Source organism: Lemur catta, chromosome 7 (genome assembly GCF_020740605.2).
Source record: "Lemur catta isolate mLemCat1 chromosome 7, mLemCat1.pri, whole genome shotgun sequence".
Taxonomy (NCBI): domain Eukaryota; kingdom Metazoa; phylum Chordata; class Mammalia; order Primates; family Lemuridae; genus Lemur; species Lemur catta.
The window spans coordinates 19,299,147-19,557,992 of NC_059134.1; the positions used below are offsets into that span (position 1 = coordinate 19,299,147).

Sequence of the window (258,846 nt, forward strand, 5' to 3'; positions counted from 1 at the left end):
ATACTCAATAAATATAAATGTCTAAATATACACTCAATCAATGTTTCTTCTCTTCTTCCTTTTTTCTGTTCCTCCCCCACCCCACCCAAATGCACTTCGTGTTTAATGAGTCATCTAAGTCTTCATTATAGAATTTTCAAGTCCAAGAGAATCTTTCAGCTTGATGATATCCCAAACTTTGACAAGGACTATCCCCAAATCATTCCTACCTGAAGATAAACAAAGTCAACTTAGGGGATAAACACTTAGGCTACAGAGATTGGATTTGAATCCCAGCTCCAAAATGCATCAGGTATGTGAACTTGGACACTTGAGTTCTTGGAGTCTTCATTTCTTTTCCTTTAAATGGGTGTAAAATATCTGCTACCGTGTGGGGTTCTTGCAATGATTAAATGGGACGTAGGATGTGCTTACTGCATGATAACAACGATAATAATACTAGCTAATATTTAATATGTATTGCCCATTTAACATACACCAGGCATTAAGAAGTGCCTTATGTATATTAACTCATTAACAGTAAATGATGGAGGAAGTCATTGCTTTCATTATCATTATTATTATCATATTTTAAAGACCCATGAAGGACGGAGACGAAGAGTTCATTCTTCTCAAAAGATCTATTCATTTGTTGCTGAAGTCAGTGAGATGCATCTAGGTCGGTGTGAGTGGGGAAGGAGGGCTCAGAGAGGAACATACGGAAGGAGCAGTCGGCAGCAGGAGCCCACTGCTACCCCCGAGCACCGAGGCTGTTCCTTCCAGGGTCAGTGCTGGGCACCGCAGCTCCTTTCTGGGGTCGGAAACAGCAGGCTGCCCCTCACCACCACGGTGGGACTGGTGATTAGAACAGGGCAGGGTGCCAGGGAAAGGGCATAGAACTTTCTGGGCAGTGTTGCGCAGTTTCCACAGTTTGTGAGTATATATCTCTCCAGAAGTGTATGTAGGTAGGAGGGAAGAGAGGGTATGTGATTTTAATTTGCAAAAAAAGCCAGAGCAGGTCAAACTGACCTAGCCCAATAAGAAGCTTGATATGAACCGAACAATGAAGTTGACAGTGTTATCAAAGTGCTCCAAAAACATTTTCATTTAGCCTGTGGACAATTTTTTTTTAAATTGTCAAGAACTTAGAATTACTGTTTTCAAAAACACTAAAGACAGTGGAGCAAGGGAAAATGTCAGCGACTACGACTGTATTGCAATTCATCGTAAAAGAGAAACCCTGCTACATAGTAAAGGTGCCTCCAGATGGTTCCTAACACAAAGGGATCTGAGGTGTAGCAGGTTTCTATACTAAAAGATGGCAATGGACCATTTAAAAAGAAAAGAGCAATTCCGGTTGCCAATTCAGGTTGCCAAACCTGAAATGACCTTCCCAAATTGATACACTCTATTGAAACTTCCAATTTGCTTTAATAACACATCTATTTCTAAATTGTTAAATATGCATGTAGGGGCTTTCTGAAAGCATTTTTTTGAATGGGCTCCTGCCATACCCTGGGAGGCAATAGGAGAAATAGGATCTTGTTTTCTAGGAAAGACTCTCCCGCTCCCAAGTTCTTGTTGCTCTGTTCCTCCTTCATTCATTCAGCTCACAGAGCTTCCCAACCTCAATCTCTCCCAGCAGTAGTTTGCTTTTGATGCAGCAATTTCTCTCTCCCTCTTCGCTTGGTTATCATCTTCTTATCTCTAAATCACCCCTTGAGAGAGGCCATTACTGACCACACCGTCTAAAACAGGTCTCCCTACCGCTGTTCTGCTTGTGGTGTGCAGTTTGTGTCATGGTCCACGTCAGTTTATTTGGTTTGCTTGTTTCTTGGCAATGGGTTCTCCTTACCAGACTCTAAGCTCCACGAAGGCAGAGCCCACGCTTGTCTCATGTCTCATGACAGTCTCAGCGTTTGGCACAGTGGCTGTTACCTAGTAGTGGCTTAATAAGTACTGGTGAAACAAGAGGAGTGAAAGTTTGATATTTACTTTTAATTTATGCCACACTTGTGGAAAATGCAAATGCCTAGAGCACTCATCCTTTCTTGGCTGTGTTTACATCTATGTAGGAGATTCATGCAACTTACTTAACTAAAGATCGGTGGCATTTGGCCTTGGGTTATTCAAGATCCAGAACAAGATTGTCAGAATGTATTAACTCAAGTAAATAGAGTTTGATTTAAGGCCCATCTCCATGTGGGTAGTTAGGGACAGGGTTCTTCTTACTGTTTAAAAGAGAAATAAAAATGCCTTTCACCTTGGACCCTTAATATCAACAAACCCATGTCTTATACAGCATGGGGTTAAAAAAAATCATGGCCTGCTTCCCTATAAAACTGTAAAAGGTAAAGATCAAATCTCAGACACTTTCCAACAGCTGGATTGAAAACCCACTGTCTGCCAGGCACTACGATAGTGCTACAATAATACTTGGTATTGTGTGTTCATTTTATTAATGATGAAGATGAGGTTCATAGAAGTTAAATATCTTTCCCAAATTTTCAAACTTAGCAAGTGGCAACAGGCAGGATCAAAGCCAGGTCTGTCTAATAAATGCCCAAACTCAGGTACTTAACCCTTCTCACAATAAACAGCCCCATGGCGAATAGCATCGTCTGAGGCTATACTGTTCAGAGCCAGGATGCACATGTAGAAAAGAAGTAAAGAAAAGATAGGGCTCCCCAGGAATCTTTATCTTTCCTCGGAATACATCATCAAACACACACAGAGCATCCCTAATGTGCACTGTGCAAGGACAAGCCTGACATTTCTGAATAATTAAATACATGAAGGTCAAGAAGAATGAGGTACCTAGGTTTTCACAAGAGAATGAGGGAGGGAGGAAGGACGTGCACGAATGTGGCTTCCCCAGTGGTCCCTCCTGGTCCCTCCAACAATATCTAGTATCAGCTGTACAGCCTTGGGGTCTTGGTCTGAAATAGGGCCAGGAAGGGTGAGGGGGTTGGCCAAGGTGACACAGGCCGTAGGACAGCCAATATTGGCCTATGAGATTCAAGGCACCCACAATTCCTGAGGAACCAGGTGGTGACCTCTGGGAAAACAGTAGATCTGCATTTCTTCCCTGCTATTGTGAACAACTTGCTCCAATGTGACAAAGGGACAGGGAGCTGATGTCACTAGTTTCTGGCACATCCCCTGGGATGGAACTCATGTGAGTATGGCTTCCAGGACTGCTGCACCAAATCTGAAGTCCTGTCCTTTATTTAGAATTACCACAGAAAAAAAGAAAAAAAAGAAAAACAAGACAAAGGGATACAAGGAAACTTGGAGGTGATGGATACGTCCATTACCTTGATTGTGGGGATGGTTTCACAGGTGTGTGCCTATGTCCAAACTCACCACACTGGACATACTAACTATGTGCCATTTTTCGTATATCAGTGATACCCTAACAAAGCAGTTTAAAATAAACAAACAAAATTAAATCCTATTAAAAAAAAAGAATGGGGTGCAGTACCTTCTGTACCTTATACACTTGTGAATTTCAAGTTAACATCCAACTTTGCTGTAGAGGACAATTAATGATAGGGAAATTTGGCAGGGAGGGTCCCCAAGGAGCTCTGAGCTGAAGGAGTGCTATCATGATTACTTGTGGGATTCTTCTGTAGAATCCTGGGTGGCGCATTCCGATTTTTCAGCCTATGTACCTGTGTTGGAAAGAAAGAAAATTGTAGGTTGAGTTATAACAAAGAGAACATCGGTTCCTGCTGTGGAGGAGCCCTCCTAAGGCTTTACAGGCCCTTTTCTAGCGGACAAGTGCTTCCTCCTGTCAAAAACAATACCATAAAAAAGATAGCCTCAGCAAGAGGATTCACTCTTTATAGTTCGGAACATCGGATTCTGCATGATGATGTTAAGATAAGGAAACAAACCCTTTCCTGTGCCCTCCCCCATCCCCCTGGGATGGTACGAATATGAGTATGATTTATGTATTCTAACTAATTTCGTCAAACGTCATTGACTCTATTTGTGTATGTTCTTACTGGACCATGCTGTGATATTTAGTATGCACTTAAAGTGGATATCAGAGAAAGCATTTGCTTATTGCCAGCACTTAATATGAGTATCTAATTAAGTTCAGGTTATTGTGTTAATTATCATCCAGATCTATAAAGTTGATTAAGCTATCTGATTCTAATACAATCCTACTGCTATTAGTGGTTATGTATTCATTCAACTGCTCAGATAAAAATCATTAAATCTGGATATGTGAGGTGAATTGTTTCAATTCACCTAACCATTACACTTGGTCATAAATGTTTATTAGAGCAAAATGTACAGTTTTTGTTTGAATTCATATCTTCCATGCACCCACTGTCAATTGTTACAGGTTGTAGGCACAATTTTCACAACGAATGTCTTACTTTCATACCCTCTTTTGGCCATGAATTACCTTTGGCTACATTTGTTTTTTGGGTTTTTTTTTGTTGTTGTTTTTTGGGTTTTTCTGAGACAGGGTCTCCCTCTGTCCCCCAGGCTGGAGTGCAGTGGCATCATCACAGCTCACTGCAGCCTCAAACTCCTGGGCCCAAGTGAGCCTCTTGCCTCAGCCTCCCGAGTAGGTGGGACTACAGGCGCGAGCCCATGCCCGGCTAATTTTTCTATTTTTTCTGTAGATACCAGGTCTTGCTCTTGCTCAGGCTGGTCTCAAACTCCTGGCCACAAGCGATCCCCCCACCTCAGCTTCCAAAGTGCAAGGATGACACGTGTGAGCCACCGCACCTGACCTAAATTTGTTTTTTAAAATACAACATTTTAAGAATTATCTATCCTTTTCTCAAATTCATGAATATTTTTTAAAAACTTCCTCTTTAACAAGGATTTTAGACTTTCACAATGAGTATGTATGTAGGAAAAGGTGCCCCCAGTACCTTTTATGCTCACGGAAAAAATAAGAGTCACCAGACAGGAACGCTCTCAAACCATTGCCACTGAACCCACAAATGTTCGGGGGTCCGCGCCCATTCTTTCCTCCTTGCCTCCCCTGACAGCAGGAGCCCATTCCTCCTCCCAGTCACAGCTAACGCTCGGCTTGTGCTGGGAATCTCAGCCTCCCTCGCCCTCCGAGAACCTCCATCTGGACGTCCTCCAGCCTCTCGCACTCATTTGTCACAGCCTTCAGTACTTTTAATAAATATCCTCTGAATTTCCCATTTTTATAAAACACCCCCCTCCTTGGCCCAGTCCCCTGTCATCCAGTACCAGTTCTCTCTGCTCACACTTGGAGCTGTGCTTCTGCAAGAGCCGTCTCCACTACCCCCCTCCCGCCCCGCCCCCAGCCAGCCATTGCATTCACCCTGCAGTCTGTCCTCTGCGTCACCACTCACTCTTGTGAAGCTGGTTTTATCAGGCTCACTCATGGCCTCCCGGTCTTAAGTGCATTAGATGCTCCTCAGGCCTTAGTTTGCTCGGCTTCTTGGCGACATTTGTCACCACTAACAGTTTCCTCTTTTTGGAAGCAGTCTCTTACCTCGGTTCCTGCAAAGCAACATTCTCCTACTTAGCCTTGTTTCTCTGACTTGCATCTGTTTCTTTATTGATTCCTCTTCTGCTGCTCAACTCTTACATATTCCTTAGGATTCTGTCCTTGGCCCCTTTCTCGCTGGACACACACTCTCTGGGCCACATCCCTCGTGGCTTTTGTTCACATCTATACGCTGCTGACTCCCAAATTATATCCCCCTGCCAGCCACCCATTCACGCAGCAGTCAGCATGGTATTTCTCATACACAAATCTCATTCGATCACCTCACTGAATGCCCTATTCAGTGTCTCCCATTGTTCTCAGGATAAAACCAAACCTCTTTGCAGGACCAACAAAACCCCAAAGGCAAGGATTGGCCTTGCCTTGCTCTCCAGCCTCCACCTCTCTCCACTCCTCTTCCAGAATTCAACATGCCAGCTATGCCAAACCTCCTTCAGTGTCTTGAATGGTCCATGTTGCTTTCAGTCTTAACCTTCCTCCAACCAGTTCTTCCTACTCGGAACCCTTTTCTACTGGCCCTCCAGCTTGTCACCTCCAGACCTCTGGCTAAGTATTGCATCTCTTTGGGAGACCTTTCCCCAGGCTACGGTAGGTCCTTCTGACTTGTGATCTTGTAGCATTACTGTATGTTTCCTATCAAAATTTTCACTATACTTTATTGATATTCCTGTTTAACTGTTGACTGCTTTATCCTGTCTTCTAGCTGAATGCCTGATATACACTAGGTAATCAAAATTATTTGTTGAAGGAACAAATTTACCTGAATGATAATGATGTCATCTGAACATTCGTGTTTGAGAATTTTCACGCCCCTATGGGAAGGTGGTCCTTGAGTATTCTCCCCTGTGCTAATTAACTGCTGCTTCCCAACCAACATGCTCATTCATAACAATTAGGCCCTTTTATAAGATCGTGGGGGAAAAGGCTGTAACACCCAAAGACAGCTGTGTTGCTCTCTTGCTGTAAGATACTGGATGTGGATTTAATTGAAAAGGGGTTCAACATCTGATTCAAACGCCTGGCTATTTTTTTTTCAGGCCTGCTGAGTAGTTTGCACATATACTCTGGAACCTGCTTTAAGTAGGTATTATGATTAACAGATGATCATGAAAACATTTTCCTTTAAACATATAAGAATGTTTATTATAACCCTAATTGTGGCATCATTAGCTCTCAGAGCTAGGTTTTTTTCAAAGGAGAGTTAAAAAAAACACAAAACTGTGATTTCTAATGGAAAAACAATTAGATTGCAGACTAACTTCAGAGGAAAATTTTCAGGAGCATACTAGTTTCACATAATTGAGAAAAATTTTTTCATATACTGCCTTCTGGGTAAGACACAAGTGATGATGAGTCTTCCTGGGGCCTAGTGAGAAGTTGCATCATTCCAAATCTTGCCCTACTGATTTTTAATCCTGCTGTTTTATAAAGATATTTCCCCGGTATTTTTTGCCCTCTGTGTCAGGACCTAAAATATTGGGAAATCTTAACCTACGACAAACAGAATGTTATATGAGACTCTAAATATAACATTTATTAAACTATCAGAATGTAAGAGAACTACTCTGATACCCTGCAGCACCAAAAGTGATATTTTGTCCCACAGGAAAGGGATGTGTGTACATGCACATATTGGATTATATCTGGAGTTTGTTGTTTTGTGGTTTTGCTGTTGTCGAGCCTAAAATAAATGGCCAGGAATGAAACAGCAGAGCTTCAAACGCAGTGAAAAGGAACAGAGCAGGGAGGATGCATCACCAGCAGACTGGTTTAGGAGCAAGATTTTCTAAAGACAAGGGAGGGAGTACATGACCTTTCGGGATCCCTCAGCCTGAAGATATTATGATTCCATGCACGTCCTCTGTCTAGACATAAAATGTGGATGCTTTTGCTTTTATTGCTACAACATGGGACAAAGTATAACTGCTCCACCTACAGTCCGAGCCTAGAAAGTGCTCAGTCTCAGCCAGGAAACAACAACAGAACAAAACAAACAAAACAGAGGAGGAAAAAACCCACCAGAAAGAACACAATTTCAGAGTCCATAACAGCAAATAATCCTCCAAGAATCTACATTTACTTTTCATCTAGGCTTTCAAAGTGACTGTATTTTAATATCCGTGTCTTGCATAGTTATCAGTACTAATTCATTTATATATTTAAGGTCTAATATAGAAGACCTTTCTGTGAGAAAAGGAGGAGACAGAAAATTCGGGTTTTCCTTGGACAAGTGAGGAGGAAAGACCTGGAGAGGTAAGTTAGCTGTCCATGGTTGCAGTGACCAACCAAAACCAGGTATTGGAGTTGATTCATAATTTTATTCCACTGTGGTCTGAGAAGATAAATGGTATAATTTCTATCTCTTTAAATTTGTTGAGACATGTTTTGTTTCCTAGGATGTGATCAAGCTTAGAGAATGTTCCATGAGCTGATGGGAAGAACACATAGTCGGTAGTTTGTGGGTAAAATGTTCTGTAAATGTCTGTTAGGGCCCATTTGTTCTAGAGTTCCATTTAAGTTCACTGTTTCTTTGCTTATTTTCTGCTTGGAGGATCTGTCCCATTCTGTCAGTGGGGTGTTGAAGTCCCCGGCTATTATGATGCTGCTGTTTATCAGTTTGTTTAGATCCAGTAGGGTTTGCCTTATGAATCTGGGCACACCTGTGTTAGGTGCATAAATATTTAGGATTGTTCTGTCTTGTTGAGTTGTTCCCTTCACCATTATATAGTGACCATCTTTGTCTTTCTTTTTATTTCTCACAGTTCTGAAGGCAGGAAGTCCAAGACCAAGGCACTGGCAGGTTTGGTGTCTGGTGATGGCACCTTGAATGCTGTGTCCTCTGGAAGGGACAAGCACTGTGTCTTCACATGGCAGAAGAAATGGAAAAGGAGAGAGGCAGCTCTCTGAAGCCTCTCTTATTAGGGCATTGATCCCACTCACAAGGGTCACACCCTCACGATATAGTCACCTCCTAACGGTCCCACCTCTTAATACTATCACGGTGGTGATTAAAGTTCAACATATGAATTTGGGGGGATACATTCAGCCCATAGCAGCAGTTGGTTCTTTAAAAAGATCAATAAAATTGATATTCTCTCAGACTGATTAAGAAAAAAGACAGAGAAAACACAAATCATCCAGATCAGGAATGAAATAGGAAATAACACTACAGATCCTATAGGCATTACAAGTGAGATAGGGGAATGTTACAAACAACTTCATGGCAACAAATTTTATGACTTGAATGAAATGAACACATTTCTTACAAAACAGTGTAAATAATGTATCAAAACTGACAAACGAAGACTGAAAATATGAAACGTCTTTTGTCTACTAAGAAATTGAACTCGTCATCAAAAGCCTTCCCACAAAGAAAATTCCAGCTTGTTCTGGAGTTGGCAATGATTTCTTAGGTGGGAAATAAAATGCAGTAACTATGAAAGATAAAAATGGATAAATTGGCCTTAATCAAAATTAAACAGTTTTCCTTATCAAAAGGTATCATGAAGGAAACAAGAGGGCAAGCCAGATTAGATGAAATTGGTAATACATACATCTGACCAAGGATGTGTCACTATATAAAGAATTCTTATAAGTCAATAACACACAGAAAAACCAATTTTTAAAATGACCAAAAGACTGGAACACATACTTCACACAAAAAAAGGTAGAAAAACAGTAAAAAAAAAAAAAAAAAAAAAGCAGGAGAAACGTTGCTTAATATCATTAGTTATAGAAAAATGTAAATTAAGCCACAGTGGGACACTACTTCACACCCACAAGAATGGCTAAAAATAAAGACTGATAATACTAAGTGTTAGTGAGGATAAGGAGTAAAGGGAACTCTCATCGTTGGTAGTGGGAATGTAAAATGGTATGATCACTTTGGAAAATAGTTTTTTTATAAAATTAACTTTTACAAAATTAAACATATATCTACCCTATAACCCAGCAATTCTAATAGCTATTTACCAAAGATAAATAAAAACATATATTCACACAAAGACAAATGAATCAATGCTACAAATGTTTGTAGCAACTTTATTCATAATAACCCCATACTGGAAATAAACCAAATATCCACAAACAGATGCATGGGTAAACAAACTGTGTATGTTACAATGGAATACTATTCAGTATAAAAAGGAACAAACTACAGATATATGCAATAGCATGAATCTCAAAACATGTTAAGCTAAAGAAACTAAACATGAGTACGTACTATCTGATTCAATTTATATGAAATTCTAAAACAGGCAAAATTACCCTCCAGTGACAGAAAGTGAGTGGTTACCTTGGGCTGAGGAGACATTGACTGCAAAGGGAGAGGAAACTTGTTCTGGTAAGAAAATGTTCTGTATCTTGATTGAGGGTGGTGGTTACATTGGTGTACATGTTTGTCAAAGCTCATTGAATTGCACAGTTAAAATGCGTACATTTATTGCATGTAAATTATACTTCCATTAAGCTGATCAAAAAGAAAAAAAAGTCCTGATGAAAGTCACCACCACAATGTTTGTCTTAATATTTGTGCCCTAATTTTCTAGGTTTCTATTTGTTTCTGTGTTTGGTAGCGCATAGTTTAAAACAGTGGGCCAAGTTTTCCTCTAAATAAATGGCTTAGTGAGTAAAATTCTAATCTTAAAATAGAGGAAGACATAACAAAATGATGCAAGAACTGAATAAAAACCTATGGTATGAAAACTTGTAAAGTGAGTGACTAACTTTTGATATGCTATTTTGTGTTTAAGTATGTTTGAATCATGAGTTGCCAAGGTGTTTTAAAAAACCTGTCAAGTACACAAGTCTGCCTTTTTGGTGAATGACTCAAAATATTAAATCTCTTATCAAATGTTTAAGAAAATGTCATTAATAAAATATGTAAATGGTGTTAAATATTTAGGAGAATTTGATGTGTGAAACATGTTGCTAATCAAAATTAGAATGTAATTTTTTTACAACTTTTATTGTACTTATAAGATCTTCAAGTTGAGGTTAGAGCCTTAAGAAAAATTATATTTCAAATGTAATTTAATAGAGCAAACATTGATTAAAACAAGTATTTGTAAGTATTTCTCTTTCCATACCCAAACCTGCTTTGATAAAGCTCATTGACACATAGTTCATATACTTGCTTCTTACCTTTCATAAGAAATTTATTCTAATTTTCAAGGAAGCTAGGTTTCTTCTATTTTATCTCCAAATTGTGTAAACTGGCCTTATGGTTTATAGCAACATAAAAACACCATAGCAATGTGTTTTTTAAGTGAAATTATATAACAACAGATAATATATGTATTTTACAACTCTTTAAAGATAATTTATAGTAAATGATAATGCATTGATTTTAGTTTTTCTTATTTGATTTTCCTCTGTATTCTCTATTTCACTTCAATGCCTTTCACCTTCTAATATTAAGGTGAGTGTATGGCTTTTGCCCCCTGCAATTGAGTTCTATGGAGGAGCCTGAGGTGTGAGGTATAATGACAATAACCACTGAACCTAGAAAGAAAAAGCATTAAGCACAATTTATATGAATGATGGTCTGAATTGACATCTGAGTGCTTCTAACTAACTTCATTTTATTAGACAGGCAGTATTTTCATCTATTTACAGATGGAGAAACCAAGGTTATGAAACCTGCAAGTGGCATAACCAGGACTCAGACTGGTTTAACTCCAAAGCTCGTAGCAACTACAATTCCTCTGAGATGAAATTATACATTATCCTCCTACGTTTGTACTTTTTTGGTATAATCAACCAGTATCTTTGAGGATTTTCTTTTTGTATCCAGAGTACTGTCGTAAGTGCTGGGTATACCAATTCATCTGACCCTCTAATCTGTTCTTGTATTACTGATTCATCTGGTGTACTAGTGGGTTTTTGCTTCCAGACTTTGAGTGAGAAAAAAAGGGTAGGAGTCTACCTTTGATGGGGGGACCATCTTTGATTCCTCTTTACTTCCCCGTGAGTCCCCCAAGGCACTCAACAAATGTCAGCTAATGAATGCATGAGAAACAAATTGTTGACTAAAAAGAAAAAGCATCAGAACAGATTAAAAATTTGTGCCTAGCGCAGTATTTAGCACCTATTAGGGGTTCATTAAATATGTCTTGAAGAGAATGACATTTCCACTATTTCATTAATACATTCAGCAAAATATTTATTGAACCTCAACCACGTCTTGGGCATTTTCTAAAGATACATGGTTTAATACAATGATGATTCCGACATGGTCTCTACTTACCAAGAATCTTATTTGGAAGAAATAAGGTGTACATAACAATAATAGATGATAGAAAGCTGTAAGTGCTGAAATAAGATTGCCAGTCAAGTGTCTTAAGTTTGAAGTCAGAAAGACTAGGAAAGGAAGTTCTTTTCCCCTTGTCTTAGTCTGTTCATGCTGCTTTGACAATGCATCTTAGACTGGGTAATTTATAAATAACAGAAATTTATTTTCCCACAGTTCTGGGAACTGGAGGCAGGGAAGTCCAAGATTAAGGCACCAGTGGGAGTGGAGTCTGGTGAGGGCCCAGTCTTTGCTTCTAAGATGGCGCCTTGTTGCTGTGTCCTCATGCGGTAGAAGGGACGGAAGGGCAAAAGGGACAAACGACTCCTTTACACCTCTTTTATAAGGTCATTAATACCATTCATGAGGGATCTGGAGCTCATGACTTAATCACCTCCTAGAGGCCCCACCTCTTAATACTATCACATTGGCAATTAAATTTCAACATATGAATTTTGGGGAACACCATCAGACCCATTGCACCCAAGTTAGTTAGTTTCTTTGCGTATTTTTTTTTATGCTGTCTGTGGCAAGCTCATGATTTCAAACTTTCCCTCTACCTGGGTTAATCCCAGATCTCTTTGTTCTGAGTTGTCTCCCTAGTTTCCATCTTCCTCCCAGATATCATCTTTATATAAACCTACCTGCACTGTAAACTCCATGTGTCAAAAACTGAACTCATAATTCTCTTCCACATCTGACCTTAACTTAAAGAAGAGAAGAAAAAGAAACATGATGCAGGAGGATGAGAAGTAGGAAATTCACAGCATTCAGTATTACGGAGACAGACAGTTGAAGATTCTAAGTGTCTCCAAGTGTTTAAAATATGTTCTTGCATCATCTTCCCAATTTCTACCATAAAAGTAGAAAATGTAACCTTTTATCTTCCCTTTGTCCCTTAACTATAAAAGGTTTCAAACTCACCTGTCAAAGGGAATTTAGAATCTCACTTCCATGAATCTTCTCTGAATTCCTCTAATAGAGAATAGGAGAATGTGGTAGTAGTTTATAAAATAATGTCAGGATTACCTAACATAATACTGCTTCAGATGACCAGAATTTGAGAAGGGTGAGAGGGCAGAGACTAGTTTAATTATTCCTAACACCTTTGAGGAAGCCTCTCCCCCAACTAAAATATGTCCTTTCTTTATTAGCTACACAGGAATAAGAGTCTACAGGAAACTTTAATACTCACATTGGAGTTATGACATTAAAGACACTAAGACAGCCAGTTTGTTGATAACCTGAAATAACTTCTAAGCTTATTCACCATTTCAACATCTTTATCTCCTTTAATCTCCTCCAGAAGAAGGGAATAAACTACATGGCTATGGCCAATTGGCTAGCTGTTCAAGAAACTGGTGTTCCCTTCCTCCCAGGCACACAGCTGAACACATTTCCCAGAATCCCTCAGTTAGGCGGGCCAGATGACCGAGTTTTGTCTGAAGGAATGTGGGCAAGAGGGATACACACCATTTCCAGGCTGATCTATAAAAATTTTCCAGGTGCCATCTTTTCCTTCTTTCCCTATGTGCTCCTTCAACAAAGAGGGCTCTGTGGACTAAAAGAAAGGCAGAGCCCCAAGATGAGAGGAGCCTGGGTCGCAGAATGACAACATGGAAAGTTGCCTACTGACCAGAAATATCCACATCTGACTGTACATGACAGAGAAACAAACTTTGAATAGTTACTTAACCTCCCTGGGTCCTAGTTTTCTCATGCCAAAGTTTGTCTAGTTTCCGGGCAAAAAGGAAAAGCTCAATAAGTATCAGCTGTTATTGTTATAAGGAAACAAAGTTTACTTCTCCTTGATTTTCTTCTTTTTCTTAAGCAAAGTAGAGCACTGGGGGCTGGTGGGATTAGTGGAAGGCACTCAACTGCATTTACCCCTTACAAAATACTAATTGGTACACTTAAGTAAGACACCATTGTAACAATAACTCAAAGAGAAAATACATTTTCTTCTGGATCTTAGGCATTAAATTTTATGACTGGTCTCTTGCTAAAACACTCATATCTAATAAAGATGTGAAATATAAAAAGACTGCAATACTCCCCCCCCCACATACCCCTTTTCTCTCCTTGACATTGAGCATCTGAGGATGTTCTAAAATGGTCCCCAACCTTTTTGGCACCAGGGACTGTTTTCATGGAAGACAATTTTTCCACAGACCGGGATGGTTCTGGGATGATTCAAGCATATTACATTTACTGTGAACTTTATTTCTATTATTATTACATTGTAATATATAATTAAATAATTATACAACTCTCTGTAGGTTGGGGACCCCTGCTCTAAAACACTTAAAAATCCACATCATTTCTGTGGTTGCCAACTGGCAAAAAATCTGTAAAAAGAACACTTTGTGCTAGTACAGTAGTTAACTGATACAGTTTAATAATAGTAATAATCAACTTTTATTGATTTTTACATAAATAGCTTAAAGAATGCCTTTACAAACATGTTTTTCCAATATATTTGTGTTATGACACACATTTCTTCATGAAAGTATTTGTTAAATCTTTTTGCAGAAGTGGGGAAAAGTGAAAAGAGAAGAGGGAAAACAAGATTTCAAAACAAATCTTCAGTGATGGGTCTAAATATTCGACAATTATTTCCTTTTATAAAAAATCACAGGCTTGTGACTTTGAAACATCAAAAGTGCAGTGCATCCATTAAAAAATTAGTAGTGCCAAATATATTACTTGGGCATCACATTTCTATTTCTAAATAGATTCAGATTCACATATTTTTATACTTATTAAATAATGGTTTTAAACAATAACTATCAAAACTTTTAGTTACATAATCCCAGATCTGGATTAAACCATGGTAGTATCAATATTTTTAAAATTCCAATTTATTTATTCATCAATAAAATGTAGTGTTTAACAATGTCCCCAGAGAATGAGCCTCCTATGTGTAGGAAGATGATAGTCTTATTACATCTGCTATCATTAGGTCATTTACATGGATCATTTATCCAAATTTTTTTCACACTGATGTTTCCATTTGAATATAGTAATATCAGTAGTCATTGTCATACCAATACTGAAGAATTAACCATTGCTGAAACAAGGACCAATCTTTATATTAGCATTTCTTGGTTATGGTGCTTAGTCTTGGTATTATTAAGCACAATGAATTTTCCTTAATGAATACGGATGGATTAAGACAAAAGGATATAGCCTAGTCCTCTTAATCACTTATTCTCTATTTTATTTAAAATTGTTGTTGAGGCTATACAAACTACAGATCTGCTGGCTAGAAAGACACAAGTTGTCCCGTGGATCAACATCTGGCCTTTTAAGCATGAGATTAAAATCCTGGTGTTCACCTTATCTTCTCTTGATTACCATTATGATCATTCCTCAGCAGAACTCACAATGCTGATTTTCAAATGATACCAATGCTATGTATCTTGGCTGTACACAGAGTAGTTTTCCTTATTAAAAATATTTAAGAATAATTGGGCAATAATCTACTCAGTCTTTGTAAGCTCTCCATTGAATAATTTTTCATTTTTACAACCATTTTCTTCATGGCTGTTGCACTTTTCTTCTGTCATCTTCTTCACATAACTAAGTGGTCCCTTCCCCTCAAAGGAGGAGGGATTTTTGAATGAGCCTCCAATTCTATCCCACAGTGTGAAATACTGTCCATAGTTGTAGTCAAAGAACACGTGGTGGTCTGTATGATGAGCTGAGCCATTAATAAATGGCTTTAAGATTTCGGGGACACGAAAATCACCATCATGAATGGAAATCGTCCAGATATTAACCAAGATGTACAAACCTAAATAAACCACCTTATGTAATGGAAAAATGAAAGGATATATATGGTAAGGTAGACTCTGAAGGAAGCCATCCAAAGGGTGAAAAGCATGACTTGCAAATGGAGTAGGAATCTTCCAAATATGATGAGGTTTATGTACGTGCTACAGAAAAAAAGGACACAGTTAGCACCACAAACATTATCCAGTGTAACATTCAACTTAGCTTTCCATACTCATGTTGTGGGAATGACCTAACTAGAAAATCCTTTTGAAATTAGCAAAATCACTTTATAAAATGCCTTTCCTCTTTATCGCAAAACAGTAAAATTCTAAGACAGCTCCTGCAGACCCGTAAACAAAAATGTACCTCAAAACAAAATGTGCCTCATAATAGCTGTCATGACTATGGCTACTTAGGCATTTAATATAGATAGAGGAAATTCTTGGAAACAGAACAGAATTCATAATCATACATTGCTGAAATGTGTAATTTTTTTTTCTTTCTTCTACAAATGACTCTACCTTATATACAAGTCTATGATGAAGGCCTCTGTGAATCCAGTAGATCAACATGTCAGTGAAAAAGAGGAATGATATTACACTAACAATGAGTTGAAACCAGCCTAGAAGAGACAACAGGAAACAGAATAATCAAACGTTGGCTCCTAGGATTAGAGTTTACTTTTTACATGTCCATGATCTCCCCCGACTCCCTGGAATCTGGTCACTTACTCATTTCCTTCTCATATGTACTGGAAATGTCCCACCTAAAGTGTTTCTTAATTAAACTATAAAGATATTTATAAAACACAAGAGGATACTACTAAGGCATCTTTACTATTTAACTCTCTGAGAATAGTCATTTCCTTCATATTACTCTTCCTAAAACATATCTTTACATATTATCTCCCTGCTTAAAACTTTATTTTCCACTGAATACCTTAAACCTAGCATTGATTCCAACCCATTCTGATCTTTCCAGCCTCATTCCTGTACTTCTGCTCTAACCAGGCTGGTTTTCTCAATGTCCTCCCCATGTGTTAGGTCTTACCTCTGTACCTTTCCTCATACTTTTCCAAGAATCTAGAATGCCCTCCCTCTCCAAATTTTTACTCATACCCTATTTATTTTTCAAGGCCCACCTAATTCATCACGCTAATATACAATTTTTTGTTCCCTCATGGGTGCTGGTGCCAGCAAACCTGTGTTCAAGTCTCAAATCCCCCACCTATTTGTTACTGAAACTCTCTATATACCTCATTTACTCACCTATCAAAGGAGCACAGTAACAGTACCTACCTCATAGAATTGCTGTAGGAAAAAATGGATTGATACATGGAAAGAGTTTAGAACCATCACTAGCACATACTAACACTGAATAAATACTATTACTCTTACTTTCTATATACTACATATACTAAAAAATGTATCTTAAAATAATTTCAGAATTTCACAAGAGTTTTGTCACTGCAGGACTGTTTATCATGGAAAAAAGAGTAACAATCTGAAGGTCTAACATTTAGGAATCCTTCACATAAATTATGGCTATCCACACAATAAAATGCTATGACTAATATATCATATAATGTCAATATTTATTGAATGAAAATATGGGCATATGTATTGGTAACAGAAAAAAAAAAAAATCAGGGTCCAAACCAGTATGCACAGTAGGACTTCATTTGTGTAAATAATGAAGTCTACCGGCACAGAAAAGTGTAAAGATATATACCAAAAAATTATCAGTTTCTAAGCAGCAAGAGAATGGATTTTTAAAAATCTGTATTTTCTGATTTTCAACAATTATCTGTACAACTCAAGTTATTTTTTTTAGAAGTCTGAATTCAGTAGCAATAATAGAAAACAAATGCAGGGATCTATCGCCGATCATTCCAGTCTTCTCCCAGGCACAATCTCATCTATAACAGACTTTAAAATTGACAGACAAAACTAAAGAAATGCATATAAGTGGCAAGACATGAATGCAGGAAATAAAACATTAAAAACAAATGAATAATTTGTAATTATTTTAAAAGAAGAAAAAAAGAGGCAGATTTGGTTCTATAAAGAGACCAACCCGTGCTCATATTCACGTTAGTTACTTACCACTTGGAAACTCTCCTATGTCGTCATACAATTTGCTGTAACCTCTCAGCTCTAGCAGGAACAACGCAACAGTAGGAACACTCATCCATGGCAATGCCTGGACGGTAAACTTAATCTCTCTAGAGACTTGATTCTGAAAATGAAATTTCAAATACTTATAAATCACAAAATCTATGTGACACAAAACTAGGATAAAATTATTCTGGATTGAATTTTTAAAATTCCTTTTATATGAAGAGGCTTACCTCCAAACTGTTTCTATTAAAATTTTAATATGTGGGAATGGGTATGTAAGAAAGCCATTCCTTTTGTACTAAGCAAATGCAATAAATATTTTAGATCCTGAAATCTTTCTCCTCCCCACAAAATCTATATTCTAAACTTCTATTATGGAATAATCATTTCTTTCATAATTAACTTCTATCCCCATCCTATTTTTTTGTTGTTGGTCAATCCTTGGAGTAACAAATACAAATAACTGAAATGGAAAAATGATTTCTAAACAACTCTAAAACTAGTGAGATTGAATCCTCTATCTAGACAAAAAAAAATTTCAATTTGTGAAAGTCATATATTAAAAGAAATACATAAATGTGTGCATTTATTTATTCTTCAATCTCAGCATAGAGGTTTTCCTCTATGTATCGAGCAAGATAAGATCCCAGACTTAATAGCTTTTTTAAAAAAGCTAGATTTGTTTCAATTAAGGAAAGGAGAGAAGAGATCAGCCCTCACAAAAATATCTAACTCATTTGTGACTGGTATCAAAAGTTTAATTGTTAAAGTTATAGATAATCAGTTTAATCTGAAAATCTCACAAGTTTATCATATTATTTTTACTGTAACAGTAGTTAGAAAATAGGTAAGAAAATCTCTTACCTTTAAAAATTGTGGATGTTTCATTAATGCATGATCATAGACAAAATAATAGCTCAGTGTTGCACAGAAGAAATAAAGGATATAAGCACCAATATTTGTCACAATCAGGAGACTAATAGTTTGTCGGAAGATATCATCCTCTGGCCACGTGGCTGGATATATGTATGGTGTAAAAAAATAATAATCTGCAACATTGAGTACAAGATCCATCTTAGCCCCTAAAAGATAAACACATGTAATAATTACTTACCATGTCTAAGCAAAAATTTTTCAGAAACTATACCTAAAGTTCCCAATTTAAGAACAATCATATGTGGTACAAGTCTTCTGCTACCAGAATCCTCTGAATGCCATCTTTAAAGCTGGAGGGGACTTAAATATCATGTCTAGTCCAATCTCTTCATATCATATACGGGGACAGGAAGTTTTTCTCTAAGGTCATCAAGCTATTATGCCCAAGTGCAATTCCATTTTAGTGTTCTTTCCTACTGCATCCTATGGCAATATGACAAGTAGTAAAGATGGGAATACAGGGTTTACTCTGTCAGCTACAAGTTTCAGCTGCATTGCTCTTCTTCAAGGATTCATATTTCAGAGATTTTTGTTTCAGCGCTGAGATCTAAGGTAAATTCTCTAAAAGGTACCTATGCTGCAAACACAACCATGGAAACCAGGGACTACTTGTTCTGGTGACACACTCATTGACAAAACAAAGGGAGAAGTGTTTTTCTTTTTTGAAAAAGAAGGCAGGGTCTGGCTCTGTTGCCTGGGCTAGAGTAAAGTGGCATCACCATAGCTCACTGCAACCCCAAACTCCTGGACTTAAGCAATCCTCCTGCCTCAGCCTCCCAAGTAGCTGGAACTATAGGTGTGCGCCACCACACCTGGCTGATTTTTCTATTTTTTGTAGAGATGGGGTCTCTTTCTTGCTCAGGCTGGTCTCAAGCTCCTGACCTCAAGCGATCTTACTGCCTGGGGCTCCCAAAGTGCTAGAATTACAGGTGTGAGCCAACGTGCCCGGCCAAGAAGTATTCTTGGTGTTAAGAACCAGAACATGTCTATTTCTCTCCCGCTAATCAATATTCTAGGTCAGGAGTTGGCAAACTGTAGTCCACGGGCCAAACCCTGAGCCTGTTTTTGTAAATAAGCTTTACTGGAACACAGATGTACCCAGATGTTTACATATTGTCCATGGCTGGCTTTTCTACTACAAAGGCAGGGTTGAGTGGTTGCAACAGAGCCATTATGGCCAACAAAGCCAAAGATATTTACTATTTGGCCCTGTACAAAAAAAGTTTGCCAAGTCCTGTTCCAGATGCTTAAACTTTAAAAAAGTTTAGTCAATTCAAAAAATATTTAAGTCTATTCCATATTCATGGTTCTATTACAATACAGTCTAGTGAAATTATGGTCAGATTTTGTGATCTGATCATGACATCTATCATTTATGTTCTCCTCACTCATTCTTCATTGCATTGCTTGCAAAAGAAAATGTGCTCAGCATCTAAAACATCTCTCATTTATAAGGGAGATTTTTAAACACCAGCAACAAAAAAACCAGTCTGCAAACTGCCTACTCATAATGGATTTCAGGTATTCAAATGGCCTTTATCTCCTACATTTTGGGCTATGTAAGTAAACATCAATTTACAAAATAAAATAGCCTATAGGAAAGGAAAATTCTGAAAATATTTATTTACTTATTTGTAGCCTATTTCTCCCACTAGATTCCCCATGAGTTTTCCCCTCTAAATCCCCATAGGGATTTAGAAAGTCACTTAAAAATTTATCATATCGTGAGCAATTGAGAAATTGAAAATTTCTCAAAATGAGAAATCCATATGAAAAGATATACAATGAGAAGTGTCGTTTCCACCCATGTCTCTGCAAATTGCAATCGTCATCTCACTTCAGCTCTCTGGGTGACCATATGTTAGTTTCCTGTGACTCCAACAAAATCTACTGAATCCTTACCGTGTTTTTTAATGTAAGATCAAACACCTACAATTTTTTCTTTCCCTCTTTCCTTACAAAAAGTGGCACACTGTATACACTGTGAAGTTCCTTTCTTCTTGTACATAATATGTATCTTGGAGATCTTTCCATCTCTATATAAAGAATATCCTCCTTTTTTGTTTTTAATTAAACAGCTTTATTAAGATACAATTCACATACCATAATATTCACTGTTTTAAAGTATACAATTCACTAGTTTTTTTAGCATATTCTCAGAGCTATGCAATCATTACCACTATTTAGTTTCAGAAATTTTTCATCACCCCAAAAAGAAACCCATCCCCTATACTGTTGAGCTTCTTCAATGTACAGTTTCAAGTTTTTCATCAAATTTGGACAGCTTGGGGCCACTATTTGTTAAAATAATCTTTTATACATTTTTCTCTTCTCCTTCTGGGACTCTCATTGTGCTTATGGTGGTATGCTTTATGGTGGCCCCAAGTCTCTGAGGCCGTGTTCATTTTTCATTCTTTTTTCTTTCTATTCCTGACTATACAATCTCAACTGACCTATCTTCAAGTTCTTTGATTCTGTGTTCTGTCAGCTCAAATCTGCTATTAAGCTAAACAGCTAATTTTAAATTTCAGTTACTATAGTTTTCAACTTCTGAATTTCCATTTGGCCCTTTAAAAAATAATTTCTATCACTTTACTGATAGTCTCCACTTGGTGGGAAATTGTTCTTATACTTTCTTTCAGTTATTTATACATGCTGTTCTTTCTTTAGTTCTTTTAATATATTTATAGTAGATGACTTAGGATCTTTGCCCAATAAATCCAACATGGACTTTCTCAGGGACAGTTCCGACTGATTGCCTTTTTTGTGTGTATGGGCCATACTTTGTGTTTTATAATTTTTTTTGTGTGTGTGTGGAAAATGGAACACTTTAAATAATATGATGTGCAACTCTGGAAATCAGATTTTGTGTATACCCTCCCCTGCCCCAGGGCTTCACTTTGCAGTTGTTCTTGCTGTGCATTTAAGTGACTTTCCTGTACTAAGTGTACAACCCCTGTATCCTTTGTTATGTGCAGCTACTCAAGTCTCTTACTAATGACTGGATAGATTTTCTTAAATGTCTTGAACCAATACGTCTCCTATCCTTTGTGGAGGTGCTGTGTGTTGGGCCAAGCTTACAACACTTCTGTGGGCAGTCTACAACTCTAACTAGCCTTCACTTCCTTCCTGCACAAACTCTCAAGGTCAGCCAAACAGAAGAGATTAGGGCTTTCTCCCATATTTCTCAGATATGCGCAACAGCCCTGCTTATGGGGATCATTCTACAATCTCAGGAAAATGTCAGAACTTTTCAAAGCCTCCTAGGGACATCTCAGTCTTCAGTATTTACTTTTAATTATTTTTAGTAGGGCTCTTGTTAGTGCCAACTGGTAACAGTGCCTCCAGGAGCTGTGATATTGAACAGTGATTCTTCTTGATACACACCCTGGGGACAGGACTATTCACATTGAGCAAGCTCCACGGTCAAATAAACAAAAGCCTCGAGAATTGTTGGAAAGGTCAAACGGTCTCATGTATGGTGGTAGTTCCCATACTGTCTTCCTTTAGTAGGATACTACACAGACAAACCATGTACAAGCTCCTACAACAACTCCGTGTTCTGTGCTGTTTCCAATGACAGATGTTGCCATTCTTGCACGTCTTTATCCAGTAGGCTGTCTTAAACTATTTTTGTTATTTTCACATGCTCTTAAGCCCTAAGTAACAAAACAACAACAGTACCAGCAAACAACAGGCAGGAATACCTGGTAGGTGCACCAAGACACCATGGGTGCCTCAGTCAGCTTGAGTCAGGATTTGTCATCAAATGAGTTTGAGTGCTGAACTTAAAACAAAAACAAAACCACCTTTTGGTTTTCAAGGCCTTCCAGACTTCCAAATTGTGGCTAAGGGACTATGAACCTGTCTTCCTTTGTGTAACTTCACTGTTGTTTATTTAACACATACATAAATATTTGGATAGGTTCCAATCTTCTGCTATTACAAATAATGCTACAATGACTAACCCTGCATTGAGTAACTTTCTATAAGCAGAAGAGCTAAGTCAAAGAGTTAACTTTGGTAGATCTAACTTTAGTAGGTGTTGCTAAAATGCTCTCCATAAGGGTTATACTACTTTGAAAGTCCTCAAACAACATAGGATAGTACCTGTTTCTCTACAATCTTACCAGTACAGTGATACCATCAAGCTTTTGCATATGCATCAATCTAATAGGAAAGCAGGGATATCTTGGTGTATATTCAATTTACATTTACTTTTTTGTGAATGAAGTTGAGCATCATTTCATATGTTTAGGATAATTTATATTTTTTCTGTGTTTATTTGTTTTTATCCTTTGCCCATTTTCTCACTGGGTTTTTAGTTTCTTCATAAAAGTCAAATTCCAGGAGCTCCCTACTTATTAGGAAGATTAGCCCTTTGCTTATGATATGAATTATGAACATTTTCTCACTGTTGGGGAAAGAAAAATTTAATTAACACTGAAAGTCAGAGAGTAACATATATCCCTCATCATATATGCCATTGTTAATTCACTCAAATAATAATTTATTAAGTGTTAAGCACTACACTAGGTAATGAGCATACAAAATTTAAAAAGACACAGTCTAAATCAGTTTTAAAGCTAAGGCAACTACAGAAACAAATAATTACATTGATATGACAAGTGCTGTAATAAAAATGTGTGTGCAAATTCTATGGAATCAGAAAAGACAACACAACTACCTCAGCTTACAATAAAAGGCTTCCTAATGAATATGACATTAGATTTGGGCTTTGAAGGACATCACCAGAAAGAAAAGATTAGGGATAATACAAAAGGTATTAGTTGACCATTTTTTTTATGACTGAGTAGTACTACATGGTATACATATACCACATTTTATTAATCTACTCATGTATTGGTGAACTAATACCTCTTGTATGTATTAACCTGGATGGAACTGGAGACCATTCTTCTAAGTGAAGTACCATAAGAATGGAAAAACAAACACACACACTCACCATTAAATTGGAACTAATTGATCAACACCTATGTACACATATGGAAATAACATTCATCAGAAATCAATCAGGTAGGAGGGGAAGGAGAGGAGGGGTAAAGTCACACCAAATGGGTAGGTACAGTACACACTATCTGAGTGATGGGCACACTTACAACTCTGACTCAAATGATACAAAAGCAATTCACGTAATCAAAACATTTGTACCCCTGTACTATTCTGAAATAAGAAAAGAAGAAAAGAAAAGGTTAGGGATAGTATTTTAATAGAAGTAGCAACTGCAACGCATGGGTCATGGTACATTCATGGCTTACTAGGTGTGGTTGGTGAGTGCCAAACAGTGTGGTAAGGATGAGGCAGAGGGAAAAACATGTTAAGGGATGAACTAGGTGTTAGACTAGGAAGGGATCTGCTGCCCTGCTAAGGAATTTGGTCTTTCTCTCACACACAGTGGGGAGACACTGAAGATTTTTGAGCAGGAAAAAGATATAATTAGACCCATATTTCATAAAAACCATCCCATTAGAAAGATGGAATAATGATGAGAAGCAGGGAGAATAGTCTGGTTGCTCCTGTGGTAGACTAACCCAGAGAAAATGACAGCCTGATCTCAGGCAGCAGCAGTGAGAATAGCCACATTCATCAGAGATTTATCAAGTAAAAAAATCCACAGGACTTGGATAACCCACAGATACCAGAATGTGAAAAAGTAGAAAATCTACGATGACTATGAGATTTTGGCTTATCTGAGTGGATGGTAGTGTCATTATAACTGAAATAAAGAATATTGGCAGACCTAGTAGATGCGGGTGGGGTAGGATTGGGAGTGGGTAAGTCATGATGGTTTCAATTTGGATCTTAAAATCTAACTACCTGTGGTTCATCTGGGCTCCTAGATATAAGAAGTAGGCCACATGTAGGCTTGTATACAGGTAGTAGTTGAAGTCATAAAGATGAAGATTGTCAAAGGAGGCAGTGTAGCAGGGGAAGTGCGCTAAGTAACTAATACTAGGGAACCTAAACATTTAATAATTGAAAAGGAGATTGTACACCACTGAAGGTTGCTAAGAGTTGACAGACTAATCTACATGTTACCTATAGTGCCACATAGCCCTAATTCAACACAGTACCCAAATACAGCCAAAAAGAACTTAAACATTAGCAAGGAATCTTCTTCATTCAATCTTAAATATCAGGTATAAGTAAAAACCTTCATCAGTCCCTAACTTAAAAAAACTCTTTAATGTTGCTTTTACCTGAAGACCATGCTAATTGTGTTAATTTGTATATTCCCTGCACATTATTGCTGTAACAGTGAAACAGTGCCTGGAATGGAGTAGGAGTAGTACCTCAGTCAATCTAGAGGCAGTGTAAACACTAAAATTAAACCTGCTCTAAATGTAGAATTTTTAGTTTCCATTAATTCTATCTGTTGAATGTAGTAATTAGGTATTCATTAATATATTTCTGTAATTTCTGACACTAACATAAAATCTTCTTAAATCAATAACAATAAGATCTCAACACTGCAATTAAATTACCAGGAAAGTTTATATTCAGATCCACATCTGTAAAATGGAGATAACTAAGTAGTCTTTTGACACTATCTGACACACAAGAGGTCCTCAATAAATAAGAGCTATTATTATTACCATTATGGGAGCCAAAAATGAGTCAAAATTAATGTAAGGCAAAAAAGGTCCCATTTGACTTTGCTTTGAAAAATAATTGATAGTAGCTAATATTAATATTTACTATATACTAGGTACTATAAATATTTTTCATATATTAACTCATTTAGCCCTTTCAAGAAACCTCAGGAGTTAGGGTACTAGTATTATTCTTACTTTACAGAGGAAGCTGGGTGCAGAAAATTCAAGTAACTTGCCCAGAGTCATGCAGTAAATAAATGCTGGAGCTAGGATTCAAACACACACACAGGCTGGTTGCAAAGTCCATGGACTTTCACCAACTTCTACTGTCTCTTCACCACTACCTCAACTCATCAATAACTTAATTTTTAAAAATTCTAAAAGCTCATGTAATTTTGCATATAATTTTAAGGGGTTATAACCTCTCAATTAAGGGGCTCCACAGACACTAAGTACTACTGTTTGAAACAGAAGCTGATATTTTATCTTTGCAGAAATAAAGAAAACTTTTATTAAAATACAGTTATCAATAGAACAATATTGGGCTTAGAACGACTGAGTCTATTATTACCTTTTTGCTTAACTTAAAAAGTATAGAAAATAGCTAACATTTATTGAGAACCAGGTATTATTTTAAGCACTTCTTGCATAACCTAACTCTCACAACTGTATCAAGTCGCTACTTCTATAATCCCCACTTTACTGATAGGGAAATTGAGGTCAGGGTATTTAAATAATTTTTCAGTAACAAGTAATAGCTGTGATGTACATTCCAGAGCCCGTTTTCTTTGCTACTACATAATGTTATCTCTCAAGATGTTTTATGTGCAGATGGGGGAATTCTGAGTATCACTCCATCCTAATTACATTACATAATGAATGGAAAAGCACTCTACAAATGATCAAGGGTCATGTATTTATTATCCATTAGGTATTTATCATTAAAACTTAAAAATGATAGTGACATAAACACAAGTAACCTCACAGAAGGTTTCAGCTAAAAATACCAGGCTACCACAAACTTTCCAGTTTGGAAACTTTATCTATTGAGGTAATGTTTTCTTCACCCATACCACCTCCAAATCTACTCTGCTATAACACAGGGATGGCAGTATACATGAGTTTTCCTTTTACAGTGCTAAAGTAATAGATTATTTTCCATTCTCTGCTACTCTGCTCAAACCCTAAATTGTCCCTCCATCCTAATTAGAGTAACTGAGGCTTGCACTGCAATGGTCAAGAGTTCAGATACCGACTAACTCCTTTGCCCCTTAAACAAAACAAACCAAACCAAACCAAGAACGAAGGAGAAAGTAAAGCATTAGTGTGTAGCAGCCAGACTGCCCTTGGATAACAGATCCGCAAGAGCCAACATCAAACGCTGCATTTTCCTCAAGCCCTTCCATGTCTGTGTCTCCATGACACATCGATCCAGAAATCCCTTCTCTTGCCAATGGAAGACCCCTCAGCCGGAGGTCTCAGTTCGACCTCAACCCTCTGCCAGCCCAGGCCAGCGTGCGTCCCCCACGCTCCGCACTCGCCCTGGCACAGCCCTCGCACCTGTTCTAGGGATGCCCGGCTACCTGCCAATGTCCCCTACAGCGTTCGCGACACCTGCCTAGTGCCTGGCGTCCGGGAGGCCCGCGATAACGCCTTGCGGTGCGCGGAAACGAAAGCTCCGGGCGCGCCCTCGGCCTTCCCTACCTGGGCCGCACCTTGCTAATTCCTCTCCATCCCCTTTTCTTCCGCTCCTCCCCTGGCCCGCTCAGGGGTCATCCGCCTCCTTCCCCCACCCACCGCGGTGCCCACCTGGTGCGCTCCGCAGTCGCCCCAGACGCAGCGGCCGGCCGGGCTGCCAGGCCGGGTTAGCCGTCGGCAGGCGGGCGGGGCCGGGAGGGGCGGAACCACGGGCCGCGCGGAGGGCGCCCGCAGCCGCCAGCCAATCAGGAGCCGGCGGCATAAGCTGATATGACGGCGGATCGCGCGACCCGCCGGTGCGCCGCTCTCCGCGGTCACGTGGGCGCCGCGCGCTCGGCCACGCCCCCTCCGCCTCCCGGACCGAAGGTGGGGGGCGGGAGCGCGATGAGGGTCCAGAGGCGGCGGAGAGGGGGTTTCAGGTTTTGTGTGTGTGTGTGTGTGTGTGTGTGTGTGTGTGTGTGTGTGTGTGTGTGTGTGTGTTTCTTCACTGGCACTGGTGTCTGTAGCTCAGCGTTGTACGAAGCAGGTTTACGGTATTTATGCAAACAGTCCTAAAATGGTGCTCTCCCGGGAGAAATAGCTGACATTTCCTCTGCAAATGTCGAGGCATTCTCCGATTCGGCTGAGGGATGTCCCCGCGTCCCCGGGACAGTTGCTGACACTTTTCCACCCACAGGCTGCAGCTTCTGTAGCATTGACTGGTTGGAATCTCGATGAACCGGTTTATTTAGATTATTAAATGGTCATAAAATGAAGATAAAAGTGGACAGAGACCTTTTCATAGTGATAGTTGTTAAAAAAAAAAAGTTATCACAAATTTAGTTTAAAGCTCTAATTGGTTTTTATTTGCGATTCATGAATCAGGGCAGCATCCTATTCCATGAAATGGAATAAGAGCTCCCGTGACCTGAGCAGAGGCAGCTGGCTTTATAGGCAGAGAAGGGCTGAAGAAAGCAGAAATAGTTGTTTCAACGTTACTTTCCTTATAGGGTTGAAATACATAGGACTGACTGTCGGGCCAGCTCAGGTCAACTGGGCCGCTTTGTTTAGTTGCTGTGAATCTCCTGTTTTTTGGAAAACCGGCTCATTTCAAAGTATAGCTTCCTTAGGTGGCATTTAGCACTAATGACCCATGCTGTTATAATTTGGTTTAGTCTGCTGGGGCTTACCAAACACAGTAGCCTAGTTCAAAAACAATGGCTTGCCATAAAGTTCATTTAACAAGGTAAAGCAAATCTATGGCAGAGCAAACAGGAATATCTGTAGGTTCCTAGAGATTTGCTTTGGTGTGCGGGTGTGTAGTTTTTATTTTTTATGGTAGTTAGCTTTTGCAAACATGAACTATGATGATCACACTTGTAAATCAACCTTCCTGGGAGCATTCAGTGTAGTGGTTCTCAAAGTGGTGTCTTCCAGCCAGCAGTGTCAGCATCATCTGGGAATTTACCGGAAATGAAAATTCTCTGGATCCACCTTAGACATTCCAGATCAGAAATACTGGGAGGCCCCAGTATCAGTGTTTTAACAAGCCCTGGGTGAGAGCCACTGCTCTAGTAAACTGGACCAGTAAGAAGAAAATCTGACTAGTTATTCACTTTTGCTCCTTCCAAAGTGATAAATAGAAAATACCAGAAAGTGAGAGATGACTAAGTTTGGGAAAGATAATTTCTATTTCCTTGTAGACCTATCTATCAGAAGTGCTACAATATAGGGAGAGAAATTATTAGATTCCAATCATTAGAGCAGTCTATATGAGTATTGTTTTAAATATCTGTTGCTTGTGTCCTACTTTTTAAATCACATTTTTTCTCTTTTGTTTCCATTGTTATTTCATCCCATAATTTTTGAGACTAAGATTTTTACATTCATTTCTAGGAAACATAAAAACGTGGCTTAAAAGGTATTTACCTCGTATAAGGGTTCCACATTTGTGGCTGCTGTAGCATAAAGCTTGCCTGTGTGGTTTGTTTAGTCCACAACTATTTTTTTCTCCTGTGTCAATGGAAAAGGACCCAAATTATAAATTAATTTAAAGAGGTTGATTCTGAGCCGAATGTGTGTGACCATGGTCTGGAGAGCCACACCCAAGAAACCTTGAGCAAGTGGTCCCGCTGTGGTTGGGTTACAGTTTGGTTTTATACATGTTAGGGAGACAAGAGTTGTGTGTAAAATCATAAATCAGTACATGGAAGGCATACATTGGTTAGGCCAGAAAAAGCAGGAGATCTGGGGGGTTGAGTGGGACGGGCATTGCAGGTTATAGGTGGGTTTAAAGATTGTTTGATTTATAACTGGTTAAAGAAATGAAGCTTTGTCTTAAGGCTTGGAATATTTTAAGTTATGATAAAGATGTCTGTTAATCAGAATCAAGCCACCAGACATTTACTAAAACTCAAGTGATCTGTTAAGTAAATGGATGACCTGCAGGTGTGGTTTAAGCTTTGTCTTGCATGGCTTTAGGCCTGTTAATGATTTAGTATCTTATTGTTATAAAGAATAACTCCAAAAGGGAGGGGTATAAATAGGCAGGGCTGACCTCCCTTCTCCTCATGGCCAGTAACTCAGCTTTAAGGTTTTTCTAGGGTCCCCTTGGCCAAGAGGGGGTCCATTCAGTTGGCTGGGAGGCTTAAGATTTCATTTTAGTTCACACAGGTTAAATTTTATGGGAGGCCATTGTTTTAGACTGATCTCCTTTCCTGGACTCCACCAGACCAGACCAAACCAAAATGGAGTCACTCATGCGAAGTGCCACATAATTACACTGAAACTTTAAAGAAATAGGTTCCAATGTTTCCTGGAAACGGGAGATTCACAGCAACCAATCCAAAAGAGCTCAGTCAATCTGAGTCATCAAAATAAGGAAGTCTCTTCTGCTCTAACCATTGCAAAAACAGTAACTGGAGTAACCTGATGTTAAGCAATTTGCTTTTTTCTATTCTGTTTTTTGTTATTATTGTTACGACCTTACAAAAACAAAACATTTTGTCATGGCTGGCAGAGCAGGAATTCTGTTCTACAGAATGAAATGCTGCCTGATTCTACAAATGCAAATAAAAGCCAATTAGGTCTTTAAATTTGTGATTTTGTCTTTTCATATCCTCTTTACCTTGAATTAATTTCACATTAAAAAAAATAGCAGAGTTCTCTTGAAACGCTTGGAAATATGACAACATTGAGCCTAGTTTTCTGCATGGGAGTAGGTGCCAGCAGCCAAGTTGGCTTCCCCTTTTAAATAACTCATGTGCCTTTTTAGTTTTGTAGAACCACCACAGCTCTTTATGGTCTTCCCACGCTAGCTAAGTTATGCTATTTCACTGGTTACTGCAGGTGTTTGAGTGTGTGCTTTCTGACCTAGCATCTTGGTATTTGGAGAGAAAAGCCACTTTACCTATTAAGTAAATAATAGACATAAATAATAAATTATAGAAATGAAGGATTTTTTAAGGGGAAAATATATCACGATCCAATCTGCCTTTACCAAGGCATTTCTGGTAGTTAAACTTCAAGTGTACATAGGATAGTGCAGGGGTGGGGAATCTTTTCATGTTGGACAGCCACATTAATTTAGCTGTAATGAAATAAGGGAGCATTAAAGAAAGTTCAATTAGATGTACTGAAAAATCTACATTATTTTGTAAAAATATAACTACTATGTACTTAATAATTTCAAAAAATGAAAACTATTTGTTGAAGTCTAATCACCAATGTGATGATATTAGGAGGTAGGGCCTTTCATAGGTGATAGATTATGAGGGCAGAATCATTATGAATGGGATTAGTGCCCCTCTAAAAGAGGCCCCAGAGCTGCCTTGCCCCTTCTACCATGTGAGACACAACAAAAAGACAGCCATCCATGAACAAGAAGCAAGCCCTCACCAGATGTCAAATCTGCCAGCACCTTGATCTTGGACTTCCCAGCCTCCAGAACTGTGAGAAACAAATCTGTGTTGTTTATGAGCTATTTCATCTATGGTATTTTTAGCAGCCTGAAAGGACTAAGAGTGCCAGGAATATGAATTTTTTCTATCTAGCTGGTGGGTATATTGGCCTTGTGTGAGTGTGGGGCCCTATTCCCCCTCATTCTTTTGGATGGTCTCCACCCTGCCCCCCAGCCTTAGGGTTTATCAATACTAAAGGAGGACCCTCTACAGATCTCTGGGATTCTCTCTCTTTGCAGCTCTCTCCTCTGCAGTACTCTGCCAATGAACTTTAGCTGCCTTGGTTTCTCCATATTCTCAGCTCTGCCTCCTCAATTCAGAGAGTCTATTGAGCTCCACCTTAGTTCTCTTTCCCTGCAGTGTAGCCTAGAAACTCTATCAGACCAATAAACTGTAGATTTGGGGGCTCATTTGTTTCTCCTTTCTTAGATATTGCTGTCCTTCATTGCCTGATATCCAATATCTTGAAAGCTATTTTTTAAATGTATTTTGGTTGTTTCTGATGTTGTTGTTTTGGGCAGAAGTGTAAATCTCATCCCTGTTATTCCATCTTGTCCAACTGCAGAAGTCAGAATTCATACTCTAAGCACTTTCCTATACTGTCTTCTACAGTATGTAAAAAAATACATACATATTTCAAAAATATATGGCCATCTTTATTGCCATCTGTGGGGGGAGATCCCATGTTATGGGGTTGCAGGCAGAAATGGAAGGAGAAGTTTTCATAAAGACCTCTGTGAATTACAGAAGTAGAAGCACTGATGCTTCAGGGCCATGTGATGACAAAATGAGACATATGGTGAGAAGTGAGGCAGTCTCCTCATTTCTTCATGGAACACAGTCTGACTGCAGTGCATTGAGGACTGACAGGCATGCTGGGCCATTTAAAAAAATTTTAGTCTATTTTTATTAAAGACGTATATCATTTAACAATACAAATAATACATAATAGCTCATAAAGGAAATAAAAGCAGTGCCTACCTCCTAAACCTGCTCTGCCGAGGCAACTATTTTTTACAATTCTAGCTATATTTTTACCATTTACTTCTACTAAAACAAACAAAAAATAATCATGTTTGCTGTGCTGTTTGGGTATTTCTATGCTTTTTCATTTTGGAGCCCTGGGATTGGGAGTCTGGGCCAGGAACAATGCTCTTACAGAAAGCTGGTGATGTGACTCCCTCAGCAACAGCAGAGCACAGGATTGTTCACGTGTACATGTGGGGCACACCCAAAAACCTCTAAAATAACTGAGGGAGGCTTTGGGTGGGACTGATGGGTAAAGAAGCAATTCATCTGTGACACTTGAGCTATTAGTGCTGATGTGTTGTCATTCATAACCATGGGCAGGTGGGGCCTGGGGAAATTTGGGTTATAAATGCAAAATATGTGCCAAAACAGGACAGGAACACAGAGAGGATATTGACTTACTCTCTTTAAGGGAGTCAAACAAATTTCACAGCTCAAGCTAAGACTTGAAGGAAAAAAGGGAGTTCACAGGGTCAGGTGATAAGAATAGAAGGTGATCGGAATTGCCTTTGTAATGAATGACAAAAATGAAAGAGGAGAGGATGTTCTACAATGTGAGAAGAGTACTATAAAGCTAAGGATCGTTTTATAAATGAGGCACAAGAATGAATGATTTGTATTTGTTGGGATTCTCTGAGACCTGGGATGAATTTCTCCACAGGGAAATTTAGTTAGCTTCAGCTAGCCCTCTGGGGATACGTCTAATCCAAGGTCACCGTAATTTAAATTCTTGTTTTGAGGTTTCTAATACCACAAGATGGTAAGAATTTGGCCTCTAACACGTATAAGGGCTGGTTTTCAGTTTAAATTCTTGTCAGTGATTTCCTCCCTTTGCTTAACACCAATATTTGAGCTTAGTTAGTTAGTTTCATAGTCCCCTGGGGCCAGAGGCATTCTTTATGTATTCTGGATATATAGTTTATCAATTTTATATATTGCTGATATGTTCTCCCCAACTGTAGTTTGAATTTCCTTTGTCTTAATGGCATCTTTTAATCATATCTTTTGTTAGATTTATTTCTAGTTGTTTGATTTTTAATGTTTATTTTAAATAAGATTCTTAATTTTAATGTAGTCAAATTTTCAATATTTTCTTTTCTTTCTTTTTTTTTTTTTTTTGAGACAGAGTCTCACTCTGTTGCCCAGGCTAGAGTGCCGTGGCATCAGCTTAGCTCACAGCAACTTCAAACTCCTGGGCTCAAGTGATCCTTCTACCTCAGCTAATTTTTTTTCTATATATTTTTAGTTGTCCAGCTAATTGATTTCTATTTTGTTAGTAGAGATGGGGTCTCACTCTTGCTCAGGCTGGTCTCAAACTCCTGAGCTCAAAGAATCTGCCCACCTCGGCCTCCCAAAGAGCTAGGATTACAGGCGTGAGCCACCAAGCCTGGCCTCAATCTTTTCTTTTATATTTGGTTCTCTTGGAATCCTACTTAAGAAATCTTTGCATACCCTAAAGTCACAAAGACATTCTATTATCTTATAAAAAACTTTGTCTTATTTTTGCATTTATGTCTACAGTCCACCTGGAGTTGATTTTTATGTACAGTGTGAGGTAAGGATCAAGATCCATTTTTCCTCCTTGCCTGTCCAATCAACCCCACACCATTTACTGAACAACTGTTATTCATTGCTTTGCGGTGACATCTTTGTCAACAATCCAAGTGTCCATATATATATGAGGTCTGTTTCTGGAATCTATTTCATTGCTTTTTCTAGCCAGTCTTGTACCAATACCACATTGTCTTCATTCCAGAAGCTTTATAACAAGACTAGATGTGCAACAGAATCGGCCCTTCAACTTTGCTCTTCTCTTTAAAGATCCTCTTGGCTTTTCTGGCTCTTTCCATTTCCGTCTAAATTTTGTAATCAGATTGTCAGTTTCCACAAGAAAATCCTTCAAGCATTTTGACTGTGATTGTCTTGAGTTTATAGATTGATAAGGAGTATCTGGAAAGACGCTGACTAATGACCTATAGAATAGGGCATTTTGATCACCTAATTATTGAAGCTGCCTCAACAATGAATGATGTGTCAATTCACACATTCACTCTGAGTTTACCCTTAGACCTCTTTGTTACCAGCTCTCCAATCTTATTCCTTCCAAATCCCTGACAATATGGCCGAAGCATTAGCCCTTGCCCGTGAATCTAAATAGATATGTATATATCTTGCATCCCTCTTTCTGGGCAAATGAACAGCTAAATACACTGCTTATGCTAGTTCCTTTTGTCATTGTCATTCATCGTCACCCTGAGTATAGCTATAATGCGATAGCCATCCACTTCTGGCTGATGGCAGATTGTTATGCAGAATAATCTGCTAACTAGTCCCCAGTGTTTTCTTCCTCAGTCAACTGGAGATAGGGCTGAGATGAAGGACAGGTGACAGCTCATCAGGAGTAGTTGCCACTTCCAGCTGCTCAAGCTAAACATTGAAAACAGAATCTCTGGTATGTATACCCTTATCAATAAATTCCTACCCTGTCTAGTGCTCTTATAATTCATTCCCAGATTTCTCTCCGTATAAATTGGCAAAATATTGCAATCCTTTTGGTATATAAGTTATCTCTTCCTAGGTTTATCATTGTATACATCCCCCTAGAGAAGGGGTTGGCAAACAATGGCTCGTGAGCTAACTACCTGTTTTCATAAATGAAATTTTATCAGAAATCAACCATGCCCACTTGTTTACATATTGCTTATATCTGCTTTTGCACTGTAACAATACTTTTGAGTGGTTATGACAGAGACTATATGGCTTGGAACCCTAAAACATTTACGAAGTGTTTCTGTAAGAAAAAATTTGCCACCCCCCTGCTCTGGTTATAGGTTGAGATGCTATGAGAGCTGGTGAGAGTGCATTGGGTGAGCACTTCTACCGAGAACCCTATCGCACTTTCAAGCACAGGAGGCTAACCTCAGATGGGAGGGATTGGCTCCTTCTGCCGGAAGGGAGGAATTCAGATGTTCAGCTTTCTCAGTTTCATTGGAATTCACATAAATGTCATCATCTCAATATCCAGGATCCTACTCTTTTTCTGTGAATGTCCTAATTTTTACATAAGAGACTTGACAAGGCTATAAACACAGTTTATGCTGTAATTCTGTAACCCTCAGTATCACATTTTAAATCTGTTTTTTTTTTTCAGATATATCAACCCCTGAGACTATAGGAGATAAGAGATTTTTTTTCGAGGGACTCCAAAGGGAACCAGTAGTTCTCTGGTTCTCTAAATGTACTTTGAACCAAGATTTTAAAGCCCTGAGCTTATTATTTTTCTTCTGTGAGATCCCCAGGACAATCTGAAGCAGATAACCCCCCCCTCACAGTCATCGCAGTCCTCATTTCCTCCATGAAGTGCTATTGCTTCATTGTGGGTAATAATATTCAAGCCATTATTTTGCACTGCATGCTGTGGATTACTAGTGTTCTGTTTTCTACTAGTGATGAGGTGATCACTGATTACATATGTAACCAGGCAATACAACCAATCATAGATTTCTTCAGGATCTGTTTCTAGAACCAATACTGATACCATAATAAATTCTTTATCAGTTAGAGTTCAGACAGGAAATCAGAAAGTACGGTAGGTATTTAATCAGAAGAGATTTAATATATGCATTTAGATGCTCTTAAAACTACTGGAAAACCTGGAGGGAGTGAAGGTCACGGAGAACTGCTGTGAGCTTCCAGAAAAGTGAAGAATGTAGGAATCACAGTAAGCCTCCATAGATATGAGCTACCTACAGTACCAAAGCAGTCCCAGAAGCTTGCCTGGAAGCTGCTATAGACTTTCTATCCACCTTCTGTCCAAGAGTCTACCTGCCACTGCTAGTGAGTAATGACTTCCGCATCTCTTCTATCCCTCAAATACCACACAAATGTCTTTCATTAGCAGATTCTAAACTAACCCCCATCCCTGACAAGGGCTTCTTGGAAATATAATGTATAGGACAGCGATAATTCCTCTATAAATAAAGCACATTTGATTGGGATGCTATTAGGGAATATTAGAGGCAACGCTGAATGACATACAGAAAAGAAAGCTCCCAAATCATGCCCATAGGCCTCTCAGCTGAGAGCATGAAAGGATGAAGGACATGGTATTCAGCTGACAACAGTCCAACACACTGAATAAATAAATATTTCCCCAAGTAGTCTGTGGCATGCTGGTGCTATGATGTGATTTGTCAATAAAGGATTCTACAGCCAAATATTATACATTTGAGAAAAGCTGAACACTCGAGCCCATTCTTTGAGAATTATAGTACATATAGTTATATTAAAGGGTCTGAGAAAACCTGCCATAAAAGAAACTGTGATTTTTCTTCACACCACATTTCCCCGACGCTGTTAACTACTCCTGTTCCCCAACCCCTGGCTGCCCCAGTGTCTGAAGAGCATCCTAAAGAACACACTTAAGGAAATGCCAACAATGAACTGTTTCGTTCGTTTTGTGGGATTGTGTTAGATCACAATTGACTAGGAGTGTTATAAAGACTGAAATAAGAAATTGCAAATGCAGAAATCCCAAGCCAACATATTTGAGATAGTTGGCCTGAAGCAATATTGAAAGCGTCTAGGGGAAGGAAGTTATTTATATTGCAGCAAAATTGTGCATGTGAAGGAATATGGGGGGAGGATGGTTTCTATCCTGAACCTAAACTGTATCCAGGGCTAGCTGTGTAATGTGTTCCAGTCTGTCTGCAAGCAAAAGCTGAGGGAGCTTTTCGTTACATTGACTGAGGCATGGGAAACATAGTGGCACACCACACTGGCATCCTGCAGGCAAAGCATGTAGTATAAAACTGAGTTTATCTGAAGTGTTCCTCATGAAACTACTTCTGATTATACACAGTGTGACTCTTCTGATCTAGGGATAGGTGCTAGTTCAACTTGTCATTCGCCACTCGCTACCAAAAAGTTTTAATCAATACAAAATTACTGCCCAAAATGGAGTGTTGAAAATGACCTTAAAATATAGAACTAACTTTATGTGAAAGAAGCCACACAGGCGGGGCGCTGTGGCTCACGCCTGTAATCCTAGCTCTCTAGGAGGCCGAGGTGGGAGGATCTCTTGAGCTCAGGAGTTCGAGACCAGTCTGAGCAAGAGTGAGACCCATCTCTACCAAAGACAAAAAAAAAAAAAAAAAAAAAAACCCAGCTGGGCATTGTGGGGAGCGCCTGTAGTCCCAGCTACCCAGGAGGCTGAGGCAGAAGGGCTGCTCACACCCCAGGAGTTGCAGCTTGCGGTGAGCGACAATGACATCACTGCACTCTACCCAGGTCAGTCAAGTGACACTCTATCTCAACAACAGCAACAACAAAGTGAAGCCCCACACATCATGTCACATAGTGTATGACTTCATTTATATAAAATATTCAGACTAAGCAAATCCCTAGAGGCACAAAGCAGATTAGTGACTGCCAGGGGTTGGGGAAGGGGGACAAGGGGAATGACTGCTTAATGGGTGGTACATAGTTGCCTTTTGGAGTGATAAAAATATTTTGGAACTAGATAAAGGTGGTGTTTCACAACATTGTGAATATATTAAATATCACTGAATTATACACTTTAAAATGATTAATTTTATGTTATATGAATTTTTTTTTTTAGAGACAGGGTCTTTCTTTGTTGCCCAGGCTGGAGTGCAGTGGCACAATCATAGCTCGCTTTAACCTTGAATGGCCAGGTTCAAACGATCCTCTCATCTCAGTCTCCCAAAGTGCTGGGATTACAGGCATGAGCCACTACCTCAATTTAAAAAAAAAGAAAAATAGGCCGGGAATGGTGGCTCACACCTTTAATTTCAGCACTTTGGGAGGCTGAGGCAGGAGGATCATTTGAGGCTAGGGTTCAAGACCAGCCTGGGCAACAGCAAGACCCCATCTCTACAAAAAATAAAAAAAAATTAGCTGGGCATGGTGGTGCGTGCCTGTAGTCCTAGCTACTCGGGAAGGTGAGCCAGGAGGATCACTTGAGCATGGGAGTTGGAGGGTGCAGTGAGTTGTGATCGTGCCATTGCACTCCAGTTTGGGCAACAGAGTGAGACCCTGTCTCACAAAAACAAAAAAGAAAAATATAATACTGACTAAGTCATGGTAGGATGGGAGAGATGAAAATAAGAACCTCCTTCCTGGGTGGGAGAGATGACAGAGCTTGTTATGCTCTCAGAAAAAAAGTTGATTAAAATATTGTCTTTTTTTTTTTTTTGTCCTAATCAGGGCATCTACCAATCTGGAGCACTTGGTGATGTGATAATGAAAGGTCATGGTATTGGAATGCTGGCTTCTTCTTGCAGACTACAGTAAAAAGCTGAAAGAAAAAGAGAGAAAAAGAGAGAAGAGAGGGAGAGAGGCCTAGCCCTCAAGCAAAGGCATGAATGCGTGAATACCAGGGGGTGGGGATCTTTGGGAGGCATGTTAGAAGCCACCTGCCACACCATGAAAGGACAGAGCTCTTCCCCACCTTCCTACCCCTCCTAACTTTGAAGATGTGTATGTGTGCATGTGTGTCCCATGCCAAAAGTATTAATAACAATGCTTCTATAAAGTGCACTCAGTGGGGAATTTGGAGAAACATTAGCAACATAGTAGTGACCCATTCATACCCACAGGTGATGGTTTTGAGTTGAGATCTGAGGGTTTAAGGACTGAGCACAACCCATTAGCAGTTGTTTCTCCCCCAGAATAAAATCAGTGTGCCACTGAGTATGGATTTAAAGAATTTATAGTGTGAGAAGACACACCAAGTCTGGTAAATACGATTGCCTAATGCCTAAGGCAATATCCAAATTCAAGTTCCAATGTTTATAGGAAGTAGACTGCTGAACTAGCACAACCTTTTGTAGGACGTTCCTTTCCTGGGTGCCTCTCGGGCATAGACTGGAAGGACACTGTCAAGGAAATTCTTCCCAATGGGAAGAAACTGGAGTGGCACTATTAGATGACCAGATGATTCCACTGTCATAAAGTTGAGTCAATAAATTGATGATCACAAGCTTCTCTTGTCTAATTATTTAAATTAGTATCCATGTCCTGAAGAAGATGTTACATGCTCTGTACTGGTGCCCTGTATGTTTGCTATTTACCTATTTTCCTTCGACCATTGATATATGTGCTTGGTATATTTGGGGATTTGTCACGTATTTCTTAGGCTGAAGAACTGTAAGAGGCTATGTGGTAACAGATCAAGAGAAAAATTGATGTCTCCCAGAGAATTGGGATTCATGGATTATTAGGGGAGTTTGAGGAATTTTATATCTGTTTATGTGCACATTGCACAGACAACAAGGAGATTGTAACGAATACTTCGGGGCTTTCTGCAAAGCACCCCAACTCTATTTTATGCAGTGTGACACTGGCCTAATCACAGTAAAGCCAGGTCTGAAACACCGGACTTTATCACAAGGAGGTATGTCCTTTTTTGGCTGAAGATATGCTCTGTTTTTATCTTTTCCTGATTCTCACATAAATTAGTCCTGGATGTTTTTTAAAGGTTCATTGAGCTAGGTTTTTATATAGCTACAGCCTCAAAAAGCCAACTAGAAAGCAATGTTGTTTAGATTAGGCTGGCCTTTGTAAGTCATTGAAATTTCTGTCCCAAAAAGAAGGTCAGTGCTCTTTGAACCTCACGTGCCCACTTCCATACAATCCACTATCGGCCAAATAAGGCCCTTGGTTACCTTATTCTGCAATTTTACACACTGTAGAATACTTAACACTGTATCATAGAATAAGTAATAAATGTCTGTTGTGTGAGTGATTGAAGAATAATCTAGTTATATGAAATGACAGATTCATTCTGTCTCACTACATCCCTGTACTATATTCATCCTGCTCCTGTACAAGTCTCAGCTCTTATATCAAAGGTCTCACTTGTGGGCATTGATGAGAGACTTTCTTCTTTAATATCTCTATTGTGTGGCTCACAGAAGGATTGGAGAGAGAAAGAAAGGGAAAGAAAAAATATTTGAAAAAATTAGTGCTTAAAACTGCCCCAATTTGATTAAAAATGTTAATCTACATATCCAAGAGGCTTAATGAACTCCACATGGGGTTAATGCAAAGAGATTCACAGCAGGACACATCATAACCAAAGTGTCAAGTGCCAAAGACAGAGAATCTTGAAAATAGCAAAAGAGAAAAAACTCATCATTTATGAAGGACCATCAATAAGATTAACAACTGATTTCTCATCAGAAAACACAGTAGCCTGAAAACAGTAGGAGGACATGGTCAAAGTGCTTAAAGCAAAAAGAACATCAACCAAGAATTCTATCTCCAGCAAAACCATGTTTCCAAAATGAGGAAGAAATTAAGACATTCCCAGATCAACAAAAACTGAGAAAAGTTCTTGCTAGCAGACACACCCTACAAGTCATTCTAAAGGGAGTCCTTCAGGAAGAAATGAAAAGACACTAGAAAGCAATTCAAATCCACATGAAGAAACAGAATATCAGTAAAGGTAACCACATAGGTAAATATACAAGACAGTATAAATTTATTTTTTGTTGTAACTCCTTTTTCCTCCTGCATAATTTAAAAGACAATTGCAAAAAGCCAAAAGTTACAAATCTGTCAGTGAGCAGTTGCTGTATAAAGATGTCATTTATATTATAAGAAGAGCACAAAGGGAGGAGTAAGGAAGAGAGCTATATTGGAGCAAAGTTTTTTATACTATTGAAATTAATTTGGCATTAATCTGAACTTGATGTTTATAAATTAAGATGCTAATTATGATTCCCAGTGCCATCCAAAAAAAGTAAAAATGAAATAAATGATAAAATGGCATACTATGAAATATCTATTTAATACAAAATAATATAGTAATGGAAAAATGAAGGAACAAAAAGGCATAAGACATATAGAAAATAAATAGCAAAATGACAGGCGTAAATCCTGTCTTATTAGTAATTACATTAAATGTAAATGGATTAAACACTCTATTCAAAGACAGAAATTAAAAGAATGTATTTTTTCAAACATGGCACAACTATATGCTGTCTAAAAAAAGAACAAAGAAGGACAATTTATAATGAAAAAAGTCAGTCCCTTGAAAGACATAACAACTGTAAACATATATGCATCTAACAGAGCTCCAGCACACATGAAACAAAAACTGGCAATTGAAGAGAGAAACAGACAATTCAACAATAATAGTTGGAGATTTCACTATCTTACTTTCAATAATAGTTAGAACAACTAAGCAGAAGATAAACAAGGAAATAGAAGACAACACTATAAACAAACAGACCTAACAGATATATCATTCCACAAAATATGGCAGAATATACATTATTCTCAAATGCATATGAGTGTTTTCCAGCCTAGACCATAGGATAGGCCATACAACAATCCTAAATAAATTTTAAAAGATTTAAATCATATAAAGTGTGTTCTACTACAATGGAATGAAATTAGACATCAACAACAGAAGGAAATTTGGGAAACTTACAAATATGTGAAAATTAACACACTCCTAAATAACAAGCAAGTTAAGGAAGAAATCAAAAAATAAATTATAAAATACCTTGAGATACGTGGGGGGAAAACCCCACAGCATACCAAAACTTAATGGGATCAAGCTAAAGCAGTACTTTGAGAAAAATTATAGCTATAAATGTCTATATTATAAAAGAAGAAAGATCTTGTATCAATAACTTTGTCTTCCACCTTAAACTAAAAAAAGATGAGCAAACTCATCCAAAGACAAGCAAAAGGGAAGAAATAACCAAGATTAGAGCAGAAATATGTGAAATAGAGAATGGAAAAATAATAGAGAAAATCACTGAAACCAAAAGTTGGGTCTTTGAAAAGTTCAACAAATTGAGAAAACTTTAGCTAGAAAAATTAAGGAAAAAAAGATAGACAACTCAAACTACTGAAATCAGGAATGAAAGAGGGGACATTACCACCAACCTTACTGAAATAGAGTGGATTACAAAGAAATATTCTCAATAATTGTACAAACTTGATAACCTAGATGAAATGGACAAATTCCTGGAAATATAAAAACTATTAAAACTGAATCTTCAAGAAATAGAAAATCTGAATAGAGCTATAACAAATAAAGAGACTGAACTAGTAATTTTAAAACTTCTAAAAAAAAAAAAGAAAAAAAGACCAGGACAGATGACTTCACTGCTGAATTTTTTCAAATTTTAAAGAATTAACACCAATTATTCACAAACTCTTCCAGAAAAGTAGAAGAGAAGAGAACACTTCACAACTCATTTTTTTTAGGCTGATGTTATCCTGTTGCCAAAACAGACAAAGACATCACAAGAAAATAAAACTACAGAGCAATATCCCTTATGAATATGAAAGCAAAAATCCTCAACAAAATAGCAGTAAATTAAATTCAACAACATATAAAAAGATCATGACCAGGTGGGGTTTATTCCAAGAATACAAGATTGGTATAAATCTGATAATAAATGAAATGTGCCTTTTTTATATGAAAAAAAGAACAAAAACCACATAATCATCTCAATAGAAAAAGAGAAAGCATTAAAAAAAAAACAAAACCCTTTTCGTGATAAAAATAATCAACACATGAGGAATAAAAGGACACTGCCTCAACCCGATAAAAGGCATCTATGAAAAACCCACAGCTTACTTCACACTTCATTTTGAAAGACTGAATGTTTTTACTTTAAGATCAGAAACAAGATAAGGATATTTGCTCTAGCCACTTGTACTCAATATTAGACTGGCGGTTCTAGCCAGGATAATTAAGCAAGAAGAAATAAAAGGCGTCTAAATTGAAAAGAAAGAACTAAAGCTGTCTTTAGATTCAGATAATATTGTCTGGTAAATAGAAAAGCCTAAGGAATCTACAAAAATACTATTAGAACTAATAAACAAGTATAGCAAAGCTACAGGATACAAGACCAATATTCAAAACCCAATTGCATTTCTATATACTAGCAAACCAAAAAAATAGAATTCAGAAAACAATTTCATTTATAATGGCATCAAAACAATAAAATACTTAGGAATAAATTTAACAGAAAAAGTGCAAGATTTGCACACTTAAAACTATAAAACATCATTGAGAAAAATTCAAGAAGACTTAAATAAATGGAAAAATCTCTGTTCTTGGATTGGAAGACTTAATATGGCAGTATACAACAAATTGATCTATAGATTCAATGCAATATTGATATATTCTAGCTGAATGTTTTGCAGAAATTGACAAGCTGAAGCTAAAATTTACATGGAAAAGCAAGGGACCCCAGAGTAGCCAAAACAAACTTTAAAAAAATGAAGTTGAAGACCTTGCTCTTTCAAATTTCAGCATTTACTATAAAGCTACAATAATCAAGACCGCGTGGTCTTGTTAGACATAAAGACAGATATTTGGATCAATAGAATAGAATTGAGTGTCCAAAAATAAACTTACACATTTATGGTCAATTGATTTTCAGTAAGTGTGCCAAGGCAATTAATTCAATTAGGAAAAAATAGTCTTTTAAACAAGTGGTGCTAGAACAACTTGATATCCTCATGCAAATAAATGAAGTTAGACTCCTTTCTCATAGCAGATATAAAAATTAACTTGAAATGGATAATAGACCTAAATGTAAGAGCTAAAACTGTACAAATTTTAGAAGAAAACATAGGCATAAATCTTTGTTATTTTGGATTAGGCAATAGTGTCTTGGATGTGACACCAAAAGCACAAGCATCATAAGGAAAAAAAATAGATAAATTTGGCTCCATCAATATTCAGGGAGCACCATCAAGAAGGTGAAAAGATAACCCATAGAATGGGAGGAAATATGTGAAAATTATATATCTGATAAGGGTTTTATATCAAGAATATACAAAGAGTCTTACAACTCAATAAAAAAGGAAAAATAATCCATTTTTTAAAATAGGCAAATGATTTGAATCAACATTTCTTTAAAGAAGATATGCATAAGACAAAAGCACACAAAAAGATGCTTCACCTGAGTCATCAGAGAAATGCTAAACAAAAGCACAATAAGATACTGCATCATACCCACTAGGTGGGCTATAATGAAAAAGACATAGCAGCAAGTATTGACAAGGATGTGGAAAAATTGGAACTCTCATACACTGCTGATGGGGATGTAAAATAGTATATCTGCTTTGGAACATAGTGGCAGTTTCTTAAAATGGTAAACACAGAATTACTACGTTACCCTGTAATTTTACTCCTAGGATGTGTCTAAGAGAATTAAAAATACAGCTCCACACACAAACTTGTACATCAATGTTCACAACAACATTATTTATAATATCCAAAAAGTAGAAGCAACTCAAATGTCCATCTACTGATGACTGGATAAACAAACTGAGGGATATCCATCCATATAGTGGAATATTATTTGAGTAATAAAGGAATAAAGTATGCATCCATTCTACAATATAGATGAATTCTGAAAACATTATGAAGCTAGGCATAAAAGGCCACATATCATAGGATTCCGTTTATATGAAATGCCCAGAATAGGAAAACCTATAGAAACAAAGTAGACAGTGTTTGCGAAGGGATGGAGGGAAGGGAGGTTAGAGAAGTTTTGCCAATGTGTATGGGGTCTCTTTTGGGGGTGATAAAGTGTTCTGAAATTAGGTAGTGGTAATGGTTGCATAACTCTGTGAATAAACTGAAAACTACTGAAGTGTGTACTTTAAAAAGGTTAATTTTATGATAAGTGCATTATACCTCAACATAAAATTTGTGAAAAATTTGAACCATATGGTACATGTGATACATGTAATAACAAAAATATATCCAAAGTACAGAGGTGTTACGTGGGGTGAATGATAATCCTATAGGGAGGAAGATCTCAGATAAAATGCAACAAGGAGGTTACACCTGAACAAGTTTTTGAATAATAAATTATCAGACACAAGAGCATTTCAGATATGGATGGATCTATGTCAGTAGTTATTGCAGATATATTAATATGTTTGACAAGATTGAGTAATTTATTATTCTTCCTTTTCCATTTTATATCTAGAGTCAAGAATGACTCCAACATTTAGGTTTGGTTGCTTGGATTAATAGTGAGGTCCTCACTCTACAAAGGGACAATAGCAGGAAGAGCAGGTTTGTCAGGGAGGATAATGAGCTTAACTCTGGGCATCTTCTTAAAGGCATCCAGGTCAAAAAATCTACTAAGCGATTGGATTTATAGGTCTAAGGCTGAAAGAAGATGGTATCAGGACCAGACATGCAAATTTATGGACCATAAACATATATGGAGTGGTAGAGACTGTGACAAAGTAGAAATTGCAAATCCTATTTAAGGCATTAAATTAAAAACAAACACTATTTAAGGCATTAAATTAAAAACAAACAAAATGTCCTTTTTTCTGGGTACTGCATTTGGCCCATAGCCAACTGTTTATGAGTTCTGATAAAATTGATAGCTAAAAACAAAAAAGTAGATGGAATGTTTCAGGAGAGCACCTAGAGGAAAAAGAAAAGATATTTTTTAATAGAAATTTAGGAGGTTTGGAAATCTAAGGGTTGAGCTGAGGAAAAGGATCCAGTGAAGGAGACTTGGAAGGAGAAATCAGAGGTAGGAAGGCCAGGACAGTGTGGTTTTACTTAAAGCAAGGCTGGACAGTGTTTAAACAATGAAGCCGTGATCAACAATGCCAAGTGCGATGAAGTAAATTAATATAAGGCCTGGGCCGGGCGCGGTGGCTCACGCCTGTAATCCTAGCTCTGGGAGGCCGAGGCGGGTGGATCGCTCGAGGTCAGGAGTTCGAGACCAGCCTGAGCAAGAGTGAGACCCCGTCTCTACCAAAAATAGAAAGAAATTATCTGGCCAACTAAAAATATATATACAAAAAAATTAGCCGGGCATGGTGGCTCATGCCTGTAGTCCCAGCTACTCGGGAGGCTGAGGCAGTAGGATCGCTTAAGCCCAGGAGTTTGAGGTTGCTGTGAGCTAGGCTGACGCCACGGCACTCACTCTAGCCCGGGCAACAAAGTGAGACTCTGTCTCAAAAAAAAAAAAAAAAAAAAAAATATAAGGCCTGAAAAGTGAGTTATCAATGGCTAAAGAGGAAGGTGAGTACAACGGCAGAAGTGAGATGAGAGTGTGTTGAGGAATGCCTGAAAGGCAAGAAGAGTTAATTGGTTAGTGTAGATAGTTCATTAGAGGAGAGAAACAGAGAGAGAGATTAGGAGGGAGAGAGAAGGAAGGAAGGAGTGATAAAGGGAATGTGTTTATGTATGCTGGTGCATGCAAGAAAGGAATTTAGGTTAAAAAAATGTGAATGGTAATTAGATCTCTGTATTGTCACAATGTTGTGCAGCCATCACCCACACCTATCCATTTACAGAACCATTTTGTCATCCGGGATGGAAACTCCGTGCTCGTTAAACAGTAACTACCCATTCTCCCATGCTTCCAGACTCTGATAACCTCCGTTTTACTTCCGTCTCTATGAATTTGCTATTTTAGGTGCCTCATATAGGTGGAATCATTCAATTTTTGTCCTTTTGTGTTTGGATTATTTCACTTAGCATGATGTTTTTAAGATTCGTCTATGTTATGTAGCATGTATCAGAATTTCATTCCTTTTTAAGGCTGAATAATATTCCATTGTGTGTTTGTGTGTTTATCTGTTCATCTGGTATGAACAGGTACAATTGCTGCCTTGTATTCAATGAAAGCCCCATAGTGCCTCAGAAAGATTTCTCCCTTCTCTCTGCACTGTTCCTACCCTTCATTGAGCCAATGTCTTAACTTGGGAAAGTTCTGAGCACTTTATATTATTAGATCTTTCTAAGCTCTTCCGCTTCCAGTCTTCAGTGTAGTATCTATGTTCCCTTGGTGAAGGCCTGTGGACAGTAGCTGGCAGGTACACACCGACTCTTTCTGTGGTTAGAACTTCTTGGGATTCTAATTCATCATGCTAATTCATCTATTATGATATATTCCTTCCTCTTTCAGCTGTTCTGCTAGGATAAAAATAGATACAGGTCTCTTCTTTGAAAAGAAGGGCTCTTTGCTTTCTAGATTTTTAGTTCTAGATTTTATACAGTTTAATTAGGTTTCTGTCCTCAGGTCTCCGGTGGGTTTTAAAAACTATGATTTTGGAGCTTATCTGGTTTATTGTTGTCAAGGTAGGAGCAACAGTTTCTTGTGACTCAGAATTGGAAGGCCCAGAACTTGGGTTTTGATGGCCTCTAACAGATAGGAGAAAAAATCTGGACCCCAAGAAGGGTGGGAAGTAGAATCCAAGATTCCAGCCTAAGCCAGAACTCTAGAAAGGGTTGATGTAGAAACTAACCACTCAAAGGCAGACTTATCTGTTTGGGCTTGGCTCCAGGATAAATAGGGGCGAAAAAAAGAAAGAAAGAATTTCCTTGGGTAATCTTAAACGACACGCCCACATTCATGTTGGTTTGATGACAACATTCATGCTACCTACATGATCTGAATACCAACACACCAATATTTCATTTTAAAGTAGCCTCAGGCTGGTATTGCCTTTATATGCCTAGCAGAGGCTAAGCAAATCTTCCCTGTAGAATTCATTTAAACCATTGATTTCAGCTCTTTGTGTACCTAGAACAGCCATGACTCATGGTCTTAAAGTACGTAGTACTCCAAAGCATTGGGTGCTGCAGAAAATGACTCTGTGTGACTGTGTGTTTGCCATTAGTACATCCACTGGCCCCAGCAAGGTGCTTCCCCTCATCACTTCTCTAAGAAACAGGCTTGAGTGTGTTCTTACAGAAGAGGAGGTAAAGCTGAGCTGCACAGAGTGGGTTTGTTAAGATTGGTGGCAGGTTCCACGCTGCTATAAGCTACCCTACTGGTTTTGTGTGTGTCATCAGCATGACAAGACCAGTGAGAATTTCCATCTGATTTGTGACCCCAGGGTCACCTTCCTTTTCATTAAATTATGCCTGAGGAGGCCAAAAATAAGTTCTGAGAAATACGAAAGATCTTTGTGGGCACCACCCAGATCGAGATCTTCCAGATTGATCTGGTGCTCGGCCAAGTCAATCAGCCATTTCATCAAGTTCTGGTAACGGGTGCGTGTTGACTGAAAGTGCTAACCTGGGACAGATTGGTGTGATCACCAGCACAGAGAGAGGCAAACTGACACTTTTAATGTGGCTCATATGAAAGATGTCAACGGCAATAGCTTTGCCAGCAGGCTTCTCAACATATTCATCATCAGAGAAGATGACTGACCATGGATTTCCCTGTCCCAGAGAAAGGGTACTTGCTTCACCATTGCTGACGACAGTGACAAAGACTCTTAGCCAAACAGAGCAGTAGGTGAAATGATCTCTAGATAAGAGAAGTAGAGAACTCCTTGTGGCTAATTAAAGAGATAATAGCAAGGAGACTAACAACAAAAGCAAAACATTGTTTCTAGAGAATTTCCACCACAGAAAGATATATTCACAATTTTTTGTTTTATTTTATTTTGTTTTTTGAGACAGGGTGTCCCTCTGGCACCCAGGAGTGCAGTGGTACAAACACAGCTCACTAAAGCCTCAAACTCCTGGGCTCAAGCAATCCTCCTACCTCAGCCTCCCAAGCAGCTAGGAGTACAGGCACATGCCACTGCACCTAGCTAATTCTTTTTGTTTTTCATAGAGATGAGTCTCGCTATGTTGTCCAGGCTGATCTCAAACTCTGGGGCTGAAGTGATCCTCCCAGCTCAGCCTCCGAAAGTGCTGGGATTACAGGCATGAGCCACCATGCCCAGTCAATTTTTCTATTTTTTGTAGAGACGGGGTTTCCCTCTTGCTCGGGCTGGTCTCAAACTCTCACCCTCAAGTGACCCTCCTGTCTCTGCTTTCCAAAGCGCTAGGATTATAGGCGTGAGCCACCACGCCTGGCCCATTTTTATTAACACTATTTAAGTATGTAAGTACCTTTTATTCATTATTTTGTGTAAGTAATTTTATTTGTTATTTTTAAAAAACTACAAATCTTGTTTTAGGGCAAATGTTCTAAATCTTTGTCAGAAGAGACCTCACTGAATGTAACACTGTTCTCTTTCTTGGAAGACAAAATATCAAATAGGTCCATCTAGTGGTGAAGCAGAGAATCTCAACTGCAGAAATAAGCCCAACAAAGGAATGCACTAGGATCAAAGGCTTTTATTCAAAAATAGCCCATTCATAAACCATATATACAAATAGAACAAATCTTCATTAATCAAGTGAAGACCTCTTTGTTTTGGGGAGCATGGTAAAGTTCTTCAGTTTCTCTGTAACTTGCTGAAAGATTAAAAGTCAACTGCAGGCAAATTGTGAGGCCCCAGCCTTCCTTATCCCCATGGCGTTAACCTCTTGTTGGCAGTTTTATTTTTCCCTCGCTTCAGATGCTGGGGCACTTTCCTTCAGAACTCTTCTTCATTGCGTCTTCCATGCCTGAGCAATGGACAGCTCCTTCCTACCCCAGCCCTCCTCTAAGCTCAAGTTCTGTCTTCCCCTCTAGTTCAAGGTCATGAGATATATTCATGCAGCTTCGCAAGGTTCAGGCCACTCTGTATGTATGAACACAGTGTATTGTTAGATGAAAATGAGCAAGGTGTTGACCTGGATGTAGCGTGTGTTCCCATTTGTATTTTTATAAAGGATGTATCTGTTTTTTCCATAGATAGACACATATATAGACTACTTGGGGAAGGACACGGACACAGAAGAAAGTTGATAATCTTGAGCCTTTAGGAAGGAGGATTCAGGGGAAACTGAGTGAGAAAGAGACTTAAAAAAAACTATTTATTGATGCTGGTTAAATTTTGTTGCAATGTGCATGTATTACTTCTTCACATAAATTTTAAAGAGAGAAAAGGATGCATGTATTCTATATATGTAGATGGAATCACATTGATTGATAAATTTTCTACAGATAACTTTGATGCCCCCTAATGGATTTTATGTTTGAGTGTTTATGCACCATAGCTGTGCTGGTCTTCCCTGGATTGAAAGAATCTCTCTATACATGTCTTTGGACATATGTGTTGCCATTAGTATTTAGCCACTATGTTTAATTTAAAATGATTTATCTGACAACTGACTTTTTTTCCCAATTAGGTTATAAATACTTCTTATTATATTTGAATCTTGATACTTTATAAATTTGCCTGAAATCTAACAGCAATCCTAGATGGCACAAAACCTTTGCGGAGATCTACTTTAGACACTGACTGGAAGAAACACTATAATTTCTTTTATTTTAGTGAACTTCAAAATAAATGTGCAGTTAAGTGTCACTTCAGCAAAAACATGAGTGTTTTTGAGCAAATCTTTTGTAGTGGATAGCTGATTCCTCCTTCCTACTGTGTCATAGCAGGGAGCTTTGAGGAACAGACATCAGCTCACTTGATGGGCCTTGGTTAGCGATGTTACAAACTTATTATACTCTAGAATTTTCTCTACATATGAGATCGAATATAGTAATCCTTCATAATACTTCTGTAAAGGTTAATACTCAAGGACCCAGCCCTGCCGTTGTTTGCTACAGGATGCAAACTGGCCTCAAAAGACTGAAGATAGACATTCTGTCTGATGGCTTGGGGAGAGGCGATTTCTCTTTGCTGGATGTGAATAAGGAAGCAAGCAGGCCTTACTGTAACTGGCAGTTGTCCTACGACCAAGAGGGGAACAGGTCTGAAATGATATAGGCCAAGTGGTTACAGAGCAAAGTGATAGAAAGAACCTAGGTTCTTGATGACCTGAGCGAGCCTCTGAACCAGGCAACCCTAGAGCCTGTCCTATCTCTGGACTCTGTGTAAATACTAGCTGGTCAATTTTCTATTAAGCCAAATGGGGTTGGTTCAGAGGCTCACTTGGATCATCTATTACTTTCAGGTGAAAAGCATCCTAACTGATACATATTGCAATAGAACAGTAAGAAAAACTTTCAGGACATAAATTCCACAATATCTAAACTAGATCTTGAGTACTCTTCTGTGGAATTTCATGGATATTTTAATTATAAAGTTATAAACATATTACAGAGCCTAGAATATACACGAAAGGGATCGGATTTTATAATCTCTCATATTAAGGATGGTAGAATATAATATGCATAGCATAAAACATTAGTCTAGGTTAAGGGATTAGATTAACTGTTAAGCAAACTAAGCACATGCCTAGCGCACCAAGGTAAGAGGTGCACCACAGAGCCATCATGCCACGCTTGAGTCTAGTGGTATTTCTTGTGATTGTCTTTATCTGCCTTATTTAATTTCAGTCTGTGTTGTTAAAAAGGCTTTTTCTCTGGCATGGTGAGTGACTAAAGTTTGAAGGTGGCGTCAGATATTACATTCGTTTTTTTCTTGTGGCATGAGAGTTTAGCTTCCTTTGACGTAAACATAGCTGGTGTTGGATGGCTAGCGTTTTAACTCATCCACTGATTTGTGCGTCTGCCCCTTGAGCTCTTTATTTATCATTGTGTCGTGTTTGAGTCATCAGTTGGCCTTACCAGGCCCTGCAGATAAATTTCAGACAGTTTAGAGGACTGTATTTCAGCAGGCAAAACAAAATATTTTTGACAAAACCGTGGGTATTCTTCATCTCTCATTAGGACCTAGCAGATGAAAATTATGAGAATGTTACCAACTTTGTCATACTTTAGAATTTTCTCTACTTGTGAGATGGAATATAGTAATCCTCCAGAATACTTCTGTAAAGGTTAATATTCAGTATTCAACTGAAGTTGGTGTTTGAATGCTAGAAAAAAGTTTGTTTATGCTGATAAAATAAGACCTATACATGTGAATTACCATTATAATACAATTGCAGACTTTTTCAAATTTTAATAAAGCCAGTCTTCTGTCAGGTTTTAGAAGTTCAGTATATCCTGATGCTTAATCTAGAAACTAACCCTGTGATTCAGAAGCTTATATAAATTGGTTGTTTTTCAATCTATGTATCTATCATCTATTTATCTACTCTATTGATTGTAGATTTTAAACTCCTGATTCAATTTATTTTATGGTTTTAGATACATTGAGTTTCTTATTTTTCCTTGAGTCAGTTTTAGTAAATAACACTTGTATTTTCAGAAAATTGCCTATTTTGTCTTCAGTTTTCAAATTTGATGGAAGAAAGTTGTTCAAAATATCTTTTATTTTTAAAATACCTGCTGGATTTCTTATGTCCCCCTTTTTATTCCAAAATTTAAAAAATTTTCCCTATCTTTATAAGTCTGTCAGGAATTTTATTTTGTCTTATTTTACTATTCTTTCTGAACAACCAGCTTATACCTCTGTTTTCTTTATATTTTATCAACATTTTGTTTTGTTAACTGTTGCAATTTTTAAAAAATTCTTCTACAGTTTTGTTTTACCTTTTATTCTTTTTCAAACTACTTAAGTTTGACATCTAGCAGGTATCAATGACCGTCACTATTATCATGCCATTTTTCCTTTGCTGTGACAAGTATTTAGACTATATATTTCCTGTTGAGTACAATTTGAAATACATTCCACAAATTTGACAAGTATTTTCAACATCACGCCGCTTACAGTAGATTCTGATTTCCCTTATGATAATTTCTTGGACCGGTGAATTATTTGAAGAGTGGAGGCAGCTGTACCGTAACAGTTAAGAGCACAGGCTTTCCATTACTGTAGCAATTGACAGATTGAAAAAAATGTAACTTAGTAATTTCTTACCATATCCTAAATCTGTCTTTTTTACAAAATAAAATTAAAAATGAGAAGAGACTCAAATAATTGTGTACAGAGTGTCTGAATTGATTTAAACCAAGGGTCATTTTGGTAGAAACTTCTTTGTGGTACTTGGCTGGAATAAGTGGATATCAGTTGGGGAATTTTACTCTGTGACCCTAATGTAAGGTTAAAAAGAAAGCACACTTTTAATAATACACCTGGTGTATGAAGAGGGAAGAGCAAAAATCCAAAATGGTTTGGTGGGTACTGAAAATCCTGTTACAGAAAGTTTTTTAAAAAATTAAAATAACAACAAAAAAAGAAAGAGCACAGGCTTTCACCCCAGCTCGCCTGAGCTCATTCCTGTCTTTGATGTGTATTAGCAGTGTGACTTTATGCAAATTACTTCAACTCTGTTCCTCGCTTTCCTCATTTTTAAAATGAGGATTGTAATTGTACCCATCTCATAAGGCTGTTGTGAAGATTAAGCAATTAATAAACGTAAAGTGCTTAGAATAATGCCTAGAACATAAGAAGCACTCAGTAAAGGTTAATTACTATTGTCGTGCTTTTAAATTTGCAAACGTAAGAAATTCTGTATCACTTTTAGCTTTTTAAAAACTACTGACTTTTTGTAGCTTTGACTTGGGTCAAAGGTGCAAGGGCAATGTATGTGACAAAAGCATTTGCACCCCCGTGATATTCTGGAAAAGAAAAAAACTATTGACTTTTAATATAATTGTATTGTGGTCAGAGAATGTGCTTTGTATGATATAGATTCTTTACAATTTGGGGGTAGTTGCTTTTGGCCTGGTACACGGTCAAATGGCACAATGTTCCACATGCACTTAAAAGAATGTGCACAGATTTTCATTTATTAAACAAGCTAAAGTTTGTAAATTGTGTTGTTCAAATCTTCTCTTTCTAATCTTTTATTGGTTTAATTTTCCAACTACTGAGAGAGGTACTAATAACTTAAAATCTCAAATATGATAATAGATTTGCAATTTTTCCTTATATTCTGTCCACTTTTGCTTTCTATATTTTGAGGTTATGCTGTCAAGTGCATCCAAGTTCAGAATATTTGTATCTTTTTGGTGAAATGAAAAGTTTATTATAACTTAGTAGTAACTTTATGCTTCTCCTTTAAAGCTATCCTGTTGGAATTCACTGTAGCTTTATCAGCTTTCTTTTGGTTAGCACTTACCTAGTATATTTTTTCCCTAATTTTTATTTTAATGTCTGCCTGTCCTTATGTTTTAGGTTATGTCTTATAAATAATGTAAAGTTGGACTTTAAAAACAATAGATGCTGGTGTGGATGCAGAGAGAAAGGAACACTTATACACTGTTGGTGGGACTGCAAATTAGTACAACCTCTATGGAAAACAGTGGAGACCCCTCAGAGAGCTAAAAGTCAACCTACCATTTGATCCAGCAATCCTACTACTGGGTATTTACCCAAAAAAAAAGAAGTCATTTTTTCAAAAAGACACCTGCACTAGAATGTTTATTGCAGCACAACTCACAATTGCAAAGATGTGGAATCAACCCAAATACCCATTAATTCTTGAGTGGATTAACAAAATGTGGTATATGTATACCATGGAATACTACTCAGCCACGAAGAAGGATGACTTAGTGCCTTTTGCAACAATCTGGATGGAACTGAAGGGCATTATCCTAAGTATCTACAGAATGGAAAAACAAATACTACATGTACTCACTATTAAACTGGAACTAATTGATGAGCCCACATGTGCATAGAGGGAAGTAAAACTCAATGGAAAGCAAGCAGGAGGGAAAGGGGAGGACGGGATGGGTGAAAACCTACCTAATGGGTACAATGAACACTATCTGGGTGTCAGGCATACTTATAACCATGACTCAGATGTTATAAAAGCAATCCATGTAACCAAAAGATTTGTACTCCTGTAATACTTTGAAATAAATTAAAAAAAAACACTCAATCTGACAAACTGTCTTTTAACCAGTAAGTTTCATTCATTTATATGTATTGTGATTAAAGGTTTTTTGACTGATTTCTACAAAATGTTTGTGCTATTTATTCTTTTTCTATACTTCATTGTTTTTCTTTTTCTTCTTTTGGAATTATTGTGATTTTTACCCCCTGTTTTTCCTCTTATTAGTTTGAAAGTTATATATTCTACTTCCACTATTTTAGTGGTTTCACTCACATTTTTAACATCCATACTCAATATAATGTTTAAAGCTAATCAAGATCTCTGCTTTCCCCAATAATACCAGGAGACTAGAATACTTTAACTTAGATCACACCCACCTACTATCTTACTTGTCATGGTAGTCCAGAAAGTTCATCCTTTGTTTCCATATGAGGCATTGTAGTTCTTATTCTAAGCAGGAAATTTTTTTTGTATTCATCCACATGAATATAAAATGGTCAACTATTTTCTTCATTGACCATTATTTCTTGTATCTGAGACCTTTAATATGGGAAAAGGTCTTTTTCCTAAAATACAATTTTGGGCAGTTCCTTTTGTAAAGATCTGTTGCTGGTAAATTCTTTGTTTTTGTTTGTCTAAAATTGTCTTATTATTAAATTTCACTATTGAAATTTTTTTCTAGGCATAATATTTTAAGTTAGCATTTCCTTTTTGCTCAGCATTTTGTTTTCCACTGTTTTCTGGCTTCTATCTTTCCTGTTAAGAGTTGGTTGTCAGTCAATTGCCATTCCTTTGTGGCTAATCTGTCTTTGCTCTCTGCCTGCTTTTAAGATAACCTCGTCATCTTTAAGCAGTTATGCAGTTTCATTACTACTTTATAAGTGTGAATTTCTTTTTACTCATGATTTCTTTTCCTGTTTCTGAGGATGTGTGCCTTCCATCAATTTTGCAAAATTCTTAATCATTATATCTTTGATTTCTTATTCTTCCTTGTTGTTATCCTGCCCTGCATGTCTCAACTATGAATTATGTTTTTAAAAAGTATCACCTTGTGGTTTCCTAGGTCATGGAGTTAATGTAAAATTCAAACCTCAGAGCCACTTTGGATAGACTCGTGATTACAAATTCTCAAAGGTTCCTTTTCTTCCACTCATAGCCCAGGCCAAGACAGGAAAGTTCCCTTATGGTTTTCCTTTGCTCCTATGCAAGGTTTTCTAGTTGATCCTTCTTCACCATGGATATTGCTCTCCAGGGATCCTAGCTTGCTGTGGCAGGTTCATCTTCTGTGTTCTAGGAGCCATTAAAATAACCACTTGTAGGTTGCCAAATACATAAAGGCAGTGAAAGTTTTATTGTTGCTTTCTGTTCTGATTTCCAGCTCCTTTTTATTTTTGAGTGATGAGATTTCTTTTATCTTCTTGTAAGGTCATTCATACTTTCATAAATCTGACTGTCATATTTTATATAGTATTTCCAGATGTTTGTATTGAAGGAAGGTTCAGATTATTTAGTTCACCATGTTACTGGTTATATAAGTCCCAAGGTTCCTTTCATTCTATCCCACAGTTGTTGGCATTTCCTAATATGTCTTCAAGGTCTCCATGAGGAACAATGACCTTTGCCATATCTTCCTCACTGCTTTCCCAATTTTCTTTTTAATTCCTCTAGCCCTATTTACCTTTTCAAAGATGAAAAGTCTTTGTTCACTTCTTTCTCTCTGCTATTTCAGGACAACACTTTAAATTCCCCAGTCCCTTAGCTCTAGCTGGGAAATAGAATAAGGAGGAGGGAAAGATGTAAATATGTAAATATCTATATACATGCAGTATGTGTGTGTGTATATTCATTTCCATACTTAGCATTTCCAAAATTGTACATACTACCCCATGCCCTCTTCCTGTATTTTACAAAAGCCTATTTTGAAATGAGCCTTCCTGGCTCTAGCAATAGCCTTGTCCTCTCCATATGGGACTGACATTTACAAAAACTGCAGCTGCCTCTGCAATTTAAAATCCCCAAGATATCCACCTCTACCCCAGGAAAGAGTTATCTGCCTAAGACTAGAACTCTGTTTGCTCAGTTTGAGGTCTCAGGCAACCCTTTTCTGGCTTCAAAATGAATCCATTTTTTTCACAATCTAATGTCATTTGTGATTGCAACAGAAGCCTGTGGAGCTCTGCCTGTGGATTCCAGCTACCACTAGACTATCAGGTCAGCTGCCACTCTCCTGCCTGTCAGTGAACTCACTGCAGCATGGCCATGGATCTGAATATCCACTCCCACCCAGGCCACCATGCACAGTTTGCAGGTTGTGCACTGAACAACTTTAGGGAACACCATTTATATTATATTCATCATAGATTTATATTTATTTAAATATTCTAGCAAGGGGTATTCAAGTGTCTTCGAGTCATGGGGAATTTTCTAATCCACACAAAGCTATCACATGGGCTAGAAGCAGTTTTGCACACAACACTGTATTCCCATATGCTAATTTCTGGACATATTAATGCTTGGTACCAGGGAGGCATCAATATGGTAAGCATTTGGGACTAGGAAGCTGCAGGAAACAAATACTCCTTCATTAATAATAGTAGACAAGTATGTAGCATAAATTAGAATATACAGGTCTGTTGGAGAATTCAGCACAAACCAGGAGGCCTTTGTGAGACCTGTTCCTCTTTGTCAATTCCTTAGAACAGACCATTCAGTTTTAGGCAGAGAAATTGGATCACCCCATGTATGCACAGATACACATCTCCCTTTAATAGCACACCCCTTTCTTTGATAAAACATGTACCAACGAATCTCCTGAACTATCAAAAAGGAGATTAAACACTAGTTGACTAGTCTAGGCCCAGCGTGGTGAAGGATTATAGAAGTGTGTCTTCCCCCAGGAGCAAAGTAGAAATGAGATTGTATACTCATTTCTCTGTTACTGTTTTTATTACATTGCTTTAAGAGTTATAATGCAATAAAGAAAGAAAATGTCATAAGACATTATTTCTTGAAAGAAATACAAAAAGTATTATTATTTGTAGATAATGAAATTCAGAAAAATCCCAGAAGGGTGTGTGTGTGTGTGTGTGTGTGTGTGTGTGTGTGTGTATACAAGATAATAATATTTTTATTTAAAGAAAAAATATATAAATAGCATTAAAAAAGATGTGAACTCTTTCTAGGTATTGGCCTAGGCAAAAAATTTATGAAGAAGACCCCAATGGCAATCACAGCAACAATAAAAATAAATAAATGGGACTTGATTGAATTAAGCTTCTGCACAGCCAAGGAAATAATCGGCAGTGCCAATAGACAACCTACAGACTGGGAGAAAATATTCACAAGCCATACATCCAATAAAGGGCTTATAACCAGAATCTACAAAGAACTCAAGCAAATCAGCAAGATAAAATCAAACGACCCCATTAAGAAGTGGGCAAAAGACATGAACAGAAACTTTTTGAAAGAAGATAGACAAATGGCCAATAAACATATGAAAAATGTTTTTGAATGAAATGTTAGAATGAATGTTTTTGAATGAAAAAAGTCACTATCAGGGAAATGCAAATTAAAACTACAATGACTTATCGAATTGCCCCAGTCAAAATGGCTTTTATTAAAAAGTCCAAAAATAATAGATGCTGGTGTGGGTGCAGAGAGAAAGGAACACTTATACACTGTTGGTGGGACTGCAAATTAGTACAACCTCTACAGAAAACAGTATGGAGATTCCTCAAAGAACTAAAAGTAGACCTACCATTTGATCCAGCATTCCCACTACTGGATGGGAAAAGGAAAGGAAGTCATTTTTTCAAAAAGACACCTGCACTAGAATGTTCATTGCGGCACAATTCACAATCGCAAAGATGTGAAATAAACCCAAATACCCATTAATTCTTGAGTGGATTAACAAAATGTAGTATATGTACACCATGGAATACTACTCAGCCACAAAGAAGGATGACTTAGTGCCTTTTGCAACCATCTGGATGGAACTGGAGACCATTATCCTAAGTGAAGTAGCTAAAGAATGGAAAGACAAACACCACATGTATTACTATCAAATTGGAACTAACCGATGAGCACACCTGTGCATAGAGGGAAGTACAACTCAATAGTAATCAATCGGGCGGGGGGGAGGGGAGAGGAGGAGCTGGGGAAAAACCTACCTAACAGGTACAATGAACACTATCTGGGTGAGGGGTACACTTACAACCCTGACGCAAGCATTACAAAAGCATTCCTTATAACCAAAAACATTTGTACCACTGTAATACTTTGAAATAATAACAATAAAAAAAGATGTGAATAGATTCAAACTGAGATGTTAAAAATCAGTAGATTCTGGTTTAAAGTTTCCTTCCTTCCTCCCTTCCTCCCTTTTCCCTTCCTTCCTTCCTGTAGTCTCTTTATTTATTTTTAAAACTATACTTAAAAAATGTATTATCTGTGATTAAAATTTTTTAATAAAAGGCATTATTATTAAATAAAAATAATCTGAGAAATTAGTTTAAAATTGGTAGTGACAATAAAGACTCTAATAAAGTAAAAATATACATTATGAATTAGGTAAGGATTTACATTTACAATGATCTTATTTCATAAGATAATTATGAAATTGTACTGGGATACAGAAAGGTATATTTCAGAGATCCATTCTATACTGGTAGAGAAATTAAACAGTTTTTCTAAGTAAATGTATAGATTGTATTAATCAACATTGATCAAAATTCCTAACATAATTGTTTTATAGAACTCAATAAAATAATTCTGGAATTAATTTTGAATAAATTGGTAGGCAATGATGATAGTAAATAATCTGAAAACAAAAAGTAGAACAGAATAAGGAAAAGGAACTATTCCGTACATACGTTAGAATGCATTTTAAATGTGATTCTGACATAAAAACAGAAATTTCAAATAGTATGATGGAGTGTAAAATCCATAAGTATATGAAATTACACATAAAATTTTATAATGAGATGAGTATCATTAGTGAGATGTGTGTATATGTGTGCACATGTATACATACATGCATATAATATATATACTTTGTAATCTCATCAATAATGTATAGCAGTTCAGCCACATGAAAGGAAAATCAATAGACATTTTAAAATCTAATATTGTTAGTCATAATAACACAAATCCAAACATTAATAAGATCCCATTTACATTTATTAAGAAAAGAAAAAAACAAGTATAATATTTAATTCAGATATGTCTTCAAGAGAACTGGTAAACTCTTCACATTTTTAGGACTTAGTAATGTATTTTGGATCCCTAGTTGACAACATGCATTAAAATCTGTGGAAATATTTATATCCTAGTGAAGCATGTCATAAGGATTTATCTTAAAATAATTCTAAAGATATGACTATATTCATGATAATGTTTAGTGCAGCATTAATTATAAAATGGAAACTTTGAACAAACTTAAGACATTCAACTATAGAGGCAATGGATAGGGAAAGCACCATTTTAAAATGGATTAAAGATTCTGTGCTTCTTAAAAATTAAAAATGTAGAGTTTGATATGTGTGTCACTATTGATTGTGTTCTGGATATGAAGCACATACTTTATATATATGATCTTTAATTCTCACAATCACTCTACAAACTATGTATTTTTCATTCTCAGTTTAAAGTTTTAAGGTCTGGTGCTGTAAAGAGACTAGATTGTTTACTCAGGGCTAGCAGATGGTGGAGCTGGCCCTCGATCTCATGCCAATGACATTGTCCATGCCACCTAAGGCCCAGTCAAAGGGAAAAGGCCCTGTTTAGAATTCCTGCTGAAGGAACAGCCTTTGGCGGGTGCATTCTGTCCCGTGTGACTTCTGCACCCTTATCCAAATTGCCCTTCCTGCTACCACCAGGGCTGGGGTCTGGCCCAAGGGCAGCCAATCCAAGGTCAGGCTAGTAGCTCATGATATGGTCTATCATGGAAAGCTCTGCTTGGATAGAGAAGAGGGGAATTATCTAAATTATCTAACTTTTTCTCATATTAATTTGGTTTTAGAAATACAGAACAAATCAGGCAGTTGTTGAGATTTGGAGGTGGGAGAATGTGAGACGAGTATAGAATCATTTAATAACGCTCCCAAGAACAACTAAGTGAGACAGAACTAAACTGCTAGATCACCAGTAGCTGAAAGACCAAGCAGGGGAAGGGATGGGTGGGAGGATGGAGATGGGTTCAAATCAGGCAGCAAAAAATAGTAAAATATGAAGTAAAGGGAAATAGTTGTCAACCACACTCAATTCTGCAAACAGTGCCTATTATATAAAATCAAGCTCGTTACGTGAACTAGTCCCTTCGAGATCTAGTCGCTTCTCCAGGTTCATCTCCTGCATGTCCCTACTTCAGCTCTTGGGTCCAGCTACACAAACAATGCAGTGCGAGTACACTGTGCCGGGTATCAACGTATTGCCTCTCAGCTCCGGATTCCCCCATTGCCTGAACTGGTAAGCCCACCGTGCTGTCCCTCCCTAGGGTGCATTTTCATTTACCGAGCTTATTGCCTTGCACGTTCCCAGACTTGGCTCAAGAGAAACTTCCTTTAAGAAGCTTTCTGTGATCTCCATCAGATCAAATCCACCTGAGCACAACTCCACTGAGACTCTCTTGACTGTAACATTAATAGCTTTATAAGAAGAGAGTTTAGGGCTCTAAGAAACACTCAGATATGGAATGAACAGGAAAGAGACGAGAGGACCAAGCAGCAGCTGCAGCGAGCACTGACTCAGGAGCCAACGTAGTACCAACCCCTAAAGATGCTAGACGCATGTACTCTCTTGAGAGAGGGAGGCAGACACTGGGTTACAATCATTCACACATCCTTATTGAATAATTCTTCCTAAGTTTAAGTAGTTATATTTTAAGATATCGTTTAAGATATATAGAGATGTATTATTGAAAGTCTGAAATGAACTGACTTTTTATCCATTTGTAACTTGGATGAAATTAATCTGGTTCTAAGTTAATGAGAATGGCACACTATCCTAGCAATTTGTGTGATAAATGGTTCTTGAGGCAACCATCTGTACTATGCAAATAAATTTGCCTCTGCAACTGCAAGGCAGCGCTCCCCCCAAGCCCTACAGAGAATCCACATGCAAATGTGCCCGGCTCACTGCCTCTGCTGTATCCATTTGGCTCCCCAGTTTCTGAGCTAATTTATATATGAAATTTCAAAAGCTGGCACAAGATGGTAGCATGAGGTGAAAAAACATTAAGAGTAATTTGTATTTCTGTAACTAGAATGCTTGTATTCAATGATCAGATCATTTCAAAATGCATTCTCATTCATTTCTACCAGAATATCAAAACCTGGGAAGTATAAACAAATTATTTAAAAAGTATGATGTTGTAAGAAATATTCCCAGCAGTCTACACTAGCTTAAACCAGTCATGGGTGTCGTGATTTCTATGTCCCTAGGGACATTCAAAAATTGTTTGTTTGATCCAGAAACTTGGTTTTTCACCAGCTGATTGTTTGAAATCACATCAATTTTTATTTCTTCATCTACTATACCTATGAATCTACTATTCCAATGAACCTGAAACTAGAAGTAAAATCATAAGACACAAATGTTGTGACACAAATGTTGTAGCACAAGAAACTTACAGCTTAATTATTCTTTTTTTACTTTTTTATACATACTTTTTGTTTTCTTCTTTTCTTTTCTTTTTTATTCTTAGCTTAATTATTCTTCCGAGTAACTTTGCACCTCTTCTAAAAATGACACATTTTCTAGCATGCTTTAAAAAATGTCTTATTACAGATTTAATGTGGGTTAATTGCAAAAAATGTGAAAATATAGAAAAGTAAAAGGAAGAAAACGAAGCCATCTGCAATCTTAACACTCAAGAATAGCTACTGTTAATAATTTGATATACTTTTCTTTCAGTCTTTTTAAATGCTATTAATATATAAACTTTATATAGTTCATACAGATTTTGTTTTTCAAATGATACATAATTTGAATTTTCTGAAATGACTAAAAATTCTTCATAAACTTCATTTTGATGACTGCATACTTATTTATTATATACAACCATTAAATATTTAATTTACACACATCTGATTTTGACAATTCTCCCATTGCCCATAGGTTTAAATGCAAACATGGCATGGCCTATAAGACTATTCTTGAACTTTCCCCTGCACTATTTCTTGTCTTTTTCCTCCTTCACGTTCTATATCCAGTCATTTCCATGCATCATGTTCTCTCTTACCTACTGGATCCTGCACATGCTGGTCATTCTAAGACACTTTACGCTTTTCCCCTCTCCATCCCTTCCATTTCTCCACTTCTGCTCCCACTGTTTTGTTCTAATTAACACCTACTCATCTTTGATGGAGGAAAAGTGTGTACATAGGAAAAAGGAAAGGAGATCTAGGGCTAGAGGTGTAAGTAAATGGGGATGGGTGACCAGGTGAGTAGGTGACCACCACATGGAATGGGAGCCATTGTAAACTCTGATGGTTTGCTTGTCCTATTTCTAACCACCAGCTCCCAACCACTAATCCCCCCTCAATACAGTGTTGAAGGTGGAGAGAAGGAAGGAAAACAAAATTGATTTTATCTATGTTTTCAACGTGTCCATTTTCCCTCCTTATATATTTTATTGATTTTCCACCTTGAAACACCTACTCATATTTTGCTGGATTAGTGAAGTTTTGAGAGAACTCTCTGCTGATGGGATTAGAGGTGTTTGGAAGGATTTTCTTGATGATTTCATGATGTAAGAAGCCACTTGCAACACTGTGAATGAAATTGCTACTGAAGGAATAAAAACAACTTTGCTGAGTCTTGTTAACTCTATGTGTGTCCAAAGATCTAACTGTTTTCACCTGGTGTTACACCAAGACCCCATTTACTTGCACGGGGAAGACTATCATCCCTGGCTCCCTGACTTCTATTAGCATATCACTCAAATAAAAAACATTATTAATAATAAAGATGATAACAATTTACCATTTGTTGAATAGCCACTATGTGCCAAACACTGTATTAGCTATAATACTAATACTTAACTTTGATTCCATCTTATTATGTTCGGGCACCTAGGTTTTGATTGTGTAATCTAATTTACTCTTCACAGCAGCCTGATGAAGGTTAAGGCTAAGATAAAGAGATTATGGCTCAAAATTTCTCGGCTAAGATCTCACAGTTATTAAAAACTGGATACAGATGGGATTCAAAAGTCTGGTTGAGTCTGAGATTTATGCATTAACACTATGCTATATTTGCCTTTACTGTGTCCTTTACTATTGACACGTACAAAGATGAATGGTCCTCGTGAAGGTTATCGCCCAGCAGCAGGAAGTAGATCTGTAAACAAAACAGGTAAAAAAAAAAACCCACATGGTGGGTGCTAAGACGAGGGCTCTGATTAGGGCAGAAGATAGTAAGTGCTGAACTCAAGAGACATTTCAAGGAAAACATATTCTGTACGTGAGCAGACTGGCTCTCCGCCTAGCTGCAATGATGGCCTCTTAGCTGGTGAGCTCCTGTCTCCAGGCCTTTCTCCTGTGCCACTCTGAATATCACTGCTGGAGTTCATCTTCCTAAAACATCTGTGCCTAAAAATGAGCCCTTGCTGCATTTTGCCTGTGTCCTGGCGTCCAAACATCTGTGGTTACCTTTTCATTCCCACTCTTCTTCATGAAATTATTCTGACTCCCACTGTGGTAAACATGCATGGGAATTTCTGTCCCAAACGTCTTCCTACTTGTAGGAACTGCCCTCCTTCCTGAGTCCATAGCCTTCTTTCCCACGTTGGCTTCCTCCACATGGCAGGGGACAGGCCAACAGCAGTTCCTGTGTTTGACATCGATGCCAAAAGAGGCCCGACTCTCCTTCAGTTCCCATGCTAAAAACCCTTGGGTTGGGGCTTTGATGGGCTTGATTTAGGTTGGGTGCATACTCCCGAAAACGTGAGTCACAGCCAGCAACGGGCAGCAGGAAGGTGGGAGGTTGGAGCATGTTCTCCTATTACCATGATAGGTAATAGGTTCTCCTATTACCTTTTACCATGATAAAAAAAAAAGAATAAAATAAAATGTTTTAAGAAATGGCAATGGGGGCGGAATCTGTGTGCTCCAGTTCCCATGGGGCAAGCGCTGCCGTGGCCTTGCCCTTGACCGTACACAGGTGCCCTGAGACCAGCTGGCCTTCTGAGGGCTTTCGAGGGATGTGCAGTTGTGATGACCCGACTGGGGAGGACATTGAGCACTGGGTTTATGGAGGTTGATTTTATTGTATATCAATCAGTAGGTTATTGGAGATTTTGAACAGTAGAGTAATATTATTTAGAAAAAGAATTCTATGTTCAGGGCAGTTTGGAAGGGGAGAGACTCCAGGAAGACTTAAACAAGGACATTGCAATGGAAAAAGAAAGGAGAAATGGGAACTAAATTTTTAAGGAAGAATTGACAGAATTTGGCTATGGAAATGGGGACCACTGGAGGGTGGCGATAAAGAGAGGGCCAGAGAGGAAGAAGAATAGTTTCATTGTGGACAAACTGAATCTGGGGTGACAAAGGGTGTTGAGGGGGATGGTAATTCAAGTGTTCAGTTGGAGGTACAGGTCTGTGGCCCTGGTGAGAGATGCAGACCTGCAGACAATGACATGGAAGTGACAGATGACACTGTGGGAAAGGGGGAGGTTGCCACTGAGGCTGGTAAAGGGAGCCAGAGACTGAGCTCTAAACAGAATCACCCCTTAAAGGGGATGGTAAAGGAAGAAAAGCCAGTAGGGGCAGCGAGAAAGAAGCAGGAGACATATGTCCACAGTGCCGGGGGATCCAAATGTGTGTGGGATAATAACAAATACTAACCAGAGTGTGCCCTGCACCCCTACCCCACAGCCACTCCTTCTGTCCTGTGGTCGCCCCTCCAGGCTATAATCAGTGCTTTCCTACTTTACTGCCTTGGGAAAGGGATAATAAGGCAAAACCGAGAGACAAATACTTGGATTTTGAGTTTCAAAATACCTGGTCCAACTCTTAAAACCCAACAATAGGAAAACAAACAAAGCAATTTAAAAACGGGCAAAAGATCTGAACAGACCCCTCATCAAAGAAGACACTGTATGACAAATAAACATAAAAAGAGACTCAATAACATTTGTCATTAAGGAATTGCAAATTAAAACAACAATGAGATACCACTATACACCTATTAGAATGGCTGAAATCCAAAACAAAAACAAAACCTGACAATACCAAATGCTGACAAGGTTGCAGAGCAACAGGAACCTCATCCATTGTTGGCGGGAATGCAAAGTGATACAGCCACTTTGGGAGACAGTTTAGCAATTTCTTACAGAGTTAAACAGTTTTTCTGTGGGTAAATTATAACTTTAAAATTGGAAAACAAATATACAACTTGGAATGGATTTGAGGAAAATTGTGCTATAGCAGATTTCCTTTAAGTGGCTAAACAAAGTGTAAAAAGCAAGTAACAAAAGTAACAATAAAAGAAAATGTTTCTAGTTCAGGAACAGCAGAAGTACACACATGCATAAATACCTGGGAAAATACACCCATTTTGCAATAGTGCAACCTAGTCCCTGCGGTTACAACTTTATACTTTAACAACAGCACAGTGGCAAGTCCTAAAGAAAACTACTTTTAAGAAAAGGCATAACTTCCAGGCACAGTGGCTTGTGTCTGTAATTTCAGTTACTTGGGAGACTAAGGTGGGAGGATAGCTTGAGGCCAGGAAGTTTGAGACTAACCTGGGCAATATAGCAAGACCCCATCTCAAAAAATAGGGGGCTGGGTGCAGTGGCTCACACCTGTAATCCCAGCAGTTTGGGAGGCCAAGGCAGGAGGATTGCTTGAGGTCAGGAGTTCAAAACCAGCCTGGGCAACACAGTGAAACCCAATATGTACAAAAAATTTAAAAATTAAAAAATTAGCCAGTCATGGTATTGTGTACCTGTAGTCCCAGCTACCTGGGAGGCTGAGTTGGGAGGATTACTTGAGCCTAGGAATTCAAAGCTACAATGAGCTATGATCATTCCACTGTACTCCAGCCTGGGCAATAGGTGAGACCCTGTCTCAAAAAAAGAAAAGAAAAAGGCATAACTGAGATGTTCCCCCTTGTTTGACCAATTTCATCTAGTTTAGATGTACAGAGGACTTAGGTATGTTCGGAGTAAGCCACATGCAGCAGGTTACTTGACCAATTTCCTCAAAAAAGGATTCCGAATTATAGCAATAAAATAAGGGAAGAAAGGATGGAAGCATGGAGAAATAAAGTACTAATTCATATACATACATATTTTGACAGTTGGGGAAAACCTTTACTGATAAGCTACAAACAAAGAAAAGACAAGAAAACAATTTCATACATGTTTTCTGTACACATTTTATGAAATATCTTTACTTTGCTATCATCATTTGTACAAACTCTTTAAGGTTCATTTGACCAACTAATATTACTGAAGTGATAAGAAAACACGTCCACACAAAAACCTGCATGCAGAATGTTTATAGTGACTTTATTCATAATTGCCCCAAACTGGAAGCAACCAAGCTGTTCTTCAGTAGGTGAACGGATAAACAAACCACAGTACATCTTTGCAACGGGATATTATTCAGCAATAAAAAGAAATCACAAAAAGACATGAATGAATCTTAAATGCATGTTGCTAAATGAAAGAAGCCATATAAAAAGGATACGTCCTGTATGATACCAATCATATGATATTCTGGAGAAGGCAAAACTATAGACACAGTAAGGTCGGTGCTTGCCAGGGCTCAGGGGTAGAGGAGCAAAACTATTCTGTGGATATATGGCACTAGGCACTTGTCAAAACCCATAAAACTTTACAGCACAGGGAATGAACCTTAATGTATGAAAAATTTTAAAAAGCTTTTAGGAGGTCAGGAGATCCCAGGATGGAATTTAGAATATGACAAAACAATCTAACTATATTACAAATGTGCACATTACTGAAAGGAGTGGGGTAAAAGTTGATGACCTAAGTGGCTTTGGAAATGAGTGGAGAATGTAAGAATAAAGGCAAAAGAAACTGTATATAAACATGGTGCTATAGTTAAATAAAGTTTTTTCCATGGAGGTGATGGTTAATATGCTGATACCATTCTACATGTATACCAGAGTCAAACCATGAAGTGAATGGGTCGTAGATGGTGGGAGTCAGGTTCTTGCTATTGGAGTGGGAGGTTACAGATAAACTGGAGGATGCTAGAATGATCCATGTGGAAATGGATTAGAGTTGAAGGCATCAGTATGAACTCATGTTTAGCTTAATATAAATACAGACTGTGTATTCGTTTTCTATTGCTGTTGTAACAATTACTATAAACTTAGTGGCTTAAAATAACACATCTTTATTTTCTTACATTTCTGGAGGTCAGAAGTCCAAAATTAGTCTCTCTAGGGTAAAGTCAAGGTATTGCAAGACTAGGTATTTCTGGAGCTTCCAGGCAAGAATCCATTTCTTTGTCTTTTCTAGCTTCTAGAGGCCACCTGCATTCTTTGGCTCACGGCACCTTGCTCCGTGTTCAAAGTTTGCAGTATAGTGTCTTCAAATCTCACTCTGCCCATCTGACCTCTGCTGCTTTGTTCACATCTCCTCTGACTGTGACCCTTCTGCTTCTTTCTTATAAGGACCCTTGTGATTGCATAGGGCCCACCTGAGTAATTCAGGATCATGCCCTTAGTCTAATGAGAGTTGTTTTCATAAGAGCAAGGTCTAGGGAGATTTGAGACTCAGACACACAAGGACATGTGAAGATGGAGGCAGAGAGTGGAGTCATGCAGCGCCCCGCCAAGGAAGCCTGGAGCCACCAGCAGATGGAAGAGGCAGGGGAGGGTTCTCCTCTAAAGCCTTGGGAGGGAGCACATTTCTGATGACACCTGGATTCCAGACTCACGGCCTCCGCACCTGTGATTTGGTTTTTATTTATTTGAACATATTTTCAATGGCTTATTTAAGGTCTTTGTCTAGTATGTCCAGCTAACACCTGGGCTCCATCAGGGACATTTTCTACGACTGCTTTTTTACCCGTGTATAGGCCATACTTGTTTCTTTGCGTAGCACATGATTTTTTTGTTGTTGGAAACTGGATATTTTAAATAATTTAATGTAGCAATTCTGGAAAGCAGATTCTCCCCACTCCTCAGTGTTTGTTGTTGTTGCTATTTATTTGTTTACTAACTTTTCCAAACTAATTCTGTAAGGTCTATATTCTCTTTCAGGGGTGGCTACTGACATTTCTGCTTAGTCTCCCAGTCTTTGCAAAAAGGCTCTATGTGTGTGCCTATGAGTGTTGGGGGGATGCCTCCAACACTCAGCCAGGTAGTTGGCAACTCTGCTTTAGCCTTCACTTCCTGCTTGCACAGATCTAGAGGTGAGAGCTTAGGGCCTTCTCAGGTCTTCCTGAGTACATGCGGAGCCCTGGGCTTGCACACAATCCTATGCCTTCTAGATTCCCAGGAATATGTCAGAGCATTTTAAAAACCCATAGAGACACTTCATACCTCACCTTGTTCTTCTATCCCAAGCTTTTTGGTTCTTTTGTTGTGCTTTGAAGGAACATCAGCCCCTTTCTGCTACTCCAGTGGCTACCAGACTGCTGGTTTTAACCATGACTGTGAGGCTCTGGTTTTCATAACTACCTTATAGCTAAAGACAGGGGAGGAGAATAGGGCAATTATGGTGCCATAAAGCATATTGTCCTTACAAAGATTCAACTGTTTTTCTTGAAAAAATGCTCCCTGATTGCTTCAAGCCTTCAATTAATTCCCAGATTTCTGAAAAAGTTGACTCTGACAATTTTGCCAGGGTGCTCATCGGCTTTATGCAGGAGAGAATTTTTGGAGGTCCTTATTCTGTCATTTTCACTGATGTCATCCTTATATTCTTTTTTAAGCTTAGATTTCTAAAGTGAAAATTCATTTTCAGTTTAAAATGTATATGTGGTCAAGTGTGTTTTAAGTACGGAGAAAGATATTTAAATGATTGTTTCCATTGTATAAAAAGGATATTGATGTAGATCTTACAATAGCCAAATATTTTATTGAATAATGGGATATTGAAGGAAAGGCAAGGAGGAAATGATGAGTTTGATGTACATCGTGATTGTGTAAGTGATCTGTGTGGCAAAGAGCAGTGTGTAAATATCAGCTTGGAGACAGGCTTATGTATTAAGTGAAATACAAATAAACATCTGTGTTCCTCAAGAATCATTAATAAAAAATTAGAAATGCTATTATGAATGAAAGTGGCTTGGATGGCTATGTTAAAGATGATTGAGGAACATTTTGCTGTAGAAAATTCAGCTCCTTCAAGTACTTGAAGCCTACCTCTTTTTTATTTTTGCATTATCTTTTCCAACAAACAACCTTACCATTCACACAACAAAACGTCTTGTATGTTGTTATCTCTCTTTAAGATTCCTAGCTTTCAGACATTTTAGAATCTTAAAAAGTTGTATTGGGTCACCCTGTCCTCTGGCTGGTTATTAATTCAAATCAGCACAACTGCAATGTATAGCTTCTAAAGTCACGCTTTAGAAGCTGTGACATGCTTGATAAATGATTCTCTTGGGTGTGAAACACCGTCAAGGGCCCATGCATATTCTGACAGACGTCTCCCAAATATGGAGGTCACACACTGTGATCATTTGTAATCATCAGAACAGTTAACCACCCATCCGTAATGGGGACTCTTCGTGATCTACTGCAGAGATGAACTTGGGCTGTGTGTGAGGACAATTCTTAACATTCTGGCTATAATGTCACTCCCCTGTCTCCCAGAATGCTAGTCAGTGAAGGTGATATTACAGGGATTTCTTAGAATCCATTCTAATGTGTGTGCATATATAAAATCTTTTGAAAAAATATATAGCATGTTGGAAACTTTGGTACTTTAACTGGAAAGCAACTTAACGTATTCCCTTAGGTGCGTAGTATATGGAGCCAGACTGAGTAGGAGAGAATCTGGCTCCACTCAGTACTAGTTATGTGCTCCTCCAGCAAGTCACTGAACCTCTGTGCTTCAATTCTCTCATCTACCAAATGGAAGTAATGGTGCCTATGGCATAAGGAATTTGCAAAGACACTTGAGACAATGTGTATAGAAAACCAATTCTGCTTCTCACAATGGGTACTGTTTTGTTCAGAATAGATCACTCTGACTCACAGTTGATTGCTTGAAAGGTGTTAGAGTTACTTTAAAAACCTTTTAATGGTTGAGCAAGATTTTCCACATGTTCCAGACATGTGTCAGTGGTTTTGAAACTTTTGTTGACTTCATAGCTTGAATCCTTTATTCACATTTAACCCCAAAGTAGAAAACAGAAACAAATGGAAGCTGCTCTATTTGCAGTGGAGAGTGGAAAGGCTGCAGCCCCGTCTATCCGGTCGGCAGCAGCAGCTGCAGAGAGAGTGTGAAATCCTAGGGACCCAAGGAACATGGTTTGAAAGTCTGTAGTCTATTTTGTCATCCCTTTTCAATGACAACATTTTCTTTCCTGGCAACCTGTGCACATGTAAAATTAAGTCTAATGTCCAACCTGGCCTTTATATATCTTCAGCAATCCACATACAGCCTAGTATATGTCTCTTTGCATTATGCAAGGTTGTAAGGTCAGCTAGAGATTTCATCAATATATGTGTTTAGGATGTTATCCATCTTTGAAAGCAATACCGCTGTTTGGATGGTAAAATTATACAGGGTAGTGGTTCTTAGACTTTAACATACATTAGAAACACCTGAAAGGCTTGTTAAACCACAGATTGCTGGGCTCTGCCGCCAGAGTTTCTGATCTAGTAGGTCTGGGGTGGGGTCTGAGAATATTCACTTCTAACTAGTTCCCAGGCAATGCTAATGTTGCTGATCTGGAGACGACTTTGAAAACCACAGTTACAGGAGACGAGAGTAAGTGGAATGGTTAGTCCATAGCATCAGGGATTTATTTTAGATAATTAGTTATCTATACTTAATTAATACATACTGTAATAATTATATACTATAATTAATTATATACTATAATTAATTATATACTATAATTAATTATATATGCTGCTATATTAATCAGCAGTCTTGTGAAATTTTGAGATTTCATTTAATTTAACACGTATTTATTGAGTTCCTACCATGGGCCAAGCAAGCACTATACTGAGTACTGAGAGTAAAAGAGATGAACTAATATCTGCTGGGGAAGATTATATTTTAGTGGAAGCCAGACAAGTCAACAATAATTACCACAGACTGTGATAAGTACTCTAATAGAAATAAGTACAAGAAGCTAGGACACACCTACGTGGGCACCTACACCACCTCTGGAGCTCAGGGAAGCCTTCCTTGGTAAGATGACATCTACTCTTTTTTAAAACTTTTATTTATTTATTTTAATTGACAAATAAAAATGGTATATATTTATCATGTACAACATGATGTTTTGAAATATATTATGGAGAAGCTAATTGGAGCTAATTAACATATGCATTATCTCACATACTTTTTTGTGATGAGAAGAACACTTAAAATCTGCTCTCTTAGCTATTTTCAAGAATACAATACATTGTTATTAACTCTAGTCACCAGGCTGTACAATAGATCTCTTGAACTTATTGCACCTTTCTAACTTAACTTTTGTATCCTTTGATCAACATCTCCCCAACACCTGTACCCTCCAATATATACTCTTAAAAGAATACACACTATGTAATATGCCATATAAGGAACATACTCTCACCTGGAACAAAACCTAGGAAATGTTTGCTAGGTTTTAGGTTGTCTTTGCTTGTGGTTAACTTTTATTTATCAAAATAATCTTGTCATTGAGTCTAAAATTAAGTTCTGTCTTTTTAAATTTACTATTCCAAGAACTAAGACAAGTTTCTGGTAAGTCATGGAAGAATGCCCCTTTGTACAAGCAGATGTGGAAAGGGGAATTCTTGTTTTCTATGCTTGAGCAGCAAGAACAGTAACAAGAGAAGTTCCTGCAAATGGTTTTCATTTCTGTTCCCTTTAAAGCGTAATTAGTATGACTGGTCTATCGTGTAGGTTACAGTATTTGGTGGTAAACAACTTATTGATATGTTTCTTCTGGACCACTTGGTAAGAGTGATTAAAATGCATGAGACTGTGTTTAATGGAATGAATCACTCAAGCATCATTTTAGATGGTGGGCACTGAATTAGAAAAGTGAGAGCATGTGTCACTTAAATATACATAAGTATCTGTGTATGGTATTGGTCATAGAAGAGGATTTTTGCATACCTCATAAACATAACCAGTGATTTAAATTATTTTACATAGCATCCACTTTGATGAATGAGATACTGAGAAATGAAGGGCATTTCTTGCCCAGTACTTCCTGGCCCTTGTTTGTCATAGTGTCCCTGGCTTCCTCTCAAACTTTCTCAATTTTTAATTTAGATGGAAAAAAAAATGGAGGTCAGAAAACTTGGGAACTGTGGTGGAGAAGGGAATTATAATGATTGGTGTGTATACAGAATATATGTTATAGGACTTATTCTCATCTCAACTGTTTGAAACAGTGATGGCTGTCTTTACGTGTGGCAGCAGAGCCTAGCTGAGCTCCAGGTATCAACCACACAGTATCTGTCACTAGCTCTGTGAAGGGAAAGCGCTTTTACAGAGCAAAACTGACACGTGTAGTCTTTGATCTATACCAATCTATGTAAATGTTTTTTTCAATCTTTTTAATACCAGGGCCTCCTATGATAGACATAAAAATCTCTTGCCCCTCCCAGAGATTGCAATATACACTCCTTTTGAGAATCATGTTAGGATTGAGCTAACTCAGTTCTTAGAAGGAAATTTACAGCCTTAAATGCTTATGTTAGGAAAAACAAAGAATTACTTTAATTAATTAGCTAAGCCTACATTTTGAGAAGTTAGAAAAAATAACTAAATTAACTCAAGGAAAATTAATTAATTAATTAATTAACTCAAGGAGCATTAATTAATGAAATAGAAAGCATAGTAAAATTAGCAAAGATTAACAAAGTTAAAATTTAATTTTCTGATAGGCAATAAAACTGGCAAGCCTTTGCCAAGACTGATTATGATAAAAATGGAGAAGGCCAAAGTAGATCAATATTAGGAATTTAAAAAAGGACATTACTATAGAGGGTTGCAGATGTTAAAAATATAATAGATATAAAAAAAACTTTATGCCAGTAATATTTAAAATTTTTCTAAATGGAAATATTCCTGGAAAAATACAACACCAAAACTGACTCAAGAGAAACAGACAACTGGAAGTGTCTTACAGCTATTAAAGAAATGGAATCAGTGGTTAAATATTGTTCCATAAAGAAAAATCTAAGGCCACATGGGTTTTACAAAACATAAAAATCAAAAATAATTCCAATCTCCAAAAACAATTGCAGAGAATTAAATAAAATAGGAAATATTATGGAACTCATTTTATGAAGGTAGCATCATTTTTGCATGAAATTCCAACGAGGGCTATATAAGAAAGAAAAAGTATAGGCCAATATAAACTAATTATTAGCAATCCAACAATGTTCAAAAGGCTAACGTTGCATAAGCAAGTTGTATTTATCCCAGGAAAGCAAGCTTAGCATAATATGAGACATCAATTAACCAATATACAGCATTAATAAGTTAAAGGAGAAAAATCATATGATCAATTTGATAGATGCTGAAAAAGCATTTGAAAACATTCAGCATCCAGTCATAATGAAATGCAAAAAAATTGCAAGCAAAATTCAGACTTACTGGAGAAACACTGAAAGTTTTCATTTGTGATCAGGAAACAGACAAAAGCACCTTCCATCACTCCTATTAAACAGTTTCCTAGATATTCTGCCTAACATAGTAAGACAAGAAAAATAAGTAAAAGGTATAAGAATTGGGATGGAAAAAAAACAAAATTATTATTTTCAGATTATAGCATTGTGTATGTAGAAAACCCAAAGATTTGAAACATAAATCATTAGAATTAGAGAGTTTATCAAGAATACTAGAGAGAAATTTAATATACAAAAGCAATCATATCTGAACAATAGCAACAGTTAGAAAATGTATTAAGAAACAAATATTATTTACACTAGCAACAAAAATAAAATACCCCAGAATTTTTAAGAGATTTATGAAACTTCAGGATGCAAAAACTGCAAATATTTGGAAAGATATTAAAAATTTAAATAAAGAGAGAATACTGTATTCCCAGGTAAGAAATGTTAATGTTGTAAAGATGTCAGTTCTCAAATGGATCTTTGGATTCAATGCAATGCTAATAAAAATCTTAACAGGTTTTTTTGTAGTTGTTTTGATTTGAGGAATTTGAAGAGCTGATGATTGATTCTCAAATTTATATGTAAGAGCGAATGCCTAAGGATAACCAAGACACTCTTTACATAAGAACAAAATAGAAGGATGTGCCCTTCTAGGTATCACGATTTATTACAAAGCTATAATAAAGACTGTGCTTTTAGGGTAGGGATAAATAAATAGACCAATAAATAAAATAGAGAGCTGAGAAAAAATCCATTTATACAAAGCAGGCATTGAAAAACAATGGAGAAAGGGTAGACTATTACATAGATAGTGCTTAGGCTATTTCTTACCAAATGGAAAGATAAATTAAATTGTATCCCAATCTCACACAAAAAGTAACCCTAGTAGGTTAAATATTTAAATGTAAAATTTGAAATTTAAAAAATTTCAGGAGAATAGATTCATGAACTTGGGGTAAAAAGGATTTCTTAAAACCTAGACAGCGCTAACCATTGGTTGATAAATCAACTGTATTAAAATTAAGAACTGTGTCCTTTAAAAGAAAATAGAAAGAAGATAAAAATAGGCCACAAATCGGTGAAATATATTTTCAGTACATGTAAATATAAAGATTAAAGCCCAGAATATAAAAGCATTCTATAAATCAATAAGAAAATGACAAACAACTTATTAGAAAAATGAGCAAAAGGCAAACAGATGGCACAGAAGAGGGAAAAATGGCTCATAAATTCATGTAATGATACTTAGCCTCAATAATAATTAAGAAAATTTAAATTAAAAAATATGAGATACTGTTTCAGATCCCACAGATTGGCAAAACTTGGAGAAAAAAACCTACAAAACCAAGATCAGGCAAAGAGGCAGAGCAATGGCAACTTTCATACATTGTTGTCAAGACAATACATTGATACAATCATTTTGAAAAACTGTCAGTATTACTTAGTAAAGTTGAACATTCCCTATGACCCAGCAAATCCACTCTTTATTGTATGCTTGAGAAATTCTTAGATCTGTGCACCAGAAGATAGGAACCAAATGTGCATAGCAGCTCTGCCTGTAAAAAAAAATGGGTGCAATTAAAATGGCCATCTACACTATTAATAGAATGATAAACAAATTGTGGGTTATTCCTATAAGGGACTACTATATAGAAGTAAAAAGGAATGAACTAGAATTATACCCATTAGCGTGGATGAATCTGAGTGATGCTGAGTGAAAAAAGCAAGTCAGTAAATACACACAGTATAATCTCTTTTATATAATACAATTTGAACAAAGGAAAAAGAAGTAACATATTGTTTGGGGGGGTGTATATGTATATATATATATATATGTATGTTAAAATTACAAGGAAAACCAAATGAATGAAATAAGATGATGATTGCCTTAAGGAGGGTATGTGCTTACATTTGATTGGGGAGGGCCACACAAGGAGGCTTGAAGGTGCTAGGAATATCCTATTGCATAACCTGTGTGTTTTATACATAAGTGTTCAGTTTATTATAATTCTTTAAACTATTTATCTTTATATACTCTTTTACATATATGAAATATTGTACAACAAAAATTTAACTAATTTACAATTCTACAAAGTAAATGCTTGGACATTTTCTTTGTTTAGTCACAAACATGCTTCTCACAGCTTTTTAACAAATTAGAAATTACATTCATAAGCAAAAATAACACGAACACTAGAAAACCTTATTAGTTTGCTAGTGTGTACCTAATGATTCCCAGGTAAATATCTAAAATTTTCAAAAGTAATGAAGTTTATTCTATCATTGTACTCCTACTAAGACATTATTACATCATAATTATTTGAAACCTAATCCTTTCAAAATGTATGTATCTTTATAACACACATCACATATTAGTAAACTAGTACTGATATCTAATTTGTACGTAAACACAAATACTAAATTGGGAAGGTATGCTCAAAAAATTTCTTACTGGGCAATCAAAACATTCGGAGACCATTGATCAAGACACTTTCAGGCAGCAGTTCTTCAACTGAAGGTGCCTAAGATTCACCCGCACTCACGTTAAAAATGCTGTCTCCTAGACATAACTCCCAGATTCTGATTCAGTTAGTCTGGAGAGGGTCCTGGAATATGCATTTTAATATATACTCCAGGCAATTCTGCTGCAGGTAGTTTACGGCCACAATTTTGCTCTAAGTTCACACCACAATTAAGCCACATCTTTAGAAAGCCATGTCCCCAGACTGTGCAGAACTTCTTAAAGGCAGGAAACCATTCAACATTGGCATGATGCCATTGACCTGCATGGAGGGCCTCTGTTAGAAAGAAATGGTCCTTTTAAACTCGTGGCAGCAACTAGAATGATGACGGAATTGATGATATATGTAGGAGAGCAGATCACAGAGCCAGGTACACAGACAGTGCTCAATACATGTGCCTTCTTATTGTTATAATGCTCGGTCCTCCTTAAGAGAACACTTAGGAGCTAGTTCTTTCTGTTCTTAGTATAGGGAATAATTATACTATTCTTTGCAATACAGCAATTTGACCGTCTGGTTCTTAGTTCAATTTATTATCATACTTGGTGTAAATGGCTGTCATAGCCAACAAAATGTACCTCCCACAGATACGTAGATCCCAACAGAAGTGACTCATTGGTTGGGCTTGTCACATAATTATATTTGATACCTATTTTTTCCACATCATTTAGCAGTTATCCTAAGCAGTTTGTTTTTATCCTATAGTCACTCAGTTGGGCGACTTTTGGATTGTTTTCCAGGGAACTTAGAATCAAATGAGTAGCTTATCCTGAACAGTTAGGTAGAATTTCGTGGCATGCAAAAACATAACTCATTTGTGTACGATTTTATATTCTTACTGTTTTCTCTCAACTATTTCTAAATAATATCTTTTTTGTTGTTATTTCTATATTCTTGTTCTCTGAAAGAGTTGTTGGAATATAGGAGACGGAGGGAAGAAAGGGTGTGTGAGTAGGAACATGGACTCGAGGAGAAAAAAAGAGTAGAAAGAAGAGACCCAAGTGTCTTGTTCGGCTCAAGCTCACACACACCCTAGTGCCACAATCGGAGTTAGGGTTCAAGTGTGCAATTCAGGTTTCATGCACATTTTTGTTTGTCTTTCATGATATTTATCCACTCATTCTATATTCCCTGGGTAAATACTAACAAATTAGTAAGATCTTTTACGGAGAATTACCTGTTACTTTTGTTTATAAAATGGTCTCCATGGCCTCATAAAAGGGTTGAGGTGCATCTATTTAGTTAATTGGGGAAATTTTCCAAATGTTCAATCTAGAGAATGATAGGGGAGCAGTCTTACCTTGATTTTGCTTGGATTTTATTTTGTGAACTTGGAAAATTTATTTAATCTTCAAATTATCTCTGCCTAAATTTTCATAGGCTAAAGTCATTGTTATCAGTCCACCTAGGCTTTGTAGGACTTTGTGAGAATCACTATTTTGATAAAGGTTTTCTGTTTTTGTCATGAGTTGAGAACAAATTTTCAGCTTATATGTCTACCTGCTGATAATATTTAGCAAAAAAGATCCAAGTACAGCAATAATGGGTCTGAAATGAGTTTACATAATTTTTAATAAATGAAAGCTGCTCATTTCCTTTTCATTAATCCTTCACTGTTTTTTTAGCAGCTTTTAATTTCTTTTGCCTTTTTGGAAAGCCTGCATGCTTGATGATTTTCCTTTTTAAATAGCACTTTAGCATTCAGAAAACTAGCAAGCTTTTTGGAGACTATTCCCATAAGGGATGTCTGTAGGAAAGCTTTTGCAGTAAGTGGCTTAGTGTTTTAAGATGCTAATAACTTTGCTGATTTGGTCTTTCCTCAGGTTGTTGTTAAAATTAATTGAAGAAACAACAACAACAAATACTCGTACAGTTTACATGAAAGCCAAATATTATTAAGGAATAGCGGACAAGGAAAGCAGGTTTAGAAGTAATTAATGGTACACCCTCTCACTGACGCTGAGAAGAAATTTATTCTCATGACTTTTTAATGATTTGTAATATCAGTAAGGAAAGAGTAATAATAAAAAGTAGTTTAATTGGCATTCTTATAGACACAACTCTCTATGGCCAATCTTCTGCACATCTACAATACAGCAATAATTAATGATGTTGAGATACCGAAAGATAATGAAAGACCTACTGTACACTTATTATACACAGAGCCCCTTGTTAAGTGACTTAGATTTGTCATTTCACTTAACACTCTGAACAACCATAAGGGATAAGTATTATTTACAGTTTAATCTATTTTATAGATTGTATAGGTTCTCAGAAAGGTTAAATAACTTGCCTAAGATCATCTTGTGCCCAAAATGATGAGCCACCCTACCCTGCTTGAAACACTCCCTTTTCTTGCTATGAGCCACAGCTTCTGCCTGAGTTTTCCTTGACTTTTTCTGATGATGCCTCTGTTTCCTTTGCTAACTTCTCCCTCTCTCCTAGTCTCTCATTTTGATCTCATAGATTCTCAGCCATTTTGAGATTGAGGGCCTTTCTATTCTTTCTCTCTAAATTCTGTCCTAAGTTTAAAATACCATCTAAATGTATATGATTTCTATATATGGTTTATCACCCCCAGACTAATCTGACGAGCTACTGTCATGGAGCTTACTGCCTACTTGACACCTCTACTTGGATCTCTTACAGACATTTCATGCACGACATGTACAAAACTCAATACTTGATTTTTTCCCTGAAACTATTTCTCACCAAATTTTTCCCATTTCAGTAAATGACATCATCATCCATCCAGTTGTATAAGTCATAAGCATCTTTGATTCTTATCTTTCCCCTCTCTTCAAATCCAAGACATGATGACTTAGTCCCGTAACCTCTACCTCCAAAGTATGGCTCAAAGCCGTCCGTTTCTTCCCATGTCCCTGGGCTTTTGCCAATACTCCAGCCCTGGACTAACACATTCGTTCCTCCTTCTGTCCCTCTTTCTCTTTCCAAATCCATTCTCCATATAGTGTTCAGAGCTATTTTTTAAATGCAAATCAAATGATGCCACTCTCTTGCTTACAATCATTTTGTGGCATACTATTGCCTCTAAAATAAAGTTCAGACTCCTTCTCATGGCTGACAAGGTCCCTGTCTGCCTCTCCAGCCCAACTCTTGCAGCCTGGAGCATTCTACCCACACTGGCAGCTTCTTATCCCCGCAAACATGCCACTCTCAAGACTCTGGGCCTTGTCCTTGTTCTGGCCTCTGTCTGAAATGCCTGCTCTGGTGCCACAGCCTTTATCTTTGCTGGGTGTCTCGGAAGGCCTTCGGAAGGCCATTTTTATCTACGTGAGTTCTCCATCCACATTTTCCCCCATAGCCTCCTGTTTGTTTTCTTCATTAGACTTTTCTCCATTGGTAATTACATCTTTATTGGTTTGTTTACCAATTTATTATTGCTCTGCCCCACTAAACTATAAATTCTATGAAGGCAGGAACTATATCTGGTTTATCACTGTAGACGTAACACCAGCTACTAGGTAGACAGTCAATAAATATTTAATGAATGAATGAATAAAGTACATCTGGCTGGTAAGTGGTAAAACTAGCCCAGATATGACTCTAGAATCTGTGCTCTGAACTATTATGGTATGCATCAAATTAATTCATGTTTGGTGGAATTTTAGTGTGAAGTGAATTTTATAAAAATCTAAAATTCTTTTAAAATTTGGTAATCCCTATGATAACCCTCCCTTGGAGATAGTGTACTTGATTGCTCTTGTCCAAATTGGTGGTGTTGCTGGACAATATACAGTATACCATATTTGGCAATTTGTTTACTAAGATGCCCAAACCAAGATTCCTTGCAATGATTCCTTCAACTCTAGAAAAAAATTCTGTGAAATCAAATGAAATGACTTTAGGCAAGTTACTTTGCCTCTTTGAATCACTGTTTCTTCATCTATAAAATCAGGAAATAACTATAGAATCACTGCAGTGGACTTAAGGAAATAAGCCCTTACCACAGGGCTTAGTAGATGGTAAGTGAATAATAACTGTAGTTCTTTTTTTTTTAAAAAAAAATCTTAATTCTTTAATTGACTGGAAGACTCATCTTTAGGATCAACTAACTAGGTTTCCTTTTCTTGTTAACTGTTTCTAAATGCTCACATAGTCCAGATGCCATGGATTGGCATGTAAAGTCATCAAAGACTAATGAAACAGAGGGAAATGGGCAGGAGAGCTGCCTCTGAGGGGCACCTTGGAACCCACAGGCAGGCTCTAAATCTGGACGAATAGGCTCAAAATCTCCATTAGTTTACACTTTACAGCAATTGCAAAGGATAGCTACAGTCCCACGCTGAAGTTGGTGCCATTCTTGGAATTTGTATTTGGCTCACGAATTTACATTTCCCACTAAGGTATAACTTCTTTCTCAAGAGGAATATAGCAGCAACATGTTCTTTTCTAAATTACTTTTAAAGATAAGTTTGATTCAGTTAATCAATTCTGCCTAAACAACAACAACAAAAAGGTAAAAACACTGATTTTTAGTCATGAGAATTACTTTCTTTCTTTGCCTCATAGGACTTAGTTATCTAGTATTTGCCAAATGCTCTATTTCATGTGGTTTAATGAAAGTCTTGGGTCCCATTTTTCTTTGAGATCAGTTTGAGAGGACCATATTTCTTTCATGAAAAAGTCAGAATTTCTTTTCTGTCTCTCAGGTTTTGATTATTATTGTGACAAAAGTAGACAGGCTGGCAGAGGAAGCCACAGAAGTTCTTTGAAAATCTGAAAGCCTAATAGATGGAGATGAATGGGTTTCGAATAATAAATTCCTAGTGCAGTTCTAACTTGGGGGAAATAAAATAGAACTTTTGCTAAATATTTACATGTTTTGGAGAATAAAATCTTAGAGCGATATACAATAAATTTTAAGATTCATCAGAATGATGTTCTTTCCTTGCAACTCACCCCAAAGCCCTAAGTTTACACACACACACACACACACACACACACACACACACACACACACACAGCTATGGAAATAAGATGGAACCTTAGCTGCCCTTAATAGCTGGGACTTTGGCTAAACGGAATGTCCAAGGAAATAGTTTTACAACATCCTAGTGGAAAATTATTGGTGTTTTTATGTATCCTATGGATTTGATTGAATATTTATTTACCCATTTTTCAAGATTATCACTTTAGTTTTTTTCATTATGAAATCATGTGTTTATGCATCAAAGCACTTTGTTTCCTCCTTTAACATTAGTTTAGTGTCTACAAGGAATTATTTTGTTAAATTCAAACTTTCTTCCTCAGGGCAATCCTGTCTTTATTCATATTTCGTTTCTTGGTTCTTGGTTCCAGTAGATTTTTACTCACGGAATTAAATCTGAGAGAGTTCTTTTTCTCCTTCTTATAGTATTTCCAAATATCTCAGAATTAAGATCATTTTCTTTATCTTTTCATAAAATCTGCTTAAGAGTCTTAGTACAAGTAAACTTTCCTTTTTCTTGACATTGTTGGAAGGGGAAGATACCTTTGAGGGCATCTGATCACCCACCGCCCCAGCCCTCTGCCTTCCCCCCCCATCCTCAGCTGCACTTCGTTACATACTTGAATGAAATGTTCTTGTTCTGCTTTTGCAAAACTAAAACGTTCTGCTGCTCTGTTTCCCCCCATCCATGTGCATTTACATTCTTCTGCTGAGATGGAAAGACTCAGCATAGGGTTGGAATAAATAATGTAGGAACCGATGAAAATGCTTGCTCTTTCAGTTTACACAAACAAAACAACAGGAGCAGAATTTGGTGACTCAAGTTCACCTTTTGGAGGTGGCATTTAAAGAACCCGTTTCTAAGAGTAGACCCAAAGATGAAGAGTTTTGTTGTTGTTGCTGTTTCTATATTAGATCACCCCAGAATGGTACTTTTTGGTTGAAGATTTAGAAACACAACCATACCTCTTACACCCTCTTATTGTGAAATGTATCAGATCACCATATTAAAGTTCTATCGTTTCATCCTCCCAACAAGGCACAAAAACCCTAACGCAGAGGAAACAGAATTAGTTCATGCTGATGCCACAGTGAAGCCTCTTGTTTGTAGGAGTAAGGGGTGCTTCCTTGGAAGTCTACCAGGAAAGTTGACTTTTGCTGAATTTGTGTTCCCAGAGTATAATGCCTGGAATTACTAGAAAGTCCTCGTGGGTTGTGACTGTCTGAAACTATTTTTCATAATAAAAAATATTTAGAGTAGCATGATGGGGACATGTGTCCCTATAATGGAGGCAGCCTGGGCTTTGGGGGCAATTTGCCTCCATACCATATATTTAAATCGGCTTCAATCATTGGGTAAATTGTTCACTGTGGTCCCAGAGGATGTTTAAGATAAAGGTGGTGAGATTTCTCACCCTGTCAGCTTAGTTCTTGAGTTCTGCTCAACTTAACTAATGAAAGTAATTGTCTGTGAAAAGGACCAGGTTAAAAAAAAATACAGTTAGAACATGCTAACACAGGGGAGACAAGAATAAAATCTCTAGGGGCTTAGCATCTTTAGACTCACCTCGTTTCTGCTAATCTTAATATTCAGAATACTTTTTGTCTCTTGGAGGTTGAAAAGTAAGCATTTAGGATCCGGGGTTTCCTCTTGAGGGCAAAAAATTGTGTTATGTGCTATCCACAGCTCTTTTTTCTCATCTTATGCCTTGAATATTCTGGTACGACACCCAGATGCTTTTCACATTATATATTAAATCATTTTCCCCTTGTCGAATTAGTTTGCCAAATTGCTTTCTGATCATGACTCTTCTGGAGAGCAGACTCCTTCCCCTGATGGATGCAGATTTTCCTTAGCAGTGTTTTGCAGTCAGCAATGCAGACTCACGGAAAGTGCAAACGAATACACACTTATGATTCCTTGATTGCAATGGCCCGTGTCCTTCCGTAAACCAGATTTAAGGACTAGGGTGACCTGTTGAATTAAGTATGTTTGTGGCAGATAAGAGGAAAATACTAGAAACCGTGCCTCTTCAGCCTTGCATTATTATATAATTGACTTATTAGCAAATTTCTATGTGAATATAATCTTTAAATTTAAAAAATTCTGCTAATTCTGGGTAGCTCCAAAGCAAAGATTTTCAAGCCTTAATGTAATGAAATGTCATCTTTTTAAGTAAAATAATATATTTTTGCCCAACTAAAACAGGGAAATGTCAGTGAATTTTTGTACCCTAAAGAATTTCATGCGGAAATTCAAGAGTTAAGGGGAGAAAATCAAGAATTCTGTTTCAAAGTTTTTTTGTTCTTAAAAGGCTCAAAAGGCCACTATCATCCTAATATGTCTCATTAGAAGTTGAAAATGACTAAATAAACCTACACACACAAGCACGCATAGATGAGTGGGTTTCTGTTTGTCTTTAATTAGTACTTTTTGCCATATATAACTTCAACTTAACACTTTTCCTCTAATTTCTCTGTCAAAATGCAGAATGATTTAGGATTGAACAATATTAAATACAGTGGTAAAGCATTAATTATGAAGGATGCATTAGCATAAGGTATTGTTATTTCATCTAATGGTAGACTATCTTAATTTTTAAAATATTTCACAGTTTATGCTAGTGAATAAAACAATAGCTAACTTAGAAGCTATGTGCAAACAGTAACACACAATGAAATGTGCAGTGAAAATTCTTCCTCCATTTGTTTCCTTAGCAAATAGAATTTGATTGCTGAGTTCTTCATGGAACGATGAGTCTTTTGTATTTTATTTCTAGCTATAGACACAGAGATCTGTCCCTCTGCCATGGAGATGTTGTCTTATATGAGAGTCGTATTTCAGCAAACATAATTAAACCATCACAAACAGAGCCTTCCATTAGTCAGCCCAGAGTTATTGCTGTTGTGCCGTAGACGCATATGAAAGTATTTCACATTCTGCTGGGGGAGAAAAAAAGACCGCTAAATATTTCATGGGCTTTTCTTGATAGAATTGTTTATTTCTCAACATTTTAAAGAGATACTTAATTTTTCTTGATGGCTATTTTTGTCAACACGTTATTGAAGTAGATATTAAGGGCAAAATTTGCATGGGGTGCCAAGAGCTGGTGTTTCCTGGAGTGATGCTTGCCGTGTGCATAAAAATAAATCTCATACTGTTCTCCAGAAAACGCCCCTGGCGTTTGACGTGTTTTCTAATGCTATATTCTGGTAATCTTTGCATCTAAGGTTTCGAGGTGGCGATGGGTTGGGGGGTGGGAATCATAATTTGATTGGTGTGGTTCAATACGTACATGGGTTTCCTGCAAAAATAAAAAGCAGACACTAGAGGGTGCTGTTTGATTTTCTTTTTCACTGGGTTGTGCTGCAGATGTCAGTGCACGGGGCACTAAAAAATACCATCGTGTTCTCCTAGACAGGACCAATTGCGATGAAATACAAGCTATAGAAATCCCCTGAGTTTTGGGAGAGAGGCTTGGAGTTTCAGGCTGGGCTACATGCTTAATTAATTCAGAATTAGTAAAGAAGTAATTCTTTATTACCCTGGCCCTACGTGATTGTCGTCTTTTGATAATTACTTAATTCCTTTGGTTGAAAGAAATTTTATTAGATTTCAAGCTCTCGCTAAATGTCAAATGGTTCTAAAAATAGCTATAATATTAGACAATGTTAAACAATTAGCGCTCTCAATTTTGCCACTAGGACTTTGAGTAGAGCACATACCTACTACTGGTTAAGAAACTGATTATAGAAATCCCAAATGTCATAAATGCCAGACCGCAAGATGATGTTTCTTTTGATATCAGACAAATACCAAGTCAACAAGATTCCCAAATAACTTCCCTTTTAACCTTTGCTAAGCATGTGCTTTTCCCCCTCCCCTCCTAGAGACAAATCTTTCTGAGCAGCAAGGACAGGCAATGTTCTGGAGTTATCTTAATATATGCCATCATAAGGCTTACATTTGTCCAGTGTCATTTGTAACATAAGAATATTTGGAAAAAATCTTCATGTTCTCATTTTATAGAGGAACATTAAGGTATTGAGGCAGTGAATGATTTGGGTTTGAAGCAGAGAATGAGTGGAAGTCAGGGTGCCTTCCAGAAGTAAACTAGTTTTTAGCTCTGCAGAAGCATTTGTCTTTAATCTAGATAGAACTGAGTGACACAAAGACAATGTGAGAGCCATCCCCACTGATTTCCAGTTCTTCTCCCCTCAAGGCACAGGGGAAGTTTGCACTTCCTCCTTTCTGAAAGCTAGTTACAGCCACGTGACTTGGGTTGGGCAATGAAATGGGAACAGAAGAGATTATGTGTCACTTCTGGGCAGAAGCGTGGAAGGTCTGGGGCGAGATTCTCCGTGCTCTCTTCCCTAGCTGAGTGAACCTTGAAGCCACATGTTGAGCTGGCAGCATCAAAAGATAATAAAGCCTCTGTCAACCTCCATTCCAGCATGACAGTGAGGAGCAGAGTCGACTTGTAAGAACAAGAAAGAAACTTTGGTTGCTTAAGCCACGGAGATTCTGGGGTTTTCTGTGATGGCATCACCACCTGGCTTATCCTGATGAAAGACAAGGGCAGGATACCAACCAAGTGAGAAAACCAAAGGCCAAGAATAAAAGTGTGACAAGAAGGGATTTAATTAAAAAGCTAAAAAAAAAAAAAACCTGGTAGTTTTGAACTGAGTAATTCCTAATGACTTTGATATGTGAATCAATGAAGAGGAGTTATCGCATAAGTGACATATCCTTTCCTCCCGGTATGTTTCTAGTTAAAATTCATCTGAGAAACTCAAGCAAAACAACAAATGCGACATTATTGTGTCCAACTCAATCTGTTTGATTTTGAAAACTAAACCTCCAGTGGTGTCAATGGAAATGGTACATGAGCTCATCAGAACCTTCGGATCTTGGAGTGTGGAGTTGAGGTTTTCACGTAAACAAAACACACACACATGACTTCAGCTTCTATCTTGGTGAGCACAAAGTATTGTGTCTCAACTAAAATAGCTGGCTTGATTCCATGATGCAGCTCAGTCCTCAATATTTTCCCAAAAGATCTCAAGATGTCCAGGCAGAAGCAGACACACATTTTCCCCTGCCAATACTAGCTGTCCTCTTAGCTGCATAGGGTGTGTGGCTGCTGGGAAAAGCTAGAATTTGTTGACTCTCTGGGGACTGGAAGGACAGAGCAGCTCAGGGCAGACTCAGCTACACCCCACTTCTTCAGACCAGTGACAGCACGATGCCGGCACCTTCGACATGTGGGACAATAGCCATTGCACCCACACCCACGTTCAAGGACGCTAAGTGTTTTTGCTCAGCTTTTCAGAGTTCCCAGAAAAATACAAAAATGCTATCAGCTTATCAGCTTAAATCCGAAACAACTTCAAAATAAACTTGAAGTGGGTTTTATTTTGTTTTTGACCTTAAAAAGAGAGGCACTCCAGGGATATATTTAGCAGGCCCTCCATTTTGTAGTTAATTACAGTAAATGTGTGTTTGTATACCACTTACAAAAGAGGACGCTGTGTGTTCTCTTGTGCACAGCACCTTAATGCTCTGCTAACACTCTGCACACACACAGGGACGGCAATAGAACAGCGCATTAACGCTCTGGCCAGCGGTGCCCACCTGGCCCAACTGCTGCTGCCGCTGCTACTTCTTTGTTTTCAATCATAGCATGCTATTTAGTGCACAAAGCTTGACATCCTTAAGAATGATTCCAGCCACCAAGCAATGAGAATACTTGAACACAAGTTTATTTAAGGATAAAACACATTAAAAATGATTTGGTTGATTTGTAAATAGAGAAGGATGGGGTTTGAGGGGGCAGGATGGGGGATGGGGTCGTCCAGGTTAACAATATCCCCGGTGGCCAAAGTTGCCATGGCAAGGTTGGAGGACGTACTGGGTGGGGAAGGGGCTTATCATAAACAGAAGGGGGCCACACACGCACATCTTGGGTCCGACACTTGCAAACATCAGATAGGTTCCTTAGAGGGAGTCACACCTTCCAGTCATCACTTCCAAATTGTTCCAACAGGCCCTCGCTCTGCAAAAGCTGTGATCCAGAAATAGCATGAGCTTGACAGAGTTCTCTGGTCGGATTTCCGGTCAGACTTCTCTGACCAGGATTTTTTCCTTTACTGGCTTTTTTGTGTGGACCAAAGGTTCTAGTGACAGCTGTTTGGGAAATTTGGGCAAGATATACGCATTCCACAACTGGCTTTTAGAAGCCCCGTTGCATACTGCGAAAGAGGAGCTTGGAATGTCACTCATTTCTGGACCTGTGACCGTTGGAGGCAGGTGGCGTCACTTTGAGATGCTGGACACTTTCAAATAGGCTTTGACTTAAGGGCACACACTTTTTATCCTACAGGGAGTTGAAGTAAGTAAAGTACAGTACTTTATATAGCAACCTTGAGTTAATTATGAGGTTGTGCCTGATTTATAGATAAAATGCCATAATGAAATCTGGGTTATGATGAGAAGAAGCATCCAAACTTGAAGTTCAATGGAAGAATTAGAGGCTGTGAACAGAGAGGAACATAGTAAGTCCCATGGGGGCTAAAATACCTGTTTACTAGGGATCAGATGTCTTTGCAGTACTTGACTAAATAAAGCAAATTTCCCTGCCAAGAACCCACTTTATCCAAATGGCCCTGACTGAGGCAGCAAAGTGGCAGAATCAATCCAATCTTTAGGAGAGTCTTGCTGACCTCACAGGGCATCAGGGACACCAGGTGCTAAAGTTTTCTTGTATGCTGAAGCAAACATCTCAACCGAGCGCTAGCCCAAGTAGACGTGGCAGGCAGATTTAGGGCCAATATATTCCCCTTGCATGGTTGGATAATTTATTCTTTTTTAATTATCTTCATCTTTTAGATGAAACAGTGGGGACCAAAACATTACAAAAAAAAAGAGAAAGGCACTAGAATTCCATGGGCCTTTCCCCCATCTTTCCCCTCTTCATTTCTGGAATTTTCATAGGAAAGTTGCTGACTGAGTGGGCTTTGAACCTGAATTTCTCCCAGAGTGCAGACCCTGCCGTGCGCCCTAGCTGCCCGCCCCGAAGTGGAGGGGCGTCTACCTCTGCAGCTCTTGCCGTCCGCCTGCAGGGTCCCCGTCACGCAGCTGCACAGAGGCCCGTCCACCCGGCTCGTGCAAATCTGCTCACACCCTCCGTTGTCCTCACACCAGTCCAGCCCTGCAAAAGAGCAGTTGGGCACATGAACTACACAGTCCAACCCTTCAACTGGTATCGCAGGGCACGGCTTTAACGAGGGAAGAGGACAAAGAACAGCCCAATGCCGTTGAGTTTTTAAAGTCAATGAAAAGATCTCTTCAAGGAAGCAGGCGGTCCTCTCCAACTGGCGTCCCCACCAATGTCCTCATCCACCGGGCTCATGTCATAGGTGAAGCACATCTGAGCCTTCCAATCCCATTGTTTTAATAATTTATAGCATGTTTTAGGAAACATACATACGTTTTCTCCTAATAGGTCCCACTGAAATGATCTGCTCTTTAGGTTCTTTTGTGTAACCTGTGGCAGTCCTGGAATTCTGTGGGCAAGTCTGCAAGACAGAACACCAGAGGGAAAATTTCACACAATTAAGCTGACAACTTATTCTCCACCACACTTCCACCTTCACAAGAGGCGGTGGCTCTGGCCTCAAGCACTACTGCTGCTTAGATTAATTAGAACCAATGCATTCTTGATCACTGAGTCCACTGGGACCCTAGTCTTTATGTCGAGCAGAATTAAATATACTCTCCACACTGGAGTTACATTCAAAGAGGCTCCCTGTCCGGGAATGAGGATTGCCGTATCTCATCAGACACTAATGGATGCAGCAGTGTCGGTATGTAGCTCTGACCATAACTCACATCTTGATTCTGCAAACATGGGGTAAGCTTAAAGCTGGAAAGTTAAAGGTTAGGGGCCACCTACCAGGACAGTCAAATCTTAAGGACATAGCCATAAGTGGTGGGGATGGAAGCCTGGTATGAATGGATGATTGGTTTGTCACCTCACCCCAGTGGCCCCTCCAGAGCCTCAGGCCCTGGAGTAGATGCGATGGCTGTAGCACACCTGGTTGAGCTGTCCTGACCCCAGGAGTTCAGTTCTGTAGTGGAGCGGAGCTTGGCCCAGTGGCCGCCAGACTCAGGTTGCCTGGCTCACTGTCTCCCTGAGACTCCAGTGCAGTGGTTCTCAACCGGGCCAGCTGGCCATGTTCGGAGACACTTTTGGGTGCCGCGGCTGGGGAGAATGTGCTACCAGCATCTAGTGTGTGCAGGCCAGGGATGCTGCCGTGCCCAGAACAGCCTCACAACAAAGAATGATTTGATTCAAGATGTCAATAATGTCAAGGTTTGAGAAACCCTAGTCTAGTGTTAAGCCAATGACCAGTGGGCCTTTCAGAGCGAGAGGACTAAGCAGACCTCCTTCCATGTGTCCTCCCTCTTATTGTTCCACCAAAGATGACCATCCACTCCTCAGCGTCCGCGGACGATTCCAGTTCGGCTGCCTGGCATTGGTGATCCCTGTGCTGGGACACTGGGACAGTGAGAAGGAAGTCTGAGCACTGCATTTTTACACTCGCACTTACGATTTTACAGGAGTACTTTTCTGAGTCACAGAGTGACACTGCGCAGTGAAGGTGAACTTCATCGTAATCCCCAATGAATTTAAAGACGGTCACGTGAAAGCGACAGGTTAGGGAGACCCCGTTCTCCTCGATGCCGATGGTGTTGTCCTTGATGTTCTGACACCTACTCAGAAAAAAATAATGGAATCCTGGCGTCACATTTTTCCCTCATAAGCTTTAATCCTCATCTTCATTTCAAAATTTCACATTTCACATAAAGCCATCGTAAACGGTAAAAATGTTTTTACATTTGAAAGTGACCTCTGGACTGCATGGGCTTGCCATTTATTATTATCACTCCCTCGTATTTTCATAGCTTGTTTTGAAACGTCGGATCCCACCTCGAATTAGTATCCGAACTGCAACTAAACCAAAGTGCCTGTTGGGACCACACTCGATCTCCCCACGCTTGTGTCTCATTCCGCCCCCTCATAATGCTGTGTTTTACTGATATCAATTTAATAAACACAAGATTAGCTCTTACTTCTCTGTATTTTCTTCAGTTAATTATCTATGTTGGCAGGGGCCCCTGACTCAAACTCTCCTGGGAAATCTTCCCACACGTTAAAATAGGTAGGAGCTGGAAGGGAAGGAAGAGCCGTCAAGGATGAGCCGCAGACTGTTTTGATGTAGCTGACCGCCTCTTTTCTCAACTCCCTTCCTTCTTGTGGTATTGAGCCAACAGACAGCCACAGCCAAGACGTCCCTCGGGCACAGATATCTTGCTTCAGCTACTTAGAGTTCCCCAAACGAATCACAGTCTTTTATGCTCCAGTGTCTTTTCATGCAATGTGTCTCCCACCTGGAAGGTCTTTCTGCTCTTCTTCCTGTGCCTACCTCCTGCTCTTCCTACACCACCAGTATCCCCTAATCATGCCCAGGCGAGGCGGGGACAGGTAGCCTTTCCTGGATTTGCCAACAGCACCCTGTTGAGCTCCTGGAATATAGGAATCAAGTCGTATTTCCTCACTGTGTGAGGCATGTAGTAGGTGTTTGAAAATTTTTGTTAGGCAAATGAATGAATGAATGAGTGAATTGTGCTGCCATGGCCAAAGATGCCCCGGAGGAGCCAATAAGCTATTTAAATGATAAAGATAAAAAGGGTGACTCTTTTTCTTATGTTTCCTTTCCCTAGCCCACAGTATTAAGTAGCTTTGCGATAAGAAAAATTAAAAATTGAAGTTATCCTTCAGCATTCCAACACCTATTAAGTTTTGTAATTAGTCTTCTAGGCAAAATTCAAGTTGTTTTTCAAGGCAATAGTCTCTTCGATGCTTTGAAACAAAAACTTACATGCCATACTTTTCGTTGTCACTGCTATTTGTTTGGATAATCTAACTTGTTTTCAAGGATTCTAAAGCGGTAGCAGCTCTCCAATCCACACACACACCTTCCCTCCTAACCAGGGAGAAGACTTGAGGGTGAGGTCTCGGTGGGCAGGATGACTGCCCGGGGGCCTCCCTTAGAGTGAGCTAAGCCAAGCACTAGAATCTTCAGTCCATTAACAAAGGAACACTTGTCTTCCCTCTGTCTAGGCACATGTAGAGAACAGAAGTGGCCTATGTGCCCCCCAGACCTCTGAGCCACCAGTAGAAGTTGGTGCTGTCTCTGCCCTCCGCACAGCTAGGGAGGAATAAGTGACCCCCAAAATACTCTAGTGGACCCATTTTGCTGCTCATTCATTAAGCACTGTTCATTGGGGGAAAAAAAATAATCACATCCCTCCAAGAAAAGTCAGGAGGACTGATGGATTCAAATTCTCCCACATGATGAAATCACTTCCCGCCCCACAACAGTTTAATTTGAAGGCCTTTATGCAGACAGACCCTGGGGTAAGCTGAGATTTATTAACATGCTCACTGGCTCTTTCTCCCTCTCTGGGTCAAATCTATTAAATACTATTTTTAAAATGCTAAATGCTGCCGTGTCCTTCAAAGGAGAAGCAGGCCCTGTAATCGGGGTGTGCATTTGCAGAGTGGCTCAGATCTGAGCCCTTTTATGTTGGGAAAGGAAGATGATAAAGGGAGGAAAGAAACATAAAAGGAGAACTGTGACGTTGACCCATGAGGCTAGGCCTGCAAGACACTGAGTGGTCACCAAGACCCTCCCTCTGCCTCTAAGGAGCAGAAACACCAATTCAGAAAGACAAATGCCTTAGTGAGGTCTTCGCTGAATATGCCACAATATACATCAGCAACCCATGCCACGCACCACGCCTGGTCAGTTAGGGAGTCAGGGTGTCCTGATACCTAAAAGGATTCCTTCTCTGCTCCTTGAAAGTTGGGTGGCCTAGGGTGGGCTCTGTGCCTAACCTCTCTAAGCCGGTTTCACCTGCAAAATAGCGGTTGTCTGTTGTTTACCTTCCCAGAAGCACACTCCTCTTCTCCAAGGGGACCCCGGCTCCTTCCGTCTCCCTCCCCTGGGAGGAAGCCTGCACAGAACGTCCAAGCTCCGGGATCACGCCAGATCTCCACACAATTCAGTGGCTGCAGCAGCACCTGGGCTCGCAAAGGTGGGCAAGCTTCCAAACAAATCAGTAGCCTGCTGATTACCCTCAGTGTGTCAGGAGGGGAAACAGAATCCCCCCTCACCCCTTCACTAGGCTCCAAGCCTCTCTGGGTTTGAACCTCACCAACCTCTTCTCTTTTTCTGTTTCCTGCTCTCTCCACAATCTCCCTGTGTGAGGTCCCTGGCAGGCTCTGGCACCTCCTCCTCTGAGCTACACCTGTGCTGTGCCTGTTCCCCACCCTCCTTTACCTGATACTCTTCCTTCCCTCCACGACACTCCAGCAAGCAATGTCTCTAGTCGGCCACCTTGCCTCCCAATTATGGTTTGGTTTTGCAACCACTAAATGCCTTGTTTTTTGTATAAGCTAGCTTGAATGGGTCCTTACCACGTATAACAAGACGAATTATGATTAATACAGTCACCTACTTTAAGAACTTTTGTAGGCTTCAGGACGACTGACTAGAGGCACCCAGCATGTGTCTCCTCCACAGAGAAGGACCAAAACAGAGGGCAGATAATCACAAGTCGAATAGAGCCTCTAAGACAAAACACTGGAATTCAGCAGGGAAGTGACAGGAAACCTCTGAGGGGAGAAGGAGAAGGAAGTGAAGCAGCTGGCCCAGCTGGGATCAGCTTGGAGCCACCAGAAACTCTCCAGTATGCAGAAAAGGTAAGCAGGGGATCCCCAGCAAGCCATGTTTCCACGATGAATTCCAGCAATCCTAGCCACGGGAGAGCCCCCTATACCCTTGCAGGCCCTTAGGTGAGTGTACGGAGCTGCCTGGATCCACATAATGGCATTGCTGCATAGAGAGAGTTTACACTGGATCCCACACACACCCTGTGATGCAAGCAGCTGCAGCATGGTGCCATTTTGACAGCCCAGTCCCCCCAGACTACACATTGTCCTGGGGCCCAGCAGCCCTGGCATCTCCCATCCCCGGAGCTTTGCTGACATCCCCTGACATCCAACCAGAGGGCTGCAGTGTAAAGACACCAGCTGGACCCAGAAAGGTGGCCAGGTCTCCAGCACTCTAGCCCACGCAGTGTCCCATGCCCTGGGGAATGGGAAATGCAGTGCACTGGGGAGGCTGCCCCTGGGAAAAAGGGAGCCGAAGTACATGTTCTCCAGGGCCTGAGAACAACCTGCCTGAGGCCACTACCACTGACAGCAACCCGATCCTGCCAGCAGCAGGACCACCACACACTTGTATGTCCCTTCAGGGGGCCTAGGGACCAGCACACCCAGGTGCCATCCTTGGGCCTGAGGACAGGTCCACCCTGCCTGCTGCTGCCAGCACCCACACACGTCATCTTGGGGCCTGGGAATTGACTCACTCCACCTGTCACCACCAGCACCCACACACGCCTTCCAGGGGCCTGAGAACTGGCCCATCCAGGCTGCTACCACTGCTGCCACTGGTATCAAAGTGTGGCTTCTGGTGCCATCTGGGGGCCTAGGGATCAATCCACCCACCCGCCACCACTGGTGCCTGTGTATACCACTGGGGGGCCGGACAACAGGCCTGCCCTACCTTGTATAGCCTGTGCCCCTGTGCACCATTTGGGCTCCTGAGGACAGGCCTGCCCAACCTGCTACTGCCAGTGCCCATTCATGTCATCCAGGGGCCTGGGGATTGCTCTGCCATGCCTGCCACTGCTAGTGACCATGCACATCTTCTAGGAGCCCGAAAACAGGCCTGCTCAACCTGCCACCACCACTGGCACCCACCCATACCCACCACCTAGAGACCTGGGAACTGGCCCATCCAGCCTGCCACCACCACTGCTGGCACCTGCATGTGCTGTTTGGGGGCCCAAGAGCTGGCCTGCTGCTGCTAATGCCATCACTAATGCTATACAGCCTTCTCAGGGATATGAGGGCCCACCCACCCACCTGGCCTATCAGTGCCACTGCCAGCACCTGAGCAAGCCAGCTGGAGGCCCAAGGATCAGCCCATCCAGACCTGCTACCAATAGTACCTGCATATACTACCAGGGACCCAAGGACCAGCATGCAAGGCCTGCCACTGCAAGCACTGGTGTCCAAGGACCAGCCCACCTGGCATCCCCATCCCCAGCAAAGCTTCACCACAGTGTCAACTAACAGTTGTAGCCTAAGCCACTGAGGAACTCACAGAATCCATGATGCTGATTACAACTGAAAAAATAATATGGAGACTGCAGTACTGTGCCCACCTAGAATCAAAGCCAAAGCACCCTACACAACCAACATTATAGATATATCTATAGGAAAAAGTCTTCCCCTATGAAAGCCAGTCCATAAAATTAGAAGCAGTGACTATTACATTAGATGCCCAGATATCAATGTAAATACGCAAGAAACATGAAAAGGCAAGGAAACGTGACACCTCCAAAGGAACACAATAATTCTCCAGCAACAAATTTCAACAAAAAATAAATCTATAAAATGACTGAAAAAAATCAAAATAATGATATTAAAGAAGATCAGTAAGATTCAATAGAACACAGATAAATAATACAAATAAATAAGAAAAACAATTCATGATCTGAATGAGAAATTCAACAAAGAGCCACATATCTTTTTTTTAAAAAAAGAAACAAACAGAAATGCTAGAACTGAATAATTCAATGAATGAAAGGAAAATATAATTGAAAGCTTCAAAAATAGCAGAAGAAGGAACTTCTGAAGTTGAATTCAGTTCTTTTGAAATAACCCATTCTGAAAAGAAAAAGAAAGAATAAAAATGAAAAGAGAAAGCCTATGTAAAATATAGAATAACATAAAGCAACCAAATATTTGAATTTGGGAATTTCCAGAAGGAGAAGAGATAGCAAAAGGTATAACAAACCAATTTAATGAAATAATAACTGAAAACATTCCAAGTCTTGCAAGAAATATAGACGTCCAGATACAGGAAGCTCAAAGATCCCCAAAAGATTCAACCCAAAGGTCTTCTCCAAGGCACATTATAGTCAAGCTGTCAAAAGTCTAAGACAAAGAGAAAATTCTAAAAATGGCAAGAGAAAAAAGTCAAGTCACATATAAAGGAATCCCCCTCAGATTTGCAACATATTTCTCAGCAAAAACCTTACAGGCCAAAGGCCAGAAGAGAATGGGATGATAGATTCAAAGTGATGAAAGAACAAAACCTGCTAACCAATAATACTATACTCAGCACAGCTATTCTTCAAAAATGAAGGAGAAATAAAGTCTTTCCTAGACAAGCAAAAAACTGAGGGAATTCATCATCATTAGGACAACCCTAAAAGAAATGCTCACATCTAGAAGCAAAAGGATATCTACCATCATGAAAATACATGAAAGTATAAAACTCAATGGTAGAACAGATACACAAATGAGAAAGAAAAAGGAGTCAAATGTTACTGCTTCAGGAAACCACTAAACAGCAATGATATGCAATAGGAAAGAAAGAAATGAACCAAGGATATATAAAATAATCAGAAAACAATTAACAAAATGTTGACAATAAGTCATCACCTATCAATAATAACCTTGAATGTAAACAGATGAAATTCTCCACTTAAAAGATATAGACTGGCTAAATGAATTTAAAAAACATGACCTAACTATAGGCTGCCTACAAGAAACTCACTTGACCAGTACAGACACATAGAGACTGAAAGTGAAAGTATGGAAAAAGATATTCCACACAAACAAAAACCAAAAGCAAGGAGGAATAGCTACATTTATATCAGATAAAATAGACTTTAAGTCAAAAACCATAAAAAGAGACAAAGAAGGTCATTATATAATGACAAAGAGATCAATTCAGCAAGAGGATATAACAATTCTAAATATATATGCACCCAACACTGGAGCATCCAGATATATAAAGTAAATATTATTGGATCTAAAAGGAGAGATAGACACCAATACAATAATAGTTGGAGATTTCAGCACCCCAGTCTCAGCACTAGAGAAGACCATCTAGACAGAAAATCAAAAAAGAAACACTGGGCTAAATTGCACTTTAGACCAAATGGACCTAATAAACATTTACAGCACATTTTATCCAACAGCTGCAGAATACCCATTCTTCTCATCAGCATATAGAACATTCTCTAAGACAGATCACATGTTAGGCCATGTGGCCAAATTTGTTTAAAAACAAATTTTTAAAAATCATAATCATATCAAGTATTTTCTTAGAGCACAGTGGAAGAAAACTAGAAACCAATAATAAGAGGAACTTTGGAAAGTGTACAAATAGATGTAAATTAAACAACATGCTCCTGAACTATCACTGGGTCAAAGAAGGAATTAAGGAGGAAATAAAAACATTTCCTAAAACAAATGAAAATGGAAACAACCAAAATGGAAATGGAAAAATACCAAAACCTATGGGATACAGAAAAAGCAGTGCTAAAATGGATGTTTATAGCAATAAACACCTACATCAAAAAAGTAGAAAGATTTCAAATAACCTAATGATGCACCTCAAGGAACTAGAAAAGGAAAGCAAAAACAAAACAAACCCAAATTTAGTGGAAGGAAAGAAATAATAAAGATCAAAGAAGAACTAAATAAAATAGGGACTAAAACCAAAAACAAAAGATCAACAAAATGAACAATTGGTTTTTTTGAATGATAAAAAAATTGATAAAGTGCTAGCTAGACTAACCAAGAAAGAGAAAAAAGGCCCATATAAATAAAATCAGAAACTCCTAAAAAGGAGACATTACAGTGGACACTACAGAAATACAAAGGATTGTTAGAGATTATTATGAACAACTATACGCTAACAAACTAGAAAATCTAAAAAAAAAAAATGGATAAATTCCTGGACACATACAATCTACTAAGATTGGACCAGGAAAAATAGAAAACCTGAACAGACCAATAATGAATAACAAGATAGAATCAGTAACAAAAAGTTTCCCAACAAAGAAAACTCCAGGACTAGATGGCTTTACTACTGAATTCTACCAAACTTATAAAGAAGAATTAACACCAATTCTTCTCAAATTACTGCAAAAAATGGAAGAGGAGGGAATTCTTCCTAACTCATTCTAGGAGGCCAGCATTACCCTAATACCAAAACCAGACAAAGACACAACAATAAAAAAGCAAAACTACAGGCCAATACCCCTGATGAACACAGATGCAAAAATCTTCAACAAAATACTAGCAAACTGAGTCCAACAACACATTAAAATGATAATACACCATGAATAAGTGGAATTTATACCAGGGGTGCAGGCATAGTTCAACACATTTAAATCAATAAATGGGATACAACACATCAATAAAATGAAGGACAAAACTCATATGATCATCTCAATAAGTGTAGAAAAAGCATTTGATCAAATTCAACATCTCTTCATGATAAACATTCTCAAGAAATTAGGCACAGAAGGAACAAACCTCAACATAATAAAGGCCATATGTGATAGACCCACAGCTAACATCATACTGAATGGGGGAGAGCTGAAAGCCTTTCCTCTAAGAATTGGATCAAGACAGAGATGCCCACTTTTACCACTCTTTGGCAGCATACTACTGGAAGTCCTAGCCAGAGAAATCAGGCAAGAAAAAGAAATAAAAAGCATCCAAATTGGAGAACAGGAAGTCAAATTATCCCTCTTCACAGATGACATGATCTTATAAGAAGAAAAACCTAAAGTCTCCACCAAAACCTCTTAGAACTGATAAGTGAATTCAGTAAAGTTGCAGGATACAAAATCAGCATTCAAAAATCAGTAGCATTTCTAAACACCAATAATGATTCACTGGAAAAGAAATCAAGAAACCAATCCCATTTACAATAGCTAGCAAAAAAACAGGAATAAATTCAAGAAATGATGTGAAAGTCCTCTACAGGGAAAACTATAAAACACTGATGAAAGAAATTGAAAAGGACACAAACCAATGGAAAGACATCCCATGCTCATGAATCAGAAAAATTAATATTGTTAAAATGACCATACTACACAATGCAATCTACACATTCAATGCAATCCCTATCAAAATACCAACAATATTCTTCACAGAAATAGAAAAATAAATCCTAAAATTCATATGGAACCACAAGAGATCGTGAATAGCCAAAGCAATACCAAGCAAAAAGGACAAAGCTGGAGGTACCACACTACCTGACTTCAAAATATACTACAAAGCTATACTAACCCAAACAGCAATGGTATTGATGTAAACACAGACACACATACCAATGGAACTGGATAGAAATCAAAGAAATAAATTCATGTTTTTACAGCTAAATAATTTTCAACAAAGGCACTAAGAACATAAGAACATATATTGGGGAAAGGACACCCTATTCAATAAATGGTACTGAAAAAACTAGGTGTCTATGTGCAGAAGACTGGAAGTAGAACCCTATCTCTCACCATGTACTAAAATCATCTCAAAATAGCTTAGATATTTAAATGTAAGACCCCAAAATTAAAAACTTCTGAAATAAAATGTAGGGGAAATGCTTCAGGACATTAGCCTAGCAAATATTTTGTGGCTAAGACTTCAAAAGCACAGGCAACAAAAACAAAAGTAAACAAATGGGACTATATTCAACTAAAAAGCTTCTGCACAGCAAAGGAAACCATCAAAAGAGTGAAGAGACAACCTGTAGAATGCAAAAATATATTTGCAAACTATTCAAATGACAAGAGACTAATATCTGGAATATACAAGAAACTCAACCCAACAGCAAAAAAAAAAAAAACAAAAAACAAAAAACCCACAAATAATCCCATTAAAACGTGGATAAAGGAGCTGAGAAGATATTTCTCAAAAGAAGACATACAAATGGCCAATGGGTATATGAAAAAATGCTCAACATCACTAATCATCAGGAAAATGCAAATCAAAACCATAATGAGATATCATCTTACCCCAGTTAGAATGGCTATTATGAAAAAATTAAACAATAACAAATGCTGGCAAGGATGTAGGGAAAAGGGAACTCTTATACACTGTTGGTGGGAATGTAAATCAGTACAGCCATTTTGGAAAGCAGTATGGAGTTTTCTCAAAAAACTAAAACTATAACTACAATATGATCCAGCAATCCCACAACTGGGTGTTCATCCAAAGAAAAGGAAATCAATATATCAAAGAGATACATATAGTCCCACGTTTGTAGAAGCACTATTCACAATAGCCAAGATATGGAATCCACATGTCAGTGGATGAATGATAAAGGAAATGTGGTATGTATACACAATGGAATGCTATTCAGCCCTAAAAAAGAATAAAATGCTGTCATGTGCAGCAACATAGATGGAACTAGAGATTATTATGTTAAATGAAATAAGCCACTCATACGTGGGAGCTAAAAAAGGGATCTCACGGGAGTAGACAGTAGAATGATGGTCACCAGAGGCTCGGAAGGGTGTGTGGGGAGGGGATGAAGAGAGGTTGGTTAATGGGTACAAACATACAGTTAGATAGAAAAAATAAGTTCTAGTGTTCAATAGCACAGTAGGGTGACTGACTATATTTAACAACAATTTACTGTATATTTCAAAATAGCTGTAAGAGATTTGAAATGTTTCCAACACAATGAAATGATTAACATTCAAGGTGATGGATACTCTAAATACCATAATTTTATCATTACACATTTTATGCATGTATCAAAATATCACATGTACCCCATAAATATGTATAAATAAAATTATGTATCAATAAAAATTATCAATAAACATTTTTAAAAAGTAATTCAAATAAAGAAAGAAATTATTGTGTTAGGGTGATGGGAATGTTCTAAAATTATGATGATGTTTGTAATTGTCTGAAAATTTACTAAAAATCATTAAATTTTATACTTAAAGCAAGTACATTTTATTGTATGTAAATTATATATAATAAAGCTGTTAAAATGAATTATTATAAAATATAATATGTGTAAACAGCATGACATAACCAGTAAATGTTTTTAAAAAGTAAAGATAATTATTCTTATTGCAGTTAGTCTATAGTCTTTTCTTCCCATTCATTCATTCTTTCATTCAATAAATTTTGTTATGTACCCATCTATGTTTGAGGAAATATACTAGGTGATGGGCACATAATGTTGAGTGAAAAGAAACTTGTTGAGTTTATAGGCTATTAATTTCTTTTTTATTTTGGTAGCTATCCTATTTGTTAACCTTTATTTATTCTCATTACATACTTTCGTTTGTAGAATTCCACGTTCCTCTCAAATTGAAGTTCAAAGTAGGCAAGACAGAATTCCCCTCTCTGATCACATTGAGAATAAAGCATCTTGTAGTTAATGCCACATGAACTTGGGGAGTCCACTACTAAACTGCTGTGTGATTTTAAACAAGTTTCTCGATCTTGTCTGTAAAACAAGGCTTATGATATCTATATCATAGGTTATTATAAAAATTAGATGGATTAATAGATGCAAAACACTGGCCTTGTAGGTAGTCAACAAATATTGGTTCCCATTCCCTTCCCTAAAAAATGATGTGGACAATATTATACTAAAGGTTCTGAGATTGTTTTCTATTAAGAGGCTACTCACCCTCCTTCAATGATGAAATACCGGAGCTTATCGTTGCTGTCGCGGGAGGGGGTGGCATAGCATTTGTTGAGCGTTAGGATCAACTGTGTGGAGTCAGCTCCAACCACAAAGACCCCTACATACAGCACATCTCGGGTCGTCAACACTACTTCCCCCTGGCGGTAAGGATGTTTGTAGGAGGCATTTTTGTAGAGCGCCATCTTGGTGGTGAAGCTGCCTTCTTGGGTTGGAACTGTCAGGTTAATGACACTAAAAGGGAAACATCATGAGGCAGGGAACCCTAAACAATTATATTTATTCAGTTATCTACCATTTTTCAAGCTGAAAATGCAGAGGGAAGGCAAAGCATGCAGTGGTGAGGTCTAAGGCTGTGCTATCCGCTATGGTACCCAGTAGCCACATGGGAAATGAAATGAAATGAAATGAAATGAAATGAAATGAAAAATTCAATTCCCCAGCCCCTGAGCCACATTTCAAGTGCTCAGTGGCCACATGTAGCTACTGTATTGGATAGTACAGATGGAACATTTCTATTATCATAGAAAGTTCTATTGAACAATGCTGGCCTAAAGTGTTCAAGAAATGTGAATTATGTTTTTCCTAGGGCAGCAAAGGCAAATGCTAGCAATTTTGATTATGCAAACCTTAACTGTCAAGGAAAAGAAAAGACAATGTGCACAGCCCGGGAGATCCTCTACCTTAGCATAGGCTTCACAACGGAATCCAAGGAGATCTTGATATCCAGCTCATAAGCGCATGAAAACTCCACATTGATCGTGCGGTCCCTGGTGATGATGTTGCCAGTGTTGTTGGCACTTTCGATCCAGATTGTGTTTTTATACATGATATGAGTGGCATTGGACTGCAAGCAAGGGGAGGTCAGAAATCATTAAGTCTGGGAGTGAGTACGTGGCTTGCATTTCAAATCCATATCCCTGAAAATAGAGAAATGGCTTCATTCCATAACTAATGCAGAGGCCAGTATAAATCAGTATGGTGCTAGCCTCAGCATTTACTAGGGGGAAGAAAAGTATTACAATAGATGTCAAGAGCACTCTTCAGGGTGATAACCTTGAATGTCCACAGAGGGTGATTTCATCGATCACTGAATTCTAACTACAACCAGCCCCCAGTTATCTGTGGGAACCCAAGCTAGGAAGAGCATGAAATACTGCCATGGCAAGGTAATAGAAATCTTCTTTTTTAATGCTCCGTTTAAACTCCCTCCACCAAATCTTTTACCAGACGTGGACCAAAATGAAGACGTGTAAGTTTCACCTCTTTACTCCTTTCACCTTCTGATAAAAGTGTTAATGAATAGAGCTGTGAATAAAAGACACAAAGCAGGAAGGAGAAAGGAGAGAAGTATGATGCTTTGCCAACCTACACGCTGGATAATCTGACACTAGAAGGTGGGACCTCACTATCTTATACATATAGTATTTTATATTTAAATTTTATATTTTAACACCCAACTGTTAAATGATATTTGGGACTCCCTTACCCTGCAAAATAGCTGAGCTCAGCTGCGTTTACAATGGAAACAAGAGAAATGTAACAACAATTCTGTCCACATGCTGGACAAAGGACTTCAGCCGGCATCACAAACCAAGGAAAGAAACACGTCACTGATCGAGCTCTCTCCATTCAGTCACCGCTTAGCACCAAAGGACGATCACCCTTGCTGTCCTTCATGTTGCACATGCCTTTAGCTGTTCCCCAAGGAGCTCATTTTTAAGTAGATCACCCTAAAGTTGGCTTTAAGGACAATAAATGTGCAAACACGGGGGGCTGTCACTACTTCTGCCAGGTGCCCTTTGCTGTCCCATTTTCTCACCTGCACAATGTTTCCACAATTCCCTTTGGTGTTGTTGATCTGAAAGGAGATAAAATCTTCCCCCTCGATGCCGGTGCACTGTCTGTCATTGATCCTCACGCCCTCCCTCTCAAAGCCGAGCTGGAAGAGTTTGCACTTAGATATGGACACTTCCATCTGGGCCGCCTTGCAGGTCACCTCTGCATCAATAATGTCATATGAGTCTGTGGGAACAGTTATTACAAAAGGCAAATCAGTGGGAGTCTTACTGCACGGGTGGGGGTGAGGCATCCCATCACCATTCTCCTTTAGAAGACACAAACGATCTCCATTCAAAGGCTGTAGCATTTCTAATTACACTTTGATCAGACCAAATGAGTTTATGAATTCATTCGAAGCACAGGCAGAGGCTTTTTAAAAAGATAGCAATGCTAATAAAGTGTCTTTTGTCTTTTCTTTATAAACCCAGGTCTTCCCCCTATGACACTGGTGGCAGCTTCTTTTCCATAAGCTCCATACAGAATCTGGCACACTGGGGCCTGGCCACAGAGCACGCCCTCAGGGACAGCAGTGCTGGCCAGGCCACACTCAGAGCCCTGGCTGAATCCAGCTCAGAAGAACTCCTAGAGATCCCCAGGTGAGCACTAGGAACTTGCTTTCTGACACAGCGATGCAGCAATTGACATTTTCCCTGTGCATGTAAACACCAGCTAATAAGCACTACAGAAACAGAGGAAAACATTTTTATCCACTTAGGTGAAGCCTTTGTCCCCTCCCACGGAGCCTTTCAGTCAATTAGGCCTTTATTCTCCAATGATGTTAAATTTAGCACATGCCTCTGAGTTACTTGGTTCCAGAACAGGAGCGGAGCTGGAAGGCAAAGCAGCTCTGCTTCAAGCTGCTACGGATGAGGCCATTTCTACCCGAAGGGAGCTACAGTTAGGAACAAGACCTAGAGTCCTAGTTATTTATGGCTTGCTTCAAACTTTTCAGTTGTCTCTTAAGGACCAAAAAGCACTGGGCTAGATAAAGCTGGCTTTAAAGGAGCCTTGAGGCACCTGGCACCCTGGTCCTATTTCTTTCATACTGGCGTCAAACCACTTTAATTCCTCGTGCGTCCAGAAGATCAATATGGACCTCTTTGATGTTGAACGTGGCCTCAGACGGAACTGGCCAATTCCATTCATGCACACAGTTATGTGTTATAATTTACAGAAGAAAAGGATGTAGCTATGAGGAAATGAACGTTCACCTACTTTGAAGAGGTTGGAGTGCTTCCTTGTTCTGCTTAAATGCTCCCGAAGGCTTCGCTACTTGGATTTCTAACCTACAGCGTGTGATGCATCAGGGGTCTCGCCTGGAGCTTTGCTATGCACTGCCAGGCCGCTCCTACGGGCCTTGCTGGGTGGGGAGGTGGCACTTGTCACTCACTGTTTCCGTAGGGGGGCGGCTCGATGCAGCCGCACAGCTCCCGGCCGTTGCCCAGCTCGCAGGTCCTGTTGGGACAGTCCGCCCCGACACAGGGATCTTCAACCACTCCTGCTAAAAAGGAAAACACACAGAAACACGCACAACTTGATTTTCACACCTACGCAAGGTAGCATGTGGTTCCACCCTGGACTTGCCACTTTTACCAAATCAGAAATGGCCCCATGGCAGCTGCAAGTTGACAGGCCAGGCAACCTTCCAGAAAATAATGGCGATAGCTAGTAACTGGGTGCTTGCTATGGGCCTGGCAATGTGCTTCATGCTTTAGCTGGATTATCTCCTTTGACCCTCACCAATACCCTTCAAGCCAAGTCTTATAATCCCCATTTCACAGGTGAAACTTGCCCAAGGTTGCAAGTGAAGGTGAAGACTGAATACACAGAAGCTCGTAACTGCGAAGGTGCACCACGATTACTGTGCCTACTGCACTATATTCCAACTACTTGCGTTTGTCTCTTGACCTTTACATAAAGAGTAGGGTCGGTCCAAATCATTTATCTCTATGTTCCCAGCATCCAGCCACCTCATAGCTGGTGCACAATAAACATTTGTCATTAATGAATATTTTAGGGCCAGTAAGATACCAGAGAAGTCCCCATACCAGAGCTTCTTAGTCCTTTTTGATTCATGGTCGACTTTCCCCCATAAACTTCTACTTGATTTTATAAAAATAGACAAACCAAAAACCTCCACACAACTTGCCAGCATGACTTAGATTCATTGTACTGTTTTGCCAAAAGGGCAAAACTATAAGTAAAATAGAAATGTATGTGCAGTATCATCATCATGTTATTACCAACAATATTTCTATAACAGATGAGACTACCTGTAACTCTGTAAAATATTCAATGCCTTAGTTTGAGAACCACTAGCTGGGAGCATCTTCTTTTAGATACTCATTTCGTTATTTAAAGAATCTCTCTTCCTATCAAGATAGAACAATCCTCCTGTTCATCATGGTGTATGATGGTTAGTGCTAAAGCAACAACTGTTCAATCCCAGCAGGAGCCAAGTTGGCTTCAAGAGATTTTTAAAAAAAGAGTTTAAAAAGGATCCAAAATTTCAGTTAGATAGAAGGAATAAATTCAAGATATCTATTGTATATCACAGAGCCTATAGTTAGTAACAATATACTGTATACTTGCAAATTACTGAGAGTATATTTTAAGTGTTCTCACCATACACGCAGAGAGAGAGAAAGTTTAAAAACAAAACAAAATCCTCAAGCTGTCTCATAGCTCCACATAGCTCCACTGATTTGGCCGCCATGCCCCTCTGGTCAGTAACTACTTGCACTAGGTGGAAGCACATGGATGGCTTAGCATCAACCTGTCTTAATTTCTGGAAAGACGACTGAAGGAAATCCTTCAGCATCATCTAAATACATTCACTTTTTTTTTTTTTTTTTTTTGAGATGGAGTCTCGCTTTGTTGCCTGGGCTAGAGTGAGTGTCGTGGCGTCAGCCTAGCTCACAGCAACCTCAAACTCCTGGGCTTAAACGATCCTACTGCCTCAGCCTCCCATAAATACGTTCACTCATAAAAAGCTTCCTTTTATAGATACCCTTTCACTTGCCCAGTGTGCTCAGAACCTAACACAGTGCTAAGCACACAGTAGCCACTCAGTGAATGTTATGGTTGACCAACAAGGTTTGAAAATGACCAAAGACAGTAACAGAAAGACAGTGCTGAAGTTATGGTCCACAGGAAGGAAAAAACTCATTTACAAATGTGGTGGTCCATCTGCCAAAAGGCAAACAAGGCATACCCTTAAACAGAGGGAAGCTTTGAGGTTTAAACAAAAAATGAAATTTTTTAAAAAAAATTCCAGATTGTTTTGAAAGTTCAGAACAGCTAATTTTAAAGTTATTTAAAATATTGCTTATTGACATAACAGAGTAAAATGTTGAAATTATCATATAAAACATTTCTGTTAATTTCCAACAGAGGTTAGTAATTTGCTTGGTAACAGTTTCTGAAATCACTGATACATATTTTAATTAACTACATTGTTTTAAGGTTCTGAATTAAGTTCATTCCTATACTTGATCAGGTGTAGTCTGCAAGTTTACCAATGTGTATGTACAGTCTAGAAATGAGCCTGTTTTCATAGCAGTACCTGTATACACACTGTGTTGTTTTGTGTCAGGGTATAAAACTTGTTCTTTGGTCACATTAATGGGAATGACCATTTATGTATATGAACACACATGTATGTATATGACCCATTTTTTTTTTTTTTTTTTTTTTGGAGACAGAGTCTCACTCTGTTGGCCTGAGTAGAGTGCTGTGGTGTCAGCCTAGCTCACAGCAACCTCAAACTCCTGGGTTCAAGCAATTCTCCTGCCTCAGCCTCCCGAGTAGCTGGGACTGAAGGCATGAGCCACGACACATGGCTGGTTTTTTCTATTTTTAGTTGTCCAGCTAATTTCTCTCTATTTTTAGTAGAGACAGGGTCCCGCTCTTGCTCAGGCTGGTTTCCAACTCCTGAGCTCAAGGAATCCTCCCACCTCAGCCTCCCAGAGTGCTAGGATGACAGGCATGAGCCATCACGAGCAGCCTGACCCATTTGTATGTTTATATATATTATACTTGCTCCATCTATTTGATTAACATAGTAAGAAAATGAATAATGGAAATAAACATCAAAATAATTTTCTTACTATAGAAAAAAATAAAAGAATCTACAAATCTTTATTTTATCAGCTAATTGAATATATGTCAATCCCCTTATAAATCCAACGGCAGCTTCCTTTCAACCCAGGTAGATATAGCCAGTGCAATCCCAGCTCAACTTGCTCCTGGCCACATGCCTTCTCTTTCTGATACGGGCTCTGACTCACGTTAAAGGAGCCAAGGTAGAGCTGAGTTTGGAAAGTAAAATCAATCAGGAATCCCATACCACGTCCCTCCACCTCCTAAGTCCCTCCAGCCTAGGGAACCTCATCTTCCCATTGGTTTTCCAAACTCCATAAGTGGACAAGCACTACCAGTGGGTCAGGCTCCACTGAAGTATCCACTGTTGCACCTCAAACTCTCTCCAATCCCAGAGAGATCTACGTGCAAAGAGGGAGAGGACCAGTCATCCCTAGACAAAGCAATGCTACCAGCAAAGCTGTTCTTTTCACTTATAAAGGAATCCACAGAAATAAAATAATTCTCTTACAGCAATTCTCCTTCTCAATCCACTCGGTGCTAAGGATCCCAAAGGAGCGGCAGGCCTCCCCGTAGGCGGCCAGGGAACCGCACAACTGGAACTTCTGGTGGTTGTAGCAGCCATCCAGGTAGCAGGACTCGTAGAAAGGGAGGGGATCGAGAAGCCCATAGCAGGGCTGGAAGAAGCCCTTCATGTCGGTGAGCTTCAGGCAGTAGCCGTCGCCCTGCATCTTCTGGATGTGCACATTGTCACACGTGGCTGTGTACTGCGAGAACTGCAGCTCGTTGCAGCTGGGGGCGAGAGGTCTGGTCAGACGAAGTGAAGCAAAAACAGCCATCCGAGATCTCCAGGGGAAGGTAAATCACAACTGTACCTGTTTTACTACCCTTGAAGTTAATGCAGTGTGCGGATTCCAGCACTGATTAGCTATGTGACCTTTGGAAAGTCAGAAACTACTGGTCTCTCTACCTATCCCTCTAAGGAAGTGAAACGTGAGGCAGTGATTCTTGTTGCTTCCATCACTGAAATACAATGAGGGTAAAATAAATAATGGATTGGTAGCCAACGTGCCACATAAAAGGCAGATGTCGATAGAATAACAACACTTTGATATGATTGATATAATTGGTCTTATAACCATTAACAGCTATTGATATAATAACCAATAGCAATAATAATAGTAACGATAGTTGGGTGGAATTAAAGATTTCAAAGGAAGTCTACAAGGCTTCTAAACCAGTTCCAGTTTACCCATCAGGGACCAAAAGCAAAACATTTACAAGAAAATTGGTGTCTGGCTGATGTTAGTTTATAAAAGCAGGAAGGAAGGAAGGAAGGAAGGGAGGGAAGGAGGCAGAAAAGGAGGGAAGGAGGAAAAGTTCAAACGGAATCATGATTCCTCAGGAAGAACTGAGCCTTGCTTATCTTTGGAAACACCAGAATGGCTTAAATGTCCAAAGTCGTCTTTTTTCTCCCTGTGGGTCAAGGCGTGGCATTCTAGAGAGAGCATCGAATTAGGAATCCTGGAATCTAGTCCTGGCTTTGCCACTTACAAGATCTCCTCCTGTAAATCATACACTAGTTTAGCTTGTATTTCACCTGGGAAGGGAAGAGATTAGATAAGATATTGCCCAAGTTTCTTCCCAGCTTTGGGTCCTACAATTCACAGGATAGTCGAATATATGATACATTATTCAGTATCATATTCCAGAAATTCTAAATTCCAGAAGTTGAGGAATGTCATTTCTACAACTGGGTATTTAGCTATTTAAGCACAAGGGAATCGAGCCATTGTACAAGCAAAGAAACACCAGGTAAGAGAAGCATATCTATAGATCCAGAACGGTGTCAACACCATTCAGTAGCCCAGAGGGGCCCTAAATTAAAAACCTTTGGAAAACTTTAGATCACTTCGCTGGCCAGGGGAGGTGGGCCTGATAATAACCTTCCTGACTTCTATATAATTTTAAAAAGGCTTTCCTAATTCCCACCAACTTCTACATACACAAACACAACCAAGCCTTCTGGTAAGAGTCAAGGACACACAATTAGACCCAGCACTAGGGAGCAAAGAACAGCCCTTCTTCTTCTGAGTCAACTTTTAATTCCATTCCCAGCAGGGGTGTGTAGGTCTCAGGGGGGCAGCTGGTCAAGGCTGCAGAGTTCTAATCCTAGGCACGCTCTTCTGTTTAGCCAAGGGCTAGCTGACGTGGAAATTTATAGTCATATTGTCTAAGCCTGATTCCTTCCTCTGCAGTTCAAGAAATTACTGGGGCCTCTGATCATCAAAGCTCCAAAGACCTTTGGCTCAGCCCTGTAGGAGAGGAAGGACAGTGCTAATGAAAGCACTGTCCTCGTTTGTACCTCCCATGGATGTGGGGGGATTTGGGCCACCGAGTCTGGTGGCTGGAACTATGTGGACACTCTCACCTCTTCTGCATGCCATTGGTTTTCCAGCTTTGGGCCAGCACCACGCTGCTCACTACCGGCTTCCCCCGCAAAGTCACATAGTCATCTGTCAGGTCCCCATTGAAGTTCCCACAGAGGCCACACACTTTGTTCTGCAGCCTCTCACTGATGCTGATTTTAATGACGTTGAAACCATTGTAGTATATCTGGATGTCAGGGCTGGTGTCGATCACCAGAAACCCCTCGCTGCTGTAGATTTTGGTTGCCAAACCAGTTATAAATGGAACATTCACCTGAGTGCCATTCACCTGTTGGAGGGGGGAAAAAAGGGAAATGATTACCCCTTAGAGCAAGAGTTGGCACACTTTTTCAGTAAAGGGCCAGAGAAAATATTTTAGGTACTGCCAGCCTTATGATCTCTGATGCAACTATTATACTCTGCCCTAGTGGCATGACAGCAGCCACAGACAATACATAGCTATTAATAAATGATCATGGCTATCTTCCAACAAACTTTTATTTACAAAAACAGGCAGCAAGCAGATTTGGTCGCAGGCCATAGTTTGCCAACCCCCACCCTAGAGTTTAAGGGCACTCACTCATCTTACTGTCCACAGTTTCCCCAAAGGAAGCACACTATGTGGCAGAAGTCGGGGAGAGAGAGCAAGAGAAAAGAAAACATTAGAGAAGTATAACCCACAGTGGAGAAGTATAACCCACAGTGAACAGCTGAATTTTTGTATAAAACTTTCCCCAGCATAAGCCAATTACTGAAAATGAAATCCCAATCCTGCACCAAGGAGAGTCTAACACAGTTAAAATGAATCTGGGGATCATTGCCATGTTTATCGTTTTCTTGTTCATAATGTTCAAACTGGAGGTCCCCCCAGAGATCCTACAGGCACAGTATTTTCTGCATTTGTCATTTTCCTGCTTTATAACATTTTCTTTTCTTAGCCCTAGGGAATGAATATGACATGCTTTTCCTGTACTTACAAAATAACATTTTCACCCCCAGGTCATTAGTAACTTTTATTTCTTGTAAAAAAAAAAGAAAGAAAGAAAGAAAGAAAAGCATATACCTTGTTTAAAAAATGAGTCCTTAGGATTTTGGCTAGCTTGGGGTATTTTGCTCAGCAATAATGTCAGTTTTACTCTTTCAAATGGACATTTTTATCTTCTAGCTCCTGTGTTTTGGACTAATGCTTTTGTGTCTATATAGGCCAATTTGCAAAAGGAATGAGAGTGTCAAAAAACTGTAGTAGCTTTTATTGAAGTTAAAAACCAGGATTAAAATCCAGATTCTTCCTTTTAAGCTCCAATAACACCCCTGGTCTTTTGCCTAACACTGGATACTAAGCTATTTGATGTCTCTTCATATAAAGATACACTCAATGTCTGATTATCTGAGCAGGTGGAACAACACTCAATTCCATAAAACGTTGCTGTGGCTCTCCCAGCCCCCCCCCCATCTGTGCTCACAGCATTGGGCCCTGGCCCCATCCTTCAGGTCTACCTGCTGTAGCAGCCTGGTTTAGCTGAGAGGCTGGGGTCACTGCCAGTAGTTCATTAGAGCAGATGATCTTCTTAAATGGAAGGGGTGGGAGGACTCCAAGTCAGAGAGCCATATTAGTCATGGGAGTGTGGGGGGATTTGCATTTAGTTACATATAGGTCTAAGATTAACAAGACACCAGGCAATGAGCCTGTGGAAGAGCCAACCTAAGAGAAATTCACCATATTCAGCCTCCCATTTTCTTTCACTTGGTATGTCATCACTGGGTCCTCTGAAAATGCTGATGCTCCATCAGATTTTTATGTAGATAGTTGTTTTTTATAGGCAAATGCTTGCCCTCTCTTAGCTTACAGAAAGGATGGCAGAGATGAAGGGTGGGTCTTGCTACAGGCTGACAGAGCCAAGAACAATTTGAAAGGCTCTTAAAAACAAAGGAGATGCTTTTTGGAAATTAACTCAGAGTAAAACTGACTCATGTACCATTTCATCACCTATAGCTCTGTTGGCACCCATGCGAGCCATGACTATGCCCTGGCCCCTGCGAGTTTCCTGCAAGGCCTCTGGAACCCTCAGCGAAGGAAACGGGGCCATTCTTACACTTGTAGAATCGTTACGCTTTGATTCTTTAGAACCTGGTCAGCTGTGTTTGGCATACAGGAAGCAACAGCCTATTATCCCACCACCTGGTTATCTGGGAAAGGCACAATCAACACTCCACTGGCCAAACGCTCGTTTCCGGGGCCCGTTTCTTAAGAGTCCAAGCCAGGCTGGTCACCTTGACTGTGTTCCGGTCGTTGATGAGAATCTGCTCCTCGTTAATGTAGAAATAGACGGGCGAAATGATGGTGAGGTTGGGGGACGACCACTTGTCGAAGTTGATGATGAGCTGGAAGGAGATGTCGGGCAGTTTCTGGCAGATGGTGGACAGCACGAAGGCGCAGTTGGCCGGGAAGCGGAGGAAGGCGCCGTCGAAGGTGCGGAAGACGCCGCCGCCCGCCGCCAGGCAGTAGGAGGTCCTGGTGCTGAAGCAGCCGCGCACCCCGTTGCGCAGGGCGCACTCCTCGTCCGACTTGCACTGGCGTGGGTCGCACTGGATCAGGTTGCGCCGGAAGCAGCGGCAGCGCCGCGTGCAGTCGCTGTTCCAGAACAGCTGCTTGGGCTGGAAGAGAAGCACAGTTTGCATTAAGCTCAGGCCGTGGTCAGGCCGTGCGGCCCAAAGCCCAGTCCCCCTGGAACCTGCACCAGGCTGGGCTGGCCTACCTTTAAGGGGGTAGAATTTGCAACAGCGAGCAGTAGGGAGGCTGCCTCAATTCAAATGCTACGTCAGGTCCATGCCATTCAGAGGCTAAACAATAGGCAATTTAAACCTTACTGGTGACAATCAAGAACTCTGCAATCTTTATGGCTTAATTGTAGAACTAATCACAGCCAACCTGAATCTGCAGCTGTTAGAGGAACTAGGTGAACAGGAAAAATATTTGGTAGACATTTTTTTTTTTACCAAGGAATCACACTTCTAACAAGTACAAGCTCTGCTTCAAAGATGAAATTTAAATTCAGTCAAGAAGGATAAATTGGTTCTTCAAATCTTCGATTGTCAAAAGAAAATGATAACTAACTCTTAGGATCAACCATTTCAACATTTCACAATCCTCACCCTTCCAAACTTTTTCCTTGTATCTAGTCTACTTCTAATTTACTTCTGTTGGAAATAGCTTCATTTCTTTGCGTCCTGAATGTGAGAGAGCCAGAGAACAGCTAGGGGACCAGGGAAGAAAAGTTTTGGAATCAGACTGCCTCCGTTTCAATCCCAGCCTTATCTCCCCACATGCGCCATCTTGAGCAATGTTACTAACCTCCCAGAATGTCAGTTTGCTCATCTCTAAATTGGAGATAATACTGTCTTGCAGGGCAGTTGTGAAGATTAATATAAAGCACATTTCCGGGCATAGAGCAGGGACTCAATCAATAGTAGCTGCTGTTATTATTACAGGAGTGGAACCACTCATCCTCTTTCAGATAGTGAAGGAATTTTATACAATACCTACAACATAGCATCTTCTCAGTTGGAGGCAGCTATTATTCTCTATTCTTCCCCAAACAGGCAACAATCTGTAGGCACAACTCTACTTGGTAGAGTTTGTAGTTTTGATCTTGCACTTGCTCTAGACTGAGAATTCAGGAAACTGTTAGAAATTGGTAGAGATCGTCCACGTGGGATGTGGTCCTGACAGGTAGATTATGTCATAGAGATGTGGGCACTCAGTGCATTATCAACTGGCCAAAACAGTGCTATTCAGAAAAGATGTTTTAATGGCACAAAAAGGCATATGTTTCTGTCTGGTTAGTTTTCTGCTTTAACTATAGACGTATCAAAACTCTGGATGTCACCTATGGGTATGACTCAGATCCAAGGGTAAGTAGAAGGCAAGGTCTTCCAGGAAAAGTTTCCTCAATCTAGTGCACTTTAAGATGCTATTGCTGATTCTTTTATCCTTAAAGTGAACCAGTTCCTGGAACCAAGTCTTCTCTCCCTTCAGACCTGTAACATATTCTGGGTGCCAGCAGCTTCACAAATTGACTTCATTTCTGTTATCAGATTTATAGAATAACTGAGTGGATGGTCTGGCCTCTCTCTGATAAGAAGTCAGACTGTACGTTGGTGGAAAGAGAAAAATAACCTGATGTATGTGGATCTGATCAACGGTAAATAACTCATCCACAGGAGAACTTCATCATGAAATTAACATCACAGTAGAGTGGCTGGCCTGATGCCACTTTCTTTACCTTAATTAGACATGACGACAGCTGGGTGATTACCCTACCTGCTGATGGCTAGATGTGTTCTCTTTTTATTTCCAAAGAAATTCTTTGTATAAACAAGCCCCCAATCTTGTTTGAATGGTGGCAAGTAGATGTGGATTATTTGTTCTGTGAGTTTGCTACTTCCCAGATATAAGCTGTTGTCAAAACCCACTGACTTTCTGATGAAAAACTGATAATAATGTTTATCCTGTAGTACTAATAGCTGCCAAGAGCTATACCGTGCCTTTCCTGAGAGTTCCAAGGGCTTTTATATGCATCATTTCATTAACACGCCTGGATTTTTTATTTACAAAATGTTTCTCATGAGAATAACAAAACAACAATAACAATAGCAGCTACCAATTACTGAACAACTAGGTGCCAGGTATTAGGCTAGGCACTTGGCATAGCTTATGTATACAACAACCCCATTGAGCTGGTATCATTAGCCACATTTCACTCATAGGGAAATGGAAGCTCAGGGAAATGACACAGGTTGCTCAGTGTCATGCCTCCAGGGGTGGCCCAGCAAGGATCAAACCCAGGTCTCATTCATTAAGCCACACTGACACTCAGGATCCCTGCTGAGGGGTGCAGTACACAGTTGATAGATGGATACATTTTGGTAAATCTCCGGGCTGGTGAGCAGAGTTTAGAAGACTGCTTTCTGAGTTTTGAGCCTGGTTATATCTTTTCCCAGGTTACGAGAAAACTGAATTTATTATTATTTCCTCCTGCATGTTTTGCCTTTTCTGTTCAAATAATCAATATTTCTAAGACCTCATTTCAACATTACTTCTCCCAACAAGTCTTCTTTTATTAATTCTACTATTTTACTCCACTTCTTCCCTGTCTTTCTAATATAGCATGGAAATAAATTTTCCACTGAAAATGAAATCGAGGTTAACTTCCACATTCCTTTTAGTCATATTTATTCCCAAAGTAAAGACAACTTAGTTGTTCTTGAACAAGTCAATGCATCTTTGCAAAAAGGAGGTATTATTTATTTTTTGTCTAGTTGATTTCCAATTCAGACATTTTAATTAGATTTCTTTTACATGCTACTATTTCTTTTTCACTTAAAATTGATTAGTTCTGCAGGGTATTACTTTTCACTTGTTGATGTTATTTTGTAATTGTTTTTTTTGTTCCGTAAAGTACTTTTTTTCCTCTCTTCTGCACAGATTTTTAAGTTCCTTAAGGCAGGGAACTTGCTTTCTCATCCCTCACAATATCACCAGCATAGTGATTTACAAAAGCAGATACGTAATTATTTGCAGTTGTTAACTAACTCCCCAACACGAGGTTTTGATGTCATTTAAACAGAGAACGGGCTTGAGGCAGAACCATGAACTAAGTACCTTTTCTAGGCAAGAGCTTTTCTAGCTTAGTAATTATGGAACATAAAGAAAGATTGCAAAGTCCAAAAAGCAAAGTGATTTAATGAGCTAGTATGTTTTACCAAGAAACATCTATGAAGGGCACCTTCATCGGCTCTGTGTTTAAGCCCCCTTGGAGAGAGAAACAGAGGGTGGGATGTGGGGGCGCAGCAGTAAGCAGTCCCGACTGAACTCTGGGGAACGATGTCAGGGTGACAAATGGCATACGCAAAGAGGGTGCCCTTAGCTACTCTCATGGAGCTTCACTGGCCAGAAGAGGGAAGGCCACTTAGCCCAGCCTCAAGCTCTATATTTTCCAGTTAAAAACGCCCTTAGCTAAGACAGCTACAAATGTCAGATTCACAGCCACCATATTTCCAAACTAGAGCCGCATCTGAAGCTTTCAAACTAAGATTTACAGGAGAGGAAAGCAGAAGGAGGCACGGGCATGGCCGAGAGAAACACAAAATGGGAGTGGGAGGGAGGCGGGGCCTGAGACCTTGCTCACGCAGGGGCAGGAGGGCAGAGGGGAGGCCCAGACGCTCTCCCAGACCTGACACTCAGCGTGCAAGAGCCCGCGCGCACCTCCCTGCCGAGGTGCCCCACACTCTTGCAGCGGAGTGGGAAGGTTGGTCAATTCCGACCCACCGCTTAGAGGTGGAGGGAAATCTCACCGGCAAGGAGGACACGGCCGGCTCGCCCCCCATACCTCGTAGTATTTGCCGTCGGAGTAGCAGCCGCAGCTGTGGGGCAGAATGCAGCTCCTGCCGTCGAGGACGTAGCCGGCGTCGCACTGGCAGCCCTCCACGCAGTAGTGGTTGCAGTCGCTCTTCAGGCGGATGGCGGCGCAGCGCGGCTGGCAGACGCTCACGCAGCTCTCGTAATGGCTGTTGGGGGGACAGGTGACGGCTGGAACAGAAGAGAGCAGTAAAGACTTGCGCAACCACAAGGCGCCGCGAATGGTCTTCTCTGGGTGGCCATTGCTCGCCTACCCAGGGAAGCGGGAGGTGTGAGGCCTGCCACGTCCCCCTACCTGCCACGTCCCCCCACCTGCCACCTCCCCCCACCTGCCACCTTCCCCGTACCGCCCTCTGCTCGCGGAGCCTCCATCTGCCTCGTCACTGTGCGCCACGGAGCCAAGGTGCAGGGGGTGGGGGCCGGCGCCCCTCCCCTGATCTTTGTCCGGTCCTCAGCCCAGTGTTTGAGATCCTCTATTTCCTGCTACCTTAGGGCCACCGCCCAACACGAATCTCCACTTCACTTATGCACGTCACCCGATGACCTCCCCGGGCGCCCACTCTCCCTCCTGCCTTTAGGGCCCCCTCAGGTTGATCCCCCTTATTCATGCCTTGCTTCATGCCCTCAGCCCGTCCAAATCCCTCGTTCTTCTAGTCCTGGTCTTATCCACATGGCTTCCCCCTCCAACACCGTGCCAACTCATCTTGACCTCAGAACTTCTACAGAACCTTTTGTCAAACCAGCGGTCTACCCATGGTAGACCCCCGAGCCCCACGACCTCTGAGAAGACAAAGGTGCACTGAGCACGTGTGCAAACTGGCTCACATCAGTTACGTTCTGCCATTTTCCAAATGCATCTAGCTGCTTCCATGGAAGGTGGTTAGGGTCCTGGTGAGGGGCATGGGCTCTGGAGCCAGATGTAAGAGACCTTGAGTGAGTTTCTTAGGCTCTCTGGGCCTCAGCTTCCCTATCTATAAAATACAGATACCAACAGCACACACCTCATGGCTGGCTGCAAGGGATTAAATGAGTCTGTGTGCTTAGAACAGTGCTTGGCACATAAGTAGTCAGTAAGAATTAGCCAATCATTAAAGGCAGGGTTGCTTAAATAGTTTTATAGAAGACGTTATCTTAATGTACACTAAAAACATAACTAGTATTATGTAACTTCTACTCTATACCACATACAGTATGTATTTGGGGGTTTATTTTTACAATTATCTAGTGGTAACATGTACTTTTGGATTGCACAGTGCTATGAATTTTAACACATGTATAGATTCACATAATTGCTACCATAATATACTGCACATTTTTAAAAACATTTTTAGTTTAAAAGATAATACCTACATGTGGTGGAAAATGCAAACCATGCAAGTAAAAGTGCAAGGTAAAGGCAAGCTCTGATAGCAAATTATAGTCAATTCTTCCAGAAATTTTCTATGCATGTACAAGCACCCATTTGTGTGTATGTGTGCATGTGTGCACGTGCACAAGCACATGTATATCCTAGGTCCACTTTTTTATATAAATAAAATAAATAGCATAACATACATACTTTTTGCTCATTGCTTTTTCGTGACAATATTTCTTCCATTTAGCTGCAAATTATTGTTTTTACACTGCTGCATGGTGTGTGCATTTTATGTATTTATGCTGATGCTGCAGTGAATATCCCTGTACATACATCTTTGCCCTTGTGAGTAAGAGAATCTGTAGAATAAATTCCTGGGTCAAAGGATACAGATTCCACTGAACTGCCCTTGAAAGAGTCTGTGCCAATTTATCCTCCTATCAGGGCTATACGAGGTTTGTTTTCCTTCATCCTCATTAGTTGTTTATTACCAAACTTTCTGATTCTTAGGAATATGAAAGGTAAAAATGCTGTATGTGCTATCTCTTTATTTGGCTTGCATTTCTTTGTGAGGTTGATCATCTTTTTAATTTGTTTATAATCCATTCATATGTCTTTTTCTGTGAGCTGCCTTTTCATGTTCTTTGCACATTTTGTGTTGTTGAAATTTTTTGTTATTAAATTGTAAAATCTCTTTTTAAATTAAAATAGACTGTTGTATGTCATATGTCATAGAAAATATCATTTGTCTTTTGACTACTTTTTAAAATTTTTGTACATTTTCTATTTTTGATTACATCTTTGCCATGCAAAGATATCAAATTTTAATGTGATCAAATTTATGAAGTTTTCCCTTATAGCTTTGGATGCTTTGTGGAGAAAGATCCTCTCTACTGCAAGATTACAAAAAAAAAAAAAAAATCTTTGTTTTCTTCTGGTACTTTTATAATTTAATTTTTTATGTTTAACTTTTGTTCTGTCTGGATTTTAAAGTGAGAAATGAAGGAGGGATTTAGCCTTTTTCCAGCTACTTTTCCTTTGTCCCTTTACTATTTACTGAATAATAAATACATTTTCCCCCAGTGATTTGAAATGCCAGCTTTACCATATACTATTTTCTCTTTAGGGTTTGGGTTTGTTTCTGGAATTTCTCATCTTTCCACTGGTTGGTTCTTTCTGTTCATGTGCCGGTATGAACTTGTTTTATTTTTAACTCATTGAACTTGCTCAAGTGCCAGTATTCACAGGTACTGAAGGTCTATAATACCTTGTAGTATCTGGGAAGATGTACCACCAATTTAGAGATGTTCGTTGTTCTTTCAAGTATTTCAGATGGGTCCTATTTTTCCAACTACACTGTAAACACCATATTTTATGTTTCTGATTCTTCCATGGCACACAAAACAGTGCTGAGAACATGGCAGATGGTTAAGAAACATTTGGTTCTTGAAAACAAACTTTCAAATTCCCAATACTGATTCACTGCTTCTCTCTCCCCCACACATTAAGTGCTGAAAGCTGTGGAGCAATGACCTGGACTCTGCACCTGGATTTGTACTGTGGTCAAAAACATGTGCCTTGCCACGGCCGGCAGACCAACTTAGCCTTTGTGCCCTGGGTGGGCAGCAGGATGAATGGGTCCCCCTGAAAAGCAATCTAGCATAATAGGAATGGACAACGGCTTTGGAATCAGGCTGACCTGGGTTTGAAGCCTGGCTCTGCCACTGACTAGTGGTGTCAGTTTGGGCAGGTTACTTAGTTACTTACCCTCTCTAAACTTCTGATTTCTCACCTATAAAATGGGGACAATAATATCTATCTCATCAACTAGCTATTAAGATAAAATGAGATAGAATTTGTAAATATCTTCATACAGTGCCCACTCCTTCAATAAGACCTTCTGCTGTTAATGGTAGTAGTTGTAGGAGGAGGAGGAATTATTTTAAAAAATTACTCAACAAGAATTTATTGGATGTGCAGAGAAGTATGTAAGAAAACCCCTAATCATCAGACTTTAGACCCAGGACTCTGAAGTATTAAGAGTAAAAGCTGCGTCTGCTAAAAGGGAAACAAGGGTGGTGATACCCAACTCTGACTGACCACTGACCATACGGCAGGCGCTGGGTGTCCGGGTCAGAGGGGCAGCCCTGCACAGCAGGGACAGCACTGTCTCTAGAGCCACTTCCTAACGTACCCAAGCCACTTTCCTTGGGAAAGTTACTTAATTTCCTCCTCTAGAAAATGAGACTATGAATAGTACCTATTTTGCGGGGTAGGTACTCACTTAGCATCTCACTTAGCACAGGGCCTGGCAAACAGTGAGAACTGAGGAACTGTCATCCATCTATTTATTATGCTCTTCTCTTACTGCCTAGCACTCTAATTTAAGTCCCCCGTTAAGGGGCTGAAAGAATGATAGACTCAGCTAATGAATTTTAAGGAGGGGTTAGTAATTAAGACAATTTACCTTCCCTTCTCCCTCGAAGCCTATTTGTTCAACTTGGCTGAAGAGGTTTCCAGGGTGTTTACCAATTAGGTAATTGAGTAATAAATTATCCCATTGATAGGAACAGTCAAGTCATTGAAAAACACCAGTGTTCTACCTTGTTACCAACAAAGCACAAGCTATCTGGGTGGTGGGCATGTTCATAACTTTGACTCAAGCAGTACAAAAGCAATCCATGTAACCAAGACATTTGTACCCCCGTAATATTCTGAAATTTAAAAAAAGTAAAATAAAATAAAATGTTGTACATACACATCAAAAAAACAAAAAAAGCACAAGTTTAATGTGCAATTCTGGTTTAACCCCTTTTCTCCTAAAAGTGCCATCTCTCATACTTCAATGTGTAAATGTTGACTTGGATTAATTTTTAGTAGAATGGGAGGCGGTGGAGGCAGGGGAGGAGGGAAAGAATCAGTCCTGACCTCCCTTCCCAGAGGTTGGAGTCACATCAAAACAATTAACAAACAACCCTATTCTCGGGCTGAATGGCTGAGTTAGGACTCAGTGTCCCCCAGCTTTTCTCTGCTTCTGAAGCTCAAAATGGAAAACCAAGCTGCCTCCAACTGCACTCCACTCCTATCCCCCATCCCCACCCACATGCCGTCTTTAAAGTGTGTTTTTTCTCTTAGTTTAGGGTTTCTTTTTGCCATCCATTACCACCATCTCCTCCAGTGCTCTAACTTCTGGATCTTTGCCCTGTCCTGAAATGCCAAAGTAGAGCAAGGTCTGACACTCCTGATGACAGGATGATTCTAAGCTACTTGCTGGCCCTGATGTACCCGCTGGAGATTTGCCGGTGGGCAGCCCAGGCTGAAGACGAGGCAGGACAGACTCGGCTCCGAGTGCCGTGGGCAGAGCTCCAACTACCAGTTAGCCAGTGTGGGGAGGAGGTGGCCAACGTTTGCAGGGAAGAGGAGGATGAGAAAAGTCATCCTCACATCCTTTATCCCTAGCCAGGCTCTGCGGGGGTGGCTGGCTTTCGTCCTCAGAGGTAAGGGTAGGGGGCTGGCTAACTCAATTCCTTTTCCTTCCCATGAGTGACAAAAGTTGAGACCCATCAATTGAGGTGACAGTTCCTGGCATCAGTCCCTTTAAAATGGTTCCTCTTTCTGCATGCCCCTGTGCCCTGCAGCTAGAAGCAATGGTTTCTGGCCTGCACTACGCCTGCCCCTGGCCCAGCCACCCCGAGAGCAGTACAGCCAGCATGGCATGGCTGCAGGTAACGAGGGAACTGACACTCTCTCATAGGTCTCAAGAGGAAACACTGAGTCTCTCCTTCCAAAACTGTTTCCCCATCCTGCACCATGTCTGGGGCTCTGGGTCCAGAGCCTGGTTTTCTGATTTAGAGGAAGGCAAGCTCTCTGGTCCTGTAAGCTGACCCCAATGAATCCAGAGTAGTTCTGGGGTTTTATCTAGATTTGAGATTTTTTTATAGGCATATTTATTTTACTGAAGTCACCAGAGGCCAATCTGTCTGGATAGTCACCCTTACTGGCACCTTCTTCCCCTGTTGCCCCCCAGGACTCAGCCTGGATGACTGAGTGGCTAGCATCTGTTCCCCGCTTAGCTTCCTTCCCTGCTTCCTCCACAATCTATGTGAATGCAATTACATGGACTGTAAACCACAAGACTGTTTCTGTTTTTTCACCCAAATCTTCCTTTTCCAGGATGAAAATGGGAGTTGATTCTCTCGGGATCTTGCTGCATCACTTATTTAGAGTTTTATGTATTCAGGATCAATTTGTAGCCTTTTTGTACAATCAGACCTTCTAAAAGAAATTTGCTATAGTTAATGAGATTGAGTTGGGAAAATAGACCAAGATGGGTTAGCCAATGACCAACAGTGGTTTTTCCCTCCAACTTTTTCCTATTCTGAGGTGCCAAATTATTCCAGTACATAATCCACCAGTAAGCGGACTATGGGAGCATGGGCTTTGGCATGGAAGGTTGAATCCTGACCTTGCCACAGAAATTATATGAGTTTAGGCAAGTTACTTAACTCCTCTGAGTCTCAGTTTCTCCCTGATCAATTAGGTTATTGAGAAGAATAAATGAAATCATGCTGATAAAGTGTTTAGCACCAGGCTTGGCTCAGAGCAAGCCATTCATATTGCAATACCACTTAGCATGCATGCAGTGTGCCGGGCTTTCAATTACCTAATTTGATCTTCCTGACATCTCTAGCATAAATGGCCCAGGCAGCATTACCACTGCTCTATGGAGAGGGAAGCTGAGAACCAGGGAGGAAAATGCATTGCTCCAAGGTCACACAAATCCTTAAGGACAGAGTCAAGGCTGGGATCCACGGGCTCTAATTCCTTCTCTAATGTACTCTTAATATTCTGCTGTTTCATAGGCACAAAGCCTGAAACATGACATATATGACACACTTCGTATGTAGATCATCAACACAATTATGGGCCCATGAGGTTCTAGAACTAACTAAATAACTCTTCTCCTATTAGTTTCTTGTTAGCATTTTATTGTGCACTTGCTGAGTCAATGCCATGTATGATACCCTGTGCTTTACACACATGATCTTATTTCATCCTCAGGGTAACCCATGAAATAAGTGTGTATTAACCTCATTTTACAGATAGGGCAATTGGAGGTTACATATCCTGTTTCAGGTAACAAACTCATTCCAGAGTGCTTATCCTTAAATTGCTCTACTCAATGTGCGCTGACTTCTATGGAGTTGGAAGACTGGCCTCCGCAGCCAATGGGGAATGAGGAGAAGCCGCAGGAAAGATAACAGGGAGGACTCACAGCAGGACGTGTAATTCCTCCAGCCGGTCACCATGATCCCCTGCGTCTGGCAGGTGCTGGCGTAGTTCTGCAGCCAGCTGCAGGCGGTCTGCACCGCACCCCCGTCGATGCAGGAGTCAAACAGGCAGTTCTTGTAGAAGAAGGTGGGGTTGACTTTGCTGTGACACTTGGAGAAGCCGGCGTTCTGGTTGGGGATCAGGCTGCACAGCTGCTGCACCTTGGAGAAACCTTCAACCTTGGCACAGGACGGACAGCGGTCCCCACAGCCCACCTGACAGAAGGTGTCCCTTTTCACCCAGCTCTGCCCAAACTCGCTGATGCTGGATGCGAGCAGTCCCATGGGCATCTCCAGGTCATCGTCGGGGTTGCTGTTGTAGCGGCCGCACAGGCCGTAGGTGCTGTTCTGCATGCTGCGGGGGACTGTGATGGACAGGAAGGTCTTCCAGTCGTACACGACCTTCAGGCCAAAGTCGGTTTCCACCACCACGTGGAAGCCAAAGGAAAAGATATTTATCTTCCCTTGTCCCAGCTTCAGGGGCAGATAGAGCCGTTCATTGTTGACCTGTAAGAGGAGAGATGCAGTGGAGAAACACAGTTGGCCCAGAGATTTCCAGCTCTTCGAATGATTAGTCTCTAGAAAGACAAGTCCCAGAGGGGAGTTTGAGCAAGCTGAATGCAGTCTTTGCATGTAGTGTTGTTTATGTCAGTCAACGATCATTATTAGGATTCGAACAGACTTAAATGACTATCCTTGGTACACTAATATACCTATTTATTTCAGTGCCTTCTGTTTACATAGAATTACTTCCCCCAGGAGTTCAAATTGTTTTCTCCAAGGTAATGAGAGGGTAATAGGAATTCAATTAAAGTTTAGACTAAAATACCAAAACCTAGAACTCCTGTGTTTCTATTTCTAGCTCTATCATGGATTTATTTCAGGTCCCAACGTATTACTTTCTTCCAGATATTTTTTTTCTCGAAGGATGACTCTCCTTTGCTGTTCCGTCTGCCAGGATGCCATTCTCCACCCGTCAACATCCCTCTTGCCCTCCAGACCCCACTCCGGTGTCACCTCTTCCGTAAGACAAGCTATTCCGGGCCTGTGGTCAGAATTCATCACTCCCTCATCTGTTGCAAATGGAGCATGCTGTTTCTACTTCTCTTGTCTTCTCCTCCACCTCTGGCCAAGATCCAGCCTGTGTGCACCGTACATACCTCACACGCTGCCTTACGTTACGGCTGGGCGTGTGTGCTTCTGTATCAACTACAGGATGACGAGCAACTTAAGGGCAGGACCCTCATCTCACTGATCCCTACGTCCACCCTCCCCTCCACACCCCCCCGCCACCCGGCACACTGTCTCCCACAGAGGGGGTGCTTCACACGTGTTTCCGCCCATATGTTTTCTAATTCAGACAGCAGGGAAATCCCTTAACATGAAACTCCAGAACTGCTCTGCCCTTGACCTATTTTGATTCAGATGAGCCAGACCCCATGGCCTATGGCCGAGTTGGTGTATGACGGCGCATAGAGACGGCCAGGTCACTCGCTGCAGCAGGGCTAACGGGAGAGCTGGTCTTCCCCGTGTCTTAAGGTTGTCTTAATGTCTGAAGGCTGCTCTTGGACCAGAAACCCCTTCACCAACCTCCTAATCTCTCTCCCCACTGGAGGAGGGAGCTGACACCCCTTCCCACCCTGCTGTTCCTGCCTTGCTTCAGACTCTCGTCACCTTTCACCTTGACAACTGTGTAGTCTCCTAACTTGTCTCCCTAGTGGCAGGACTGCCCCCTCTTCCATTCACTCACTACTGCCACGCCAATATTTTTTAATGCAATTGAAAGCAGTTAATCTGATATTAAAACCCTCTCCAGGGCTTAAGTGTCTGACGCGCTTAGCACATCACCCTGGGCTCTGCAGCAGCGGGCCCTACCTCTCAGATGCAGCCCACGTGCGCCCTCCACACCAGCAATACCCAGCAGTTTGCAGTCCCCTCAATGGACCAGGCTGGGTCACTCCACCCTGCCTTTCCTGTGCTGCAAATGTGATGGATTCTTTCTGTGTCCCACCCGGTGCTCCCTTCCCCAGTCACTGTGACTGTGGGCCAATGAGAACTCACAGCTGGCCTTGGCCCAGGGGGAGCCACTGTGCCCAGAAGGTTATGCCCCTCCTCTCCAACCCCTGACTCCAAGGGTAGCCCTTGGCCGATGACTGACCAGCACTGAGGACCAACTGTGGTCATGCACTAGAACTCCCCATAGCTCAGGCTACAGCTGGTCTCCAGCTTAGACCACTTCCCTGCTGAGCTCTCTACCCCGGGGCTTCCCTCACTCTCCCAAGAGTCCCCACCTCAGATCATGCCTCTAGGGAACCTGACCTAAGACAGCAAGGACACCCTTGCCCACATCCCTTTTTCCAGGGGCCGATGGTTGCCCTTCAAAACTCTCTCCTCTTCTACGAATATTCTTCTAGGCAGAATTCATTCATTCACCCAGGAGACATACCGTGTGCAGACACTGTGTTAAATGCTGGGATAAAGCATGTCGGGCCTTTCCCTAGGAGCTGACAGGCATGCACATAAAACAGATAAGAGTATTAATATCATGTGATAAAAGCAACAATTAGAGGTAAATATGGGCACAGGCACCAGACTCAGCCTGGGGGCAGAATCAGGGATGCCTGCAGAAGACGATGCATCCCTGGTCCCCAAGGATGAGTAGGGACTGGCCCGTCAAGGAGGAATGAAAGTGAAGAAAAGGGAATTCCAAATAAAGGGCCTGGCCCCAGCAGAAGCCCAGAGGAGGAAAAAATCCTGATAAATATGAAGAATTGAAGCAATTTAGTGCTGCTGGAGCACAGAGCGTGGCCTTGGGCATGGCAGGAGATGAACATGCAGAGGTGGGCAGGGCTCGGATCACGGAGGGCCTTGTGTGCGATCCACGCGTGGCAAAGAGGCCCATGAAACAAAGTCTGAAAAATACCCATTCATTCTGCAAAGAAACAAAAAAAAAATCCAGGGCTTTAATAAGAGAATTTAAGTAGAATGATGAGGCCAGACTTTAGACTGAGGAAGCAAACTGCAAGGAAAGTAGCAAACAGGAGACACAGAAGCAGAGATGACGCTCCTAAAGGAGTTTGGCTGGGAAGGGAAGGAGAGGTCGGGTAGAAGCCAGTGGGAGGTTTGTTTCAGGTGAGCACGTCTACAGGTGGAAGAGGAGGACCTCGCAGACAGGGAAAGGTTGGAGACAGAGGAGAGGACGTGACAGGCAGGCGAGATCCCCATGAAGGCAAAAGCGAGACGGCACAGGTGGCGAGTGGCCGCAGGGAGGAGAGGTGCCTCTTTCTCTGTGTCTGGAAGAAAGGAAGTAAAAAGGATGCAGTGACAGTCATTTAAGTGGCAGGGTGCATGGAGGGTGGGAGGAGGCCTGCGATCAGGCCTTGAAGACTCCGACTTGTCCTGAAAGCTCACAGCTGATAAGCTCAAAGCTGTGCGCTCAGAGGCTGAGCTGCGCCAGCTGGCTTTTCTTCCAAAGTTTCTCTGCATTCTATATTCTTGGCTACCTGGTGTCACGCCTTGGGAAGCAATATAATTGGATGAAGCTATTACAAAAGGCTTGCAAATTCTGTCATTGCCAAGGAGAACCCTGAGAAAGGAACACTCTTGGCTCAAACAGGCTCGGCTTCTCTCGCCTCAAAAGCCCCACGACTGCTGCCTCCACCCATCACCACTGCCCTGAGTCTCTCTGTGAGTGAGAAACGGAGGAAGGAGGGGGCTCAGGGACAGGAGGTCCGGGGGAAAGGAAGAGGCTGGAACAGCTGCAGAGCTGGGTGGATGGGGTAGGATGGGAAGAAGGCGTGGGGAGGGGTGTGGGGAAGTGTATTTCAAATATTCAAGTATTGGAAATAAGACCACATATTAGAGTTTTAGGAGAGAGTTTTCCTTTAAACAACTGGCGTTGAATTATTTCTCCAGCCATTTCGAGGTCCCCTGTGCCCTACACGTTGCCACCCTGCTGAGTCTTCACCAATGTTTGCTTTTCCTGCATTTCCGACCTCCTTCTCACCCTGGCAAATGTGCTCCTTCAGGACTCAGCTCTAAGTCATCTCTTCCAGGAAGCCCTCCCTGAAGCCCCCCAGGCCAGCTTAGGCGATCCCTCCCCTGTGCTCTCACGGCCCTCCCCGAGCAACATTTTCGCAGCCCTTCACGTTACATTGACATTAACTACTAACATATCTGCCTCCCCCCAAAGACTCTGGGTTCTCTTAGGACTGCAGCTGTATTCCGTTTATTTTTCTACTCCCCAGGGCTTGGCCAGAATAGGCATCAATGGAACTAAGCCAGAGTGATGATGCCCAACACCTCACTCTTCACCCCTGGCCCCTGGCCTGGCAATAAGGATAAAGACACGGGCCATGAAGGCCCCAAAAACTTCCCCGTTGGCCTGGGCCGTGTCAGACCTGGCTGCCCTGAAGCCTGGGGTGGTGGCGGGAGAGAGGCGGCCCCTGCAGAGCTCCAGCTGTGGACAGCTGAGACTGGGCTAGCGCAGCGCCCCTGGGAGAGGCTCAGCTTCTGTGGCTCAGCCCCACTCCCCTGCCTGGGCTGTAGTCAGCAAGCTTATTTCTACTACATAGCTCCCTTGGCTTCACAGATTTCCCCACGCCCTGCAGTGCAGCTGAATGCAGGGAAAGGTCAGGGTCATAGTGGGACCATGCGTCCCAAGGAATCACTTCCACGTCACCCTCCATTTCTGAGAGCACCCGTGGTGACCTGCGCTCTGGGCTGTTCTGGCCGGCACTTCACTTCACACTGTCCCTCTCACAGCCATTATTCTTTGGGCTCAGGGAGAGGGATGGTGACTAATAACGTCATAGGAAAAACAAATGCAAATCATGGAAGAAGCAGACCCTGTCATGCATATTAATAATTCAGAGTAACTGCTAAATCTACCCCCAGGCCCCAAAGAAAAGAACCCTCCATGCATCCTGAACTTGGTCTTCTTGTCAAGGGTCTGAAAGCTGCTATACACTCTGCTGCCAGCTTGCGCACTTAGGACATCTCGGTGACTTAGAAGGAAGGGGTCTGGCAAGGAGTCCACCCACCCTTTAATCCATTCCTCCTTGATGCTCATTATTCCCCAGTTACCCCCTGTTGCAGGTTAAATTGTGTCCCCTAAAAAGATATGTTGAGGTCTTAACGCCCGGAGTCTGTGATGACCTCACCCGTTAATACGGTCTTTGAAGATGTAATGAAGTTAAGAGGAGGTTACACTGGATTAGGTATTGCTGAACTCCAGTGACTGGTGTCCTTAAAGGGGGAGGGAGACTTGGGCACAGAGGCACAGAGACACAGAGACACAGAGGGAAGGAGGCCAGGTAGAGACAGAGGCAGGGACTGGAGCCATGCTGCCACGAGCTGAGGAACACCAAGGACTGCCTACAACTACCAGAAGCGAGGAGAGAGGCATGGGGACAGCCTCTTCCCTTGAAGCTCAGAGGGAGCCTGACCCTGCCATCACGTTAAGGTTGGACTTCTAGCCTTCTGAAGTGTGAGAGAATAATTTCTGTGGTTTTAAGCCACCCAGTCTGTGGTATTTTGTTACAGCAGCCTTAAGAAACTGATACCTGCCTTCCCCATCCATCTCTCTAAGCTAGGAAGGAATCAGCTGTGTGGTTCTGGTGACTTTGGACTTTAGCAGAGCAGGCATCTCATGGGATTAGGGCAGGGCACACGCCCGGAAGGTGAGCTGGCCCAGGGCTTAACCCCAGGGAAAGGGAAGGAATACCTACAGAGAGCAGGGAATCCATTACTCTGAAGCAGAGAGAAGGGACACCATGAGAAAAGAATTAGTGTTCATGAGGATCCAACGGTCTATCTGTGAAAATACCTGGGAAGAGGTCGGAAAACAACACGTGCAGCCTCAGATATCTATATACCTGAATGCAGAGAGCGTGTAACACAAGGCAGAAAATACAATACGTAATAAACTGGATGGGGCAGGACCCAGGCACAGATTAGGTTTTAAAAGAAAAGAAAAACCCTGAAACGTAGGAAGGTGGAAGAGTGTTAAATGTCAAAAAGATAAGTAACTACATGAAAACTTATAAATCTAAGGGTGGAAAGATCTCAGATAAGGAGACAAGGAGAAAAGGACAACTATGATGCAAGCCATGTATGTGGACAAAATGATGGATATGCTTGTTTTAACACACCATGAAAATAGAGTGGAGGGAAGTTATGGTAATGGGCAGCTTCAACTAGCCAGGCATCTGCTGGAAATCTTATGTGGCTAAAAGCAAAGCACCTGGTACATTCCTAACTTGCCTAAGTGGCAATTTAATCTCTCAGGCTGCCAACGCAGTAACCGGCACTGTGAGGAAAGTCACAGGCACCTTGGAAGAAAGGGGTCATTCTGTCATCTCATCCATTCACTGGAATGTACAGGGCGCTGTGCATTCACTCAGCAGAAAGATGAATTAGGTATGATCCCTGCCCTTAAGAAGCCCATGATTGGAATCAAGGGAGTTAGACATGAAGATCAGGAAAAAATACAGTATGATTAATGCAATAATAGACACCGGAATAAGCTGTTATGAGAAGTGTAGAGGAAAACAACTGGGATTTAGGGTCGTAATAGCTGAGCAAGGGAAGAAGAATGGGCACAGTGGGGTTGCTGCCTTAGATGCTAAGAAGGCAGATTCCCCAATAAACATGAAAGGGAAGATAATTCAACAAGCTTGGGAGCCTCTGTTTGTGAGAGAAGGAAGTTGAGAAAATCCCAAGGAAGGCAAGAAATCAGTACGGGTGCCCAGGGAACTCTAGCTCAGTTTAGTTAGTTTAGTTCGTTTTAGCCCAGAAATGTAAAGAGAGGGCATACAAGATGAAAAGGAGTCCCCTTAGAGATAGAAAAATTATGACACAGACCTATGAGGATAATATCAAGAAGCCAGACACCCTAACTCAGCTCTCTAAACTGCAGAGGCTGTTGGCTCGCCTTGTTAAAGTGACGCTCAGAGCAAGACACTGGAGGAGGACTGTGCCGGGGCCTGGTGTCTATAGGACAGGTGAGGAATGTACACAACTCCTCACCCCTACTGCTCCTGTCTGCAAGGGCAAGTGCTCTTTGGGTGAAGAGTGTGGGGGGATAGGAAGAGGGAGCTGAAGCCCAGCTGAGTACAGGGATCGCAGGCGAGCCCCGTTGCTCCAAATGCACGCGAGGCTCATGAACTCCTAGACCCCATGGGCGCCAGCAGGGAGACTGGGAGACATGGGGAGGCCAGAACAGGCAAATACCATTCAGATCTCAAGAAAGGGAGGGGTGCATTGGGACAGCAGCACCACTCAGGGGGCCTGGCCTGTGCGAGGCACAGGTTCTTCAGTAAGATGGAGCGGCCACGCGAGCCAGTTAAGTGACTGCGGTTGCTGGGCTGGGAGTCTAATCTAGTCTGTGCTCTCTCCAACATACTCTGCTACAATATGAAAGCTGCCACTTCTAGAGCCGGCTCTGCCTACTAATTTGGTGCCTGTGACTTAGGCGAATCATTTTTCTCTCTGGGCCTCAGTTGCCTTATCTGTAAGCTAAAGTGACAGAAAATCTCCAGGGCCTCTCTCTGCTGTAACATACCGGATCTGGACCCGTCTGATCCAGCTGCAGCCTGACTTGCGGACCCCTGTCCTGACGTCCCCAGGCCGGCCCGTGACTACTCACCAGCACAGTGTGCTTGTAGGCCCGGTGAATCACAATGCTGTAGCCAAACATGGTCACGTCCACCTGCTTCACCCACAGGGCCAAGGATGGGTCCCGGTCCTCGTTCTTGGCTGTGATGATGAACTTGGGGAAAGAGTCTGAGCTCGGCCTGCTTCCTGTGGTGCACAGGATGAGCGGGCAGCTGGTCTGGAAGTCAAAGGGGTAGCCGTCAAAGGTGAGGTAGTGGCCGTAGCCCGAGACGATGCAGGAGGCGTCGGTGCGGGCCTGGCAGTAGTACAGGCCACCCTCCTCCATGCAGAACTCGTCATCCTTGCAGGGAATGGTCTCACAGTGCACGCTGTTGTCTGTGCCGTTGCAGTAGCAGAAGATCTGGCAGTCCAGGTCCACCCAGAAGGTCTCATTGGTGGCAAGTTGGTGCCCCTCGAAGTTGCAGCCACACTCGCTCCGGGTGACACACTGGCTGCCCAGCAGGGCATAGCCCTCATCACACTGACATCCCTCAGAGCAGGTATCCACACATATGGGGCCCAGGGCCAGGGTCTCGCAGGTCTCCGTACAGCTCATGCACTCCTCGAAATGGCTGTTCTCCGGGCACTCCAGAGCTGAGGGTGGTCAACAAAAGACAGGCTTGAGAAAAGGACAGAAGTCAGAGACGGAAGTGTGTGTGCACGTATGTGTGTGCATGTATGTGTGTGTGCATGTGTGTGTGTGTACTCTTTGTACAGCACAGTGAACTCGAATGCTGTGGCTTAAGCCTCAGTGAACCCCTCACTCACATGCTCTGCTAGTGCACTAAGCTTTCCTTATAGAAGGTTCTGAGTCTATGGAGCCCGTATTGAGCACCTACTGCATGCCAGGCACTGTCGTAGGCACTTTGTGTACCTCATCTCAACAACCTGGAAAGTAAGGGAAGTCTTATCATTCTTATCTTACAGGTGAGGAAACTGAAGTTCAACGATTTAACTTAATATAACTAGTAAGTACCAGTGAGGGATTCAAATCTAGTCCTCCTGACTTGAACATGCTGGAGAGGGAGTGTGGTGTGCCAGGGAAAAACAAGTGCTCTGGGGCTATAGAGACCCGGGGATGCTGCTAACTTAACTCTGGCTTGCTGTGTAATGTCTCTGAGCTTCAGTTTCCTCCTTTATTAACTAAGAACCATAGTCACCTAGCAGGCGTGTTCTGAGGATTAATAACCCATGACATCGAGTCCATGGTAGAGTCTCAGCAAATAGTATGCCCTTTCCCTCCTTACACTTCTGTCTATGACACAGATGGGCTTGGCGAGGTATCTGCACTCCACAGACTGGCTCCCGTCCTCCCCTTTGTCTTTCCTTTCTCTACTCCTGGTGCCCTCTAGCTGTCTCCACCTCCTCCCCACCCTCTGCACATGCTCGCTCCGCACCCCCTCACCCTTTCCCTGGTCTGGCCGGCCCTCTATAAAGCCAAATCCTACCCACCCTTCAAGGGTCATTTCCAATTGCACGTCCTCCCAGAATCCTTCCTGGGTAGATTAAGTTTCTGAGTCAAAGAGCACAGCATGTGCTGCTCACCGTGGAGTTCTGGGTGAGCTTCCCATTTCTCTCTATTGCTTTGCTTGGTCACAATCTGACAGTGACAGGGACAGAATCCAGGGGCACAGAAGTCAGAGACGAAAGTGTGCATGCTGCATGTGTGCATGTGCGTGTGTGTGCATGCGTGGGTACTCTTTGTATAGCATAGTGTATAAAATCTGTGTCATTTAGAGATCTGAGAAGGTCCCCAGGATCTTCTGGGAAAATAAGATCTTGCCTTTAGAATTTTATTTGGCTTTTATGCATACCATCATTTCTTAATGGTGTTTTACAACCCAAGGACATGAAGGACACTACAGAGAAATAAATTGCATGGCAATAATAGCTCTGTCCACAAGTACCAACTCAACAGTTCTGTGCTGTGTACTGGAAGCCAATCTTTTTCCCCCAGGCTAAAGGACCATCTCCACTCCCGTTGACTACAGTGCCATGCGGCTTTGGAGTTGAAGGCTAGTTCAGCACTGATTATATATGTCCGTATAGAGGAATTTTCACATTTGTCTCTAAATTATGAATGTTATAGCAGTGACTGCAGATTTATGGTGATAGCAAATAACATGAGTTATTTAAATGGCTCTCGCTGCATGACTTATTGTATTGTCTGAATTTGTCTCAAAGTCTGGAACATAAAGACGCGGAGTAATAAAACTTCCCCTAGGCCCTGAAATGCCTCTGTGAAATTACTTAATTGGGCGGCCTGGCTCTGCCAACGGGAGGGCTGGTTAAAAATATCTGAACACAGAAGCAGTGGTTGTCTCTCTCTAGGTTCAAAGAAGATCGTGTTCCTGATTTGCAGCTATTGCCCAAGCCAATCCCCACTCTGCAAGACCCCGACCAGAAGAACCCCTTAGTACCTGGAGACTTGATTAATCAAGTATGCACGCTCCAGTCCTTCTCGCCAGACACAGTGTACAAGGCCTACATACGACATCCTAGGGGATGTCTCCAGTGGGAGTCCTGGCCCTCCGCCCAAGGAAGCCATGTTCCACGTGGCTGCTTCTGCCCACATCTCTCTCTAAAAAAGGCACTTATAAGAGCTTCCTTCAGCTCTGTTGGCCCAGAGGAGGGATGGTGAGAAGCTCTTCTCACTCAGTAGCCATCACATGCAGGAGAAGAGGGAACATCACTGTCATACTCTGCTAACTTGGCACACACAATGCCACCAAACTGTGCTCCATGCAGTACAGAAACAATGCAGAGACACGCCCTGCCAGGTAGTAGTCTAAAAGGCTGGCACTGACATGGCCTAGCACAGAACAGATTTGGTGTGGGGGAGACTCGGTGATCCTGTACCATGAATGAAATACAGCCAGAAAGTGTGGCGTGGGTGCAGGAACAGAAGTACTGCTGGGTAAGCCGGAGACAGGACAGAAGAGGATGCTGCAAGGTAGATTAAAAAAACAGGCTTTGGGAAAGTATTATAAGGTCCCATAGATGTCGTGGTCAGTAGAAAATGTGGAGGTGCTCCAGCTATAGGTGACTATGAAAAAAAGGACATGCTCCTGAATTCCAGCTTTGGGGTCACAGCGCCTGCTATTAGTCCCTCTCCAGGGTAGGTAGGGGTCACCAGGGACACAACTGCCCTTCTCCGACATGACAGCCACCAACCCCTCCACTTGCTCCTCTTCCCAAGCTCAGAAATCAGTGGATTAAAAACACAAGTGCATGTGTGTGTGTGTGTGTGTGTGTGTGTGTGTGTGTGTGTGTGTGTGTGAGTTTTTAGCTCAGTCTGTTGAAAGGGCCTAGAGGCAAAGCAAAAACACCCAAGAGCAGTGGGCACCCCTCACCCAGATCTTGGTTTCTAATAACATCCCCCACCAAAAGGAATCAGGGCTTCCTGGAGTAACGGCTGATTCCAGCCTGGGGCTGGGAAGATTAAAAGATGAGTGTGGAGCATCTTGTTATGCCAAAAACTAAGAAAGTGCTTAAAAAAATAACACAGGCATGTCGAAAGGACACAGGAGGCAGCCTGAAGGGGAGCCCACAGGCCAAATCTGGAACAATGTTAACACCAAAAATAATTAACAAGGTAATATGAAGTATAAGCCACTGGAAAAAATAAGGATCCGTGTCTGTATTGATAAGATGATAGACAGACAGAGAGATAGGTGCACAGACAGACAGGCAGATCACTGGACAGACAGAAGGAAAGGAGGAATCTTGCTCACAGAATGACCACCGCTGACTGGAGAAAGTGGAGGGCGTGCCAGAGCCGGAAACTGCCAGTCTGTGAGCACCACACTAAAGATGGATACAAGAAAAAATCAACAACGGCACTAAATCGAGGAGGGGGACTTTGATGAAAAGCAGGATATTTGCATGATCTTACACCATCTCCCTACTGCCTGCTTATTAGCTGCACAGGGAGAAGCACAGCGACTCTACAGTGAGACGTTCAACAACACCCTGCCCAGGGGGTCACCGTGCACACGGCCAACGAGGGAGGCTGGGCACAGCACGTGCTGTGATGCCACCAGAGAACCGTGTGTCACCCGCATAGGTGGCTGAGTGAGGATGTGCAGCTCACAGAGAGGAAACACCGACCCCAAAGGGAGGGCCATTCTATTTTAAAAGGGGGGAGGCTGTGTTCTTCAAAAATGTCAGTGTCAGACAAAGAAAACTAAGAAATTATTCCAGATTAAAGGAAACTAAGGAGATGTGACAATGAAATACAGCATGTGATCCTAGACTAGATCTGTACTGAGGCCAAAGAAATAAAAATTTTAAAAAAGCCATAAAGGATGTCACTGAGTCAATTGACAAAATTGGAATATGGATGTTAAATCATTGCATCAATGTTAAATTTCCTAAGGCCGATAACTGTACTGTGGTTATGTAAGTGAACGCCTTTATTCTTAGGGGATTCACACTAAATATTTAGGGATAAAGGGCAGAATCTCTCAGATGGAAGGTGGAGAGGGAGAAGGGGAGGGAGAGAAGGAGAAAGAGGAATGATAGAGCAAATGGGACAAAATGTTAACAATAGGTCAATCTAGGTAATGGGTAGACAGGTATTCTTTCATGTAATTTTGGAATTATTTCAAAATAAAAAGTTAAAAAAACAAATAAATGTAGACAGGAAGAAATACAATGGAAGACAAACAGGGGTAGGGAATAGAATCTTAATGGTGGCACTGGTTTTCCATATAACTCCTCCCCATGGCCTTCCCAATAACCAAGGGTGTTATATATCAGGTCTTCCCAGTAATTATTCTAATTACGACTGGTACTGCCACTGCCCTGCTGAGAAAGGCCAGATACTCTGCGGACAAAATAGAAAACCAGCGACACAGGACTCTCTTCATACTCATTGTCAGGTTTGCCCCAGGGAGCAGCACTAATCTCTACACCCTGAGAGACACCCCAAACGATCACCTCCTATCGACATGAATGGGCCCTTCTTTGCCAAGGGAGAAGGCATCACAAAGACTTCTGGTCCTTTGACATGGCGCCTGTACCCTCTGCTAGATAAAACCACGAGTCAACACGATGCCTAATTGTTTTCCAATGAAGAGGTATTGTGCAACTAGAAATAAAAGTAAAGGTGAGAAACAGCCTGGACTGGGGTGAAGCGCAATTATGGAGGACACATCTAACTAGGGAAGGTCTACACAGTAATTACATAGCCCTTGTGCTCATCCCACCTGCAGGGGAAGTCCTGAGTAAAAGAGTACAGTGTGGCATCTATTCCCCGTTGTGCCCTTCCCCATAATGCAGCCCCAACTTACGGCAGAAGTCATAGGTCCGCCAGGGCCCCACCTCCACGTCAGCATTCTTGCACGCGCTCGCATACCGGGCCACAGCGTCACAGAGCTCTGACTCGTTGCCCCCACTCTGGCACAGCCGGAAGAGGCAGGTACGGTAGTAGGCGGTGACATTGACCACCCCGTGGCACTCCAGGAAGGAGCTGTTGGAGGGGTCGTTGATGATGCCGCACCTGGAGCGGCTCCGATAAAACTTGAGCAGCTCCGAGTCGTTGTTGCAGGCCTTCAGCAGGTCCCCACACTCCCCGTTGCAGATCTCCTCGAAAGTTGTCCAGCTTTCCAGGAACACTGCCAGGTTGTCCGTGCACTTGCCCGTGGGCAGGCAGAACTCGTCACTGGCGTTTGCGTTGAAGAAGCCGCACAGGCCCCCCGTGCAATTGAAGTACATGGTGGACAGCCGGATGTACAGCAGGCCCACGTCTGAGTACTGGACGCTCACCACGCCCTTGGACTCCACCGTGGTACTGTTTTTGTTTCGATAAATTTCCAGCTTCCCCGAAGGATGGAAAAAAGGCAATTCCACTTCCTGGCCATTCACCTGAAAAATCAAATCACCCTCCTCAGTTGCAGAGACACACAGAGTACCCACCATTTCCAAGGCTGCGGAGCGAAGACATGGCTGTGTCCCGTGACTGGCCCTTTGGGAAGTATCGATGCTGATGGTCTACAGAACCACCCAGACAGACCCCAACTGTTTTCCATGGGCTTCCTTGTTTCTTCTGGGACACCCTGATTCGACCCATTTGCTCTTATATGTGTGTTCTAGACCCTAAGCTAGCCCCAAACAAACAGGATGAAATGTGAGCAAAGATCGTCTTAGATACATGGCTTCCTCCTGCCACCTGCCATCTCCACGTGGTACCTTTGGAAAACGGATCCGCTTCTTCCCCAACTTTCTGGCTCTTTCTTTTCCCTTCTTACTTTTCCTGTGTCCCAGCTCCTTGGGGGCATAGAGGGTAGAGCTAACGATGTAGCTGTCCATCACCTATTTACCTCCTACTAGTCTTTTGATAAATTAATCTCTGCCAAAGTGGCCATGGGAATGAAAACAGCCCTTGCAGTTTGTGGATGTGTGTATTATGATCTCCTTGGACAGTAATGTGTTGACTTTTGTTTTCTACACTAGACCTCACGTGATCTCATGAAATGCACGTTGGGCTGGGAAGACAGGGATTCCCCTGTCCCACGTCCCAGCTCTGCCACAGTTAGCTGTGGGACCCTCACAAAGCCCTATGGGATCTTCATGTGAAAACAGGGAGTTGCAGTAGATGATTCCCAAGATTCCTTCTAGAACTAATGATCTATGTCTGGATACCTATTGATGGATTTTTCAGAGTATGTCAGACAGAGGAGTGGGAGCCACCATGGCAGGCACCCCTATATCACCCCACACGGACTGCCATCTGCAGGCATGAGAGTTTGTATAATATACAAAGGGTTCAGAGCACAGATACTGGAGCCAGCCTGCCTGCACGGCTGTGTGTCCCTGAGAAAGTTACTTAACCTCTCTGTGCCTTGGTTTTCTCACCTGTAAAATGAGGATCATTTGCTTAAGCTTGATAGTGCTCATGAAGGGCTCAGAATAGTGCTTGGCACGTAGCAAGTGTTCTACAAGTATTTGCTATCATGGCGAGCTAGTCCTGCTCTATCTAACTGGGGAAATTCCAGGTTCACTCCATTTCTCCACCTGATAGAGTCTACTTGAGCGCTGATCGTCAGGAAACGCTCCCATGGCGGAGCCACCTCCTTCTTAGAATCCACTCACGGGTGGAGGCAGAAAGCCCAGCCTGAAGGGAAAGGCAAACGCAAGCTCCTTCCCTCGGCGCGACTGGGCACAAAACCCTCCAAGGGAGCAAGGAGTCTTACCTTGACTTCCGAAGCCTCGACTCCTCCTATCTTGACCTCCTGGTCGGCCACCAGGATCCGAACGCCCCGTAGCCAAGCAGGCCCGGCCTCGGGTTTCCTCTTGTTGATGTCGATTTCCAGGTACTCCGGGCGCTCGGGGCAGGTCTTCAGGAGCGTGTAGGAGAGCTCCTCGGGGAAGGCGTAGGCGGCGCCGTCGAACGTGTGCAGCACCTGGCTCTGGCTGAGCAGGCACACGGTCTCGCGCCTGGGGAAGCAGCCGCGGTAGCCGTCCTCCACGGCGCACACCTCCCCGCCGCGGCACGTCTTGTTGAAGCAGTAGACGTCCCCGCCCTCCTCGCACAGGCACTGCACGGTGCAGTTGGCCGTGGCCCAGAAGAACTCCCCCATGGTGTAGTAGTGGCCGTCGAAGTCGCAGCCGCACTTGTGCAGCGGGACGCACTGGCTGGTGCTGAGGACGAAGCCCTCGTTGCACTCGCAGCCCTCGGTGCAGGGCGTGGCGCAGTTCTGCGCGGCCGTCACGTCCGAGCACGTGTTGGGGCAGCTGCTGGTGCACACCGAGTAGTGGCTGAAGCCCGGGCACTGCACCGTGGACACTGACGCGGGGAGGGAAGAGAGCGCGACAACAAGGTGAATGGAGCCCGGGCGCTAAGCGGCCAGAATCCGGCAAGCACAGGGCCCCCAAGGCAGAGCACTCCTGGACCATTTAGCTCCTACAGCCGGGGCCAAGCGGCCACTCATTCAGGAAGGAGAGACTTGTGGTTGCACCTGTAAAATCCAGCTCAACTACTTTCCTGGTATCTACTGAGCAACGTGATTGGACTGTGAACTTTTATTCGAATTTGATCATCTTGGCTGAAATTAAACTTCAGGTCGCTATCCTTCCTAGACTACTGACTACTCAATATAGGTTTATTATTTGGTGATCTACAACCCTCGAGATGTTTTAAGAGCTTCAACTGATGGACATATAAATTGATCTGATCTTAAAGAACATGGCCCGTTTTTAGAAGGAAATAAATCCAACTTCCAGGAGAAGTGAAAAATGTAACCATTAGAGGAGTAATTTGAAAACATGAGATTTCTAACAGGGAGGTACTTAAAATACCTAAGCGTGACCAAGGAAGGCTGTGAGAATGAATTCTCTGGCATACTAAAAATGAGAACGAACTCTGGCTCTCTGCAAAGAATTGGTATGCCTGTTTCTCCAGAAGACTGGATCAGAATAAGATGTCTTCTGAAGGCCCTTCTTGCCTTAGAAACCTTCAATTCTTATTTTAAGAACATCTGAGTCTACTAAAGGTATGAGTTCTGGTTGACTCCAGTAGGCAGGGGGTCAGGGGCCTAGTAAACTAGCTCTCTGAATTAAATATTATTCATCCCATTAAATTGAGAGAGAGAGAGGAGAGAGAAATGTGGAAGATGAGAAAGGGGTATCACCAGAAAAAAATATATAGCCTTCATAGGTAAAATTTTAGTTAGGAAATCTGGATGTTCTTGGATTGCATAAGGACCAAAGTGAAGCCCTGTTCAATCTCAACTTGAATCACAATATGGATACCCCGGCCATAATAGAGGCTGGGCAGTCACACAGCAAGAAAAATTCACTGTCGCTTAGTAGTTTGGCCAATGCTCCAAGAATTAAATCTGATACATGATGATTTACCTGAATCCAACCTATACTGCTGGGAAGAAATGTCCCTCTGGCTTTGGAACTTAAAGAAACTTTTCAATCTTCTCACCACCATAGCACTCAATGCATGGATTACAGTTTTCTATTTACTCATATGGAGAAAACCAAGGACTGGGAAGGAAACAAAAATCATTTGATTTTAAATTTTACATATTTAGGAAAAGAAAGAGAGATTTAAGTGGGGTAGAGGAAATAATAGAGACAACTAAGGGGTACAAAACTGCTTAAGCCGAAAGTGTAATTCAAAAGAACCTGGATTTCCCCCAAAGTTGGGGCTTTTCCTAACCATTCTTAGCATTTCAGAAAAAGGACTTCTTTACCGGTATCCTATACTATGTAGCCCTTTCTTTGACCAGCAGCAGAGGAGCACACACCCTAAGGGGTCTGAAAGTCGAGAAAAAAGAGCCAGGAGACGATTGCTGCAGGTTCCGTTTGGGAGGTGAACTGTTTCCCCATGACTGGTTCTGATTACCAAGCCAGTGGCTGCATTTACTCAACAGCCACAAAGAGCTACCTCCACCTCTGTTAACCCCCATCCTTGCTCAATTCTGGGGTTGCCGTGCCCTGCTATGGGGACTTCCTCCAGCCAAGCGTTTCCTGCCATGCATTCCATGTTTCCAGACCACTGATGCTCACCAATGGGTGAGCTAAGATATTGCGTGGGGAGCAAAGTAAAGATCCTTTCACAGTTCATTCTTTAGAATTTGTGATATTTCAACCTCCCCCTCACTCGTGGGCCACGAGCTTTAACAAGGACATTTGGAGGAGCCCTGGAAGCCTACCCCTGCCCCCTGCACAGGAGGGGCTTTTCCTAGGGATGGGATGCCAGCTTACCACACCCAGTCTGGATTCGCCAGTCTCCAATGGGAATGCCAAGGGCTTGGCACACAAGGGCGTAGGCCTGGATGGCTTGACAGAGGAGCGTGCCGTTGTCCCTCACACTGCACAGGTCATACACGCAGCTGTGTACAAAGGCTGTGGGGTCCACGACAGTGCTGCACTCCCACAGAGGACCGTCCGTCTTGTTGAGGAAGCCACAGTAGTCAGAGCCAAAGTAGAGGGCTTCAGTGGTGGCATCGCACTGGGTGCAGTTGTCCACGCAGCCGGAGTCACACTTCCAGTCCGCGTGGTAGACACGCCAGCTCTCTCCCAGGTCTAGGACGGACATGGCCGGCCTGCCATCTGGGCGCAGGAAGTCATCCAGTGGGTTTTTGTTGTAGTTCCCACAGAGCCCACAGGTGGAGTTTATGTAGGAGCCTGGGATGGAAATGGAGGCGTAGTGCTGGCCATCAAAAGTCACTAAGAGCCCAAAATCCGTTTCCACGGCAGTAGACATGCCACTCTGGTAGATTTTCACCGCCCCCAAGTCTAAGGTGACGGGCAAAGAAGTCACTAGGTCATTAACCTGCCAACAACAGTAATAGTAAAAGGCAGGTGAGCACGTGCCCGGGCAATGGGTTCCAGCAGAAGTCAGGAAGGGAAGGCAAAGCAACTGTGTTCCAGAGAGGAGACCACCTAGCATGTCCGGGCTCCGGTGGGCTTACCTCTTACTAAGGCAAAGGCCTGGGAGAAAGTTCTAGAGAACAAGTTGGTTGTGCACCAGCCTGAGCACTGTGCATTTGGGCTGTGATAGCTGTGGCATTTCTAGTGCCACGATAGACTCCTCTAGGGGGTTGTCAGCCCCTCCTGGCTGGCTCTGGGCTAGCTTCAAGTCTTTTCTTGAAAGACTAGTCACCTCCCTTTCCCTCTTTATTCCTCTAAATATCCATTCTTTAAGTGTCAGCTTCAGTCACATATTTTCCATGACCTCTTCAAGGCCCTTACACCCTCCAGCCCCTCCTCCCAACTGGAAGGTGTGCTGCGTCCACTGTTGGACACAGTTTAGCTTTGAGGCTGCCCTGTTGTACTCTTGTCTGTGTTTACCCTGTAACGTCCTCATATCAGGACTAAATCATGTAAGCATTCAACAACAACAAATTTGAACACCTGGCAGGTACCAAGCACTATGTCAGGAGCTGAGAAGTAAAAGATTAACAAAAACAATTGCCCCTGCCCCTCAAGGAGATCTCAGTCTACCGAAGAAGGAGGGCACACGTAGATATTTAGGGTATATTGTTTTAAACATGAATCGGTAGATGACACAACGGGAAAACAGAAAACGAACATTTAATCCAGCCTGGGGGACTCACATAACATTTTTATAGGCGGTTAAGTGTGATCTAGGTCTTTAACGATAAACAGAAGTGGCCAAAGGAAGTGTGGGGGTGGGGCAGAGAATTCCAGGACAGGAACATAAAGACAGCAGGGTTAGAAACAGCTATATGGGGTTGGGGAGCCCTCAGCAGGGCTGCAGAGGGAGGGGACTGCAGCCCTGGACGGCAGAGGGAGGGGTGGCTGGGAATGAAGCTGGAGACACAGGCACGGTTCCGTTCATTCTACCAATATCTGCGGAAGCCTTTCTGTGTGCCAAGCACTGTTCTAAGAGTTGGGGATTTAGCAACAAATGAAATGGACAAAAATCTCTGCCTCAGGGAACTTACAGTTTAGCCGGGGAGACCAAAAACAAACAAAATAAATGAGTCAAGTATTTATGGCAGCCAAGTGTTAACATAGTCAATGCTAAAAAAACGTACAAAAGAAAAGAGTTTCTAACTTTAAATAGGATGGTCAGGGAAGACCTCCCTGGAAAGGGGACATCTGAGATGAGGACCCAGCCACGCTGTTATCCGGGGTGAGAGTGGCTCAGGAGGAGGGAACAGAGGGCCCTGATGGAGAACACTGGGTGCTCCTGGGACCGCAGGGTGGTGGGGGAGTGTGGCTGGAGCAGAGAGCGCAGGAGAGGGCAGTGGTAGATGATGCCAGAGAGAACAGAGAGAACAGAAGCCAGAACAGAGCAAGGGCCTGTCAGCCATGGTAAAGACCTTGGCTTTGACTGCAAGAGAGAGGGAGAGCCAAGAGAGTGTTTATAGCAAAGGATCAGCACGAACTGACTTCCGCTTTGAAAGAATTGCTCCGGCTTCTGTATTGTGAACAGATATTGGAGGACTTTTTAAGCCATGTTCAGAACAAAACAAAACAAAACTTGGATTTCTATTCTGTAGGAAGAGCCCCTGAAGGCTTTTAAGCATGGGAATGACATAGTCAGATTTTGCATTTTAGAAATTCCATTTGTCCAGCATGAAAGATTTATTGAAGTCAGTCAAGGTTAGAAGCAGAAAAACCAGACAGGACACTGCTGCAGGAGTCTGGGGGGCGATGAGGATGGGGGCCTAAAGGAGATACAGACACAAAAAGGGAAGGACAATCTTATGGAGCACACTCAGCGGGACCTGGTGGTTTTTGCAGCGGAGAATGAGAAATGGTGGAAGAATCCAGAGTGGGTCCCAGGTATCTAGGTCACATGAGTAAGTGGCTTGATAAGTCTCTAACAGAGAAAGTTAATTTTCTTTTTCACAAGTACCATGCCTGACACCTATAGACACTCACATTTGTGGGCCAGGATGGAATGACTAGTCTCAGAACAGTCCTCGGTGGGCTTGACTGTAAGTGCACATAAGCTATCCCGGACCCATATTGGTTTCTGGCACATGGGAAAAACAGGGGTCTTACCTGCCGGCACTGTTGCTACTTTCTGAGTTGTCTAGGAAATGAGACAGTAGACTGTCCGAGCACTGCTCCCGGGATTTGCCGTGGCAGATGCCATGTGCAACTCTCTTATCTGTAGAGATTAGTGGTTGGCCCTCACCAGAATCACGCTTAATGGTTCGTTCATGGCAGTGCCGGGCTTTTGCCAGCACGTACCTCTACACTCTTCCAGCCTCTACCCATTGCCCAGTTCCAAAGCTGCTATCCCATTCTTAGTTGTTTATTACAGTAGCACCCCACTCCTGTTACCAATATTCTGTTTTAGTCTGTTTGGGGTGCTATAATAAAATGCCATAAACTGGGTGGCTTATAAACAGCAGAAATTTATTTCTCACAGTTCTAGAGGCTGGGAAGTCCAAGATCAAGGTGCTGGCACATTCAGTGTCTAGTGAGGGCCAAATATCTGCTTCGTAAATGGCCACATCTAGCTGTGCTCACACGTGGTAAAGAAGGAAATGAGCTTCCTCTGGCCTGTTTGATAAAGGTACTAATCCTATTCATGAGGGCTCCACCCTCATGACCTAATCACCTTCCCAAGGCCCCACCTCACTTTGGGAGTTAGGATTTCAACATATGAATTCTGGGGGACACAAACATTCAGATCATAAGCAATGGGGGAAAGAGGACAAGAAAAAATAAGCTTGAGAAATAAATCGTCCTGCGAGAGCCAAAAGTAGAAAGAAAAACCGAGGAGTTGATTAATTTTTCCTTATCTCCTAGGTAGAGGATTAGCCAACAAGGGTGAGAAAAGCCATACTAAAGGGAAGGTCAGCTAGCAAGAGTACTGAACAATTATTATCCATCGTTCTGTGCTGGGATGTAGAAAGGGAAATCTTCCCCAAGGTTGGTATAATTATAAATGCCAAATACATCAATTGCTGAGTGCGTTCCTCTGCTCTTACTTAAGGGGCAAAGTCTTGTGTGTCCCAAAGCAGAAGCCATGGGGTAAGCTGGCTCTGTATATCTCAGCAGTCCTCCCTGGTTTCCATGCATCTGTTCCTGTCCCACTCAGGCTGGCCTTACACCTTGGTGACCGTGGGTCCCAGTTGATACCTTTTTTATGGCCTAAGTGTTCCTTGGACCCACTTTCACTCTCAGCCCGAATGACAGTCATTGTGTTTGTGCTCCACAGTGCTCAGAGCAGGAGCTCCTAGAGGACCCTTGTCCTGACACATGATTTCTTGTTTTGGTCCTCAACCCTTGCTTAGCCAGCGGCCGATGAACCTCACCTCTTTGCTTTCCCTTCTTCTCCCTGTGTTCTAGCCATTTCCCTCTTTGGCAGTGTCTCTCCCAGGACGTGGTCAGGGACAAGGGGAGGAGAGAGAAGTAGAACAGCAGAAGCATAGGTCTTAGAACGGAAAGAAACTTCCTTGGGAATGGCAACGAGGAACTAGCATGCGCTGAGTGCCTACTGTGTGCCTGGCTTGGTACCAGAATCGCAGGTGTGGCTATTCCATTTAATTCTTGCGACAACCTTGGAAAGGCCTTATCATCTTCCCCTTTTACAGTGAGGAAATTGAGGATCGGGGCTGGCGTGACTTATGGGTGACAGGGCCTGACTTCCCACTGGCCAGGCTCCAAAGCCAGGTTCTCGCCACTGCTCCCTGCTGCCTCCATCCTGGCACTGAGTAGAGGCAGCTGAGGCCGGGCTACAGCCCAGGCGCCCACCTCCTGGACCCCAATTTTACAGACAAAGAAAAGGAAACTCAGAGAGGCCACTCAGCTGGCAGTGGAGGCAGAGGGATTTGAGCAGCTGACCCCAGAGTCTGAGCTCTTCAGCACCACAGTTGGCCGTGGCTCCCTTTGCACCAGAGCACCCCAAACTACTTGGGTTCATGCTGGGGAGAAACATGAGAACAGGTGAAGTATTAGCTAGAAGGTGATGTTTGTTATACATGGATTTTTAGTTATGCTGGTTTTCTTAGCTTATATTATCACCAATTGTTTATTTTGCTATTTGAAAAGTGTTCAGTAGAGGAAAATCTATACACAGAACATAGTTTCTAACCCCAGCATATGGAAACAGGATTGGAGAAAGGGGTTCTGTGGCCGGAAAGAACAGAGCTCAGTGGCCATGGCTGGCCTGGCACCGCGTGGCTGAAGAAGTCAGCTCCTGCCAGGTGTCTCAGGCTCCTTCCTGCTCCCCAGCCCTCTCCCTGCCTGTCCCCACGTCACCCTGGGCTGGGGCTCTGCTGTCCACCAAGCCACTGTCCCCAGCAAAGCAGGTGTATTCAGAAATGCTTGGAAACCATTTGGCAAAAGGAAAAGGAAGCCATTGTTAGCTTGCAGTGGGAGTCACACAACCTTTTCTTTCTGAAACATTTACATTCACATCCACATCTCCCCGTCGCTGCAGAAAATTGAGGAATGCGTGCCCTACTCTTGGACGATGGAACAGAGCCACACAAAATTAGCAGAGCTTCTGAGCTTGAAAGAAATGACAATGTCCCTTCCCTTCTTAAAGAAAAGTCTGACTATGAGCAGAAAAGAATTTTAATCAAAATAGAAAGTAGGAATGAAGCATGAAGCTTTCTTTTTCAACTCCTGATACCATACACATCATCCCCACAATACAGGCAAGCGGGAGAAAGCTAGTGAAAAATTTTTCTAGCTTGAGATGCCAGCATCTATCTATAAGGATAAGTATAGTGTTCAACAGCACAATATAAATTTAAAAGGGAAAATCTCCAAATTTCTGTACCCGAACTCTTAGCTTTGATTTGATCTACAGAGCTGTCCCTAGAGAGAACTAACCAAATAACAAGCAAATTGGCATTGCAACCACAGTAATAGCTCACTTTCCTCATTATGAGACTGATAAACTGCACAGACTTAGGAAAGGCAGAGCCAGAAAAAGTGGAATTAGTTCCCTGGTCCTGCCTTTCGTTGGACATGCTCCATCAATTAAAACTACAACGCCTTTTTTTTAAAAAAAAAAAAGAAAAGAAAAGAAAGAAATCCCTGCATTGGCATCAGTTCTGGTTGTAATCTCTGTAATGACCTCCATGCATGAGGATTAAGGATTGCACGGGGTTGCAGCAATCAACCCCTCGTGGTCTCGGTTATTACTGCTCGAGTAAATACATGGTTGCAACAAGGCTTTCATTAACATTATGAAAATTGGGGCCTCCACAAATTGAGTAATTGCTAATGGCTTTTTGCTCTCCCTCTTTTGTCGATGTCCCCGCTTGAAATCCAGGTGGACAGAGACAGGACTCATTTGCATATGCTAAACAGGCCAGCAGAGACCCATGTTCTTCTCTGTCATTCTAGGCAAGGGTAGGGGGTTCTGTTAGAGGCGGATCTAGGCAAAGTTTTGTGGACCTTCCCACCCAGGCTTCACTAAGGAAGTCACCAAGCCCACCCCAGGTGCTTGCCCAGGTGGTGCCTCTGGAGACATCAACCAATTTGGAGGCTTCTCTGAAAATGAAGCAGCAGCTCTTGGGCAAAGAGTGCGGGGTGGGGAGGGTGAGGATTATTAATCAAAGGCTGTCCTGAATTAGGCATTTGTACTCTGTGTTTGCACCATGTCCAGGGCATGGCTGTGTGGCTAAAGCTAGCCAGGGTCATGAGAAACTAAACTTACCTCTTTTCAGTCATTTCTGAGCTATGCATGTGTATGTGTGTGTGTGCATCTATAGTGTTTACAAAGGAATTAGGAATATAAATGTACTCTAAGTTAAAAAGCAGATAGGCATGTTGAGGAGAGAGCTTAGGGTAGCTCTTGTATCCATAACATTTAGCCTTGTAAAACATTTTATAAGCTATTTGCAAATAAATAGGGAGAACCATGTGTCTCTTTGGTACTGTCAAGAGACAAACAGCAGAGCCAGTAGAGCTGAGGAAGTCTTCCCCAGGCGGAGGGACCTCCAGCTTCTCCACCTCCCCATGAAGGATGGAGAGGGTCTCACCTTGACTTTTCCATAGCTTCCTTTGGGGATGAGAATCTTGTAGCCATTGACTTCCACTGAGAGCTCCTTCACCCAGGAGACGGCTGAGCCCCCGCGGTGCTCATTCTTGGCCTCCACACTGAAGAAGGGGAGGCTGGAAGTCTGCAAACACTGTCGGGCCAGCAGGTAGGCACAGGATCCTTGGAAGTGGAAGAGGAAGCCATCAAAGGTGTGGTAGTGTGGCTCGCCAAATACCACACACGTGCTGGTCTCCACGGGGCTGCAGTAGAAGAATTTGCCTTTGGGTTCGCACACCTCGTAGGGGCTGCAAGAGGCCTCCTGGCAGTAGATCTCGTTGTTGAAATCCAGACAGCGGCATTTGATGGTGCAGTTCAGGTCATCCCAAAACACCTCCCCTCGCCGAAGGAACTGTCCTGGGGAATAATGACATCAGAGCCAACATTTACTGAGCACTTACCCTCTGTGCCAGGCGTCGGGCTAAACGCTTTACTTCCATTATACCATTTAATCCACGCAAGAACCCCACTAGGTAGGTATTGTCACCCTCATTTCACAATTGAGGAAACTGAGGCTTAAGAAAAGTTGAGTAATTCGTCCAAGATCACTCAGAAACTCAGTGGCGAAGCCAGGATTCCAAGCCGAGTCTGTCTGAATCCAGTCTATGCTCTTGGCATTATTATCTCCACGGCTGGTGAGCAAAGCCACATTCAAGGAAAGACACGTTATCTTAATCCACGGGAAAGGCTAGGACACTCGGGAGTCACGTCCTTCCTTTCAGGAATAGGAGGAAGGGTATTTGGAAAGAAGACCCAATTTACCCGGGTAACTCAGCAACACTGTTTATTCGCTAATTTCTTCATTCATGCTACAGACATTTATTTTTTGGGGGCCCAGTATGTGCCAGAAAAGGTCAACAGCACAAAACAGGAGTCAGACGCACAAGTATAAATCCCAAACTCCCTGGGAAGATTCTAGAAAGGGCTGACCACTTGCTTGGCACTTTCAAAGGCTCGTGAATCCTACAGACACTGCTCAGGCAGCATTTACACCTGCACAGGTTGTCTTCTCTCCCCGTTAGGCCCTGTCCAAGTCCAGTCCTCCTCTGTCTTTATCTAGTGGACAGAACTTCTTGACAAAGTCTAGGTCAGGAGGAGAAGGAGGGGGAGAGGGGGTGGTTTTAAAGGATGTGCTAATTTTTTAAATATTCACTATTAATTATTCAATCTTTAAAACCATTTCCCTAGCAAATAATCTCCCCCACCAAAAAAATTTTGTAACATGCCAGTTGCTAACTTCAACCTTCGATTGAAATGGAAATGTCTCCGGGCTGGGGGCTATGATCTCATCCCTGGTTGGAGGTGGGTGTCAAGAAATCAATTTCCAACACTACTGACTTAACTTCCACATGTCTCAGTTTTCCTAACCTGTAAAATGTGGATAACGGCTGTTTTCTCATCCCTGTCTTGTAGAGAACAGCGATGCTATGAAAAAGCTAGCACACGCTGACAGGGGTAAAAGCATCTGTAAATTGAGAAAGTCTGAAAAGGAAAGTATCAAAGACACAACATTAAGAAATGTAAATAACACCCTATACCAGGAGCAGCTGTAGATTGAAATGGTTGGCTGAGATTTCTCAAGATTTTACAAAACCGAGTATCTAGTAAATAGCACAAGGCTGCAAGGTTAACCCAAGCAGAAGGCACGGCTGCCTCCGTAACAGTCTTTTCTATATCTGCCCAACTGAAATAATTATGCTTTATACCTGTAAGAATAGGGCCCCAAAATGAGATAATAGATTTATTCATTCCCAGTAGGCCGTATGCATCAGCCCTATGCTCTTTGGCACTAGTTCAGGGCTGCATATATTATAACAGCCTCTGCTCAGTACCACATCTCTGCTCTTCCAGGCTTCCAATAAACGAGAGGAAAATGCCTTTGAATAGAGGAGATTTGGACCAAAAGGTAGACTCTTCGAGATAATTTTGTTTGTGAAATGATAATATAATAAAACAGCTCTGGAGGACACTTTCCCTGCTATAACCCAGGCCAAAGCCCAATCTCATTAGATTGATATATGCCCAGAGGCACATAAAAATGCACAGAAGTCTGTATAAGGATATTGAATTTGTCCTGTATATGCAACCCAAACCCATAACTCAGGAGGAAAAGAATGAAGTCAAAGGGAAGACTCTGTACACAGCTGGCATCTGACCAACTCCACAGCTCTGTGAGCCAATGTTTTCCATTATCATGGCATTTTGTTCCCAGGACTCAGGTGAGAGGCTGTCCCTGGGCGCTCACGTTGCATGGCCACAGCCAGTCGGCTGTGTGATGCTTGGACAAAGGGGAAGAGGCGTTTGGGTACCAGTCTGTAACCGATCAGGCCCCGGGTCCGGGCATATAGGGGAGAGAGATGCTGTGGGATTGGCTCAGTGTCTCTCACAGGCTTGAAGCAATGCTGCATTTACACTCTGGGAGGGAGGAGAGCTCATCTCTGAAATCCTGACGAGCTCTGGAACTAGATTCTTTCCTATTCGGTTTAATACCAGCTTAGCTCCAAAGCATTTATTTGCTATTCTGAACATGTGGGACTTTATAAAGTCCACAGAGGCAAGGATGCCTAGGCTGCCTGTCTTAACACATGACCTGTAAGGACTTACAGCAAGTGCAGAGGTCTGATAAGCCTAACCACAGCTCAGGGAGCAGGGCAGAGGGCACGGTGTGGCAGACCATGTGAACACTGCTCCTCTCTCTGTATAGTGAGCAAACAGAAGCTGAGCCAGGAGGGAAGCCTGAGGCCTCCCAGGGCTGCTGAGACATGCAGGCCGAGCTTTCCATCTGAGGAGGGAAGAGACCACCACAACCCTACCCAACGCCTTCTTAGAGACCTGGGAACAGTTTCCCCAGGGCCTTGCTCTGTGCTTCCACAGTGCCCTACACTCAATGTCTATCATAATACATCTCGTGCCACGTCATCACTGTTCCTGTGGCTGTCTCCTGTCCACGGTAATGTTATGGGTGGCTGGAGCACCTTCATCTCCAGCACCTAATAGAGTGGCCGGCACCTCACTGGGGCTCTTAAAATGTTCTTCAGAAAGATGTGATGTCTGGCTGGGTGCGTGGGGGGGTACATGGATAGATGGGTGGATGGGTGGATGGCTTAATGGATGGATGAGCGGGTGGGTGGATGAACAGATATATAGATGCATGATTTTCTGCTTCTAGTTGCTATAGACTCCACTCCTGGAAGCAGAACTGTTAACAAAGATTCTGTTTTCTGAATACTTTTGGACACATAAGAAGCAGGAATCCATAAACTAGGATGTTCCTGGGAGAGTCCAGGGCTATTCTGCACACCCAAAGAGGTTTTGATACTTCAGAGAAGGCTCCAAACTTTGGATGCCAGTGTAAAGGAAACCCATATCCCCAAATTCCTGCATGTCTTGCTGCTGCTGGAAGGATTTTAGGAGTGGTTACCCTAAAGACTGTGCTACTTTTTCTTTCTTTCTTTCTAGTCATACTAGGAAATATTGACTTACCCTTGTAGGGACTTGGCAACACTCCAAGTGTGCCCCCTCCTGTGGATCTACAAAGTGCAGATGGCAGAGCCAGGGTAAGGATGAGAAGAAAAACAAAAAGGTGGTGTGGGGTGGGGGGTGGCAACAACAACAAAAATGTTAAATGGGAGGGCTTCCTTTTGTCCCTCTGGCTGAGAAATCACTCAAGATCCTGCTCGTTTTTGGAGTTGTTCAGAACTGAAACCTGTGCACACCTCAGGCAAGGACTTCCAAAGCCACAGAGTAGCACAGGCAGGGTTCCAGCCCCTGGTGTGATGAATGTGCATGCTAAAATTACCTTGATCTCCATTACCCAGCTGAGAGATGTCAAAAGAGTAAGGCATCAGGAATGAGTCCGCCCCCGTGGCTTAAAAGCTTGCCTGTCAATCTAAACTAAACAAACCCCGCTTTGCTGCAGACAAGAGGAAAAGCTTTACCCCTGGAGGTGCAGCCATTGGCTGGGTCAATTTCCTTCCCGTCCACTTTAAATGCCCAGCGGCCTGGAACATTGACGTTCGTGGTCTCTTGGATATTCACAATCTCAGGGGTTCTTGACCCCGGGAGGCTGAAGTAATTGGTGAGGTTTCCACCGTTAAATCCTGCCTGGAGCACAAAAGGAAGACAACACTTTTGAGAACATATACCAGCCCCATTGCTTCACTGGCCCAACTGCCTTATTTGCAGAATCCAGCACACCTGAAACCAAGGGACCCCTTTTCCTAGTCACAGGGGCAACCATCCCAGGTGAGAAAGGCCTGCCTCGTCCATCCCACGCCCGGGCCCGGGTATCCAAGATGGGCACACCCAGCCTCTTAGTCCACCTGCAAGATCAGATACGCTTCTCTAGTTAAGAGGTATTTGCAGGATCCCCTCCAGGATGCTGAATTACCTAAGCAGAGAGTGCAGCGATGGAAACGTGCGGGAGGGTGAAGTGGAGAGCCGCCTACCTGTGCCATCACTCCACCAAGACCCGTCAGGGGGTCTCCGCCACTCGCTGTGCCGGTGGTCCAGTTGATTTCGTAATAATTGAAGAGCGTGAATGTGTAGGAGCCATCAGACACCAGGACTGCCTGGAAGGTGTTCACCTATGGGATGGCAATGCGTGGTCCCATGACCGGCACTCCCCAAGGGGTCCTCGCACCCCAAGGAGATCCTCCCCTCACCCCGTGCCCTTCCCGCCCCCAGGCAGCCAGGCTCTCAAGCTCTGCCTCCTCTCTGAATTTGTTCTCACCTCCGGTGGGAAGGCATGTGGGATTGTGCGTCTAAAAGAGAAATTGCCTGAGATAAACCTGGAGTCTGACTCAGCACCGGCTTCCATCTCTGATTTGTACCAGAAGGAAAAATCAGAGACCTGGCTAAGCCTGTGATAATACGAGAGCACCTATAGATGGCAGCATGAGAATAAGCTACAGGAGAGAGTGGAGCCAGGGACAGGATGCCATCACCTGTTCCCATGGCAGGGGTGGGGTATGGGGGGCGAGGGAGCAATACTGCCAGTGAGACTACAGCGGTCATGGGGCTTGCGCTCTCCCCTCCTGGAGAACAACGCTAATTAATCTTGCCACAATGTCTCCCCTTTTTAAAATGGAAGTTGGAAAGTGATTTTTAAAAAGCACTTTGTGGGGAGAAATTGCTCCTCTAAGTAAGCATTTGTGCATCTCTTTATATCTGCAAAATTGCCAACACCCAGATGTACCACAGACCAACACTAAGATGCTAAGATGGGTGATTTTTTTTTTCTCCCAATTCCCATCTTATAGCTAAGAAAACTGAGGACTAAGGGAAACGAGTTGCTGGAAATTTCTCAGTGGCCCGGCAACAGAAAATAGGATTCCAGCCAGAGCTCCCAGTCTATCTTTTAGAGCGTTGTCATTACATGGTGTCTTAATTGTAAACTTTTAAGGACAGAGATGTACAAATTCAAACCAACCCTGCAACAGTTTTCAGAAATAAGCTGTAGCAAACCCTGTTCTTTACATTTTCTCTTTTCTAAACCATACCCCTTGTCACATGTTTTCAGGAAATTAGAAAAAAAACAAGAGTTAAAAGGAGAGGCTGCATTGACCTTTTCGTATTGAAACCTAGTGCTTGATACCTTCCTGGTTAACACTCTGTCCGATGCAGAGGAAGACCCAAATCCTTATCCTGTGTAATCAGACTGTGGTAGAGGATCTTGGAAGTCCCAAATCTCCCCATTCTAGACAGTCCCAGAGAAGGAAGCAAGGTGTGAGTAAAGAAAAGCCTTTTTTGTAAAGAACTTTCTCCCCAAGCTCTGTGCTGGCCACAGCTGATGGCGTTTATGATAGCGTTGCTCAGGTATATACCTTCACTCTCTGGCTCTGTTCAACAGAAGAGGAAAGTGGGACACAGAGATTTGTGAGCAGTCAGCTCAAAATTGCTTAAAGGTCACTAGCAGGGTCAAGTTCAAGGGACAGGTGCAAAGTCAAGGTCACACAAGGACTAAAGCTGGACCCTCCTTCAGACCAGGATTCTCCTTCAGAAGTGAATTCCTTCTCTCTAAATGAAGCTGGAAATAGCTTTGGTCCAAGCAGGTCTTGAGAACAATCCATTTCCAAGCCCGGAAGTCACCTCCAAACCAACTCGCCATCCTAATGCCACCCCAGGGCTGACTGCCATCCTCATGCACCCCTTCACTACAGGGCTCTTCAACATTCACTCTAAGACTCTTCTGGCTCTGTTTTTGTAACACCATGTTTTTCGAGTCTTGCTAAACCTTTTTTTGCTGCAGAGGACTTCCAGCAATACCTAGAGGAGGCAGCTGAGGAAAGAAGAGCTCAGAATTCAGAGTCAGGAGACTTTGGTTTGAACCACTGCTCTGCCTCCAGGAGGTGTGAAGTCCTGTGTCTGCCACTTGGGAAAGTCACTTCACCTCTCTGAGCCTGTTCCCTTCCCTTAAAAGTGGAGACAATACTTGTCAGGGAACATTTTTGTGAAGGTTCAATGCTATGCAAAAATAGCCTATTACAGCACCAGACACATATAAACCATCAGTAAATATTAGTTTTCCTTCCTTGAAGCAAACATATCCCCTTGCCTTGTCACTTCCCTTTCTTTGGGCTTCCATGAGACTTTCTGCCTTTAAAAAAGATCTCTCACGCCCAGTGTTTAGTTGGCCCAATGATATGTGTTCCAGTATAGAAGGGGAAACCTGGAAGATGGGATGGAAGAGGTGGGGCCAATTTGAAAAGCAGGGATGGATGGATACTTTTGCAGCTCTGGAAGACTGTAGCATCCTTTTTCTCCAAGGAGCTCAAAGCACTTAGATGTTACCTCATTCATCCTCATAGAAAGAGTTCTCACCTAGTTCAGAAATTTACTCCAAAGTACAAACCAGAAAGTATCTAAATTATCTTGCCATTTTTATTGCCAATGGAAGTTTTTTTTTGAAAAAAAGGTGGTCAGCATTTGATGGGCATTTCTTTATTTTTTTTTTTCCTCCCACTGACTAAAATTTATCGATTGCTGGCATCCTGCATTCGAACGCCGTAAGCTATGAGGCTTAAAGGACATAAAACATCACCCGAGGAGTTGTTAGCGATCTATAACATGACAGAGGGAAATGTATGCTTCTTTAGAGGTTATTTCTAGCCAATGCATCCACTGTTTAAACCTCGTGTCTTTCTCTTCCTCAGAACCTCTTAGCGATAAAGCGCTTCTTGAAGCGCTGGCTAGAAGGTGCTAAAACACAACGTGCTCACTGTGTCACAGCTCTGAACTGCAAGCCCAGCACTTTTTCACCTCTCTCTAACTCCGCAGTTTCTGTTCCACCCCTAAACAATTGACTCATTGCCAAGGAAATTGGAAAACAGATGGAATTGGAAATAATCTTAAGAAAGTGGAGGGCAGATTTCTGCGTGTCTTTGCTTACTGGAAATTATACAGTTGAAGATGCGTCTGCTGCTTCAAAACTCCCCACTGCCAAAGTCACTCAAATAAGCTGCAGGCTTTCGTGAAAACTGCATTCTGTCCCTTTATGTAGAAAGTTGATTATCTCTACGATAATGTCAGCGATAATCTTTCTTATTTGACTTCTATTTGACTGCTCATTTGGGATTTCAGAGCAGATGTTGAAACTTTATTCATGAAACGGTTTAACTGCCCACTCTAATTAACATCAAATATGAATACTTTCAACCCTGGTCACAATAAAAAAAAAGTCATAATGTAATAAAATGAGCCAGATCATTTGTGTCCAAATCTGGGACCCTATTTTTCTCTTCCGACAAGGTTTTATTGGGGCGGGGGGAGGAAAATTAGGGGTGGAGAGAAACATTCGTGCCTCTGGCAAGAGAAAAGGACCTCTGGGGTCCCTGGATCGGTCCCTAATCATGTGGCCTGAATAATCACTCTCCTGCGAAATAGGAATGCTACTGACTGCAAGGAAATTGCTGAGGGGTTCTTTTCAGACATTCATAATGATTTGTGATAAGAGTGACACCTCTCAAATATTACAGCTGACTGGACTGGTTAGCTATGATATTTCCCTCTGTTTCCTGGAAAGCGGGTAGCAAGACTCATTAGTTTAACTCAAGGGAACTGACAATTCCTCAGCTCTAACAATTATACGCCTTCACGGTAGTGAAGATGGACAAGAATTAGATGTCAGGATATGAGGTGGAAAGTGGAAAATTTGAATTATTACAGGTGTGGTGCTGCTGCCTCCATAAAACGTGACTTCCTCCCATGTCACAATGAAAACCCAAGTGGCAGAGAAGGTTGCCATGTCTTTGAAGTACTTCCTGATGTCCTTGGTGGCTCTTTTCAAGATGACAGGGTCCATGGTCTCTCTGTAATAGATTTCGCCTCGAATTCCATTGTGCACATCTGCCCAAAATGGGGCAATGAAGGCCCTCCCATCCGTCAGAGGAAAAGATTCGGGCGTGAACTGGCTCACCAGCACGTTGAAGGAAACAACTCCATTGTTGTTGACCTAAAAAAATAAGAAAAGTTTTGCACAGTGGATCTGAAACCATGACAACTTCAGAGTCGCAAACTGAGACGGACATTTGCCTAATCATATGAATGAAAACAACTTTTAAATTACTGACTTAAAATTCCCCAAACACCAGCTTCCATTGCTCAAACTAAGAGGTTCATTTACTTCCAAACTCATTGGTTTTCTTTCACTTTCAATTTGTAGTCAGCTTCGTTTCTTATTAACAATCAGTGTCATTTTCATGTTCTTTGTTCTATCTCTGTTTACACTTATCAAATGCTCCTGGGTTGTGCATGCGCATGACAATATATGTATGCGTACCTGGGGAGGGGTGTGTGTGTGCTGGGCATGGGGTGTGTGTGTGTGCTGGTGTGCTGAGGGCTGGGTGTGTGTGCTGGGGGTGGGGTGTGTATGTGTGTGTGTCTACCTGGGGCTGGGTGTGTGTGCTGGGGGCCGGTTGTATATGTGTGTGTGTGTGTTTGCACGTGGGTGTGTGCACTGGGCCAGCCAGGGAGCAATGTGAGTAACAAAGACAGATCCAGAGTCACAGATTCAAAATACACAAGAAAAACAAACAAGCATGGAAGCAAAGTTAAATTAAAAAATTGAGAAGCCCCATATTAGGCCTGGATTCCTATTTTATGACAAAGCAGAAGTGTCAGAGAAAGGTAGATGAAATATTCCATCAAACTCCGATCTCAGGATGACCTATATCCTGCTCTGGATGGGATGTATAAAAGGCCTCCATTTCCATGTCACAACCACTTCTGTACTCAGAATAAGGACAAGGTTAAGACTACAGATGCCCATTTCCATTCCAGAGTGTGTAGTTTGATAGCTGCTTTGTACAATCGCTGCATAAAAATTGAGACATTAATACTTTACATCATACATGTAAATAACCATCTTATGGTGATTTCTTCATGATTTGTAAATGGCTTAGTAAACTTATTAAGTTACAGAACCTTCCTGCAAATCACAAACCACTATGTACCCTCTGTTTACACAGGACCTGTAAATAGTTCAGCCTCTACCTGGGTTTGCAGCTCTGTATTGGATAATAAACTGATTTAACCCTGTGCCTTGCATGGCGTCAGCAGCAGAAATGCCTGTGACAGGAATACTTGCAACTCTTGGATACAGAAAACCTGGAGATCACTTTCCTATATATCCTAATTATTTGTTGTGTTCCTGTTAATCAGTAACATTATGGATGTTAACAGTGACCCAGATCCTAGAGGTTAAGTTATCAGTTCCTGGGCCAAGGGTACGTCTGCATGTTTGGATACAAGCGAGTGGGGTTTGGACAGGAAGCTGAGACTGAACTACAAGGACATTTGGAGCCTACTGTCTTTGAGTCATAGGGAACAACTGGGGGGCTTGACAAAGACTGTACTACTCAAAGTGCTGGAATCTCAGGGGACAATTTACCCTCAGACACGTCTGCCTCCAACTAAGCACGCTCCTTTTGCAAGGGCAAGGAAGAATTCTTCCGATTCCATGTCACATACTGCAATGGAGGAGAAAGAGGAACGTAACTAAATGCATTTATTCTAGAGGCCTGGGAGGCTAAGGCTTTGAGAATGGAAGTCCTGCACTCCCTTCTCATCGCCAAAATCAGGTCAACACATCCCAAAATTTACAGCAAGCTGTTACAGACACAGACTGGGAAGGCCCTGCTGTGCATAGAGCATAAAAGCCATGTCGGGATGCCAGAGTGAAGCGTTTGCTAGGGAACAATAGGTGTAATTAAACACAGGGACTAGCAGAGGCAGCTGCCAATAGCTCACATGGGTTTCCATTATATTCCATGGGCAAGGTCAGTGGTCCTCAAACTTTTGTGGGCACTGGAACCACATGGAGGGCTCATTAAAATGCAGATTACTGGGCTCTCCCCCCAGAGCTTCTGTTCAGTAGGGCTGGGGTGGGGCCCGAGAGGTGACATTGCTAACGAGCATCCAGGTGCTGCAGGTGCTGCAGGTTCAGGGGCTGCTGGTTAGGTAAGGGAAGAGGGAACTATTTCCAGTGGGAATCAGCCGTGAGCTATAAATCAAAAATTGGGGACAACAGAGGTCCAAGGTGTGCAAATGGCCATAGGTAGAATGCTTAGAGTTTCATTCTTCCTCCAGGGCAGGACACAGACTAGGACAGGATATGATACAATCTATATATGCCTCACTCAGTTCTTTATGGTCAAAGATAAAGACAGGTTCAGCACCTGAATCTTCCTCTCAATGTGCAAGTCTCACTAGCAGTAAACCCACTGATCCTAAAAAATAACCCAAGAACACAGGTGCCCAGGAGAGCTCTGACTGCAAATGGTACCATTTCTTAGTGCAGGTTTGACAATGGGCCCCTGCGGCATATCCACAGACCCAGTGAGGGTGGCCAATTCTGCAAACAACTTTCATATCATAGCTGATTACCCCTCTCCTATGTTCCGACTCTGCTCCAAATTGGTAGGAAGCCCAAGAACAGCAGATGCCTAAACTTTTCACACCCCCAGAAGGGAAAGAAAAATGATATTGCTAGTATTGTGGTTCATTGTATCTTTTTATCTTGTTGAGTAGCAGAAATAATGTTCATAGCGTTGGGACCTCTGCTTCTCTTCTATGTTTAATCACCCACAAAAACAATTTATTGCCCTGTATACTCTTCTACTATGAGCATTAGCCATTAAATATACCTTTGACTTTCTTAATCATAAAACCCATCAGCTCATGAAACCTCAGAACTTGTCGTTTTGGCTGCCGATAAATCCTCCACTCCTGGAGCCCTGGAAGAAGGTACTTAAAATGCTTTTCTTAATGACAAACGAAAGGGAGAGCCACAGAGCAACAGCTGGGCTGCTTCTCCACTTACGTAGACAGTGCGGTAAGGAACGCCGAAGAAGAAAACTGGGATGGCCAGCTTAATCTCGGATGAGCTTCCATCATCTACTTTAGGGGTTTTGGTGTCATTCTGCCAAAATGGATACATGAGCTCCCTGGGCTGAGCTGTCAAGAGAGATGGTGGTTAGATAGATGGCAGCTCCCTCTTCCATTTGGCAAGCGACTTCCCTCCTACCTGCTAACGCCAGCTTCTTTCAATAAGGCCTGCGAGCTGGACACAGTCCGGCTGCCTTCTCATTTAGCCTAGACCTAGGCCACGCACAGCGCATTAGCTTCTGCCTCGGGGAAAGGGAAATGGGAGTGATACCATTTCTCCTTGGGAGAAGGCACTTCCTAGCCTTCCATGGCTCTTGGAGAGAGCCGTGGTTACAACTGGCTGGAAGGCTGGAAGTTACCCCTGCCTGGAGCTCTCTGGGTACTGAGAGGCAGCCTCTAGGTCTGGAATGATCATGGTTATGAAGCTCCCTTCTAGCTCAAAAATTCCACTATCGTGTGTTTTCCTGAAAGGGGTTCCGGCCCTCCTGCTGCATGATAGTAGAAGATCCCAGAAGGAGATAAACAACAGTTGGACCCGGGACAAAAGGAGGAGGAGAGGGTTTGTAGTAATTGGCTCAAGAATGACCTTGATTGAGGGCCACCCCCAAGAGGCTCCATGCCCAGCTCCTGTTTACAAAAGACAGACATGGGATCCTCCCGGAAGAGGAGGTTGGCCCGTGAGAACTTGGGAGAGGAGGTGCAGGGCTCTGACGTGTCCTGGCCACAGGTGAGAGTCATCCCACAGACACACACAGTGCCCTCTTTGGGGCAGGGTCGCCACCTCTGCTGGCAACCTGGCTTGCTGCGCCGAAGTTTCCCATCCAGACTCTTGTGAGGTGTGGCCCAGGTTGGTGAGAGAAATGGGACAGGTTCCCCAGAGTCTGCATTACCTGGGGATCAGGTCTAATGGCATCTCTGAAATAATCTACGTTTTGGGTGTCACTTGTCTCTGCCTCTGTGCTTTGTTCTCTTGAATGAAAGAAAATAAAACAAGAGAACATCCTCTTTTTTTCCCTCTTTGTTTCTCTTTTAAAAAGTGCTTGTTAGCTGTCAGGGGCGGTGGCAAATCCATCTGGGGTGTCTGGCCACAGTTCCTGAGGCACCTGCTCTCGCTGCCAGACAGACGCTGACGCCCCATTCTCCTGTCGGGCCCTCGCCTCGGGAAGGCCCCCGCGCGGCACAGATGGGCTGATAGCCTGGCAAGCAACTGGCCAAGGGCTGTCCTGCTCCTTTGGGAGCCTTTCAGTGAGCAGACAGCAGCTCATGCGGAAGAGCTCGCAGGCCAGAAAGCAGCCCAGCAGCGCCAGGCTAAGTGCCAGCTCTGCAGTTCTGGAGGGGCAGCAAGAGGAGATCTGCCCGGAGGGACAGCTCATTTCTTTCCAAGGGCTAACATCAGAGGGGAGTGGGGGAAACTAGCCTGGTTCTTAGCATATATGCTTCATTCCCCGAGCCCCAAAAGTTGCTGAGGTGCAGACCGGATTTTAGCCTTTAGGAGGTGCTGTGGCTCGTTTAATCTCAGGAGCACTCAGCCCATGAGCTGTATTTAATGTCACAATCAGTAGGTGAAAAGGGTCTTCTAACATTCCTATTTACATAATAGTCAAAAATTCCAAATTCCTAGGAAATAGGAATTAAAAAAAATATATCTTTATAATCTCTACCACAGCATTATACACAGGTACGTATTAAATTTGAAGGGTGATTAACTTTCCTAAGTTAATGGTAAACAAATCAAATCATGTCATAGATTTATCCTTTATAGGGTACTTTTTAGGACTCATGTCCAAGTATGAGTGAGGGCTCAAATTCGCACTGATTTATAATTATTTTCATGGAAAGATTCATCGGTATCTGGGGCAGCATTGGCCAATCTGCCTAGAGAGTGGAAAAACCCACAACCCCTCGTGGAGGAGACAGAAAACAATGGCCATGAAGACTGACCCCCAACTTCTCTCTCTGCTCCAAAGGTGAGGCAAGTTTGCCAGATTCTTCTCTTCATGAGTGATCCTAATTAGTTTGTGATTATGAATAGGAAAGAATGAGCAGTTAAAATTTTTTGATTTTAAGAAGAATACAAACAATAACAATATCTCATGTTGTAAATAGTCAATATTACTTGTTGAATGAAAATGGGAGTGCTTTCTAAAAAGGAGTAAGTTTAAACTACAATAGGTTCCACCTCAGAAGCCATTATTATTAAAAAGTATATAGCTGTTGGCAGCCTGGCCTAACCCCATAGAATCAGAGTTAGTGAAAGAAAGAATATCCTGCCCATGCTTGTCCTAGGCTGAGAATTTCACAATTAACATGACTGTGTTTCTAGATTTTCTTTCTTTCACCAAATAAAATGTACTTTCCTGGAGTAGGGGTGGGAGATTGAAGTCACTGCGACTCTTTCACCATTATGGGGTTTCACACCCTGGTTTACTTGCTCCAACTGTTTAACTGCACCCAACTCTGGAACAATGTTGGCGCTGTCGATGGGCATATAGATATGATCATTTCAGACTTGTAACCATTTGCCAGCTGAACCAAACAAACCAGCAAAATAAAGACAGGTGCTTCAGAATTTCAGCCATAAAAGTTTAAAATCCATGTAGAGTGTCCTATCTTTCTTGTCTAAAATCCAAAAACAATAATAGAAAGAAATGTATGTGGCCTTTCACGTACCCGGGCCTTTCACATAACCATAACACTACACACAGAAAAAGGAGTCACAAGGAGGGGGGTAATTATCTTATTTCACTTGTAGTTTTAGGTTTTTGGTCATTAAAAGGTCACTGATATACAAGTCACCAACATCAATGCCATTTGACTTCCTAATTTTTGGCCAGAATAAATATATTCTTTAAAGTGCCCACTATGAGTTAAATGTTTTAATGGGAATCAATGATCAATCATGCAGGTACACACACACCTATCCCATCTACTTTTAATGGAAGTATTTTGCATTATTTTAAAGATCTACTCCATTAATACAGGGCAACCTGGTCTATAAAAATTGTGTTCAAAGCTGAATAAGAAAACGTGGGAATGTAAGCAAACATTATTCAAAGTTAATGAGTTTTGCCCTTGACAACAGAATTTAATTTACATTTTTCTTGTTGTATCTGTAGATGCATGTACACCTGCCCTTACAATTATGGTTCCAATAAAAGTTTCTCTTTATAAATTCAAGAGCGTGCTAATCAAGAGCTTTATGGAATTCTGTAGTACTCACCTTGGTGCCGTACAAGTGCGAAGATGAAAGAGACCCAAATTCTAAGTAATGATGAATAATTCATCCTGGAATTTTAAAAAGAAAAAGAAAAAAAAAATCCCCAGCTTGCCACAGTAAATAGAACACCAGGTGTGTTTGGTGGCAAATCCTGAGACACATCACAACCATCACAGAACAAATTCACATAACAGCATCAGTCGTTCTGAGCTGGGAAGCAATTCCCTGAATGCTGGCAGGTCCTCCTAAGTTCAACACTCCATGAACAAATTAGCCAGTCTGGAAGTGTGATGAGATCGTTGAAATTGCCAGGTAATTCTACAGAATCAATGAGACCAGCAATGAGTAAAGGAATCTACTCTGCATCCAAGCGAGCACTGAAAAATAGGACCCGACTCTACCATGGTGGGTGCTGGGTTGTGCCTGCCACACAAACCACATCCTCTGTGAGACCTGGCTTTCTTAATTTTCTCAAAAGTTTTCCATTAGGATGAAAGAAAGTCAGTCAAAACACAGTGTGGTTCTACAGGTAGGAGGATTTAGAGTTTGCCATCTCCTTCTCCATAGAAGGGAGGCAATCCATTGTTTTGAAGTACTGGCCAGATTCATGGGTAGTCTAGGACCCTGTCCCCTGACTTTCCGTGGTGAAATGAATGACAGTTACATTGGTAATACAAAGGGACCACTCCCGTATTCCTCCTTGGAATTACAATAAAAATAGAATCCAGTGCACAAGCAAGTCATTAGTTCCAGCAAGTTAGTTAAAGAAGAAACATTAGGAAAAGGAACTTGTTTTCATGTCAGGTTGCTTTACCCTTCATTAGGAGCGTGTTTGGTCTGTGCCGCTCTGCAAAGCTGCAACGCGAAGACAGATGCTAGCTCAAATTAGACATAAGAATCAAACTGCATGGCTAGACCGTGAAGTTTGCTGCTGACAGTATTCTCACAAATAAAAACCCTCCTCTTATCATTTGAAGTTATCACAATTCTTCAGCCAGACTTTCATGGAAAAGCAATGTGAGAGTTTTATTATAAATCTTTAGTTGTCAAGTATACACATTGACATTTCAAGCACATATTAAATATTAGTCAGTTTTGCTGAAAATGGTACAAAGACTTTGCTAGAGATCACAACGCAGCTTTAGTGGAGGCAGATGCCCTGCAAGTTTAAGACTTGAGCCCTTAAGGGAAGCTGTTCAGAGAGCAGCAAGGAAGATTCGTTTAGATATTTGTATTTATGAAAAATGTCACTAACCTGTTCTGCAGAGACTGGAGGGACTGAGAAATATTAAGTCAAATCTTGGCAAAACAAGAATTCATGTCAATTCTCCTCAACTTGCTGCCAATTATTTCTGATTCCTGAAATGACGTCTGAATCCCGTACTCTTAAAACCAAAAATTAAGTTAGTCCTGTGCTAGAGTCAGGTAAGTGTTGCGTTGCAATCAAGTTTTTTTCTATTGATTAAGGAAAAGTAAATCTAAAGATCAGTTTCAGGATTGCGTAGAGAGGTTCTTTTCCTGAAAAACTAGACCTTTTTTTCCCCCCCTTAAAAAAAAAAAGTAGATTCAGATGGAAATGTCAGGTACTTGGAGCTGAAACTTTGGTCCTTTCTGATCAGAATCACTTTGCACTGAAAAACACAAAAGAAACCTTCCCCCCCTTCTACCTTTGTACCCAAAAGAAGGCAACTGTATAATGTTACAGAATTAGCATCCACCGGCATGGGATTAAAACTCCAAACAAAGCTTTGCTGCTTCCAACATTTAAATGAAGTTGGTTTTCTACTAAAGTCTTTTTTTTGTTTCTCTGGTTTTGAACAGTCGTCACAGATAGGCTCTGCTCTGTTTTTTCACAGGTATGCATGAAGTATTTAAAGAAACTTTTCCAAACTTTTCTAGGTTTCATTCCTTCTCTTTTCTCTCTGATACACCACTGTGCAGGTGAGAGGCCAGGGCACTTCTCAGGCGAAACCGAACCAAGCACCCAGTGAGGGCATGAGCTTGCACAAGGGAAAACCCCAAACTGTGCCCTGGAAACCTCACCTGATGCCCAGTGAGGGTCATCGGGGAGCTGGGGAAATGGGGGGAAGATATACCTCTCCTGATAAAAATTTGCAGTAAGTAAATAATTTAAAAGGCATTGTGAACGAGGGAAAAACGAAACATCTTAGGTTCGATGCTCCCCCAGCATCTGGTAGACGTGGAATGAGAAAAATTGGCTACGGCATAAGCTAAATCTACTGCTCAAAATGTTTAAAATGAAATTTATTATGAAAGAAGTAATATGAATGTAGCAGAAAGAAACTCTTTTGTAAATCAATGAGAATTTAAAAATTACTCCAAATTTTCTCTGACCAGATATTTGAATGCTAACTGTATGAAAGAGATCTAATTCCCGGTTTAAGCAAGCTGCCCTAAATAGACAAGAGTGTTTGGGGAACTATTTTTTTTTAGCTTAAATTACCCAATATTTTTCCAAAAATCTGTGATAATTTAATACGTTTCACACATTGTTTATTCTCTCACTGGTATTATGAATCCTCCACATATATTTACTTACAGATGTTAAATGACTGTTTTCCCCCAAAAGGCACATATTTATATAACAGAAGATCTAGTTTTTTTTTGGGTGTCCATTTTAAAATAAAATTAAACTCAAATCCAAGGCTCACCTAGAGAAGCATTCTGGTTGCCCAGCCTTTATTAGAATTTTAGCCCGGTATCCACCTAAATGTCTTGAAGCAATAGTTGGCTCTATTTTAAAAACTGCTAGTGGCATACTAATTGCTTGCACTTTCTCTTTTCATGCACTCATGGATATTTATATCTCAGCCCTCTTGACCCATTTTAGACGCTTCACCCTTCTTCAGGCAGGACTGATACTGGGATGAATGCCATTGGGACAAGGCGGGTAGCGTAAATGAATCAGCCTTTGAGAATCCGGCTGCGAGCGAGAGATCATTCTTGGGGAGAGACCGGTGTGGCGAATCAGTCGTTGGGCTGGGAAACCAGTTGATGAGTATGTGTTCTGGGTATGTACTCAGTGGCTACCGGTGGACAAGGGACAGAAATCTCTTTCCATGCTGTGTCAGCAGAAGGACTTATTCTGTTGAGAGTGTGAGGTGGGCAAAGATTCCTGACAAGATTTAAACTGGGGGTGGGAGGGGTGTCTTGAAGGGAGTCACCCAAGATATCTGTGCTTTGTAAAGACGCCATAGATTGATGCTGCCTTTTAGGCAAAAGGAAAGATAGCTCAAACCAAACAAAAAATATATAATTCCCTAAAAACAAGTAGAATGGGTCTTCTGTGCTGAATGTTGTTTGTTTTGTTTCCTTAAGTTCCGTACACTTTTTCTGTGAAAGAGATTGTCGGATTTGAGCTAGTTTGAAATGATGCAGTTGTTGGTTGTGGCAGACATGGACATGTGCCACTCACAGCCCCTGCAAGAGAGATGTGAGAAGGCCACTGTGGGTGGCCAACAGTCTCCAGCTCTTAGAGCTTTCAGGCTCAGCCTCAGCCGTGGACACACTACACTCCTCATGGGGTGTCCCCCAGTGAATGCCTGGACAAGGTGGGGGCGCCTGGCCTGGCACTTCGCACCAAAAGCAGGACTCCCCTAAGGGGCTGTTTTTGCTCCAGAGACCCCTGTTGAGTGATAAAGACTCAGTCAGGTGCTCAAGCAAGACAGCTCTAGAATACCAAAATCAGGGTCTAGCTGGGAAAACCATGTATTACATACATATATGCAGCTGTCCCCAACCTTTTTGGCACCAGGAACCGGTTTCATGGAAGACAATTTTTCCACGAAGGAAGTGGGGGAGGCAGAGCTCAGGCAATGATGTGAGCTATGGGGAGCAGCTGTAAATACAGATAAAGCTTTGCTGGCTTGCCAAGTGCTCACCTCCAGTTCCTAGGTTTCATGGGGGATAATTTTTCCATGGACTGGGGGCAGGGGAGGGGCTGAGGGGGAGTTAGAGCTCAGGCAGTGATTCGCAGCCTGGTTCCTAACAGGCCACAGACCACTGCTGGATTTCGGCCTGGGGATTGGTCACCACAGCATATATGTACCTATATATATTATGTATATAATTTTGTATGTATACATGTACAAGAATACATACATATGTGTATATTTTATATTTACATATATTTGAGATATTTGGGTAGATGCTTCCAAAGATATATTTCTCAAAACTTCAGACATGTCCTACTCCACACTATTAAGAGCTAAAATTTCTCCCAGCAAAGGAAGACAATAGAGAGAACCTTCCCCAACAGGGCAACAGGTGCCCCCCTCAAAAACTGTTCCCACCTCCTCTCCTGACTGCTAGGCCTATAATCAGGATTCAGTTGCAGCATAACCCAGCCAGAGACATGCTGGGCTGCTAAGAGAGGATAAGGACTGTGCCCCCAAAGGAGCTGCAAGATCTAGCCAGCACATACTGGAATGGGATGGGAGGAGGGAAGACCCAGGGAACTGGATTCTCAGCGTGCACAGTCAAGGAGACGGCCATAAGATAGAACAAGTGGGAGTTTATTGACTTAGGGGAACTCTCTAGAGATACAGGCTTCAACACTATGTCAAGAACTCCAGGGGATGGTGCAAACTCACTCCTAGAAGCCTGGAAAAAGTAATGGCTCATGCTGAGTAAGGTTGAAATGCCCTAATTACTGTGGCAGATGGCAGAAGGAGGGACTGAAAGGTTCAGAGATGGGAGCATGCTGGATAAACATATTATGTGAGTCCGCTAGACCTACCAGACAATTTTGGTACATGGAAGACCCAGAGGACAGGCACACCATCCATCAAAGCCAGCAGAACATGCTGGTAAGTGAAGCACCAGCATCACTAAGAAGCTCAGTGATGATGCCCCTCTGCCGGCCAGGGCTCATGCCAGGTGAGGTGGTCACAGACCTTGACTCCCTGATAGCAATGGAGATGATGTGCCCCTGAAGAAATAGAGGCCAGGTGACATCATTCTACTGCATGGGGCCAGAATGGGTCATAAGTTCATCATGATCAATACGAAAAGAGGGGCAGCCAAGGGGGCCTGACCCATGTAGGATTATAGATAGAGCATGGCATCCAAGGGCAAAGGAGATGGACAGCCAACGCAGGTATTGCTTACTACATAAAATAAACAAAGAGCAGGAATGGTTGAGAAAGGCTGAGAGAAGTTGTCCCAATAAAAAATCATGATACCTGCTCAGTTTCTGGATGTGAGTCAGTTTTCAGATTTGGAATTTATAAACTGAGAAGGTCACTGGACCTTGCAACATCATGGCAAGTGTTTATGGTAATGATTATCTCAGTTTGTCCCCAGAAAGACCTTTGATTATTTACTCAAGTGATTGTAGACTTGGGGAAGGGGAACGCCTAGAACTTTTTTTTTTTTTTTTTTTGAGACAGAGTCTCACTTTGTTGCCCGGGCTAGAGTGAGTGCCGTGGTGTCAGCCTAGCTCACAGCAACCTCAAACTCCTGGGCTTAAGCGATCCTACTGCCTCAGCCTCCCGAGTAGCTGGGACTACAGGCATGCGCCACCATGCCCGGCTAATTTTTGCTATATACATTTTTAGTAGTCCAGATAATTTATTTCTATTTTTAGTAGAGACGGGGTCTCCCTCAGGCTGGTCTTGAACTCCTGACCTCGAGTGATCCACCCGCCTCAGCCTCCCAGAGGGCTAGGATTACAGGCGTGAGCCACTGTGCCCGGCCTAGAACTTTTGAGAACTATTGGTCAAGGGGTTTGAGTTAACAATGATACCAAAAGACTCTGCTAGAGTGCGAACATAGGGCCCAAAGAATGAAAGCAACCAAAAATGAAAGCTGGAAAGATCCAGCTTACAACAGGTCCACAGGGGTTGCAGATCCACCTGGATGTCATTTTCCCAGTCCCAACATATAATTGGGATTGATGTACTTGACATATTGGCTCTTGGTCTGCAGAGAAAGAACTATTGTCATAAGGAAGGCAAGTGAAACCTCTGGAACTGCTCTCCCCTACTCCAGCCAAGGTAGTAAATACAAAAGAGGATTGCAACCTGGACTGAGGACAGGATGGCAAAGATCATGTCACTCTTAAAGAGGAGGGATGGTGGACTCTATCATATCTGCATTCAACTGTCCAGGATGGATCCCAGAGAATGGCTGTGGACTACTGCAAGTTCAATCAAGTAGCAGGCCCAGTTGCAGCTGCTGTGCTAATGTTGTATCTTTGCTAGAGACAATTAGCATGGCGTCAGGTATATGATATGTGGCCATTCACTTGGAAAATGTACCTCTTTCCTATCTAAATCAGGAACGAGGATCAGAAATAGCTCACATCATATGGAACAGCAGACAATATACATTTTTAGCTTTGCCCCATGGTTATGATAAGTCTCCCACCTTCTTTCATAATACAATGCAAAAAGGTCTGGGCCACCTGGGTCCCACAGGGCGTCACCTTGATTTACTGCATTGATAACAGCAACAGATTGGGCATGATGAGCTAGAGATGACTAGCAGGCTAGATGCCTTGGTAGAACACATGTGCTCCAGAAGGTGGGAGATAAATCCTACAAGAATTCAGGGCTGCTACCTCGGTAAAGTTTTAGGAATCCAGTGATCAGGAACATGCTGCGACCTCCCCTCCCAAGTAAAACACAAATTATTGCACCTTGCAGCCTATCTACAAAGAGATTCTTCCTTCTTTGTTGGCTTCTTTGTCTTTTTGAGGCCCCACACCAGGAATACTGCTCCAGCCTACATTCCATGTGATGCGGAATTAAGCCAGTTTTGAGCTGGGCTGAGAGAATCAAAGAATTCTGTAGCAGCTCCAAGCTACGATGTAAGCAGCTCTGTTCCTTGGGCCATACGTTCAGCAGACCCTTTGATGTTGGAGGTGTCAGTGGTGGAAAAAGATGAAACATAGAGTTTATTACAAATACCAGTGGGAGAACTACAGACCCCCTGGAGTTCTGGAGAAAGGTCATGCCATCTGCAGCAAAGAAGGACACACCTCCTGAAAATCCGCTCCTGGCATGGGACTGGGTCCTGTGATGGAACATTTGACCAAGAGACAGTGGCTATGGGTCCAGAACTTCCCATCATCATCTGGGTCCTGTTGGGCTCACCAAGTTATGACGTCAGGTGGACCCAGCAGCAATCTATCATAAGATGGCAATGATATATCTGGGACTGGTTATGAGCAAGATGCCTGCCTATGTAGTCCAGACTCCATGTCGCCTGCCACAGTTGCACCAGTGCCCTGTCCCCAACTCAGATCACACATATGGCCACATGAGGGGAGGTGCATATGACAAGCTGAAGTAGGAGGCAAAAGCCTAAGCTTGGTGTATGGATGGATTGGATTGGTGTGTATAGGCAAGCCTAAGGCAGATAGACAGTGGCTACGTGTGAGCCTCACACAGGGGTGGCCTTGGAAGACAACAATAAAGGAACATCTTCCCAATATGTAGAGCTTTGGGTGATATATCTTGTCTTTTACTATGTGTCAGAGGAGAAGTGCTCCGAGATTAGAATTTGTACAAACTCATAAGCAGTGGTGAATCACATAGCCAGCTGGACAAGGGAGGGCCTGGCAAGGAAAAGATTGAAAAAGCAGTGACAAAGAGGCCTGGAGTAGAGACGTGCATAGACAGGTGAGAATGGACATGAAGTGTGATCTTTATGGTGGGTGTTAATATATTTATATCATGATAATATATTTATATGTCATATAAATATATTAACACCCACCAGAAAGCATCTAATACAGAAGAGGTACTAAACAACCAAGTAGACAAAATGGCTTTTGCCAGTAGGTGTTAAGCAGCCTTTGTCAGTGCTGGTACAATGGGCACTCGTGTGAAGAGGCCAGCAGCAGAGACAGAGGTTATGCATGGGCCCAATAGCATGAACACCCATTTAGCAAGGCTGTTTCAGCTACCATACACTCTGAATGTTCAACCTGCCAATAACAGAGACCAAAGCTGAGCCCCCATATGTCACTGTTCCTTGGTGAAACCAACTGGCCACTTGGTGGCAAAATGACTACACTGGCCCCCTTTCATCCTGGAAGGATCAGTGGCTCCTTCCTACAGAGACGGAGACATATTCTGGATATGAGTATGCCTTTCTTGCCCAGGGGCCTCAGCCACACCACTAACGGGAGGCTTACAGAATGTCCGATCCACAGGCACAGAATTCCATGTAAAATAGCATCTAACTAGGGAACCCCTTTACAGAAAAAGGGGTGTGAGTGGGCTCATGACTATGGGTCTACTGGTTGAAATACAAATAATATGATGTAGAAGATGCCAGCCCAGTCGAGAATTGAAATGAATTACTTAAGGAGCAGGTGAAGCACCACCTTGAAGACAATACCATGCAAGGTGCTATCCTTCGGATACTGTATACATTGACTCAGAGACCTTTGTATGGTGCAGTGTCCCCAGTAGGAAGACTACGTAAGTGCAGGAACCCAGGTGTGGAAACAGAAGTGGCCTCGCTTGCCATTACCCCCAGTGATCAGTGGGGGGCTCTGTGCTTCCCAATCCCTCATCTCTGGGCTATATGGAGTTTGAAGCCCTGGTCCCCCAAGGGAGGACCACCACTCTCACCAGGGGATACAGCAAGAGTCTGAACTACTGTAAGATTAAACTATAAGCTCTGGCTGTGATGCTACCTGGGCACCTTGGGCTCCCATGTCTAAAGACTAGCAGGCAAGAAGATGAATCATCTTGTTAGGAGAAATTGACCCTGATGAGCAGGAGGAGGTAGAGCTGTTTTTACACAGGGGTTCAAGTGATAATGCGTGGAACTCAGGTGACTCACTTGCGTGCCTCTTGGTACTCCCTTACCCAATTGTGACCATGGTGGACAAGTGTAGCAACCCCAGTCTGAGCAGCATATGGTTACCAGGGACTCAGACTACTAAGGAATTAAGGTTCCCATGAAACTACCAGGTAAGTCTCTGAGATCAATAGAGGCAATCAGTGAGGTAATACAATGGAGGGTGGAAGCAGGAGACACTGGGCACCAGTTATAGCCCTGAAATCAGCTGCAGTGACAGGGGTTGTAGGTCATTCCCCTAATCTCTCCCTTCTAAGTTTCTCTTCAGGAAGAGAGAGCTGGCCCAATCATGGATAGAGAACTGGGTCTACACATTGCATGGAGTGGACTGTGGCAGACATGAGGATGCAACACTTGGATCTACCTTCAAGGAAAGAATGATTTCCAGGTACAAGGAGTATGGTTAGCTGACAGCTTCCAACTGTTGGCTCCTTCAGTATTCAAGCTGTGATTATGTTCTTATTGATTCCCAAATCAATGACTGAGAAAAGCATTGGCAAAATGCCATGGCCATTTTTCCCCAAGGTGAGACTTGCCTAATGGAAAAACTTTGCTCCAGAACACCCTATTGGGCTGGCCGACTTTGTGAGGTCTGTAGCATGGTCTGATGGCTCCTCCTGCCCAATTCTACTTCTTCCCCCATTCTTTCATAGGTATCACTCCCCAACAGACTTTTTGCATCCCCAACTCCGCCATAGCTTCCGCTTCCTGGAGAACTGAACCTGTGACATTGGTGTCTTGGATAAACTAAAAGCCCTTTACAACTGATTGTTTTGCTTCATTGTATGATCTACCATGGAGAGTTCAGGTATTTCTGTAGTGTAGCTGTTGCTACCTCTTATCCATTCATTGAATAATGTCTAACCTCCTAGATTTAGCTCATTGAGGTCATTACATCTAAGGCTGGACTTATATTCTCCCTAAAAATAGTAATCCATAGCAGAATTCTTATCATGGATGAGGTGATGAAGAAAAATGCAGTTGTGTTCCTGCTGACTTGTCTTAAATAGTAAAGATATTAGCAATGAAAATATGCTCAAGAGCCCTACACATGGAAGTTTGCCTGTCTTACTGCATTAGAATCTTCATTACTGGACATCTGGGTTAACTTGCATAAAACGGGATGTTCACACAGTCTATTAGTTTTTCATTCTTGAAAACGGTTTTTAAACCTGATGAAACATTTCTAAAAATTTTCATATTTATTAGTATAATGGTAATAAATACTTAATTGCAAGCCGCACCAGGAGTTTAAATTGTAGAATAAATGCTCTAGAGTTCATCTTTTGAAAGAATTAATATTGTTTGCCTTTAAGTTATATTTCTTTTTGTGCTGGCCTTACTCATTCTGGACTCTGGGTTTGAGCTAATGCTAATAATCATGGCTTACTTATGAGAAATATGGCATTGGCTCTTTGAAAAACAAACTGAATGACACTGAATGTTTATTAACTAGCTAGCAATATTTTCTAGACCTAAGAGCTCAAAAATAAAAGATGTTCATCTCTGAAAATTTAAACAAATAATCTAAGATACTTTCCGAAAGCCACTGAAGTACCTTTAGCCAACGAGTTTGTAATAGCTAATTCCAAGTGGACTGACATAACCAAAAAACTCACAATTGGCCTGAGTCTATCAATAACATCCTTGTTAGCACATTAGTAATAAAGTTGGGGGAAAAAGGGAGGGGGACAGACATATTATATTCCTTATTCACCAAGGAGCACGAAGCAGTTCCTCTAGAAGAGATCTCACTGGTAGGCAAGAACCAGCCGTAACCAAACCTTACTCTAGCCAATAAGCACAGGATTTCAGAGTGATTAATCCATCACTTTTCAAGGGCACTCAGCTGAAATAAATGTTCACACATTGTTAAGGATAAATAATCCATATATACCTTCTGCTGCAGAAGCGAAATCTCACTTACCAATGATTAAAAGTTATAGGGTCTAGAAAATAGATGATACGTATGGCTCAGGAAACTGTAATGTGTTGAATTCGAGTGCTTCCGTTTGCATGACTAATTGGGAAGAAGGCTATCTTGGTTGCACTAACCAGGAATCATATCAAGCTCAAGATCAGCAAAGTTTTTCACTTTGCATGGATGTGACAAATAATAAAACCAGAAAAAAAATGCTTGTTTTATATAATCTCAATGGAGAACAATTTGGTAATATCTACCGAAATTACACTCTCACCTTTTAATCCTGCAGTCTCACTTCTGGGAAGGTATTCTACAGATATATTTCAAACATGTAAAAGAACATACGTTGTTTACTGCAGAAAAATTAAGAAGAGTGGAAAAAAAGAGAGATTGAGAAAAAAATATCAATGAATAGGGTATTGGTTAAATAAATTATGGTACATCTATAAAAGGAACACTACAAAGGATAAGGTGATTTTCTCTGTAGCATCACAGACAGTTCCAAAATACACTTTAAACAAGGTGTGTGATAGTGTATAATATGTTAATTTTGCTCTATGAAAGGGGGAGGAGCAGAATATATATTCTCGTTAGCTATTATTTATGTAAACTCTGGAAGCATACACAAGAAACTAATAAAAACTGGAGAACAGGCATTAGAATGGGACTTTTAAATGTATACCTTCTTTATATTGTTTGATTTATAAATCAAGTGAATGTTATTTACTTAAAAATTAAACTTAAATGGTTTTTTAAGGCATCTTTATGTAAGCAAATTGAAATTTAAACCAAACAAAATTTTAACACAACCAAGACAGTTCATGCTGTCCTAGTTGTATTCCCTAACAGTGGAATAATTATCACACCTGCCCTCAAATGTATCCAGTATTTCAGAAAACATTTTTCTCTCTTTATTCTGTATTCTTTGTCTGCTTCTCCTATCTCATTTCTTATTTAACACTTTAATTGTATTAGAGTGACTAAAAAACATTCAAAGATGAAGAGCCTAAAAGATTTGACAAACTGAAATTGCATTGCAATTTTTTGGTAGATCTTGCAGACCATCATAGATAACTTGTCTCCTCTATTTTTTGAGCAATATTTATATTCTTCATGAGGCTCCCTCTTGAATTTTAAGAAGGAACAATAGCGTGACCACCTTATCCATTCCAGTAACAAAATCTCTGATGAAGGACCCTAGATTATAAACTTATTTTTTCCCTCTTATACCAATTTCAAGTTCACTTGGAACAGTATGCCTCTCTGATAACAAACTATGAGTTGAAACTGAGTGATCTGTCTGGCTTTTGGCTATCTACTGAAACCTAGTTTTAAGTCTCTAGAATAACCTGAGGTTAAAATCCAAATTATTGGTCTCCCTGCATCGTATTGCTGGTTCATTTATTCTTGTCAATAGTATGCATCACGAGTGCCTGATATGGCATTTCAAAAGAGCAAGGAGGGCAACAGATATGTACCAATGGTAATTTCACAGTTCTGGAAATGGCATGAGGGCAAATTCCAATCTGGATTTGAGGTTATAAATACATCAGTGATTCTGTTACAGAGCAAATCAATTCAGTAAATGGATATTGAGGAACATCTCATTTTAGTGTTGTGATGAAAATAAAGACTAACAATAACAGTGTGTGTTGCAGGGCAAGTATAAAGAACCTCAGCAAGCACTATAGCATAGCTGTCAAGTGCATGCATTCTGCAGCCAAATCGCTTGAGTTCGAAATCCACCTTGTTCATTTACCAGCCATGTGACTTTTGGTGTGACTTAACCTACTTGTGCATCATTTTCCTCATTAGTAAGAAAATGGAGATAATAGAATACAGGATTGTTGTAAAGACCAAATGGGAACTTCCTTTCCAAAGAAGAGTTGGAAAACTCTGTTGGAAAGAGAACTGTGACTTCTAAAGTCAATCTTCTTGTTTTATATATATTCTACTAACTAGAAAAAGTCACAGTATTTTTCAGTCCAATAGGTATTGGATGTCTTGATATATGTCTATCTTGTAAGTACTCAGGGCAGCTCACAATAAGTAGTAATTAAATAAAATTTAGCACAGAGGTTAAAATTACAATTCTTTGAAACTTGAATAGGAGGTAGAAATAATCTCAAATTTAAACATATCATGATACCTATGTACTTAGGAAGCATTAAGAGAGGTTAATGGACTCTGGTCTCTTAAACACAGAAATAAAGTACAGTCTTTGGATCTTAATTCTTGGTACAAAGTTAATTTATAACAGCTTACCAAGAAATTACTGATAAGAATGTAGGGTTCAAATGTCCAAAATGCTAATACTTCTAGAAAATTATTTTTCAAACAAAAAAAGTAGCCCTTGAATAAGAACTGATAAACTTTTATTTCACCAAAATAAGATTTTCAATTACTAAAAAAAGTGATGCCAAATATCTCAAAAGAGAGGTTTTATCCTCAAAGGATAAAATAGGAGTATATAGAGCATAGCAGGAATATAAAATTTTGCTAACAGAAAAGCAGTGCACATTTCCTATGAACCTTTGTTTTGCAGTTTTCAACTCTGGCAAAATTCCAATTAAATTTGGAATTTTAAATGGTCAGACTCTTGCTAGTTTAGGCCAATTCCCCAGAGAAATCAACCACAGAAATGATGTACATTTTTAGCTATATAAAAATAAAGATATACCTTGATCCCACACTCAAGAAAAAAAATCAGAACACAAAGACAAAACGGACTTGGATTTTTAATTTTTTTAAAGATATCTCTGTCTATATATATATTAATAAAAAGTGCAAAGAATAGACCTTCATGTTTAAATTATATTCTAAAATAAAATATATATTTCCATTAACTGCAGGAGACAACTGGCAAGTAAAGAGCCTGAGAGAGTCCAGTCCCTCTCCGTCACTACAATGGACATATATTTGAAGGAAGCACCTATGAAAAATAGTAGAGTGTTCACAACACATCTGGTAATACAGATAGCTTCTGGGTGTTCTTGAAAGCAGTTTGTTTGCATTTTCGATCTAACATGAAATGAAGGGAAAAATCAAATTCATAAATGGAAATGACATTACTTAGAACAATCTAGTATTCTGTATTCATGTTTTATATGCCCCAGAGCCTAGCGTTTCCCGGGTGGCAAGACACACTCTTGTGTGCATTAGTGAAAAGCTATCAGCAGTGTGCCTCGCATGGAAAGCAGCTCCTTGTGCAACAAGTGTTCTCCGCTCCTAACACTGCTGGTTTAGCAAGAAAGCTGAAACATCTGGTTAGAATCGAATTTTTGTCTTTCTTAGAAGATAAAGATTTTTTAAAACATAGCATTGTTATACATAGCTCAAGTTATGTTCTGGGCTTAATTTTTCACCAAAAGGTCTTAAAAAACACAAGGGGCGTATACTATCTGCTGCTTTCTTATGTATTTATGGCAATGGTGGCAAAAGGTTGCAGAAACAACAGAAACTTTAAGTAAAAAAAGACATATGACTCTGGACTTTTTTTTCCCTTACAGCAATGTGGGATATTTCAGCAATCCAGATTCAAAAATTGATTTCTACTGTGGCTTCAGCAGCTATGCACCCACATATAGAAAGGATCCCTCGGTTTTGATTTGGCTTTCTTTTTTCCTTTTTCATAATGGGGAAGAACTTCTATTTTAGAAAATATATGTTCTACACACTGTGCCTATAATAGCAACGTATCTGTAATACTGGCCATGACAGCATTTTGCCTCATAAATGTCAATAATATGCTCTTACTGAATCTGAACGAAGTCAGTATTAAAACACAGATAAGCTGCAGACAATTATGCATAACTGGCAGACTCAAAGGTCCACAGTCTCTTCTCTCCTTCTTTTAGGCCTGTTATAAAAATAATTTTGGTTACAACTGTCTACGCAGCACCAATTTTATTTTGAAAGCAGAATCTTTACTCAGCCACCCAAATGAATCTATAAGTACACATGCTCAAATAGCTTTTCTCATTTACTTCTGTTTTATAACTCTAAAAGACCAGCAATTGTATTATCTTCTTAATCAAAAATTATTCAGCAATTATTAAAACCATCAATTACAATGTCCTAAAAATATTGACATCTGCTGAATTAAAGAAGTTCGCTTTACATGCAACTGTATAGTAAAAGGATTATGCCTGCAGTTGATAAACACTGTGTTCTGTAATAACAGAAGAAACAAGTCTCTAATAGTAAAAAAGCATTTCATAAAACTTTGTTATATATAAAATATCTTATTAATTGTGACCATTCCACTTATGATTAAAGCATAACATAAGTGTTTGCTCTGCCTTCTGCTGTGGGACAGTTCCAGGTCATACAACTTCAAAAAATAAAGAGTGCATCTGTTTCCCAGGCTGACAAAAGCCACAGGCTCAATTACACCGCTTCTCTCTCAAACTTGTCTGCACTCATGCGTACATACACAAAGCACCCACAGTTTTAATCTTCATGACATTGTTGCCACACTTTTTTCCTACTTCCAAAAATCTGTCAGGAAAATGTGTTCACAAAATAATTATTCTTGTCTATGCCCAACCTGGATCTCCATTGCTCATTTTTATGATTTTGAAAGATAAAGTCTGCAGCAGAAGGAGCATAGGCCTCATTCATCTTCCTCAAACCCTTTGGTTTCCACCTTTAATGTTATATTGACTGTAGATTTGACTCAGTAGGCCTGGGTCAAAGGCTTTACAGATCCTGAACCTGAAGTGCATTAAAGAGAATAAACATCTGCCGCATGGCATAGGAAAATTTCAAAAGTAGCAATAATAAACACGACACCCCATATGTAAAGAATTCACAAGAGTCATCTAAAAATTTCGTAAAAAAATTAAATTTGTAGGAGGGGTGGAATCATGTAGCGAAGGTCAAAAGGTAAAATGCTATCAGATAATAATTGCATTCTTTGAAAAATACTTCACTTGCACAACTTGTGCTCCAGTTACGCTAAGTATTTCTCAAGTCTCCCATCTGTAAACATGGCGGACCAAGAAAGATACATATTAAAGAAAGGGATGACATCTGATTAACAAACAAAAAGATTTTAGAGCAGGTAAGGAACTAGCTTTTAAAGAAAAGTGCTTTAAATGCGCTTCTGCAAAAAATATGAATTGGAGGCAATTCTGAAGTTTTGACACTTATACTTTACTCATAGCTTAGGCAGTTTCTTCTATAGGAGCAACTAAATTGAAATGTAAAACAAAAATAATGCTCAGTTATGCCATCACAAATTCCCAGGAGTATCTGGGAATCAAAGCTCCTTTTGATTAAAGTTTCCCACTTTTAATGCAAAGTGCAAGAGCAAGGGCTTCAAACGGATGACACAGGCAGGAAAGTCATAAAGCTCCTTCCCCCACATTTCCCATTTCACTCCCTCACACGCACCACAGATAGTTTATTAGCTAATTCTCAGCTCTCCTGGCACACACATCCAGTATTCTGTCGGATTCTTTGTAAAGTCAGGCCTCTATTCCCAATAGTTAAAAGTAATGAAAAAGAAAGATACGAGGAAATACATTCAATAAGAAAAAATAAAAGAACTCTGGACTCTGACATATTTCATGTTACGGAAGTAATGGCTGATATAACGTATGACGGACATTAAAAGTGAGTTAGTAACATACAAAGAGATCAGACTGCTCTGCCTGTGCTTCCAGAATAACAGCGAGTTTTCCCGGAGTTTTAATTCTCCATCTATTCCTCTTTCAAGATTCTAGTAGGTTCTTACTGAGTACCTGAGATCAGAAACATGTTGAAAAATGTTTAAAACACTTTAAATTATTTCAAAAGGGAGAAATGAGAACGAAAAAAAAATCACCCAAGTTGAGAAATAAGAAGTTAATTATAAACAGAATAAAACTATTGGGTAAACATGTGCAGAGGCAGGTCAAAATGCAAAACTGAACCAGTAAAGGAAAGGAGGGAGAGGGGGGTAAAGGAAGAACCGGGAGAGAGAAGTGCTGGCCCTTCCTGTGAAGATTCCTTGTTTCCTGATTTAAATGCTAGAAGACGCCCTTCTGAGGGGCTTCTGTTCATGCTATCTTCACACGTATAATAAATGGTGATGACAACCAAGTGGCAGGCAAACCCCAGTGAACACAGTAAGAAGTCGGTGATTTCTTTGTCATCTTTCCTTAGAGAGGGCACATGGACTGGAGATGTGACCAATTCTGCTGGCTGCGCCTAAGAAATCTATGGTAGAAAATACCAAAAATGGTCCCCTGTCCATTCTAGGGGAAAAAATATACAAAACCCCTCCAAAACCTAAACAGAACAAAACAAAACAAACAAAAACAATCTTCTCCCTCCTAAAGAAAACCACATTGGAAACAAATGCCCTGCAAGAAGTCCTTATTTGTATGTTTTTTACAAGGCTGATAGAGGTTATTTTGTTTTGGATTCCACATAAATTTTATCTCCATCCCTAATGCCAAAGGAATGCAATGCCCGAGAGCTGTGCTTCATTTCCTCTGGGCCAAAGGGTGCTTCATGGTCAAAATAGTAGAGAAGCATGTTGCTTGTTGGTAATTGCACTAGAGTTTTTAATTGTTTCTTTAGTTCTGCAACTGTTTGGTCCAGACGAATGCTCATTTCTTCCACCTGATCGTTAAAGTGGACTTCTACTTTTGCACTGCTCTGGGGTCTTAGGTCCACTTCTGCCAAAGGCTCCAACTTCCCATATTTTGTGATCAGTTCATGATACCTAGAAGGATAAAAAAAAAAAACAGTATCAGCTTAAACTACTAGCACATAAACTGTGGACTTCTTCCAAACTGCAGGTAAACTACACTGTAACTCTCAACATCTTTCTAATATCCTATTCTAATATCACTTCTATCTATCAATCAATCAATCAGATGACTCTTGCGGATTCTGTGACCTAATACAGTTGCCCTGTTGAGGCCACAGTAAAACCATGTCATGGTACTTAGGGGAAGTATTTCTCCTAAAGATGGTCACCATGTCTGCTATTAATCATTAATTATAAGAATAGGCTTAGAAAGAAAAGTGGAACCTAGAAAAGTAGATACTAATAGAAAGAAGCCCAATCTCTTTGTAGAACTTGCTTTCTTGGGCATCATGATCAAGACAGATATCTAAGCACATGTCCCTTTGGAAAAGATGCAAGATGGAAGGAGGCCAGCAGTTTCTGAGGCCCGGAGAATCCATAACTTATAAACAAAAACATGTAGCTTTATGTTAGCAATTAACCTAGCTCTTTCAGTGGTCACCAGCAGCAACTAACAAAAGAACAGAGGGCACAACCTCATTGCCATAACCGTTTAAAGGGAACCAAAAGCACTGTACTATGTGGTTCAGCTGAGCAAGAATCCTAACCCAATCCCTAGAAACCATTATGGAGAAAGAAGGTAAGGAGACAAAATCCTGAGCATTCTAATGTAATATTTCCTAATTTAGACAAAAGTGGACCCAGGGGGTAATGAGTCAGGGTTGAAGAAAACCCTGGTTGAAGGAAAACAATGTTGAAGAAAAACCTTGGGGACCAGAAGCCTCTATATCCCACTGCCAGGATGTCAGGATTTTAGCAAAGGCAAACAAAACAAAGTGGAACAAAAAAGCCCAAATAAATAAAAAACAAAACTCCCAGGACTTGAAATTTTCCAATGCTCCAAACTGAAAATGTGCAATGATTCAAAGTCTAAGGGTATCTTTTCCCCACCCCATCCAGTATATGCCTTCAAATAAGTGAGACTGGGTCATGACAACTTAACAAAATTTCAGACAAGACAGCAGAACCCAGGTGGTCAAATAAGAACTGAACCCAACTCCAGAGATATTTTCCCTTCCGACTACAGAAAAGCAGAACTGTAATACCCTAGCTCTCAAACTTTGCATAGTAGTGACAAAAGCAACAATGGCAAAGGGGTCAAAGAGAGTTTACTCATACTACGTTTCAGCAAAGAGATGGTATGGAGAGCGGTGCCCACTTTTAAGCATAAGCAAGAATATAAGACACAACTAAGCATCTGGCAGACTAGGCACATATCAGAGCAAAAAGAGCAAAGGAAAGGAACACATAAATAAGTAAAAGGCAGAGGCAGAACACAACCTGAAAGAAAACATAAGTAAAGGAAAAGAAAATGCCCCACAAAGACTCAATAATCTAGAAATTAATAAGTACATGAGTATAAAAAAACAAGAGCTCAAAGACAAATTGTAAACCATAGAATGAGATGAAAATAGAGATTGCAGAGCTAATGAAACAAACTGAAGACAAAACAACACTATTACTGACCAGATAAATAAATAAATTAGAAAGGATGCCCCAAGAGTATTATACCTAGCCAAGTGCTGCGGTTTGAATGTGTCCCTCGACACTTATGTGTTTAAAACTTAATCTGCAGTGCAATAGTGTTGAGAGGTAGGATCTTTAAGAGGTGACTAAAGGGAGTGGTTTAGTTATCATGGGAGTGGGTTCCTGATGAAAGAGTTTGGTCCTCTCTTGCTTTCTCGTGCTTTCTTGCCACGGGATGATGCAGCAGGAAGGCCCTAGTCAGATGCTGGCAGCTTGATATTGGACTTCCTAGCATGCAGTGCTGTGAGAAATGGATTTCTTGTCTTTATAAATTACTGAGTCTGTGGTATTGTTATAGCAATACAAAATGGACTAAGACACCAGGTTTTGTTCAGAAATAAATTTAACAAGTAGATATTCTAAAACAAGAAAGAACTTAAAGAACAGAGTACCCATGAGTCCTTTTGGGGGAAAAAAAAATCAAGAAGCAAAAAAACACTGCTCAACAATGAGATTAAAGAACCAGTGGTAAGCCTTGAATCAATTTAAATATAAAACTAAAATTTATAATAATAATTGCATACCCCTAGACTCATTTATACTTGACATTGTATCCAACTGAATTAATCTTAACCACAAACATATTTGTACACAAAATTATGACTTACATTCAGAAATTAGTCTACCTTCTATAAATGGGCAAGTATATCTACAAATTAAATGACCTATAAATTGGGACATTCTGGAGTCCTTCAGTTTTCTCAAAATCAACATATTCAGAAATAATTAACTGCCACTTCCCAACCATGTTCTCGTCCAGTCTTTCACATATCAGTAAATGGTGCAGAAACGACTGGATTATCCTAGCTGGAAAATGGACAGTCATGCTTCTTCTTGCCTCTCCCACCTCTCCTCTCCACTTCTCTCGTTCAATTTCCATGTCCAACCAATTCTCTTCCAATGAATCTCATGAATCTATCTGTATTTCTCTTACCCACTTGCCTTGTAAGTTTTAGCCACTATCATTAATAACCTAGATTGCTACATTTTCCTGTGGATGCATAAACTAGATGAGCTTTCTCAATATCTGTTCCAATCTCCTCCTGGTAGGCCTTCCTATAATTCAGAGACTGGAAAGCTGAAAAATATATTTCCCATACCCTATCAATCACAGTCAGCCTTGGGAAGACAGGTAGTGGGTCGAAGAGACATAGTGTGGGAACTGTGTGGGCAGAGGCCTCCTAATGACCAGAACACCGTTTAAGCAGTGTGTTCCAGAATCAGCAGGCCTGGAAGAAGCTGGCTGATGAGCTCTAGATCACAGCTAAGGTGGTGTGATCAGCACCAGGGACAGCAGCTTGCTGCTCTTCCCTTTACCTGATTCTGACAGCGGTAGCAGTGCCCTTGCTGGGCTAGTGCTGGGTACTATTCTAGAGGCAATTCCAGGGAGGCAGTTTAAGTTTGCTCCTCCAACCCTTCCAAAGATTTTGTAAGCACTTTATTCACGGTATGAAATCCCTTTCTTCTTAAAACAGATAATGGCTTTCCATGACGTCAGAGTGGCCCCAAGATAAGCCTTGTCTACACTGTAGCCAAAATGATTGTTATAAAACACAAATTTGATGACATCACTCCTTTACTTAAAATCACACAATATCCATAAGAATAAAGTCCTAACTCTTCAGCATGATTGTGGCACATGGAATTTTGGCCTCCATATCCAGGTAGGCCTGATCTAATCACATGAGCCCTCGGAAACAGAGAAGGTTCTCCAGTTAGTGGCAGAAGTCAGAGGGAGTCAAAGTACAAGAACTTGACATACCATTGCTGGCTTAAAGATGGAGGGGACCACATGAAAAGTGTAAGAAGGAATAGAACTCAGCCACCATCCTGAGTGAACCTGCAACGTGGTTCCTCTCCAGAGCTTCCAGTAAAGAAAACAGCCCTGCGGACACCTTGATTTTGGTCTTGTGAGATCCTAAGCAGAGAACTCAACTGCGTCACACTGTGCCCAGACTTCTGAACCACAGAAACTGTGACATATTAAGTAGGTATTATTTGAAACCTCTGAGTTTACAGTAATTTATTATAGTAGCAATAGAAAACTAATACAATGAATATAAAAGGCCCATCATGATCTGGTTCTTTCATAACTTCCCAACCTTATTTTGTGCCATCACCACTATCATTTTCTGTACCTTCCTTTTCACTTGTTTAAATCTTAAAATCAATGTTTACGTATTAATTTACTGGTAATGCCAGAAGACTTTTGTATATAGGTTAGATTTTGGATGTGAACTCTAAGAAATATTCACTATTAAATACAAAAGAAGAAAGAGTATTAGAGTTGTGATTCACTGTATACACTGAATACGCTCCCCGAAAAGTTAGATAAATAAAAATCACGATTTCAAGATAATCTGTTTACTCCCAATTTTTTTATTTTCCCACTTATCTTTAAGCAGGAAAAATCAGTAAACATAAGAAATCATGAGTTTACAAAATCATGTAAATTTTAGAAACCAATTTCTTCCTAGTCTTCCAGCTTAGATATTTTATTCATTATTCAAAAGTCCATCCAATCTGACCTATACTACATACTTTGTATTATCTAAGTATTTTCTTAGCATCACTTCCAATGTCTTCCAAAAACTGTAGTATTAAGAGGTATTAATAAACGGTTTCTGGTGACTTAAGTATTCTTTAAAACTGATGATCTCAATTTATATTCTATCCATCTGTATCTTCATTTGGCTATTAACAAGTATTTAATATTTATAAGCCTTACTTGTGAAGTGGGCAAAAAGCTACAAACCTACTTTGGAAGATATTTGAGAAGGATGTATTATAATCATCAAATGCTAAAATTTAATATATACTGTATTTGTGTTCAGAAGTCCTTTGATCCATTCCACCATGACCTTCTAACAGAAAATGACCAATCACAGGCAAAACAAAATTTACTCCAAACAGCATAAAGGCCAGTGTGACCACATGGGCAACCGAGAGTGATAAATGGAAACCAAATGCTGGCTGCAACCTTGTGAAGAACACCCCCCACAGGCAAACTGTGTTGTGCTTTTTTTTCTCCCCTTCCTATTAAATAAAAACACCCACTGAGAGAAAAGCTTCTTTCAACTTTAAGGGCCTTTGAATCATGAGCAGTTAGACATCAGCCGACCGGTAGAGTGGGGTTGAAAGCAATACTAACAAAGAAAGGAATGGAGAATGGAGCCATCTGCAGTGGAGCTAGGCTAGCTCTGCCCCCAGTGCAATTGAGTAAGCCTTCGCACACCAGGGCTCCTGGTGCACCGCACACCTGCCTAATGTGACACAGGATGAGACTTCAGTAGCATGGTGGTCATGTTTAGGAGAGGTATGCCTCTTTCTCCTTACTGCCCATCCTTACTCTTGATTCCCAAGACCTGGGAGCACTTCCTCAATTCAGTCACAGATCTATGACTCCAGAATAAATGAAGATTTGGCACATTACTTGAAAGACTACAGGTTCCTGACATAAATGTTAGTCTGAGGGTAAATTTATCATAAAATCTAAAACCCAAAGATAGATAGAGGCAAAAGGTTAACTCATTTTCAGCTCTGAATGGCCTTATAAGCTATCCTAACTAAATAATACAAACAGTACACATTTTATACAATTTTTAGGAAACTGGAAAACTATGCCTAGAATTAGGGGCTTTTCAGTGGCAGAAAGCTTTCACATTTGGACATAATGTCTTCCAAATCCATAAAAGTAGCAGCCCACAATCTCAAGGAGAATCCTAGAGAAAAATGAAGGAATTTAAATTTTCTGCAGGTGTCTAATACCACAATGGGATCATAAGTATCCCAAAGGTGCTCTATTTATCCCTTACAACTGCCTAGAGATGTGTTCACAGGGTGGCCTGTAAACTCATAATTCTGTTACTCTATCATTCCTCAAATGCAGACCCATATTGAATCAATTGAAGTCTTTCCTTTAAATAAAGCTGTGTTATTCTGAAATAAATCTCTAATATATATAGCTCTCTCTTTAAGAAATACAATAAAATATGAAAAATCCCTGTGATGATTTAGTTGGTTGAACCAAATCATTGAAATTTAACTAGAATAAAAATATTCATTGAATTTACTTTGTTTCCCAAGACATTAAGAGGGATTAAAAAGTATATTCCAAATATCTTCTGATTGCTGTAATCTCTCTCGCTCACTATAGTATGCTTTCTCTCAGTTTTGATATGGCATCATATCATGACACATTAAGGAAACCTCTTAACATTCTACCACTGGGATTTTACACTCTACTGATACAGTTTTCTCAAGGTCACCAATGTTCTATTTATTAAAACATATAAACATGAGATTTTAGAGGTAGAAAGACCTTTGAAATCATTTATTAAAACTTTACAGATACAAAAATTGAGACCCAGTTTGTTAACCCAGAGCCTCATAGCTAGTGAAAGGAAGGAGGAAGATTAGAACTCAGGTCTTGTTCTCAGACTATCCTTTGTTTTTTTGTTTTTATTTCTGTTGTTTTTAGTTCTCATTATCTTAGTGGTTTGCTGCAATAATGAATACTGTTCTAGAAATTTTCTTCTCCTTCCTATGTTTCAAATGACCCCTTTCAATCTCTCTTCATGAGTTCTCATTCCTCTTTTTACCGTCTACTCTCGGGTAGTCCTAAAAACTCACTCCTGGATTCCATTTTCTTTTCTCTTTATAATCTTCCATCACAGAGCTCATTATTTGCATTAGCTTAAGCCACAGATGTTTCCCACATGTCTTCCTCAAACATTTACATTTCACCTACCTCCAGAATTAATTATTCTCACCTTTCACACACAGGAAAGTATCTTGAACTGAACTTAGTATTTTCCATATAATCAGGGCTTAAGTCATGGAACTGTTTGTTTCAACTCAACTATTCTTAAATTCAAGTCTTATCAAAATTACCTATTGAATGGATAAATAGAATGTGACCTACTCATATGACAGAATACCATACAGCAGTTAAAAGAGTAATTTTAGTCCACATTTATCAATATTATTAGAACTTTGGTCAAAATGACTCCGTATGTTCACATTTTAATATACTTTTGCTCTAAACTCACAGTAAAAATGGATAAAATATAAAAAAGTTAAAATCCAAGAAGACATAACCCAGGATCAAAAATTATAGGCATCTCCATGGGCCAAAAAGGGAACAAAAATACAAATCATAGCACTGAAACCACAAGACCACTAGGTTCCAAATCCAGAGCAGGTGGTAGCAGTCAGGAGGTCAAGTCCTACAAGATAAAGGAGATTAAATGTGCTCCATGGGAGGGAGAGGAACTGCAGCCAGGTTCATTGCCTGAAGCAGGGGTAGAGTTGGGGTGATATGAGACTGGGCATAAAATAAGAATGAAAAAAACTGCTGCAGATACGCTGCCCAGGGCTACCTCTCTAGAGCAATGGGTCTAGGTAAAAGAAGTAAAAAGCTCCACCACAGGGCATTGAATCAAATCACCTGCTGCTTAGGACTAGTTCCGCACTATCTCCGTAATTATTGCAGAACAAGTTCTCTGAAATCTATTAACACACTAACTGCCATGAGAATTGTATTTAACTCACTCTAGTTTTGACCCGGAGGCTGCATGAAGCATATATTGTTGATGTTCTTCTTGGTATAATTAATATAGACAATTTAAGTCTAAAAACATGCATTAAATGAATAGAAGTCAATAATTTTTTTCTATTTATGTTTACCTTTACATTACACTTGAAGTTTTTATTCTATTTTCATAGTAAAACACTGTGGCCCCAAGGAAAAGTTTCTGATTTTTTTGTGTGGCAATCAATGCATTAAAAGAGATCCGGGGAAGTGGTTAGAGGCAACTGTAACACCATTAGACAGGGAGAGGCAAGCTCAAGCAGAAGACATAACAATCCTAAATGCATATATATTTAAAAACAGATACATACACAAAAGATAATGAAGCAAAATCTGATAAAAATAGACAAATCCACAATTATAGTTGGAGATGGCAATATGCTTCTCTCAGTAATTGATAAAACAATAAAAAATTGTCAATGATTTAAAAGACATGAATAACACTAACAACTTGATCTGGCACTTATAAATCACCCCAACAATAATAGAATATAGATTTTTTGCAGTATATATGGAATATTGACCAAGGTAGACTATTCTCTAAGCCAAAAACATACCTAAAACATATCACAACAGGTTTAAAGGAACTGAAATAATATAAAGTATGTTCTCTGACCATAATAAAATTAAATAGATATCATTAACAGAAAGATAACTAGAAAATCCCCAAATACCTGGAAAATAAACAACATCCTTGTAAATAACCCCATGAGTCCAAGAGGAAGTCACAGGAGAAATTAGAAAATATTCTGAATTCAATGAAAATGAAAATACAATATATCAAAATTATAGAATGTAGCTAAAACAGTGCTTAAAGGGAAATTAAATGCTTATAAGAGAAAAGATAAATGGTCTCAAATCAATGATCGAAGCTTAAAAAGCTAGAAAAAGATGAGCAAATTAAATCTGAAGCAAGAAGGAAGAAACTAATAAAGGTACAAGCAGATATCAATAAAATTGAATGCAGAAAAAAATAGAGAAAACCCATAAAATATGAAGCTGGTTCTTTGAAAAGCTTAGTAAGTTTGATAAACCTCTAGCCAGACTGATCAAGAAAAGAAGATGCCAATATCAGGACTAAAAGAAGGGATATCACTACAGAGCCTATAGACATTAAAGGCTTACAATACATGAATATTATGACCAACTGTATGCCCACAAATTCAACAACTAAGAGGAAATGGATAAATTCCTTTAAAGACACAAACTACTGAAGCTCACTCAAGAAAAACCAGATAACTTGAATCATGCTATATCTAGTAAATACACCTAATTCATAGCTAAAACCTCCAACAAAGAAAACACCAGGCTCAGATGGCTTTACTGATAAATTTTACAAGATATCTTAACAGGAAATAACAGGATTCTATACAAACTCTTCTAAAAAGAGAAGAGGAAAGATAATTTACGAATTCATTTTATGAGGCCAGCACTACCCTGATAGCAAGACAAGACAAAGACATTATAAGAAAAGAAAATTTCAGACCAATATCCCTCATGAACATAGACACAAAAATCCTTAACAAAATATTAGCAAATCAAATTCACCAATATATAAAAAAAGAGAACACATCATAACCAAGTGGGATTTATCTTGGGAATTCAAGGCTGGTTAAACATTCAAAAATTCAGTTAATATAATTCACTGTATTGACACACTAAGTAAGAAAAATGGTATGAGCTTCTCAAGAGATGCAGAAACAGTATTTGACTAAATTTAGCACCCATTCATGATAAAAACTCTCAGTAAAGTTGGAATAGAAGGAAGTCTCAATCTAATAAAGGCCATGAACAAAAAAACCTACAGTTAACATAACTTTTAGTGTGAAAAGACTGAATGATTTCTTCCTAAACAGGGAACAAAGCAAGAATGTCTGCTCTTACTACTCCTATTCCAACATCATACTGGAGGTCCAAGTCAGTGTAATAAGGTTAAAAAAAAAAAAAAAGACATACACTGTACTGAGTCATGGACAACATGATTGTCTACAAAGAATCTAAAAAATTCTACTAGAGCTACTAAATCAATTTAGCAAGCTTGTAAAATACAGGGTCAATATAGTCAATATAAAAATATCAGTTGTAATGCTATGCCTAGCAATGAACAATTGAAATTAAAATTAAAAAATAGTACTATTCATAACAGGACCCAAATACATGAAATCCTTAAGTAAAAATGTAACAAAATATGTGCAGAATCTATATGTGGAAAAATATAAAAGACCATTTTCTAAAAGAAATAAAAGAAGATTTAAATGAATGGAGATATATACTGGGTTCATAGACAGGAAGTCTCAATATTCTTAAGATGTCAACTCTGCCCAAGTGTTCCACAGATTCAACAGAATACCAATTAAAATCTCAGAAGAATTTTATTCTAGACTTCAATAAGCTTATCCTAATATTTATGTGTAAAGGCAAAGGAATTAGAATAGCCAAAATAATTTTGAAAGAGGTCAAAGTTGGAGGACCTACACTACCTGATTTCAAGAGTTACCATAAGGCTACAGTAATCAAGACAGTGTGATAGTGGCAAAAAGACAGACATACAGATCCATAGAAAAAAAGAGAGAATCCAGAAATAGAGTCCACCTGTATGATTAGCTGATTTTCAGCAAAGGTGTCAAATCAATTCAATAGAAAAAGGATGGTCTTATCAATGAATACTGCTACACTGATACCCGTATACCAAAAACAAAACACTTAATGCATATCCTAGACCATACACAAAAATGAACTAATCATAGGCTTAAATGTAAAATCTGAAACTACAAAATATCTAGAAAACACATCAGAAAAATTTCTGTGACCTCGGATTAAAGATATCTTAGGCCAGGTGAGGTAGCTCACACCTGTAATCCTAACACTTGGGAGACTAAGGTGGGAGGATTGCTAGATGCCAGGAGTTCGAGCCCAGCCTGAGCAAGAGCAAGATCCCATCTCTACAGAAAACAGATTAATTAGCCGGGTGTGGTGGCACGTGACGTGACTGCAGTCCTAGCTACTTGGCAGTCTGAGGCAATAGGATCACTTGAGCCCAGGACTTTGAAGCTACAGTCAGCTATGATGATGCTAATGCCACTGCACTCCAGCCTGGGTGACAGAGCAAGACCCTGTCTCCAAAAAAAAAAAAAAAAAAAAAAAAAATTTTCTTAAATATAATACCAAAAGCATGATCCCTAAAAGAAAAAAAAAACCACATATTTGATAAGAGACATATATCCAGAATATATAAAGAACTCTTAAAATTCAATAATAGGAAAACAACCCAATACAAAAATGGGCTACAAATTTGAACAGACACTTCACCAAAGAGGGTACTTGGATAGCAAATAAGCTCACGAGGAGATGCTTAACATCATCACTCACTAAGGAACTGAAAATTAAAACCAGAATGAGATACCACTATGCACATATTAGAAGGGCTAAAAATAAAGACAAAAATACACATTTAAAAAAAGCCCTAAAAATACCAAGTGTTGATGAGGATGTAGATCAAAAGAAACTCTTACATGTTGCCGGTGGGGAAGCAAAATGTACAGCCACTTTGGAAAATAGCTTGGCAAGTTAAACATACATTTCCCATATGACTCAGAATTTGCATTCCTAGGAATTAACCCAAGAGAAATAAGAATATAGATTCACACAGAAACCTACAGGTAACTGTTTATCACAGCTTTATTGTTAAACTGCCAAAAAATGAAAATAACCCAAATGTACTTCAACTGGTAAGTGGTTAAACAAACTGTGTTACATCTACATAAAGGAATATGACTAAGCAGCACAAAGGATCTCATTAGTGATACACACAAGGTGAACATCAAATGCGTTATACTAAGTGAAAGAAGCCAGACTACTTATATCTCCTTTCAGCAAATGATAGAACTACTAGATAGAACATTAGCAAGCACAGAGAAGATGTGAACAAAACAATCAATCAACAGGATCCAACTCACATATATAGGAGGATCCAACCAACAACAGCAGAACACATATTTTTGCAGGCACCCATAAAACAATCACCAAGACAGACCATAAAATAAACTTTAACAAATTTTTAAAAATTGATATTACACAGAGTATGTTCTCTGACCATAATGGAATCAAAGTAGAAATAATAAGAGATGACAGAAAAATCCCCCAACACTTGAAAATTGAACTTCTAAATAACCCATGAGCCAAACAGGAAGACTCCAATGAAATAATTTTCAAAAAATGTAGAGTTAAATGAAAACAAAAATACAACATATCAAAACACGTGGGATGTGCAAAACTAAGGCAGCGCTGAGAGGGAAATTTATAGCACTACAAACAGTCCCCAACATGTGACGGTTCGACTCAGGATGTTTTCGACTTTACAATGGTGCAAAAGCAATATGCATTTAGTGGAAATCATACTTTGAATATTTCATTTTCCCAGGCTGGTGATATGCAGTATGATCCTGTCTCATGATTCTGGGAGGTGGCAATGAGCCACAGCTCCCAGTCAGCCACACCATCACAAAGGTAAACAATTGATACCCTACAGTGTACCGTGTTGCCAGATGATTCTGCTCAATTGTAGGCTAATGTAGGTGTTCTGAGCATGTTTAAGGTAGGCTAGGCTAAACTATGATGTTTAATATGCATGTTCATAGATTGGAATACTTGATATGTTAAGATGTCTATCCTACCCAAAGCAATCCACAAAGATGTCTATCCTACCCAATGCTATCCCTATCAAAATTCCAATGGCATTTCTTTTTTAAAAATGGAAAAATCATCTTAAAATTCATATGAAATTTCAAAGGAGGGCGAGAATGGGAAGCTGTTGTTTAACAGTTACCGAGTTTCAGTTCTGCAAGATGAAAAGAGTTCTGGAGATTGGCTGCATAACAATGTGAATGTAGTTAACACTACAGAACTGTACACTTAAAAATGGTTAAGACGGCAAATTTTATGTGTATATTCTACCACAATTTAAAAAAATGGTTAAGAGGGTAAATTTTGGTATGTGCATTTTATCACAATTTAAAGTAAAGAAATTTTAAATAGTTAACAAAGGGAATTAACATGTGTTTTACACAGTCTTTCCCAGAAAACAGAAGGAGAGGACACTTCCTAACTCCTTATATGAAGTTAATGTTACCCTGATATCAAAAGCACACAAGATAGTTTTTAAAAAAATGGCACACCAGTATCCCTCATAAATTTAAATACAAAAATATTCAACAAAATATTAGCAAACTAAATCTAATAATGCATAAAAATAATTATACACCATGACTAAATGGGATTTACTGTGGGTGCAAGGCTAGTTCATCATTTGAAAATCAATCAATATAATAAGCTAAAGAGGGAAAATCATACATTAATTGATGTAGAAAAAGCATTTGAAAAAAGTCTGATACCCAATTATAACAAAATTTTCAGCAAGTTAGAGGATAACTACCTTAACTTGATAAAGAACATCTACAAAAAACCAAAAGCTAACAATACATTTAACAGTAAAAGACTGAATGCTTTTCCCTAAAATGGGAAGCAAAACTAGGATGCCCACTCTTCTTCAACTTAGTACTAGAAGTTCTAGTTACTGCAAAAAGGCAAGAAAAAGAAATAAAAGCCGTACAGATTGGAAAGGCAGAAATAAAAATTTCCATAGTTGCAAACGACGTGAAATACAGTCATGTGCCATATAACAACATTCTGGTCAAGGATGAACCTCATATGAAGATGGTTCCAAAAGATTATAATGGAACAGAAAAATTCCTATGACCTAGTGATGTTGCAGCCATTGTAGCACAATTATTTTGTTTTTTAAAATAAATTTAGCGTACCCTCAGTGTACAGTGTTTATAAAGTCTACAGTAGTGTACAATTATGTCCTAGGCCTTCACTTTCACTCATCACTGACTCACCCATAGCAACTTCTAGTCCTGCAAGCTCCATTCATGGTAAGTGCCCTGTACAGATATACCATTTTTTTTTCATCTTTCTTATTGTATCTTTACTGACCTTTTCTATGTTTAGATACGTTTAGACAAATAAATACCACTGTGTTACAACTGCCTATGGTATTCAGTACAGTAAATGTAGTACAGGTTTGTAGACTACAGGTTGTACCATCTAGATCTGTGTAAGCACACTCTATGATGTTCACGTGACAAAATCACCTAATGATTCATTTCTCAGAATGTATCCCTGTCATTAAGAAACACATGACTGTACTTAGGTGTAAACCTAACAAAAGACACATAGGATTTGTATGTTGAAAATTACAAAATGCTAGTGGAAGAAATCAAAGAAGGCCTGGATGGAAAGACATATTATGTTCATGCGTTGCAAGATCCCACGTAGAAAAAAATGTCAAACTTGTCCAAATTGATTTATAGGTTTAATAAAATTACTATCAAAACCCCAACAAGGTTTTTTGCAGACAGAAACAGACAAGCTTAGTCCAAAATTTATATGGAAAGGCAAAGGCCCTGAAATAGCTAGAACAATCTTGAAGAATAAAGTGGGAGGAGTCATTTTATGTGAATTAAAGATTACTATATAGCTATAGTAATCAAGACATTGTGATATTTGTGGTACAATAGACACATAGATAAATGGAACAGAATAGAGAACCCAGAAATACACTCATGCAAATATACTCTCTTGATTTTTGAAAAAGGTGCAAAAGCAATGCACTGGGGAAAAACAGCCTTTTCAACTAACAGTGCTAAAGGAACTAAACAACTACAGGCAAAAAAAAAAAAAGAAAAAAAAGAACCTCGATCTAAACCTCATATCTTACACAAAAATTAACTCAAAATGAATTATGGACTTAAACGTAAAATGAGAAACTATAAAACTTAAAAAAAAGACAAGAAAATCTTCAAGATCTATGGCTAGGCAGAACTCAACACTGAAAGCACAATTCATAAAAGGAAAACTTGATAAACTGGGCTTCATTAAAATTAAAAATTTTTATTCTATGAAATGGTCATTAAAAAGAATAAAAAGACAAGCTAAGTACTAAGGGAAAATATTTGCAAACCAATATCCAACAAAGGACTAGTAGCCTATTATCAAAAACTCTCAAAACTCAGCAGTAAAGAAACAAACAACCCAACCAAAAAACATGCAAAAAAACACGCAGACTAATCTTACTGATGAGGCTTTAAAGATGGCAAAGAAGCAAATGAAAAGCTGTTCAACATCTTTAGCCATCAGGAAAATGAAGTAAAAATCACAATGAGATATCATTACACACCTATCACAATGGCTAAAATGAAAAAATAGTGACAACACCAAATGCTGGCAAGGATGCAGAGAGAACCAGATCACTGACGGATCCCTCACCCATCGCTGGTGGTAATGTAAAATGGTACAACCCTTCTGGAAAGCAGTTTGGTAGTTTCTTATAAAATTATATATGCAGGCCGGGCGCGATGGCTCACGCCTGTAATCCTAGCACTCTGGGAGGCCGAGGCAGGTGGATCGTTTGAGGTCAGGAGTTCGAGACCAGCCTGAGCAAGAGCAAGACCCCGTCTCTAACAAAAATAGAAAGAAATTATCTGGCCAACTAAAATATATACAGAAAAAATTAGCCGGGCATGGTGGCACATGCCTGTAGTCTCAGCTACCGGGGAGGCTGAGGCAGTAGGATCGCTTAAGCCCAGGAGTTTGAGGTTGCTGTGAGGTTGCTGTGAGCCACGGCACTCACTCTAGCCCAGGCAACAAACCAAGACTCTGTCTCAAAAAAAAAAAAAATTATATATGCAATAACCATGTGACCCAGCAATTGTACTCTTGGGCATTTAACCCAGAGGAACAAAAACTAATGTTTACACAAAAACCTGTACATGAATGTTTGTAGAAGATTATCTTATATGTAAAAACCAAAAACTGGAATCAATCCAGATGCTTTTCAGATGCCCTCCAGATGGTTAAACAAACCTTGGTTATATGAACCTACACATGCAATAAAATGTATGGAAGTAAAATACACACATACACAAACGAGTACAAGTCAGAGAAATCTGAATATGATCAGTGGACTATATCAACATCAAGATCCTGGTTGTGATATTGTACAATAGTTCTACAAAATGTAAAAATTGAGGGAAACTAGGTAAAGAGTACATGGGATCTCGCCCTATTATTTTTGACAAGTGCATATGAATCCATAATTATCTCAATAAAAATTTCAATTAAAAATGCTATATACTGCATGATTCCATTTATTGGATATTCTGGAAAAGTCAAAACTATAGGGAAAGAAAACAGATCAGTGGTTGCCAGAGGGTGGGAGTCAGGGAGAAGGGTTAAGGAATATGAGATTTTTTTGGATGATGGAACTATTCTATATTCTGATTACACTGGTGGCTACATTACTATAGTGCTGTCAAAATTAAGAAACATACACTAAAAATGGTAAAATTTACTCTATGACAATTATATTTCAGTAAACCTGACTTTAAACAAAGGACATTACTAAAAGATAATCACTAACAAGACCAATCAAGAAAAAAGGGAAAAGCAGAAATAAACATTAGGAATAAAAAAGGAGATGAATATTAATATAGTATATTTTTTAAATCACAAGGATCTCCCAGTAAGGAATGATTGATGATCTATTGTTAAATGACAAAGGCAAGATGTAGTACAGAGTGTATTGTTTTGTGACAGTTTGGATACAAAAATTACATACTGCATAGCAATGGAAACTATAACAAGAAACTTGTATCAACAGTTGCCTGGGGAACAAACACCTGAGTGGCTGCTAAGGATACAAGCGGGAAGAAGACTTACTTTTGGTATACACTCTTTTTTAAATTTTCAATCAGGCTCCATGTGGAAGTATTACCCATCCAAATGAAAATTAAATATAATAAAATAATTTAAAAACTAAAACACTACCCCCAAATCATATGCTTACCAATGACTATAAAAATTTAAACCAAAATGAAACAGTTAATAGAAAAATATGAAATTATCAACTCAATTCATTTTATGAAGGAAATACAACCTTCATAAAACTAGAAAAGAACAGTAGAAAATTACACACCAATTTTACATATGAAAATAGATGGAAACACCACAAATAATATTATAAAATTAAATTCTACACGCTTAAAAAGAAAATTTATTATTTCACAACCAAGTTGAATACACCAGGAATGCAAAGGTGGTTCAACATCTAAAAATGTATTATTAAAATTTAGATTAACAGAAGAAAACATGCTCATCTCAATACAAAAAGAACATTCTATAAAATTCAAAGCTCATTCATAATAAAAGAAACTCTTAGAAAAATAAAGACTATCTTAACCTGATAAAGAGAACCTATCAAAAACCTACAGCAAAAGTTTACTTCATATCAAAATACTATATATTGAAACTTTAGAAGTATTCCCTTTAAAGTGAAGAACAAGATAAAGATGGCCTCTTTAAAGTTCATTTTTAATATTATACTGGAGATCACATCCAAGAAAAAGAAAGAAGGGGTATAAAAGTTATTTGTAGATATGCCTGTCTACCTATAAATCCAAAAGTAAGTAAAGGTTAACTATTCTACATGTCAGTAAGACTGATGGATACATGATCATCATACAAAATCAATGGCATTCCTATACAGCAACAATAACCCAGTAGAAGCAGTGACAGAGAAAAATGATTATACTTAAAATAGCAACAAAATATTTAAGACGTCCAAAAATAAGTTTAACAAAGATGTGCAAGGAAATTGTGAGAAAATTAGAAGCCATTACTGAAAGAAATAAAAAATGTTCTGAATTAAATGAAAAGACATTCTGTGTTCACAGATAGGAAGATGTAATAGCATGTCAATTCTCCCCAAATAAGTCAATAAAATTTAATATAATCAGAATCCAAATTACAATAGGATTTTTTATAGAATTTATAAGCTGATCCTAAAATTCATATGGAAGAGAAAGGGGCTTATAATAACTAAAATTATCTGAAAAATAACAGTAAGGTGGAGTAATTTACCCTTATTGGGAATTAAGACAATATAAAGTAATTTGGAAATGTAATTTAGCAATGTTGTAATGGCACAAGGATGGACAAATGCACCAATGGAATAGAAGAGGGTCCTGAAACCAAACCGTGCATATAAAAAAAGAGACATATGTCAGAGGTGGCATTACAGATCAGTGGTAAATACCAGTTATCCACACAGGACAGGGGTTGGAGGGAGAACCTCAGATTTCTCTTTGAAACTATACACAATAATCTGTCATGGGATTAGTTTTAAAAAAAAAAGAAGAAAGAAAGAAACTACACACAAAAATAAATTCCAGGTAAATCAAAGTCATAAATGTGAAAACATCTTCAGAAAAAAATTAGAAGATTATCTTAAGTGATGGTTGGAAAGAAAAAGATTCCTTAAAAAAGAGTCAATAAGAATAAACCATAAAGGATTAATAAGCTTGACATTAAAATTTTAAACTTTTCAACAAAATACAAAGTAAAAATACTAGATTGAAAAGCCACAGACTGAGGAAAGAAACTCTAATTGATACTGAAAAAGAATTAAAAATACTATTTTACATTTTAGTGGAAATATAAAATAATATCAAAGATACACATCAAATTTTTTTGCCAGTGGTTACTTCTTGGAGTAAGGAATAGGACTAAGAGCAAAAAAAGGTATTTTTTTTGCCTCTGTAATTTTTCTATAATATTATTTCTTTTTAATTAAAAACTAAACTCAAAGTAGAGTAAAACATTAACTATCATCAGTTCTGAATCGTGTGAACATGAACCTTTATTTATTATTCTCAGTATTTTTTAGTGTTTTTTTAATTCTAAAAAGCATACAAAAACAATAAAGATAAAACTAGCCCTCTGCCTTGGCCAAAACAAAAGTTCAGACAGCAAAGATAATTTCCCCCAAGACTATGATTTGGGGGTACTTCCTTTGCAGGTATATTCAAATACTCGCAGGTAACTCCAATCAAGATTAGGATGGTAGCCTATCTTCTGCAGGGCTGGGAAAGTGGCAAGAAGTCAAAATAAAGTCCAAGGTAATTGGAATGACAAAGGCTGTAAGCCACAGGGAAAGCTAACATTTCAGAGGCTCTCCATGGTGTACCAAGGAGAATGCCTCTTTTGTTTCCCATCAGACTCCCAGCTGAATGTGAGGAGTGCTGTGTCATGGCCCTTGTCAGGGGATGATGGAGCCTGGCAATATGGAGAACCCCAGGAGACTTATGTCCAGTATAGACATGTTCCTTCACAACAGCAGGTCCTCTGTCTGGAAGGAATATGAGGTAACGGACACAGCACACTTGGATTTCTCCAGCATCCAAGACAAAATACGCCTTCATTGAGGTGGTGTCCAAATACAGGCTGCTGCCTTGCTCTCACAATAGCATGGAGATACAATCAGCTCTATTTAGAAAAGCCATTAGTCCTCAGCAGGAAAAAACACACTCTCCATGTTTTAAAAAGCATACTGCTAATGACAATCAAATCAGCATTTGAGGAATTCCTAATACAATCCTTGACATCATAAAGGATTTACCAAGACATAGTTTAGAGATTATTTGGGACAAACAGAATGTGAGGTGCCAAAGTAAAGAAAAGCCAAAGAAAAAGCTTTTAAGAAAACCTATTTCTGGCTTTGCTGTTCTGTCTCTGACAATAGCATTTCCTCCTTCCACCAAATAATTATCCACTGGAGATACATCTCTTATAAGCGTTCTTTATGCAAAGCAAAATTTTAAAGTCTGAAAAAAGAGGCACCCCAAATCAGTGCATTTACTTCCCCCCACTGTCCTCAAAAACAAAAAGAAATCATTGAGTCCCCAAAAGATGCATGATTATGCTGATTTCTAAAAGTTGCATGTTTTTTCTTTTTTTCTCTTTCTCTCTCTTTAAAATTAAACAGAGGAGGACTGTGTATTAGGTACTAAAGAAGCCATTTAAATTCAATCTCTCAGAGGAAATAGAGAGATAAAATAAACATAAAATAAAGGAAAAACTGATGATACAGGCAAGGTGGACAGACATCTGACAAAGGGCAAAGCAAAAATAATAAACATGTACAACTTTAACATGTGCCAGATCCAGAAACATGGAGTTTTCTTTCTCTCTAAATAGTATTTATATAACCCTAGAGAAAGCAGGGCTATCAATATCAGAAAAACAAGGAGAACTTCACAATGTGTATTCTGCGGACCACTTCAAATTCTAGTAAGATTTAGTCTTAATATATGCATCTCTCTGAAAAGACACAAGCAACCATGTCCTCTTTTACTACCGTCTCCGTTATTAATCAGGTCTCTGGATCTCTCTCAGTTTCTCCTTCTAAACACAAATCAAAATCTGCTCAGGTAGCTTTCCCCACTTGAAACCTTTCAATGATTTCTCACTGCCCTGTATAAGAAAAAGACGTAGTTTCCCAGCACAGCATAGCAAAGTCTACATAGCAGCCTACTCTGGCTCCTGCCTTTGCCTCAGCAGAATCTACTTCCCACTTACTACTTGTCACAGGTCATATTAAACTGTTGTAGTTCACAACACATACAGACTTCATATCTCTATGCCTTTACTTCTCATGTACTCACACCTGTCCTTCCCTGACCTTCACCAAATCAACTCAATCATTTTTTAGGAAAGTACCTCTTACAGCAACCTAAGTCCTCCTCCTTCAAGGTCTCAGAGCATAATATGATTATTCAATCATCTTACTTAACAACTGCTATACTATCAGGCCCTGCTCTAGACACTGGGGAGATAGCAAAATATAAAACAGAAGAAGTCCCTACTTCTATAGATGTTACAGTACAGTGGGGGGAGACTGACAATATACAAGAAATGCATAATATGTCATGTGTTAATAAATGACAAGAAAAACAAAAGCAGGTTAAGAGAATTATAGGAGATAAGAGGTGTGATATTTCAGATAGGGTGGGCAGAGAAGGAATCTTTGATAAGGTGTCAGAGAGGGAGAGAGTCAAGCAGATAACCTGGTATATTCCAGACAGGGAAAAAAGTACAAAGGCCTGAGGGGGAGTGTGCTTGGTATGTCTGAGAAACAGCAGGAAGGTTTTTTTATTTTTATAAACGTGAGTTCTTATAAATTGGCTGCTACGTGGAGTGTAGGCTATAGGGAGCAAGGATGGATTAGGGAGACTGGTTAGTAACCTACTATAATAATGTAGGTAAGAGATGATGAATGCTTGGACTAGAAAGAATGGTAAGAAATAGATTCTATACATATTTTCTGAAAGTAGAACTGAAAGAGAAAAAAAAAAACCAAATAGACTAGATGTAGGGTGTGGGAGAAAGAAATCAAGGATGACTGCAATTAGGGGGATAGAAAAATGGAGGAAAATGTGCAGAGGAGCAGATACGGTGGGGGGAGCGGAGTGGAGTAAGGGAGAAGAGGGGGGGATCAAAAGTTTGGTTTTGGACACATTAAGTTTAAATATCCAGATGGAGCTATCAAGTAGGCAATTGGAAATACTAGTCTAGAATTAAGGGGCAGATCATAGCTGGAGGTATAAAATTTGGCCATTATCAGAATACAGAAGCACTGAAAGCCACAGGACTGGCTGAAGGTGTGTAGGGGATGGGTTCAGAACAGAAGAGGTTCAAAAACTAAGCCCTGGAGTAACTATTTTTAGAAGTTGGAAACATGAAGAGGACCCAGGAAAGGAAATACATCTCTAGCTTAGCTCAGATGGCAAGCTTCTTGAGAGTAAACACTACCTTTTTTGTCTCCTTATCTCCAGCTTCTGGCACAGTGTCTCTTGGTTCTTAGTAAGTATTTGGTAAATAAACTGTCCTTTGAAACCCAGCTAGAATCTAGAGTTATTTCCTAGAAGTTCTCCTGGTAAGGCATGACAGTCCAATAATTGAAATATGAGCAGCCCAGTGAGGACATCTTTTCAATCACCTGCAGCACACACTGAACTTATTTTGAACTAGCACACCACTGCTACACAGGCCACTAAGAGACAAGGCACAGATGAAGGCTTTAAAAGAAAGACTCTACTGATTGGAAAAGCAAACACTATAATGTTCAAAGGCCAGGAATCAATAAACAGATTTTCCATCTTCTGTTGTTTCACAAAGTAAATAAACATGAAACATATGGCTGATTGCTCAGTTTTTGGTCTTAGTCCATTACCATAAGCAGCTATAGTAGAGAGGCTAAACTTCCAGCTCCACCTATCAGTAGAAGGCAATAAAAATGAAAATTGAGCACCTGTAAGAAATTATAAGCTCTTAATAAGTATGTCTCCCTTCAGTCCCCTGAACATTTTATTCTTTTCATCATAAAGAATTCAAATGATTCAGATAACTAGGGCTTGCATTTTACCCTGGGATAGGAAAACAGAGTATGTAAATCTCTGGATCATCTTTAAAGTGTTCTATTGCCAAAACAACTAATCACATGGAAACAGATGTGTGTGAATAATCCAACTGACTCACAAAATAACTGTGCTACCATAAAGGACATTCAGCTGATCATAGTGCTGCTTATTCATGCCCTAAAAGACATTTTGGGTAACTTTTCTTACTTACATCTAAGTTGAGTAGAGCTATTTCATGTTTAACTGACACAAGAGAGGAAAATGAGAGGAGGAAGAAAAACTCGGGGAACCAAACTAAGTAGAGGCTGTTGCAGAAGTTAGAATTTAGAGGAAAATCAGGTTTACCACTGATTAAAAAAAAATTCATGGCTAAATGAAAAGGAATGTTTTCTCCAAAATAAATGGATACCTCCATGCTATCTGGAAACTAAAGCTCAAATGTGATTCTGTAAGAAACACTGAATTATCTAGATGGTCAAATTTCTACCTTTTATTAACTATGCACTATGCTATTCTCTATTGTTATTTTAGGGAGAGGTTATGCAATTAAAGAATAATAAGTAGAGTATTATACTAAGACTCTGTTTATATACTGCTATTCCTAATTCATTACAAATGCATTTTAAACAAATTCCTCTGTTCTTATCCATCATTCCCTCTTGCTATCAGCATGAATGCTATTATAATTCCTTTGTAAGTGCCTAACACAGTTCCTGGCATATCAGCTCAAAAGATATTAAATATTTGATGAGTAAATGGATAATTCCACCAGGGGACTTAACTACTAGGGACCACGTACTATAATGGATGTATGTCAGCTTTGGCTTTCCAGCATGTGAATGCCCTTCTGATTGGCAGAAAAGCAAAGAGAGATAAGAAGCAGGAACCACTTCCCACCACAGAAACTGAAGAGGAGCAGTTATTCACTGTCTTCACTCCTTGGAAGCTAGAACATGTGAAGGTGACATAAACCTGTCTAACTATAAGTGGAATTATAAATCTTAAGGGGTAAGCAAAGACACAAGGCCCAACAGAGATTACTCACAGCAGATATAGAAAAATTAAGAAGGCAAGGCATGGCTATAAGTGTCTGAGGGCAGCTTACTGATGACTGTCCAATGACCAGTGTCAGGAGCACATTGTCTATATAGTGACATCTTGGCTGTGACTTGCTTCTCATCAATCCTGCCCCAAGCCTAATTCTTTAATTTTCTTGTCAATTCTGTAAGATACAGAGTATTCACTACTCTTTTACAAAATTCCTATCTTACTTAAGTTGGCCAGGGTTGATTTCTGTTGTTTGCACTAAGAAATTGGTACCATGGAGTGGATTATAGGCAATAGTCCCTCAGGTAATTAAGGGCAATTTGGGATTGCCTTCTGGCCTGGAAAGGGCCAGTGAATATCACATTAGTGTTCATGGAAGGGATTCTGTAAGTCCTTGACATGGAGTAGTGAAATAACCAATTATCACTTGTGGTCACGTGGAATGCTCTACGTAATTGAGAAAGTGCTGTCAAGAATAGAACAATACACAAGGCATAAAGAATTCAAGACCATAAGGTAGAGCATCTGCTATTCTAAGGGTACAAGATAACTTAAATAAAGAGATTATAGTCAAATCTCTACAAACTAGGCTCAAGGCACAGACTGAAACCCAGTACTGTTAAGAAAAGGATCTTTTTTTCTCTTTACAACAATAGAGCTGAGGTGCCCATAAAAAAAAAAAAAAAAAAAAAAAAAAAACGCACAGGTTTGATGCTCCAGGTTGCTAAATTACAAGTCAGTTAAATTTGCACCCATATTGAGACTACTATATGAAAGTTGGTGCATTGATTAGAAAAGAGAGAAAGAGGGTTGGAATGGAGGTATATGGGAGGATTCTGAGGAGCTGAGTGAAAGTATCCTCATTCTCATTTAGGCCCCCTTGCTAGCTGGGTAACCCCTCTTCCTTGTCTTCTTGAAGAGGAAGTAAAATCTCCCTTCCTGAAGGAATTCCCTTCCAGGAGTAAGCTAACTCCCCATTTGCTTCACCCTTCCACACATACATCCTGCTCCACCAGCATCAGGTAACAGCATGCTCTGTGGGATGAGTTACAAAAACAAAAGAATTATAAGACTTTAGTCATTTACATGGACAAACTTATAGAAAATAACTATAGGAATACATTCCAAATATGTTAGACCAAGGAATGAAAAGCAATTTTAGGCCTAGCTTTATTAACATAGGTACACTTACCAAAGATTTTGAATTCAAAAGCTACCTTCAGTGGCTGGGAATGGTATTAAATGCTTGTCTAGCTGGTTGACTAGAAACTGGATTCAATGATGTTCTGTGCTAAAGGTAGCTGAGATCCCACATATTCTTTGGGATAATTTAGAAGGAAGAATTCAAAAACTTCAGGATACAAGCATAACGGAAATGTCTTCCACCCATTCTCCACCTATGAACCCTAAAAGAACCGAGAAGACATTTCCTACTCCAAGGCCTTGAAAATACATGAGCAAACAGAGCACTCATATGTTTGAAAAACACTTTATAAGCCAGGATGCAGGTAGGAAACACTGAAATCAGGCTGCTCACTTTAATTTCAAGAAGAATGGAAGAGACCACACAGTGGCATTTAATCGCTAGTATGTGAGAAAGTAGGCATAATTACATAAATAGGCAGCAAGGCTGGGATGGTAATTAAAATAGTCTGACTGTATGAATATTTTGCAGTAGCTAATTGATCATGGAATCTTTAGGATTAGAATAAATGGGTAGTCAATGAACTCCTTTCAACCAAAACATTAAACCAAAAGCAAGACCACTTCCCTAAAAGAAAACAGAAAGACAGTAGCACCACTAAAACTTTATGATGATTACTTATCATATCCCCATTTAACTTTTCAGGAAGTATGCATTTTGAAGAACAAAAGTGATGCCAGTTATTCCTTAGAATAGATACGTCTGCAAACCCAAAGTGAAAGTGAAAGACATAATACATCTCATGATTATGTGACCAACTTGCAAAACTGTTATTTCATATTCTTAGGTTTAGAGGCTTTAGAACCCAAGAGCGAAATGTCACCACTAGTACTACAATTATTTCGACTGGAAGCTGAGACTTCCAACTACCCACTTTAAGTTTTACAAATCACTAGGAAAAATCACGCACACACCCCCTCCAAAAAAGAGTTTAATTGTCAGGCAAGATAAGTGATCTTGACTGCCTTCAAGGTAAAATATAGTAGGGGTAATATATGAGTGTAGATGAAACTCAGAGTAACCCAGAACTAGCTTTCCTTTTCTTTCTTCTCTATTTTTCCCATTATTTTATAAAGGGTATATGGTGGGGTAGCTAACTTTACAACTGAATCGATAGGTTTAAAGATACAGAAATAAAGGAGAAATGGATACCACCCAATGATCCAAGACTTGGAAATAGATGCAGCAATTCATAAGAACTAAGTTATCTCATTTCAGGAGCAAGAAATATATTTTCATTTATACAAGGAATGCATTAAGGCAGGTAAGAATAATTTTTTTTTTTTATGTATCCATGGGGAAAAAGTATGTTGAGGAATCCGAATGGCAGACAATAATACATGTTATTTTTGCTGAATTGTTCCTATCTGGGGAAAGTCCCAAGGTAGAGGAAACAAGATTTTACCTCCCACCATAGAAGCTAAAGTGGAGCAGATAATCCTTCCCTCTATGTCTTGGGACAATGTGACTACACATCCTAAACACTGCCAATCAGTTGGTTTATAGATTTTGGACTCTTAGGGAATGAAGCAAAGGTCAGTGAGAGATCCCATTAGAATATGAGCTCCATAAAAGTAGGAACTTTGTTTACTCTAATTAATTGCATCTAGAACAGTGCTAGCCATAAGGAAATACTTAATAAGTACTTTTTAAATAGAAAAAAAAGGTCAGTGACAGATTATTTTCAGCAGTCATGGGGTATCAAAAGTCCAATGACCTCACCCTTTGTATTGTATGTGGCTTAGTTTTTAACAAAAAATGTTTAAAAAGTAAAAAAAAAAAATTAATATTAAAAAATCCTTACAGAATAAGGATATAAAGAAAACAGTTTTGTGCTGCTTTATAATGGGTTTGTGTTTTAAGCTAAATATTATTATGAAAGAGTCAAAAGTTAAAAAACATTAAAAGTTTATACAGTGAAAAAGTTGTAATAAGCTAAATTTAATTTATTATTGAAGAAAGAAATTTTTTTTATAAATTTAGTGTAGCCTAAGTGAACAGTGATTATAAAGTCTAGAGTAGTGTACAGTAATGTCCTAGGGCACATTCACTCACCATTCACTCACTGACTCACCCAGAGTGAATTCCAGTCCTGCAGGCTCCATTCATGGTAAGTGTCTTAGAGAGCTGTACCATTTTTTACTTTCTTACTGTATCTTTACTGTACCTTTTCTATGTTTACATGTGTTTAGATACACAAATACTCACCATTATATTATAATTGTGTACAGTATTCAGCACAGTAACATGCTGTACAGGTGTGTAGCCTAGGGGCAATAGGACATACCATACAGCCTAGGTGTGTAGTAGGCTGTGCCATCTAGGTTTGTGTAAGTGCACAACATGATGTTCACACAATGAAGAAATTGGCTAACAATGGATTTCTTAGAACATATCTTTGTCATTTTTTTTTTATTTCAGCTTATTATGGGGGTACAAAAGTTCAGGTTATATATATTGCCCATATCTTTGGCATTAAGCAATGTATGACTGTGTATATATATATCTCTCTGTGTATATACGTATATACATATCCGGATATATGTACACACCCACATATAAAAAAGCTTCCTGTAGAAGAATGGAAGTAAACTATAATGACAGATTTATGATCAATGCCTAACATTTACTTCTTCCATTAGTATGTTAGATTAAACCAAATGAAACCATAGATACTAGATCATTTTTTACCTAAAAAATATTTCATATAGTTTAACCTAATATATTTAAGTTGTGTCCAACAATATAGTAATATCTATTTTCCCCTAGCTGGCTATTCTTAGTTACTTTTTAAAGGTTATCTTCAAAATCTTTACTTAATTTGTCTAACATTGTTAAATGCTTAGGCTTTAAAACACTACTAATAATACCACAAAGTCCTTTTTACACAGGTTGAGTCTAATAGAATGTCAACCCCCTTAAAGTCTATAAATAATAGAAAATTTTGGGGAAAAAATAAGTATGTTCAATAAGAATGAATTAGAATCACAAATATTTGTAACCAAAGGACCAACTAATCCGATGCACATTCAGCCCTAACTTTAATATCCTGTTTGTGTGAAACTCCTCCCGTCAAATGGGTATTCATATTATCCTTAAAGTCATTAAGGAAAGAAAGCATATAACTTTTCTGGTAACTCATTCTAGTTACTAACACCTCAAAACCCGTTTTGGGGGGCATTTTTTTATATTTGCCTATATCATACTTGCTACATTTCCCTTTACGTTTACAGAGTGTTAAAGGTAGTTCCTTACCAAACAATATGTGTGTGTGTGTGTGTGTGTGTGTGTGTGTGTGTGTGTATGTATATATATATATATACACACACATATATATATATTAACACTTCATATACTTAAACATAATTACTAATTTAGCCCTCAGCCTTTCTCTTCACACTTAAGCATCCTAATTCCTTTAATATTTCCTCAAGAGTCTATTTTTCAGTTTTTTTCTCATATTCTGTGAACCTACTACATATTTGCCAAACCTACAAATAGCAGAACTTAGTATATCCTGAGAGCAGATGTAACATGAAAGAAAAGATTAATTTTGGGGACAGGTAAAAATGTGTCCCCATAGAAGAGGATCAAAAAGGAATCAACAGTATAGAGTATGCAGTGGGAACTATTGGAATTAGTAAAACATTTACCTAATCATTCTTAATACATGTGGCAAGGCTAAAAGAAATACACCATGGAAAATGAGATAAAATAGAGCTTTTATGTTTTTTTCTTTTTTTAAAACCTACCAACATTTTCTAAGAAGAATCCAATAATAAATTATTAGATTTTGCTCTAAAGAATAGTTCTTAAGTTGCCTTGACACTCTCTAAAGTGTTTTGCTAAGCTGATGAGGGAGTTTTTTTACCTGAATGGCACTTCTTCCTGTGGAACATCCACATAGTAACGAATAAAAAATCTCTCAGAATCTTCTCGTTCGCCATCGGTAACAACACTGCCATTAAGTTTGGAAACTGATGGCAATCTATAAGTTAAAACCAAAATAAAGACATTTTAAGATACTAAAAATGTTTAGTTTTAGAAAGAAAATAATTGGTTTGACACTCAGTCTTATTCTTTTGAAATGACACAATGGATGTAGTTCTTCTGCTCATGTGCAACTGCTGACATGAACTAAAAGTGGTATAAAATGAAAGAACCAAAAAAATCTAGTTTAATTTTTAGAAGTGACATCGATCTTTCATAATTATACCTCACCTTTCAAGATCCTAGCATCAATTTAAACAAATATAATACAAATCCCACATATAATTTTAAATTCGTTAGGAGCCACATTTTTAAAAGTAAAAATAAAAAAGGTAAAATTAATTTTAATAGTATATTTTCATTTTCTTTAACCCAATATATCCAGAATATAATCATTTCAACATGGAATCAATATTAAAAATAATAAATGAGCTATTTTACATTTTTTATTTATATAAAATATTTGAAATCTAATACCTATTTTACCCTTATAACATTTCATTTCAGACAAGACATATGTTAAGTACTCAGAGCCACACATAGCTAGTGGCTACCATATAAAACAGCACAGATCTAGACAGTGGTCAGTACAATTGGGTTATATAATTCAGGAATTAACTTCTTATGTTTGCAAAAGAATTGTGTAAAGAAAATAAAGTACAAGGACTACAGCAAGATTTCTTTTCTTAAAAGTATGCTGACATTTATTTCTGCAGACAGATATTAATATGTATGTTAACAACTGCTAAGCAGTAAACATCTGCTAGGCATTAGCTGGTTACAAGGATCAATACCCTGTTTAAAGAACCACTATACTTTAGGGAACCTGAAAGCCTACTGTTCCCCTTTCAAAACCACTACGTATTGTACAGAAAAAGAACAAAGCATAGATCTATGGCCCTTGCATTTTAGCCAAAATCTTATTTCTTCTAAAAACTCATACAAAAATAAACACTCATGGGAAATTCCCATGAGTTTGTGCAGGCAGAGGCTTAGGCACCAAAGGCAGGGAGAGTCAAAGGAAGAAGATGGCAATAATGGTAGTCATATTTAAGCCAATCTATAATCAAGAAGGAAATATGCTGCTCTCTTAAGTTTTACACTAATGAAATAGCCCAATTTTCAGGTTTTTACATTTTAAATGATCAATATGATAACAGAGAAAATAAGTACAACTACAATAAAAATTATTCTATTAGGTCATTAAATATGAAATGTCCAATTTTGAATCAAAAGTGTAGTTTATTATATCTCAAACAAGAAGTAGTACAACTAATCAAAGTATGCACCTAAACTATCGACACAGTTTTGCCATCTTAACAGTAGCTTGTTTATGCCAGCAGTGAAGAAGCATGGAGAGAGAGTGGCAATGAAATTATGAAAGGCATCTTCCATGTGTGAATATTTTTCCATGCAAGAAGTGGTCCAAAGTCTGGAAGAAGTGGTAGTCAGTTGGTGCAAGGTCTGGTGAATACGGTCGATGACAGAGAGTTTCCAAATCCAGCTTCTATCGTTTGAGCAGCATTGTTTGTGTGACATGTAGTTGAGCATTATCTTGCAAGAGGATCAACCTGTCTCTATTGACCAGTCTCAGCTGCTTAAGTGCAAGCATACTCATCATTTTGTCCCAGTTGGTTACAGTAGACATCTCCTGTAACCTATTGACCAGGTTTCATGAAGCTATAGTGAATAACAGTAGCACTGAAACACCAGATACTATTAGCTGTTTTTGATGAATATTCAGTTTGGACTGTGTTTCAGCACTTCGTCTTTATCCAACCATTGTGCAGAACACCTGTGATTATAGAATCCATTTTTCATCACACGTAACAATACGGCATAGAAATGGTTTGCCTTTATGTTGGGACAGCAAAGAAAGGCAAGATTTGAGACAATTTCTTTTCTGATAGTCATTTAATTCATGTAGAATCCATCTATCCAGCTTCTTTACCTTGCCAATTTGTTTCAAATGGTCCAATATTGTTGGAATAGTAACGTCAAACCTTGCTGCTAATGCACGCATAGGTTGAGATGGATTCACTTCCACTACAGCTTTCAGCTCATCATTATCCACCTTGGTCTCAGGTCATCCATGTGGCTCATTTTCAAGATTAAAATTACCAGAACGGAATTTCTCAAACCATCAACGACATACAGTGTGTTCATTAGCCACGTCCTTCCCAAACACTTCATTCACATTTAGAGCTGTCTGCGCTGCATGGGTTCCACAACAGAACTCCTATTCAAAACTAACACAAATTTTTTACTTATCCATGGTTTCACAAAAATTGGTCTAAAAAATGTGAAAGGTAATCACAAGCCAAAACGTGTATTTGAAAGAATGAGGATGTACTTTCATAATAAAAACAAAACAAGAAGTGTCAAAGTAAAATGTCAGAGATATCAACTATCAAACTTAGTATCTAAGGAAATCAGACATTTCATACTTAATAACCTAAATACACACTTTTTACTTTGTGACCCAAAACAGGACTTCACATATTCTAAGTCTTAAAAAGCATAAAAATACAATAGATTTGTGAGGAAATATTTCAGTGGTCTCAGCAGCACAATTATATTTTACATTTTCCTCATCATATTGCTTGCATTCCTTTTCATATAGGATTTGGAGTTACAAAAGCAGCTCCTTCAAGCACAGTGTGCTTAAGAGGTGGATAAACTCGTAGTCCACTCCCCCTAAATAGTGTGCTATCCCTTTAATGAAACATTAAGGTCCCATGAAAAGAATGCAACAGAATCAGGACAACAGACCTGGCTATTACCAATTTCCTTCGCTCCTCAGTGGTATATGGCTGCAGAAGAGGAATTCCTAACAATCTCACTTCTTCAAGTTTGGGAAATGAATTTAGTTTATCGATGTCTTCCCAGGATTGCAAACCTAATTTGAGAAATATATTGTGTAAGTAAATCCAGAAAAGCACACAAATAAAAATATAGCAAAAAAATTACTTCAATTAATAATTTATGAAATGTTAAAATGATCATAAACTAGAGAGCCTAAAATTTTTATCCAAGGAAAGAGAGGAGTACAGTTAATCACTGTAACAATTTCCCCATATCCTCACCCATCTCCTATCCGAGAGTCAAGGTGAGACAGTCTTATTCTCCAACATCTGCCCATTTACTGATTCTCTATCAAAATGGCTTATAAAGGGGGTAACTTGTGGTTTCAATAAGCAGGATGTTGCTATGACTACATAATAAAAAGAGTGACGTGACCAACTCATTTCATTCACATAGGGACTCATGGAATGTAACTATAATCAGAGTTGATACCATCATACTCAGATTTTTACCTGACAAATTCTAGAATGAGGCAAAGTCAATAGAACCAGAAACTAAATACAGTCATTCCTTGGTATCTGTGGAGGACTGAGTCCAGGACCTCTGCAGATAGTAAAATCCACAGATACTCAAGTCCCTTATATAAAATGGCGTAGTATTTGCATATAACCTGTACACATTCTCCTGTATACTTTAAATCATCTCTAGATTACTTATAATACCTAATACAATATAAATGCTATGTAAATAGTTGCTATACAGTATTGTTTAGGAAATAATGACCAAAAAAAAAAACGTGTGTATGTGGTCAGTGCCAACACAACCATCCTTTTTTTTCCAAATGTTTTTGATCCACAGTTGGTTGAACCACAGATGTGGAACCCATGTACATGGACGGCCAACAGTATTATCATTTTCATACTGTCCTCATTTTGGTGACAGAGGAGACAGATCCAAAATAAAAAACAAACAAAAACAGAAAACCTAAATCTTGAGAATACTGAACAAATTAAGTTTTTTACTCCTAAAATGAAACTCTCCCCATGGCTGTGAGCAATATTCAACATCTAAGTCAGGTAGGACGTCCAAGTAGGAAAAATATTCCTATAATAATGAAGCTGGACAATTTTGTAACACACTGAATCCATTTCAGAGAACAATGTGGTCCCACCTATTTCTATCAACTTTCAGCAAAGGTAAAGGCAGAGGAGCAATTTATAAGGACTCTGGTGCACAAATATCCTAAGTCACAACCATCCTCTTCCCTTACAATGGCATTTCCATTTAAGAGGAAGAACAGTTAGCTCAAGGGATGTCAAGTTGTGAAATAAACAGCTTCCTTATGCAAAATATTGGTTTCTAAAATTTATTCCCCACCCTTGTAACCCTCTATGGTGAATTAAACTAAGTTTATATTTTTTCAGTTGTAGGTTAGAGTTACTTTTAATTATGTAGTTGTTTTAAGAAAAAGGCTGAAAGATGATATCAAGAATGAGAAGAAAAGTCACAGATTGGGACAATGTATTTGCAAAAGATACATCCGATAAAGTACTATTATCTAAAATGTACAAAGAACTCTTAAAACTTGACAATAAGAAAAAAAATAACCCAACTAGAAAGTGTGCCAAAGACCTGAACAGACACCTCACCAAGGAAGACATACAGATGGCAAGCAGGCATATGAAAAGATGCTCAACATCATATGTCATTAGAGAATTATAAATTAAAACAATGAGACACCACAATATACCTATTAGAGTGGTCAAAATCCAAACACTGACAATGGCAAATGCTGGTGAGGATGCAGAGCAAGAGGAACTCTCAAACATTGCCAATGGGAACACAAAATGGTACAGCCACTTTGGAAAACAGTTTGGCAGTTTCTTACAAAACGAAACAATCATTCCATATGATCTAGTAATTGCACTCCTTGTTATTTACCCAAATGCACTGAAAATTTATGTCCACACAAAATCCTGCACATAGATGTTTATATCAGCTTTATTCATAACTGTCCAAACTGGGAAGCAACCAAGATGTCCTTAAGTAGGTGACTGGATAAAATAAACTGTGATACATTCAGAAAATGGAATATTATTTAGCACTAAAAAGAAATGAGCTTTCAAGCCATGAAAAGACAAGGAGGATTTAAATGCATACAACTAAGTGAAAGAAGCCAATGTGAAAAGGATACATACTTAATGATTCCAACTAGATGACATTCTGGAAAAGGCAATACTATGGAGCCAGTAAAAAGATCAGTGGTTGCCAGAAAGGGGGGATGAATAAAGGGAGCACAGAGGATTTTAGGGCAGTGAAACTATTTTGAACAATACTCAATGGTGGATACATGTCATTAACATTTGTCAAAATCCACAGAATGAACAAAACCAAGAGTGAATGCTAAGGTGAACTATGGACTTTGAGTGTGTCAACATAGGTTTAATGATTGAAGTAGTACAAACATACCATATTTGTGTGGGATGCTGATAGTGGGGGAGATAGACTGTATATACATGGGGAAGCGGTAGATGGAAACTCTCTGTATTTTCTGTTCAATTTTGCTATAAACCTAAAACTGCTCTAAAAAATAAAGTTTTTAATTAAAAGAAAAAGAAATAAGCTAAATATATTCATTCCTGTGATACACAGGATCAGATGATAGCAATAAACTGACAATAAATTATATAGAGATAATAGAAAAGTAAGCATTTGAAAAGGCATAGCAGGTTGGAATTGCTTAAACTAAGTCTAGACAAAATGGTCTAGTTTGTAATTCTTTGTACTCTTTTTACTCTGCCTTTTATTATCCCATTCATCAATTTCATTTCACTCTTTTCATAGCATGACCCCTTTAATGTATAAGATACAAATTGTTAATATAATGCTATGCCACTTAATATTTAACAGAGCATTTATGAAAATAAATGCCTTAAATTTAGCCAGTCAATAGGCATCTGCATGTCGTGTTGAAAATTCATCCTATAAAAAGATAGAGCCATGGCTAAAAGAAATATACTTTCATTATATTTCATGAACAAGCTCAGATCAATCTGAATATAGAATGAGAACAAGCCTGAACCTCACCTGACTTGTGGAGACTGATGGATCGCAGATTAGGAAACAACCTGGCCAATGAATCATCAGGCTCTTCAATAGCATTCAAATGATTGTTGGCCAGGACGAGGGTATCCAGTGAAGGAAACATAACTCCTAACTTTCGTATTTCAGTCCAGTCTTGGAGGTTATTGTCTGTTATATGTAGTAGCTTAAGAGAATGACAGCAAATAGAAGGACAAGACACTGTTTTATAGTCATTAAGGCACAGGAAGAGCTCCTCCAAACTGCAGAGAAAAAAGGAAATATTTCATTGTTTTAAGCAGTTTAGTTTCTACTTTATATCCGTTTTCATTCATTCAATAAATAAATAATAAATAAGTGCCTACAAGATGTGAAATTCTGCTAGCTATCATAGAAAAAATATAAAGGTGTCTTCCTGAAGTTCAAAGTCTATCTGGGAAGACAAAACCTAAAGTATATGAAACAGCAGAGAATGACATAAGGTAGCACTAAATTAATTCTGTGCTTAAGTAATTTAGTACTAAATTAAGCAATACTGACTATAAGTATAATAGTAATTCATATAGGAATGAAATTGAAATTGCAGTTGGAATAATCAGGAAGGGATACAAGGCCTTGAAGAAGGGGTGGATTTGTATAAGTTGAGAGGAGATAAAAGAAAATTCCCAAAACAACATGAACAAATGTTTAAAACTAGAAACCCTGTGTCAGGCGCATTGTAGATTTTACTCTTATTTCTGCAAAGTAATACAATTACGCCCATTTTACAGACAAGGCAACAGCTCAAAGAAGTTAAGTACCTCATCAAATGTCATTTGGTTAGTAGGGGGAACTGGTATTTAAAAGCTACACCACACTGGATGTTGCATGCAGTCAGGAAAACAATCTCATTAGAGTGGGAATGAGACATTAAGATGGAATGAGATAAGATTCTTAAGGGGTTTGAAAATTTCCATATTTAGACAGTCAAAGAAACTACAGCTTCATACATTTCTTTAAACTACTTTCATTGCACATTTAGGTGCATATACAAAGACAGGTACAAACAAAACATAATAAAACATTTCTAAACTGATGAAAGTATAATTTCTTTCTTAAATTATTGAAAAGAATACCAGGTCCATTTTCCCATCAGACCAGCTAAGCACTTAATCATCTGAACGTTAACTTGTTTTAGAGATACTGTGATTTTTTTTCCTCCAAAAGAAAGGGGCTGAGGCTAAATTCTTATATCAGGTAAACAGAAGATTAAAATGGAGTAAAGCTGAATTGATCTAGAAGTGATAAGTGCTTCTCAGGGGTATTTTTTAGCCCAAGGATGACATATCCTATATCTTGGTGCTACTCAACACTGAACACGTATTCCATTGGAAATGCTACTAGATTACCCTCACACCCTCATTCTAATGACTTCATTTTTCTAATCTCTTTCTCCATTTAATCTGCAGTTCTAGTATTTCTCAGATGGGAGATCAGCAGTAATCCTATGTACCAACACAGAGAGCAACATCGCTCCCTCGCCCTCATGCTGTCTGGGCTTACTCTGGTAACTCCTGCAGTATCGTGTGGACTGTCTCCCAAGAAGCTTTGCTGTTGTTGAGGACAAGTTTGCGAACCCCAGAGAAGGACCCAGCACATGTTCTTTCTAAAACCGACAAATTCAGAGGGTTGGAACTCAGGTTTAGAAACTCCAACTGGGGAACATTTGACACAATTTTACTGACCTAGGGAGAAAAAAAGAAAAGCGTTATTAGGCAGTAATCAGAGCTTTTAAATAGCAATCATGCTCAAGAAAGCCTAAGTGAGTAGGTCTCCAGGCAAAGGGCCATTTACATTAGGGCATAAGTGATTTCAACAAATCTTGGCAAATAATATAATCTTTCTATGAAATAGTGGCATAATTGACTGGTACCTAACATAACTTATGGTACAAAAGAAAAATTTCCTATGTTTCCTTTAGCAAGGTTTCTGATTCTGCCCTGTGTGATGTTCTCTTTCATAAATGGAGAAAAGATAGTTTAGATGACACTTTAGGCTTTACATTTTTAAAGAGCTGAGATCGGGTCACATAGTTCTCTTTGAACATCTCCTTCCTCTCATTTTCAGCACAACATTAAGCCTAATTAAAGGTTTATTAAAAACCACCTGGTAACAATTCATGTGTTCAAAATTGACAGAATAGTCACAATAACTCAGAAAATAGTTTCAGTTTGGTTCAAAAACGTGCCAAACTTTAAAATATATTTACTCAAAACCAAAAGCATCCATAACTTATAATGAAAGGGAAAACATCATCAATTTAACATTTAGCTAGCAACCTGGTAGACAAAAAGGAAAAAAAAGGGAAATGAGCATTATTGACCACAAGTATTTGCTGTATATAGTACTAGTTTCTTTGATACAATTTATTCCATTAAATTTTCAAAACAATTTGCAAGATAAATAATATAATACCACTTTCATTTTAATAAATGAGGAAGCTGAGGCTCAGAGATGTTAAATAATTTGACTAAGGTTTTACTGTCACAATAGCCAAATCTGAGATTTAAAAATCAGAGTCATGGTTCTTTCCAATATAGCACAACTAGTACATCATAAATATAACCAGAAAAAAATGAATAAAGAAAACTGAACCATAGTTGGCTCACTCTGTGAGAAGAACTAACTTAAACAAGTATGTGATAAATGCTAGATGTCCAGTAAATGTATCAAGCATCAAACAGCCAGGCAATGTGATAACTAAATTTATGAGAAAGGGAGTAGAAAAGAGGAGTTAGGATTAGTATCAGAGTTGGAAAACCTGGGTTCAAACCAGGTTCCAACACTTCTGAGCTGAGCGGTTTCAGACAAGTTACTTAACCTTTCCAAATCTCAGTTTCCTCATTTATAAAATAGGGAAAATAGTACCATCTACTTTACAGGATTGTTGGTAGGATTAAATGAGATACATGGGTAATGCACTCAGCATAGCAGTTGGCACATTTTTTGAAACTTGTTTCAACAGCATAAATTAGCCCAACAGCATGTGAACTTTATGAAAGGAAAAACAGTACTTACCTAGTTCACTACTGTATAGTGGGCACTTAACATTTACTGACTACCTTAATGGCACAAAATCATTTAATAAATGTAACTATTACCAATATTATAAATGTAGTATGAACCAATATATCAACCCTGGCTATCCATCAGAAACACTGGTAGAATTTTAAAAATATACTGATTCCCAAGTTCCACCATTAACTATTGAGTCAAAAGCTTCACAGGTGGGACAAGCTTCAGGGTTGGGACCTGGATAGCTTTCTTTGCAGAGCTCCAGAGGTAATGCCAAGAGGGTATCCAGCGGGGACAGCCATCAGTAGAAAGAAAAATTAATCTGTACTTTACATCAGATCTACCACGGACATTCAGTTCGGGAGCTCTACAATCAGTGAGAAGTAGATTAATTCCAAGAAGGTTCAGAGGAACATGTCAGAGGGAAAGGCCCTTACATTCACTATTTTACCTACTCCACACACTAACTCTTTGAAGTGGGAACCACTTTTATCCTCCTTTTACAAATGAAGAAATGAGCTACCTTTTAGAGAAAATACACTAGGCTTCTGTTTCAAGTGTAAGGAATTTATATCAATCTGCCCCTATTCTCTTATTTGATCCCTTCTGTGATCAGATGGTACCAAACATTTGTGCAATATATGGCTAGAATTTGAAGTTTAATCTATGACCAAAACACAGCTAACCAGTTCATGCAGGGACCAACTCTGTACTGCATTCTATGACTTGAATACTAATGATATGAAGAACTTTCATACAGAAGATGATGATTAGCTATACTGAACCTCTTTTGGGGGGACAAAAAGAGAGAGGAATTGTGCTCCCACTAAAGCATGATGAATAACTGTTAACTACAGTACAACTCCAATTAAATAAAAACAAAACAAACCCTTTGCTAACCACCACCTCCCATAACAAAGAGGTAAATACTTAAAAATGCGTAATTTGGGGGTTTTAAAGCAATTTCTAGGAGATTTCCCAAGGCTAACAGACACATGATGTAATCGCCATAGTCTGCATCCATCAGTGAGAATAAAAATTTAGAATAATTACTCAATTAGCCCTGGAATATACCAAAAGATAAAACTGGATTAGAATCTAATTTAAGCAGGAAAAATAATAAATGTCAGAAAGAAATAAATATTTTCTTTAAAGGGGTGAAATAAAAAAGGTTTTGTAGGTAACTTCAAACTAATGATAAGATTCAGGAAAATATAACATTCACTACACAGATAAATTTACTTATAATGTAAAAATTTCCCAATAACAAAGGCTCACAAACATTCTGTGAATTTCTGGGGCAGTATACTGACTTCCCTTTTTAAAATTCTAAAAATAAAACAACTCTTCCAGCTGGAATGAGTTAAGTATGTTCATGTGCAGAAACATGGAGATGAACTGAGATCACCTTTTAGGTCTCCACAATTCTATGATTTAATAGAAGACCCTCCACTCAGGTGTCTAAAAAGGAAGAAACTGAAGATTTAAGAAAAATGGGGAAAGGGTTTTAAGATAACAATCTGTAATTTATACTCAGCTATTCTCTGCCTCACCTGAGTGGCTAATTCCTCCCTCCTCTCAACTACTTGGTTTAATTTCTTTTACCAAATGGTTTTGATAAGGAAGGGATAAAAAAGAAGATACCTTAGGAAAGGTCAGACAAAAATATGTTCAGCCAAAAATTCAAGTCAAAAGCTAAAAAATGCATTATTTTTACACATAGGTGCCCAATTCTGGAAGGGTGGAGACAAGTCCTTGCCTCCCCCAGAAATATTACATTTCCCCCCCATATTTATCTTAGTCTTGGATATACAGCAGCCAGCTTTTAAACTACAATTTACTCAACCTATAACATTAGTGATCGTTTGAAAAACTAATAGAACATTTATATTATTTTGTTCCACACTGTTTCACTACTGGCTGAAATAAACTTGGTTAATGGCTAGGGACAGATGATCTTTTTGGCAATCAGAAATATGGGTTACAATGGGGTTGAAATGTAATGTCTTAAAATTAGTAACCTATGAGGCATTTGTAGCCTGGCAAAGAGTTTAATCAATTGTAAAAAAAAAAAATCTATATTCTTTTGCTGTCAGTATTTCTCCCACCTCCATGTGTTCTGATATATGCTCTAGAAGATAATTAAGGATAAGGAGGAAATATAAAGGAATGATGAAAACAAAAGTAAACTGGAAATGGAAATCTGAAATGAGAAGTAACAAATGTTTATTTTCAAACTGCCTGAAAACAGACTATTGAGCACAGACAGCAACATACAAACTGAGTGCAAACATATGACAAATAAACATGTGACCTTCTGGTTTTATGTCAATGTGGTCTGAGAAATATTTAATATAGGCCTTTGTCTAAGCAGAGAAAATGCTCCATTACCTAGTGCAAACTCTGTGTACTGATCCATATTCCATACATCTTCCTTCTAAAGTAGCAACTACATCATTATTAAACTGTTCCCACCAGTTATCAAAAACTTACGTACACTGTCAAAGCACAAAATCTTTTTGAAATTTTATATTCCAAAGAAACAAATTTAGGGGATTGAGCATACATAGGAGCTGAACTGATTCACAAGAAGATTTGGTCTGACTTGTCATCCAGGCAGGCCACAGATCTCACCAGAGGTTCAGCAGCAGGCCTATTAGGAGAATTGTGGAGGAGAAAGAAGGTAAATGGGGTAGTTCTTTTTTCCGTTTGTGCAGTGTGGACAGAGCATGCATGGCAATTAAGTATCTCAGAAGACCAAGAAGGCATGGACTGAAATTTGTTGAACAATGACCTATACTAGTTGTTCAGATAAGTAAATAAATACATGTATACATACATGTACAAATAGAAATTATTCCTTAGAACAGCCTTCTAAATCAACATATATTAATAGATCACTTAGAAATCAGGTGACATGCATCTCAAAGAATTTTGGGAAAATTTCTAACAAAAATAGGAAATATAACCAAGAGTACAGTTACCAGATTAAACAAGACTATGAAATAGACAAATATAATAAAAACTGAACAAAACTGGGTTATAGATAGATTTTTCTTAAATAAGAAAGCTGCCTTGGGATTTGTATAGCATTCAATATCTACTAGGTGTTTCAATGATTAATTTTATCAGTAAGCCTCTCTTATGGATGAGCAAACTAAAACACTAAAGGATTAAGTGAATTTCTTAAGATCACATGAAGAGTTGGAGGAAGTGGTCTTGATCAATCCTTAGATATAATTATTTATTCATTAACACACTCAACAAACATTTGACTACCTAGTATGCTGGGTGCTGATGATAAAAAAGATAAAAATCTCCACTTTGAATAAGCTCACAGTCTAGTAGAAAAATTGCCAAGTAAGCAAGTAATTACACTACACTGTGATAAATCTTTTCATAGCAACATAGTGCAGGTGCTCTGGGATAATCTAAATCTGTCTGAGTGAGAGCCAGGAAAAATTTCACAGAGGAATAGCAACTTTGGCCAAGTCCTAAAGGAAAAATAGGAAGTGGTCAGGTAGACAAGAGAAGAAAGAGAGCAATGGGTTCAGAATCAATAAAAGCAAGGAAGCTTTTCACGTCAAGAGTTTATCATGAGCGGCAAGTAAAAGTACATGGCTAAAGATGGAGACAAAGTTCCAGAAATAGCAAAGGGCTATATGACTAAGGACTATACTTAAGTAAAGAGTTCAGACCGTAGCTGTTAGGCAATGAAAAGCAACGGAAGGACTTCATGCCAGAGAGTGTCATAACCATGTTTCATTTATTAAAAGGAGTCTGTGGTAGCTCTGTAGAAGACAGCTTAAAGGAAAGAGGATAAAGCCAGATCCAGGGAAACCCATTAGGAAACTTACCCAACAGTCAAAGCAAAAAAATAAGAGCCTAAATTAAGGCAGGAGAATCAAGTAGGAAGAACTATTTTTCCCTTATTCTTCAGAGTAGCTTCTATCAGGTAATGTAATAATCAGGTGGGTAATGTTATATATAATGAGAGAATGTTATAACACTGTTATTCATACACTTAGAGTTACTCTGAGATCAAAAGACATCAATTATATCAACTGGCCAAAGGGACACGATAATATAAGAAAAGTTCTGAAATATTTGGGATAAATTTCAGTAACAAGAATATTTTTATAATCTTAGTTTCAAGCTCTAGCAATTTTACATCAATTTAAAGTAATAAATATTGAAGTAGAAGTAGAGAATGAGCATATGTAAACTAGTGAAACAATAGAGAATTTAAGGCATTGTTAGCAGTCCAAACCTCTGTAGACTCATTAACCTCTTGAAACCTGGAATAAAGTTCCTCAGTGCTTTTCACATTGATGAAAAACAAATTAGCAATAACAAAGCTAATTGAAAAATCACCACAAATAAAGTTGATGCAGTCATTTATCTTGAGACATAGAGACAAGAATCTCAAGTATGAACAGAATTCAGCAGAATACATAACAACATAAACAAGGATACAATGGTTATTCCTGCCTTTTACGAAAACACAGCAATATAAAAACTCTACCTCATGCCAGTCTTCGAGTTTGTTGTCAGAAAGATCTAGTTCCGACACATGAGCGCAGAAGGCAGCGATTTCTTTTTCGTCTCCTGCACAGGTTATTCCACAGCTGTTCAACACTAGCACACTTGGGAGGTTGAGGCGATCTGAATCACAGGGGACACAGAATACTTTCTACATTAGCCTAATTCTTGTCTATACACGTTCAGCCCCCAAGAAACAAAAATCAAACAGTGCAAAATTACACAAGGACCTGGAAAACACAGGATATAATGGGATCAAAGGGGACCGAATTCCAAGGCGGGAGACAGCCAAATATTGCCCAAGAAGGAGCTCAGAAGTACTGAACCAGTACCAACAAAGAAGTGCTCTAGGCTTTAGCTCCTGGCAGGACTGTTTATAATCATGTACAACAAAGCCATCATCCATGCTATCATCTTGTCATCTGAACACTAGATCCATGACATTCACATGTGGATTACCACCACCTTCTTATTGGCCTCAATTCTTCCTTTTTTAAATTTAGTTCAAAAGTATTCTGGATAGCTCTTTTCTATCTGATGTGTATCTTTACCTTTTGCTATCTTTGAAAATTATCTCAAATTATTAGATATTTAATCTATCTGCTAAATCACTTCTGTTCTTCAAGTTCATATCATTCAAGAAATCTTCCTCACTTAATGGATCTTTTCAAAACTCTACAGTTTTCTCATATTTGTCTATCAATTACTCCTGTTTCATATCCCTGTAGAATTTTCCCCTTGTGAAAACTGGCCTTCTTTTTAAATATAATTATAATGGGAGAAAGTGTTTCAGAATCTTAAACTATTCAACGAATTTGATCAAATTGAGGTAACAACTCTTTGACTATAACCTGGTTCAAAAAACACATATGTCAATAAAATCACTCTTAATATCTCTACTGAAAAGGATAAACATGAGAATTCAACCACTCTTTTCCCATTTGGCATAAAATAAGACTCATGAAGGTAATATTTTATTAATGGAGGCCTCAAATTATATGGTTTTTCCACTTAGTACTTTTGGTATGACATTTCTCAGAATGGGAATGGATCCTGGGGAAAACAAAATAACCAAGTAAGAAATCCACTTCTCTCTGCCATTCGAGGTGACATAGATAAGATAATTGTTTGAAAAACAGCAAATACTTGGTAACCTTTGAACATAGGAACTGAAACCTTGATTCAATTTTAATCCCCCATAACTACAAAGAACTACTTCCAAGAGCTGTTCATTGCAACATCAAGCTAAAAGACAAAAGCAAAAATACACCTTGAGCATTTCTAGTTACAGACCTTTGCTCACATCTAATCCCTCTCCTAGAATGTCTTTATTTCCTCTCTTACCAAATTCTACATTCTTGAAGGACCAGTTCAAGTCTCACACCTTTGAACCCTTTCCTGATCATATTAATTAACTGTCTTCTAAATTTCTTTCCCAATCACTGTGTCATTTACTTGGCTCAACATAAACTATCTTGTGTTATATCTTTGTAAATGTGAATGTCTTATAATCCTTTTAGGCTGTAAGGTCCTTGAGGCCACAGGCCAGTCTCATAATATTTTTTGTACCCTCTAAGTTCCTTAAAAGCATATGCATTTGAAATATTATCATTCAATTATTATTCTTTGAGGACAACTAAAACGCCTCTTGGGCAATCTGGAGGAAAACCAGTCCTATCAGGTTCTTAAGGAAAACTGAAATCATAATAATGGGGAAATCACTGGCAAACAAAGCAATACTGTGATTTAGCCTCCTAAGTAAGCTCCAGTAAATAAATGTGTTAGGTCCTACCTTTCTTACCTTTCATAGGAGAGCCCTGAGGTGTGGCTGGGACATGGACTCCCATCCCAGGACCACGGCGGTAAGGAAAGTTTTCAGGACTGTATTTTTCACATAATACTTGCATAAAACTTCTTCCACTAGGTTGATCCATCTTTCTTTCCTAAAATGCTATAAGAAACCAAAAAATCATCAAAATTATTTATTTACTTATGTAAGAAATATTTATTGAAAACCAATTATTTACAAGGCACTAGACTAGGTAGGCATTGCAAGACATATAACACATGGTAACTGCCCCCCAGAAACTTACACTGTGGTGAGACCTTATGATTTAGAGAAGCTATATATGCAGATAAATGACAGCAATAACAGTTCAGCATAAGATATTCGCTATACAGATGAAAAGTATTACGAGATTTAGAAAAGGAGGTGATCACTTCTGACCAAGGATAAAAAGAAAACTTTTGCTGGTGCATAGGGTTCCTGTGGTTAAGTGACTGGAAAAAGGTCTAGAAAAGAAGTTACAGATTGAACACCAGGCTAAATAGTTTGGATAAATCTTTTAATATCTACCCCTCAAAATCCACTCTCTTCTTCCAGGGTAAAGGAACCTTTAACTGTACACATGGCTATTAACATTTAGGAATGAGTATATGACTAAGTTCTAGCTGATGGGATAGAAATAAAGTATTCTGTGGCAGCTTCCAGGAATCATCTTTTAAAAATAGCCAGAGTGTGCCATTTGCCCTCCTTCTTTGATTCTTCCTTCATTCTGTTCCTTAGAAAACTGATGCCACTGGACAATGAGCCCAAGAAATATACCCTAACAAAGGTGGAGCAAAGAGCTGATAAGAACCTGAGTCCCTGAGGACCTCATGGAACTGAGCTGCCATACTGATATATCTCTCTGAAATTTTTGGTGAAAGATAATCTATTTTATTTAACCCACTATTCTTTTCAACTTTTCAGTTATTTACAACTGGACCTAGTCCTAACTAATAACAGAATGTCATTTCTTTTGGTTCTGAGTTTGGGTAGAGTCTTTTCTGTTTAACCTCAGCTAAGGGTCCAAACATTCAGTAACTCCAGCATCTTCTCAGTACTCATGCGTATGTTAAAACAGGTAATATTAAGTAACATGCTAACTTCTGACAGCCTGATAACCCATTGTCTTAAGGGGCTAGCCTGTGCTCTCTATTCAATATTAATCAAAATATAGGAAACTATAATTGACCTCTGTATTTAAACTATAAGGTATTAGGCTATTTTATTTTATTAAAACAATCAGAAAAAGGAAGGAGGATACTGAGTACTCAAAAAAGGGATATCGTGCGAAAAGGTATACAATGTACAATGGTATACATGAGTAAGCACAAGAGATCTGGTATTGCCAAAGCACCATGCTCATGGAAGACATCACCAGGAGTCATCTAATGAGGAACCTCAGAGGAGATCTTGTATGCCACATTAAGAGGCTGAACCTTATCCTATAGGAAACAAGAAGATAAAAGGTTTTAGGGAAGGGAATTCAGCAACAAATTTTGGAGGAGAACTTGCCCTGGCAATTACATAACTGATGAATATGAAGGAAACGAGATTGCAGGCAGGGAAAAGAGTTAGGAAGATACTGCAAAAATATAGGAGAGATGATGAGGACCAAAAGTGATACAATGGTAGAAGAAATAGAAAGCAGAGGTGAATCCAAGATCACTATAGGAAGTAAGCTTTTCAGAAATTATAGGGGCTGAGGGAGAAGCTGGAGTCAAGGCTGACTCCTGGTGATCAGGTGACAGGAGATACCATTAACTAACAAGCCAACAGAGCCAGCTTTAAGGAAGAAAATTATGAATTCCACTTTATACGTGTTCCATTTGATGCATGTGTGGAATATCCAGGGAAACAGTCTGAAGCTGGGTGAGAAATGTGAGCTAAATATGAAGATTTGGACATCATCAGGATATAAGAAATGTTATAAGTAACAACAGTAGGACAAAAGAACTCTGGGGTCACTGATATTTAAGGGACAGGCAGAGGAAGCACAGTCATGAAGAAAAAGAAAAGAAACAACCAGAAAGTAGAGTATCTAGCCAACACTTTGAGAAGTTTTGATGAGAATGGAGACGGAAGACGGAATGGTAAACTGGGCGGGAACAGAAGAGACTAGGGAATTGGGGGAAACTGTCAAGACTTTTTCTCTTAAAATGGGAGAGACTGAACATGGTTATAGATTACAAGGAAGAAACCAGTAGAGGCAGAGAGGCTGAAAATGACTACCAGTACTTTTCCTAGAAGAAGCCAGAAGGAATGAGCATTTAAAAGCTTCTCAGAGGGCTGTTTGATACTAGCCAGATAATGCTTCAAATTGTTTACCATTAGTGATGACATATTTATTTCACTACAGTTGCCCTGGTTTACTTTTGCCTATACGGTTCAATTATACCAAATGTTAGGTACTTTTCTTATGTGATTATCCTATCTTCACCATTAAATTATAAAGAGGAGTGGAACTGTGTAATTCTATTTCTTTCAGTATCAATTAATAGCATCAGACACAGTATAATATACATGGTAAGGGCTCGATAAATGTTGCTGAGTATTAAAGTCACTAGCCTCCAGGTGCTGAGTAGAAAGGACAGAGAATTCAGGATGGAGGGTAGGTTTAAGCCCCACTCAGTTCTGACTACTTAATAGTTTTGTGCTGTCAGGCAAGTCAGTGTATTTCTCTGAGACTCAAATGTCTACCTTTATAAAATAAGATATTAACAACTATACTACTTGGATAATAGGATTGCTGTAGAGCCCTAAAATATACAAATGCACTACTTAGATTACAGGGCTGTTGTAAAGCTCTAAAATATACAAATGTTATTAATTATAAGAGGAGGTTGTAGTAAGGTAGAAAGGACATGCACAGGAAATTTAGGCTCTCTCACTCATTAGCTGGGTAAAACATAAGCTAGCTATCTAATCTCTCTCTACTTAATTTTCTTACCTATGGATAGTCTAATCCCTCCTCTCAGGTCTGTAACAAGAATTTGAAAAAAGCATCAATATAAAAGTGGTTGTTAAACTTGGCCCATTTCCTAGATTACTGCTAGGACCATGTCTACTGGACTTTGTGAAGTCAGTTCACCAGTGCCCATACAGTACATGCTCACTGAGCATGTCTATCCACTGAACAAAAGTTTTATCTGTACAATTTACCAAAGGTTAGACTATGAAATATATTTCATATTGCACACATCACAAGTCACCTTGAAAATACAGGGTGCCCTCTGTTTAAGATTCTCATTTGTAAGCGTAAGGGAAGAGCCTGTTTTAGTATAAGATAGTTTGTTCTTTCTATACACACAGAGTGGTAATTGCATAGCTGCTGCCCTCTATTCCAATGCTTACAGTGTCAAAATTGAACTGTACTGTGTTCATCTAGGGCTACAGGAACTCCAGGTTGAAAGGTTCTTTCTCAATGTAAAGTTCTCACCACCAACAGCAGACAACACAGAGCAGGTGCTATGCCACTAGCGACAGGCACCATAGCTCTTATTCAAAGACCTGTCTCAAGCAGAATGCCAACAAGATTTTTACAAATGTTTAACAAAAAAGTCAAAGAAGTTGCATTGCTATCTCCTGTACAATCGGCAGTTCAAAAGAATAAAAAGTGTGTGGGCAGGGCAAACTGTCACTGTCAAAATAATGGTCAAATTTCAGTAACATCTTTTATCTGGAGGCTTCAGAACCGCCTAAACTCAAACCTATGTAATTTAAGGAAAATAATCTTATACACCATTTAAATATAAACTGAGGGATAGCAAGACTAAAGACATATTCACATTAAAACAAGTCTTACTAAGCAAGCAAACATGGGAACTTAAAAGTTTTTCCTCATGATCCCATGCTTTAGTAATTCTTCCAAATAGTCAGGATTTTTTTTTTTAATTCTTACTCTTTTTTTTTAAGATGGAAAAGCAACACCAGGCGCCTTCATTGGTCATTTTCCAGGATACTATTGGACTAGCTCTCCAGGAATGCAGATGGTATACACATTAATACCTGGGTTTTGAATGAGAACATTAAGATTGCAAAATGGATTGGTAACATAAATCTATTCAAAATCTGCTGGGGCAGTTTGAGGAGGAACAGTAGGTGGGAAAGGAAGACTGAAAACCAAACAGATTGAAAAATAAGGAAATACAGGATGGAAAAGATCTTTAAGTAGAGCCTTTTAAAAGGTGTTTTGGGGGTGGGAAGATAATGTATGACATTCTGGAAATAACAGGGGTCAAACTGCATCAGACTACCTCTACGGTCTAATGCATTAGTAAAACTGGTGTGAACTGGTGCTGAAAGCCAGGCAGCCAAGAATCTTGGGTGATGTTGCTTGGTTTGATTACCAAGTTATAGGGCATGCCTGTGAAAATCTCAATTCCTCTGTGCCTCAAAATCCTGACCATAATATGCTCTTGTAAAGTGCTTGAGAAAAGTCAGGATAAAGCACGAGTTGAAGGATAAGGTGCTCAGGACATTTTTGCCAAGTGGATTAATATCAGATCAGAACATCCAGTCATCTAAGTACCCTCAACTGCTATCAAACAATTTGTACTTTATGTTCCAAATAAAAGGGCCAGGTCAAAATTAGTATGAAATGCAACACAACTGAAAATAGAAAATAGGCCAAGTATGACCACTAACACTGGAAGATATACAAGATATATCCTTATATTAGTATGCAAGATCAGTATTTATTTCACAAAGAAACAATGTAGAGTACTAACTATATACTTCATAAAGTGTGAATACTTCTAGCCTTACAGCTTCCCAAAGATATAAATACTACTTCATAGAGTGTAAAAATATAAATTTTAAATCTTATAAAAATAGATTTATCTGTTTGTATATGCAAAGATTATCTCCAAAAGGATAACATAGAAATGAGTAAAAGTAATATCAACAGTTGACTTCAAAGAGAAGAAATGAGGAATAAGGATGGAAAGGAGGTTTGCTTTTCGGTGTTTACTCTTTTGCACTTGAACTCACCAGATGCACACATCCTCTTTTCAAAATGTAAGATATTTTTAAGTAACTATCTAGGAATGGCCTAATAATTTGTCAAGAGCTTTTTAATTTCCTTATTTTCATGCATTTTTATTTTAAAAATTCCAAAATAGAATTTTTATATGTAGAATATACAATATTAATACTAATTTTAAAAGGAATTGGAGAGTGAGGAAGTAAACAGAAATAAAATGGATGGCCAAACAGAAAGAGATAGTTTCATTAAACAGCACTCGGGCAAAAAAGCAAGCAGAAACAAAACATACCAGAGCCTTAGAATTAAACTGCAATGAAACTAAGGGGAGGGATTGAGATGAAAGTGGGTAAAATGACAGGGCCAGAGCAGTGTTCTGGTCTTCTTTACCATGGTTTTAACAAGGGCAAAGCCAAAGCTCAACCATGCGTTGTGCAGAAGGGCTGGAAGAATACCCTCAGGCCTGCACAGTTCCCCTTCTCTTGCTAGCCAAGTTAAATGTGTTAATAAAAGTTGCCCAAATCTTTCATCCAAATTACCCAAATTTTATCCTAATCATTCTGACTCTGGAGCCACAATCACACCAGGAGGTGGTGATGCCTTGGGATCCTTGAGAGCTTCAGGCCTCCCTGTCGCCTCTGACTATGGAGACTAACAAAAAAAAGAAAGAGGTATTTTCCTGCAAGAAGCCATTCCTGCAGGTTTCAAGTTACTGAAATAGTAGGTAGATAGTAGGGAACTGATTTACGCTTTTGAAAAAGGAATCATAATAATTCAAAATGTGCATTAATTTAGGATGGGGCTAAATCTTCAAGAAGTTTTCATAAAAATGGAGAAAAGGAAAATACTCTTCAGTCATTTAAAATTACTTTCAGTCATTTGACATGGACCCATTTATATACAAATAATCAATCTTATCTATTCATCAGAGAGGGACAGAAAAAACTACACTCTAAAAGCTACCTGCCAATATTTTGCTACCAAATATTCGAAAATAAAACTTAGGTTAAATATTCTGGCCAAAGGCTCCACAATTTCACCTTTAGGATCCTTTGGTCAGATGACATTTCATTCCAGTGATTTGTTCTCCACATTGCTACCTGTTTCCTTCACAAGACAATCTGAGAATGAGAATTTCCTTACCAATTATTCAATAAAAAAGAGTCAACAAATATATTTAGTTTTCTCTGCTTTTTTTGCACCTTACCAAATGATACCAATTAGGCTTACATGCTCATTCATTTATTTATAAAATGTGTGCCCTCATAGAGCTTAGTTTCATTTAATTCAGTTCAACAGACATGTATCAGAAGCTAAATCTGTACCAAACACTATGCTCAACACTAAAGAAAATGAGAATGAATAAAATCCAAACTCCACCCTCAGGGCATCCACAATCTAGAAAAAAATACATGAGATAACACATACCTAAAATAAGCCAGACAGAAATAGTGACTTAAAACATAAGAAGAAGTGATTAACTTTTGTGAGTATGATCAACGAAGTATTAATACATGAATCTTGAGCCATTATGAAGATCAGGGTACAAGGTGGGGGGAGTATACGAACAGGAGACCAGAAACAAGGGTTTTCAGCAGTACTGCTAAAACATAAAATATGTGTGGTGGGGGGTGGGGGAGGCAGGAGATTTGACTGTAGAGGTGATGGTGGTCAGGTCATGAATGACCTTGCACAGGCTAGACTTTATCCTGCAGAAACAAAAGAAAAATTTTGATAGATAACTGTGAATAGAGTATTAGGATGAGGGTTATAGAGAGGTCAAAAATGAGAATTTTAAAAATCCCTAAAGGAATGGATAATTAGGAGTTTGTTCACTTTTGGGGTGACTGAACTTGCAGTAAAGTCAAGGAGGTAGAAACCACAGTATTTAGGGAGTTAAGTAAATAAATAAGCAAGACAATGAGTATCTATCACACCTTTGAGAGGCTTAGACTATAAAGTGAAGCAATGAGACAGATGATAAAAAAACCAAGGTTAAGAAAGAGTTTTTTAAAAAAGGACATCCTGAGTCTGGGTGTGGAGGAGGTCAGCAACAACAAAACAAAACCTGTGGAGGAACATCTCCTGGATATTTTCAAAGAACATTTTAGGATTACTAGTGTTCTCATTTTTGCAATTTTTTTTTTTAAACTCATTTAACTTTAATTTTGTAGACTCCTAACCTCATCCCAGAAAGCTTTCTTTTTTGGAACAATTCCCCTCTGTATCCAAATTCTGCCAGATTCTTGGTTTTAGGTAGTTGGAAGTTTTGTTTGTTTTCCAAATCAGTCTTTCTGAACCTTGGCATAAGTATACCCCCAATAAAACAGAATTACTCTAGGAGAGTACATGTGTGTGTGTTATATATTTTTCCCTCTAAGAAAGATTAAATAAATCAATGGATAAAGGTCATTAGTAAGCTTTTTCCTAAATATTGCTTTAAAATACAATATTCATTCTGAATTTTTAAAAATTTCCTATTGAAAGTAAGCAAACAACAATGATGGCAAAACCAGTAACCCCCACCGTGTAGTTTCCCTTTTTATTAGCTAAGCTAATCACATAAAGAAGCATGAACAAAAGCTTTTCACATGTGAAGCATACTTGGAGGCACTGCGATACCAGGTGACTTTGGTCAACAGATTAAGCAAGCACATTAAGCCTAAGGATATACCTTATCGTGTATATCCTTCCAGACCATATTTCTGTGCTACGTAGGTATATATTTTTACACAATGATTAAATTACTTTTAGACATATAATTTTATAACCTGCCTTTTTGCTAAAGAGCTCATGAAAAACTTTCCATGTCAATAAATACATATGTACATGATCATTTTTAAGGTTTATAAAGTATTGCATAAATAAACTTTTACAGCTGGAGTCATAAATGACAGCTATCTCTCCTATATAAATACTTCAGGGACATTGTCCAAGTCAATGTAATTAGGCTGGATCTAATTTCATTTATCCTCAAGTTTTTATATGTGTATATGATTCTATTTCAGTTATTGCCCCTAAGCATTATGTAATATATTTAAGTGTATGCCTTCTTTGGATAAAAAGTAAGGAAAATAAACTAATTCTAATAAACTTTAGAACTATTCTGTAGAATTACAGTTAGCCAATTCACTGACTTAACGCTTATCATTCCAAGTGCAAAACCTGAGTGGAGCTGATAAATCCCTTATCATAACACACCATGCCACCATGATTTCACACCCTACTAAGAACCACCCTATGTCACAAAGTCTCTTTTCTCAACTGTATACTACACTACATTCAAGTGTAATAATGTGGCACAGCAACTTTTCTTGGTAGGAGATTTAAAAAAATATCCAACATTGTGAGATGAAATGTGAATTTAGACTCCTGATCCTTCCTTGAATTACGCTATTAGTCGGGCACTGCTACCCTCTTCTAATACTACACATCTCTTTAACAGCACCACAAACATTAAAATACCTATCCAGAATTCTTTATTTCATTGTATTAGTGAGAAAGATATCTAAAACCATGACTCTATGTTATCAGTGGGAAGTACAGCCTCAGAGCTGTCTATATTTTCTACTAAATACTATAGTGCATACATGCATTTTAGATGTCTGACAAAGAGACAAAAGCTGTCTCATCTACAATTGCACATTAGCAAACATGACTGACTCTCATGCTTGTAGTCCACCGTATGTAAACACAGCACTTGGAATTTCTTATTCAAATGCACTACCCTAAGAATTTTATGATTTTGATGGGAAATTCGAGAGCAAAAAAATTTAAGAAAATAATGCTATTTAGACTGAACTACCTGTTTGTGTGAAAATATTTCTAAATACTTCTTGCTTGATTTCCATAGTCTTTCATTGTCCAACAATGTTGGTTTAAGACAACTGCCTATATCCCTACTAAATTAGGCATTCTGAAATATAGAACAAAACACTTTGCATACACATTCAGCAAACACAACAACAAAAAGGTTTAACGTTCACTATACACATCAACCACTTCCAAGGAGAGTTCCTCCCTCCCCATCCCCATACACTGCCCCTAACATCTTCATAAACAAATTTGCATCTACTCCTACCTTTTGATTAACATTTGGCCCAGATTCAATTTGGGAAAATTCCAAGGCTTTGAAGTTGCACTTACTCAGAGCAGGATTAGGTACATCCACTCTTGACCCGATGTTCCCAAACCAAGTGTCCCCACACTGAGATTAACAATCATTTTAAAGCCTAGTAATTTTCCACAACCACTCTCTGAAACAGACTAACTTATCTTTATTTACAGGATAAAAACTGAGACTTGCTCAGGTTTCTATGGCCCTACCAGCACGCTAAGTCATGGTTTCTGTAGCCCTAATCTGTTGAGCCATTCCATCTTTACCAGAAAAGGAATACGCCATGTCAACAGTATATAGCACCACACACAAATCATAGAAACATAATTTATTAAAATGTATGAAAACCATTACAGCCAATATACCTCTTATAACATCAAAGTAACTGGACCAAAAAACTAAGCAACAGTACTCAACTTCTCCATACTTCCAAAAAGCAATGAATATTTTTTCTTGAAAAAATTTTCATCAGAAGGAAACTGCATATGCACATCATCTTTCTGTTGTGAACAAACAAGTGTAAGGTCATTACTTAGCTGTTCGCAGAACAGATTACTTCTTTATCTCTACTCTTGAGCAGCTACAGAAGCTATCATGTTACGGAAAAGCTTCATTAAGAATAGACTACTAGTTCATCACTCTGCCGCCTTCCAAAGGAATTTACAAACCACTCTGGGTAATAACCAGGGATTCCCAGAATGTTAAGACAGCAGCCATGCAGAAAGGTTATGAAAGGCATTAAAAATGACTTTCCATATTTAGTGCTATGGCAATATTGCCCAATTGTAATAAGTGTTGGTTCTGGAACTAGCCTGGCTAGATATAAATCTCAACTGACTCCACTCCTCTGTGTGACTGTGGGCAAGTTACCTAAGTTTTCCAAGTCTCTCCACTTCCTCTTCCACAGGAAGGGGTAATAGTCCTTAACTCCTAGCTTATAGGGTTGCTGAGGAATGAATGAATGGAGATAATGCAGGTGACAAGTGTTTAGCACAGTGCCTGGCACACAGAAAGCACTGAATAAATATTAGCTTACTATTACTTCTACTGCTATGGCTACCCCTACTACCACTACTACCATCACCACCCAGTGAACATGGTAGCATGAATATAGGGAGGAGGACTTCCTTGCAATTTTTGTTAGATAGATTAGATCTAATTTGTTTAGGTCCCAGGACTATGCTAATTAATGCCAATTAATTATTCAGCACAGTAAAAATATCTAGTATTTATAAAGCTATTCCTCCTTAACTGGAACATCTTGCCCTTACCTCTCTACCTATCTAAATTTTATGCATACTTCAACACTCTACTCAAAATATACTTCAGAAATGAAACCTTTTCAGATACCTCTTGCTATCTTTCAGATACCTCCTTTGAGCTTAGCTCATTGTATCTATTGCTTAAAATATTCAGTGGGCCACTAATCAATCACATATTGGCATGTCACCTTTTCATTTTTGTCCCATATACCATTATTAACTCATGCACAGTGATATAATTTTCATGTGTTTATATCCTATGTACTCAAACTGCATAGCTCTTGAGGGTAAGAACCATAGCCTAATGCTTCTTTGTATCTATCATACACTGAAACCTTGCACATAATTGGCACCCAGTAAATGTGCTAATTAATAAGTTTTCTCATCACTTCTGATTATACATATCAAATATATTTAATAAAATATGAAATCAAAGTACTTTATCAATAAAAATTATTCATAGCTACAGCTGCATATGTAATTATGTCTACTTCTCCATGGCGATCCCAAAAGTAAGAGGTGACATAATGGAGTAAAGACCAGTAACAGAATCAGAAATACTTGCTACCTACCAGAAGTTAAGTTCTTCTGCAAAAACCACACCCACAATAGATTTAATACGGAATATATGATTTTTGTACCCCTACTATACCTTACAGTTCATATGTAAGAGTTAATACTTCATAATAATAGGCACTGCTCAGTAACTAAAGAGGAATACATGTGCATTGTTGGTGGGAATATAAATGGTATAGCTGGTATGGAAAACACTATGGCAGTTCCTCAAAAAATTAAAAAGAATTACCACATGACCCAGCAATTCCACTTCTAGGTATACACTCAAAAGAACTGAAAGCATGAGTTGAACAGATTCGTACACCAATTTTCACAGCAGCATTATTCATGGTAGTCAAAAGGTGGATGAACAGTCTGGTATATACATATGATGGAATGTTATTCAGCCTTAAAAAGAAAGAAAATTCTGACACATGCTATAACATGTGTGAACCTTGAAGACATAATGCCAAATGAAGTCAGACACAAAAGAACAAATTGTGTATGACTCCAGTTACATGAGGTACCTAGAGTGGTCAAATTCATTGAGACAGCAAGTAGAATGGCAGTTGTTAGGAGCTGCAGGGAAAGGGGAATGGGGAATTAATTAATGGGTACAGAATTTCAGTTTGGAAAAATGAAAAAGTTCTGGAGATAGATGGTAGCAATGGTTGCATAACAATGGAAATGTTCTTAATGCCACTGAACTGTACACTTAACAATGGTTAAAATGGTAAATTTTATGTTATGTATATTTTACTACAATAAAAATATTTTTAAAAAAGAATGAAGTATAAGCTATATTAAAAAAGATGAATATAGGCCAAGTCCAAAATTTCTGGTTCTTACTCTCACAGCACACTTATCAAATTAATGCAGATAATTCACTAGAGGATCTTAAATCATAAGTGAGATCACATAAAATAGCCAAGTCTCAATAAGTGCTTTTGTGGGAAATGTGATTTATGATGGATACAATCTTCATCTATCTTTTTCTTGGAATCCTTTACTAATGTTCACAAGAAAAAATGTCACTATATGAATGAGGGACTAATAGAGTTAATATTTAAATTTATGCTTTAAGTTATTAATAATGTCTACAAGAAAATATGATCCTCATAAGAGTTACAATAAAGGTTTAATAATTTAGACTTGTTTTCAACATCTTAAAAGTTGCAATCGTTTCCTAAAATTATTTGCTTCAAACACGTACCTATGAAATAAATAATACCATGATCATAAATATAATAAAAGTATTCTCAAAAAAGAAGCCTATTAAGGTAATGGCATCTGTCAATCAGAACACTTAGCATTTGAAAGATTCACTGCACTAAATTATTCCCTTAACATGTTACAAAGATATGTATGTAGGTATGAGAGAGAAAGGAAAGTGCTAAAGCTAATGGTTTTCTAAAAACTACCTTTCTCCCAGTATTTCACAGGTTGAGCCTCATTTTCCTTATTCATGAAGAATATCTATATCTATATTTGCAAATTCACCTATTTGCTAAAATTTCTTACTCCCCCAATGAAAAAACATTTGTTACCCCAAAATAAATACTTGCAGCATTTTTGCAGTCCTTTGCAGATATGCACAGAGTGACAAAAAATTTGAGTTCTCAATGCCTATATAAATATTCCCAACTAAGAACATGGTGACACTCTGCCTTCTTGTTTTGCTCTCATTATGTAAACAAGCGTCCTTTTCATGGTCTTTTTAGTGCCAGGTTTTTCATATTTTTGTGTTTTTTGTTGGCAATTTCACTATTTAAAATGACCCCCAAGAGTAGCGTTGAAATGTTGTCTGGTGCTTCTGAAGCATAAGGAGGCTGTGATGTGCCTTACGAAAAAAATGCATGAGTTAGATAGCCTCATTCAGACACGAACTAGAGTGCTGTTCACAGTGAATTCAATAGTAACGAATCGATAACATATATTAAATAAGGTGTCTTTAAACACATATGAAACAAGATTATATATTGATCATTTGATGAAAATGTTATGACCAGAGGCTCATAGGAACATAACCCTGTATTTCCCCTAGGAGCAATGGCTCCATAGTCACCAATTCACTGTTTGTGGCAACTTCATGTAAAAAAAACTATGAGTAACAAGAATAGACTGTACTTTCTTAAGGAAAATAACTCTGAGGAAAGAAAAATAGACCAATGAACCTCTGTTCATTTACATGGGCCAGAAATAGGCCCATGTAAATATGGCAGAAAGAGGCAGAAAGATCAGCAGGAGGATTAAACTATTCAATAATTGGTGCTAGCACAGTGAATAACACTCTGGGGAAAAATGAAATTGAATCTTTATAACACAGAAAAAATTCAACTCCAGATGATATATGAGAGCAAACTTTATCTCCTGGAGAAGGAAAGTTATTTCTTCTAATCAGAAAAGAGCTTTCTGATCTTGATTTAGGAAATTATTTCATAAACAAAATATTTCAAAATCCATAAAGGAAAAGTTGACCAGTAAAAATGAAAAGCTTTTGATCATCAAAAGACATTAAAAACATAAACAGACAAGCCAGAAACTGGAAAAAAAAAGATACTTGCAATACATGTAACTAACACAGAGAACTCTTAAAAACAGTAAGAAAAAAATAAACAACCCAATAGAAAAATGGACAATAGACATGAATATTTAATAGAAGATAAAATTCAAAGGGCTAACAAATATATGTAAAAGATGCTCAAGGTCAATAATATTCAGAGAGACAAAAATTAAAATCTCACTGAGATACCATTTTATATAAATCAGCAAAACTTAAAAACTCTGACAATAACAAGTGTTGGAGAAAATGTGGAAGAACAGAAACTCTTATATTGGTAGTGGGAGTATCAATTGGTACAAACATCTTGGAGAACAACTTATCTATGTCTAGTAATGCTGAAGATGAACATATCCTATAATCCAGCAATTCCGCTTCTCATTGTATACTCTACAGGAACTTGTACTTGTGCACCAGGAGACAAGTGTAAAAATGTCCATAGCAACAGCCTTCTTTGAAATTGCAAAAATCCTTGAGGGACAAGGCCTTATACTAAGAACAGGCAATTGGATAAATTACAATACATTCATAAAATGAAACATTACACAGCAATGGAAATTAACAATTGATCGTTAGGCCTGCAACATAGTAACTTTTCAAAAACAATGTTGAATGGGTAAAATTAATCACAAGAACACAGGCAGTACAAGCCCATTTATACAAAATATACAAAAACATGGAAATTGAGCATCTTATTGTTAGGGCCACATACACATGTGGTAAAAACTGTAAAGAAAAGACAGTGAATATTAAACACAAAATTCAGAATAGAGGCACATGGGAGCAAAAACAGAACCCTAATTCCCTCTCCAAATCCGCTCCTCCTCCACTCATTCTCATCTCAGAAGTTATATTTGACTTTTCTCTTCCTCTTACACCCCCGTGTAAATAATCAGCAAGACCTATCAACACGACATCGAAAACATTCTGATTCTGCTCAACTCTTTCTATCTCTACATCTCTAGTTTGAGCCATCGTCAACCTCTCACCAGGACTGCTGCATATAAGCCTCCACCCTGGTCTCTCTTGACTCTTGTACAATTCATTCTCCACAAAGCAGCGATGTGATCTTTCAAAAATTTGAGTTGAATTCATGTCCTTTAATCTCTCCAATGGCTTTCTTTCACGCTTAAAATAAAATCCAATCTCTTCATCATAGTCTTCAAGGCTTCATTTAATCTGATCTCTGCTTACCTCTCTAACCACATATCCTTCCACTCTTCCTAGCCCACTAGGCTTCAGCCTTTCTGGCTTTCTACCAATTTGTCAAGCTAATTTCCCCTCATGGCCTTTGCATTCGCAAGATTGCCCTTTTCCTGGCTCTTGGCAGAATTGCTTCATCTCAGCATTTAACTCTCAAATTTAAATACAAATGTCACCTTCTCAAAGAGGCTACTTCTGATCACCTCTGAAAATAGCACCACTGCCACCATCAATCACTCATTATCACTTTCACCCTCTTTCATTCTTTACAGCACTAACCAAAACCATTAGTTTAGTGTCTGTTCTCCACCAGAACACAAGTCCCACAAAAGCAGGAACGTGTCAGTCTAGTTCAGTGTTACACAGAGCAGTGCCTGGTACATGGCAACAAATATTTGTTGGATGAATGGAAAAGTAAATTTTACTTTGAACAGATACGAAGTAATACCTTCTAACAGTGAAATGAAATCAAGTACACCAATGAGTATGGCAGAATAAGAAGAAATAAAAGTTTTGAAAATCACTGGAAAAGCATTATCCCAAGAACAGTTTTAGTTTAAACAATGCTTTTTGCAACAGTACTTGTTAGAGATCACATTCCTAAGGATGAATAATGAATTAATAATTAAAGTTTCACACAGCCTTAAGATCCTGAGTGCAAGAAACGTGTCACCTGTTTAAATCTCCTGTTTTTAGAACAGCACTGTGATTAAAAGCATGGGCTCGCTTAACTCTGAGTTTAATTATGACTCTGCTGTGCAACTTGAGGAAGTTACTTACCTCTCCAAGCCTGCTTCCTCATTCATAAAACGAAGCTACCACTAGCTATTTCATAGGGTTATTGTGAAGATTAAATGAAATGTTTAAAGCATCTAGCTAAGTGCCTGGCATGTACTAAGTGGTCAATAAACTATAGTTATTGTTGTGAAAGCTTAGAGTAGGGAAGTCAGATAAATGGGTGAGCTGATATGAGTCAAATAACAAACATCCTCCCCTCAGCAAAGGTGGACTAATTACATACAACGTACTGAGAACATATGGCAGGACCAAATCCTTTTCCCTCTGAGAAGACAAATGTACACAAAGGTACTAAGTATGGACAAAACACTGAGGGAGTCACCATCTTCACTAAGACGGTAAGTTACACAGAAAACCAAGTCTTACAAGGGAGTAGCAGGAATTCACTGGATGAAAAAGAAGGCGAAAGCATGTGGGCAGGCACAAATGCATTAAGGAGATGTACAATAAAGTGAGAAATGTAGAGTAGATGCTGTGGCGTGTGTGTGGGACGAGGGCTGGAAGATAAAGAAGGACTGGTAGGGCCAGATGGTAAGGGGCTAAGGTCCTCCATTTAAAAGTGTGCACTTTATTCTTTGGGTAGTGGGGAAATGAAGGGGAAAAAACGTAATGTGCTAATTTGATACCAAGTCTTCTAAATAAGACAGATACCTTTGTGACTTTAAACACCAGATAGATCCATGATTTGTTAGCCTAAAATGGAAAATATTTTAAGCCTGGATTCTTAAAACCATATAAGCAATTTGGTTATTAACAATGACTGACCTGAGAGACAGAGAGTAGAACGATGGTCACCAGAGGCTGGAACAGTAGCAGGAAGGGGGAAAAAATGGGGATGGTTAATGGGTGCAAAAATACAGTTAGATAGGTAAATAGATAGAATGAACAATATTTGATAGCACAACAAAGTGACTATTATCAACAATAAGTCAGGGTATACTTTAAAATAACTAAAACAGGGGAATTGGAATGTTCCTAACACAAAGAAATAAACATTTGAGGTGATGGATACTCCAATTACCCTGATTTGATTGACACACATTGGATGCCTGAATCAAAACATCACATGTACCCTATAAGGATATACAACTGTTACATACCCATAATAATAAAAAATTTAAATAAAAACAATGACTGACCTGGAACCTATTCTTACAACCATGCTTCATTGCTATGATGATCAATGTTATGCTAGTCATCATGGCAACAGCAGATGAAATATATTGCAAGTTTACTATGTGCCATGTACTGTGTTTTACATGTATTATCTCATTTAATTCTCAACAACACTCTTATAAGGGGTGCTATTATCCCATTTTACAGATCAGAAAACCAAAGCAAGGAGAGGTTATGGTCACACAGCTAGTGAGTGGCGGAGCCAGGGTGCAAATCTAGGCTGACTTCAAGGCTCTAAAATTAAACCAATCTGTTGAACTATGATATTGTTCAGTTCATTAACATCATTTGCTCAAAAATTATTTGTGTACCTACTATAATTTAAAGCATTATGCTAGGTCAGTGATTCTTTTAAAAATATTTCATTATTTGGAGTAATTCTTAACTTTTACTGTACAGAAAAATCATCCAAGCAGCTTGTGAAAATGCAGATTCCTAGGCTCCACCAGAAATTCTGATTCGGTAAGTCTGCGGTGGAATTCAGGGATCTGCATTTTTAACCGTAAGTTCAGTCAATTCTGACTCACTTGGTCTATGAACCATGCATGCTCTGTAGACCCTGTGCTGGACATCCTAGAGATTCCAAAATATTTGAGCCTCCTGTCCTCAAGGTGCTTACAATCTAAAAGGGATAAAAATAAAGTATATAAACAATATATAGCAATATAGGAAAAGTAGACAGACAATACAAGTAAGAAAGACTTCACAGAAGAGGGGTCATCTGAAATGAAATGAGAACGAGTAGGATCTAATGAAGAAAAGGAACACATTTTGTGCAGAGGCTTTCAGGGATAATCTTACACACAAAGGAAGGTATGATGAGTAGCAGCCTCGGCAGGTAGAGGATCTGCATTTAGGAATGGAATGATGATGTCAGAAAAAAGGAGAGAAAGGCTCTAGAAGGTGCTAATTAAATGTAAAGCTAAACAGTAGGGGCTTTATTCAGTGCTGGCATTGGAAGCAGCTAATGGTTTTTGAAGAGAGAAATGAAATAATCCCAGCAATATTTTTTGGAAGAGTACTCACATGAAGCTATGCAAGAAACAGACAATGGGAATAGTTATAGTATTACTATGCTAATGCCAAAGAAATAAAAGTCAGAACAAGGTAACCTGAAAAAGGGAAGAATGATAAATCTTCATGACCAATCACATGTAGGGCAAAGGCAACAATCACAACCAAATAACTTGCTTAAGTCCAAAACCGTCTCCACCAGTTTCATGTTACTTTTTAGAACTTATACAGCTGACTAGGCCTAAAATATATAAATAGCTCATTTATTTAAAAAACACAGTACAGGACTAAAAGGTCAGTAATGTGGCCTCTTACTAGCCAAAATACATGTTACATGGTTCACACACTAAGAAAAGGGAAAAAAGTATTATATAGTAAACATTAAGTATCTGATTTCCAAACTATAGCACTTTGGAAGCAAAAATTAGAAGGGTAAAAGAGCCTACTAGGTGGGCATACTTGTAGGCATACTTAAGAGTCTGACAGTCAAGAGAAGAAATGAAAACTATAAAAAAGCACATACACTCAGGGTAACTTCTCCACATCTGTTTATTCACAAGTACACAGGATTCCCAAAAAAATAAAGTTAATAAGAATCTTCCTTAACGTTCCAAACACCTACCACAAGACAAAATCTTCTTTAAACTTTCCTTAAGTCTAATTATTTTAAAACAAATAATATTTACCTGATTAAAAGAGATCATTTTAAAAGCATGGGTGACACATGCCAACATAACCTCTTTCATCAGTCACCAAGATATAGTCAATAGCTAAAAGCAAAAAAGATATATTTTATAACACAAAGTTTGAAGATGATAGAATCTTTTTATAAGGCATCTAACTAAGAATGTGACCCCACTGATGAAGTTTAATTTGGGCAATTCTCTCCTGATCACTGTGCCTTTGAATTCCATGTTACACATATTATAATATGAACTATTCCTCAACAAAAAGTAACACTATTAAACTGGTCTTAAATGCATACCCTATAAATTTACCGACTGAAATTAGGCAACATCATTTGACACTCAATGTCCTGCAGCAATAAGCTGTGTGACAACTGTTCAAAGGACTTTAACATTGCAACACTTGAAGAGCTCTCACTTTGTTCACCAACAGTCATTAATATTTATTGTGAGTTAATACTATTTTTCCAAGGACCTCACCTAAAATTTTCATGGGGAGAGTTAAGATGCTGACTGATTCAAAGTTATAAAGTTTATGACTGAGTTTAAAATATATACTGAAGCCACAAACATATCCCTTTAATCATGTAGCAAAAAGGATACTATATCGTGATTACTGGAGTAAGAAGAGTCTGAGATGTTTTTAAAGAGCAGAAAAGCAAATCAATGTATCTTTACAACACAGGAACAGTAAAATAAAATTTCACTAACCATAGTGTAGTGAGAAAGCAACTATATAGAACAAGGCCTCTCATATTTCTCAGACACAGCAAAGGATAGAAAAATACACACACACAATTTTCTCAATCAAATAATCAGGCAATATTAAGATATCAAAGATTAAGATTATGGAACTTCAGGAAACACAGGTCAAATATGCTACATGTTATAAACATCTAAACAATTAGAGCAGTCAATTACAAACCTGGCTGCCTTCCCCCTCCCATAAAAATCCATCTTGTTAGAATCATCCTTGCTCTCTAGAAGCTCACAATATGAGGACACTGATTGAAGCCAAAGAACTGTGGCTCAGAAACAGTGCTTTTCAAACTGCAAGTTGTGACCCATAAATCAATTTAGAGGATTTCAGTCAGCAGTTTTAAATAAAAGAGAATGAAATATAATAGAAATTATCAGGACATATCACATGTAGTAAGAGTAAATACTGCTTTGTGAAACTTTTCGTTCATATATAAGTACTAGATCACGATGTAAGATATACCTCTTATTGTGAGGCATGATTTAAAAAAAAAGTTTGAAAGCTACTACTCTAGAGATTTAGGTCTAATACTCCAGGACCCCAAAGGCTGAACGTTTTCCTTGGTACTCAGCACCTACTCATAGTCTCTTTGCTCGAGATGGACTGGTGGAAACCAAGTTAAGAGCTTCATAGCTCCATAAAGCGAATAGGCACAAACTCCAGCTAAACTTGTATTTGAACTTGAAAGCACTGGGAGCTTCCCCAAACATCGCTGGGCACTGCCTACAAGCTTTTGTAGCTTAGCAACTTCAGAGTTACAGCCCCTCCTTCTTCCACTGACTGTACACAGATCTATACTTGCACCCAACTTTGCTCAACAACTTCTGAAATCACTATGTCCCAAAAGAAGACAGTATTACATCTCCTCCCTTCACTGATTTCTATGATGTCTTCCTAGTAGAAGACCTAAAGCTCTGCACTCCCCATTCTCAACAGAGAAGCTTCCTACAGACCCTTACTCCCCCACCAAGATCCCAGCACAGGCTACCCTCCAGCCAGCCCCCATCTTGTTCCAACCCCCTCATTCTCAGAGTTTCCTAACTTGGAACAAATCTATTCTCCCAAAACCCCTTCTTAAACAACCACATCCTTTCATCAGACTGTGGAAGGAACAGGCCTGGTGTCCTCCCCCTTTCCCCCACCAAACGTCCCTGAGGACGTGTCCTCTTTCCTGGGATTCAGTAGTTCAGGGACAAGTTTCCTATTTCCCCCGCAGTCCAGACACGTCTCTGTCTCCTGCTAGCTAGGGGGCATCTTCCCCTCCCCCAGGCCGGGGCACAGTGGGAAGCCTGGATTCTCCCAGGCCCGGGACAGGCTCCCCCCACTCTGCTCCAGCTCCGGACCAGCCTCCCTCCCCCAGCCCCGGGCCCTGCCAGCTCCGCCCCAGCTCAGGCCAGGCCCGTCCCCCCTCTAGACCCAGGGCAGGTCTCCCACCCCCATGGCCGCTCCCGGCAGACCCCGCCAGCTCGGAGTCCTTCCCCGAGTCCCCATCTCTGCGCCCACCGGAGCGGCCCTCCGCGCCCCGGCCCCGGAGGGGAGCGCCTCGGGCCTCGAGACGCCGGCAGCGCCGGGGGGCCCGGCTCCACTCACCCCTCAGCCCGGGAGGCGGGGGAGCTGCTGCGGGGCCTCCTCCGGCTGCGCCTCTCCTCCCCCCTCCCGGCCGCCGCTCCGCCTCGGGCCTGGTCCCGGCCGGCCCGGCCCGGCTCCGCTTCACCTCGTCCCGCACCCCGGCCGCGGCAGCCCAGTGTCCTGCATTGACCCGGAAGCAGCTCTCCCGACCCAACAACAACACGTGACCCTGCCGCACGTGTCACGTCCGCTGCGTGGATGGGAGGGGGCGCCGGAGGAGCAGGTCCTCCCCAACCAAGCTGGGGTTGCCATGGCGACGGGGAAGGCTGCACCGGTCTGGCCTTCACCAGAAGTAACTCACCTCATCTCCTGCTCTTGCTCTTGCCCATCGATTGAGGGGACACCAGGTGCAAAACAGGAGTACAAATTGTCATATCAGGGTGACACAGGGGCAGATCAGAGCAGACTACGGGCAGCGGAGAGGCGGCTGCCTTACCAAAGGGAGCACTGGGCTAAACCTTTCCCGAGACACTTGGAATCTTGGCTTGGCTCTGTTGCTCATTTGCTGTGTGACCCTGACCAAGTCACTTCCTGTCTCTGGCTTCAGTGTCCTCATCCATAAAATGAGGAAACTATACTAGGTGAGCCGTCAGCTGTAATCTAATAAGATCCCATACTGCTTGTGCATCAGGGTGTTGTGGCACTTTGACCTTTCTTCTGTGCCCCTTCACAAGTGACATTCTGAGCTTCCAGCACCAATGTAACAATAGCTTTCATTTATTGATCACCTCCTAGGTACAGGTATAGGCACTGAACATATTCTATTCTTAATTTTTAAAACTCTTCAAAAGATGATATTTTATAGAATTGAAAACTGAAGTTCAGAGAGGTTAAGTGATCTGCCAGACACCCAGTTAGTAAAAGTGACCAGGCTGAGATGTGAAGCCACCAGAGTTCATGCACTTCACATTATGCCATGCTATTGCTCCAGCTGCATACATAGTAGAACATCTGATTGTTGGGCTGTGATTGCTTATGTGCTTCTTTGTCCATTTCTTTTGCAGGAACATACATGGAATAGGAAGAGGGCTGGCTGATGCTGAAGAGAATTCAGCCTTGTATGGATATGTCAGCTGAAGTGGTAGTTGTTGAAGAGGTTTTCGTACATAGTATGTGTGGTGTGTGTCAGGGAGGAAGTGGGGGATGTGATTTGCACACATGTGTATATTGGTTCCTAGAAAGGAGAAAACAAAATTCTTTAGGGGAGACCCGATGGCAGCTTATCATCCTCAGTTCCTGGAGACTTACTTTTGTCATTTGGTTTTGTTTTGTCTTACCCCATAGGTAGGGCTTAGAGGGGTTAGAGGAAAAAAAAAAAAACAGAAGGAGCTGGTTAAAGAAAATGCTCTGAAGATAAAGGGGAGGATGAGGCACGCATTGCGTCCTAGGTTGCTCAGGTGGGGGCGTTCCTCCCCCTTCCACAGAGACCAGAATGCATTTCTGGCACCTTAAGAAGTAATGGCTTTTGGAGCACTGGGATCATTGGCAGGACCACAAAGTAGCTTCGGGGGTGAAGACCATGAAAAGAGCAGAGTGAACTATACAGAGAGGAGAAAGAACAAGGTGGGTGCTGCATGGATACTTGGTTGACAGACTTACCTGTGAGCTCAAGTACCCCCGGATGCTTAGGAGGCTTGATGCCCCGTAAGCAACTAGGAAAAAAGCTAGAAATGTGAGTTACTACTATTAACAAATACTATATATGATGTACATAAATATATATATATATATATATAAGTATTGTATCAGACTGGATGTGGTCAGTTATATACTTCTTTGTTTCTATGAAATATCTTTGAGTCACTTTTCTGTTTCTTTTGTTCCCATCTCTCCCCTTTATAAAGCACACTCCTAATGGCAAGATCAATGTCTCTACTCATCTGCCATCTATCTCCCCAAGACAGCTAGAATTATCTTTCTAAAACTCCTATCTGATCATGTTATTGCCTGGATCTTAAAACCCTTCCAAGATTCCCTGTGGCTCTCAGGATAAAGTCTACAATTATTAAGATGCTTCTCAAGGTTCTTCCAGATCTGACTTTTCCAGCCTCATCTCTTGCCACTGTCTCCCTTCTTTTATATCTGCTCTGTTCACTCTGCTAGCCACTAGCCACGTGTGGCTATTTAAATTTAAGTTAATTAAATTTAAGTTAAATTAAAGTTTCACCTCCTTGGTCACATGCCACTAGCCACATTTCAAGTGCTCAATCACCATATGTAGCTAATGGCTACCATATTGCACAGTGCAGATGAAGTGTATTTTCATCATTACAGAAAGTTCTATTAGACTGGATTTCTCTATACTCTCAATTATTCTATGGGAAGTCCCTCTGCTAAGCCATTTGCTTGAAACATTCTTCTTCTACTTCCTAGACACTGAAAAGTATACACATACTTTTCAAGCTATATCCTTGTCTCTTGGACAAGCATGTAAGGATGAAGGCAGGACTACCGTGTTCCCCATCAATTCCCTATTATTTCTAAAGGGCTGTCATATAGGAAAAAGAGAGAGTGGACATTGAACTAAGGTGTCAGAAAGTAATAGAAAAGCAAATTTCTGGTCATTTTGTTAGAAATTCTTGATAATTCCATCACTTTGACCTACAGATGGCAATTTCATATGGTGTGACCTAATAATAAGGAAGAACTTTGGAAGCACTGGAGCAGCTCTGACCAGTTCTAGTTAATTCCCTGTCATTGAAATAGATTAAGCAAAGGCAGAACCTGTTAGAACAATGTCTCACAATAAGAAGTACATCTTACATCATGATCTAGTACTTACAGATGAATGAAAAGTTTCACAAAGCAGTCCTTACTCTCTGTGATTACGTGTGATACATTCTGATCATTCCATTCTCTTTCATTTAAAAAATGCTGACTCTAAATTGATTTATGGGTCACAACTTACAGTTTGAAAAAGACTTTCTGAGGCACATTTCTTAGACCTCAATCAGTGTCCCCATATTATAAGCTTCTAGAGAGCAAGGATGATTCTAAGATGGAATTTTATGGGAAGGGGAAGGCAGCCAGGTGCAATTGACTGCTCCAGTTGTTTAGAGGTTTATAACATGTAGCATATTTGACTCGTGTTTTCTGAGGTTCCATAATCTTAATCTTTGATATCTTAATGTTGTTCTGAGTTTTTACCATACCAAACACTGCTTGAGGTATTTTACATAAGTGACTGTGTTTTCTTTAATCCTCACAGTGATCTTACGAAGGATGTTTGATACTATCAGATTTACCAAGTAAAGACTCAGGTTAAGTCATACACCCAGCAACATACAGCTAGTAAATGGCAGAGGCAAAATTCATATTTAGGTCAGTCTGACACCAGAAGCTGAGTTCATAATAACTCTGCAATCATGAGACATAGTTCTGTCATGATATTTCAGTCAGATATTTGCATGTCCTTTTAATTCAACAAATGCTTATTTTACAGTGGTTGTTTGCCTTGTACTTAGCTACGTGGTTTGGCGGAAAAGATAAATATGGTGTGGCCACTACAATGTAGTTGGAAAGGTAATGCATGTACCTAAATAGCAGTGAAACAGGGCAATTAAAGAGATAAAAGGGGATAAAGGAGTCATCTTTGTAGCTGAAGGTTCTTCCCAAGTAGGCAAAAGGATAAGGATAGAATTATATGAGAATCCAATGTGGACGGCAACCGAACACAGATGGAAACACAGGGGAAGAGGAATGCAGCTGCTTTACTTGAAAAAATAATGATTGGTTTGGAAATTAAGAGTCTTTAATACCAGTCCTGGTTTTTCCATTAACCAGCTGTGTCTCTTGAATTCTTTCTGCCTTCGACCATTATCTACCAAATAACATGCATTGAATAAACTGCCATGGTGAACCACCCAAAATTATGTGTAACATACTGCATATATTAAATTGTGTATGTTATACATATACACATTTTCAAGAGGAAGTACCATAGATTCCATCAGATTCACAAAGAAATCCTAACTCAAAAAAAATTAGGAGATATGATCCTTTTAAATTCTGTAATTCTCAGATTCTATACTTTATTTTTGTCAACATTATTGACATATTTGTCAGGAAATGAACTGTCATGCCAAGCTTAGTGACCAAGCAAAAGGCAGAGATTTTTAAAATTTTAAACTGGAGAGTCATATCTAGAATTTTTTAGAAAGTATCAGTATTTCCTTACTGAGCAGAATATGGTCTTTAAAAAGCAACTCTTAATTTGCTTTTCTGCAGTTTCCGATTGATAGATCATCACAAAAAGCTTAATTTTCAAGGAGGCCTTACATTTATTAAAATCATTTGCAATATATTGCTAGAAGCCTCACTAACCCCCTTAAATTTTTTTATTGTGAATACATACATATAGAAAAGTGCACATAAATGTAAAGCTCAATGAATTGTTAATAATCATAAACACCCATGTAACTATCACTCTCATAGGACATCGCCAGTTTCCCAAAGCCTCCCTTCATCCCTATACCCACCATTTTCCTCATAGTTAACTAATATTCTGACTTCTAATATTGTAGCTTATTTTTCCATTTTTAAACTTTATATAAATGGAATCAAATGAAATGACTTCTTAACATTGTAAGAGTCATCCATGTTGTTGCATGTAGCTGTAGTTTATTCATTCTTATTGCTAAATATCATTTCATACTATAATCATACAACAATATACTTATCCATTCCACCATTGATAGACACTGGGTTGTTTCCATCCCACATATTTTGATGTTATATTTTCATTTTTGTTTAGTTCAAAATATTTTCTAATTTCACTTGTGATTTCTTCTTTGACCCATGGGTTATTTAGAAGTGTAGTGAATGCCTGTAAATTTATGTTGCCTCGGCTTCAATATAAATACAAGTTTACCTTTCTTATGCCAGGTACCAGAAGCAGGACTTAATCACCTTTGACACAGTTTCCAGTTCTCACCCTCCTTCCAGTTCCTCAAGGTGGTCACCATCATCTGCCTTATACAACTGGCTCTGGGTGACCACCTCCCTATGGAAAGATAAACACAACCTACTTGACTTGCCTCACTGACCCCTACACCCAGCATGGACTGCACAGATATGCCACAATGACCACCTCCCAGTCACAGAGTGACCCCATAGAACTTACCAGTTAGAACTCCCTGTGGGAAACCTGCTTGGGTAACATTCTGGACCCTAATAAAGGCTTTGTCCTACAGGTCCCTGACTTCCTCTCTTTCTCTCTTGCCCCCCACCCACTGGTTGAGGACACATGTCCTGGATGGCTTGCCCCTTCCCATTTGTTGGCCCTGCAAGGTGTGCTCGTCTCTTCTCTCTGGGATCCATAAATAATACACCACTTCTGTTATTTCATGTGTTTTGTTGTGTTGCCTTCTCTGTGTCTCGCCTGACTGACACACCTTTTTTCCTGGTCAGAACTCTCCTAGAGAGAGACTGTCTTGGTAGGGATAGACTGGACACAGGTCAGACGAGAACCACAAGGGTATCTGCCAGTGTAAATAAATTTCCTGTGAGAGGTACACCTGGTTATGGGTTGGACAGTTAGGTATTAGGCCACCTGCAGGATAAAGAAGAATCCCATGAAAGGCACATTGTAGATGCCCATGACCCCCTCCCCTGGAGCCACATCAGGGCAGGGCCAGAGTCTGTAGCCACTCTCCAGAGAGACCTCAAGACCAAATTAGAAAAAAATACAACAGGAAGTATATTTCTTGATTTACCAATATTTGGAAATTTTACAGTGAATTTCTAGTTTAATTAAACTGTGATCAGAGAACACATTCCATAGGATTTCAATCCTTTGGAAATTATCAAGCTTTGCTTTATGGATCAGTATATGGTAAATCTGGGATAAATTTTTTTGTGAGTGCTTAAAAAGAATTTGTATTCTTTGTTGAGGTCAATGTTCTGTGTAATCAATTAGATCGATTTTGTAAATTGTGTGGTTCAACTTCCTATATCTTATTGATATTTTCTTACAAGTTGTATTTACAAAAATTGTTACAAGCAGATTGATTACTTGTGTTAGTTACTGTGAGAGGTATTTTAAAATTTCTCACTATGACTACGGATGAATCTGTTTTTCCTTATACTTCTGACAGTTTTGGATTTATATATTTTGGTGCTGTAAGATACATACCAAAAATTGTATTCAATAAATTAAAGTTGTATTCTCTTTCTGGTAAATTGAGCTTTCTCTCACTATGAAATATCCCACTATCTCCAGTAATGCTTTTATAATAGTCTTAAAGACTATTTTGTCTGATTTCATCAGCTTTCTTTTGGTAAATCATATTCTATCCTTTTATTTCTGTAACCTTATATTTTTAGATGTATCTCTCATAAAAAGCATGAAGCTATTTTTTAATTCAGCCTATTATTTTTTAATTGAAGAATTTTATCCATTTATATTTAATGTAAATATTGATATATTTCAGTTTAAATCTACCACTTTACTACTTGACTTAATTTGTTCTGTCTGTTTCATATTCATTTTTCCCTTCTTTTAAAAAATTGAGGAAATTTTTATTCTATTTCCTCTATTATTAGCTTAGAAATTATATGCATTTTTACTGTTCCCTTCATGGTTAATATCTGGAACATAATAAAATGTAATATGATTGATACTATTGCCATTTCTTCAGATAATACAAGGATTTTTAACTCCATTTACCTCTGCCTAAATTTTATGCTATTTGCTGTCATGTATTTTAGCATAAATATTCAAAACCCACAAGATAGTATTAATAATTCTTTAGTAGCATTTTTAGATATACCTGTATAATTATCAATTTTATTGCTTTTTCTCTTTTATTGTGGTGAAATATATAAGGCATGATATTTATCATTTAACCATTTTTAAGTATGCAATTCAGTGGCAGTAAGTACATTCACAAGTGTTATGCAACCATTACCACTCTCCACTTCCAGAACTTTTTCATCACTTCAGACAAAAGCTCTGTACTCATTAAACAATAACTCCCCATCCCTCTGCACCACCTTCACTCTTGGTAACCTCTAATATACTTTCTGACCCTATGAATTAATTCATCTATTCTAGGTATCTCACATAAGTACAATCATATAATATTTGTGTCTTGCCCATTTCACTTCACATAATGTTTTCAAGGTTGAAAGCATGTATTGGTATTTCATTAATGTTTTTGAAAATTTTTTTATTTCAAAATATTAAGGGGATACAAATGTTTTCGGCTATATGGATCACTTTTGTAATGTTTAAGTCCTGGCTACAGGTATACCCATCACCCAAATAGTGTTCATAGTACCTGTTTCATTCATATTTAAAGCTGAATAATATTCCATTGTATAGATATACGACATTTTGTTTAGATGTACTACATTTTGTTTACCTATTCCATCTGTTCATGGACATTTGGGTTGTTTCCACCTTTTGACCATTGTGAATAATGCTTCTGTGAACATTAGCATGCAGGTACCTGTTTGAGTCCCTACTTTCATTTCTTTTGGATATATGCCTTGTTATGGACTGAATGTCTGTGTCTCCCCAAAACGCATATGTTGAGCTAATCCCCAGTATAGCTGTATTTGGAAATGGGCCTTTAAGGAAGTGATTAAGTTAAAGAAGGTCACAAAGGTGGGGCCCTGATTTGATAGGATTAATGTCCTTATAAAAAGAGATACCAGAGAGGGCATGTGCTACATCTCCACTCTCCCCTGCCCTCTGCGTGCTCTCAGAGGAAGGGCCATGAGAGGACAAAGTGGCCATCTGCAAGCAAGAAAGAGCCCTGCCCAAAACTTGATCTTAGAGTTTTCAGCCTTCGGAACTGCGAGAAAATGAATTTCTGTTGTATGTTTCTAGGAATTTGTCCATTTCATCCCAGTTATCCAATATGTTAGTATACAACTGTTCCTAGGGCTCTTTTATACAGATGGGGTTGCATCCCAATAAACCCATCATTGTAAATTGAAAGGTTCATAAATTGAAAACACATTTAATACACTTAATCTACTGAACATAGTAGCTTAACCTATCCTACCTTAAATGTGCTCAAAATACTTATATTATCCTACAGTTGGGTAAAATCATCTAACACTAACCCTATTTTATAATAAAGTGTTGAATATCTCATGTAATTTATTGAATACTGTACTGAAAGTGGAAAACAGAATGATTGTATGAGTACTCAAAATATAGTTTCTACTGAATGTGTATCATTTTAGCACCATCATAAAGTTGAAAAATCATAAGTCAAACCATTATAAGTTGGGGACCATCTGTAATCCTTTTTATTTCTGTAAAATCAGTAGAAATGTCCCCACAATCATTTGGTTTTAGTTATTTGAGTCCTCTCATTTTTCTTAGTCAATCTAGCTAAAGATTTGTCAATCTTTCTGACCTTTCCTCTCTTCTCTGTATGGGACTCTCCTAATGCTTATGTTGGTCCACTTGATGATGTCCCACAGTCCCTTAGGCTCTGTTCACTTTTCTTCATTCTTTTTTCTTCCTACTTCTCATGCTCAAGAATTCCAATTGTCCTAAATTCAAGTTCACTGATTTTCTTCTGCCTGATGTTGAACCCCTATAGTTAATTTTTCAGTTATTGTACTTTTCAGCTCCAGAATTTGTGTTTCATTCCTTTTTATAATTTCTATCTCTTTGTTGATACTGTCATTTTGTTCATATATTGTTTTCTCGATTTACTTCAGGTCTTTGTCCATGTTTTCCCTTAGGTCTTTGAGTATATTTAAGATAATTGTTTTAAAATCTTTTTCTAGTAAGTTCAATTTCTAGGCTTCCTTTGGGATGGTTTCTGTCAACTTATTTTATTCCTTTAAGTGAGCCATGTTTCCCTGTATCTTTGTATGCCTTGTGATTTTTGTTGTTGTTATTGTTGAAAATTGAGCATTTGATTGTTATAATGTGGTAACTCTGGAAATCATTTTCTTCCCTTTCCCCCAGGATTGCTGCTTTTCTGCTTTTGTTTTGTTTTATTTTAATTTAATTGTTGAAGGTGGTACTAGTTTGTTTGGAAAGTATTATTTGGAAAGATTATTTCTTGTCATATGTACTCATTTAAGTTTCTGTTCTTTTAACTCATGTTCAGCTAATATTTTGATTGATATTTCCTTGAATGCCAGGAGCAAACAAACAAATAACACACATACAAAGAAAGAGAGAGAGAGAGAGAGAGAGAGAGAGAGAGAGAGAGAGACAGAGAAACAACCACCTTTCCCAGTCTTTGCTGATTGGCTCTGTTCTAGGGCAGTCATTTACAAATTAGCTGTGTTTGCTCTGAGCACAGGAATAAGCCTCAGATGAAAGCTTAAGATTTTCTCAAGCCTTTTTTGAGAATGTATCTTGTCTGGGTGTGTATGTGCATATATGCAGTTGCTTTATGTTTTGAATGTTCTACTTTTCCAGAGTCTTGTCTCCACTTTTCCTCTGAGCCTTAGATGCTTTATTGTATATCGCCACCCAGAATCTATTACCTCAGGCATCTGTGGGTTTGCATTCCCTTTGTAGCCATTCCTAGCAGTGTCCACCAGTTTTCCTATCTGTTTTCTGAGCTGTGCAAGACAGAGATGAGTGAATCAGTTCTTCAAGTATCCTCAGCCATTTTATAACACAGTACACAATAATTTTCAAAGAAAGTCAGTTTGTCTCCCTCTGTTTCAAGGAGGGGAGCTGGGGACTGCTTTGCTGCTGCTCAAAACCAAGATGTTACCACCACACCAGGGAGGGGGTGGGACAAGGATATGTAAAAATGCCACAAAACTTTCCTACTGTTTTGAAGATAATTTTTTCTTGATTGAGTTTGCTTGGTCACTTTAAACCTTTGGTTGTTTTCAGAATTCCTACAAAGTTTGGTCAGACAGCTTCTGGTTTTTGTTGTTGTTGTTTTGTTTTGCTTTATATTTCTGTGGGGAAATAAGACCTTGGAGCTTCCTGGTCAGCCATTTTCCATACATCACTCTAATTTTATTGCTTTCTATTTCTTCTATTGTCTCCAACCTTCTTGCTAGAACCATTTTCCTTCTGTGTGACAAACACCCTCTAGTATTTCTCATAGTGATGGACTAGAGGTGATGATTTATCTCATTTTTATTTACCTTGAATAAAGGACTTTATTTAAACTTTACGTTCCAAAATGATATTTTGGTTAATTTAGAATTATAGGTTGGTGGGGTTATTTTAATCAATACTTTGGAAATATTATTCCATTATCTTTTTTTTTCTATTTCAGCATATTATTGGGGTACAAAAGTTTAGGTTATGTATATTGCCTTTGCCTCCCCCCAAATCAGAGCTTCAAGCATGTCCATCCCCTAGACTGTGCACATCACACTCATTATGTATGTATATACCCATCCCCACTTTTAGTTTTCTTTTGAAAGGCCATCAGTTTTGAAAAATTTTTTATCAACTATATTTTTAAAATTTGCTTTGATCCATTTGTTCTTTCCTGCGTACACTCTGCTTATATTTGTATAAGACTCTCTGTCTATGTCTCCTATGTCTTTTATGCTCACTTAGGAATTTTTTATTTATTTGCTGCTCCATCATCTTGTATGGATATTTTCTTCTAACTTATTCTCCAGTTCATTAATTCTCTCCTCGGCTGTCTGTAATTTGCTATACAATCCATCCAGTTCTCAATTTTTGAATTTTATAATTTATATATGATTCTCTACCTAAATTCTCAAACATTGATCTTTTTTGAATATTTTAATCATAGTTAAAGTCTGTGTCTCATATCTTATTATTTGGAGCCCCTGTAGGTATAATTCAATTGTACATTGCTTCTCTTGGTTTTCTTTCATGTTTTCTTATCTCTTGACATGCCTGGTTAATTTTGACTAATCAAATCAGCTATTGTAAGTTAAATATTGTAATAGTAATTTGAGACCTAAGAGGATTTATATTTGCTTTGGGCAGGCAATTAGGAACACAAATCATCTCTAAATACCTTAATCCAATTTCAGACTTTATTTGAATTTGGATTCAAAATATTTGTGAATTCATTTCCTTCCAGTTCATTCTTCCTTCTAAGAAGTAGCCCTTTAAAAATGTAACCAAAATATGGTGAGTTATCAGGGCCTTCCTTTTCAGGCCTTGGACAATTTTTTGTCTCCAGTTTTGTCTTCCCCCTCCCATGAGACTGTCAAAAGCACTGCTCAGCTTATAAGCCTCTCAGTCATCTCTTCTTGAATCAGCAGATACTACCAGAGGAAAACAGCGTCAGTGCCTTTCTGATTTTTCATATTCCCGTGAATCTTGGCTCTTTCCACTGCCTTATTAGTTATCTGATATACCTATAAGCAGATTTTAAAAAATATTTGTCCACTTTTTAGTTGTCTTCAAAAGGAGGCCTAGTTAATATTATCTAGTTCTCCATAGTAGAAATGGAAGTTGACAATTAATGTCTACTCCTCCTTCTTTTTTGCTATTTTTACCAATCTCTGACCCCACTCAAGAAATATAGTGAGAATGGATATGGGTAACTTGAGAGAATTTTAGTGAGCATTTTGGGCTTCATAATAACAGTAACTAAACATACATTGTTCTTAGCTTTTCATGTACTTACTCATCTAGCTTCTAAAGGTAAATTTTATGTGAACTCAAGGTATTTTTATTTAGTAAGTAAAGATTAATCATTTAAAAGGGGAATCTTTCTAAAAATGATATAATTCCAGATCTGTAGTTTGCTAATAACATTCAGTGACTAGCTCAGTACTTGAACATGGTTGTTGGTAAAACATAATTGTTGAATAAATGAGTGAATGAATAATATTAGAACATAATTGAACTAGGGATTTTATTATTGAGTTACACTTTAAAAGAACCATTTGTAGGTCCAACTGAAGATGCATGGAAACATCTAACAAAGTGTTCATAGGAATGTTTTAAACAATGGCTGATACTAAGGCAGCTGCTTGGCTATCCTGTTTTTCTCCACTCTCGGTAAACACTTAGTTCACAAGGTTGTAGCACAGTAAGGGCTGCTTCCAAGCCAGGAACCTGTCATAGGTAAGCCTGGCTTGCCACTAAGATTAAATACTGCTCATAGGTATCCATCTGTCTTGCAAGGTTTAGCTGTTCACTTACCTTAGGTGTTTCTATGGAGCTCTTTGAATATGTCATTTTAAAAAATTGTACCAATTTTGAAATAACACTGAGTGCAATTAAAAATATTATAGACAGTGTTAATCTAAAAGATTCAGCCAACTATTGAGGCACTGGGAAGGTCACCTTCTCTAATATAAAATTCTCCTGTTATATGTTATTTCATTATTTATATGTTAGAATTTTATAGCTATTTTTCTCTATAAATTTTCAAGGTACTTACATATGACTTTTTAAAACTCGGCTCTTCTCACATAAAGTTATGCACGAAGGAAATAAAGTAGACTACTGAAAGGGAAAAGGAAATGAGAAAAAGAAAGGGTCAGGAGGGACTCTGGAAGAGCAGATAGTATTATACTATTTGATACATTTTACATGGAGAAGTTGTATAACAATAGATGTCACCCCAGTGCTGGTAGATCAGTTCTCCATTACATTAACGATTTTCCCTTGTTTAAAGACCTCATTCACTGACTCTGGTAGTTTTAGAATATGTCCATAGATTCTTTGATACTCCTTCCACTGAGTGGTGGGATCTACGTCCTCTCCTCTTGAACCTGGATGGGACTTTGTACTGATTCAGTCCATGGAGTAAAATTCCATGTAGTACTGCCTTACTTTCTTGGGGCACTTGTGCTTAGAACTCAGCCACCATGCTGTAGGGAAGCCCATGTAGTCACATGGAGAGGTGATGTGAAGGGGTGCCAACAACCCTGGCCAACAACCCTGGCTAAGGTCTCACGCAACAGCTAACATCAACAACCAGATGTAGGATAAAATGAGCCTGCACATGTTTTCAGCCCCCAGCATTGAGCCACCCCCAGCCTTTGAGTATTTCCAGCAGAGGCTTCAGATATTACATAGCAGAGACAAGCCACCCCACTGTGTCCTTTCTGAATTCCTGACTCACCACATTAATAAGCATAATAAAAGGGTGTTTTATGCAAGCTAAGTTTGGGGGAGTTTATTGCACTACAACAGATGTCTGAACCCACTCACAGTTGGACTGGAATTGGCTTTCCTGGCTCACCTGCCATTGTTTCTCCTACCCCTGCCGTGCCATGCTCCTCTATTCATCTCCCTACCCCTTTCCCACACCCCCAGCCCCTTGTGTGCTCCCCTTACATGGGCATCGCATGCATTTGCACATTCTCTGTAGCCTTTGCTGGTGCCCTTCCTTCTTCCTAACACCTGGGTTTGAGTCCCATATGGACCACTTTATAGCAGAGTTATCAACGTCTCTAATCTGCACCAGAAAAATAGAGATACAAATAGAACCTATCCGCAGATTGAATGGCTAAAGCATGTAAAGTTCTTAGTGCCTGGCACATAGTAAACATTCAATAAATGTTAGTTATTAGTATAAGTTCTTTCTCTTCTCTTAAGTGAGTTGCTATTGAACATCAAGACCTAAATGAAACCTTTTGTCTTTTAAGTCAGAGCTCATATGCCAATTTCTCTGTGAAGACATCCCCACCTACTAGACAAAATCAAATTGTTTCTTCCATGATGCTCACAAGTATTTCACACATTCCTCTATTATAGCTTTTGACAAGTAACTTTTTATATACGTGACCCACATTAAATCCCAGATTCCTCAAGGAAAAGGTTTAAGGCAGAGGCCTCACAAAAGTGAAGAATGTCATTGTCTCTGGCACGTGTGTGTATATATATACATATATATGTATATATATTTGACATATGTGTACAGCAAATACCATAATGGGGAAGGGGAAGAAAAGGATTGGTTATATGGCTATGGCAGGACAAGAGTCAAGAATTTACAGAACCTAGGTTCCTGTCCAAAGTCTACAGTCAACAAGACTTCTACTTTTCACCCTTGTTGATGACCTATAAATGAATTATGGAAGTCATGTTGGGGAGATGTATGGTATTCAGTAGTTCATCACTGTCTATTATGTACCACTCACTGTATGTAGTAGGTGCTATACAATTTAGATGCCCTGGTCCAGTGATATACTCACTCCCTTGCAAATATCCTCAGCTGAAGTGCCCTCTTTTTTCTTTGTGCATCTTGACTGGCAAACCCCCAGATAAACCTAACTGTTCTAGTACTAGAGGAGCTGAACACTGCCAGGGAGGGTCACATAACCGAGCTCACTGGCTGCATTTTAACTTCACCTCTAACTATAAACAGGCACTTGGTACTACTCACCCTTCTTACTGAGTTATTTTCTAATTTCCTGCATTCCTTAAGATGACTTTCTTTCTCCTCAAACTTCCTATATTCCTCATCTCCTTTCCTGCTGAGCTGACTTTAGACTTAATTAGGAAAAATAAACACCAGCAGTGTGAACTTACTTATCTTCCTACTCCTTCCCTAAAAGTGACTTGCACCTGCCCCCATCTCTCCTCCCGCTAAAAGGGAGGATGTGTCCTTTCCCCTGTCAAAGGCCAGTTTCACCATCTGTGTTCTGGAATTTTCCTGCTCTCACCCACTCAAGGATTCCCACCCTTTGACTTTCCCCTTCCTTTCCTGCGTCACCATCTCTTCCTTGCTACTAGAGTATTCTCATCACGGCATAAACACACTCTGGTATTTCCCTTCTTCTTGACTTCACATTCTATATCCCTTTCCCTATGGTTCTATTTTTATGCTCCTTTCTCAACAAAATTTTTGTAAAATTGTCACTACACATGCTATCTCTGCGGCTTCTGTCACTATTCACTCTTCAGTTTTCTCCAATCTGGATTCTCTTTCTGCCACTCTCCACGGAAACCGTTTTGTAAGGATTGCCAGTGGAGACGTCTCTGTTTTCACTCTAAGTTCATAGTGGCATTAACTCCTCCCTTCTTTTTGGCCTCTGAGACAGCATTTGCTTCTGGTTTTCCTCTTTCGTACTGAATGCTGCTTCTTAGTCTGCTTGACTAGTTCATCCTCCTGTGTCCCACCTCCAAATGTAAGAGTTGCTTAGGGTTCAGTTCTAAGGCCTCTTCTTCTCTTTCCTCTGTCTAGTTTCTCCCTAGGTCTTGCCATATAGTTCCCTGTTTTTAAACAACATCTTCATGTTGATGAATTCTACATCATCAGCCTGGACGTCTCTGGGCCACCAGACTTGCAAAGCCAACTACCTATTTAATATTTCCATTTAAGTAGTCCATAAACATCTCAATCGAATCTAACATGCCCCAGTGAGAACTCCCATTCCCCTCCCGTCATCCGCTCCCAATCTAGTCTTCCCCATTTTAGTAAACAGTTTGACTTTCCACACCAATTATTAACGGGAAATTCATTTTTGACTCTGCCAAATGCTACTTCCAAAATATACTTATCTCTAACTCTGTAGATACCTGGCACAGATAAGCACTCTATAAAAAATGTGTTTAATGAACAAACAAGTAGGAGAAAGGTCAATATGTTTGCCCACTTGAGAAACTCTGGACCAGGTTGCTGGGAGTCTGATGATATGAGAAGTTGGTGTTCTTGCTGAGAGTAGGGTAAGAATATACTGGAATTAAAGCACACTGAGCACAATAAGAGTAGCTACCTCTAGGATGGTCATAAGGATTAAACAACACAATCTCTGTAAAGCACTTAGATAGGCACTGTTAGTGTCATTCCCATTTTATAGCTGAGGAAAATGAGGCTTAATGAACGTAAGTGCAGCAATTTGTTGAAAGCACACCATATAAGGTGGTAGGGTTGGGATTTGAATACAGGAGCCTGAGTCCAGAGCCAGTGTGTTAACCATGAGGGTATGACCATCATGGGGGCAATGTGTCCCGAAAGGAATCAGGCACAAGCCACATGCCAGATCTTTTTCAGGGAAGGAATGGGGTCCACAGTGTCCTATTTTATGGCAGGTGATC

General features: G+C 39.6%; 2 protein-coding genes and 1 long non-coding RNA gene across 6 annotated transcripts; 1 reads left to right on the top strand and 2 right to left on the bottom strand.

Moving 5' to 3' along the window:
* Positions 1-14,174: 14,174 nt before the first annotated feature.
* SC5D (sterol-C5-desaturase) lies at positions 14,175-27,112 on the bottom strand. Its single transcript, XM_045555790.1, has 5 exons — positions 27,040-27,112; positions 18,542-18,759; positions 17,663-17,795; positions 16,079-16,179; positions 14,175-15,718 (listed from the first exon to the last, which is right to left on the bottom strand). The coding sequence occupies exons 2-5, from the start codon at positions 18,749-18,751 to the stop codon at positions 15,263-15,265; spliced, it is 900 nt and encodes a 299-aa protein (XP_045411746.1). The 5' UTR covers positions 18,752-18,759; positions 27,040-27,112; the 3' UTR covers positions 14,175-15,262.
* A 60,356-nt stretch (positions 27,113-87,468) lies between these two features.
* LOC123641241 (tubulin-specific chaperone cofactor E-like protein) lies at positions 87,469-243,053 on the bottom strand. Of its 4 annotated transcripts, XM_045555791.1 has the most exons (32): positions 242,877-243,036; positions 239,354-239,448; positions 238,416-238,451; positions 222,148-222,297; positions 220,330-220,469; positions 214,293-214,474; positions 212,757-213,013; positions 209,637-209,763; positions 206,746-206,862; positions 161,628-161,692; positions 158,343-158,476; positions 155,187-155,474; positions 151,471-151,608; positions 150,961-151,126; positions 146,967-147,379; positions 140,245-140,815; positions 137,721-138,313; positions 135,819-136,392; positions 130,517-131,118; positions 122,814-123,375; positions 116,156-116,355; positions 112,038-112,421; positions 109,769-110,055; positions 107,849-108,129; positions 104,627-104,737; positions 103,217-103,419; positions 102,078-102,241; positions 101,380-101,628; positions 90,337-90,499; positions 89,214-89,301; positions 88,818-88,934; positions 87,469-88,257 (listed from the first exon to the last, which is right to left on the bottom strand). In XM_045555791.1, exons 4-32 carry the CDS (start codon positions 222,278-222,280, stop codon positions 88,157-88,159), a joined length of 7,410 nt encoding a protein of 2,469 aa, XP_045411747.1. In that variant the 5' UTR covers positions 222,281-222,297; positions 238,416-238,451; positions 239,354-239,448; positions 242,877-243,036; the 3' UTR covers positions 87,469-88,156. The 4 variants fall into 4 exon arrangements, with proteins under 4 accessions (XP_045411747.1, XP_045411748.1, XP_045411749.1 ...); XM_045555792.1 differs by lacking the exons at positions 238,416-238,451; positions 239,354-239,448 and having other exon boundaries at positions 242,877-243,053; XM_045555793.1 differs by lacking the exons at positions 206,746-206,862; positions 209,637-209,763; positions 212,757-213,013; ... (4 more) ...; positions 239,354-239,448; positions 242,877-243,036 and having other exon boundaries at positions 107,849-108,144; positions 161,628-161,691.
* On the top strand, positions 164,609-175,315 carry LOC123641243. The gene is made up of 3 exons (XR_006736256.1): positions 164,609-164,656; positions 170,720-170,850; positions 175,239-175,315. It is a non-coding gene; the product is annotated as an uncharacterized LOC123641243 (long non-coding RNA).
* Positions 243,054-258,846: the final 15,793 nt, after the last annotated feature.

What these genes read in the sequence shown, in the direction of transcription:
- SC5D (XM_045555790.1), bottom strand. Translation starts at nt 18,751, where the DNA reads ATGGATCTTGTACTCAATGTTGCAGATTATTATTTTTTTACACCATAC. An exon ending in AACATCCACAATTTTTAAAG is followed by an intron (nt 17,796 to 18,541) that starts GTAAGAGATTTT and finishes TTTCATTTTCAG; the next exon opens with AATCAAGTCTCTAGAGAGAT. An exon ending in ATCATAGACTTGTATATAAG is followed by an intron (nt 15,719 to 16,078) that starts GTAGAGTCATTT and finishes TTTTTTCTGTAG; the next exon opens with CACGTACATAAACCTCATCA.
- LOC123641241 (XM_045555792.1), bottom strand. Translation starts at nt 222,280, where the DNA reads ATGGATCAACCTAGTGGAAGAAGTTTTATGCAAGTATTATGTGAAAAA. An exon ending in AACTCGAAGACTGGCATGAG is followed by an intron (nt 214,475 to 220,329) that starts GTAGAGTTTTTA and finishes TTTTCTCCCTAG; the next exon opens with GTCAGTAAAATTGTGTCAAA. An exon ending in CCTACAAGCACACTGTGCTG is followed by an intron (nt 123,376 to 130,516) that starts GTGAGTAGTCAC and finishes CTCCTCTTACAG; the next exon opens with GTCAACAATGAACGGCTCTA.